The following is a 237,732-nucleotide window of genomic DNA, read 5'->3' on the forward strand; positions in this document are numbered from 1 at the left end:
GGCTATTGAAATTTGTCACAAAACAGTCCATAGACAAATTTTACAATATTGCCACAATGGTTTTCATTACTATCTAAAATAGGTGAAATTTGGGATGCTGGCTAGTGGTGTGTTCACATAAGAATGTTTCTTTGGGTTTTGGTGACCTGTTTTCAAAGACCTATGAGCTGACATGGATCAGTCCTTTCCCAAGGTGAGGGTTAGTCCTGCCTGACCCATCCCAGGGTGACGTTTGTCCAGCCAGGCCTTCAGAAGCTGCTTCTGCTGCACAGCCGGCAGCCTCCCTAGGCAATCTGTTCCCGTGCTGGGCTGGAAGCCTGGTGAACAGAGGGAGCTCTGTATGCACTGACACGGTGCAGTACAGGGTCGCTCGAGCTTCCCAGCAGTGAACTCCTGTTGGAATGGTTACTGAAGCTGAAAAGCTTTCTTCACCGAAGTTTCACATGAACACTCAGCTCCTTTTATTTCTCTCCTCTGTGTACTCTTTGAAGCAGGTGACACAGCCGTGGATGTGTGATGCCCAGCTAAAAACAAAGAGCTTTGCAGCTGTGCACGCGCAAACTTTCTCACCTATCCAAATTATTGTTTCACAAAACGTTCACTTTTCTTCTTTGGCTCCCTTTGCCATAAACAACGTCTCACTTTGTCCTTTGGCTTCAATTTATTTTCAGTCGGCAGAAAGAAGCTGTTGATTGCTTCTGCCAGCACAGAAGCTGTAGGTGTCATTTAGGCCAACAGCACCCAGAAGTGGCAGTAAGAAATGTTTTGAGAACTGGCACACTTTAACACCAAATACTATTTTTATCAGGGAGACAATGGCACCTAGCTGAGTTAAGAGCGTGAGCCTTTTTCATTTTGATCAGTGATTTTCCGGCCATTTTTGGTGACCAGCTTTTGTAAGAGCTTTCAATCAAAATTTTAATTGAACCACTTGCTAAACAGAGGGTGATGTAATCCAGCAAAGGGACAATGGTGAATGCTTTCTTCACACAGAGCTGCTTCTGTCCCCAGACGTGCTTTTTATAAAAATACATTGTCTGGTAGCACATCATATGGCTCAGGAAGTCGTGGCTTTATTTAAAAATCCAGCTATCTATCTAGCACTGCCTTTCTGCCTGGCAGTAGCCAACTCGGAACTGCTCTGTGCCTCAGTTTCCTTTTCTGACAAATGAAGATAACGTTCCCTTATTCGAGTGTGTTTTGTCATCTAGATTGGAGGCAGCGTTGTACTCTACAGCAAATCTGCTAGCCAGATTTTCACAGCTCTGCTGTGTGTGCCAGAGCTCAGATGGTTGCGTGATAAGTGCTTGACAGAGCTAAAAGATTCCCCTTTTCAGAAATCACCCTGTTTTCCTTGCTCAGTCTACTAAAGCCCTACTGCTAAGCTTCTTCAGGGCTGCCACATACCTGATTAAATGTAAGATAAGTACTTTTCCTACTCTCCAGCCTTCTCTCGTACCTAAGGAGCCAGTTGGCCCAGCAGGAGGGTAGCCAAGCTAAGCCTATATTTCTGCTCTGGTGCCTGATTGCTCCAACTCAGAATGACTTTTACTTGAGTTGATGGCAGCCTGATCACGAAATGCTGAGCTGAATTGTCAGTGGGACTTCGCACAAAAACTGGTGGAAGGATGACAGATTGCTGTGATTGCATCGTGACACACGAGCAAGGAATGAATGAAGGCCGCACACATTTGCAACTTATGGCTGATGGTTTTGCTTTGCGAGACTGGCTTTGGGAGCTGATCTCTAGTGGATATGGTGTTTTTTTTTCTTTGTTTCATGCTGACCACGCAATGTGATTCAGGTCTGGGGCAGGCAGATTCTGCTTTTGAAAGAAGCTGTGCCAGTTTGGGTTTATCGTGCCCTCTGACCCCATGTGCACAAATCATTTAATTTCTTCAGCACTAAGACACTTCCACAATGAATCAGGGGCAATGAAACTGGAAGTTTCATGTTTGTGTTCTTTGCTCAAACACTATTGTTAACTCAGCCTGTGTTAGATACGTGGTCTGGTTGAGGCTTTATGTGCGGTTGGTGTTACCCACTTTCAGAGACGCCAGCTTGCTCTACCCTACTGCAGTAACCCGTTTGTTGAGGGCTAAAGCGTGCATTTGGGGTTTTCCCAGGAGCTGCTGCGGGAGTTTGAACGCACGACCATGAGAAGGCCGTGGCCTGGGAGGGCCTGGGTATGCACTGCTCGTCAGCAACCAGGAGAGGGGGCATCGAGCTCAAGACATCATTTTTACGTGAGTCCTACCACAACTGCTCGTTTCAGTGAAGGTAGTAAGAACCCTATTGACATTCTTCTGCCTTTCAGACCAAACCAGGTGTCCAAGTGACTTGCTGTTGCACCTGCAAGGCAAAAACACGAGTCAGGTGAAGCTCAAGATGGAGTTCAGGTTGCACCACCTCGTCCTCTGTTTGAGCATGCAACAAGAACGGACGTCGAGGTTGGCACGGACACTGAAAGCGCAGTATTGCTGATTGCCATGTAAGGAGGGAGGTGGTGAGAAAGCTGCCAAGAAGGGGCTGCAAACAGGGGAGGAGATGGACAGACACTTGGCTGTGCCACCCAAGTCAATTTGAGGTGCGCTGGATGGTACCTGAGCGGGCACAGGACTCTCTTCGGGCAGGAGCGGGAGACCAAGTAAGGTTGTGTCTGCCCTCTTCTCCCCACCAGGAGAGAAGAGAAGGAGGGAGCTCTCCTCGCTGCCAGGGAGCAGGAGAAGCAGCCTTAAAGAAGCAGCCACCCCCAGTAGATCTGGAAGCACCTGGCCATGGGAGCAGCATGCGTGGGAAGGCAGCCACGCAGGAGCCAGGCAGGTGGGGGCAAGCTCAGCGGAACTTTTGGGGTGGCTTAGGCTGGAGACAAGAGGTGGAAGAGCTAATGGGGAGGGGAGACAGGGAGCATCGGGAGGCAAGGCAGCGTTCAGCGTGGTACCTCCTTGTTTGAAGGGGTCCTTCTCTTCACCAGTGTATCGGAGTGTGACGTCTGCGTACTCAGACCCTCAAACCACGAGGCTACTTCCAGTCGGTGCATCGTTACGTGCTTTGTGGGGGACCTGTGGAGGGGCCTGGAGATGTACGAGGAGGTACAGGAGAGGAGGAGGCAGGAGCTGGAGAGGGACCTCGGGGATTGGAAGAGAGCCCAGAGGGAACTTGAGAGAAGGATGGGGGATGAGAGGGAAGAAGACAGTGAAGACTGTTGGAAGGCTGTTGTGGAAAATTACAAGGGGCAGCACAGCCCCAGAAAGCCAAGGCATTTGTTCTGGTTTTTGAAACACTTCATTAATGTCATTGACAATACCAGCAGGTTCCTGAGATTAGCACGTTTCTATTTTTGAAGAGTTATTTCTAATGGCAGGCTGCCGAGCAGTGCCTCTGGCCTTAGTAATCTTTCTATCTGGATTGGCAGGACACACTGTGGTCTTTCGCCTCTCATTAGCCTCTGTGAAACCGAATGGTTCCAGCTCTTCACAGGGAAACACGCTTCCTGCAGGATTTCTTGCCCCATGCCAAGGCAGAAACCACTTGTCTTGTGGACAGAAATCTCTTTTTCTCTAGATATGACACAAGTTGAGCAGGGCTCGGGGCGCAAGGAGCGTGTCCCTGCCAGAGATGCCTTTTGCAGAGCGCAGTGCACGCTGCCTGGCCTTGCCGTCTGGCCAAGCCGGGTCTCGCTGCATAATTGCAGGCCCAGCTTTGTGCTGATGAGGGAGATGACAAACGTGGCTGCCTCAGTGCACGTTCCTGGGCATCCTGCAGTTGCAGAGAAGCAGCTGGCATTCCTTGGGGGAAGGTAGATATCCTCTGCTCAGCATTGGCTCAGCCCCCTGGGAAAAACAGGCCCCGTGGTGTCCCGGGTCCGACCCCTTTAATACCGGTATTCTCTCCCAAGTGTGTCTTTAATGACTGGTGTTGTGATAGCAGAGCTATGCTTGAGTCGTGGGACTCAAACACACTGTGTTCTGTTCTTGGCCCCTGTTCCAGGCTCAGGTTCTTTTTGACAAATGCATTAAAAGCATTTTGCCTTTTATTAGCCTGTGAAACAGAGGGGGGACCCCAAGGGTGAAGATTGCTGTAAAGCTTGGAACCTGCCTTCTGTTCGTGCTGGGATCATGTAAGATCATACAAAATAGCTTCGATGTAAGAAATCCCAGTTTGCCTGCAGATGAGTTTGAAAAGCTGCAGCCCTGAAGACCATCCCAGGGTAAACCCTGCCAGATTTCTCAGTGCCTAGAAATGGTCCGTGTTAAGGGGATGCCTCTTGAAAATCGTGACGATGCTGTTCCATCTCTGTTGTGACGCTGTGATTAAAACAACAAAAGTGGCAAAAAGCAAATTGAAGTTTTAGAAGCCCAACCTGTGCTCCCAGGTAGTGCAGCTTAAAAGGCTGTGCCCATCTCCAGACTTTCTTTTGGTCCCTCAAGGGCTCTGGGGGGCTCCCCAGGTAAAGCAGAAGCATGGGGAGGAATATAAAAATAGCTTTCAAACCCTCACAAACAGGAGGTTTATGCTGGACAAATAAGGCAAAATTTTCCCTGACTTCAGGACAAAAAATTGCCAAATGCTAAAGATGCAGCATGGCTTTTTTTTTTTTTTTCCCTTAGGCATTAGAGCAAAATGAGACTGAGGAAACAACCACATAATAGCATAGTCCTGTGGCTGGGGGGCTTGGCAGCGATGCGTGTGGGAACAGACAGTAAAGCAGATACAGAAATAAAGGCACCATCAAAACAGTCCTCAGAGGTTTGTCTTCTGAGCCCACAGCCAGGCTGCACAGGCTTTGCTCCTCTGGGGGGAGGGCATTAATGGTGGTTCAGACAAAAGGACAGCCTGTGCTTCCACAAAGCTCCTTGTTGAACAGGCTGCTCAGATAAGCTGCAGAGGAAGAAGCAGAAGGCAGGAGGTGAGACGTGCCCAAAACACAGATCAGGTGGGACCACAGCCCTGACGAGTGCCGCCGCGAGCTGGTGGGGTCTGTGGATGCCTGTTTCTCTTGCTGTGGGACCTTTCTCTGCGGGGTGAGTGTGTTTTGGAAGCAGGCTTCTGTCACAGCTGGGATTTAAGATGAGTTTCTTGCTTTTGCCCCACTTACAAGACCGGCAGTTTGTTTGGGTGTTTAACTGGCACCCAGGGGTGGGTGGGAACTGATGGGTCCTGCTGCCAGGACACAGGCATAACCTTCTTCCCTGAGTGCTTTTCATGCTTGCGGGGGACTGAACACCCCCTTTTCTCTCTGGGGGCAGCTCTGCAGCTGGAGTCAGGGAATGGAGGGCTCAAGGGAGCTGCGTACAGGCCCCAGCTGCCATTAACAGGGTGCCTGTGTGAATTGTGGAGGCTTCCAGCGAAGAGCCCCTGCTCACTTGTGCTGCTGGAGACTGGGCAACAGTGGTGGTGGGGCGGGGTGGAGCAGGGCCAGGCTCAACTTGCATTTTCCTGGGCAAGGCTGTGTCCTGTCGTGCTGCCCCTGTGACCCACCTGAGCCTGGGATGGGACAGGGGTGGCTGGCACCCACCAGACCCCTCACCCTGCCTCTCCCCTGGCCCTCTGACCTGGAGCCAGCTCCCCCTGCCTCCACCTTGAAAACTCACAAGCCGATTAAGCCCAGCGTGTTAATTGGCTGCGACAGCTCATTTTGTTGTCTTGCATTTAGTTATTGACTGGGTGCGTGTGACTGGATTCACAGCAAAGGTCAGTGCCAGGCTGGGCTGGAGCCTCCCTTCCTGCAGGAGGATGCAGAGGATGGATGAGAAGTAGGTTTGAAGGGGCATTGGACTCTCACTGCTGACAGCAACGCTTTCCAGGGCATGTCCCACATATTTAAAGCCCCAAACTGGGAGGATGCACAAGCAGGGTGACCGTCCCCAAACCCCAAAGGGTGACTTCATCTCAGTTTGGTTGCTCTTCTCTAAAGATCAGGACTAAAATTAGTAGGAGCAGGGAGGGAGATGTGCACAGGGTGGTGGCTCCCACACCTGCACCCCAGCAAGGCTCTTGGTGCCAGGTGGGATCCAGGCTGTTCTGAACAGGAAGCTGCTGAAATTCAGTGCCTCCAGCACGGGCGGGCAAGCCAAAGGGTAGAGGTGGTTGCCACCTGGGATCCTGCAGCAGCCTGGCCACCCAGGAGCCTGCCCACCTGGAGGTTGCGTGGTGGGCAAAGGGTCAGGCTCAAGTCCCCACCTTTACCCACATGGCTGTGCTTTGATCCTAACTTAAAGTTGGATGTCTTGAGAAACGGGTTCTGGAAACGGTGGTACCTGCTTCAGCTGTGGGTCAGGGTGTCCTCTAGTCGCCCTGTTGCCAGCTGGGCACACAGGAGGCAGGAGTTTGATGGAAGCTCTCTAGAGAGGAGCAGTTACTGCGTGAAGGTGCAATGGAGGATCAGGAGGACACAGTGATGGGCTTTGGCTAAAAGCTCCAAAAATCCTGGCAGAGGCATTCAAACCTACTGAATTTGCCTTTCTGACGAGTTAAAGAGCTTAAGGAAGAAGTTCTACAGTCCTCGAGTGGTGGGAAGAAGAGCTGAGGACTTGTGGCTGCAGTGGAGAGCATTGTGTTGCAAGGTGATGGTGCCAAAAGTTAACCTGCTGTCCCAGGACAGCCCATGGTGGTGCCTTTGGCCAGCCCTCTGCCCCTCCTTCTGCAGCATCTGCTAGGTCCGTGGCCCAAATGCAGCACGACAAGACAGTGCATTAGTGAGGAACAGGATGAAATCATTAGGACCAATGGATCCCCCAGAGCGAGAGGTATTGATCAGCTGCAGGTCAAGGAGAAGGTCAAGGGCAGAGAGGCAGGCTGCAGGCACGGGGAGCTGAGTTTTTGGCTGCTTCTGTGAAGGCTTCCAGGCTAAGCAAGGAGCAGCGGCTGCGAGGGCTGCTCGAACCCCTCCAGGCACTTTGTGCTGCCGGAGCAAGGACTGACCGGGCCGGCAGCTGTTCTCGTGCGTGCTGCTCTGCCCCGCTGCATCCCCCTCCTTGCCTAGAGACCCCAGCAGGAAGCCAACGCCTGCCAAACCCCAGGTGTGTTCCCTGCCTGAGAGCAGAGAGGCACTGCCTGGCTCCTGTGTCCCGAAACATCATCGGTGGCAACCAGGGAGCTGTGGAAACTTTAGGAGCAATCAAGTCTTCCCACTGCATCACCACCCCTTAAACCATCACGGCACCTCAGGGCTAGAGAAGCTGTGCCTTGGAAATGGCATTAGCCCACTCTCCGGGGGAAGGTAGGAGCAGGCATTGTTGTTCCATCACGATGAGCGCCGTGTAATTGGAAATGCTCATTAATGCTGCCTTTGAGAGCGTGCCAGTCTCTGGGCTCCAAGGAGAGAGACCCCACTGTCTTTGCTCTGTCTCTCGCCTATCAGCTTGTTGGGCACATCTGCGTGCACGCAGTCGCTCTCGGAACAGCTCTGCTCTGCTCTACTGACAGGTATTTATTTAGAGCCTGTCTTGGCTCTGAGCAAGGGCTGTCACAGAGACAGCACCACGGGGCCTGGCACCGGTGCTGCCCCTCATGCGCAGGGAGGAGGGACGGAGGGAGAGGCAGGCAGAGCCTGGCTCAGAGCCCGAAGGCCTTGGCAGCCCGGCTAAGGCCTGGGAAATGGCTCTTCCCGAAGAGGCAGCTGTCTGCATCTCTCTGCGTTTTGAGGAACCTCTTGCCCAAAGCAATGTGCTTGCCGTGCGGAGACACTTGGTGCCCAGGTTGCTTTGAGGGGCTTTCCCTGTTTCCCCCCGGTGCAGCTCCAGATGTGAGGGGGTGTTGCACCCACCCTGCCGCATGCAAAACCCAGGCGAGATGGGTGGGTCCTGTGCTTTCCCTGTGTTTTGAACAAGGCTCCGGTGTTCCTTGAGGTGGTTTGAGGCCTTGGATACCCAACTCTTGTTCCCCAGGGACCCTGCATCCTGTGCCCAGCTGCGAGGCAGTGAGCACAGGTGCTGGAGTGATGCAGGACCGCACGGGTGCTGCGGGGCTGGCCGGTGACCAGGGACTCTGCCTCTCACCTTCTGCTCCCCCGGGAGTGTGTGTAACGCACCCTGGCTCACCAAACCCACAAAGTGCAGTGCCTAAACCTAGATCAAAGTTGAGCAGCTTCATCACGCAGGGCAGCAGGGTGCCACATGAGCAAAATGGGGCAGGGGGAAGGCCAGATGGACAAGCAGGGATCAAACCTAATTAGCATGAGAGCTTGCGAGATTTCTCTAGTATTTACGAAGGCACATTCGCTGCGGACATGCTGAACTGCAGGGCCAGGTCCCTCCCTGCACAGATCAGCCTTGCTTTGCCATAGCCGCCGCGTGCTTGGCCGCCCAACACTGCTGGTGGAACCAGGCGTTCAGTCCCAGGCAGCCGTGCCTGTGCAGGTGCAAGGCTCAGAAACAAGCTGACGGCAAAGTCCCGGGGTCTGCTGCCCTCCTGGCTTCACCCCAGGGACATCACCCCTGGGTGCAGCTGACCCGTGGGAATTCTTCTCGGCAGGTTGCCAGGCTTCTTGTTTTTCTGGCTTTTGATCAAAATCCTCCCGTTTTGCTGAAGCGGAAGGGCTGCGAGGGCAGGAAGGGGCGGAGGGGACCCTGCACGGAATGGAAAGAGAAACTTGAATGGGGCCCATCCCTATTAGAGGGACGCAGGAGTACATCTCGCTGGGGCCCTTGGGCTGGGGCAGAGCTTGCAGGCAAGATGGAAAATTACTGGTGGCCACACACTGCCAGGGCAGGAGGTGGCCGGGGGGCTGGAGGCCTGCCAACCCCGGCACATGCTTTGTGCTGAGGCTGGGGAGAAGACGGGGCACGGCAAATCCCTATCCTGTGCCAGGTGGTGGAGGCAATGCCCCCACCCTGGGCTCACGGGCTGCGCTGCAGGGGAAGGGTGCTGAGCTCCCTGCAGGATTGCATCTTCCCAGGCAGCTCCAGCGAAATGCATCGTGTTAGGCTGGAGCCCGGTGTGAGAGGCTCCTGCCTGCTGCTGCTGCATCCCAGGCCGTGAGCTTGTGTGTGAGCAGTGCCACGTCCCAGCTCCCCTGGCAGTCCGGGGGAGACTGACCCATACAGGGGTTGAGCACACGCCCAGAGCTCTCCAAGGGCTCCCACAATGTGGGGGTCCTAGGCAGGGTTTGAGAGGGTCTCTTCTGATATGCCCAAGACCCACGCGCTCCACTGTCATTCTGCTTCTGATTATTTTGGAGCCAGCGAGTCGTGGGCATTTCACTGCCCTGTGGATGCAAGGCTGGGGTGGATTGCCCTGCCCCGGGTGGGCAGGCAGTGTGAGGCAGGATGGAGCCCGTCACCAGCAGCTGGTGTTCCAGCACCACTGCTTCAAACCCGAGCCAGCGTGGGAGCCCCCTCACTGTGGCCACAGCTGCAGAAGGGCTTTTAGCCACAGCACGTGGCCCATACCCGCAGAGCTGCTCGGTCTCAGCACAGGCACATCCCTGTGGGTGCTCGGGTAGCCCTCTCACCACTCTGTGTGCGTTGCCAGTTTCTGAGGGATGGTTCGTGGGCATTTTTGAAATAGACCCTTTGCACATCTCACCCGTTGCCTTGTTTCACAACACTGCCTTGCTTCTCCCCCTTTGTGAACAGCTTCACCAAAAGAGCCCATCAAAGACCCAGAGCAGAGCAAGGCGGGGCCAGCAGCCATGCACTCCAAACAACATCTTGATTTAAGGGTGACAATAAAAAACATCACACTCACGCACAACCCAGGCTAAATTTAGCTCTGAGTCCTCTGCACATCATCACTGGACTGCGTGTGCCTCGGGGCGGTACCCAGTCTCCGTTAAACCTTTCGATACAGGCACATCGAACGCGCCGATTCCCCCCCAAATGCTGTGGGCAGACATCACGTCCGCCTCGGGCTGCTTCTCTCCCTTCCCTGCCTCGGCATCTGGGTGCAAACCTCTGCGTCCACTGCTGGTAACGGCAGCGTCTTCCCAGCTGCCTCCGGCTGTCCTCTGCCGGCACCGCTGCCACCAGGTCCTGGGGTGGAAACGGAGGACGGAGGCCTCAGGGTACGGGGGTGACCTCGGTGGGGTGTGTGGGGGGGTCCCAGGTCACCTCTGCTGAACCAAAACGGCTCCGTGGTCCTGGCGTAGGAGCTTGTGGGAGGAGCAGGGTCACGTTGGAGCCTTTCTTTTAGAAAAGGCCTCTTTTTCCTGAAATCTGTCCAGGCTTCTTCCACAGATGGTCCCAGGGCTTCATGCCCTGCCACCTCCCCTCTGCCGGCAGCAGTTCTCCCTTCTCGGGTCAGTGGTCCTGGCCCCTCTCCCTCTCCGCTTGCAGGCGTGACAGACGAGGCAGCTCAGTTGCTGGGGCTTTGGGCCGGACGGGCAGCCTCCAGCTGGGCTTGTCCAAGGCAGTGACCCTCAGGGAGGGAGGTGGCTCTGCTGGGAGCAGCAGCACTGGGAAACACCTGAGCTTTCACTGGCGTTTTGCTTTGCTGCCAGCAGCCTGGCAGCACGCACATCTCAGCTCCCCTTTCCCCGTCCACCTGCCCCGTGCTGTGCCGTGCCTCACTAGAAGTGGAGCTGCCAAGAGGCTGCCTGTGGGTAAGGCTTGCAATCCTGGCAGCCTGCTTCTGGGCCCGCGTGCTCTGTGCCCGTTTCCTTACAAACAAATCCCGCAAGATGACAAGCGGCAAGGAGCACCAGAAAACCCTCAGGTGGGTGTTTCCAGCTTGCAACGACGCAGGATACAGGTGTAAAACCCATCCTCGCTGCTGCACATAACCCTGGGCTGCTGTGGAGAACTGCAAGCCCTGCGGGTGTGGTGGGGTTAGCCCCATCCTCTGGCAAATGCCCATTAAGGAGCTATGCCTACGAGCAGCTCAGGCTGGGGGACAGAAAGGAGCTGCTGCTTCTGCATCCGTGAGGAAAGTCCTTGCTCCCTGTGCTGCTGCTGGCATTGGCAGTAACGTGGAAAATTCCTCTGCTCTGCCGGTGGAGGAGTCGATCCATGCACAGTAGAAGGAGGGGGCTGCAAAATGATGCCGGCTAGGGTGTGTCCTTGGGAAGTGCACCAGCTAGCCCGGGCAGAGGGGTCCAGATCCCCATTGGGGAACTTAAAACAGCATCTCCTGCTGCCTGGCTCGGCCCTGAGGGGCTGCAGGGGGAGGGCAGAGGCTGGCTTGGGATGAAAGGGTGGATGGCTCCGTCTTTTGGCTGGGACAGCACCCTCTGCTCCAGCCTGCAGCAGCAGGGCAGGGGCTCAGGTCCAGTGAGCGACACCATGCTCCTTGCAGCCTTTCCTCCCCTGCTGCACCAGAGGAGCACGGCAAGGGTGATGGCCCCAGCCTGACTCAAACTCCCACCTCTGCCTTCTTCCTCCCATTGCTGGCTCCATCCGACTGGGGCAGCAGCGCAGGGCACAGGATCACTGCAGGGAGTGCTCACGGCTCCTTTTGTCTCTGTGGACCCACCTGCTTCAGGGGGCTGAGGTCTGGGGCAAGGTCCCGGTGGCCAGACTGTGCCTGCTGCTGGCCCAGTGGCAGAAGGAGGGAGACATGACTGGCCCTGGCACCACAAGACCATGGCACAGCCCAGCTGGGAGAGACTGGGGGGCTCGACTGTGGCAGAAGCTGCTGGAAACCCCTCTCCTGCCCCCCTTCCATGGGGAACACCCCCTGGGCTTGACACATCCCCAGCACAGCCCCACTCTGTGGCACAAGCCTCCTTTGGTGTGGGGATGGGATGCCCCTCAAACAGCTGCAGCCCAACTTCAGCGTCATCGCCAGCAGCAATGTCTCAAAGGGCTCCTGGGTGCCGCAGCAGCACCAGGAAATGAGCATCGGAGGGGTGCAGGCAAACAGCAGGAAATGTCACAAGTCTGCAAGCAGCATCCCCAGGCCCCCAGCAAAGTGTGGGGAGTCTTTGTCCACAGCTGTGACCTCCCCGATGCCGTCTCTGGAGCCAGACCTTGGTTTGACTGGCTTGGTGTCACATGGCTGAGCTAAAAGCACATGGAAAGCCATGTGGAAAATGCCACATTGACTTGCATTACAAACACAGTGAGAAGTAATGTGGAAAAATCCATGCTGTAAAACTTCCTCACTTCCCTTTAAGCATGCAATTCAGGGTGCAGGCGGTTTCTGAACCCCTGCATGGGGTTATATTCCGCTGCCTCCGCTTTAATGCATGGAGAGCTTGTGCTCTTTCCAGACCCGATTAATTGTGCAATTATTGCAGCCACATGGCCCTGCTCCTTTGGCAAGGTAGCCATCTAAAACCTGTTATTTGATAAAGTTGGACTTCTTGCAGAGATGATAAATTCCTGGTGTGAAAATCATTTATTCCTGTAGAAATCCCTGGCAGTTGGAGGAGAATGTTTAAATTTGCAGTGTCAAAAGGATCTGAAACCAACCCCAGCTCATCCCTGCCCAATTCAGAGGAAAACTCTTGGCCGCTGGGAGGGAGGATAAAAGGCAGCCCTGAAGGTGAGGAAGAGCTGATGCTCATACAAGGATTAGTTGGCTCCTAGCTTGAACGGTCACCGTGCTGCCTGACATCCCATGTGTTTCCTCCCATCAAAGTGAGAAGGTGAACACAGCCTGGGATGCAGAGCTATTGGTGACTCAAAAGGAGGGGCTGAAATCAACTGCAAGCTGGTTGCTATCCAGAAAGCCCAGGACAAGCTGTTAGAACAGATGTACCAGGGATGGAAATGGATGTGTGTCCCAGCAGCACCTCTCTCCCCAGCCCCTGGGCAGACGTCTGTGGGATGAGCTGTGCTCGTGACCTAGCCATGCAGGAGGAGTGCCTGTGAGCGGTCACTGGCCACCACGGCTGGCCAGGGAGACATGAGGCTGATGCTGGGGTGCCTGATTCCATCTGGGTGCTGAGAGTAGCCCGTGGGTACCTCCTGCAGCGCAGAGTTTATGTTTAGGAGCAAATTTGGATCACTGAACGAGGGTGGCATTAACATGGCTCTGGTCGAACCCCTGGCACCTTGAGTCCCTGGCTCCTCCAGAAACCTGGACAATGTTGTAATGCTGGTGGGTGAACCTCCTGCAGAGCAGCTGCCCTGCAGAGCCAGTGGTCCCTGATGGGGCTGGATCACAGCCAGGGCAGAGGGAGGCACCACCAGCATCCACACCCCATGCAGAAGATCGGGGTCCTACATCTTCCCCGCTGTGGGTCTGGCCCCTGGTTTTGTCTGACCCAAACAGCCACCCCACAACCTGCTGTACCCAAAACACCTGCCGTCCCACCCCACCACGTCAGTGCATGGTGGCCACTCCTGGGTGACCCTTCAGACCCCATCTCCCCAGTGCCTGCCCCCCCGACTCCTTGGCCATCATGCCCTGCTGTGGGGTTGCCATTACGCAGGTCCCCCTTATCCCAGGAACTGCCAGGCCCCTTGGCCATGACTGTCAGGGCTCAGGGACTGTTCCCCAGCCTTGCCCATCATTGTCCCGAGCTCCTGGGGACCCCCAGGTCTTTTGTCATCCCTTGGTCTTGTTCCCAGGCCCTTTGGCCTTCATGTCCCCAGCCCCAGGGCCTCCCCAGACCTCTTGGCCATCATGGCTCTATTCTGGGTATCTCTGCTGTTCAGACCCCCCCTTGTCCAGGGATCCTCCCCAGCCCCTTGACCACCACCATCCTGGGGACCTCCAGGCTGCTCCGCCTTTACGGGGACTCCAAGCCCCCTTGGGCATGGCCCCGTACCTGGGGGTTCTCCCAGATCTCCTGGCCGTCGCTGTCCCCTGCTCCCCAGGGACCCCCCTGCACAGCCTCCCGGCCCCAGAGCCGCTCGGCCCCCCAAGCCACCCCGGCCCCGCTCCGGGACCCCCCCCCCCCCCGGCTCCCCGCAGGCCGCTGTGCGCTGCCCTCCACCCCCGCAGCTCCTCACCCGGCACCCCTCCGTCTCCCCTTTCGCTCCCCCCGTTCCCGGCCCGGGCCCGTTGTCTGCCCCTTCCCGGCCCCGTTCCCGGCCCCATCCCCGTCCCCTCCTCTCCGGCCCCGCCGAGGGGAGGAACCGGCCCGCCGGGGCCGTGCCCAGCCGCGCCCCTGCGCCGCCCCGTGCGCTCCGGCTCCGGCTCCGCCACCGGCACCGGCACCGGCACCGGCTCCGGCTCCGCTCGCTCCCCGCGCCGGGGCCGCCGGCCCGGCATGAAGGTGCTCCGGCACAAGATCGAGCTGCTGACAGGTACGGCCCGGCTCGGCCCGCTCTGGCGCTGCCGCATCCCCGGCTCTGGGGCTGGGCTTCGCGGCGGCTCCGCTCCGGGCTCCGCGCTGCCGCCCCTGGCCGTGCCCCCGGGGGGCTGCGGTGGCCGTGGGGCGCTGGGGGCCGGCTGGGGCCGGGCTGGGGCACGGCGAGGCGGGGGGAAGGCGGCCGCTGGGGAGATGGGGCGGGGGGCTGAGGGGCCTCCAGCCCCCGCCTGGCAGCCGGGACCCCCCCCCGGGGGTTGCTGAAGGGGGCACGCACACGAGCGACGTTTTTTGGGTGCGGGAGGCGGCTCCTGGGCGAGGCGTGAGGGCTGCGGCAGGTGCCGGGGGGTACCGAGGGGGGCACGGGGGGCAGAGCCCCCCCTCCCCCTCGCCACCGCGGCCCCCAGCCCGGGGAGCGCAGCCCCCGGCTCCCCAGGGCCGGCAGATCGGGGCCAGCGGGTTCCTGCGCTCCCCGGTCAGCCCCGCAGCGCGGGTGGGCTACCGGGCGGCGGGTGTGGGTGGCTGGGCTGCGGGGCCGTGCCCCGGGGGATGCAGCGGGCCGAGGGGTTCGTCCTGCATCGGCGGGACAGGAGGGAGGTGGCCGCGTGGTGCTGGGGTTCTCCTCAGCAGTGCTGCTCAGCCGGCAATGCTGGGGAACCACTTCCCCGCCTGGGGCTGGGCTGCAGTCCCCTTCCACCCTCTCCCTGCCTTACTGGAGGTGGCTTTTGCTTCGGGGCCTGGCAGGGGCCAGCCCTCATTGCTCTGGATTTGCACTGCCCGGTTAGCCCGGAGGAGCCGTGCCGGCATCGCAGGGGTGCCGCAGCCGCGCCGGACAGGACGCAGGGCTGCAATGGGGGAGCTCCTGTGGGGCCAGTGCGTCATCCAAGGGTCCCCTGCCTTCTGGCTGCGTGCCGCCTGGTGTTAAACCCTTCCCACAGCCTCGTCACGATGATAATAATAATGATAACAGTAATGCATTTCCTTGCCATAAGCTGGTTCTCCTCCAATAAGCAACCATTGGGCTGCGGATCCCCGGGGAAGGTAAGCCAACGTGGCTGTTTCCATCTGCATCCACATAGGCGATGCCAGGGCAGAGCCCGTGGGGCTGTCTGCAACAGCTCTGCCAGAGCTGGGCGCTGCTGGGCATGGCGGTGCCCTGCACCTGCCTCCTCTGTCCCTCACCCGCTCCCCTTCCCACTGGGAGCCATTCCCCTTCCCTGCAGGACGAAGTTTTTCTTCCTTTCCTGCTACTCAGTTTGGGCTCATCCCTGGAAGACGCAGGGGCAGGGCTGGGAGTTTGTGAGAGCTCGAGCTAGTGTGCTACAAGAGCCTGGGATGTGTGGTTGCTGGCTAGGCACGTCTGGCCCATTGAGAAGAGGGAAATGGAATTGCTTACACTGCTGCTCTGTGACGGCCTAGGGGTATGCACGGAGCGCATCCCACGTTGCAGCACTGTCCTCAGAGGAGCACCAGCTCGCGGAGGTCCTGGTCCTCAGCTCTTGTTTGGATATGCAAGTGAAGAATAACGTGCTTTGTTTGGGACTGGTTTGGGATTAGGGAAGGAGACAGGTCCCAGCCTGGCCCAAGACATGGTGGCACTGCTCTAGGAAGGCAGAGCAAGAGCACCTGGGGCGGCATGCTGGGCATAGGTGCTGCTGGGGAGCATCGGGATGAGCTGAAGGGAAAAGGCTTTGTGGCCAGCCATGTTGGCATCTCCCTGGCCATCTTCATGTGGCATTTCCAGCCCCATTACCCCAGCATGTGACGGGAGTGCTTGTGCTCCATGGCGTCACTGCAGAGCACCTCAGCCATCACAGCGCTGGGCCGACCCCTGCAGCCTCTCCACTGGCCTCACTGGGGCCAGCAGCGGGGCAGCTGATGGCCTGTGGCTGATGTGTCTCACACCCTTGGCTTCCTCACCAGCCCTCTGCGGTGACGGTGGCCCGGCGGAGCTGGGTGACACTGTTCACTGCCCCACTTCTGCGCTTGGGGAGCAGGGGCGAGGGTGGCTGTGGGCTGGCTGCAGCAGCCAGGCACCCATGGAAGCCAGCAGCATGGCTGTGATCCTGCGGGCGGGCTGCTGCACCCGTGGGACTCCCTGTCACAGAACAGAGATCCCCTTTGGGGCTGGCATTTAACTCCCTCCTTTGCTCCCAGGCCCAGCACCACTTTCGGTGGCTGTCTCTTCCGCACTGGGGATGCTGGTTGGTGTCCCTCATGGGCTGGTTTTCCCCCCGCCACACAGGCAAGATCACGGGGCCTTTCCTAATTGCTCGGCCACCCTCCCTCCGATATCAGCTGGAGGCTTTAATTAACGAAAGCATTAACCATATGCTACGTGCTGGCCCCGGTCACCCCAGGGCTGCGGCTGTGCAGTGTGTCGGTGCAGTCAGCGTGTGACACTCCACTCTCTTCCAGACCCAGCTACTGGTGAGGCTGATTTTCCCCAACTTTTTAACCCTCCCTTCCTGGGATTGGGCGCCGGGCTGCTAGGCTGGAGCCAGCACAGGCTCTGCGTCCTCTCGGCCGTGCTGGCGGGCTGCAGGAGCAGGCTGGCTCTGACATGAAGCTACATCACCAGCAGCAGCCTGGCCTTGAGCAATGCACCTGGACATGCAGCTCCAAGGGGCTGTCGGCAGCCCTCTGTCCCTGCTGCGGAGGCCCCAGCATGGTGGGGCCCTTGCTGCTGGCCAGGGGCACACGGACTCCCAGCACTTGGAGCCCTGGGTATCCCAGGAGGCTTCGTGCTGGTGTTTCTCCCTCAAAACTCTTCTGGTTTGTTGGATGGCTCCGAAAGAGCAAGGCAAAGCGCGGTTTCTGCAGAGAGCAGCCAGGTGGCAGAGCTTGCTTGCTTTTCAACTGAAAACCCGATTGGATTAGGAAAAAACGGTTTTGGAGGGGAGCTCACAACCAGCTCCCATGTTCCGGGTAGCTGGGGCAGGGGTGAACGCGCCTTGTGATGCTCTCGCCCTGCATTTCTGCATCTCCAGCCTTGGCTGCCCCAGGTTTGGAGGTGGGCAAAGCATGGAGGAGGCCTGGCTGAGGCTGGGGATGGAGCAGGAGCTGTGTCTGCTTGGTGCTAGCATAACCCCATACTCCCCCCAGTAGCCATGGGGAGGCAGCATGGGGAGCTGGATGTTTGGAGCAGGAGCTCACCTGGAGGCTTGGCGTCTGGAAAGGGGTAGCGGGAGCGGGGCGGGGGGGAAAGCTGTGAGGGTAAATGCTGGGGGGGCTGTGCCTGACGCTGAGCAGGGACACTGCCAGCAGGGACACCAGCAGGGACTCTGGGACCTGCTGGTTACCCACTTTGCGTGTGCATAGGGGATCCGGGGTTGTCCTCATCCCTATTCTCCCATGTGGTGTCTGTCACCTTCCATGTGCAGTCAGCTATGGGGGGGATGCAAGTATCCCCTTGCTCCACTTCGCTTTCGGAGCTGGGCTTAGTTTTGGGGGTATTTTGGAGATGCCAGTGCTGGGGCGTGCAAACTCCTAGTGCCCTGATCAGCAGGGCAGTCCCACGCCTCTGCTGAGCAAGGGCTCTGCAGTGAAATCTGTCCCTGCAAGCCCTGGGGCTGAGCTGCCAGCTGGCCAGGACCTGCTCTGCAGGCGAGGAGGCTGTGGGGGTAAAGGCTCTGCGTGTGCTTTCCTCCCATCGTTGCAATACAAGCTTCAGGCAGTCTCTCTGCTCCCTGCTGGGGCCATGCCAGCTGCTCAGAGCAACCCTCTGCCTCCCAGCATGGCTGAGAAACCTCACCCCTCAGTCTGGCTGTGCAGGGAGATCTCCCTCAGTCCTACCCTTCTCTGTCTGTGCCCTAAAACTAGCCAAAACATTGACTTTTCTTTCTCTGGCTGATGCTGGAAGCTGGAGTGTGAATCGGACCATTCTCGCCCTGGGCTAAGGGCTTGCAGGGGTGACCAGCATGGACAGACCAAGCTGCTCTCCCAGTTTGCCTGAGGCAGACCTGGAGACAAGTCTGTTCTTAACTGGAAGAACTGGACAGGAGTGGGAGCTGAGCTCCACCAGATGCTGCCGGCCTTCTGTCCGACTCCCAGCCCCCAGCAGGGGGACTCACTGCAGCCCCTGGACGAGGCAGCACACCAGGACCCTGGTGGACAGGGGGACTGAAGCTGATTTGGCTTTCTGGGAACCCTCTCCATGGGCGGAAAGGCTCAGGGAGACCTAGGAGAAAGCAGAGGCAGGACCCTGCAGGGCACTGACATCTCCCTCACCCCGGGCAGGGCTGCTGCTGCAGGAGATGACCATGGCAGGGCTGCATGAGCTGCGCTTCACCGAGGAGAAGCCACTGCTGCGGGGCCAGGATACTGAGCTGGTGAGTTGGGAGATAGCTCTGGCTCTGGCTTCATGCATGGGGTGCTGGCATGGGGGCGTTGGTGCGACCCCAGCTCCCCTTGCACATCGTGTTGGGGAGCTGTGAGCTGGTAATGCTGGGGCACGTGTCGGGACTGGGGGATGTGGGGTGTGTGCAGTTATGCTGGTATTGAGTGCGTGTTCGCGCACACATTGATATTGGATGCGTGTGTGTGAATGAGCACGGCTTTTGTTTTGGTGTGATGATGTGGGGAGGTTTTGCACACACGGTAATACAGTGCGTGTATGTGCAGTCGTTGTAGATAAGTGTGTCTGCACGCGTTTGGGCGTGTGCCCACGCGGCCACTTTGCATGCAGGGGTGACCCCACAGCCCTGTGCACCAGCCCCCCGCAGAGGGTCCTTGTGGTGCTGGGGGGCTTTGTGTGCCAGGTGGGCAGAGGGAGTGCGAGGGGCAGCAGGTCAGTGCCTCGGTCCCTAACGGCTGCCTTTCTCCCCCAGGAGAGCTCAGATGTCTTCCTCTCTGCTGTGGACACAGACTGGAAGGTAAGACCAGCTGCGGGGGGGGACAGGAGGTGCCCCCTGGGCTTGGGGGCCCACAGGCCAGTGTGGTGGATCAGTGCGGGGCACTGAGCGGGCCCTGGGGATGGGTGTTGTTGGCTGCCCTGGCCCCAGCTTGCAGGTGGTGGCCGCTTGGTGTCTGTGCATGGCGCTGCGTGTCATGGTCCCTGTAGGAAGGGGGTAGGGCCACGGCTTTGCAGCCTGCCTGGCAGAGCCCCTGGGGATGCTGGCTGCTGCCCTCAGCGCTGGCAGTCAGATGTGTCTGGTGGGCACTTGGCAACAGGCCGGGGACAAAACCTTTTTGAAAGAAGCAAAACCGAGCTGCTTTTCCAGCCCCTCTGCCATTGCCATGGCAATGGTTCCCTGGGCGATGCCAGCTCCCCGGTTACATGAGGGTGGTTGAAAGTCTCTTTCTCTTTTGGAGTGCCAGGGCATTGCCTGCCCCTCATCCTGCCCGCCTCTCCTGGGGACCGGGGCCCCTCCACTCGCCTGGCCTGCGAGCTGCTGCAGACAGCCCTCGTCCCAGGCAGCAGCCACGCTGGGCAGCGCTGCACCAACCCACAGCTCTGCCCCACTTACAGTGTGGGACCTGCCCACCTCACGCCTCGGTTTCACCTCTACAGAGGAGCCCGGCGGAGGGCCTTGGGGCTGCCAGGCAGAGGGAGGCTGGTAGCCATGAGTCCCTGGGGGTGGTCACTCTCTGGAGAGCCAAGCATTCAGCAGACAGCTTTGCAATCAGCCTCCCACTGCCATCTTGACCCTGGCACTGTGGGAGCAGAGCCAAGATGCTGGGCTGCCCCGCCTCTGTTTCCCCTGTTGGAAAAGGAGATACCTGCTGTCATGGGGCAGGTATCTGTCCTCTCTCAACTCCCTGCAGTGGGACACCAGTGACCAGCCTCAGGCTGGGGTGTGTGTATGGCCGGGACTGCAAGGAGGGTGGGCTCACGCAGCGCTGGCTGTGTCCTCCCAGCTCTGATGCTGAAACACCAGTGCCTGTGAGGAGAAGCTAAAGCTGATTTCATTCATCCTGGCAGAGGGGCTAGAGAGCTTAGGTCTCTGTTTTGGCAGACCTACTTCCCAGGCTTTTGGTGCTGGCCCACTCAGCCTCCATCACCCGTGTGAGCAGCAGGGCACAGCTGGGCAGAGAGTAAAGAGTTTGATCAGGATGCTGGGATATGCTGGTGTAATTCACAGAGAAGGTGGGAAAGTTCTGGTATCACCACAGCAAGGGTGAGGAGTGAGAAGGAGGTGGCGATGCCAGGGGCGTGGTGAATGCCACAGCACTGCACCCTTGTTACATTGAAAAGTTAACTGGAAAAGGATAAAGGTGGCTTTTCCCAAGCCAGCTGGGCCCTGCACCATCTTGGTTCCCCTCCAAGAGCCTGTGAGGATGGTGATGGGATGAGCTTCCCAGGCTGTGCTGGGACAGCTCTTGCTTTCCCCCAGCCTGGTACTTTGCAGGCTGGGTCCTTGCAAAGGCTGGGGCAGACAGAGGCTGCCCTTCTTTGGGGAGATCTTACTCCATTTTCTAGTCTCATCCCCTTGGGGTTATTCATTCCAGCCCCCAGCTTAGGTCTTTGCTGTCCCTATTCTCCACCCCAGAGCCAGTTGCTGTTGCATTGTTGAGATGCTCTCATCTGGCTCAGGGGCAGCGGAGGGAGTAGGGATCCTGCAGTGCCACTGTCAGCCAGAGAAAAGCCAGTGGGGCTGGGGCAAGGCGGGCCAGGGCAGGTGCCTCCGCCTCAGGGCCTGGGTGATCTGGCCCCTGCTGGAGGTCTGGTCTGCCTGCTGGCTGGGGTGGCTAGTAGCCAAAGGGCTAGTGATGCTATCTGATGCCATTTAACAGTGCCAGCCTTGCTCAGCCCTCCTGTCTCCCTGCTGCCCTTTTGCAATCATGCCTCCCTTTGCTTTGACTTTTCCTCCCCTTCTCTCCTCTGTTTTGCCATCTTCCTGCCTTTTTTCACCAGTTCACCCACTTCTTCATCTCTCGGTTCTTCCTAGGGGCTCTCTGTCTCCCAGTGCTTCTGCCCTCTGTCATGCCATGGGGCACCAGTCCCTTCCCCTGGCTCATGACATATCCTGGAGGCTGCTGCAAAGCTGGGGCTTTGCCAGCACCATGGCCAAAATGTCTGGTGGAGAAGGGCAGCACAGGTGGCTGCTAATGATGTGCTGCTGGGCCCTGTGCAGGCAGCCCCCAGATGCACCCATGGCAGGGCAGCCATCACCGACCTCTGAAATCCCCAGGAGTAGACATCCCTGGGCCTGCCAGTCTCTGTATCAGCTTCACCGCAGTTCCAGGGTTATTTTTGCAATGCTGTGGGCTGGCTGGGTGCAAGTTGCTGTGCAATCTGCTCTGCTTGCTGTTCATGGCTGCAACTGCTTGCGCTCTTTGGCTCTTCAGACAGCGGGGCTGATGAAAGCAAAACCACAGAATATTTCAAGTCAGAAGGGACCCACCAGGATCATCATGTCCAACTCCTGGCTCCACACAGGACTACCTAGAAATTAAACTGAATGTCTGACAGCGTTGTCTGAACTGTGGTGGTTGAACACTGGTAGGCAGCTAAGCTCCACCACGCTGCTCTCTCACCACTGCTCCTCAAAAGCGCAAGGGGAGAAAATACAGACAGGGTGAGCCAGATCACCTGCACCTGTGTGGGCTCCTCTCCACAGGCTGCAATCCTGGCATGGAGCCTGCTCCTGCTGGGGCTCTCCATGGGCTCTTCAGGCCACATCCACCATGGGCTCTTCCAGGTGCTGCAGCATGGGAATCTGCTCCACCATCATACCCCATGGGCTGCAGGGGGACAGCCTGCTCCACCAGGGGCCTCGCCACAGGCCGCAGGGGAACTGCTGCTGCGTGCCTGGAGCACCTCCTGCCCTCCTGCTGCACTGACCTTGGGGGCTGCAGGGCTGCTTCTCTCTCATTTCTCTCCCAGCTGCTCTTGTGCAGCAGGTTTTTCCCTTTCTCCAGCGTGCTCTCCTGAGGCACAACCAGTAGCGCTGGTGGGCTGTCGCTCTGGAGCTGGCTGGAGCTGGCTGTACTCTAACACCGGGCAGCTGCTGGGCTGTTCTCACAGAAGCTGCCCCTCATTGCCACCAACACCTTGCCACATAACCCCAATGCAGAGATGCTTCTTGAACTTCGTCAGGGTTGGTGCCATGACCACTTTCCTGGGCAGCCTTTTCTGGTGCCCAGCCACACTCTCAGTGGAGAACCTTTTCCTTATATTGGATCTGACCCTTCCCTGTCTCAGCTCCATGCCGTTCCCTTGGGTCCTGTCGCGGTCCCCAGAGAGCAGAGCTCAGCGCCTGCCCCTCCACTCCCCTCGTGAGGGAGCTGCAGGCCGCCATGAGGCCTCCCCTCAGCCTGCTCTGCTCTGGGCTGAACAAACCAAGGGACCTCAGCCGCTCCTACATCATTGCCCTCTGGACCCTTCACCATCTTCATTGCACTTCTTTGGACACATATATTTTAATATCCTTCTTACATTTTGGTGCCCAAACCTGCACACAGTCCTCAAGGTGAGGCCACACCAGTGCAGAGCAGAGCAGGACAATCCCTTCCCTCACCAGCCAGCAGTGCTGTACCTGAGGCACCCTAGGACACGACTGACCCTTTGGGCTGCCAGGGCACACTGCTTCAACTGGCTGCTGGCCAGAACCCCCAGATCCCTTTCCGTGGCCGCTCTCCAGCCTCTCATCCTCCAGACTATAAATACAGCCAGGGTTGCCCCATCCCAGGTGCAGAATCTGGCACATGCTCATTAAATTTGGTGTGGCTGGTGATTTCCCAGCCCTCTAGTCTGTCGAGATCTCTTGGCAAGCCCTCTGTGCCCTGAGGCAGTCAACACCTCCTAATTTAGTATCCTCTGCAAACTGAGTTAGTGTGGATTTGGCTCCTGTGTCCAGGTCACTCATAAAAACACTGAAGAGAACTGGCCCTGAAATGGAGTCCTGGGGAACCCCACTACTGACTGGCTGCCAGCCTGATGTAACCCCATTTCTATAACCCTTTGAGCCTGCCCCATCAGCCAATTGCTCACCCGTCCTATTTGTACTTCTCTAGCTGTATGCTGGACATTTTGTCTAGAAGGATACTGTAAGAGACAGTTCCAAAAGCTTTTCTAAAATCCAAAAAAGTCACATCTACTGGCTACTCTTAGTCCACTATGTGGGTAACCTTGTCATAAAAGGAAACTAAGTTAGTTAAGTAGGACTTTCCCCTCATGAACCCATGCTGGCTGTGACCACTGACTGCATTGTCATCCGAGTGTTTTTCAATAACTCTCAGCATAATCTTTGCCGTCATTTTACCAGTCACAGGAATGAGACTGCCAAAGCCTTCTTTCTTACCCTTCTTGAAAACAGGGACAACCTTTTCCAGCTTCCAGTTGACTGGGACCTCTCTGTATTCCCAAGACCATTGAAGAGTAATAGAGAGGGGTCTCACAATAACATCAGCCAGCTTTTTGAGTACCCTGGGATGAATCCCATGAGGCTGCTAGACTTATGTGCGTTCAGCTGGCAAAATGGCACACAGACCTGTGAATAGCTTAGTTCCTGTGCTAGAAGTCACTCAGGACCTGGGCTTCCCCCTCCCATGTGGTCCTTCATTAACAGAGGGGTCATCTCTGTGGGATTTGTGTCAGGGCTCCCTGCAGGACAAAACAGTGCAGTGGAAAGTTTCCTTGTTAGCCTGGTTTGTTGGAGGCAAGGTAGGTGCTGTCCCACTGCCTGTCCATCTGTCCTTTCTCCCACTTGTCCCTCCTCTCCACTTCGGGTGGAGGAAAGAGATGTTCCCAGGGCAAAGTGGCTCGGATCTGTTGTTCCACATCAGAGACTCAACAGGAGCAAGCCCAGTGGGTGATGCTGCGGATACACAGGGAAGCCTGGGCTTCTGTTGCTGGACAAGACTCGTGGGCAGATGGGCTTGTCCTCTTGTGAAGCCTCTTGGAATCATGGCAGAAGCAAACTGCACATGCACACAGAGGGACACGTGCATGTGTGTGCACATGCTGCATGCATTGGCCCAGGGGTGGAGTCCTTCCCATCAGGGCTGCTGGGTTGTTGTTCCTCCTGGCTTATTTACCTGCCATCAGTGATGTCCAGGTTCAGGCTAAATTGAGTCCTGTGTTCCCACTGTGTGCCAGCATCCTGCACCAGGCAAGGTTGGGGGGATTTGTGTCTGTGCTAGCATGTCCTGTAACATGCTCCATCTCCACGCAAATTTACCGTGTGCGCCTTTCATTGCATATGTGCATATTCCTGCCTTGACTGCAGGCCTTCTTATGTTCCCAGGTGAGGTAAAGGGGAAGCATTCATCTGTGTTCTCACACAGGCACGAGGTTCTGCATGTATGCAGTTCATTGTGTATCCGTGGGCATGCGTGTTGTCCTGTAACCTTGCGTGGGTTTCAGTATGAGTCACCACATTTATTTGTCCAAATTTATTTGTGGGGCACGTGCATGCCCCAGACACATGGGGCATGGAGTCACACAGTTTTGCCTGGTCCCTGTGTGTCCGTGTTTATATGTTCCTGTGCATGTATGTGCACGGTCATGTGCATACATGGAAGCGCCACCTGCAATGTCTGTTTGTGGGTGTGCGCCAGGTTCCCTGTGTGTGTGCATTACTGCAGGGCTCTGGCCTGGGTGGTTGCAGACTCGAGCATGACTCTGCATGTTTGTGCATGGCACAGAGCCATGTGTGCACGCATGTCTGGGTGTAGGTGAGGGGTGCTGGGCTCTGCCCTGACAATGCTGTGTGCGTTGTGGGGGGTGTCAGCACAGCCCCTTCTGGGCGCCTGTGCCTGTCTCAGTCTGCCAAAGGAGGGAAGATGGAGCGGGTACCGCACGGCGCCAGGCGTTTTTCTTCATAAACAAGGGTATTTGGGGCCAATTGGAGCATGAATAATTCCTGTGGCAGCCAATGGCCGAGTGCCGGCTGCATCGCAGCACTCGCCTGCAATGGAGGCCAAACCTGCTGGGGCTGCGCCTTGCGCCGAGGGGGAAGGGAGAGGGAGGGCTTAGCGCAGGGCTGGGGCTCCGCTATAAATCGAGGCAAGGGGCTGAGCTAGCACAGAGCTCTGCTTCACCCCAGCCTGCTGCAGCACCGTGCCCTGCGCCAGGACCCTGTGCACAGTCTGCCCTGCCTGCACATCCTTGCCTGCCCGGCTCCTCACCATGCCCGAGTGCTGGGATGGGGTAGGTACCACCGTCCCCATGCTACCCTCCCTTCCGAGCGGGTTTTGCCCCAGTTTCTCTCCTACTGGCTGAGGCTGGGTGATTGCACCAAGTGGAGCTTGCTGTGCATCAGGCAGATATTGGTGTGGGGGCAGCTGCCGCTGGGGAGCCCTTCCTTCCCCCAGCTACAGCACTGCTGCATCCCCGATGTGACGCAGGTTTCGGGGCTGCATTGTCCTTGAGCGTGTCCTCCCCAGGCCTGGCGGAGATGGTGCACCAGGCTGTGCTGAGCGAGCGCAGTGCCTGCAGCTGTGGGCTGCACTGGGCTGACTGTGGGCAGGGAGCCCTGCTGACTCCCACCCAGGGCACAGCGGGGACAGGGGAGACAGGAGGACTATAGAGAGATGATCTCTGGACATTTTGGATGTCTGGGATGTTTTCCAGACTCCGCAGTGATTGCAACACCTGGTGGCAAAAGGCTGGTGTGGAGGGGAGGCACCGCAGTGCAGAGGAGCGGTGAGCAGGTGGGAGCACTGCAGTGGGCGAGTGAGAGCCTTGCAGTTACCCAGCCCCACATGGGACTGGGCTCTCCCAGGCACCTATGGGTGCTGTGGCCCAGCATTGTCCGTGCCCCCCCTTCATCCTGGCTTCATCCCCTCCTCCCTAGCCTCTCACCTGAGCGAGAGCAAATGTGCCTGCGGCAAAGGGCAGGGCTGTGGTACCCAGCGATGCTGCAGAGTCTGTGCCACAGTCAGGGATGTGCCTGGGCTCACAGATGGGGGTCACAGCCCTAGGGAAGGAGCTGCCACCTTAGCCTTGTGATTTTTGGGTTGGTATCACAGACTGAGCTGTAAGGGAACCATGGCCATGTGGGTGGGAGGGAGGAAGCCCTGTACTCAGGATCAGACCACAAGGACACCTCCTACTCGGTCACCTTGGGCCAAGCCTTTCCTCTGCCTTGATTTCCCTGTCTGTTGCCTGCTCATCACCTGCAGAGGTGGGTGGGAAGAGAAGCAATACCCAGCTCGACCCTGGGAGTAGAGGGATGGCTGTGGCTGACGGGTGGGGTTGGGGCACTCTTGGGGAGCTGAGCATCATCACTGAGGAGCCCTTGAGCTGCCCTCGAGTGCCACGTGCCCATGGGTATGGCTGCCCTTGGCGAGGGGAGGCACTGCAGAGAGGAGTACCCGTCCTCAGGCTGTTCCTCCCACCTGCCGGAGGCCCATGTCCTTCAGAGTCCTTGGTGGTGCGTGGCCTGTGGGAGCACCCACGTGGCTGTGGAAGGGCCCACTCTCCTCGCATCTTCCCATCCGCAGGGGTTGCCGGTGCCTGCAGTGAGGACCGCTCTGCATCAGGCACTGTGCCAGCATCCCCTGCCTGGCACCACTTCGGGCGTGATGCTTCTGGGCCCGCTGCATCCCAGCTTTGAGGTCATTGCCACCGGGCTGGCTGGCAGGCACGGGCATCTGGAGGGGACCCCTGGTCCTTTGGCCAGCACCCAAGCTCACAGCCTCAGTTTCCCTTGGGATGCTGGCCACAAAGGTGAGGCTGGAACCTCAGGGCCCGCAGCCTGTCAGGGATTGAGCATCAGGATGAAGCTAGAGCAGTGTGACCTTGCAGGGCCAGGACAGTGGCACCTGTACACACTCGCTGTGAGAAGCCCTGACGGCAGCATGTGGGGGCTGGAGGTCACCTGTGCCCTGAAACAGTGCCATGACAATGAGCTCCTCCCTGCTCCCTGCTCCTCCTCAGCAAGGCTGGGTGGGGGTCAGAGGATGGACAGATAGGAGCTGGCTCAGCAACAACCCCTACTCCCACCCCCGTCCCCTGGAAGGCAGCACTGCTTTCCCAGTCAGGGAAACTGAGGCACGGGGCAGTCCTGGTCCCTGTATGGGGGCACAGCCATTTCAGACCAATGGGTTTTGAGGTTATTTTAGCTGTCATTTGGGGCTCAGGATGCATCATTTCCTCGGGTGGTGTTTGAGGTCTGACCTCAGCCTGTTTGCGCCAAGCACAGTGAATCCAGGCCAGCTGGGCCATGCTGTTCTCTCTCATCCTGTTGCCAAAACTCTCTTGGTCTCACGTCCTCTAAGACCTCCTGTCCCATCCTGTGATCCCTTCCCATCCCACCCCAAACCTCTATCCCTTGATACCATCCTGTGCTCCCATACATGATACACCTGTCAAATCCTAAATCTTCCTATCCCATCCCAAGCACTCCATTTTTACTCCATGATCCCACACCATCCCAAACCTTCCCATCCTGTGATCCTTCTGTCCCATCTCAACTCTCCTGTGCCATCCTTGATGCCCCAACTTTCTCATATCCCCTTTCTGGGGCATGGCTGCACCTTTGCCAGCCACTGCCTCCTGGGCAGTCTCCTGTGCCTCAGTTTCCCTGTTGGAAGAAGCTGGGCTGGGTTTGTACAGACTGTTCATAGCCACTGCCAAGTTGGGGGATCCCGAGCTGTCTATGTGGGTGAAATCTGCTTATGACCACACTGAAGGCAAGGGTGTAGCTGGCACGTGGGTCCCATGAGAAGCCAAGAAGAGGTGTTTGAGCCTGCAGAGGGACCATCCAAGGGCTGCTATTAAATATGCAGATGCTATTAAATAGATATAGTTGCATCCAGCTTGGGAAAACCCCACCCTGGGGCAAGTCAGTGGAGGCCGGGTGTTTATAGTGGCTTGCTTGCTCTGCCCTCTGCTGCCAGCCAGGACTCGAGGCTGCCTGGAGCCTGGGGCTTTCCTGAGGCAGCTGCTCCCCTGCCTCCTGTGCACCCAGGGGGCCCATCCTGTGCCAGGTATCAGCAGGTCCCAGCCTGGGGGTTCTCATCCCTGCTTGCTCTGGGCCTGGGGCTGCGGGGCCACATTGGAGGCATCACTTCTCAGCCTTTTGGCTAAGATCAAGTGCAGTGTGTAGTGTACGGGGCTGTGTGTAGTGTATGGGGCTGTCCAGCAGGCACTTGCTTGCTCACAGGTGATCTCCATGGGGAAGGCATTTCTGGGGCTTTGGCCTTGTGGCCACCTGCCTGTGGAAAGCCAGAAGCCCCCCGGTGTCTGCAGGAGCCACCAGGTCAGCACAAACGGCCTGCGTGGATGCCATGCAGGGTTGGATCTGGGTGCTGAGTCAGCTGCCTTCCCCTCCCTCCCGGCTCCCGGCTCTGGGCAGGGATGGTGGGACAGGAGGAGGTGTCTGGGGCAGGACCAGCGTCACTCCATCTCTCCTCGTCCCCCAGGAACACGACATCGAGACACCCTATGGGCTGCTGCATGTGGTCATTCGGGGCTCACCCAAGGGGAATCGCCCGGCCATCCTGACATACCATGACGTGGGCCTCAACCGTGAGTGCTGGCCTCCAGGAGGATGGGGAGCAGGGGAGGGCGGGAGCAAGCCGGCGGCTGGGACATCAGCCAAAGCCCCTGGCTTGGCGTCGAGGTGCCAAGGGCTCCCTGACAATATGGAGGGTTTCTGTGGCATCCAAGAGAGCTGGGAGGCTTTGGCCTCCTTTCTTAAATCCTATGTTTGCCTGAACACTTTCTGGGGATTTTGGACAGGGCAGGTAATACCCTGGGCTGCTCAACCTACAGCTTCCAAGGGGGGAGCACAGAACACTGCCTGGCCGAGAGTAGCCTCATGCTTCACTGGCCTGTGCAGAGCTGGGGCAGATCCCAGTCCCCAGCAAGGTGTCTGGGCTTATAAACTAGGAAGTGATTGGCCTGGGATGAAGAAGCCACCTCTCCCATTTTGGGTGCCCCTTTCCCCTCTGAAGCTGGCAAGGGGCAGATGGCCAAGCCCTGTTCGACTGGAGCAGCGTGGCTCCTGCTGAGGCCCTGCAGCTCCAGCCCTGCAGTGCTGGGCAGACCGACAGTTCTGATGCAGAGCCCCGAGGCAAGTCCCGAAATTCTCATCCTCCTGGCTGCGTCTGTCCCTCCCCATGTCCCCCATCCTCATAAGGGTCACAATCCTTGCTAACAGTGGCCATGGTCTCTGCTGTGGGCCAGGAGCACAGAGGGAAGGGTATGGAAGGGCTTTGGTGGCACATCAGCTCCGGGACGAGGGGCAGTGGGACAGCAGTGACCTCTCTCCATGCTCTCCTGGCCCACCAGGCCCTCGTGCTGGGGTATTTGGTCTCTGATCACTGCCTGCCCTTTGACAGACAAGCTTTGCTTCAACACCTTCTTCAACTATGAGGACATGCAGGAGATCACGAAGCACTTTGTGGTGTGTCACGTGGATGCGCCAGGACAACAGGCAGGAGCCTCGCAGTTCCCGCAGGGGTAGGTGCCAGCCCTGGGGACTTGCTGCGCCTGATGGGATGTCACCTCCCTGCCCGCTGGGATGTCACTGCCCGGGCAATCGCCTGCCCGCGGGCCCCTCTAAGCCATGTCAAAGCCCGGGGCTGGTGACGTGGTGGTTGGTGGGTGAGCAGGCGGGTGGTGTTTCCCCGCTCCACGCAGGCCCCGCAACCACCTCCCCGTGCCTCCCCGTGCTGCAGGTACCAGTACCCGTCCATGGACCAGCTGGCTGCCATGTTACCCAGCGTGGTGCAGCATTTCGGGTGAGTCACCTCTCCTCTGAGGGGGCTGGGCAGGGCCTGGGGCTGGGACTGGGGCTGGAGGACTTACCCCCGTTAGCTGGCACCCTGCATGTCCTTTTGTGCCCCATCCTGCAGGACTCATTGAAGGCAGAGGGGTGCCCTGGGGAACCTGCGCTGGAGCACACTGTTTCCCCATGTGCGCCTCTCTGCTTTCCAGGTTCAAGTATGTGATCGGGATCGGCGTTGGGGCAGGAGCCTACGTGCTGGCCAAGTTTGCGGTGAGCCTGGGGCTGGGATGGAGTCACCTGTGCCTCCTGCCAGCCTGGGGCCTGGGGAAGAGCAGGAGCTGATGGCCCGGGCGTGCTGTGCCACTGCAAAGGCTCCTGGAGAGAGGGGCAGGCCAGGATGGCTGTGCTGTGGTCACGGTGGCAGGGCAATCCTGTGCCTGCTACAGCTGAGCCAGGTCTCCCGTCCCGCCATGTCAGCCCCCTGGGCCCTACGCTGCCATTGATCCCAGGACTCCCGGGGATGTCCCTGGCCTGGCTGTCGTGCCCACATGGTGGGCAGTGGTGCTGGTGGGCGTGTTGCTCCTTCCCGCTGAGCATCACCCCTCTCGCTTGGTGCAGCTCATCTTCCCTGACCTGGTTGAAGGGCTGGTCCTCATGAACATCGACCCCAACGGCAAAGGCTGGATTGACTGGGCAGCTGCCAAGGTGGGCACGGCCCCAAACCCCTCCAAGCCCTGGCGGCTCCCTGGGGCTTGGAGTCCCCATCCTGTGCCACCCTGCAGTGCCAGGGCAGGAGCCAGCCACGGTGGGACAATAACTCCCTGTGTTCTCTCCACAGCTCTCAGGCCTCACCAGCACGCTGCCGGACACAGTCCTGTCGCACCTCTTCAGCCAGGTAAGGTCTGCCTGCCCTGCCTTCTGCCTGCACTGTCTCCCACAGTGTCCCCCTGCCCAGCATCCTAGCCAGGTGGCTGTGCCCTGCTCCCTGTGCTGGGTGCTGTGGTGCCACTGGGCCTGACCCATACCCAGGGATGAGGTTGGAGAAGTCCTGCTTGCGTTCCTCCTGCTTGATCCAGGGCTCAGCCCCAGCTGATGCCATGTGCGACTCACACCTGTGTCCTGCCCAGGCACGCTGCCCACAGCGTGGCCGTGCCCAGACACAGTGCCCAGCATCCTCTTGCTCTGCTCCGTCAGTGGGCAAGGCACCTAGCAGCCTCTGCCCTGATTTCTGTCCCCTGTTGGTGCAGGAGGAGCTGGTGAACAACACAGAACTGGTGCAGAGTTACCGGCAGCAGATTGGCAGTGTGGTGAACCAGTTCAACCTCCAGCTATTCCTCAACATGTACAACAGGTGAGTAACGCCAGGCAGCGTGGCCATCTTTGCCATGCTGATGAACTGCAGCAATGGTGGGTGGCCCCAGTGTGCAATGGGTACCTCAGCCGCATGGGGTGCTGCTGTCACCCTCTGATGCAGGCAGGCTGCAGAGCAGTGCTGGCCACCGGTGCTGGCCAGGGGTGCTGGAGTGGTAGTACATGTGTTAGAGACTAGGGAAGGGGACAGAGATATTGCCCAAGTGTTCGTAAGAAGGGAGTTGCTGCTCCACTGAGTGCTGCATCCCATGGCGTGCTCTGCTCAGGGCACAGGGGTGCAGCAGGGATCACAGGGTGCTGGGACGCTGGGGCTGAGAGACGCTTTCCAGAGCCACTCCCAGAGCGGTGCCCCAGCTCTGTGCTATGATGTCAATGACATCGTAGGCATCAAACCCTGCCTAAGGGTTCACACTGGCTCTCCTTCTTCTCTGCCAGCCGCAGGGACCTGGACATCAACCGGCCTGGGACTGTGCCCAACGCCAAGACTCTGCGGTAAGAGTCGCTCTGGCACAGCACAAGGGATGCAGGGCGGTGGAGCCCAGCACAAGCCCTGACCGTGCCCTTTCTTCTCATTTCCAGCTGCCCCGTGATGCTGGTGGTGGGGGACAATGCGCCTGCTGAAGAAGGGGTGGTGAGTAAGGGCGTGGGGCTGTGACGCCTGCATGGATGGTGCCTATGTGTGGGCACACTCAGGTACACTGCCTGCTCAGACATATGGAAACTCCCATGTGCAGGAGCGCTCTCAAGTGCAAACCTGCCTGTTCAGGGGGGCACATGTGCACATGCATCTGTGTGCCCAGCCATGCTTGCGCGTACCTGGGAAGCCCCCCCTTCCCGCATGCACCCAGACCTCCTCACATGAACATGTGGGTGTGTTGGTACACAGGCATACTCCATCCTGGGCCCCATGCACCCATATGGCTGCTTGCACACGTGTGTGCTTGCACGTGCCCGCATGGTTGTCAACATTTGCACAATCAGCTGCAAGTACTGTGCAGGTGGCCATGCTTGTACATGTGTGTAACTGTGCGTGTGCACGGTCTCCTCCAGCACATGTACATGTGCATATGTGCTTGTAGACACGTGGGCACACACGGAGGCCTCATGAGACACCCCTCCCTCTAGCCCCTCACCTTGAGGTGGGGATGTTCCATCCTGCCCAGACACTGCCTAGCAAGTGGAAGGTCCATTACGTCGCACAGCAGGCGGTGGTGGTGCGGGGGGCTCAGGGCTCGCCTAGCACCCTGCCTGCTGTGGGATGTGCCAGTCGCAGTGTCAGGGATCAGTGGTGGTATCTGTGGGCAACTTCTGCCAGGCTCAGGGCACCCCAGGGTGCTCATACCATCCCTCTCACCCACAGGTGGAGTGTAACTCCAAGCTGGATCCCACCAACACCACCTTCCTGAAGGTAAGCGGGTGGCAGAGGGGCAGCAGGGTGGCTCCCACTGCATGTGCAGTGCCTGTTGCCCTGTGCCCCAGCATTGCAGGGTGTCCCCATCTCCCTGTCACAGGTTTGTCCTGGTTGTGGGGCTGGGGTGAGTGGGGAGAGCAGGGTGGCCTTGGCAGTAGCATCCTGCCAGTGGTTACCAGAGGACAGGGTGGGGAGAAAAGGCATCCTCCCAAACTAACCAGGACCTTCTCTCTGCAGATGGCAGATTCTGGTGGGCTGCCCCAGGTCACACAGGTGAGCCTCCCCAGTTTTCTCAGTCAACTGAGTATACTGGGCCCTGAGGCATGGACTGGTGCTGTCCCTGGCTAGCAGGGAATGGGCTGACGTGGGCACAGGAGTCCTGTGTGGGGGATAGAGGAGATGGCTTGGGCTTGGGTGGGGATCTCAGCCCTGCTGCTGCCTCAGCTCCTCCTGCTCTCTCCCTGCAGCCCGGCAAGCTGACTGAAGCCTTCAAGTACTTCCTGCAAGGCATGGGCTACAGTGAGTGCCAGGGCTGGGCACAGGGCTGGCCTGGGCGTGTGCGTGCACATGCGTGTGCGTGTGTGTGCAGCCCCTGCCGCAGAAGAGCCTGGCACCTGTGCGTGCCCTGACGGAGGGCTGCACATGCATCTGTAGCATTATATGTGTGGCTGTACAAGATGCCCGTCCGCGTGCTAGGGGTGTGGAGTATGCAGGCTCTGTGTGCACACTAATGTGTGTGCAAGGGCTGTGTGTGTGTACGTAAGTGTATGAGCAGGGTCTCTATGTATGCGTACATACATATGTGTGTGTGGATGCGTGAGCAGGGGCTGTGTTTGCACATGGGTGTGGAGAGTTCCCGTGTGTGTAGGTCCATGTGTACAGATCAACACGTGTGTGTGTGTGTGAAGGTCCCCGTGCACATGCGTGTGTGCAGGTCTGTGTGCACACCTACAGGTCTGTGTGCACACATTTGTGGGGCCAGGTAGGGACTTCTGGCCCCACGGAGCCACCAGCATGGCTGACATTCTTTCTCTGCCCTCCCTGACCCTGTCCTGCTCCCGCCCCGCCAGTCGCCCACCTGAAGGATCGGAGGCTGAGTGGAGGCGCAGGTACCGCTCAGTGCTGCTCGGCCCGTGCCCACCACTGCATGGTGCCCTTCTGGCCCTGAGCCCCCACGGCAGGACACTCCTGCTGGCTGGTGTCCCCAAGCTGCCCGGGCACCTTTGGGAGCAGTCTGGGTACAGAGCTGGCCCTTCCCAGCCAGGCATCTTCTGTCTCGCTCTGCTTTGCTCGAGATGATGGGCTGTCCCCACGCTCTGCCTCACACCCTGAGCCAGGGCTGAGAGCTGAGAAATGGCATTCAGAGAAGTATCCCCATGCAGGCACGGTCCCAGCAGCATGCCCACCGTGCCCTCTTCCAGATGGACAGGAACTGTGCCACCCTGGCTGGAGGAGGGCCTCACCTCCCCCAGACACCCTGGGGAGCCAGGAGAGCTCCCATCCCCACTTACACCCTCTCTGGAGCATAGTGGCTGGGGCTTCCTGTGGCCTCCTTCCTGGTGGCCACCTGCCCAGGAGCTTTACCAGCTGTGCCTGGTGTGCAGCCTGCCCCAGGGCACCCCATTCCTGCCCACCATCCTTTTGTCAGCCTGGAGCTTCTCATGTTGTAGCACTGCATGCTGCAAGCTTGCGCCGGGGGCCGTTTGCATTGGGGAGTGGGACCTGTGTCCCCACCGGTGGCTTTGCTTGCGTGAGGTAATGTCAGCTCTGTTCCTTCTGGACTTCAGAGGGAGCTGAGCACCCAGGCCCTCTCTCTGTGCCCGTGCAGTGCCATCCGCCAGCATGACCCGCCTGGCACGCTCCCGCACAGCCTCCCTCACCAGCGCCAGCTCGGTGGATGGCGCCCGCCCACGTGCCTGTACCCACTCGGAGAGCACCGAGGCCATGGGGCAGATCAACCACACCATGGAGGTATCGTGCTGAGGCCCACGGCCACCACCGCCGTTTCCTCCAGAGCCATCTCCCATCCGTCAGCATCCCGCCAGCACCCACCCGCCCCGCAGACGACCTCTGCCAGGGTCCTCACTCCCTTGGGGTTGATTCATCTTCTTTGCTGTTGGCCTCCCCCCATCGCTGGGCACCAGAGAAGGAGAGGGGCTTTGCGTTGTCACCTCCAAGCTCTGGGTCCTGGCTTAGCCCAGCAGTCACACGTGGCTCTGCCTCAGTCCTCACCCTCCCCAGCACCGGCTTGGCCCTGGCTTGGGAGGGAGGGTGGTGGAGGGATGTGGCCAGGACGGGTGAGCAGGGTCAGGGTGGTGGGCTGGGGGCAGGATGGTGGGATGGGGGCAGGATGGTGGGATGGAACAGGACAGCCTTACATGGGCAGAACAGTGGGACACAGAAGCACCCTGGAGGTAGGTTGGTCTGCCAAGGCGATCCGATGGGTTGCCAGGCTAGAAGGAAGCCAGGGCCTGGGAACGGCACTGGCTCTGCCTGTGGCATGTCTGGGCACTTGGTGGGGGGGTGGATTTGTCAGACGCCTGCAGGGATATCACTCTGCCCTTCCTGGGGCAGCGGCTCCCATTCATCTCCCTGCCGGCCATTCCGTGGGGGTCACATGGGATTCCCTGACACAGGCAAGACCTGGCACAAGGCGGCCATCATGAGAAATCACACACCGCACTGTACCCTCATCCTCACCATGCATCCCGAGGGCTGCCCCAGAGCAGGGGGAGAGGTCCTGTCTTGCTCTGCTCCAGGAGACATCAGGGCAGAAGGGGGGGTCATGGGCATCCTTTCCCCAGTCCTGCCGTTGTTGCAAGAATGACGATCACTGCCTGTCACCAAAAACGCACCCAGGGGCAGGTAGTCTCTGCGCCTTGGCTTGCCCATTCCCTGCCACTCTGGCAGTCTCACTTTAGCTTGGGCTGAGGCCACCAGGGCTCAGAGGCTGCTGTGTCTGGGGACATAGTGAGGCAAAAGATTCCGGAATCCCTCCTCCAGTTTCACCACAGCCCATAGGTGTCACTGCAGTAGAGCCATTAGCAATAAGATGAGACACCCCTCGCCCCAGGAAGCCCCCAGCGCCCTCTGCCCTGCAGGGCACCCCAGCCTCAGCATGCCAGCTGTGCGGCATGACCCATGGGACATGAGGAGCATCCCCGTGTCTGGCTTTGTCCACAGGGGTCCACAGAGCAGGCCAGTCCACCCCACACGTCCCCCATACCTACTACAGTTCCTCCCACACTTTACCTGTGCACTGAGCAGGCCATCTCTCAAGGGCTTGGCTCCCCACGAGCTGCAGGGCCCCATCCAGCCACTGGCTCCAGGTGGATTTGACCTTGCACTCGGCACGGGGAGCCCCGTCATCGTGTAACCCTGCCATCGGCCGCCTGGCCTCAGCTGCTGCCCCCGGCCCATCCCGGGGCAGCAGAGCCCAGCTCTTCTTGTACGCAGGGTGAGGGAGCTCCCCGTTCTGGCAAGAGGAGCTTGGGACTTTTTGGGTAGCCCCTGCGCAGGGTGGCAGCAGAGACCCATTGAGGGTCCACCGGGGGCCATCATCTGGGTGAGCAGCATCCCAGTGGGTGCAGGGACAGTGGTGTTGGGCTGTGCAGCCCCACAGGGAGCAGGTTCCACACAGCGCCCTTGAAGCACTCCCCCTGCAGGCCCTGGCCACACACCTAGTTCCCCCCCCATCAAGGGCCTCCAGGGCTCCCAGCAGGTGTTCAAGGGCTCCTGGCCCTGAGGCCTGCACCCTGGTCAGCACCCCTATAATGATTGGCCACCCCGAATGTGGCCAATGTCCCCATTTTCCCCCCATTTGTTCTGCCGTGTGCTTCCTTCTCGGTGTGACTCTGAAAGCTAAGTAGATCCTTTTTACTGTAGATACCGCTGTGATCACCTGTTTTCTCAGCGTGTCCTTCCAGATGATATATATATAAATGCCTCTACATATTATATATATGGGGTTATCCGGTCCCTGACCTTTTGGGTTTGTTCTCCATGTTTTCTCGTACAAGCGGTGCCGTGTGGTTCCCTTTGAGGTGGTCTGGTCATGCTTGCCTTTGGTTTCACACCTGGGTTTTGTTGGTTGGTTCAGTTTCCCCTGTGGTTCGTTCCTTTGATTTTTGTTGGTTTTGCTCTTTTCCTGGTCACAGCAGAATTTAATGGATTTCCCCCTTTCTCTGTCTGAGCGCAACCTGGTTTTGTCACAGTGGTGTCGAGGCCACAGTACTCACACAAGATGGCAATATGTAAACCAGATTTAACTAACCTGTCACTGTAGAGAGGATTTACTGTATCAAAATAATAATAATAAAGACAGTAAGAACCTGCTGTGCTCTTGTCATATGCTGGCCTAATAGCAGGGGGAAACACGTCCAAGCTCTTCCCAGCCCGGCCTGTGGAGACCTGGTGTGCAGGGAGGACAAGAGGACCACCAGGGCCACCGACCTGCACCCAGGTGGTGCACCACTGTGGTAGGGGCACATTTGGGCTAGGGGCTGCACAACTGGGATAGGGGAGCCAGGGAACACATGGAGGGGAACTGAGGACTCCAGGGTGCACGTGGAGGGGAGCAGTGGGGTGCTTTGGCATCAGGGCAACAGTAGGCTGAGTGCCCCATATGTTTGGGGTGGATGGAGACTAAAAGCCACCAGCTGTGACCCAACAAAACTGGATCCAAGGAGTGCCCACTGGGGAAGGGAAGACCCATGGCTGCATGAGTCTGTAGATGGGTCACCGGGCGTCCACAAGACAGCCATCCTCCCAGTCCTGCCCCAGGCCTGCATGACTCCCCATCAAGGTCTGAACATCCCAGACCTCCCCCTGTCCAGGTGCATGAACCTCTCCTGGGGAAGGATCCCCTCCCTGTGTCCTAGCCTTCATCTCTGCTCCAGGGAGTCAGTGTCTGCTTTGTACTAGGCTTATCCAGACTGGTCCCAGACCCACAGCGTGGTTCGCTGCATGGTCTGTGGTTGCCTGGGGTGCAGGAAGAAGAGCCCAAACATGTGGGATGGGAATCCAAAGCCATGGGACTGAGCTGAGATCTGAGCTAGCAGCCTGGGAGCCGTTCTCGGCTGGCTGGGATGGAGGTGTCTGCTTGTCTCCCTGCTTTTGGCTCTATCTTGGGCCTGCTCCAGCCTTGGGTCTTCCGTCTTGCTGCTCTCTCCCCTCCTGCTTGGGTTTTGGTGGCCTCCCTCCTGCCCCTTTCTCTCCCTTTCTTTCCAGCATGAGGCCCTCCCTCCTCTGGTCTTGGGATCTCCTCTGGTAGGAGTGTCCATTTGTGCCCTCTTCTCTGCTGCCCCCCCCCCCCACTCCAAGCCTGGTTGAACCTCATTTGGTGGGTGCTGGGATGGTCCTGGTGGGACTGGGACGGGGTCTCTTCTGCCTGACTCTAGGACTGGAGACCATCACTGTGGTGTCAGGGCAGCTGCAGCTGGGATAGCAGTGCTGCTTGGTGGGAATGCCACAGTTGTTCTGGGGGTGTCAGAGGGACACTGGTGCCACAGAATGCACGCAGAATAAGGAATAAGCAAGATGAGTTGGAGATGTATGTGCAAATGCAGGATTATTGTCTTATTGGGATCATGGAGACGTGGTGGGATTACTCCCATAACGAGTGTTGCAGTGGAGGGATGCAGGCTGTTTAAGAAGGACTGGCTGGGAAGATGAGGAGGGGATGAAAGCCTCTGTGTGGGAGAGCAGCTGGAGCGCATGAAGCTCTGCTTGGGAATTTCTGGACTTCTGGCTTAAGATTAAAGAGATGAGAGGTAAAGGAGGTATAGGTGACCTTATAGCGGGTGTCTGCTGCACGCCACCTCACCAGGTAGAACGAGCAGATGAGGCCCTCTACAGACAGACAGAAGCAGCATTACATTCGCAGGCCCTGGACCTCATGGGAGACTTTAACCACCCTGACATCTGTTGGAGGGACAAGACACCAGGACATAAGCAATCGAGGAAGTTCCTGGAATGCGTTGATGAGAGCTTCCTTCTCCAAGTGATAGAAGAGCCAGTGAGGAGAGGTAGTCTGCTGGACCTCATGCTCACCAAAAATGAAGGGGTTGATGGGAGTTGGAAGGTATGACACACCAGGACAGGGTTGTCCAGAATTTCTTTCAGATTTGGGGACTAATCAAGCAATTGACCAAGGGAAGCATAAATCAAGTTAAAAACAGGGAGGAAAAAAATGTTGTAAGTAAAGGAAAAGTTTATTTAGTTCTTCTCTACTGCAACTAGATAAGTAGTAACAGTTAAGTTCTTAAGGCCTTACTCCAAATAGCATGGGTTCTGGTCTTGCCAACATCTAAGGAGCCACTCCTCCAGTATCAGTTTTCCCCAGAATGTCCTCACTAACACCATACTGGATTGTCTCATTTTCTCTGGCAGTTAGCATCAGCACCTTCCAAGGCCACACCAAGAGCGTGTTGCTCCTTCTTTTATGAAAAGGTTTGGTCCTCTGTCCTGGTTTTGGCTGGGATAGAGTTATTTTTCTTCCTAGTAGCTGGTATGGTGCTGTGGTGATTTAGGGTGAGAAAAATGCTGATAACACGTTATCAGGACAAGGTTTCTGTGCAGGGCAGTGCTTACACAGAGGCAAGGACGTTTCAGCTTCTCATGCTGCCCTGCCAGCGAGGAGACTGGGGGTGCACAGCTGGGACAGGCTGGGTCGATGGGCCGAGTCCAACCGCAAGACATCCAACAAGGGCAAGTGCCGGGTGCTGCGCGTGGGTCCCAACAACCCCGTGCACCAGTACAGGCCTGGGGAGGAGTGGTTGGAAAGTTGCCCAGCAGAAAAGGGCCTGGGGGTGCTGGTCAAGAGCCTGCTGAACATGAGGCAGCAACATGTCAGGTGGCCAAGAAGGCCAACGGCATCCTGGCCTGCATCAGAAACGTGTGGCCGGCAGGACACGGGGTTGTCCCTTGTCTGCAGCTCTCCTCTGAGGAGACCGCACCTCAAATGTTGTGTTCAGCTGCGGGCCTCTCACTCGCAGAAGGACCTTGAGCTGCTTGAGCATGTGCAGAGAAGGGCAATGAAACTGGTGAAGGGACTGGAAGACAAGAGTTGTGGGGAGCCACTGAAGGCACTGGGGTGGTTTAACCTGGAGAAGAGGAGGCTGAGGGGAGACCTCAAGGCTCTCTGCAACTCCCTGGAAGGAGGTTACAGCGAGGAGGGCTTCAGTCTCTTTTTTGAGGTACAAGTGACGGGATATGAGGAAATGGTCTCAAGTTGTGCCAGGGAAGGTTTAGATTGGACATTAGGAAGAATTTCTTCGCAGAGAGGGCAGTCAAGCATTGGAACGGGCTTCCCAGGGAAGTGGTGGATTTCCCATCCCAGGAGGTATTTAAGAGACACGTGGACGTAGCATTAAGGGACATGGTCTAGTGATGGGACTTGGTAGGTCAGGTTGATAGTTGGGCGTGATGACCTTGAAGGTCTTTTCCAACCTAGAGGATTCTATGATACTATGAAAGTGAGTTGGTAGCTTCCTTGGCCTGGGTCATTTTTTCTCCGTCTTCCCCTTCTTCTGACCCTTCTGGTGTCTCCTCTTCTCTTTCTCCACTCCACCTTCCTCCACTTCTCTCTTTTTGTTCTTCTTCCCCTAATTCTCTTCTGTTTTCTCTCTTCTTTTATGTGCTAGCCTTTCTCCTCTTGTTCTTGCCAACCATGTGTACTACTGTCCTCCGACTCCTCATCACACCTTCTACCCTCGCTCTTCTCCATCCTTTTCTGTTTCTCCTCTTCTGCTCTTTGGTTTTATTTTCTTTTTCCCTCTGCTTTTTCTGGATTCTCTCACTGCAGTTTGGGTCCCTTCCCTGCTTTATCCCATGTGGTCTCCCACTGCCTTTCCTATTCCTGGTAATGGAGAGTCTGCAGAGGCCAAGCCTCTGTTGTGTCTTCTTCAGGCCCTGAGGGTTGTGTTTTGTATTTGGGGATGAGGAAAGTGACTGGTTCTTGTGGAGCAGCTAATGGGTATTTTGGTCCTCATAGCCTGGGTTATGGTCTCCCTAACGCCCCCACCACTGGTATGGCTGGGGTGGAGGTGTGGGAGAGACCTTTAGTTGCACCTCATGCATCCAGCATGACTACAGCTTTGCTCAAGACCTTGTATCCTGCTGAACTCTTTCTGCTGGAGATTTTATTGAGGAACGTGTAGTAACCATGGTTACAGCAACTGTGAAGCTGAGTAATACCAGGGTGAACCAATTCAGCGGTGCCCACACACCCAAAAGGACCATTGCCAGCTGCAGATGTGATGAAGGACCCCATGCGTTAGGGATAAAAACTGTTAGGTTGTTCCAATGTGAAACAGGCATTGTTGTGAGACTAGCAAGGTGCAACTCTGACCTTGCAATGATACATATTGCTTGTTCAGCAACGTGGCACCAGGCCACAAGTCATCCGGCATGAGACAACACTGCCATCTGCACAACACGCGCTGGCCACATGGCTGTGCATGATTGCAGCAGCCTATCAAGGATTGCGGAGTGCTCCCCTGAGGCCGGGGCTGCCAGTCGTGCACTGACCCGGGTTCAGGAGCATGCACGGGCAAAACCTATAAACAGAGCAAGTTGCTCTGAGTTGGTGAGGCAGGAACATCAACCGAGGTCAACGTTGCCTCTGTGGGGATGCCCGCAAGATGTTGATATCTACCGCACTGACAGGATGCTGAGCGTGACCTGGCTAAGCATCTATGACATCAATGACTGGGAAAAGCATCGTGCTCATCAGTACCCTTGTCATCACCCTGGGGTCATTATGTTAACAAGCTAACTCATTAATAAATTCTTTGTCTCTCTATCACTGCTCAAGTGTGTGTGTGTGTATGTTTGAGTGTATTTGACATCCCCATATAGCTCGCTTGCTTTATATATATGTGTATATATAAATATATATATATCTTGTCTGATCCTTGCTGGGCTGAACCAATCAGCTGCAGCCCCTGGAATCTAACTAGAACACCCCAAACCCAAGTGCTGGTCTTCACAAAACACCCTTCACCAAAGATTGTGGAAGCTGAGTTGCTCCTCTGTCACCAGGGTCCCCAGACACTCACTGGTACAATTCTGCCTAAAAAATAATGGGAGAAGCAGCACTTTTGGATCCCTTTCCCAGTGTGACTCGAGCTCCTTCTGTGCAGGGAGCAACGACAGCAGTGCAAGGAGGAAGTCCTCCTGCTCCTGGTCCTGAAACCTGGCCTACGAAGCCGGATGTCTCACCCACCAGGCTTGAGAGTACATGGCCATGACTTGGACATGGATCCCTGGCTGCTCCCATCCACGCCAAAAGCTGTCTTTGTGGCAGGGAGCCAGAGGGAACCATGGGGCAGGCTCCCAGACACCAACAAGCAGGAGGAGACAGGGAGGTAGCAATTACGTGCATGGGGAACATTGCATTTGTTATCACTTTTTCTCTACACAGGCACTGGTGCACTTGCTAAATCACCTGTGATAACATCTTTCTGAGAACTGAAATTCTGCCACTCAGCTCCGGACATGCGTACTTCACATCTCTAAAAATAGCCAATCTACAAAGACATTTCCCCATGCTTCCTGTATGCTCTTGCAAAAGACCCAAAGATCTCAAGAGATTATCTCAGCCAATTCCTTAAGTACTCATGGGTAACTTCACATCTTGCTCACTACTCTAATTGTTTCTTTTCTGGTTCTGGCTTGCTCCTGTGTGTCCTTCCTAAAAACAGTGTAACAGGTCTGATCCCACTAACCTCAGGTGCAGGGCAGGATGCAAAGGCAGGATGCAAAGGCAGTACTGTAAATGCTTCCACTTTCTTCAGGTTGTGTGTTTATGATTTCTTCTTCTTGGTGAAACAACAAGCCAAACCTTTCCTTTTCCTTCCTCTTGAGTTTTTTATGCAGTGACACAAATATAGAGCCTTTTGCACCACTTGTTAGTTTTAACTCATTTTGTACCTTAGCTTTCTGATTCTACCTCAACAACTTAGCAATTGTGTTATTGTGCCCATGTCATTGATATTTTTCCTGTCTTTGTGGCCATTTTGTTCATCTGTGGGATGTTAAGGAGATCCTCTGCAGCCCTTTTTGCCTCCTCTGAAGCTTCCCCTCTTGCCTCTGCAAAGAATAACCGGTTGCAGAGGCTTTTAACACATCTCAGACATCCTGCTTGGCTCTTCATTTGAGTCACAAGCAGTCCCTGTCAGTTGAAATCAACTTTCATTTTCTGGAATACTTATCCTCTTCCCTTCTTAATACCAGTGGTCATTTCATGCTGTAAGAGAACAGCTGTGCTGGAGAGCCCAGCTGTCTCCAAAGCGGCCAGTAGACCCCTCGCTGTTCTCTTGCTGGGCTCCAGCCCCCCCCAGGCTCCCTGCCTGCCCCAGCAGGAGGGGGCAGGATGGCTGGGCACCAGACCCCGTCCCCTCTCCACACACTCCAGCTCTGCACCCTCACATCCCACCCAAGTGCAAAGCGATGCATTCTCTTGCTGCAAGGAGAGGGTGGGGAGCCGAGGCTGACCAGGGTCTGGTCTAGGCTGAATCTCGTGTGCCTCCAGGCATGTAGGCTGGAAACACTCCCCAAGAGCAATGGGCATGGTGGCCAGGAGAACCAATACATCTCTTCCAAACGGCAGTTGCTCTTCCAGCTCCTTCAGCTGTTTATGCTGCATTTCATACCTCCCCATTTAATTTCTGCCTTCTCTTTTCAAGCTGCAGCACTCCCAGCAATCCTCCTCTTCCTCCAGGTCTATGAGTGTCCAGGAGGAGGCTGGTGAGGAAGTTCTGCGACTGGTGGAGCCTATTTGTGCCCCACGTTCCCTGGCTACCTCAATGCCTTTATTAGCGTCCCTCCCCACTCCCTGGCAATTCATTCAGTGCTTCAGCTCAGTCCCCACCAGCAGGATGTAACTGGCAACACTGACAGCAAAAAACTTTTCACCTTGTATTTTTATTTTTTCAAATTAGAGTAAAGCTCTATATACATAAGGACATGTGTCAATTCCTGGTATGAAGCAAAGCATTTCAGCTATAGCCACGTTGGACCTCTGCAAAGCAAACTATTCCTTTCTGTCCTTGCTTCTTGTATTTCAAGCGAGTGAATCAGACAAGGGTGAAATTCATCACAGAAGATGCCTGCTCTGGACATAGCAAGGAAATCCAGAAAATTGCTTCAGGCTTTCACAGCGCATACATCACCCAGTGCTGGCAGGAGAGCTTCCCAGAGGGCCACTTGCTCCAGCACTACTGGGACACTGAGTGCTTCCCAGGCTGGGGCGGCCACACAGCGCCTGCTGCTGATACTGAGGCATGGCGCAAGTTGCTAGAAGTGGTCACCAATGATAAGCTGCTGAGGCCTTTCTGCGGGAAGACAAGGGGGACCTGTCCCAGCTAGAGAGCTGGCTTCCACCTCGGAATGTGAAGTATATGTACAGCCGCTTAGGGGTAAACAGAAGGTTTTGATGGCCAAGATTGCACTGCCTTTCAGATTGTGAAAACCAGATCCCTGGTTTTCAGGGATCGCAACTGTGGCAAGCATGTGACAAGCTGTTTGTCCCTCCTTTATCACTCACTTGCCCTGTTCCCTGTAGGAGAACCTTCCCTTTGCATCAGCAGCATAGGCATTCTCAGCTCTCTACTTCTGTTGTGATTTTATCTCAGCGTAAACAACTTCTGAGGCAGCAGGTTTTGTCTCTGTCTTTTCAAACTTCAGCTTCATATACACCACCTCCTCGTTTTGAGGCTGCAGAGGAAGACAGCAGTGAGCAAGTCCTTGGCTGTCAGTTCTGCACATGCCCAGATACTGGCACAAGTTATTTCCCACTGGCCAACCGCTGTACAGGAGGCCCTGGCTTGCTCAGAAACTGTTGCTCTGAAGCCCTTTAAACCGACATTCAAGTGCTCTTTGTTAGAGAGAACAGAGCAACACATGAAAAGCTCTCCCCAACTTACCGTGCTGAGCTGATTCATCTCTGCCACATGCTTGCTTTCGGATTTTCCTGAAAAAGAAAATGTAGTTGACTTTCATTAATTTTAATGCAGAAAACACCTGCACAGCAGGCATTTCCCATGTCTCAGTTCATCCAGAGAAGGTCATGAGACAGCGCTCACCGGCTCCCACTGGAGACGGTGGTGTAGCCCAGGCTCAGCCTTACCTTTAGCATTCCTTTGGTTCCTTCTGCACAAACATACCAAAACACAAATCAGGAAGAAAAGCGACAAAACCACCAATCCAGGGATGATATACGTGTGGATGATTCCTGTGTTACACAACAAGCACAGAATGCGCATGAGCTGCTGTCCCCACACCACAGCTTGCAGCCTCGCAGCAGGAGCGCTCCCAGAGCACCCAGCTGGCTCATGGTCTGCACCCCAAAATACCCTCCACCCTTGCTGACAAAGCCCTGCTGGGGAAGGTCCCTAGAAACTCATCCAAAAGGCTCTGCCAGCTGGGGGCCATGCGTGGCAGCCCCCTCCCCATATTGCTGGTGCTCATGGCCTGTGACTGGCTGGTGCCCACACCAGTTTGCCAGCAGCTCAGACATGGGAGAACAGCAGGAGCCATTTCCCCCCTTTCTGCCCCTCTTTCTCCCTAAGAACTCCTACAACCCCCTCACAGCTGCAGACAGTTCAGGCTCCAGCACTTCGGGGCCGTGGTGCCTCACCTTCCTGGGTCTGAGACTCAGGGGTGCTGGTCGCGTACGTCTCAGGGTCAGATTCTGGAAGGCAGAGACACAAGTGAATGACCACGTGGAGGCAGCAGGTGCCACGCTCATCGCTCTGCTGTTGGCAGGGACGCCTGCAGTGTCAGATCAAAAACTGCAGAGGACTGAGGGAGACACCTGCTCCTCCTGCAGCCTAGGCAGAAGGGTCTGCAGGAACCTGGAGCAGGAGGTGCTGCCAAAGCCCTGAGCTCAGTCGCCATTGTTTCCCAGAGCCAGGAGATGTGCATTGGGACTGAGGGCTGGCTGTAGGCAAGCTGTCAGCCATAGGGAAGCAGAGATAATGTAGTAGTTGTTCCCCCCCCCCCAGCCTCCATGGCTTCATTCCATCCCCCAAAGCTCACTCTGGCAAAGAGCTTCTGGAGTAGCTTAAAAATTGCTCCTGAACCTCAGAGCTGAAGTCACTTCCCACCTACCAAGCGAGGCCCCCTCTCTGTCTCTGCCTCACCCCTTCCCCTCCGTGCTGCCATGGGTGTTGGTGGCCTTGTGGCTCTTACCCTGCTGGGTCTTGTTGGTTCCATCTTCCACCCTGGATGCGTTCCTCATGTCACATATGCATGTTGCTGTTTTTGTTTCATTCACACTTCCAAAGGCAGAACTATTTTTCTCATATAAAAAGTGAATCACAACTTTCTCTACCTTCTTCTCCGTCACGTTTTTGATTTGGTCTATAAACTGTTTCACCATCTTGTCAGTGCTGTTTGACACCATCTGGAACAGAGACTGGAAGCTGAGCTCTGACACATTGATTGTCAATGAGGAGACTGTAGGCTGGTGAGGGAATCCTGCAGAAAAAGAAACACGAAGGGCTGGGTTTGTGTTAAGAAATACCCACTTCCTCCATGTGAAGCCCTGAGGATGTCAGCTGACCCCCTTCCCAGGCATCAGGCTTAGGGACATCTCCAATTCTTTTTTTCCCTGCCTGTTTTCACGGAACAGAATCACAGAATCGCTTGGGTTGGAAGAGACCTTAAAGACCATCCAGTTCCAACCCCCTGTCAAGGGCAGGGATGCCACCCACTAGATCAGGTTGCCCAGGGCCTCGTCCAACCTGGTGTTGAAAACCTCCAGGGATGGGGCATCCACTAAAGGGGAAGGACCAAGTCCATCAACCCATTGGCAACACCTTTCCAGCAGCCCAGAAAGCTGCTGGCCTTTTTGTACTGGGGGTGCATTCCCTTCACACCTAGGTTCGTTCATGTAAAGTTGCTTTCCAAACTGTCAGCCCGCGGCATGGATGGGTGCAAGTGGTTTTTGCTCCCTGGGGGCAGAACTTTGCATTTTCCTTTGTTTAACTTCATGAGGTCCCTCTCTGTCCAATTTCTTGAGCTTGTCCAAATCCCTTTGAAAGACAGCACAAGCATCTGGTGTGCTCTTCCCAATTTGTTACCTTCAGTGAACTTGTTCAGCCTGAGCTCTGTCCTATCATAACTGATGATGTTAAAATCGATTGGCTCCAGCATTCAGCTCTTGGGTAGACCACTAGTTATTGGCCTCTTGTTGTGTGGGCTTCATGGTGCTATCAACATCTTTTTTGCTCTGCAGTCCAGCCAGTTTTTGATCCACCTTGGTGTCTAGTTACCTACTCCGTGTTACTTTTGTTTGTCTACGAGAATGTTATGGGATACAGTGTCAAAATGTTACTGAAGTAGAGATAAACAACATTCACGGTTCATCTTGCCCACCATTGCATGGTCACTGCAAGTGAAGTTGCCCTAACCTTAATATTCCTGACCAGTTCTCTCTTATTTGTACACACCAGGTCTAGCAGAGCATCTCCTTTCATCAGATTCTCGATCACCTGTGTTAGAAAGCTGTCATCAATGCTCTCCAAAAGTTTCCTGGAGTGTTTGACAGCTGTGGTTCGTATCCCTCCAGCAGGTAACAGGGTGATTTAAGTCTGCCAGAGCCTGTGGAAATTATGCTGCTTTTAGCTGCCTAAGGCAGCATCAACTATTGTTTACGATCAGGCAGTGCACAGCTGGTACTCACAATAGCATCACTCACATTGATCTGCCCGCTAATCCTGATCCTTAAGCTCTGAACTGTCTCTTTATCCATCCCAAGGCAGACTTCCATGAATTCCTGCTGCCTTATCAATAAAGGGCAATTTTCCTTTCACTGTCATCCTGGTCCTTAGCTATAAAAGGATCATATCACAAGCTTTGCTAAAGTCAAGGTATACAACATCTGCTTCCCTCTTTTCCCTACAGCCAGTCATCTCATCATAGAAGGTAACCTGACCAGTCCGGCACAATTCACCCTTGGCAGATCTATTCTGGCTCTTCCCAGTCATATTCCTACCCTTCCTGCTCCTGGAACCATTTTCCAGGAAGACTTGCTCCATAACCTTCCCAGAGATTAAGTACAAGGCGGTATTTGCTCAGGTCCTCCTCCTTGAATGTAGGCGTGATGTTTGCTTTTTTCCAAACATCAGTTAACATTCTTCAATTATTGTGACCTTTCAAAAATGATGAAAGCAGCCTCATCACAATATCATCCAGCTCCTTCTACAACCCAAGTACAATTTATCTGGTCCCATGGACTTAGGTACTTCTTAACTCCATCTTCTATGGTGGCTAACGCTTTACTCCAGTAGACCTGATAGTCTCGGGAAATTGAGAAGCTGAAGAGCAGAATAGACCAGCAAAAAATAACAGGGAAAAAAAAGAAAAAAGAAAAAAAGAAAAAAAAGCACTGAGTACCTCAGCCCTTTCCATATCCTTTTCACTGTGTCCTCCGCCTCTCCCTCACATGAGTTAACTCATAATCTCCTTTAGCTTTATTTTTGCTCTCAACATACTTACAGAAACCATTCTTTCTGCCCCTTCATATTCCTCAGAAGCTGGAACTCCAGGTGACACTTGGCTTTTCTAACACTATCAGTGTGTGTTCAGGCAGTGTGTCTACATTCTCCCAGGCAATCTGTCCTTGTTTCCACCTTTGGGGGACTCTTCTTTGTGTGTTTGGGATGAGTTATGGGCACACTGTTTATCCATGCTGATGTCTTCTGCGTTATGTTAGGTGTGTCCTACTTGAAAGAGCTTTCTATTTCCTGCTCTGAAGAAGAGGCTGTTCTGAAGCCTGGGGACCAAAACTGGGTCCCTGCAGGCAGCTCCTGGAGCCTGTGCCCAGGCAATGGCAGGGGGGCCACTGCCAGGCACCTGGTGAGGTGCTGGTGCAAAAGGGGCGTTAAATGCTGCAGGAAGAGCAGAGCTCAGAGCAGATGGCAAAGCAGAGGCAGCTCTGTCCCAAACCTCTTGCAGGTACATTACTCACGCACAGAGTGCAGAGAGCAGGCAACTTTCCTGCAGGCACTTGGAGGGACTGGTGACGCAGCCCTGCGATGCCCTCCAGCTGCCTGCAGGCCATGGTCCCCAGTGGTGGTACTGCCCCTCACCCCCCCCCTCATCCTCACACACCTCCCCAAAGTGAGGTCTCGTCCTCTGGACTCACCTGCAGGCAGCCAGGCGAGGAGCAGCAGGGGCAGAAAGCCGCTCAGCAGCAGGGTGCTCATGTCTCCTTCCTCGGCCAGCTCTCCAGAAAGCCTCCCAGCGCACGGGGCGGGGGGGCTGGGGCCACGTCTTTTCCTGCGGCACTGGGGCGGTTGCTCTGCACCGCTCACCCGTGCTGTGCAGGCAGTTCCTCTTGCACGCCAAGGTTTACCCTCTCCTCAGTTCCTTCACTTCAGCCTGATGTTATCTCCTCTCTTTGCTGCTTGATTCCATCTCATCTCAACCATGTGCTCTTGGCTCTGACACAACACACCACAGCCAGCCATGTGTGTTGGCGGTTCCATGCTCTTGCCTATCGCAGCCTGGTGGCTCACTGTCACCAGCACGGGCGGGTGAAGTGCATGCCCCATGGGTACAGGGGAAAGGGCTTCCCAATTTCCCTTGCCCTTGGAGCCCTTTTCACACCAGGGGACAGACCCCTCTGAGGAAGCAGTGCTCCCACTGCTGGGGGACCAGGCGTGTATTCACACTGCTGGTGACAACAGGAGAGGCCGTGCCAACCCCAAAACACCGCGGCCACTCTGTGGATGGTTTGACATGGGGATGGGTTGACCAGATCTCGCCAGCTGCCCACACGTGGGCTGTCAACACAAGCTTCTGCCTGGCCAGGACAATGCGCTCTGGGTGGCCCCTCGTGCTACCCAGCCGCCTCTGGCTGCAGGGATGCCAGGACAAGATCCCCAGGGCACCACTATTGCCCCTCTTCTCCCCAGAGCTGCTCCCTGCTCCCAAGAGCCAAGAAAGCCTGCAGCTGCAGAAGAGCAAGAGCAGGCACTGCTGAGTGGCCATGAGGAAGAGGATCCTCAGCATAGGTACCCTGCAAAGCCCAGCTGCCTTTCAGTGTGTGTTGCTGAGAATCCCAGCTGGGTCTTGGGAGAAATCATTGGCGTGGAAGCTGGAACAGCCTGCTTTCCCTCTGGGGGCTGACATAACCCAGAGTCTGTGCTTGCACTGGAAAGGACTTGAACTGGACAGGACAACTGGAAAAGGTTCATAATTCAAACAGTTTTTATACAGAAATATTAGAAAACTATGATATTCAGTATTAGACTATTAACTCGTATTAGGTACCTACTCTTGCTACCTTATCTAGCATATAGGGCTTCTTCAAATACATCAGTAGGAAAAGGAAGACTGGGGAACATGTTGGCCCGCTGCTGAATGGGGCGGGTGCCCTGGTGACAAAGGATATGGAGAAGGCAGAATTGCTGAATGCCTTTTTTGCTTCAGTCTTTCCTGCTAAGGTCAGCCCTCAGGAATCTCAGACCCAGGAGACTAGAGAGGAAGTCCAGAGAAAGGTGGACTTTCCCTTGGTCAAAGAGGATCGGTGGTGGAACAGCCCATCCTGGAGGTCACCTCCAAGCATGTGGAGGATAAGAAGGTGATCAGGAATAGTCAGCATGGATTCACCAAAGAGAAGTCATGTTTGGCCACTCTGATATCCTTCTGTGATGAGATGACTGGCTGGGTAGACAAGGGGAGAGCAGTGGATGTGGTCTACCTTGACTTCAGCAAGGCTTTCAACACTGTCTCCCATAACATCCTCATAGACAAGCTCAGGATGTGCGGCCTAGATGAGCGGACGGTGAGGTGGATTGACAATTGGCTGGATGGCAGAGCTCAGAGGGTTGTGCTCAGTGGCGCAGTCTAGTTGGAGGCCTGTAGCTAGCAGTGTGCCCCAGGGGTCAGTACTGGGTCCAGTGTTGTTCAACTTATTCATCAACACCCTGGACGATGGAACGGAGTGCACCCTCAGCAGGTTTGCTGACGACACAAAGCTGGGAGGAGTGGCTGATACCCCAGGGGCTGTGCTGCCATTCAGAGGGACCTGGAGGGGCTGGAGGGTTGGGCCGAGAGAAACCTCATCGTGGCACTCTGAAAGGTGCTTGATACTCCACTCCAACCAATCTGCCTGTGGGAGTTGTCAAGGGCCAAGCAGAGGGCCAGTCTTTAATGGCAACGACAGTAACGTCCGCTCCAGTGTCCACCAGCATCTTGCATTGACTGGAGAGTGGGTGCTCAGAATTATTCCAAAGGGTAACAGTAAGCGTTGGCCGATGCTGGGCTATGTTGGCAGCCCAAAACACCTCGGGGAACCCGGATGACCCGAATCCTGCTGCTCCCCTGATAGCATCCACAGCCTTTGGTACTACTGCTCGGAAAAGAATCAATTGAGCAATTCTAGTTCCTGTTGGTATTGACAGTGGTGGAGACGGTGTCCGAGCCATAGCTTGGATTTGTCCATTATAGTCGGCATCAATTATCCCCGGCAAAACAAACAATCCGGTCAAAGTTGTACTCGATCGTCCTAGCAGCAATGCACTACAGCCGTCCCCAATCGGTCCTTTGACGTTCAATGGAATTTTATGAACGTGAGCACCCCGCAAGGTGGCGTCTGTTACTGTGGAGACATCCACTCCGGGGCTCCCTCTGCTTCTGGCTGAGAGGCTGTCCAGCGGGGCAGCTGGTGGCGCTGGACCCTGTGTTAGCATTGCACTTGGAGCCCCACCTGGTGGGAGGTTGCCCCTCTGACCGGGGGCCGTGGGTGCTGGTGTCCCCGCGCTCCTCCTCCCGTTTCCACGCTGTGGCCCCGCGTCGTGTTGAGAGCGGCACTGCCTCGCCCAGGGGCCTCCCCTCCCACACCCGGGACACGAAGTGGTCGGGACTGGATCCCAGGGGCGTGTGGAGACTATGTGGCTCGGGTCTCCACACCGATAGCATTTTTTCTGACCCTGGGGGTCCTGACTGATGGTCAGTGCTGCTGCGAAAGCGGATGCCAGCGATTTGGTGTGATGTTCCATAGAGCCCACTCGGTTACACGCCTCTATCATCTGAACTAGTGTTGCATTCACGTGCAGAGCCTGTAGCACCTTTCTTCAGTCGGTGTTTGCGTTTTCCACCGCTAGCCTTTGTAGCAAGGCATCTTCTGCTTCCCGATTGTCAATCTGCTTATCTAGCGCATTGCGAAGCTGATCAATAAACCGCATGTATGGCTCAGACACCCCTTGCTGGACCTTTGTAAAGGGCTGCGCGGGCTCCCCGGTCTCTGGGATTGTTAACATTGCCTGGAGGGCCAGGGTCGCGGTCAGCCGGAGGACGCCTGGATCTAAATTCACCTGAAGGCGCGGATCCGCCATCGGGTCTGTACCCATCAGTTGAGGTATATCCACTCCGCAAAGCGGATCCCCCGGCTGCCTTTCTAAATTTCGGAGCGCTGCGTGTTTGCACAACTCTCTCCATTTCTGTTCCCATAACAACTTTTGTGTCGGAGTTAATACCATCGTCGCCACTTGTCAAATGGGGTTTAAAGCTGTCCCGTCATGACATTCTCCAGCAGGAACTGCGTAAACGGGGCCGATAACCCATAAGCAGTCACCATCTTACGTAGCTCCTTAATAAGGTCCCACTAGAAGGGGTGCCAGTCGTTTTGCCCACGATCCCGAACTTGGACTGGAAAATCGAGCCCTGCGCCACCCCTCCCTTTATTGCTTCTCTTTGAAGTTGTTTCCAACGATCTCGGGGGTCAAAGGGAATGTGGCTGACGGCCGCTGAGACACTGCGCCCCCCGCTCCCGGGTCTGTCAGGTTTGCTGCCTCCAGCGGTCTGCAGTCACCGCTTTTTTTTTTTTTTCACCCGCCTGCGCAGCCTGAGCGGCCGCTGTCGCTCAAGGGGACGAGCTTCGGTGATGAAACTGCCCGCCTGACGGGTGAGGGGAGAGCAGCGGATGATGTCTGCCTGGCCTTCAGTACGGCCAGGGAATACAAATATACATAGCTCTCTTGCCTCACAAACCCCTTGACTCTCCTCGCCCGCTATCAGCCCCCAGGCCTGGCCGGGCGGGTCGCAGCCTCGCTGCCTTCACCCCGGCCCGGCCTGTGCCCGCCCAGCCTCCAATCCGGCCGCCGCGCCGCCCTCCAACTGGCTGCTGGCGCTGCCCGTCAGCAGAAGACCCGCCCCTCTCTCGCGTCCCGCCTCGCGATTGGCCGCGCCTCCCTCAGCCGCCGAAGGCGCTCGGGGCGCCGCCATTTCAAGAGCCCGTGCCCGCCCCAGCTCCCGAGCAGGCGGCGGGGCCGGGCAGGGCGTCGCCGCGCCGGGAGCGAGCAGCCGCCGCCGCGGGAGCGTGCCCGGTGCCGGGATGCGCGGGGCGGAGGCGGGGCGGTGGCGGCGGGCCCCTCGGCGTCCCTCCGGCGGCAGGTAAGGGCGGGGGGGGGGCCGCCGGGGCTGCCCGGGGGCTGGGAGCCGCGGTGCCGCCCGCCGCTGCCCCCGTGGGCTCGGGTCCCGCGGGGACCGTCGCGTTTTCCGTGGTGCCGAGCCCCGGGAGCGCTGGTGGGTGCGTGTCCCGGAGCCCCCAGCTCCGTCCTGCGGCTCGGGGCCGGGGCCTGGGGCACACCGTGGGGTTCCGCGAGGAACGGGGACGGTTGGCGGCGTGGAGCGGCGCACAGCGGCGAGGTCGGATCTGAGAGCTTTAAGCGCCTCTGTCTGCAAAATTAAGTTCGGGGTGATGTCACAGGCGTGGCTTGCTTCATCTCTCTGAGGAACAGAAAGGTTTGGGTCTCCTGACGCTTGTTTCAGGCTGGTTGTCGCTTGTTTCCACGGAAGGGTTCTCAGTAGAGCGTTCCCCTGTTTGATGACTGGAGATACTGGTGTGCGATGGCTTTCCTTTTCAGAAAGATTGGCTTATAAAAGCTTTTCACGATTTTTTTTTTCACGATCAGGCTCATGAGAAGCTTTTAGACTTGCTGTAACCTGGCGTAAATGGCACCCAGCTTCTGGCTGGAGCCCTGAGGGCGCGGAAGCAGGCGCTGCCCTCAGAGTCAGGCCTCTCTTTCCTGCGGCCAGGAATGTCGCGACGCGCTCGAGTTGCAGCCTGCTGTCAGGGGGGGACCGTTTCACCTCCTGGGGACACCCGGCCCCACGTGCTGCTGCGACTCCGCGTGCCCAGAGCTCAGTGAGACCCTCAGAGAGAGCGCTCTGACTTTCCAGGCCTCCAGTCGGCACGTGCTGGCCTCCACTCCAAATCGTGTTTGCAGAACAGTCAAACTACAGAGGGAGACCATTGCGTTTTCCGTCTCCAAAGAGCACGGCAAGAACATGCTGGCCACGAGCCTGAGGAGGAGTGTGCAAAGAACAGGATGAGGATGTGCTGAAGCCCCTCTCCCTCTCGTGCTCTGCTAGCTCTGCTGCTTACTGCACTTGGTGCGACCTGTGCATATTTCACAACCCTTGAGGCATGCCTTGAGCTTGTCTGGCCTCCCTTTGACTCCTCATAAATGGTTAATCATGGCTTTATTACCATCTGTGACATCCTGCAGCGATGTCTTTTTCGGATTGAGGAATCTTTGCTTGCCTAGGTCTCCCTTGCATAGAAGATGTTGCATGCTTCTTGTTGCCTTTTTCTGAGTCTTTTTCAGCTCTGCTTTCTTTCCTCTTGGATGAGAAGTGTCAGAGTTATGCAGTGTTTCCAACAAAGGTACCATGGGGACTTCTGCAGGGTGACAGCATTGTTCTCCTGGGGCTTCTGTGCGTTCTTAGCAGACTTAATGACAGCTGCCTCTTATGGCAGCAGTGGCCTCATCCTGACGCACTGGGGTTTGGATTGCTTCCCCACGGTGGCCTCAGCTGGAGTGCCTCACCCACGGGCTGTCAATGCATCTGTAAGGTGTGTGTGTGCGGGGTGCATATCCCTTGTCAAAAGCTTCTGGAGAACGTCCTGTTGTGGTTCTTTCAGCGTGTATTCTAGCTCTGCCTGCACTGCATTCTGCGTGCATTGCTGTGACTTGTCCTGCATGAGGACAGTGTTTTCACTGCCCGTCGGTACCCACGTTGATCCCACTGTGCCCGTCCCAGCAAACCAGCACTGTCCAGCTGGTGAAAGATGAGAGAGGTGGTAAGAGACTGCAGGTGGCTCTTCAGCGAGGGAAGAGAAGCAAGCCCTCTGGTCAGTGCCACACATGCTTGGGGGGTGGTCTCAAGCTCTGTTAGGTCCTACGGCTGTGCAAGCCACGTTTTCATGTGCTGGGAGTGTGGCTGCATTGCGACAAGTCATTGCTGAGGCTGGGTTTGCCAGACCTTGATGACACCGGGCTTTTGCTGTGGTACTAGTGGTGAGCAGGTGTCCTTGTCTTGTACCATCAAGAGCTGGTCTCCGTGGAAGTAGAACACTGGGATTTATGGTTTTGTGCCAGTATCTGTTAGCAACAGTGATGCAGCAGCGCGTTTTGGGAATATGAATTTTCCGAAATGTGAAAATGAATTCTACCTCCCTGAGATTTTTAAGAGGTAGTTGGATGGGAAACAGAAAAAAATGAAGCTTAGAATGACTTATGGAAATCAGTTTATCTGTTGGGCATGTTAAGTGCTGCAATGTGCTCTTAATAGCATTCTCAAAGATTTCATACTTTTCTAAAGTCTTGCCATGCTGTGTAAATTTGACATTGCTGAGCATGTCTGTATGACCTGGTGCAAGCATGCACGTACCTTGTCTGTGTTCCACATCGTTCAGCTTATGTCTGTTCGAAAGAATATGGTGTTCTTCACTGCGGGTGGTTTTTCTTCTAGCCTGTAAACCCCCAAACCTATATGTGGGGGGCTTCAACATGTATCTTTGCATTTTGTCCAGTGGCAGGATTTTATTCTTCTTCACATTATTTATAGAAGCCATATTTCCTGTCAGTACATTACCATTTCATGCAGAATAATAAATATTGTCTAGATCCTCTTGGGTCCATCCTTATTTGTGTGTGCACCTCTAAATGTCGAATAAAAGGGAGTTAATTCAAATGACAGCCAATGACTGTACTACAAACCTAACATCACACTGAACAAGGAAAAACATACGGAATTAATTCAGTAAATATTTCATAAGATGTTCTACAGCATCTGTAAATACTTGTGTTTTACAAAATAAATATTCACAAGTGCTGATATTTCTGCTTCCTGGTTTGGTGTGTACATCACAAGAAGAAATTTAGTAAGGGTTGTGGTTTTGCCATGCTGGTCAGTGCAGGCAGCCTCCAGGTTACCAATATGCCATCAACATACAGAGCATTCGCCCTGTTTGACTTGCATTCGCAGTTTGACTTGCTTGCTAGTGCTTCACAGTGCTGTGTTGGGGTTTGCTTTCACATGTTGTAGCTTATTGAAAGTGTTTTAGGATGGGGAGATGTGTAACCATCTCTTTCACAAACAGATTGCTTGGTTGTTTGGTTTGGTGTTGTTCTCCCCCCCCCCAAGGGCATTAATCTGTTTTTGGTACCTGTTGTTCATACAAAATAGTATTTGCTTTTCCATCATAAGCTTTTACAGAAAGCTGAATTTGTCGTGATTATAAAATCAAGCAAACTTTCCTTAGAAGAAATGGCTCGCCACCGGGCAGCAGGGGTGCAGTAGGTAGGGTTCCCAAAGGCCGTGGTGCAACACGTCGAGGGCCTCGGACATCCTGAAGTTAGCGCCGCGACCATGTGAGGAAATTCAGCCAGATGTGGCCAGTGCAGGCCTGAGGCACACTGGCAAGCAAGGATCAGAAGGGATTTATTTACTGGGAAATACTTGCAAGAACAAAAGGAGTGTGACTTAACCAAATGGTTGTGCGTAGGGAATACGATGACTGTGTGCAACAACCTGTGTTCCTGGAGGTTAAATGTCATGGGCAGAGGGAGATATTTTTAACTGGTCCTGAGTTAAATAAAACTTCTGAGTTTTAATTACTTGAAGTGGACACAGATGAGTCCCCTTTTCCTTTCTGAAGCAGCCTTCTGGATGTTTGAACACAGCCATCGTGGCTGTTAGCCTTCTCATCTCCACGCTCCATGAGCTCAGTGAACACAAGCTTTCCACACAGGACATGTTTTCTAGACTTTCTCTGTAGTGGCTTCACTACTTGCCATAAGTTTGTTAAGCTCCAAATAGCTGCTTTCAGTTTGTATATTTAGGTAGGAAGAAAGACGTATGCGCCCACAAGCTTGCTATGTTTTTCCACCAGTATTGGTTGGTCTAACAGAAAATATTACCTCTTCTCACAACCCTTTATCTTGTTTAGAGGCTTGCGTCATCACGACCACAGCAGTGCTGACGTGATAGCCTGCATGTGCTGTCCCCTTGATGCTTCCATTACTCCCAGTTTGTGCCTCACTGCCTCTGCTTTGTCCCCCTGTGTGCTCCTGTGAGCATTTCCTGCATTTTGAGGCTCGGGAGGACCTAGTGACTTGTCAGGCTGCTTTCTATCCATTCTTCCTGCCTTCTGCAACAGGACTGTTTGGCTTGTCCCTTAAAACTATTTCTCAAGGTTGTTTTTTTTTTTTTTTTTTTTTTTTTCTTCAGAAGAAGAATCTTCGAAAATTTTGAAGGAGATGAAGGATAAATGCTAGCAGTCAGGCTATAGATGCCTTTGACTTCAAAATATGGCTTTTGTTTGTATTGACTTGTAACTTTCCATGTTTTAGGAACTGTGGATGGAGCGGAAAGCTGAGGAGCTGAGCACTTCATCGAAGGCCCACGTGTTGACCCTGATGCTTGAATGAACGCAGAATGGAAATGCTTCCTGGAGTGGGTGTGTTTGGAACTGGCAGCACCGCCCGGGTCCTGGTCCCCTTGCTGCGAGCAGAAGGCTTCTCTATTGAAGCACTCTGGGGAAAGACTGAAGAGGAAGCGAAGCAGCTGGCAGAAGAAATGAATATCTCCTTCTACACGAGTCGGACTGATGATGTCTTGCTGCACCAGGATGTAGATTTGGTTTGCATCAATATCCCTCCACCCCTAACTCGGCAAATTGCTGTGAAAGCTCTAGGTACCGTTTTATTTTTAGAGTTGGATCAAAAATTCATAACTAATTGGCAGATTGAAATTTGAAGCTCAACACGATTCTGGTTGTAGCAAGGTGCAAGTACAGTACTAAAGGTTTTGCTTGGAATTGGTAGCACCAGCTGCAAGAAAGGTTACCTAGTTTTTTTTTTTTTTTTTTAGAACTACTTATAGCATTGAAAATCTTGAATCTATTGGGCTAAAATTTTCCATGTATTCTTCAGACTGAACTTGCAGTGGGGAGATTTTTATTAAAATAAGCTGCTTCAGAAAGCATGCTGAAGTAGAAAAATGTTTTCTTCCCATTTGGGGAAGAAAAAAAACAACCTTGTTGTTTAATTCATTTCAGATCTTCCCATGCCTTGGAATGGGAACCTGAAATTTGTTTTGGGGAGAGGGGGAAGGGAGGGGAGATTTTCAGCTCTGCTTGTTGTTCCTCCACAGAAGCAAACTTGAAAGTTAAAAGCCCTTGAATAAGAAATGTGCGTACACGCTCAGTAGAATTGTGTGAGTCAAGACCCAAATCCTCTGCGGATGCTGTTTTCAGCAAGTGTGCCGTGCCCCTTGCCACTGCTTGGTGATACCTTTTCTCAGTGTCTGTAACAGGCTGCTATGGTCCCAGGTGCAGACTTGCTGGAGGAATCCTTCACCTGGCGGGGAGGAGAGGGTAGGTGACAGCTGGGGACAGCAGGAGGCATCCAGCGAGGTGAGGTGAGCTGGGCGAAAGCGTCTGGGAGAGAAGGGAGAACTGGGCTGGGCAGGGAGGCAGGAGGCAGCCGCCCGGGCACCCCGGCGTTCCCTGGTTCTCCAGGGCATGGCTTTGTAGTGCTAATGTTCCTTCACCTCGCACAGCATGGGGGTGCGTTTGTGTGTAATTCTGCAAATAACAAGCGTGAGATTTTTATTGTGTTTACAGCAGATCCACATGAGATAATTTTAGGATGGGTAATATCTCTAACCATGGGAGCGAGGGTGGTTTGTTGTTCTTAGCCTCTTTGCTCTGCAGTAATTTGTTTTGGAAGTAAACAGCTCCTTACACATTTGCAATGCCATAATGCTGCTTAGATATGCAGAGAGAGATTTTAGGGTTTTTTATGTTGTTAGCTTTCTTTCTTTTCAAAGAACTACTGTTCTCTGAATTTAAAGTATTTTACTTTCTGAACATTTGAACTGTAAGTTAGAATTTATCTTTAAATATGCTAGAAATTCCTTTAAATGGTAGTAAGTATTTCAGTAGTTCTCTTGGCTCTTGATGGTCAAGCATGAAGTGTGCTGAAAGGAGACGATTGCACCTTCTCTGGTGGATTATTAACTAAAATGAATAGAGTGTTTCTTTGAAAGCTGACACTGAACAGTGGAGGCAAGGTGGTTAAGGCCGCTGCAGAAGTACAGAGGTGATGCGTATGCTTGACTGCAAGACAAGTATAGATAAGTTGGAAAGTTGAAAAAGCTAGGGAAGTCAATGGATGAAGTTGTCAAGGGCTATTTATTCTTCACTTCTGATTCCCAAAATATTCTGATCTGCAAAGTGATGCAGGCAGCTCAGACCAGTATGATTCTGGTCAAGTCTTTCAGCTTTCTAGGTAGGTTAGTCACAACAGTATTTGTATATCTGCTACCAAGTATGTTGTGGCATATCTGAAGCCAATGTTGGATAGCTTGCTATAATTCAGTGTTCTGGAGGAACAAAAAATGAGGGTAGGGCAGGTGGCAAATGTGTTTTCTCTGAACATTCAGATTGATACAATGATACTTGTAATTGGAAAATTCTTGGCTGCGAATTGTTTATGACAATAGATTTATAATAGATAATAAACATTAGACATGTTTATGAAAATAGATTAATAGATTGATGTTTTACTAGCTGAGACTGGGCTTTGGGAGAGATTAGATGTGGTAGGGTGGTAAGTCTTCTTCAAAAGAAGAAAAGAATGTACACTTTCATTACTTATTTGTATACTTTTATTTATAATTTTAAAATGTGCTTAGTTTTTTAGTACTGGAAGAAAGGAGAGGGAGAGATCCAGTGTTTCCTGCCTGTGCTATTTGTTTGCTTAAGTTCCTTACTGACAGACATCCATAAAGAAGCCTAGGTACAGCCTTGGCATGAGGGAGATGAAGTTGTAACACTGGATTGAGTTCATGAACCAGACATAACAGATCAAAGCCTAGAGCATAATTCAAATTAAGATGAGTGTAATCTTAGGGTTTATCTCAGTAACAGGTAAAGCAAGAAGCTATTCTAAAATTTGTGCTTCTTTTGATCTCAGAGGAACTAAATTAATTTCACAAAATGCCTGTTTTGTGGTTGATGTCCCACAGCTGAAATGCATCCACCTTTGTGTGAGGTGAGCCCAGTGCCGAGTTACCGGCTGGCTCGGGTTGTAAAGCATGTGACGTGTGCGAGTGAAGCGAAGATTGGGGAGGCAGAGCATTAGAAGTCCTCAGAGGAGGATTTCCTTAAGACTTTAAAGGTAATGCTGCTGCACGTACTGAGCCCAGCCTTCAAACAGATGTCTTGTGGAGTGGTAACAGAGGAACTTTTTATTTGTCCAAGGAATCTTTCCAAAGTAGCTTGTTTGGCCCCCTGATTTTGTGGAGTTCCTACAAATTACAGCATGTATATGTTAATTGTGCAAGAAAGAGTCAGAAAGGACTCTATCACCGCATTGCGTTGCGACAAATGCAGATTTCCTGTTCTTGAAACAGGCTGAACAAGCGTGCTGTGAGTGCTCTTTGCATATTGTGCTTCCCATGTTTGTAACGAGTAGCATGGAGGTCCTTTCCATCCATATGCAAACAAGACGTGAAATGAAGGAATGCGTTTTGGAATGAGCATTCATTCACTGGGAGGCTCCTGAAGCAAACAGGTTTGAAACAGATGGGTATTTCTGAAGAATCCTCAGACACTCCCAGCTGCTTATGATGGACACGGAGATGATTTGGTATGCTTCAGCATGGCTAGGTATACATCGTCCTAGGTGCAGCCTCAGGTTTCTTACATTATTCAGGGGAATCAAGAGCTGGGGCTTCTGTTCGGTGGAATGGACATACTTACGTAGGCTAAGTAGGTTTAGTGGTTTGAGTCCGTGTTATAATTCATACGGAGAGAGGTGGGGCTGAGGATTTCAGGTGTTTATGGAAGGTGTTGGATGGGCAGTGGTGCATACACCAGCCAGGCAAACAAGCAAGCAAGAAGAGCTGCAAAGCAGTGGCTGTCATAGCGAGACTGCTGTCCCAGCCCAGCCACACTGCAGGGATGCTGCCCTGCATGGGTGCCCCTCCTTGTTGCGTTCACGGGGACACAAAGGGCATCTCAGTGGAGTGGTGGGCCACTGTGTTTACAGTGTCCTTCTCCCGCATTGAATGTGTCAGGCTGCAGCCCCTCCAGGGCTGCCTCTTTAAGGTTTGTGCTTCACTTCTCTCATTTTTAATAAATATTCCCCACCAAGGGGGTGTCCTCCCTCCCTCTTGGCTTGACTGGCACCCTCCCTGCTAGGGGGCCCTGATGTTTCTGTCCCCTGCTCCTGCTTGTGGCTCTGGGCAGCCGTGACCAGGCAGGATGAGTTTTCTATGCTTGTGTTTTATTAATCACAGCTGTAAAATACTTTGAGTATGGCAAGTTTTGGATCTGCTATGGCTAACCAGCTGCTAGAGAAGCAGAGACCCTGCGGCCGATGGACTGTGTGGATCTACCTAGAGATGTAAGATTCCTTTAGGAGACAATACTCCACTTTATTCTGCTGTCCAGAAAGTGTCCCAACTCACCTCGTGTTTTTTTTTTTATTGCTTTCATAGGATGTGAACATGCTCTGAATCAGGTATTTCATTGACTGAAGTCATGATTTGGCGCTGTTAAGCTAGTGAGAGTTAAGATGTAGCTGTACTTGCTACTGGAGGCTGGTTCCGTGCCAGAGCATGAAATGCCTGAAGCATGTCAAATGGTGCCTTTCTTAAAACTGGTGTCCTTATCCGAACATAGAGAGAGAACATTAAAACAAAGATCATCTTTTCAGTGTTTTCACTTGTAACCAAAATGCCAGGGGAAAGGCACAGAGCAACCAACGCCTCTCCTTGTACCCTCTTCAGGGCAGAGCTCCGCACTGCAGTTCTGGAAGATTTTAAAGCCCGAAGCCTGTTTCAGGGTTAGTTATGGTCGTGACAGGGTGAGAGCTTCACGCTGCCTAGGCAGGAGCACTAGGAGCATAGTTCCACGGTCAGCAGTGACATGCAGCAGTGGGACCAAGAAATGCTTTCTGAGGAAGCTTACAGGGCTTGTGGAGGCACGGAGCTGGTAACGCAGGGTGCGTTGGCTGAGAAATGTCTTCCAGGACACAAAGGAGCACTGGATTCATTCAGTGGAGCAGGCTGCCTGCTTCTGGGGAAGGACAAACTAAGATAAGTTTTAGGGAGTAAGACTGACCCTCTAGTGTCCTAGGAGGACTGCAGCGGTGTGCGGTGGCTGTTGCGCTCCTGCAGAGCTCTGAGATGTGCCCGGAGAAGACCTGAAGGCTGCGTTAAGACGGCTGCAATGAGCCTGCGGGCAGCTGAGCCGCCTCTGTCCTCACTCACAGCCTCTGATGTGGGCAAACCCGATCTCTCTTACCACAGCCTGGCTTCCTTCCTCCCAGGCATGCAGCACAGCCCCTTCCAGGGGCTCAGACTCACCTGTGAGCTGCTTCTTTTAGTCTGGGCTCACTTGCTGCTGGGCTGGTGAGCTGGACTAACTCACGAAGGGCTCTGAGGAGCACTCTGGCTGCATGCTGGCTCTGGTTCTCCTAGTTGGTGGGGATCTCAGTGGGAAATTTTGAAGGTGACTTAGGAAGGCGGTGTGGTATAAAGTTCAGGCCAAGACAATTGCCAATTGGCAATTATCATTGTCAAGATAACTGTAGCAAGACAAGGGTTGTAGGTGGCTCTGCAGCAGAAAGCAAGGCATGGCCGTTGCATTGTAGGGGATCTGGTACCCGTCTCCAACGCAGCCCTCGTCCTTGCCATCTCTGTGGGCATGGGAACTGCTGCGGAGCTTCCCACTGAGGGCAGCTGCGGGGATGTCCCGCAGGTGTTACGGTGTCCCTGGGCAGCAGCTTCCCAGCCCGTGCTGGCCTCATGCAGCAGCCGCCAGGCCAATGCATGTGGCCCCACGCGTCTGCCTCCCTCCCACACCTCAGCAGTGCTCAGCGGGCCGTGCTGAGCGATGTCGGGGCACTGCGCTGAGTGCCATCCACGAAAGACATCTGATCTTAGCTCCTCGAGTGGCTCGGTCTGCGCTGGCACAAAGAGCACAGTACTGACACAAAGCCAAGTGAAGAGCAAGAACTGGGAGAAGGACCCTGCCACAAAGGGCGGAGAAGTGAATATTTCAACATTGACTTGGTTGGTTTTGCAGCCTGAGTTGGCTACTGCATTAAATTATGTGCCGGGGTGGGGGGGGGGTGCACGAGGGGGAGGAAGAGCAGCACTGGCAGAGCACTGACTGCAGAGCTGTACCCCTGGCATATGCAGATCGAGAGTCGCTTGCATTGTCCATTTCCTTTGAGAATTACATGATTTGTTTAGGATGCTGTCAAGATCCTCTTACTTTTACTTTTTTCATTTGTATTTTGATGTAACCTGGCTTGAGATGAATGCCATTTAAAATTACAGGGTAACGAGAAGGCAGATAACCCCAGCACTGAAATATCCTAAGAGGAGCTCAGCCAACCCTGGGGAATATTGAACAGAGTGGTGCAGGGACTGGTACAGGACAGTCAGAAGTGGTCCCTGAAACGGGTTTGCTGGTGGGCAGTCAGGAGCATTTGGCAGGCTGAGAGACAGCATCCTCAGGGAGCATGACCCTGCCCTTCTTTGTCCATTAAAGCTTCTGCTGACTTGTTCAGCAGAATTCAGGTGCTTTCTTTGGAAGAGACCACTAAAAATTGTAGTTCTGTTTTTTGAGTGGATTTTGATTTTATTTACTGCAAATACATGTTCAGAGCTTCCTTTCCCATTAGTTGTCCCAGACTGAGCGGGGCAGAGCGATGCATTGCAGGAGCTTGCTGGCCCCTGGACCACTTGGCAGTTCCTGTAAGTCTCGCTTGGTGCAGCCAGGAGGTGGAGTGCTCAGTGCAGCAGCTGCTGCCATGTGGGATCTGGCTTTCCCCATTACACAAGAGTCTGATTTAAACACTTGTGCTGGTGTCATCTCATCCTGCAGATGACAGAAGGAAGGAGCATGGTCCAGGAGGAGCTTTCAGTGAGGCACCTGCTGCCGTGTGTTCCCTGTAAGAAACTGTGGTATGACGACTGAGCTTCAGGTCTGACATCCTGAGTTAATGTCTGGAAACTTCTAGGTATATCCCTAGATACTACATTGAAAAATTCTTTGGAGTATTTTATCAGAACAGGCATATACAGAAAAGTAAAGCCGTGCTGTAAGAAAAGAGTGAGAATGGGGGAAGAGAGAGAGTACCGACAGAACACTGGCTGTAGGCGTTTGGTTGAATCTTCCATTGAGATGCTCTTTTGGATCATCAGTTTACTTATACTTTAAAGTATATAAAATAAAAAGACTATCCACACTGATTCAGGCTGGGCACAAAATAAAGCACATTACTAATAACAAAAACCACCGTAGGTCATCTTGCGAGTGCTGCTCTCACTTGGGTAACTCATGCAGTCACCTTTGCAGTCCAATCATACGTGTAGCTCGTACATGCAGACCAAAATGTTTCGCTTTACAAAACATTATTTCAAATTTTTATATGCTGTACACAGGCCACCAGGTACCTTGTATTTCTATTAATCTATTACAAATAATAAATTCGTAGTGATGATAAAATTCAAAATCAAATCTCCCCTTCACTCACTTCTTCCCTGCAGAGTACATAGATCTCCATGATTTCTTCCCTTCTGGCTGTACAGGCATTCAAATATTTGTATAGCTACAATACTTAACTGGCATAAAAACATGACATGGTTCATCTGTCATGATGTGAAAATGCTCTGTATTTATTTAGAGCTTCTCTCTGTGGGAGTTTGTCAGCTCTGCGACGAAAGCATCATGGAAGTGTTCTTATTTTAGTTCCTGAACCTTTGCCTTTGAAAGCCTGACTCTTAAAAACTCTGCTGATAAACTTTGGGGCCTTGCATCATGTTTTGCTCATGAGTGCTATGTTATTTTTTTTGTTTGTGCTGCAGGAATAGGGAAGAATGTGATCTGTGAGAAAGCTGCTACCTCTGTGGATGCCTTCAGGATGGTCACAGCTGCCAGATACTACCCCAAGCTGATGAGCATCGTAGGCAATGTTCTCCGTTTCTTGCCTGTCTTTGTGAAGATGAAGCAGTTGATAGAAGAACACTATGTGGGCAATGTGATGATCTGTGATGTGCGAGTTTACGGGGGAAGCCTGCTCAGCCACAAGTACAACTGGATCTGTGATGAGCTAATGGGAGGAGGTGGTCTGCATACAATGGGAACATACATTATTGACCTTCTAACCCACCTCATCAACAGGAGAGCAGAGAAAGTCCATGGTTTGCTCAAGACTTTTGTGAAGCAGAACACAGCTATAAGTGGGATCCGCCATGTTACTAGTGATGACTTCTGCTTCTTCCAGATGCTAATGAGTGAGGGTGTCTGTTGTACTGTGACTCTCAACTTCAACATGCCTGGATCATTCATTCATGAAGTCATGGTGGTTGGGTCTGCCGGTCGCCTCATAGCTCGTGGGACAGACTTGTATGGGCAGAAGAACACTGCACTCCAAGAAGAACTATTGTTTACAGACTCTCTGACTGTCAACAAAGGCCTTTTGGACAAGGGGTTTAAAGACATCCCGCTGCTCTACCTAAAAGGAATGGTATACATGGTGCAAGCGTTGCGGAAGTCTTTCCAAGACCAGGAAGATCGTCGGACGTGGGATCATAAACCTGTCTCTATGGCAGCCTCTTTTGAAGACGGTCTGTACATGCAAAGTGTAGTAGAGGCCATCAAAAAATCCAGCAGGTCAGGGGAGTGGGAGGCTGTGGAGGTCATGACCGAGGAGCCAGATGCCAATCAAAACCTTTGCGAGGCACTTCAGAGAAATAACTTATGAACATTCCTGCTTTGGAAAATAGGACAATTGATACTTCAGGCTGTAACCATACAAATCCTCTCTGTTTTTAAGATATGTAGATTCTTATTTAATAATGTTTCTTGTTTTTTCTTTAAACGTGTAAAATATGCCATGTTCTCATAGAAACGGTTCTGATTTAAATTGTTTAGAGTTTTAAATGTTTCCGTTTTTTGTAAACGTATTAAACGTTTGTCTTGGAGACTTAGAAAAACTTGAATTGCCCTTTGCACTTGCAGTAGCTGAAGTGAAGCATGGATCTCTGCCATTGCATGGCTTGGGAATGGGACACAACCCCTCTTGCACAGGTCGCTTGTTTTAACAGGAGATTAAGTAGAGCAAGATCAGGGAGCATCTGTTGTTTAGATGCCTTTGCCTTCTCTTGGAGACTGATTTAGTTTTACTCCTCAGTTGGTAAAATTTTATTAAAGAGTTTAGTGATGTAACACGTCTCTAAACTCATATAGGACAGAGTAGAACAGAATAAAGCTTGTAAAATAAGGATCAGCCTTTGGCTTTCTGCACATGTCAAATGTTTTTCAAAGTAATTTAAGCTGGTATTTTATTTAAATGATGCTATGAATTCCCTGTTGACGGTGTCTCGGCAGTTATGAGGAAAGTCTTTGGGAAGCCTGTGATGTATGTTATTCTTCCATATCTGCAAATGTTTTCTTTCTACTCAAGAGACTGACTACATCCAGCAGTTTTTTTTGCATAAGCTCTGTTTCCATCAGTTGTGTTTACTGCCCGGCACCACCAGGACCATGACTGTGGGGCCACATTCTTATTTCTGCGACTGTTATTAAATGCCTCACAGGCAAGGCACACTTCCACAACCTCACTGGTAATAAAGTGGCAAAACCGTAACCTTCCAGGGATCTGAAGATGGAAGTAAGGAGGTATTGCCTACCTCTTGCAGCTCTTCTGTGTGCTGACTGGGAAATTGTCACACTACACACATGCTGATACCTGAAGAGAATGGGGACTGACTTGTCATGAGCAAGTCTGCTTTGAATCTCAAACACTGGATATTAACTCTCTGGTCCTGCCCACCCTCACACCCTCCTGCAGCTTGTGTCCGGTGGAGATATCTGTTGGCAGATCATGGGTGGAAGTTCATTCCATTTGAGAAATATTTTTCTCCAAAGCAGGTATGTGGAAGGGATAGTCCATTTTTACTACATTTATTTTGTGTACTTGAAAGCTTTTTTAATGTATTATTTCCCACTAAATTGTAACTGTGTATTTATGTATGTTAACATGCAAACCACTGTTTCATAAGCTGGTCCTTCCTGAAAAGAATCTTACTTGTTTTCTACAAAAATAAAAAGTTGTTTGAGGGCATTCTTCAGGCAGCTGTGTGCTTGAGCTTGATTTGGACAAGCTGAAGCCATCACAATAAATGTCAATGAGGGGCTCACAGCTGGGGCTAATTACCTGTTGAGTCATTCCTTACCCCTGTGCTGCCAGCTGAGCAGCCTGGGTGTGATAAAGTAGGAGATAACTCTGTGCTGTCCTTGCCAAGGTAGCTGTCATCCATTTATCACCAAGGGAAAGTAGGTCCTACCAGAAGGTCCATTTTCCACCTCATTGCTCTTTTTTTCAGACTATAGCTGTTGAGTAGCTGATTTTGGAGATACTTCTGTGTATCCTGGGTTTCCCATGTCAACTTTTGTGATTAATGGAGTCTTTATTTTCTGTCTAACTGGTTGCAGGAATTTCTGGAAGATGCAAACTAAGAAGCAAAATCCCCATGGTATGGGTAGAACCATTCTTTAGCCAGTGTGTAAATGAGGTATTTACCTTCAAGGATTTACTTACTTTCAGCACGCTTTAAAATTGACTGATACATCATTTTAAAGGTTAGGAGCTTGGCTGGTTCTGTGCTCTGAACACTCTCATCTCTGCTCTAAGCTGGATGAAGAAAGTGGCACTGTTTTCAGCTATAGCAGGTGGACCACTGAAAGTTCTGCATCTCTCCACAAACCTTCCTTTCCAGGTAGAAGACTGTTCTGCCATAGCTCTGAGCATCTACTGTCTATGTACTATGTAAAGCAGGTGAGATAATGTCTCCTGAGCTCACCTGGGCCAGTCACTGCATTCATTCAGATAGAATAGCTCTGGCTTCTTTCATGCCAGTTTTGGATCTGTTTTAAAGCTGTTGTCCCTGAATTGAGAAGCTTCCTTTGTGCTACTGTCAAGCATCTGCCCAGGGCAGAAAATCCTGAAGTATGACTCCTACAGGAGAAGAAAGCACCAAGTATGTCCTGTTAGGCCTTGATCCCAGTGGAGGAAGGGGGATGCCAAGGCTCCTGGGTGAGCAGGAGCACGTCTTGTAGCCTGGCTACAGCCTGCAAGAAGCCGTTCTGTGCAGGGTGGGCAGCAGAGGGGGATGGTGCTGAAGGAGCACTGCTTTGGATAAGGTGGGTCCCTGCTGTGAAGTCTAGATTCTCCTATGGAGTCCTCATTTGTCTGAGGCAGATGTGGTGGAAACACCTGCTAATTAACACCGTGCACAGAGCTAATGCCTATTCAAGAGGCTTTAGCTGGCCAGCATGAGTGATGCTTCCTGCTGTTGCCCCTTAGCATGTACCTGGGTCTGCTGCAGTGCAAGCACGTCGCATTTCTCAGTTGGATCTGGAGGGTGAGTCCGTGCTAGATGTTGCTCTGGGCTTACATTAAGCCTGTTGCAACAATGCTCTGAGTTTCTGGACAGCTCACGCCCTAGTTTTCCTTCTTGAAAATCAATGCAAGGGGTGTGGTGGGATGGGGCCATGTTCTGCTGTCTGCTGGGATGAGAAGTGGTGATGCAGGGTCATCTCCAACAGCACGGGACACAGCTGGTCCCCTGGCTCCTGCTTTTCATACGTAAGGAAGAAATTATGACACATCCTAACACCAAGCAGGTATATTTTATTATAAAAATTGTGGTGGTGTTTTCCTTGCCCCTCCTCAGGTATATCATGGTCTCTGCAACCAGGAAAAAAGAAAAGGGCAAATCAAACCAAAAAAAAAACCACGGTTGTTTGTATGGGCAAGGTGCTGATCACCACCCTGCAGGCCAGGCTGTAGTGGTCAAACAGGAGGCAGACAGCTGTGAGGCTATTTATCCTAAGGAAAGAGTGGTGACACCAGGTAGGCCGTGCAGCTGGGCATCTTCTCAATGTCAGCCTGCATGGGTTTCTCATCCAGTGCTGGGGCTGGGATCTCCAGAACGCTGCTGGCCGAGGTTTCTGCAAGAGGAGTGAGTGGATCAACTGCCCATCTCTGAAACAGGATAAACCCAAGTGTTTGCAGTGGTGGGACACCAGGTCCCAGCAGCGTGGGTGGAAAGGTCTCCCTGGGCCACCAGCCCGAGCTGCTCGGAGCAGACCTGTCGGTAGCTCCAGCTCAGGCTGGCTGTGCTTATGTCCCACCAAGTCTCAGAAACCACCTCTGCAGGTGAATCACCTCTGAAGTAGGATAAAGTGACAAAACCTGCCACCAAGGGCAGTCATCTACAGAACCAGCAGCACTAGTGGAGCGGAGCTGGCAGCGAGCTGTAAGCACTGCAAGTCCAGGTGATTTCTGCCATCTCAGGTAACCACATAACTTTAAAAGGAGCTACAGTCTGGCCGCTTCTTTCAAATAAAGCAGATGGTCTGAACCACACCAGCTCTTCTCCCTCTGTTTTCCGTATTTATAGCTGGTCACTGACAGCCTAGAGCAGCAGGACTGCAGAGCCTGGCTGCTGCTGGGTCTGTGAGCAGCAGCAAGGCTGAGGTGTGGAGGATCTGAGGGGCGCCATAGCATTTGGGGATTTATAGGAGAGTTGTGTCCAACCCTGTTGGTTTGGGCCTCTGGGAAGCTCCAGAGTGGCACATGCAAGGACAAAGCCTCCATTTCAGAGGAGGTGAGCTGTGGGGACCTGCAGGTCTCTGGTCACTGGCAGGACAAGGCCAGTTCCCCTCTCCCAGGCCTTCTCAGCCTTTCACCCTCTCCCTGCCTATTTACATGACCTGCCAGCAGGTCATTCCCTTCCTTGGTGGCCTGTTTGGCTTGGGGTCAGTGTTGCCTGGCCCTGTACCTTGTGGGTTATGCATGAGAGAGGCTGCAAAAGGGCTGTCAGTAAGATGAGTTCTCAATCCTTGGCTCAGCCAGTTTGTTAGTGGCGGATGACCTTGGGAGTCAAATGCTGCAGAACAATGAACAGAATGCTCATTTTGGTGATATATCCCATTCTGGTGCTTTCTTCTGCATCCATAGAAGGCCTTCAGCTGCTTAGTAGTGCTGCAGAGCAGCATGTGCTTTGGAGAGGGAGCTGATGGATCCAACGTGTGCTAACAAAAGGCCCCAGGCAGGAGCTGTGCACCAAGGGGGAGGCAATGCCCCATAACATCTCAGCAATGTGCAGACTGACCTGCAGCAGGTTGTGCTGTGTTGCCCAAAGCTGGGGATCAACAGCAGAGCAGCAGGCTCTCCTTTGCAGCTATTCGAGCTCAGACAAGCACTCTCTGCCGCAAGGAGCAGGCATACGAGCTGGTAACCCAGAGGGACTCCAAATAACCCAACAAGCACACTGAACCTTGTTGGAGCTCTCCTTCCAGCTCTGGACCAGTTGCTGTCCCTGTGGGCCCTAGGGTTTCACCTCCTTCTTCTGATGGGCACACCAGCTCCGGCATGTCGAAGTTGATGTACTGGTACAAGGGCCGCAGGCGAGGCAGTCGTCCTGGAGAGGTACAAGAAGAGGCCAGCACTGACAACCACTCCCTGCCAGGGCTTTGCTGTAACTCAGGGGCAGCACTAGTCCTGGAAGGAGAGGGAAGAATATTACCTCTGCTAGGACAGGAGTCAGGGACTGCAGGGGCAGGCATATGCCCTCTAGCCAGGGCTGCCTGGCCGGGTAAAAGCCAGGGATCTGTGGCCACATCCCAGAGACAAAATAGCAGCTGGAGGGAAGAGTGAGGGCAAGTCTGCCTGAGCATCACAGTGCCCAGCTGAAAATTCACCAGTGGCAGAGCCCCTGTCACCACCTGACCCACAGGGATGTTTCCAGCTCTGGGAGCAGCAGACAGGCTGGGGGCCACACTGACCTATTAAGGATTAAGCCTTAGAACGGCATTTATCCTGAGACAACTCAGTTAAAATCACCTAAAGCACGTGAGCTGCCAACCCAGACTGCACGGACACAGCCACCTGCTGCGCTCACCCAGTGTGTCCCGGGATGTGACCTTTCTGCATGGCTGCAGGTTGCTCCTACTTCTTCTTTTCTTGCTTTTCTTCTGCTTCTTGGCAGAGGAGCCAGCATTACCTCCGGGGCTGCCTGGCTCCACGGCAGCGGGATGCACCCTCTGGAAATCAGCATGCTGCAGCACAAGGGCATGCAGGTCGGTCCTGTGGGACAGAAATCAGCTGTGGGGCAGGGCCAGCTCTGCGCTGGTACAGCTGAACGCTGAGAAGTTGCTGAGGTGGGAAACAGAGCCCTGTGGCACCTGTGGGGCTCCATGCCCCTCTGTGGGTTCTGCATCCAAGCACAGCCCTTGCCCTTGGTCTGTGCCTGGGGCTGGCCGGCACCTGGCTGCTCCTACCCTGCCAGGCTGGCTCAGCTCCTCAGCTCCCTTCCAGCACTGCTCTGGTTTCTCTGTTCTTTTAGACTCTAAGCAAGTCTGAAAATTCCTATAAACCAAGCTCCTCAATTCTCTTGCATGGTGGTCCCAGATGTGCTGCAGCATGGAGCTGGCTCCTGAAGGAGATGGGGTGACTTACTTTGCCTCCTCGAGTCTGAAACCATAGGCCAGCAGCCAGGCCTGCAGTACCGGGACAGAGCCAAGGTCCATCAGTGCTGGGAAGATCTCCTTGTACCTCCCCATCTCCTCTTCGTAGAGCGTGGCGTGGATGACAACACCTCTCCCGTCCTCAGCCCACTGTGGCAGACATGTGGGGACAGCGCTGGAATAAGATGCCCCTGCCCTGCTGGTTCCTGCAACCGTTTTCCTTGTGCCCTGGCATGGATCTTGCAGCCACCATGGCTTGGACTAGCCAGCAGTAACCACCTGGATTTATGGGTTTACACCTAATATGGCCTCAAGGACTCGGGGGCAAGCCTAGACTACTCGTGTGTGGGAGCAACCCATGCCACTGCAGCTTGTCCCTCAACACCAGCGTCCCGCTGTCCTTCCCTGGGCTCTGGCTGTTACCCTGCCCCTGCATGGCCACGGGGCCACCACAAGGCCCTGGGAACAGCCTCAAGCACGCCAGTGGGGCAGAACACCCCAGCCAGATGGATGGGGACTTGGCTAGGAATTATTTATGCAGCTTAACTAGAAACCTGCAGATAAATGTTTGGGGTCATTTAATCTTGGTTGTAGAAAAATTTGGGAGTAACTTGGTGCCTTTTTTTCCTGATAAGTGGGCCCTGCCCCAGAGACAGCCACCCTCTGCAGAAAGGTGCTTTTGCTGTGCCTTCCCTCTCCCCAAATTTTGGTACACATCAGGGTCCCCTGCTCTTGGACAAGGCTCACACAGAGGCGTATGCTATGCTCTGCACCAGGGGACAAAGGTTGCTCCCATGTCAAACGTGGCATTGCCCTTACCTCCAAGGCTTTGATGTCCGGGTTCTCCAGGGCTGCTGACAGCTCAGCCAGGATGCGTCCAGGCTCGTGGCCTCCACTCTGCTGCCCCGCAGGGCTGCCCACCAAGGCAGGAGGCTCCATCACGGATGCTGACATGGAGGAGGCTCCAGGCCACCAACCAGCATCTGTGTGGAGACCAACATCTGTAAGAAATTTTGTCCAGTGCAGGAGCTCACCCCAATCTGTGGTGCTCTGCCCAGATGGGACATCTGTCCCCAGGAGCCACAGGGACAATGGCCCCCATAGGTCTGGCAGCTTTGAGGAGGCTGAGCTCTGCCTGGTGCAAGACCCCCAAGAGTTGCTCCAAAGCAGCCAGCCCTAGGTACTCTCTTGTGACACCTGGGGACACAGGAGGCGGAAATGTTCCCAACACACCGGGTGCTGGGGCCAGTGCCCAGCTCAGCTGTTAGCCCTCTGCCTCCATCACTGCTTGTTCAATGTCTGTAACTGACCCGCTCAGCGCAGCAGGCCCATCTTTGTCCCTCTCCACCCACCCTGAGCTCCATGAAGACCCTGACTGCCCCAGCACAGCCCATGCAGCTGCCCTGTGCCTCTCTTGGGCCAAACACCAGCACCCAGACCCTGGCCTCAGCCTTGGCAGGGCCTCCCCGCCACAGGGAGCAAGGGGAGGCAGCCGCCCCGCCACGCAGGCCTCATATGTAGTGACGAGCTTGATGTCCTGACACATTAAGGACTATTCCTTTCTGCTCTAACCTCCTTCCTGAATTAACTCCCAGTTTGCCTTTTAAACAGCCAGACAAACACCATTTTGTCATTTCGATGGACTGTCTGTGACCCTGAGAGGCAGCAGGTACTGATCACCCGCCCTGGTGAACAGTGCACCTCACCACTGGTCCTGCCCACTCCACCTGCCATTTTCAGCCACAAAATCCCACATGAGCGGCCCCACGCCCAGAAGGCAGCACAGGGAGGAGCAGTGTGGGCGACAGAAGCCAGCCATCGTTTTTTAAAGCCATGGTAACCCATGAGCGGTGGTAATTCATGCCCACCCTTCTTTTGAAGTCTCACCCGGGCCCTGGGCTTGGCTTGGCTCTGGGCTTGGTTTTGAAGGTGCCAGTTGGGAAAGAGATTCTGGAAGGCACCGGGGGAGGCCGTTACACCCTGCAGGGGACACAACAGCAATACGGCCTCAGATCCAGGCTGCCCACATAAACCAAGAGGTGGAAAAAACAGATGGGGATGTGGCAGAGCTGGGCTGACCAGGCTGCCTGTGGCAGTCCCAGGTGGTAGAACAAGAGATGGTGTCAGGATTTGTGGGTTGGGAGGTTCAGGGCCCCAGGGACACTGCAGCGCTGGGACAAGTCACTGGGAGGTGGGGGGTCTCCATCCTCTGGGGGTGGCAGGTCTCTGCAACGTGGCTGTGACAGCCCCAAGCTGGCCTTCACCAAGCCTGAACATATCAACAGCAAAACCATGGAAAGGACAGCACAGAGGAAGCTCTCTAGCCACCAAAAAGCAACGACAGATGAAGGGCACTCCTGGGCATACAGCTGCTGGCAGAGGCCGGCTGTACCTTGGGCTCACCATAATGCAGGGAAATGGCTCTTGCATGTTTATAAACACGATGGCATTTTATTGACTCATCAGAATAATGTGGCAGTCAAAGGAGTGCTCCAACAGGTGGATGCGGTGCTTTCTGGCTGACCCCAGCACCAGCATCTCCTCCACAATAAATTTGTTTCACCATCCAGCACAGAAGCAGTGGCACTGGGATGTACTGTTACAAGGGAAAGCTGTGATTATGGGCAAGTGCATCCACACCACACAGCGTGGTCTCCTGAAGCAGCAAAGCTGGTCAATCTGCGGCTCCTGTATTGCTGAACCTCCTGTGACCTCTCCAGTTTGACTGAGGCTAAGAAGTCTTCAGCACTTGCCCAGCAAACAAGGGCCTTTCAGCTTGACAAAGAGCATGTTCCATGGTTGAGAGCAAAAAGTCAGATTTAACCTAGAAGATAAGTTCAGCTGCTTAAATTGGAAAGAAATCATAAAAAGAGGAACTAAGACAATATTTCAGCAAAATAATGTCGAGTCCTGTTCTGTTCCTGGCTGCCTTTCAGTGTTTTCTTCCATGCCATGTACTGAGGTGTGGATTTAAGTTTGGATATTGGGGAACCTGTTCCCATATGTGCAAAATTTTATTTTTATTTTTTGCTTCTATTGCTGCAAGAAAGCCTGCGAGCACATATAAAGGGAGCAACACGTCACAGCAAGCAACCTCCTGTGTTTATGTGAGGTGCACGTAAAAGTCGAAGGGGTCAACACAGCGTGGAGGACTCCCTAAGCCCTGCAGGATGCTGGAACACTGAATGCTCGACAGGCAGCCTGCAGGCAAGCTGTCAGCGGGTGCGGCAAGGGGCAACACGCAGCACAGCCCCCGCACCACTGAAAAACCAACAGATGGAAAGTGTGGTTTGTACCTTGCAATCTCCCCTTCCCTCTGGCTTTGCTCTTAGCCCAGCCTGAAACAATCTATTGCACGTACTTGAGAACTTCTGTTAAAAAAAATAAAAGGGGGGAGTGGTGGGGGGCGGTATAAATTGGAAGTATTTCGTAGCTGTCAAGATATTAGCTCTGCCCAGCCACATCAGAGTGGGGTGATCCCAAACCCAGGGCTGTCAGCTCCTGCATCGGGGACTAACGGCCAGTGCCCAGCAGAGCCTGAACACAAGACCTGTGGAGGAGCCATCAGCAGGGCGCCCTCCTCCACGGGAGGGTTCGTCAGGGGAACCTGGGAGGGGACAGCAGACAGCTGGCCCCGAAGGTATCTTCTGGAGCAAAACCAGCGAAATGGGTTTTGAGCAGTTCCCCGGGGAACCCATCAAAGCGGGGGCCCCCCACTCAGACCCCACCCCCCGGCAGCCCGCTGCTCCCCGCCGCCCCCACGCCCCTCCCGGCCCGGTCTGGCCCGGCCCCCCCCATCCCGGCGGAAGCGGCCGTTGCCGGGGAGCGCGGCGGCTCCGTGCGGGCCGGGCTCCAGCACCGGGCGGGTGCGTGCGGCCGGCCCCGGGGCCTGGCGGCCGTGAGGGGCCTGGGGACGGCGGAGGCGGCGTGGCGAGGCCCGAGGGCCTCGGGGTGGGCGCGCCGCGGGGGAGCCGGGCTGGCGGCCGCACGGGGGGGGGGGCGCTCGGCTCGGGCTCGGGCTCCGGGAGCGGCTCCGGGGAAGCCTCCGGGGGGCTCCTGGCGGCCCCGAAGCGCTGCGGGTTTGCCAGGCGCCAGCACCCTGCTCTCCTCCCAGACGCATGGGGAACAAAAGGAGGCAAGAGATGTTTTTCTGGGCTGTCCAGGTGTTGCGCAGCGGAGCTTTGTGTCTCGGCATGAGTCCCAAACCGCGCTTTGTGTTGATTTCCCATAACAAAGCAGCCAGTGGAGGCAGTAGGCTGTCCCTGAACTCGTTGTTACACGTGAGGTCCTGTAACCTCAGCACGCAGCTCCTCCGTGCATCAGAGAAGACTCCTGCGTCCTCCTCCTCCGCTCTCTTGTCCTACTCGGAGAGGGTTTGGCTGCAGCCGTGTTCGTGCTCTGACAGACCCACCTCAGTCTCCGGCTTCCTCGCAGGGCTGAGCACAGCTTGCGTTCACCTCCACTGCAGGATGCTGCTGCAGGACATGCCCTTGACTCCTCGGCAGCCTGATAACTGGCTTTGTTCCTAACGGGCTGGAGGTGGGTGCATGCCCTAGGAGGGAACAGATGTCCTACGTGCAAACGCCAGCACCACGGGTGGCAGTACCTGGCCCCCTTTGTTTCCAGAGAGGCAGAAAATAGGCCTTGGAGACTCGCAGGTGGGGAAGAGCTGGTGGTATCCGAGGCAGCTGCGCTGGGAATAGCATTAAAAGGGGAGAATTAATCTCCCCTTGCAATTTGCAGGGAGTAGCAAGGGGAAGGTGTTGGCACAGACCAACATCCCTGGGTAGGCTTACAGTACATAAATGCACATTAAGCATTGCCTGGACTCTAGGGGTGGGGGAAACTGCCCAGTTCAACCCTGCCCTTCTCTTCCATCTTCATTTCCCTTTTTCCCCTTCCTGTCAAATACGTTCATGCTGGGTGCTGGACCCCCTCATCCTGGAAGCAAGGGAGGCTTCGGCCCTTGGCTGAAGGAGTAGCAAACTCAGTCCCTCTTGTTCTGAAGCGTTTGCTCTTGTGACCACATTTCCTGACCCCTGGTTTTACCTTGGAGTTCCTGTGCTGGGTATCTGCTCAGGTCTGTGTGCCACCTGGTTTTAATGCAGCCTTGGGGCCCTGAGGTTATTCCAGTGTTTCTGTCCATTTCAGCCAGAAGTGGAGGAAGGAAATAAACAGCCAAGAACATCTGCAGTGAGACTAGCCATTTGATTTGTTTCTGATGAATTGCTCTGCTTATCACAGTTCATCGAGGGATCTTTTTTTTCTGTCCTTTTTGCAGAGGTTGACTTGTAGAAGCATAAAGCTTGTTTCAGCTCTGTGTGTGGCAGGAGCTTCCTGGCCAGGGACCCAGGCCAGGTGAGTACCCGCTGAGCTCTTGAACTCTCTGAGAAGAGGTAGGGCTGGAGACTGCATTTTTCTGACTCCCAGGTCAGGATTAAGTTGTAGTCCTGGAGGGGAAGGGAGGGAAGCCAGCTGGGCTCAGACAGGATGAGTAAGGAATGCTGTATTCGCTTGGTTACTTTGGAAACTGGTGACACCTCCTCTGTAGCCATGCTGACTTCAGGTGAGCCCTGTGGCTAGGAGCAGCATTGCTGCTTTCCTGGCTTGCTCTGCAGACTGGCACTGGGTTAAGAAGTTGCACACATGAATTTGTTTACCTAGACTTAATTGGACTGAGTTTGTGGAGTCTGCCTACATTTCCGAGAGGCCCTAGCCTGTGTGGAGGCTTTAAATAGTGTCTTTCTAGTGGCAACAGGTCAAATACTTTTGATGTTTCAGTTTCTAACACACTGATAGGGATGCTTTTCTGCGTACAAATGAGTTTGGCTGAGCCAGCTGTCAGGTCACAGCTGAAAAGGACTGGTCCTGTTTCATCCTCTGTGTTCGTAGGTAGATGTTCCTGCTGCTTCCCTTGTGCTTGCCGCAGTGCTTCTCTGATCCCCTTGTGGAGGCAACAGCCAGGTTACATTTGGGCAGAATGTTAAACAGGCTGAAAACTAAAACAGCAAAAGAAGTGAGTTGTTTTTGCAGGTGTAGTGAGTTAAGTCGGCTCAGATCAGGGCCATCTCAGCTACAGAGCTGTCACAAGAGATGAAGCAAAAGGGTGGGAGCAGCAGTGGAGGAGGTCTGCACATCCCCTGTTGGCAGAGGGAGCTGCTTAGTTCTCAGCTCTGTTCAAATATGCCCGTGGTCAGCAGGAGCAGAGCAGCCACCTAGAAAGTCTGTGCTTGGGAGCTGGAGGCTTGGCTGCTTCGTCCTGGGGCCAGATGACATGGATGCTGGTGGCTTATGTCCTGCATGGGTGGGTGCACTGTAGGTGCCTAGATGGGCAAAGCACTTGCTATTGTAATAAGGTTGTCTGATCTTGCAAGATCCAAATCCAGAGGCGATGTGACTTGCAAATCAGGGAGTGGGTGTCATTTGCAAATTCCCTGCAGCAGGGCAGGGTGCTGTTGGGATGTGAAATGTGACTTGTTTTAAGGTATAAATGAGCCTTCCATCCCCCACCTCCCATCAGCTTGCCTTTCCTCCTTCAATCCCCCGCACTAATTGTCTGCTCTGTTACAGGTCCTGATTCCAGTCTGTCATTCTGTGTGTAAATTACTGTGTTTGAAGGTGAGTTCAGATCAAGATCAGATGTGAGTTTCAAGGCCAGTAGTTATTCTGGAGTAATCCCTTGGTAAACAGTTTTTCTAGAATGAGAGAGCCTGTTCTGGCTTAGTTGGATTCATTTTAAAGGATATTAAACAATAAGAAAACAATGCCCTTTTATTGCAGTCTGAGAGTCTGTATCTGAAGCTCTTCAGAAATAGCTTTTCCAGAGTAGCTGGGTACAAACAAGCCACTGGACATGCTTACTGGTGTGCAGTAGTCAGCATTGCTTACATTGCCTCTGCAGTTGTGTCTGGGAGATAAGTAATAGCTTTTTGCTAATGGGCCTCATGTCAACAAGGGTGATTTAACAGGGAAGACGGCAGTGCATTAGTTGCTATGACTCAGGCTCACTCAGCCTTGTACTGGTCATTTATTGGTTTATAAATTAAACTGAAGATCCCATCAGTGCTGGCATGCTGGGGATTCTAAAAAGGGGCTCTTTCAGTAGAGTTGTCTCTGAAATCTTTAAATTACTGTCTCAGGAGTCAGGCTATGCAGGCTGTAACCCCAGCTCTTACAGCAATGACTCCAGCCAAGCTGACATGGCTCCTGTCAAAATCATGGCATGACTCCGATGACTTATTGAGCTCTAGTGGCATCGTCCAAAACACCATCAGCCTGTGCTTGTCAGTGCAGCGTCTCCATTTGAATCCTCATATCCAGAGCGAGGAGCAAGTCCCTCAGGTTTATTTCCTACGGGGAAAAGGTGCTATCCAAAAGATCTCGGTGGGCAAGGAAATAGGTGTTGGCTGCTGCCAATCTACCTTGTGTTTTGTGTGCACTAAAGGTACGCAGGGCAGTTAAAACAGCTTGGCTCATGCTTGTGTATGTATATCAGACTGTCCTGTATAGAAGAGCAAAGTCAGGAAAGATTTTCCGTGCTGAAGATACTGGTATTACAACAACCACAGACATTTCAGGATCAATGCTGGTTAGTCCCACAATAGCGACAATGCTGCTCTATCCCTTGCCTCAGCTGCATGGAGTCCATTTGGGGTTGTTTTCTACTTGCAGGTCATCTGTGCGGCTGGGTTTGAGCTGTCTAGGGAAGGTCAGAAGTTCACATATACATTAAATGCAGCTTTGCAGTGGCTCCATGAGCCCTGTTCAAATCCATTCTCAGTGATGGTTGGTTTCTGTTGCAGAGACAGAGCAGGATGTGTGAAGGGCCATCCAAGATTTCTGGGCCCATTCCTCCAGACCCTACACTTTTTCCGAACTGCTATAGACGCCCTTTTTCAGGTGAGTCCTCAAGTGCTATGTTATGGATGTGCATTTTTGGACTTTAGCATGATGCAGCTTGCTCATTTTCTGTCCTTGTTCTTTGTTGTGCTCAATAGTCTTGGCCTCTAACCCACACCAATGCAGGGGTGCTTCTGCTGCCTCACCAGTGAAAGTGAGGTGCTCTGTACAGCTGGTTGAAAGATGGGAAAACAGGAGGCAGAGGTGGAGGGGGACCTTCAGCATTGCTTGCAGTTGAAGTTGCAGTTGAAGAAAAACATGAGGTAAAATCCTGATCTGCTTCTCTCCTTCCCTCTCCTTCTTCTTTCTCTGTAGCTCGAGGGAGGCTGGAAGGAAATGCTCAGAAACTGGATTTTAGCTCTGCCCCCCTGGACCTACCTCCCAGCTCACATCATACTTTGAGCAGTGCCCGCCAGCTCCAGCCAGCCCCTCGCATTCGGCCCAGTGGAAAGGACTTTCTGGAGAAGGGACACAAGGGGACACTCAGTCTCCTGCTGCAGCTGGAGGGGCTCTCTCTTGGTGGGGGGCTGCCAGTGAAGAGTAAGTACAGCTGAGCCCTTGCTGACATGACCTGCACTTGGAGCCAGGGATGATGCTCCAGGGATTTGGGTGGATTCCTCAGCTCTGCTGCCCAAGGAGAGCTCGAGCTTCACAGGGCCAGTCACCTTATCTCCTGCCTTCGCCCTGCGTGCCTGCAGGCTGGCAGTGGTATCCCTGGGCCATTGCCTGTGCTGCTGTGGCCTCCCTCAGTCCAGTCTGGCCAAGGTCTGCAGTGGGAAGAAGGACTGCAGAAAGACACTGTTTAATTTGGACTGAGCAGCCAGTCATGGATGAGAGACTGCTGAGAGATGCTAGAAATAAATCCGTACTTTCTAGTTCGTTACTAGTGAACTTTGCTACTAGTTTGCTACTAGCTGTTCTTGAAATCTTAATGTTCAGAGCATGTTTAACCCAGGGAATTCCTTGTTACTGAAGCCAGGCAGGATTCAGGAAGATGGTTCATACATGTGACTACTGAGGACACCTTTGCAAAAGGTGTTCCCTTCTCCAGGGAAGACACCTAGAGTAAAGTCAGAGGTCCAGAAAGGAGGTAAAGCTGAGCACTGGCTGTCACTTAATTGGCTTTGTGTCCTGGTGCTGCCCCGAGCTCTACCTGGTGCCAGCGTGGTGTTTGCCAGCTGGTGGCTACTGCAGGTGCTGTGCCAAAACAGGAGGGGAATGCAAGAGGATTTGGTTGGGCCAGTTGAGATCTTCCCAGAACAGGGTCAGCACAGGAGTGTGTGTCTATCATTGGAAAAAATGCACAGATTGTCTAGTCTGCAGGTAAGGGGAGAGCTTGTTATTTCTGTGGGCAGCTTTGGAGATGGAGCTGTCAGCTCTGGTGCCGTGCTCCAGGAGTCCATATCCATTGGCAGTGTTTGAGGGCTGAAGGCTGCATCTCCCCTTGCTGTGCAGGGAAAGAGTCCAAGGACCATGAGAAGGAAAATGTGAGGCGAATAAAGGAAATTCAGAAGAAGTGCAAAGAGAAGGAGCGAGCCCGGGAGCACAGCCAGCCCAAGCCTGTGAAAGCTCTGTGGAAATCCCAGAAATACGAGAATGTGGAGTCAAAGGTGAAGGCCAGACTGCAGGTGGGTACCCACTGAGCTCTTGAACTCTCCTGGCCTGGAATGCAGGTGAGAAGTGGAAAATTTCATCACACCCACTGCCTGCAGGCTCCTGTTTGGCCCTTCTGTTGTAGAGATCTAAAGATGATTCCTGGGGCAGTGCAGAGCAGCCTTTATAACATATCCCTGTCTCGGGGTGCATTCAGCTGGCTTTTCAGCTTCACAGTGTTTGGGGCAACTCTTGTCTGGGGGTTATGCCAGGAAGCCGTGGTATTCTGCCCCAAAGATCGTTGTTCTCACCATTTCTGCGTGGAACTAGGACAGAGAAGGAGAGGTCAGCCTTCAGGCTGCTGCAAACTTGGGTCCAGCTCTTAGGACCCTTTGGATCCACAGTGGGCCATATCTCTGTATTATTCTTCAAGTGCTTGTCCTGGTTAATAACCACTGAGCAGTGGGGGCACACAAACACCTACCAGGCAGCCAAGATGGAGGTCTTCTGGCTCCAGTGCAACCAGTAGGGGTGTATGCACTTCCCGGCCTCTGTACATGTGCTTGTGGTAGGAGAGATGTGGGGCTGTGCCATGTTTCCTCAGGTTTATCAGCTGTGTAGCTGAGCTGAAACATTTATAGCTTCTGTTCTGAGTAGCTGTCTGGTTTTGTGTAGTTTTGCTTTTGGCTTATTTCTTCTTCTTCCTCTGGATATTTTTTTCTCCCCTGGTGAATACCTGGAATACGTGGTGCCTCTGTTGGAGGGACTTCCAAAACCCACTGAAACGCCTCACCAAAGAAGCTGGGTAACGCCTCAAGCATCACCACTTATGCAAGCCCTTTCTTAGTGCTCCATTGCTGAGCTGGAGCCTTCAGGTTCCTCCTAATCTCTGCATTGCTTCCCTCCAGTTTGTGGCCCTTGAGCCAACTTTTGATTCATCATATGTATTGATAAGAACTACAAAAATTGGCAAAATGCTTTCCAAGCTAGTGGTTCCAAACATTATATCCCCTCTTTCTGGTGTGCTGCCAACCTTCTTTCTGGTATCTGTGACCCTTCCACACACAGGAGCAAGCCAACATGTGCTTCAGGAATACAAACCTTGTTTCTGTTGTTTAACAAATCGTCTGGATTAGAGGATGATTAAATGATTGAGATAGGTGTTTTTGTTTGTTTGTGTGGGGGTGGGGATGGTCTCTTTGTAGACAGTTTCTTTGTGGTGTGTTACTTGGGCTCTGTGGATTTGGAAGTCCTGGAGCTGACTCTTGTTGCTGTAACTGTTGCTGTAGCCCTCCTAGAGCTTGTGTGTTCCCTCCGAAGGATCTCCACCTTCTGTGGAGCTTCTGCTAAGAGGTGAAATTGGTTCTTAGGTCTTGGGAGTCTAGCGTTGAGTTTTTCTTCTGTCCTCTGTCCCTGAGGCCGTAAACTGTAGCAGCTGCTTTGACAAGGGCTCTAGCACTCTCCCAGTGCTCCCATGAAGGCAGACAGGGTGCACTGCAATCTGCTAGTACCCTCCTAAGATTACAAACTTTTTTTTTTGACTTCTAACCAACCCCAGTAGTTAAAAGCGCTTTTCATTAACTTATTGGAGAGATCTGAGTCTCCTGGCTCCTGCTGAAGAAAGACTGATCACCTTTGGAGCGTGATCAGTTTAGGCAGGGCTGAGGGCACTGCATACAGCACCAACCTAGTCCTTATGTCAAAATGACTGATGTTACTGTCCTACCCAACCTTCAGTCTTCAGGTCTGTCAAGCTAACTGTACCAAGCAATGAGGGATGTGCCTCAAGAGGACTGCAGTTCAGTTGACAGAGCATCCAAGACCTTGGGCAAAGTTTTGGAGGCTGCCATGTATAGTTCTGTCAGTTCCAAGAGCAGAACAGTGTGCCACTTGTATTTAGCGTAAGGTCACCTGCTTGTCACAGAGCTGACTTGCAGTTTTCAGGGTCTGTTTGAGAACTACCTCAGACTGACTTGTCACAAACTGCCTGTTAGACATCAGACAGTGTCACCTTGTTCTGAAGCTAGCCAATACCTCTGACAATGCCTCCCAGATGCAGTTCCACCCTCCCCAAACTATCAGACTCCCTTGCTCTTCACTCCTCTTTCTGTCCAACATGGGACAACCACAGATTCAGGGTGCAAAACGGAACAGCACTTGAGAACAGCATCTAATTTGTGTGTCTGCCGGCTTCGTGCCTCCCTGTGTCATTTCATTAAAGCTTGCTATAGCAGGTCTCTGCAGTATTCTCTGGATTTATGGAGGTGGCCAGCGAGGAGGCTGGGGGTGCACAAGAAGCTGAGAGGGGACACAGCCAGGACAGCTGACCCCAGCTGGCCGAAGGGATGTCCCGGACCATGTGGCATCATGATCAGCAATAAAAGCTGGGATAAAGAAGGAGGAAGGGGGAGTGATGGTGTTTTTCTTCCCAAGAAAACATAATGTGTGATGATCCCTGCTTTACTGGAAGTGGCTGAACACCTGCCTGCTGATGGGAAGCAGCAAATCAATTCCTTGGTTTGCTTTGCTTGCATGTGTGGCTTTTGCTTTACCTAGTAAACTGTCTTTATCTCAACCCATGAGTTCTTGCACTTTTACCATTCCAATTCTCTCCTCCATCCCACCTGGGGAGAGTGAGCAACTGGCTGTGTGGTACTTAGCTGCCTGCCGGGGTTAAACCACAACTCTGTATTTCAACTTTCAGCACACTTACTCCACTCTGGAATTTGCACTTTTCACAGAAAGATTTCTGCTTTCTAAGGAGTCATGATCATTGCCAGTTTGGACTGTCCATTTAGATTGTCCCTCGCACTGGTAGGTATCTCTGTAGGGTTATCTATCTGATGTTGCTTTCCTTTCATGCCTACAGGATTATTCACTAAAGAGGGACTCTCTGGTCAATGCTACATATGCTTGTGATCCACATGTATGTTTCTGCAGGCCTTTTTTCTTTTTTTAGTGTTCCTTACAAAGTTCAGTTGCCAGGTCTGGATTTGTTGCCATAAGCAGTCTGGTTTGGCCTTTGCTGGCTGTGATTCATGTACGGATTGCCTTCTCCCAAGAGCTTCTGCCAAACTGTGGAAGAAAGAGCATGTTGTCAGTTGTCAACTGGAAACTCACAGCTGAGCTTGTGGTTGACCACACAAACTTTGCCCGGTGGGTTTCTCTTTGCTCAGCATCCCTCCAGTAGCCTGTCTCTTCTCGCCTTTCCCAGGAGAGCTCCCCGCCTCCGAATCCAGAGACTTTGAAGTTTCTGAGGGCATATTCTCGCTGTGGCCCTGGGATCAAGCCATGCAGACCACTTTCCCCAAACCTTGCCAGAATGAAAGCAGGTGCAGGCACAGAGGCTCCAGAGGCACTAGGTGCTGAAACCAAGGTGAGTTGCAATCTACCTATGGGCTCCCAGGGGTTTCTGTCACTTGTGCATTGCTCCTGCTTCGTACACTTCATGTGGAGTCAGCTTTAGGACTTCAAAAAGGCGTTTTTTAGGTTTTGCTTTTTTTTTTGGCGCCTGCCTTCTCAAACCATGGCCATAGCTACTGCCTGTCTATGGCTCTGACTCCTGAGATGGCACAGGCTGAGGGTGCGTCCATCCTGCTGTTGTACACCTGCAGTTTAGCGTCTCATGCAAGTACCTGTTTGCTTTCTCTCTTATGGGGACAAGGGCAGTTGCCTGTGTGTGCTAAGCAAGCTCCTGCTGCCTCCCCTTCTCCTTTCAGATCCAGGTGGAGGGCAGGAGCATTGACTTCATTAAGCACAACGCCCGCAATGCCAAGCGGGCCCCGCTGCGGCGCTCCCAGTCACTGCAGGCGATGGCTGAGCTGCTGGAACAGAGGCACCGGGAGCAGGAGGAGTACAACGCCAAGCAAAAGGGCCACGTCCCCCAGTAGTATGTATGCCCCTGTCTGGTCCATGAGAGTTCCTGCCATGAGCCCACCTCCCTTCACTACATCCCCCAACTTCTACGTAGACAGAGGCCTGGGGAGCAGGGGCCAGAGTCTCTCACCATATGCTGGCAGTGCGATTGATTGTGGCCTGGGGGAATAAATGCAAAACTTGCTGAATTCTTCATTTAACAAGCACCCCATGGCCGATGTGACTGGGCTTGGAAAGAATTTTGTCTCCTCCTTCCTTGCTGGCCACTGTTACAATGATGCTAACTTGGATGCTCTGTGTGCTCTGAGAAACGTGCTCCTGCCCCTTTGCAGGCCTTGTTTCACGTGATCTTCAGTGTTAAAAGGCTTGTTTTCAGAGGCAGATAGCTTGGTTTGCTTTGCAAGCATTCATCCTGCCTTGGACCCGGAGTCTGAGGAGCATCCAACTAGTGACTTGCATTTTAGGGTTCTGAGTGAAAAGCAGTTCTGGGGCCCCCAACAGCTCCTGGGTGACCCTTTTCTAGGACAGGCCACTGTATGAGTCCTTCGGCTGTTTGCTGTGTCTGCCCTTCTCTGCCAGCATCCACTTTGTCCAACTGCATTCCATCATTGGCCCATGGATGTTTTTGAGAGGACTCCATGTTCTGGAGCAGAAGCAAGGAGCAGAAGCCCTGAGCATATGCCAGCAGACGGGTGGGGGTGCTGCCAGACCTTGGCTTCTGTAGTCCTCTAGCAGCAACACGGAGACCAGAAGGGCTCAAAGGGCTCGATTCTTGGGCAGTCATTCTTGCCAGATGTGCTGACGTGGGCTTTCATTTGCCTTGACAGCCTGCTGGAGAGGAAGGAGCTGTGGCGCAGACAGATGGAGGAGCAGCTGCGAAGCCTGCCAGATCCTGACACGCCACCTGGTCATACCATGATGCCGGAGGGCCAGCGGCTGGAGACGCTCAGCAATCTGAAGCAGAGTAAGAGGAAAAGAAGCAGGGATTCCAGCTCAGAAAAATAGTTAGGATTAGGGGAAAGCACAGTTCTGGGGCACTGGCTTGCCACCTGATTTCCTGCCACTTGGAGAGAGGCTGAAATAAGGCACGTTTCTGGGATAGTGCAGGAATCGCTGCACTTGATCTGTGTGTGTGGAAGGAGCAATCTCCTTCAGCTTGGTGGGAAATGCAGGTTACGAGGCTGGCTCCCTGGAGCGGGCTTGGCCCAGGGGACCTGAGCTTAGGGTTACTATTGCTGTTAAAATGAAAGAACAGTTTTGGTTGGAAGGGGCCTTCAGAGGTCTCTAGTCCAACCCTAGCTCAAAGCAGAGGTTTCTCAAAACTGTGGCTTTGGTCCTCATCCAGTTGTTTTTTGAAGCCAGGGATGGGTATTCTCTCAAGGTCCTTGTTCCACTGCTGCCACCGTTTCATGACTGAAAATGAGGGTATAGTGTTAGGAAAAAGACAAATTCCTTTCCTCTTCCACTCATCCAGATTTATTTATTTTTTCCTTCCAGGCCAGCAGCAGCTGCTAAAGGACCTGGTGATGCTGCCAGTGCGTGCAGACACCCTCAGCATTCAGAAGAGGCGGGTAGAGCTTGAGAGGAAGCTCTCCCAGATAGAGGAGGCCCTCAAAATTTTCTCAAGGCCCAAGGTCTTCATCAAGATGGACTCCTGAGCTGTTGGGGCTAGGTGTGTTGTGCTGCTCTGCGCAAGCATCCTTCATCCCTGGGAAGGGCTGAGAGTTTGGGAGGGAAGGAGAAGAACACAGGTTCAGGACTTTGGGCCCATGGGGGTGCCCATACTGTGTTGAAATGCAGTTGGCACCTCTTGCTTTTGCTTCCAGTGCTGGAAAAAGGGAGGGAGATGAGCTAATTTGCTCTGTTGTGCAGCATGGAGAAACAGTTGCCTCTGTGCTGCTTGACTTCTCACAGAGATCAGCTGTCTGCTCTGAGTCCATGGCACAGATCTCATCACCTCTTCTTTTCCCATTTCTATAAACTCATAGGAGGTCTCCCATGCTGCTGCCTCTGCAGTTTCTTGTCCCTCTCTTCCTCCGAGGTCATGGCTCATTCTGGGCACTTGCAGACTTGGCTGCATGCAGAGCAGCCTGACCAGCAGCCATGCAGAGCCTTGCGCTGCGTGGCTGCCACGTGTGCCCTGGGCCTCTGCGCTGACCCAGCCCAAGCACGCAGCCCGTGCCTCTGCACCCTCTGACCTGCTGGATGCGCTCAGCAGCTTGAAGACAGCAAAGAGGAACAGAACTCCAGTCCTTCTCACCCAGGAAGAGCTGGAGTGGCAGCAGGGGGATCTGGTAGGGTGTCTGGAGAGGCTTTTGCTGTCTGTGGGGCAGGATGTGCTCCAATAAAGCATTGTTTCCCTCCGCTGGTGTCTGTGCAGCTCCCAGTGGGCTCAGCAGAGCCTGCGGGGTGGTGATGGGCAGCAGGAACCAGCAGCATTGATGTGGTGCAACCAGGGGGAGAGACATGAGTCCCCCTGCATGAGATGGCCTGAGGGATTAGGTTTTACAGGGCTCGGGCGCAGGGACATATTGGTGAACTTGGAGTGGAGTCACTGAACGTGCACGGAAATCCCACCAGTGCCGTCTTCAGCCCAGTGCCTTGTGCCAGGCCTTGTCCAGCTGGGTTTGGAACATCTCCAGCCATGGGGTTGCCACCACCGCTGCACAGGGTGGGGAGCGAATGCTGTATGCAGCTGCCTTGTTGCAGGGGGTGGCCTGATCCTTGAGCAGGATTTGGGGCTTGCCAGGGCAGTGGGATGTTGCAGGGCAGCCTCGCCCTGTGTCCGCAGCCCTGCAGTGCCCTGGGCTGTTGGGGCTGTTGCTTCTGCCAAGCCCCAAGGAAGCTTTCAGTGCTCGGGGGCTGGAGGAGGCAAGGTGCCAGCTGGAAAATGGCCTCGTGCTCCCATGGGGCTGTCCCTCAGGGCATCGCTGCCGCAAGGCTGAGCTGGCTGGATGAGGGCTGTGCTTAGAACAGCACTGGCCCTGTTATGGGAAGCGTAGGGGCCGTGTGTGCCAGCCCCCATGCACTTCCCTGCTGTAAACAAGCCTGGACTAACCAGCTCTGCTGTCTGGTTTGCTGTCTTGCCCGTCTAGGGCCTTGCTCAGTGGCCACAGGGAGCTGCTTCCAGCTCAGCCCTCGCGGTCCCAGAGGACTGAAGGTCCTGCTCCTCCCATCGGCCAGGTGCCACCACACGCCCTGCACCGCCGCACCCACAGGAGGACCCTGTGTTGGTTGGGCCCTGGGCAAAGGGGCTGGGAGAGCTGATGTTGGGCATCACTGCTAAACCAACGCAGCAGCTTCCCCCCAGCATCTCCTGTGTGGCTTGCGCCTCCCGAGCTCCGGGCTGGAGGAGGATGGAGCTGCGCCATCCCCTGCAGCAATTACTGGGGCTGGGTGCTGCTGCCAGCCTGGGGGCCACCCGTGTCCCTGCAGGCATCACCGGGGGACAGTGAGGGGACCGTGGAGGGAACAAGGTGGGAATGTGCCCGCAGCAGGCTGGGAGGACCAGGTGAGGCTCCCTGTGCCTGGACATATGCAGCGGGACAGAGGGGTGCAGGGGGATGATGTGCCCCAGTGTCCTTCCAAAACTCCCCACGATGGGCCTTACCGGGGCCGCCCCAAGCAGCAGCAATGCCACAGTGCATGCCAGGGGGTACTGTAGGGTTATTGCAGGGGAAGTGCCTGCCCTGTCCTGTGGCGGAGGCCATTTGCTGTCCTGGAGGGGGAGCAGCACCTCGGGGTGGCTGGGGCCTGGTGCTGGCCCCTGCAGAGTCGCGAACCACGGACAAGCGGGGTGCTTTCTATAAAAGGTTTTACTGTCCATTGCAATATATTACTCAGTGATGCGTATTCTGATAAAACAATTAAAAACCCCACTCGTTTGGAAGAAGCGGGGTGGGAGGCGAGGTGCTCAGGTAGGCAGTGCCCGGTGGGAGCAGGTGCTGCCCTGGGGACCCAGTGCAGCGAGAGAGGGCAGGGGCAGCCCCGCTCGGCCCCCGCCATCGCCCCGGTGCCCACAACCAGTCCGGCTGCGCGGAAACCCGGCCAGCTGTGAAGGGCAGTGCGGGAGCATGGCCCCGCGGCTATAGGGTGAGCAGGGTGCCGTCCTCCCGCACGCTGCCCCGGCCGGGGCTGCCGTCGTGGCTGCCCAGGGACTGCAGGGAGCCCCGCGAGCTGTGCGGGGACAGGCTGCGCTGCAGGGGTCCGTCCACGGGGCCCCCGTTGGGGCAGCCCCCGGGGATGTAGTGGGGTGCGCTGTCGCTCTCGATGACCAGGTCGCCCTCCTCGTCGCTTTCAGCCGTGCTGTAGTTGCTCAGGTACTGCGAGGCCGGGCTGGGGGTTTGCTGGCTGGGGGTGCTGTCCGTGGACATGCCCGAGCTGCCCGAGGCCTTGCTGCTGCGGATGACGTTGTTGCGCTGGTTGGCCGGCTTGACGGTGATGATGAGGTTGTGGCTGTTGGCCACCATCATGTCCGTCACCTGGTCCAGGGACTTGCCGGCCACGTCGATGCCATTGACCTCCAGGATCTCGTCGCTCACTGCCAGCAGCCCCGTGCTCTCCGCCAAGCCGCCCTTCACCAGGCGGGAGATGAAGATGCCGGGCACCTTCTCGACACCCTGCGGGGCCACGCGCACGCTGACGCCATCGCGGATGTAGAAGCCTAGCGGCTTGTCAGAGCCGTGCTTGTGGAGCCGCACGCGGCGGTGGGTCTCCGGCAGGATGTCCACGTCGATGATGGAGGAAATCTGACGGAAGTCCTGGGGCATGCCGATGAGGAGGTGAGGCTTGGCCCGGTAGTGCGCAGGGCGCAGCAGGCCCTTCTTCTTCCGCTGCAAGGAGTTGGAGGCGAAGACGCCGGCATCGGACTCTGCTGCGGGAAACAAGGGGGATGCAGTCAGGCAGTGCCCAGCCAGCTGGCACCGTGACCTCCTGGGGACACGGGCAACCACGTGTCCTTGGCCCCAGATGCCAGAGGAACGGGCGGGAGAAGCACCCTGCTCCCAGGTCTCACCAGGTTTTTTCCCCCCAGATCATCACCCCCGGCTCTTCCCACAGCTTGTCTCCTCCAGGCCCATCTCCTCTCCCGGGATTACCCAGCGTACTCACAGCCGGGATTAGTGGGATCGAGGCAGTGATTCAGCCTTAATCACGCTTTAAGCCAAACTCTGCAGCTTAACACTGGAGCTGCTGGCTCTAACAGCCCAGGAGCTGGTGCCATGCCCTGGTTTGGGTTTGAGGAGGGGGAATCCAGACTTCAGCTCTCCCAATATGACCGGGGGACATGACAGCACCCAAGTCCCTTGTCCCTGTTGGAGCAGGACCATCACTGGCACCAGATCAGCGTGGCCACAGCCATGTCCCGCAGAGCCCTGCCTCCTGGTGACCCATCCCTGGGCTGCAGCATCCCCAGCCCCACAAACTTCCCAACCCACAATTCCCGGCACTCTCTCTTGTTTCACGACCACCAGACAGGGGTTGGCTCCATCCCCCTCAACCATGCCCTGGGTGACCACCCTGTGGCTGCTCTGTGGGTCCCAGCTCCACCACATCCCCCCTTGGCCGTATCCCGCGGGTGCCAGCGAACAGCCCCCGGGACCTCTCTGGTTTCTCCCCATCCGTGTTCATGGGGGAGCCCAGATCTGCACACTGCGTTGCCAGCACATCCCCCCAGCTCTGCTCAGGGGGTAACAGCATCCTCAAGCTGCTGGCCACGCTCTTCCTCATCGCCAGGCCCATGAAATGCTTCGTTTGCCATGAGAGCAATTGCTGGCTTGGATTCAGCCTGGCCCCAGCAGCACCCACCCCAGCCAAGCAGCCCCAGCCCACGCCAGCGGCCAGCAATGCAGCAAAGCACCCCGTTCCAAAATGATCTCCAAAAGGTGCTAATGGGAACAGAGAGCCTGGCCCCAGTGACACAGCAAGGGGAAGGGAGCATATCCCCCGTGACACCCAGGTGCAGCACCCACGGAGGGGGTACCATGCTCCAGGTGCCCCCCACCAGCACCCAGACCCCGTTCCAGCCACATAGGCTCTGGGGAGACCCCGCACCCAGGGGACGCGGGGTTTCTCCCAGGACAAGCCAGCCTGCCAGGGCTCCTGGGTTATAAATATCTCCCTGCACTCACTGCCTGACTTATTTTTAGCTCGGGGAAGGGCGGTGGAGGCTTTCCCACAGCTATTTCAGCATGCAGCTCCTCTCCGAGGGGTGCGGAGCAGCCACACCGGGCAGGTCAGCACCCTGCAGACAAGCCCTGGGGACGCGCTGGGCTTTCTCCTGCCCTTCCAGCCCGCCCCGGGCCATGCCTAGCCAGGGAGGGGGAGCTGTCCCCAGCCAGGCTGACAGCACTGCTGGGACGTCTTCACCACCTCCGCGCATGAGTCTGGCCGAGGAGGCACCCGAAGGGGTGACGGCAGGGAGAGCAACCGAGCTTGCAGCATTTGCTTTTTGAGCCCCTGCTGCAGGACCGGCTGCTCCACAGCCCCCCAGCATGTACACACACACACACATGTGCACACACATGTGCATAGTTCCCACACTCAACATGTGAAAGAGGCTCTGCAGCCGCCTTCCCCACCAACCTGGACTGGTTTGACTACAGCCCAGCCCTGAGATGACCTGGATCCATTTTAAATCAGCTGTGACTCACCCGGGGCTTGCTCCCAGCCTCTCCACATACCTCCCGCAGCCCCTCTGCTGCGCGCACAGCCGGGAGCCAGGGCGAGTGGGACCCAATGGCACTGCCTCCCTGCCCTCCTCATCGCACTGCCCATGGTGCAGGGCCACGGACACCCGCTCTCCGCACTGTGCCAGCTCAGCGCAGCCGCCCACGGACCCTCACAGACTTTTCCCAGCAGGAGAGGCAGCTCTGGAAGAGAAGTGATGCTCCCACAGCAGCCCCAGCACCTGCTCCCCGCGCTGCAGCCCAGGTCTGTCCATCGCTCTGAGCTGAGGGGATGGTTTGGTGCTGGTAGGGACAGCCCTGGAGGACCCCATGGGCTCCGTTTCCCCCCTTGTCACCAGCCTGGATGGCCTCTGCTGGCCGCATGCCACAGGGCCATGCAGGAAACACGTTCAGGCCATCCGCCACCAGCAAGAGTCCAGGAAAACCCGGCTCACTGGCAGGGGTAGGTTGCTGAGACCCAGCACAGTGTCACCCCTCGCCCAGGGGCTTTTTACCAACAGCACGAGCTGGAGCCAGCGGGATGCTCCAGGCGCTGTGCCAGGGACACTGGGACTTTTAGAGCAGGCTCCACCTTCGTGCACTTCTGCTTAATGTTTAAAAAGCCTCGGTGCTATTAACTGAGCAGAAGGGGACCTCGCAAGGAGGGCTTGTCTCCATCTCCCTGGCAAAGAGGTGACATACCCGAGGCATTTGTCACCAGGAGGCTTTCAGCCTTGCAGCCCCAGGCAGCTGTGATCGGGACGCTGCTATCACGGCTGTTTCGCACTCCGATACGAGCTGCTCTCCAGGTATGCGCTCCTGCAGCCAGGACAAGGCCCTGGGCAGCCAGGAAGGGGGCAAGCCCCCTCCCCCTGCAAAGCCCCCGGTGGTGCCCCAAGAGCCCTGACAACACAGTGGCTCCCCCACCTTGGGGCAGGGAGATGGATGGGCTCTGGCAGCAGCTGCTGTGTTTTCAGGGAGCCCACACAAGCCCAGCTGGAAATGCAACTTCAAAGGGGCAAAGCACAAGGATTCCCTTTGCTGTCCGGGCAGCGTGGGGCCAGGCTGGGTGGCAGTGGTGTCACCTCCTCCCGAGCCATCCACCAAAGCAGTGGCAGGAGGGAACAGAGCCAGCCCTGCGGCCAGCACGGGAACCATGGGATGCTGCCTGCCCTGCTCATCTCTTTTCATGGAGAGGACAGACCCAGCACCCTTCGCTGGCTGCTACTGACCCTTTTTCTGAATGATGACCCTGAGGAGGGGGTTGGCAGAGGACAGGGCCTTGTGGTAATTGTCATCATTGTTGATGGGCAGCAGGTCGCCGTGCACGTCCGTGTAGCCCAGCAGCACGTCCACGCGGGGGATCTGGTGCACGCTCTGCAGCAGGCGATAGAAGTCCTGGAACGTGCCCACACTGGAGCGCTTGATGGCAAAACGGCGAAACTCAGCATCAAACTGCAGAGAAGGAGGAAGAGGAGGTAAAGGTGCTCGCACACTGGAGGAAGGCGCAGCAGGACCCTCCACCTGTTATTAACAGGGCGCTAGTCTGGAGACAGGGCAGCGGCTGGCTGAGCCTCTATCCCAGCTGGCATGGGGGGACCGTGACACCAGGAGGCCCTTGCCTGTGACATGTGTACTGCTGTAGCACGTCGTGAGCAGCAGCGTTAATTATTGCCTCCTTCGGTCACGACGAACGAGAAGCCAATTAAGAACAGGCTCAGGAAGGCAGCAAGAGGGATGGCACCGCACCTGCAGGGCGGGCAGCGGTGCTGGGTGCACCCTGGGGAGGAGAGCACCGCACGCCCCAGCGCGGGTACCGGGGATGCGGGACCGGCCGTGCTGTGGCAAAGCCCCCCGGGATGGAGCGGGACAGGCGCTGCAAAGCCGGCAGCTGGGGAAAGCCCTAGGAGAAGACGGGGAATCAGGAGCTGGCGCAAACCCACTGGGTCTGCGGGGGGCAAGGAGCTCTCCCCAGTGAGGATTTGGGCTGGGGACCCAAACCTGTCAGACTGCCGCGTCCTGCTGCGAGGGGCACCCGAGGGGGGGACGCGGCTGGAGCTCGCCCCCTGGCAGGACCCCAGGGGCCCACGAGCATCTTGTAAGGGGCCAGCAGAGGCACGTCTGTGCGGGCTGCAGCTGGCCAAGCGCGCGACCCAGGGATCGCGTGCACCTGGGCGGCTGCGGGACTGGGCACGTAGGCGCAGCTGGGCAGGGATGCGCCGGGCAGGCACGCGTCTGGGTGCAGCCGTGGGAGTGCGGGGGGCAGGTGCGGCGGGGGGGGGGGGGGGGAGGCGGCACGGCTGGCTGCTGGCACCCCCGGGAAGCGCGCCCCGGCGAGCGTGCACAGCTGGCCGCGGGGTGTCCGCGGCCGGGGCCACCGGCGGGGCCGTGCTGCCCGGCTGCCCGACACCCGGCGGGCGCGCCCCGGCGATGCTCCCGCGGCCGGCACCGGGCGCGACAGCCCTGCATCGGGATTCCGCGGGGGCCGGGCTCGGGCTCGGGCTCGGGGGCAGGCCCCGGGCTGCGCCGCCGCAACGCCGGGAAGCGGAGCGGAGCGGGGCGCATCGCGGCCGGGCTCCCGCGCCGCCGCCGCCCGGTGCGCGCTGCTGCCCCCAACGTGAGCTGCCGGCACGGCCGGCCGGGCACCGGTACCGGCGCTTACCTTGCTCTTGACCTCGATGACGGGCTCGGCGGAGCGCGCCGGCGTGCGGTGGTGCTTGGCCATGCTGCGCCGCCCCGCGCCGCCGCCGCTCCCGCGGCCACGGGGGATTTTCACCGGCCGTGACGTCACCCGCGAGCCGGCCGGGCGGCGCCGCGCCATTGGCCGAGGCGGGGCGCGGGGGCGGGGCTCGGCGCGGCGCGGCGCGCGGCCGGGGCGGGGGGAGCGGGGCGCTGACAACGTCGCCATGGCAACGGGAGCGGGGCCGGCGGCGCGGCCCGGCCCCGGCACCGGGACGGGGCGGCCCCGGGGAGCGGGGCCGCGGGGAGCCCGGCGTGTTCCCGGCCCCGTGCCCGCGAGCTGCCCCCGGCCGCTGTCCCCGGCCCGGCAGGGCGGTTTCGTTACCGCCTCGGGGCGGCGTGGCTGTGGGGAGGTGGGGATCCCTGCGGCGCTTCACCCCGGGGAGGCGGGCGGCGTTCCTGCGCGGCGGAACGAGCTGGTTGGTGGCAGGGGGAAGCGGGGCTGCGGACCCCCGTGCACCCACCGGCTCTCCCAGGCTCCAGTCTGGCTCACGGGCTCGAAGAACCAGGTACCCGCTCAAGCCGGGGGCCTGACCAGTACCGAACAAACCGTACAGACGCTGAACGCGCACCGAGCTAAATCCCGAGAATCAGCCCCGCTCGTCTGCATCGCGCTCCTGATCTTTGCCCTCCCCAGCCCCATAGAGCCACCTCTGGGCAGCCCAGAGCCCGGCACCGCCTCCGCGCGGGGCCCGGGGCAGGCAGGCTGTGCCCCGCAGCACGCTGCTGCCCGGTGCGGCGGTGCTGCGGGGAGGCCGCAGGGCTCCGGGGCCGCCGGACCCCTCCTTGTGCTCCGGCAAATTCCCCGCCGGCTGCTCCTGCTGGGTGCGCTCAGCGGCGTGAGCCGAGAGGGGCTCACAAGCGGAGCTGTGAACTAATTGGCGATTTCAGCCCCGGGTTTAACTCTGAGGTTTTTTTATTTATTTATTTATTTATTTATTTTTTAAACAGGCTAACTGTGTCGAGGTCAGAGAGATAATCCCGATTACAGCAGGGTTAACGTTTACGCAGACGCTTGGTGGCAGAGGACGCTTGGAGCCCTTCACCTCGGATTTTGGTAAATCGGAGTTAATTGTTCGGAGTTAATTGTTGTAAGGCCCACGTGCCAGTCACGCTCCTCTTCCCAGCGGCGCCCCTGCAGCTGCGGCCACCGCACAAGCGCCAAGGGCCGAGGTAAGCCGGCGGGGTCAGGGCAGGCGTTTGTTTTGCCGGGGTTTCAGGAGCTCTGAACCAGCTGCCGGGACTGCAGCACGGGCTGCCAGCTGTGTCCCCTGACCGGGGGGGGGGGGGGGGACATCCGCGTGCCCGGGCCCAGCTGCTGGGTGCTCAGAGGTGCGGGGCACCGCCTCAGCTCCAAGCCGTCCCCGCTGCCACGGTGCCTGCTGCGGGCAGGGGCAGGCCCCGCCGGCTTTCTTCCTCCTTGCAAGGCGCACGGAGCCCGTCCGCCCCGCTCGGTGACCCCCCGGGGCCCTCGCCCCGATCTCGCCCCCACGCTCCCGGGGCCCGGCCCCGCGGACGGACACGGCCTCGCCGCGAGCCCCTCACGGGCCGGGGCGGGGGGGGGGCGGTCGCCATGGTGACGCGGCGCGGAGTCCCCTCCCGCCCTCGCGCCCTCCCTCCGCCCCCCGCCGCTCCGCCCCCGCCTCTCCTTCCCATTGGCCCACGTGTCCTCCTCTCCCCCCACCTCGCAGCCAATCGGTTCCAGCCAACGAGCCGGGGAAGGAGGGCGGGGCGCGGCGGGCGCCTATAAAAGGGGGCGGGCGGGGCGGGGCGCCGCCTTATGCGCGCGTCATGGCGGAGCCGGAGGAGGTCTCGCTGCTGGTGCGCAGCCCCGCGCGGCACCACCCCGACCTGCGCCTCCGCGCCGAGCCCGCCTGGACCGTGCGGCGCCTCAAGGCCGAGCTGCGCCGCATCGTGCCGGGGGCGCCGGTGAGGGTCGTGGGGCCGGGGCTCGGGGCCGGGGGGGGGGGGGGGGCCGCCCGCCCGGCTGACGCAAGGCCCGGGCGCGGTTGCAGCGGGCGGGTGTCGCGTCAGGGCCCTGCGGTGACAGCGGGCGGGCGCCGGGGCCGGCCCCTGTTAAACGTTAACGCGGCCGGGCTGCCCGCCGCGGTTGCCGTGGGTGTGCTGCTGGCATGGGGCTGCCGGCGCTGCGGTCGGCGGCTTCGAGCTCGGCCGAGCAAATAACCCTGCTCTTTGTTCTCCTTCAAAGCTCGAAGAGGAGCAGAAGCTGATTTATTGCGGGAAGCTGCTACTCGATCACCAGCATCTCCAGGAGTTTCTGCCAAAGGTATAAAAAATATTTTTTGCTGCGCTGAGGTGCACCGGGCATGTCACAAGAGATTCATTTTTCCTGTACTTATGTTTTAGCAGGAGGAGTTGCATGCTCTTCATTTGGTGTACAACCCCAAGGCTCCTGCAAACGTGCAAGAAACCGACTCAGAGGTACTAAGCTAATGTACTACTTTGAATCTTTGGGGTGTAGAAGTTTGCTGATAACGCAGGTGTTTCCTGCTAATGCATTGGCAGTGTTGCTGGTAACTTGATTGGTTTGGAGTGTGAGAACATATTTGGATTAAGCTCAAAAATAACTTGTGGTTTATTGGTACAGATCATGATGGCACCTGTTAAGAAATGTCTCAGTTGTAATCTAGTTCTAACAGCATTGCTTAGAGGGAAACTGCTGTTTGGTAAACTCTGTTTTGTTAAGGAGAACGTGACCTGTCATGTCCTGCACTCTTTTGGATGGAGGCTTTTTGTGGGCAGAAGGTACAGTTATTAGAAGCAGTTCTGATTGCTCTGTCAATGTGTGGGGAAGGAAGACTGTTAGTTGAGGACACTCTAACTGCTCATGACTCTTCCTGTGGAGGAAGCTCAAGATAAACATTAGTAATTGATCTGAGTACTTACAGTCTTAAGTGCAAATGTGCAAACTCATTTTTATTTTCAAGTATCTGGAAGCGTTTATGTTGCCCAATATAGACATTTGAACTTATCCTACCCATGTTTGGAGCTTGCCAGTTGTGAGTCACCCTTTGTCTGAATGTTATACAGATGTATCACTGCAGAACAGCTCTTGAATTACATCTGTGTACAGCAGATGTGTAAGCAAGCAGAAACTCAGCTAAAATTGTACTGTCTTCAGTGAACTTCTGACAGTTTTTTTCCAGTTCTTTAATCCCCAGAGGGGACTTGACTGTTGGTGAAAACTGTAAATACACAGTAAATACAGTATTGCCATGGCACCTGGAGGTACCTGGTGCAGAAATTGCATGAACTGTGTAACAGTGTTTCTAAATTAAGAGCCATGTTCAGTGTGAGGTAACCTTTTTGCATAAGACTTTAATAGTAATTCATTGCTAACTGTGTTGATGTCTCTAGGTTAAAACTGGTCAGCCAAGGCTAATGTCAGAAGCTAGTCAAGAACCAGCTGCATCTTCCTCAGATGGTGAAAGACTGAGATGTTCTTCTGGTGGCCAGGCTTCAGCGGAAGCCAATACTAGGTGAATACATCACTAAGATCTTTAAAGTGTTGACCTTTCTGGGGCAGACTAGTTGCTAGCCCCTTACGCCATGTCTCAAGATAAGGACAATGGAACATAGGCCAAAGGTCATAAGGGTGTATAGGCTTTAGTGGGCATGGAAGAAGTCAAAGGAAAATGCCCTACTGTTGGATGAAAATCTTCCTTTTATTCATTTGGGTAGAGAGATGGCTATAATGCATACGGAAGAATTCATTTTGTTTCAGTGCATGAAGTGGTAGAAGCTATTTACATGTGTCCTGTAATAAATAACTGTCTTGTGCAGTATTTGTTAACAAGTGTTTCTTTTGAACAGGCTTGAAACACCTCCAAATCCTTTCCAGACTGTAGCCCCGGGGTTTTCTGCTTATACAACCTATAGCATGCTTCAGATGTCCTGGCTTCAGCAGATTTACGCAAGACAATATTACATGCAATAGTAAGTCTTTGTAAAGCTATGAGTAGAAAGCAGAAACTGTAATACAAGGAAATGGAGAACTTCTGGTAGTCCTTCCTCTTTTGGCTTAGTGTGGTCAGACTCCTTCTGTTGTACCTTACACTCTGTGGTGTGGAAGTGCAGCTCTGTCATCTGGTGTTTGGCTTACTCTTTAGGCTAGTGATTTGAATCTTGCAAATGGCAGATCTCTGCCTGCCTTCACTGGGAGAGCTGGCATCTCTAGAGTAAATCTAATTCTGCTGATAAGCCTTAGCTCCTTGCAATCTTTTTTGACTGTTTGAAGTAGCCCCCAGACTGGAAATCCTTGGCACATGTAAGACAATTGTAGCAGCCTTCCAGAACACCTTTAGATTGCTCCAGAAATTTTTTTTATGAAGTGTTGAAGTTGCTAAAGTGAAGGTGTGTGGTTTGAGGTGAAATCATCTTGTAACTGTTTGTCATAGGCAGAGCCAAAACTTGTGTTTTTAACCCATGGAGTCTCTATACTTATTTGGCACTTGTATGTGACCTGGCTTCGTAGTTCTGTACTCTTATGATGAACAAATTTTCAGTGTCTGTTCCACATGAAGGGATTTGAGTTAAGCCTTACTCTTTTTCTGGTTTTCAGCTTGGCCTCTACTGCTGCATCTGCTGACCAGTCTCACCCACGACGTTCTCAGGAGATACCAGTGGCACAAGTGACACCCCCAGCTCCTCTCCCAGATCCATTTCCTGCACAAAATCAACCTGGAAACCAGAATGCTGCTCCGCAGGTTAATGCGGCAGCCAACCAGAACTTAAGGATGAATGCCCAAGGGGGTGGTCCCCTCATGGAAGAAGAGGAGGAGGGTGGCAATCGGGATTGGTTGGACTGGCTCTACTCTGCAACGCTGTTCTATGTTTTTGTCAACATCATCTATTTCTACTCCAGTATCAGCAGATTCCTCCTGGTTATGGGTGGCACTGTTCTGATGTATCTGTAAGTGTATGGTGTTGATCTCTAGTATTGTCAGAAATGTTATAGAAGTGCTGTGCTCTGCAGGGTGGTGAGCTTTCTGGTCTCTGAGCTTAGAGAACTCTTATACCTAGAAAAGATGAACTGCACATCTCATCCTGGTGTTTAGCAAAAATATAACTGGCCTATGGGTTCCAAGAAGAATGAATAGGTGATAGTAGAGCCTCTCGCCCCTCTTTTGTACTGTAGCTGTTGTAGTTGACTTTTCTCTGTAGAAAACTGTTGGAAACCAAAGTCGGTCTCTGTGAAGCCCTAGCAACTTTGCAATATAGAGCAGGTACATATGGACTGACAAATATGGAACAACTGACGAGCTTGTTTGGAAATGAGTGGTTGAAATGTGGGGAGAGAGACTTGGTTGCTTTGGAAGTTACCTAACCATGTGTTTTTTTCTGCTACACCTACAAGGTGTAGGCACTGTACAGATACTAACTTTCTAAGTGGGTCTGCGTGGCCTGCTATGTTTTGGTAGGATGGTGCCGTTTCTCCTGTTCTTTGTGCCCTTTAGGATCAGAGAAGGTACCCAGGAGTTATACATAACGTGGTTAAGATGCAGGTTCCAGTTCTGTAGCAGCATCTTCCAGCAGGCTTAGTCCTGATTAAACAGTTATGAACCTAGATGCAGTGCTGCTTATTTTGAATGCTAGCAGATGTTTAGCTGTGTCATCCTATCCCATGGTTTGCCTGCTAATAGGAGACTTTAAAATATTTCCCAGGTCAGGGCACAAATCTAGCATGTTGAATTTGCTGTCTGCAGTGATTAGAGCAGTCAGATGTTACTGAACTGTCTTGGTGCAACAGGAAGGAGTAGTGTTTAGCCACTATTAATACAAACATATTGGCTTCCCCAGGCATCATGTTGGATGGTTTCCATTTAGACAGCGACCAGTTCAGCCCTTCCCAGATAACGTTCCTCCTCAAGCTGCTATAAACCAGGACCAGAACAATAACTTACAGGTATTGTCTTTGTTTTTTTAAAAATAGCAACATGGAAACCCTGTAAAGTTTCACTTTTAGCTTTCTAATTACAATTTAGTAGTAAAAATGACTAATTTTTTGTGGAGAAGCATCTTCTGTGGCTAAATAATTGCCAGCATGCTTCTTTTGGTGTAGTTCATTCTACAAAATATTTCAGGCTGCTGCATGCTGTCTTCTAGTTATTTGTTTGTTGGGGTGTTATGGTGGAAAACAGTCTGCCAGAGACCACGCAAATTCTGTAACTGAAGCAATCTGAGTCCTGCATCTACAGTTGGCACTTGTGGCTGATGTCACTGTTCACTAAGTTAGCTGTAAATGCATACATAGTTCACCTGATCTGGTGCTTGTATCTGTCCTAAGCAGTCCTTTCGGACATACAGCATGAGTTAGCCACAACATAGTGTGCGGCATGTTCTTCTAACGTTGTGGTTGTTGGGAGATACTTTGGTACAGACGTACTGCATGGGTTTCATATTCTGACAGTGAAATTCAAGTAACAGTAATGCTGGTTACCTGATTCTTCTAATGCATTTCTACAATGACTCACTGAATATTCTCTATTTCAGCAGGGAGGAAATGCGGACAGAGCAGATGACAATGAAGCAGCATCTGATGAGGGACAAGCTTTACCAGAACTGCAGCAGGCCAACCCTTCATTTATGAGCACAGCATGGGTTTTTTTCAAGACTTTCTTTGCATCCCTCCTTCCGGAAGGGCCTAGGGTGACCCGCAATTGACACCGGTCTGCTTGTCTGAAATGTCGATGGGCTTTAGTCTCCCTGAGTGAAATGGATAAAAACTCCAGCACAAGTGCAAACGTGTGGCATTTCTCTGGCCTTCACTGATGAATCAAACTTCTCCAAGAAGCCTTAAGTTGTGGCACAGAGACAAGATGATTCTTCTCATTCCAAAGTACTTTGTTCTGTAGCATTTATTAGAAACCTACATAGAAGCTTGGCATTGTAAACTTGTGCACTAAATGCACAGGCTCTAAGCAGGTGTGCAAAAATGTTAGAGAAGCAAATTGCTTCTTCTGTGCAATGTGATTCCTGTTGGAATGTTTCAAATGCTATTTAAATTACACTGAGTGTAGTATCTTGAAACAAATTGCTAGATATGCATTAGCAGGTTTTTAGGAAAAATCTATTGTTAAATTGCTTCAACAATATTTTAAACTTCATGTAAATATTTTCCTATGAAAGATGTATTGTGCAATTTCCTTAGCAAAGTGGGGGGACTGTAAGACAGTGACCTCCTGATAAGCAATTATTTCAGTGGAGTTGCAGTCTAAATACTAAGCTGCCAAATTCAGGTACTTTAATCTTGAGACTTAATTATTCCCTACTTCGAAATCATGGGAGAAGAGTAAGTGCATTCAACTCTATTTAGCAAGAACTTATGCAAGATATAAACGTACTGTTTTCAGATGTAAAGTTAAAGCAGTCCAAAACCTATATTCAACTTAGTTGCTCTGGAATGAAAAATGCATCTCTTTGTATTTGATTTTCCTTTTGATTTCTGATATGGTTAAGGGCTTTGATTCAATAAAAAATTGCAGGCACTTATGTCTGTACTTGTATATGCTCATCATTGGCTCTTTTTATTGAAAAATGATAAATGAGAGTAAAAAGGTGCTTGCAGAAATGTCAACTCAACTCCTTAGCTGTGTTCAGCAGCCTTTAGTACTTAGTGCCTTGGATAGCTCACTTGCTTGTTGGAAGCTGTTGGCACAAAGGCCATGGGCATCTTGAAGCAGGTAGTACCGTGGGTGTTTGCAAAGGCTGGTGTCTGACCCCTTGAGTCCAGTGGGTGACTGGTGTCTTTGCAATGCATTATTTTGGTTCAGGGGTTTAACACATCTTAATTGAGGAGGTTATGTATGCCAGCTGTGGGTGAGACAGCAAACCCCAGCTTTAAATTAGCTGAGGAAATTGAAGTTAGAACTTAGGCAAAGATGAACATCGTATCCTCCAGAATAAGGCTGAAAAGTCTAAGAGATCTGAAGTTTTCTGGGAACTAAGTGTTAATGTGACCCTGTGCTGGGATGAGAAGAGCTGATGTTTCTTTTTGAGGCTATTTGCTTTCTGCAGCTTCAAGGATATGGGTTTAGGAAGCTGGGTAGGGAGAGTGAGTTTGTCTTGGCTCATGCTCCCAGCTGAGTGAACATGCTGCTATTTTACATTTTCATGCTTGCAAGCACAACTGCAATGCGCGTTCAGATGTGGGTATGCTGTGCAGTTCCTCAAAAGCAGGCTGGTTGTGCAGGTGGTGACTGTCCACAGGGTGGCAAAGTGAGCAGCAGAATAAAACTAGCTTCCCTGGTGCTCAGCGGCAAAGCCAGGTGTGTGATGGCTCTGGAGACAAAGAGGAATGTCACCTGTGTGTCTGCAGCAGATGGAGACATCCCGATGGTGGTGCAGTTGCCCAGGAGAGTGTTACAACCTCCCTTTGTTTTTTGCCCAGTGATGTACCTCTCGCTGTTTGAGGCCAGTGGGATTTGCAGAGCTGTGTCCAAAGGAGGAGCTGGAGCTTAGAGCTCTTGGGCCAGCTGCAGGCCATCCCGTGGCTATTTCCCCACTGTCACAAACATGCTGACCACCTCATCACCTCATCCCAGCCTCTCTGGTTTACAGAGAGCTTTTGAAATGTTTGCTAGTGTGTCTGATTATTAAATGTTGTATAAAATAAGCCTGGTCCATAGCCAGGCTCACAAACTTGCAGTGAGGGGCTTGAGGTGAGCTGATGCTCTGCCTGCCAGGGAGAATTGAGCAAATGCTGGAAGATGATGTTTCTAGGCATGTCTTGTGATTGCTTCTTGACACGTGTTGCAGAGAAACCACACAGATTTCTTATATTAGCACTGAAACTTGTATTTGATGCCTTTTTCAGCCTAGGTTTGGCAGGGCAGAGTCAGTGCTGAGAGACAGCTGGCTGCTCTTGCAACCTTCAACCCAGCTGTCCTCAGCCTAGGCTACCTGGGTGCCAGCATTTGTTTTATGGAGATCTTTATGGGTGGTGCTGGCAGGAAAAAGGTAGGTGGACTTTGGCATGATTTCATGGAAAACATGCAAGACTTCATTGTTCAGAAAGTATTAAAGGTTGTTTGCCTCCCAGCTGATGGTTTATCTCACAATTCACAAATGAGCTTGTGGTTTTATTTCCTGCACAATGTTCAAGCCTGTTGTGGTAACAATTTCTGACTCAATTTATTTTTGAAGATGAATCTCTCCAACCAAAGACTCCTGCTGCTGGGGACTGCCCACAACCCTGGATAATGCAAAAGATGCGCAACTGCAGTCTCCAAGGGCTGGTGCCGGACGCTTGTTTGTCCTTTACCTACTCAGTGCTGGATCTGTATCAGACAGGAGCAGCTGGGCTTGTGCTTTCCCTCGGGCCATCCTGGGGCTGAGCTGCTGCAAGAGTCCTGGAGGTGGTGCTGGAACCCATCTTGCTGACGGAGCAGAGCGTGGCCAGGCTACCTGGAAGGCTATCTCAGGAAGCAGCTGCAGGGTAACATTGAGCATTCAGGTCAATGCAGTGTAAAGATTAATGGCACCACCACAAACCTCTGGATATCGCAGGGGGGGAAAAACAACCCCAGTGTACAGCCCCCAGCCAGGTGGTGAGTGCACAGTATGTGCACAGCTTCCAGAGAAAACCTTAGGCAGCAAATACTTATCAAAACATCTTCCACCATTCCCTTTGCAAGCACTGTAACGGCAGCTTGGGAGTTTAACCTTTCTTCAGATTTTTAAACCTGCCCTGCCTCATGCTAGCACAGCTTGGCCTTGTGTAGAGGGCAGGCAGGCTGTTCTGTTCCCCCTGTACTGGCCTCTGCTCTGGTTACTCCAGGGCAGTGATGCTCATGGCACCACCACGCTCAGCATGCTTCTACTGTTGTAGGTGGAAACTGGCTTTTCCGTTCCAGCTGGAGGTCAATGCCCAGCAGTCCCCTGTCCTCGCCTGTCCTCCCCACAGGAGGTTAAGGAGGTTGCAAATGCCTCAGTTACCAGGACCAGCATCTTGGGTCTGGCTCCTCGCTCTTCTGCCCTTATGTGCCTTGGGCAGCAGCCCCTGTACCAAAATGCCTGCTTTTTCCTGTTCCTTTAGGGTGGTAGCGGTTCCTGCCCTGGGTGGAGGGGTGGCTGTGAACTCCTGGGTGCTGCTCTGCTCTCACGTATGGTGACTGACTGCACGTCCTGCTGTAAGCGTGGAGCAGGGCCTTCCTCTACCAAAAGCTCAGTGAAGGACGCAGGCAAGGTGCTGCTGTCACACCCAGCAGCAGCAATCACCTCTGACGGCTGATTTAGGTGTCTTGATGCTTGAAGGAGTTGGCCACAGTGTGGCTGGAGGACCCCCCTGTGCCAGCCTTGGCTGCTGTCCTGGTGTCCCCCAGGGCTGCTGGGGAGGCTGGTGGAGGCCGTGAGCTGAAGGACAGAAGCCAGAGCCGCAGCAAGAGGAAAGCCTTTTGAATCGAAATGACACATGAGCACAGGAGCTCGCCTTGCAATGGGTCCGTGCCTGTTGCAGCTTCCCTGTAAAGACAGCAGCGAGGATGCTGCGGGGGCTGAGATGAGGGCTCCGGGCTGTGACACAGGACTGCTGCTGCCAGATGCCTTTGGTACATGCTGCGTGCCACTGCCTTTATGTACGCTGCTAGCATTCGGTTGCCTGTTCGTATCGCAGCATCGGCTCACGGTGGGGAGCCTGTCCCAGGCCGCTGTGCTTCTGGTCTGCTCGGTGACCGCGAGTGCCTCCGGCAGGGTACCCAAGGCCGTTCACTTTCTCAACTCAGGAAGAAAACAAAGTGGCAGGGCGGGGGCCGCTGGACAGCTGGGCTCCCTGGAGGAAACGTGCTCACCCGCTGCGGGGAGGATGAGGTGTCTGTCAGGGAGAGGAGGGAGGCCGGTACCTTGCCTCACCCAAGGGGGCTGACGGCTCCCATCATCGCTAAGGTCTCGCCTTCCCTTTGCGAAAGATCCCGTGGGGGAACCCGTTTGTGGGAGTCTTACTGGGGAAATAACCAGGCTCTTTTTTTTTGGCCCTGGATCTCATTTTGTGGTTGGCCCCAGCACCGCAACAAGGTTCGGAGTCAGTGGTGTGCAGGGTGGGTATGCACCGGGAGCAGATTTGAATTTGGGTTTCTAAAGTTTCCTAAATAGCAGTGGAGGGGCTAGGTGCATGACAATGGGTTCATCCTTACCTGGAAGGCAGCAAACTAGAGGCAGTCCACAAATCCATCTGAGGGGCAGAAAGCCCTGTGCTCCCAGCCCTGTGCTCACAGAGCTCTGCAGGGTTGTGGTCTCACAGCAGCAGCCTTGGCGCAGCATGCCTCGATTTCCCCACTGTGCGCCTAAAATCGCGGGGTGTGTGGGGGGGGTGGCTGATAATGCAGGCTGGTGTCTTTCAAAGAGCACTTTGCTGAGAAGTTGCTGCAGGAATACAAAACGTGGAACACTTCTGTGCAAAGAGCAAACGATGAGCTGGCTGGAGGCAGAGCGTGAGGCTGCTCCCTTGACTGTATCCCACTCCAGCTCCGTACCCAGCTTTCTCCACCACCTCGATGCAGCGTCCCCTGAGTTATGCCGTCCTGGCAGGAGAGCCACATCCTGCAGCCCAAGCGCCAGCTGCAGGAGGAAGGCAACGTGCAACTTGACGGGGGCTAAGGAAACTATAGGAAGATTAGGAAATGTGTGATGAGGTTTTGATAACTGGAGGAAGCAGGTCATGTCCTGCTTTGAACAAGCTGCGCTTGGACGTATGAAAGCAGCCTTGGCCAGTCAAGAATCAGTCACTTCTCAGTGCTCTCTGCTCCGTCTGAGGATGCTCTGGGCTGGCAGGATGAGGCTGGGGACCGTCGGGATCTTGCTAGTGCTCGTCCATACAGCAGCAGCCTGCGAGTTTGGGCCAGTCCCTTACAGAGTCACGGGGATCGTCTGCAGAATGACCAAGCCCGCGGCATTGCTGTGTAAGTGCCCGCTGTGCGGGACTGCGTTTTCCCCCCTCCATCAGGAGAAGTTAGTGATGGCAGATGAGCCAGGTGAGGGGATTTCTCGCTTCCCTGACTCTCAGGGAAACTGCTCTTCTGGCAAGGTGTGTTGTTATCTGCCTGGGAGCACGTTAAACCACAGGCACCTGGATGGTACGGATGGTACCACAGGCTGGTGGCACGGAAGATCTGGAGCAAACCAGTGATGGAATTTTTGTCTCATGGGAATCTTGCCTCTTGGGGATCAGTCTGCAGAAGGGTAGAAGTGAGGTTTCTCTACTGCTGTTTTTTTTGTTGTTGGTTTTTTTCCCCCCTCTGTTTATTGGTTGTTTCTGTTTTTTCAAGGGTTTGGGGGTTTTGTGGGTGGGGGAAGAATTAGTACTTCTGCAAAAGGTGGGCACAGCTCTATCCCAGCCTCGCTGATGATAGTACGTGCATAAGAGTGGGTATTTCTGGAAGGAAAAATTCCTGCCCAAAACTTGTCCCCTGCCTAAGATATGTGCCTGAGGCTGGTACAGGCTGGATAATTTTAGGAAAATGGGTACAGAAAGTTCAGTCTCAGAAGTTTTCTTTGGAGCCCCAGCAGCTGACTGTAATCTCTGCAAGCAGCAACAGAGCAAAGCACAAGGCTAAAGTCAATGGCTTGTGCTGTGCAAAGAGAAGAACAGCTTTGACCTTGCCAAAATATGCTGTGCTGGTACAGATGTGGCGTGTGCTTTAATCTCGGGTGCAGACCTGATTTTGCAGCTAGAAGAGGCTGCACTTTGCTATCGTTGCTCTTTTCTTTCACCAACAGTGAACCAGGAAACAGCACAGGTCATTCAAGCAGCGTTCAGAAATGCCAAGTTCCCAAACATCACCGGGGAAAGGTCCATGCGGCTCCTCGGCAAGGTGGCTTATGGGCTAAGCAAGTGAGTACCACTGCGCCTCTGGGCTGGGGCACTGTGGGCTGGCGGAGCGCAGGGAACATTGGCCTGGGAAGGGAGCTTTGGTCTAGTAATTGTTTGAGAAAGCAAAGACAGAGATGCACTTTCTTATCTGTGCCTTTCAGACAAGTCATTTGCATGTGAAGGTTTAGGCTGTTCATGTTGTTTAAGAGCTTTTCCAGCTCCCTCGGAAGACAGCGAGGAGCCACAGAAGAGCAGGTCTCTGAAAACCAGGACAGGGAGTGCTGTCCCTGGGCTGGAAGGGGCTGTCCAGCTCTCGGGGCTGTTGTCGATAGATGGTGCCAAGGGCTCGTCCTGTGCTGAAACACCCATCAGCACAGTGTAGATTGGACTTGCTTTGTGACAAGGACAGCTGGGTTTCACAGTGTTACTAACAGGGGGGTTATTTGGAAATGACAAATGCAATGATGCAAACATGGGGTAGATTTGGCTGCTACTGAAAAAGAGCAGTGCAATAAAATAGAGGTTTTTACGAAGCACATTGCTGTGTGTTTCCAGCTTCAAGCATTCAAGCGATCCCTACATGTGTATGGAAGTGTGTAGCAGGGGAGGAGCCGTGCACTGAGGCTGAGCGAATGCAGCCTTGCAGCTGCATGCAACCCCTTTGCTCTGCCAGAGCTCCCTAGTGCTTCCCAGGGCTGGCACAAATCCCTCAGAAACCTCAGGAGCAAACCTGTTGCACCCAGTCATAGAAAGTGCCCACAGGGCACAAACTCTTTTTTTTTTTCCTTTTTCTTTTTTTTTTTGTCATTTTTAGCATCCAGGTCAATGATTTGTCCATAGAGCAGAGTGAGGTGGAGCTCAAGGAAAACGATGCCATTGACATTGCCATTAAAAATGTGACGGCCTTCTTCAAGGGCACCCTGACCTACGGCTACGCTGGGGCCTGGTTGTAAGTACCCGGGGGCTGAGCACCACAGCCCTGGATTCTGCCACGGCTCCCAGGCAGAGGCAGCCCACAGCATGGGTGAAGGTAGAGGGGCCGTACTCCTCTGGCTCCCTCGCAAAGGGAGCCTGAGCAAGGCAGTATTTTATATGCCAGCAGTGCTGCTTACCCCCATCACTCTTTTCCTCATGTCACTTTTTGCCTTTCTGTCCCCACCATTGCCTCTTACATGAGATGAAAGGGCTAAAATGTACAAGTTGACTTTTTCCCTCCCCATCGTTGCTCTGTAAATGTCATCTGTGTGCAGTACAAATGGCCTTAATGCTCCCAGTCTCTTAAGTGGTGGCTTGCAATGGTTTAAAGCCAGATTATCTGAGGTGGGCTGCTGCATGCCAGGGTTTTGCACACCATGGTACAAGGAATGATGTAAAAGGTGCTACGAAAGAAACCAGCCCTGTGGCTAGAGTGCAGTCAGGAAAAGCTGCTCCCACATGCGTGTGCCGTTGATAAATCTCCTCTCTTCTGCCCTTACAGTCTACAGCTTTTTCATTCAGTTGATTTTGAAATTGAGTCTTCCATCGACCTCCAGATAAACATTAAATTGAGTAAGTAACAGCTGGGGACCACGAGCCATAGGGACCTTTGCACAGTTGTTTCCACCCAAGCCGCATCCGGGGCTGGGAGGGGCAAGCAGGGGCCGGCTCCATGCACCTCGGTGGGGACCAGGTGGCACCTGCCTCTGCCACCCTGCACACCAGGCTGGAGACAATGTGGCCCTCAAAGAGCTCGTAATCTTAACTGCCCAAGAGGGGGGAGCTGGTACAAACCATTTCAGCAAGGTAATGCTGGGCCGCACCAACACAAAGTGAAGAACTGCCTGGCCTTCTGGAGTGTCTTCAGGATCAGCTATTCATCTCCTGCAGTTTGAGATGGCTTGAAAAAAAAAAACATTGGGATGTTTCAAATGAGTTTGCCAAATTATGGCTTTGTTGCAGGAGGCTTGCACATCTGTACAGTCCGCTTTTTCAGCTGTCCCTAGGTCAGGCCCAAGGAGTGCTCAGGGAAATGAAGTGTTGTCTTTGGGAAGGTTGATAGTACAGGGCTTCCACCAAAAGGGAACAGGCAATCCACACTCCTCCACCTCCCGTAAGGAGTGAGAGGGATTTGGATTACTACATGTGCATCGAAACGCATTTCCTGTCTCTGGTAAGCTCCTGGGGAAAGCAGCATGAAGCCACATATATTGCAGTATATTGCAATTTCCAAACTTTTTGCAATATGACTTAACCCGCTCCCCGCTCTGGGTTGTGGGCGGCATGCAACTGTCCGGGTTCTGCTGAGTGATGTTAGGACACAACCAAGTCCCCGACTGTAGGACTTGGCGAAGCTGTGCTGGACTCTGGCAGCTGAGAGCAGAAGCCTCCCTCTGCATGCAAAGTATCCCCACCTGCCCCTACTCTGCAGGGTCCCAGATCTTTTGGAAACCTCCATCAGGAGGTGCAGGGAGCTCTGACAGTCCTCCTGCAGCTCCAGGTCAGCGGTGTCTGCTAAGCGTACTCCTCTCTGTCTCAGGAGTAAGTCAGCTAGTTCTTTTCTTTTTCCTTATCCCGTGCAGTGTGCCAGGAGGACCAGGTGGCTGCTGATGCTTCAGACTGCTACCTGTCGTTCCACAAACTGACACTTCACCTCCAAGGAGACAAGGAGTGAGTCTGGTCCCCTCCAGAACAGGGACTCACATGCTCAGCCACTGGTCCCGCTGCGGGACCGCTGGCTCTCCCTGACCATGCTCCCTGTCTCCCGCAGTCCAGGCTGGTTGAAGCAGCTCTTCACAGATTTCATCTCCTTCACTTTGAAGTTTGTTCTCAAGAGAGAGGTAATATGGAGGAAAGGTTGGCTTGTGCTACATGTTCCTCTGTTCATATATGCCTGCAAGATAATAGCAACACACTTAGTGACAAATAAAAAAAGAAAAAAAGGCTGTGCTGACGGTGCCGGACCCTGACTGCCAGCCCCCAGATCTCACTGCGATGTCCAGCTCTGCCTCAGCTGCCCAGAGAGCCCCTCCTGGCCAAGGTGCCACTGGAGGTGGCCGTGTCCCCATCCCACGGCGGGCTCTGATTCCCTCCCAGCCCAAACCTTCCTCTGCTACAAGTGTGACTTGGAGGCTCAGGTTGTGCTGGAGCATGTGGAGGAAGGACAGGCTCAGCAACACCTGCCTACACCACCATGGGGCTTTGTCCATACCCCTGTGAGCCCTTCAGGCCTCCTTTCCAGAGGAGTGGATTGCAGGGAGCAGGTTTGAACTCCACTGCCACCAAGTGAAAAGAGTGTGGTTGTGCCAATATGACATTATCACTCAGGAGACTGTGGGTCATGCCTACAGACATTGCACAACCCCAAATCCACCTTCCCCTTCATTTTTTCTTTTCTTTCCTCTTGTAGGTGTGCAAAGAGATCAATTTTCTTGCCCAGGTGCTAGCCAATTTTGTACATGACCTAGCAGGTAACTATCCTTGTTTTTCTGCTTGCTTTCTTTACATATAGCTCTTAACGTTCGAGCCCCAGCAGGGCAGTAACCACATCCACCAAAAAAATCTATTGAAAAGTCTGTATGGGATGCCAAGCTCCCAGACAACAGCAAAATAAACCTTGGCGATCTTATGCTATGATTTTCTACACCAGGTTGATGTTAAGGGTGATTGCACTGGTTCAAAGACGTTTCAGTTCCTAACGTATTTCTCCTTCATTATTTAATGATGAGAGGTGCAGGATAGCTGCAGGAGTGATGTTAGTTAGTACAGGAGCATGCTTTGGAAACTAGGGCTGAGATATTGCAGCATCTTTATCGACCCATGGAAGATTTTATGACAGTTCCTAGTCCCAAATGTCACGGAAAAGTGGCAAAGTGTAAAACTGAGTAACTATCTCTGTGTCCCAGTGGAGAAAGTAAACCACAGAGAGCAGTGGAAGGATCAGCACTAGCAGTCAGAGGAGTGGGACCCCCCGTCCCATCCTTGTGCACGTTCCTCTTGTAACTCCCCAGTCACCTTCTGCAGCAAGCCCTAAAAGAAAATGTTGCAAGTTCTGCTTAAAGTGATATTTCCAATGTGAGCTTTTTGTGTTTTATTCTGGCAGCAAATTTTGTTCGGGATGAGGATATCGGACTTGATATCTCCCTTGCATCAGATCCTTTAATAAAAGCAAATTACCTAGAATCACATCACAAGGTAAAGTAACCCAGGCTCAAAGACAAAAGGTTTTCTGCTCATGGTGTTAGCTGCAGGGCTGGGAGGGGCTGGCTCCTCACTGCAGGCAGTGCTTCTGTGCTGCACCCAAGGGTATCTGCAGCATGGGCTAATCGCAGCCTTACAGCCAGCCAAGCAGCTCGTCCTCTGCTCTGAGTCCAGCCAGCCAGCCCTTCACCTTGCAATGACTAGTGGAAGATGAAGGTGTTGACAGGTCATGTTTCCCTGCCACATGTCCTTGCTTTCTTTTAAAGGGCCTTGTCATGTACAAGAACTACTCTGATGTCTTCAGTGACTCTGTTTACTCCCCATCACTGCTCACCGAATCCCGAATGCTCTACTTCTGGCTGTCTGAACACATCCTCAACTCTCTGGCTTCGGCAGCTTTCTTAGATGAACGCCTGGTGATGACCATCAGTGGGAAGAAGTTGCAGGTGACTTTCAGGGGTGGTTCCCTCCTTACCATTACATAGCACTGTATTTTGGGGGGAGAGTAAAAATTCCCTAAACTTTGGTTTTTGGTGAATGCTGATTTCTGTAGATTGAAGTCCACAGCCAGTCACTACACGTGAACCTGATCAGAAAGGGGTACCTTCTTAGCAAGTACATGCTACCAGGTAGTGCTATCCCTTAGAGTGATAACATCGGCTGATAGAAAACTTCTTTTCCGAGTTGTAAAGTGACATGAATTTATGTAGGAGTACTGAGGTAGAAAGGGGGTGAATTCAGGAGAAACCATTCCTCTGGACATGCTGCAAGCCACACATCCATGCTCTGCCGCATCCAGGCTGGACTGGGGCTAACCATAACCTCCTCTTACATTTTTTTTTACAACCTGTTTCTGGTTTGTTTCTGAAGGAGCTGTTTGAAATTGAAGACACTGAAGTGCAGCAGAAGGCGGTGCAGTTGGTAACTTTTGATTCTATTCAGAGCATTTTGTCAAAAAAAACTTTTCAAATTGATTCATTTAAACTGTAACATCTCATGTCCTTCCCTCAACAACTTAAGAGTCTTGGCTGATGGTGAAACGAGGGGTTGAAGCAGAAGTTGTTGTGCTTTTTGAGGATTTCTCCACCCTCCATGTTGACACAGCTTCACTGAAACCCATCTGAGCCGTTGGGCTTAGAACAAGTGGAGGAGGAGTTGGGAACTATAAAGCGGACGTAGATGTGTGGCAAGGTTTTATGAAATTGGGAAGCAGCATGGCAAAAACCTTACTCTTCTCTTGCTCTTTATTTGACCAGATTTTTCAAGGCACCTCCTATAATGATTCTGTGGCCAAGGTGTGGAGTCTCACCCATCCCGAAATCTCTCTCCAGCCTGAAGGGACAGTTGTGAAGTCCTTGGTAGCAGTGGAGATCAACATCTTTCCCCCAGGAGAAGAGTCCCTGATGGTTCTGTACATGGAGAAGGTCTGTCCTTGCTTCTCCTGGCTGTGAAGACCTTTGGAAAAGCTCTGTCCTGAGTCTGTACCACTCTGGGTGCTCGGGGACAGTAATAACTAGGAACATTTTGGAAAGGGGGTGGTGGCTAACCCATGGGAAGCGGAGAGGGCGTATCAATTTCTTTCACCACAACAGTCTCTTCCTGTGACATTTGGGGCTGGGAATGATGATAGTGACCCTGTTGGCTCAATGTCTCTATTACACCAGCCCGCTGTTGGTATGCAAGGTGGTAAGAGCAGCAACACAAAGCCCTGGTGAGTCCCTATTAAACACCACATCGGACACGGTGAAACTCCTTTAACTGCGGTATTTTAGGAGAGAATGAAAAGTACCATGGGAATGTATTTATTCTGAAATCTCCTAGTTTCCCAAATCTAGCTCTAGCCTCTGCCTAGAGGATGGTTGCCTCTGAAAGAGAAAATACAGCTGTGAAAAATGCAAAGCTTTTCCTCTGTGTGCCTGTGTGAAAGTTTCTGGTTACATTGTTTTACCCCAAAGTGCTTTATACTGAATGTAAGGAGGTAGCAAAAAAATGCCAACACCCTTGCTGTAATTGTAACATGACAATAAGACAGTATGCTTGTGCAGCCTTGTAATTATGGGCTGGTATGGGCACTAAATGCTGCACAAAAGCAAATCACTGTCTGGGGGTAGACCAGACTCTTTTCGAGGAGTTGTGGCATACAAATGGAGAAGGAAAACATAGACCTCCCCTGGTAATAATATCTGGAGGTGAAGCCAGAACGATGTTAAACTCTGGCTTATAGCAAGTAAACCAGAATTTCCAGATAAGACCTCTCAGCTGTAAGGCAAGTGGAGCTACATCTAAATGTCACTGTTCATCTTTGTGCAGGAAATCACGGTCACTATACAAGCTGCCTATGCAGAAAAGAAACTCATTTTGCGCCCTTTGGATTCCAGGTCAGTACTGAGGTTTCCTGAGTGTTCCATTGCTCCTTTTAGCCCATGTCTGAAAGCAGCACAAAAACATTTCTGCAGCTCTTCTTGACCTTTTTTTGCCCTTTTTTTCCTCCCCTTCAGGACAGAGTTTAAAGTCTTTAAATGCGCAGCTGATCCAAGTGAGGTAAGTCCTAAGCAAGTATTCTTTAGGCCATTTGTTGCTAAACTACAACTTGAAATTTTTTTTTTTTTATCAATTGTATGACTTTCAGGATGACCAGTCCATAAGAAACTTCCTGCAGAAAATGATCTCAGTTGTTGGGATCCCAGAAGTGATTTCAAGTGAGTTTTCCCTTCAAGGAAGTGTCAACATACTTTGTAAAGCATCTATCATAAGATCTTCTAAACCTGTGTACTGAAGAATTACAGTGATAATCCTCACAGCCTGGGGTGCTTGAGGAACATTTCACATAAATGGTGCAAGTTTCTGTTACATTCACGTGGGAAATAGGAAAAGTTTCACCTTTGTAAATGGCTGGGATATAGGAAAATTAGTTTTCCATCAGGCTGAAGGTCATGGGGCGTTGGGGCACAATTAACTTTTGGCAACAGGCAGACAAGGTCACAGTACATGATGAGCAGCAAGCCAGGACAGCTGTAACCATAGCTGGATGGTTTTACTGATTCCATAGGGATTGAACCAGCTTTGACCTCACTGATGAACAGCAAAGGGCTTCATTTATTTGAGATCAGAAATCCTGAGATCATCACAAGAAAGGTAAGCAGAGTTCAGAAATACCTGGCTCTTTAACCCTTCCTGGGAGTGTGGTAGTAATAACATAATACTACTATGTGTAATACTTATATAATACTTTTTTCTCCCCCCTTTTTTAGGGATACCTAATTGTACAACTTGACTTTAGCTTCCCAAATCATTTGCTGCTTGACTTTCTTCAGAAAAGATTTTAGAACTGGTCTCTTCTTGAAGGAGTGTAGGAAATTGTGTACAAACAGCGATTGCATGTGAAATGATTAAAAGACAAGCTGACTTAAATCGGCTTCTGCTGATTTTTTTTCTTTTCCTGAGAAATGCTCCAGTTTCTGTGCAATTGTATATCCACTAAGCAAAGATCTTGAAGTCTGCACCTCCACACATGCTACTGTTTCAGGATCTTTAAAGGAGATCCTAAGGAGCTTACAAGTAAGGGTTGAATTCTTAAAGGCCATTGGCACTGGGGTAGCACTCAGAGAAGCCAGCAGAAACAGGCTTTACCAATCGTTTGGTATCTCTCTTGTTACATTTTGGAAACCTAGCACCTTTTGTGCTGATTCTGTGTTTTTTTTGTTTGTTTTGTTTTGTTTTTTGGGTGGGTGGGTTTTTTTGTTGTTGTTGTTTTTGTTTTTTGGCTCAACCATGAGCCAAAGAGTCCATGATTTTGGCATACTTCAGCTATTCACATGACGTTACCAAACTGTAAGTAAGCTCAGAAGCAGTGATATTACAGTGGTATAGCTGAAGACAGTGGAATGTGAATTTGGAGAGCAGTTTAATAAGAGATCTCATGTCCTGGCTACTTTCTTTAGAGTCCAAAACATGGTGCAGAGCTCTGGGCAAATCATGTTCATGTTGTGGGGGTACTGGCCAAGCAAACTTAACAAAAGTAATAAAAATGGTAAGGAAGCCAAAGAGATTATAAGAGAAAGTATAAGTATCTATTCAGACGGCAGGTTCCTGTTTCTTTCTACTGCAATACAATGATTAATCTGAGGTGGCTCACTTATTTTCCTGTATCAATTCATGTTTCCTTTCTTTAATATTCATCTCATTATTTGGAAGACAGCTCAAATGACAAATATAAGAATGTAATGATCATATTAACAAAGGCAGAGGATGACATTCTCTTGTTCCAGCCTGGTGTGGAAAAGGAGGCCAGGACATCTTCCACGTACCAATTTTATAGTTTGGTCCATGGCACCCAAAGGAGGTTATCATAAAATCATAGAACAGCTTGGGTTGGAAGGGACCTTAATGACCACCCAGTTCCAACCCCCCTGCCACAGGCAGGGATGCCACCCACTAGATCAGGTTGCCTAGGGCCTCGTCCAACCTGGCCTTGAACACCTCCAGGGATGGGGCATCCACAGCTTCTCTTGGCAACCTGTGCCAGTGCCTCACCACCCTCTGAGTGAAGAATTTCCTCCTAACATCTAATCTAAACCTCCCCTCTCTTAGTTTAAAACCATTCTCCCTTGTCCTATCGTTATCTTACTCCAAGATCAGATGGAGCATTGGGCCTCAAACAGCTGTGTCCACAACAGGAACCGAGTGATGTGAAAGGTGTGACACTGTGGTGTGGCAAATGGTGGCTTTGAAGGTTCCCCAGCGAGATAGGGAAAAAGGTAAAGGATGTTGATTTTGCAGGTTTTAGCTAATACAGCTGTTTGTTGCATATCAACCACAAGGACAGGACTGAGACAGGTAGTATGCTGTCAGGATGACCCTAAAGACAAGGGAGGGAAAGGCTGCATGCACACAGGTAATAGAACCAGCAAGAACTGGATTGGACTGTTGAAGTCTGTCAGAGAAAGGAAGGGTCAGATGTTTAGCAGTGAGGAAGATCTCTGACCTTCATCAAGAGACCACCAGAGTATGCCGGATGACCACCTAAGGACTCTACGCATATACAAACAGGGGTGGGAACCTATGTTAATGAGTCTGTGGAGACCTAATGAATATGCAAGAGACACAAAATGAAATGAAATGAATATGTATATGAGCCATTGACATAAGCACACTGCCAATAACCCTGTGTGTGTTAGGCGGAGCAATCTGCCACACAGCTGGTGCCGTAATAAAGACTACCTGCTTAATAACTTTGGTTATTGAGTTTTCAGTGTGTCACCAGTAGAGGTGGCAACTTTCCACCTCCCTCCACCAGGCCCACTGCCTCTGCCGGCAGGTTTGGTACTGGCCAAAGGCTGGTGGTCCATGCTTCCTCCTGCTGGAAAGCTTTCCAGAGGTGATGTTTTCCCATTCTCCATGACCATGGGGAAAAAATTTCTGACAAGCTGGAGCCATCTGCTCTTCTCGAATGACAACCCATTAAAGTGACAGAATCACAGAATCATCTAGGTTGGAAGAGACCTCCAAGATCACCTAGTCCAACCTCTGACCTAACACTAACAAGTCCTCCACTAAACCATATCACTAAGCTCTAAATCTAAAGGTCTTTTAAAGACCTCCAGGGATGGTGACTCAACCACTTCCCTGGGCAGCCTATTCCAATGCCTAACAACCCTTTCAGTAAAGAAGTTCTTCCTAATATCCAACCTAAACCTCCCCTGGCGCAACTTTAGCCCGTTCCCCCTCGTTCTGTCACCAGGCACGTGGGAGAATAGACCAACCCCCACAGAGTAGAGTACCCCCATAGAGTAGAGTGACAAGTACTAATCAAAAAGAAATGGCTGAAACGGCACCCTTTTTTTTTTTGGCCGTGGAGGTGCCTCGCCCTGCTGGGGGGTGCCAGCTGGGGACATGGGGTGTGAGGGCCGAGCCAAAACAGTCACCCTGTGTGGGGAGCAGGCGCTCCACTGCTGAGGGAAGGAGCCCGGGGCAGCCAGCCCTCTTTCCCACTGCCTCCACCACAGGGTGGTCGACGGTGAGACCGCCGCCCTCGCCGCCAGCCCCTCCACAAAATGGCGGCCCGACGCTGCCGGGCGGCAAGGGAAGCCCGGCCGCGGGTCGGCAGTGAGGGCTGTGCCGAGAGCCGCGCGTCGCCGGGGCCGGACCTGGGGTGGAGCCGCAGTGCCGGCCCCACGTGCTTTCCTGTAAAAGCCGCTTCCCCGCAGCGCGGCGCTTTCGCTTTCGGGGCTGCCGCAGCGGGGCAGCCCAGAGCTCACGCCGCGATGCGAGCGTGCAGGGCAGGGCAGACGACCAGGTGAGTGCTGCGGGAGGGCTGCCTCCGCGGCCCCGGGAGGGAGAGGGGGGGGATCGCTGGGGTGTCGCAGCTGTGTTCTCCCTTCCTCATCCCTGTGTGGGGTTCTGGGTGCGGTATCTGCACCCCTCTTGTGTGGCAGCATCGTGCGAGGGCGGAGGTGTCGTGCTTGGTGGGTACCCGTGGCTTCAAGTTGGGGAATGGCGAGGGGCTGGTGCCCACCGTGGCTTCCAGCTCGGCTCCTCACCACGTTGGCAGCACATGGGCCATCCGGAGCAGGGGCGAGTGTCGGGGCACACGTGTCCTCCGGTAACTCCTGTCCCTTTGTCCTGTCGCATCATTGTCTGTGACTGGAAAGGTGTCGGGGCAGAGCTCCTGGCCAGCGGCTGCGGGTATCCCAGTGCAGCCCTAGCTAGTTCCTGGTGGTCTGGGGGCTTGGGGGCCTGGGCTGGCCCCTTGCTTTCCCCTCTCCAAACCTGAGGTCAGACCTGCTGCTAGAAGTGGCTTTTGTTCTCGGGTCCTCCCAACCCCTTTGGGTCAAGCTTCCTTTCTTGGGAGTGCACTGTGAGGAAAAGTGTGTCAAAGTGATGCGTTCTGTAAGTACTAAAATCAGTTACTTAAGAAAAAAAAAAAAAAAAAAAAAAAGAAAACAAGTGTTGCAGTTTTTGCAAGCCAGAGCAACGTATCAGAGTCAGAGAAGCATGAGATAAGGGATTTTCAAGCACGTAACTGCTGGTTTGCAGGAAGAAGGTTTGGTCCCCTTGCACTGCTAGGCCGCTCTGCGTGTTGGTAGTCCTGCAGTAACTTCTGTCCTGGCTGACGCCAGCCAGGATTTCATGGGAATTGCTGTGTGGGGCAGAGAAGGGAGATGGGGCCGTGCGCTACCCATCGCCTCCCCTGCTGCTCCTCGGCTCGGGCGCCCGCTCCCCTCCAGTCCCCTGTGAGCGCCTGTCTTCTGCCACACTGTGCTCGAGGTATGGCAACCGGAACAAGCCTTCATGGCCCGAGTTGCAGGTGTTGCTGAATCTGTGTTTGTTTTTGTTTTTTTTTTCCTAATAAGTGTACTTGAGACAGTGTTGTGTGCCACCTTGCCTCGTCCAGGACTCTGCTGCGGACTGCATCTGGTTTTCCATGGTAGCTTCTCAGGGCCCAGGCAGGCTGGCTTTCTCTGGCACATAGAGGGATTTTAATAGTACCTTGTTTGTCACCATATATGTGGCCAGATCTGTATCTCTCCGTGCACACACAGAAACATGGAATTTTTCTTCAACTCATCCATTCTCACATATTATATTCTCACTTAAACCTGGTCCAAAGGAAATACAGGTCACCTTTTTTCTCTTAGGTACGATGCAAATGTTAAATAAATGTTTTTCCTTATGCCAGAATAATCAGACCTATTCACTTAAATAAAAATATCTCTGTTGCAAGAGCCTTAACCAAACCAAGTAAGAGCTTACTCCAGTGAGAACGTTTGCCCTCAAATCCGATTTATTTGGAGCAATCCCTAAATATTTTACCTAAATTATCATCCAGCTATAGATTTTAGAATAGGATAATAATCCTTGGTTGTTTTTGTTGGGTATTTTGCATCATCTGCTTGTTTTTTTTTAATCACAGTTGAGAAGAGGTGGGGTTGGGGAATTCCTGGCTCTTTTTACTTTCATTTTGTACGCTGTCTTTTACTCACCAAGTCCCAAAAGACACTGAAAGGCATTGTGCGTTGTGAGAGTAGTGAATTCAAGGCAGTGGACATTGTCCCCCAGCTCCCTTGTTTTTTGATTCCCCCTTGATTTTCAGTGCTGCTGCTGCTCCATTTCTGGGCTTTTAGTAAGTAGCACATGCTACTCAGAGCACGCAAGAAGTTAGTAGATTTGCAACAGGGAGCTTCACATTTCAGTTTTATTTTTCGTATCTGGGAATGGTGTGAATGCCAAGGTGCGTGTTGGGGGGGTATTTTTGCATTGTGTTTTAGTGGGGTTTCTGCTGATGCATTGTTTTCTGGCTCTTGGGAGGATAGTTTTGTACTTCCTATCGAGCTGAGAGGCATTTTACTGTAGCTTGCTGCCCATCATTTCTGGTGGTCTGGTGATAGTAGTAGAGCTGTGGGGTATAGTATTTGCGTTCATCTGACTTTTCAGGGTTGTTTCGTCCTTCAATACGAGTCTGTCGTTAAGTCATGTGAGTCTGTTCTTTGCCTGAATGACTTAACGGTTGTCATTGGTGTTAAGGTCTGATTTTTTTATTTTAATTTTTTAATGTGGTGTTATTAAGCAGATAGGTTTTTCTATCGTATTGGGAATAAAGTCAGGGCATTGCTGTCTACACATTTCTAGTTTGTGGCCAGAGAATGCGTAAAATGACAGTCACTAGTGTTAACTGATCAGGCTACTGGATTTAAAGTTTGCTGTGCAGGAAGTCCTGTCGTTTTGCAGCTTGTTTCAAGTTTCAAATGGCAATTTAAATTTGAAACATTTATATTTTGTCTTTTTAAGCTTTCCAGTTGGAACATGGTTTTCTTTGTATGTTTTAAGTGATAGGAATAGTGTTCTTTGTATAGTTGATAGTGTAAAATAAGTTTCGTAGTAAAACATTTTGAGTGAAAACTTGCAGAGTCATTCCTAGCAAGATTCACAGTTTTTCCATTTTTTGCATCACGGAAAAAGTCCAGGGAGAACGCTGATTCTAGCTAAGCTCAAGTTTCTTGCTATTTCATCAGGATTTTTTTGTTCTTGTTTTCATTAGAATATGAATGGCAGGCATTAGAGTATTTTTACAAATTGGTATGTTTGCCCCCATTTTGATGGATCCCAGAGCCTCCTCACGTTTTATGTAACGCATCTCGAAAGCATGATCTGGAATGGGAACCCAGATAGCCTTTTTTTTCAGTGATACTGCATTATCTCACTTTACGAGGATATGCACAATAGCCAACCAGTGTCACAGTTGTGACTTGAAGAGTCAGAGATTAGTAAAAGAGCATACAGTATCATTGGCTTTGCTCTTACCAAGTGTCTGCTTGGCTTTCGGAGCACAGGAATGGAAGAGACCAGCTAGATCTTTCCCACTCTCTTAAACTTGAGCGGGACAAATGGCTTGAGCAGTTCGATCTCGCGTGCGCCAGCCTGGAGCCCTGCTCTTTGCTCCTGGGTGCACGCCATGCCCAGCAGCGAGCTGGGAGGTGATGTTCTCCCCGTGCCACGTCCCAAGGGAGCGGCAGGGCTCTGCTGTGAGGTCGCTCTGGCACCAGTATAACTCCCCGATGAATTCAGTTCTCCCTGATGGAAAGAGAGGAGACTCTTCCACCAGAGTAGAGTGCCTTTCTGTCTTCCACTTCTCTTTGAGTTTCCTGCTCTGCTGCACAGAAATCTCCCACTTTCCTCCTTGGCTGGGTCAAGAAGAAGGCAAAAATAAACAGCCTGAAAGCCTGTGGCTTACATTTAACGAAGACACCAGCATGATCAGAGTGGAGGGCTGAACTCCTAAGGTGGGCTCCCCAGAATGGCTCCCACCTGGTGGTGGTGAGGTGGCTGCTTGCTCTTGGGTTGGGAAGGTGGTTGCTCAAGAAGCGACACCAGGGAGTGGCATCGCATGCACCGTGTTGGATTGATGAGGAAAATAAAAATGAGGAAAAACCCAACAAAATGCTTCTACTCAATAGCGTTACCAGCTCTTTGCCTTTGTGCTGAACTAGGTTGGCCACTGTCCCGTCCCCACTCCTCTGCATACCCACTTAAACTCAGACCTCCTGGGACACACTGCTGCTTGGTTTCGGGGCCTTCTCTCAAACCCAGATTTTTACATGTGCAGAGTAGAAGGCAGAAGGAGGATGCTCATCTTAGGGCTATAGGTAGCCAAAGTCTGATGCTAAGCCATGTCAGTGGCTAGAAGCTGGAGCTCTTTGACTCGCTTTCTTTGTTTTGCTGTCACCCTCCTTTGCCACCGTGCCCTCAGCCCGGAAACAGAACAGTTGCAAATGCAGACTCCCTGGGGCTCGTGGGAGATGTGGGGCTTCTTGCACAACGGACATCCATCAGTGTGATGGTGCAAGACTGGGCATGGGCCAATGTCTCATTTGCCCCGACCCAGAGGGCGTTCCAGCAACTGGGGGTATTTTTTGCACACCAAACATATTAGCATGCAGCAGTCTCGGACCTGGAGGGACTATCCTCTCCAGATAGCCAGGGAGTCAGCAGGGCTTCTGTTTCTCAGCCATTCGGCAAAGATGGTGATGGTAGTTGCAGCTGGAGCTGGCTTTAGACATCAGTGTAGGCAGCTTTCCCGGCAGCAGGTTGCTGGGCATAGTGCAGTGGCATGGTCGTGAAGGTGCCTTAGCCTGTGCCAGGGTGTTTGGAGGCATGCAGATGGTAATCTCTTTCCGCGTTCCTTTCCCTGCACTTGCAGTGGATGGACTTCAGCCAGTGCCATCCCCAGTGCAGGGAGAAACAGCTCCCTTTGCTGGCTCTGCTGAGAGGCCTGGGGATGGCACAGGAGATGGTTTCAGCCCCCTGCACCTGAACAGCTCTTGAGAGAGCTGTGTAGCCTCAGGAAATCAGCTTTTCACAAGCTTTCTGGTGTGACTGCCTGACTTGAGCAAGCTGTTGCTGCTCTGCATCGCCTTCTGTGGAGGGGCTGACAGCAGCAGGTTGACAGAGATGACCAGCTCCAGTCAGGCAGTGACACCAAGAAAGCTGTGATTCCCTTGAAATGTTCCTGTAAAGCTTGTCTTCTTCACTTGCATCTTGCACAAAACTGAGTCCTGTGTTTTCGTCATACCAGTAGTAGATCCTCAAATGTTCCGACGTTGTGGTCACTGTGGGTTTGGGTTGAGGCTGCAACCCAGAGATGGAAAGCTCCATAGCTGATCTCAGGATCAAAGACAGACTTTCTAGATTAGTGACCTGTGTGATTGCCTGTGCCTTTTCATACCTACAAACTGCCCTGTTGTTATTTCTCCTAGGCATCCCCACCAAGTCAGGCTACTGTGTATAGGCACATGCCATGCAGTGGGGTGATGCTGTGTGCTGAAACCCTGCCACTAGCAGATCACTCCTTTGGCATGGTATGAAGCAGAAACCACCTTTGTATTTGAATATGCTGCTGGACTGCACATAGGACAACTGGAAGGAGGCTGACCACACAGCAATGCAGGTAGGAGAATGTTTATGCGTGGCTTTGCTGTTGGAAGGAAGTGGAAGAGGTTGGTCACATCGTCACCACAGCAGAAATGTTGTTTATCCCCACAAAATGAGTAGCAAGAATGACTTCCTGAGCCCTTTGTGCTGGGAGATACCTGGCTCTTAGAGTCAGATCATTGCATCAATGCAGGTATCAACAGAGCTTCTCCCTGGCTGCCTCCAGAGAGACTGACTCTTGTTATTTGCCCCTGACCCTTGCAGTACCGCATTGTGCAGGCAAACACTGCAGGCCTTGCACCACCTCATGTCTGGGCTAGGATTTGCCACATGACACCATCAGGGTAAGGACCAAGGGGGTAGACAGAGTCAGCAGGGGCCATGCTGGCTGAATAACGGCAGGACTGTGTGGGTGAGCATCTCTTGTTCCCATGCCCATCACTACCCTTTCTGGTTTCATCCCCCTAGCCCCTACTTCAGAATGATGATCTCAGTCTGGAAGCAGCCATAGCAAGCATCCGTCCCCAGCTGGTGGAGTTCCTCAGTCACCATCAAGACTGGCTGCTCACGACCTCCCAGCACTTCCTCCCAGGGGCCACACTGAGGGGCTTGGATGGCATCACCGACCACAGAGAAAAAGTCTCAAAGCTCCTTGGCCTGCTGGAGAAAGCTGGCCCTGCCACCTGGAAACAGTTTGCACAGCACCTCTGCATGGAGTGCGACCTCCCCCTGGAGCTGGAGATACTGCTTATAAGTTCTGCAGGAGAAGGTAATAGTGCTCAGGCCAGCTTTCTTTGACTGTCTTCAGACAGAAACAGTACCTTGGCCCCCTGAAGCCACCAGACGAGGCTTGGCAGTGATACTGCCAGTGCCCTTGCTTATGCACTCAGTGCTTCATCAGTGAGCGGTGACAGTCCACTCTGTGCTGCCCAGGCAGCTACAAGCAAGCCCAAGCCACTTGGTGAAAAACTATCTTTCCTTCTGGTTTGCCCTGTCTGTTTTACACCCTAATCTCTGGAATAAGATCTGTCATTCAAAGAATATTTATTGTGAGCAAACAACAGTAGTTCACATTTTCAGATGTGCTTTTTCACCACTGCTACACCTTGATGGTGTTGGTGGGCGCTTTCTCAGCCTAACCTGGAAATGAGTGAGTTGCTTACCCCCCACCACCAGCACCTTGCTTTGAATGCCCCTCTGCCCACTGCAGCATGCCAGCAGTGGATTGGGCTTTTTGCGAAAGGGGCATTAGAGCAAAAGAGAAGTCCTAGAGAATGCGGTTCACTTCATGTATTCACTCTTGCGTGTCCTCATCCTGCTGGGTGCTGGTAGCCAGTTGAAGAGGCTGGCTGTGGTCACTCTTTCAATAACAACCATCCTGATGTGAGTCGGCTTATTGAAGTGTTGAAAGGATCTTGTGCACATCTTTGGCATGGTGTGTGCGCCCATTTGCAGCCTTGTTCTTTGTTGCTTTGTGCTGATGCTAGAGATAGAAATCAGAATCATGGAACAGCTTGGGTTGGAAGGGACCTTTAAAGACCACCCAGTTCCAACCCCCCTGCCACAGGCAGGGATGCCACCCACTAGATCAGGTTGCTCAGGGCCTTGTCTAACCTGGCCTTGAACATCCCCAGGGATGGGGCATCCACAGCTTCTCTGGGCAACCTGTGCCAGTGCCTCACCACCCTCTGAGTGAAGAATTTCCTCCTAACATCTAATCTAAACCTCCCCTCTCTTAGTTTAAAACCATTCTCCCTTGTCCAATCATTACCTGTCCAAGCAAAAAGTTGCTCTCCATCTTCTTTATAAGCCCCCCTTTTAGTATTGAAAAGCCACAATGAGGTTTCCCCAGGGCCTTCTCCAGGCTGAATAGCCCCAGCTCCCTCAGCCCTTCTTCGTAGGAGAGCTGCTCCAGCCCCCTGATCATCTTTGTGGCCCTCCTCTGCACCCGCTCTAACAGCCCCACATCCTTCTTGTGCTGGGGGCTCCAGACCTGGACGCAGGACTCCAGGTGGGGCCTCACAAGGGCAGAGCAGAGGGGGACACTCACCTCCCTCCCCTGCTGCCCACTCCTGTTGATGCAGCCCAGGACGCAATTGGCCTTCTGGGCCGCATGTGTGCACTGCTGCCTCACATCGAGCTTTTTGTCCACCAGAACCCCCAAGCCCTTCTCTGCGGGGCTGCTCTCAATGAGTTCTTCTCCCAGCCTGTCCTCCAGTCTGGGATTGCCCCCACCCAGGTGCAGCGCCTTGCTCTTGGACTTGTTGAACCGAAATACCAGAGTATTGGCCTGCATTCCCAGTTGGGAAATGCTGGAAATGACAGTGAAAGGAGCTCGTGTACAAAGGCTTCCCATCTGATTTTTGGGGAGCCATGCTTCAAGACGTGATTTTGTCTGAACTGGTGGTATGCAGACTCCTGCTTAGTTTGAGCAAGATCTCCCTCTGAAGTTTTGTCACTGTGTTCTGTGGGGCTGCAGATGCTGAGTGGAGGTTCCTGGCAGCTTGAACCTCCCTCTTGCAATACACATCTGTGTGCTGCTGTGCAGTGAGGCAGAAAGGGGTCCTTGGCTAGGTTGCCAACTCACTTCGCTGAGGGTTTCATCACAGAAACGCCTCCTTTGCAGGACCAGGGATGAGAAGGGCTTCCATTTTTGGCTGCAGTGTGGGTTTAGATCAGCCAAAGATGCTCACACTCCACATTTGCATGTATCATACAGAAGAGTTGTTTCACACCTCCATTGAAAACAAAGGTTAACTGTATTTTGGGGCAAACTGTGAGGAGATCAGATGGGGAGCCTGAAACCTGGCTGTGTTGCACCAGCCTTTATACTGAGTCTTGTTATAAGCCACTCGATTTGTTGCAAGCTGCTTGCTGTTTGATTTCATCTGGTCAGCAGCACCCCAGATTTCAAAAGCAGGATGCTGACAATAACTGTTTAATTTCCAATTCAACTCCTTTAGGTAACTTGAGCCAGAAACAAGAAGCACGCATAGATGTGAGTGCCTGGTCTTCTGTGCCAAAAGGTAAGGCTGCAACAAACTACAGCACTGGCAAGGTGTGGGGAAACCACTGCAACTTCAGGTTTGATTTTTCTTGTTTTGTTGCTTTTCAAATGAACCTCCCCTGTTTCATTTTTTTCCCTGCGTTTCAGAAAAGCCTTTTTAGCCCTGACTCTGCTAAGGAACCCACTCAGTTTCTCTAGCTGAGGGAATCTCCCTCTCACCTTGCAAAACCCCTACTTTTTGCTCCTGTACTGTGGTTGGCTCAGTGGTAGGTGGAGGAAGTTGGTTTGGCTTTTAAAGAAAGATCAGACAGACTATCTAGAGTTGATCCACCAGAAACCATTCTAGGAGTGTGAGTATCCAAGCTTAAAAGAATAGGTAGTAGTAGTTCTAGGGCTTGTTTCAGGGGTGAACTTAGTATTTCTAACTCTTAGCCTTAGTACTTGACCTTCTAACTCTGCAGATAATGACATGAGGGATTTGTTTTCAAGATCCCTCCTCTTCCCCTAGTGCTTTGCGGTGACATCAATCACTGAATATCAGACAAAAGCCTTTGGTGCAATGTGAAGATGCTGAAGGTATGGGCCACTATGGAGAGTTGTCCCTGGTTCTTCATTTAACAGCTACTGGAAGAGCTGGAGGCTGCTAAATTCTGAGTTGCCATCTCAGTCACCAGTTTTTCAGCCCAGGCCGTCGCCAAGTGAAGAATCTCACAGAAGAGAGACAGAACGGATGTCATTCTAACATCCAGCTTTCCAAGCGGTAAATGGAGGAGACTGCAGCAAAAAGAATCCAGGTCATCCACCAATTCACATTTACACAGAAAACTGCCATCAGTTTGCTGTGTTCTGAAAAGCGTGTTGGCAGAAAACAAAGCAGCAGGAAATGAAGCCTTGTATTCTGCAGGCTGCAGTGCAGAGAAGCCACTGAGCCATCACCCTGGCAGTGCAGAGAGCAAAGTGCAAGCCTTGGGTCCTCTAGAGGTGCTTAACATTGGTGTCAGGGAGTGGGTTTGATGCTGGATTGCCCACTGGTGAAAAATAGGCAATTTGAAGGAAAAGATGCTCTTGGTTTTGCAGGGAGCGCTCCTGTTCCTGCTGTGTGAATTTGGGCACTCACACTCACAGCAGCAGGAGCTTCTTGCAGAGCTGGCTGTGTTTCTTGCTGAGGTTTGCCAATGTTCTCAGTACCTTATAACTTCACATCTTGCATTTCCTGCTCCTGGCCAGACAGAGGTGGACTTTTAGCACTGCACTTCCTGAGCAGCGATCGCTTCCTGGCTTGTCCAGCTCTGCTGGCATTACTCATTTTAATCCTTATCTCCCAACCTACCCTTTGCAATTCCAACCATTCATATGGTCAGAGAGATGCTATTGCCTCTGCTTTTTATAGGCTGTTGATCTCAGCAGTTGCTGGAGGAATAGAAATCTGAAAATAGTGCTGAAAGGTATTGGGACTAATTAAGAAAAGTAGGATTTATGCCTCTCTCAGCTCTGCACATCCTCTGCATCTGAGAGAGCAACATAAACAATGAGAGAATTAAGAAACAGCCCAGGAAATCTGTGGGCTGTGAGTTCTCCAGAAGTAACTGTTCCCTTGGGATAACAGAGCTGTTTCTGTGCATTCCTGCATTCAAAGCAGATGCATCTCCCGGCCTACGGAAAGACTCGCCAGTGAGGTTGGTGTGGTCAGCCTTGGGAAATGCCAGGCAGCTTTTCATGACAGCTCCTTCTCCCAGTGCTCCCTGCTGGTACAGTGCACCATTCCTAAGAGTGTTTAAGGGAAGGTTGGACCTGGTGCTTAGGGTCATGGATTAGTGGGTGACATTGGTAGTAGGGTGATGGTTAGACCAGATGATCTTGAAGGTCTTTTCCAACAACAATGATTCTATGATCTCTGTCTCAAATCTGCCAGGCTTCTCCCATATGCTCAGAATCACTTCCTCCATGCCCTGTGTAACTTTCCAGTGCTCATGGTGTAAATCTTTAATTAGGCTGTCTGCAGACCTTAATGTTTTATCTACTTCTGTGTCCTACCTTGAACGCAGAATTGAATGCACCTCTTTTTTTCTTCTTTTTCTTTTTTTGTTTCATTCCAGCAGCTGTGGTGCCAATAGGGTCACTTCCTAGGATGCTTTTTGACAGGTTGTTATGATACTTCTTAGCTAAGGTTCTGGTGTGGTTTAGCACTTACACATCTCAGCAAATGGGAACTGATCTAAACATCATTTACTAAACCTAACACATCTTGCAAAATATGCCTTTAAAAATGCACAGTTTCCTGTTGAACTTCAAAGTCAAGTTTCCCCAAGCAGCTTGTACCACTGCATCTCCTTATTTCTGATGTCCCAGCTGTTGTTAACTGAGAACGACAAGATTTAGTTATTAACTGCTCTGTGAAGTGCAGTCAACATTCCAGTGTCAGATAAATGTTGAATCTTTGTATATAATCATGTGTTCCTTATGGAGGAGCAAGGCCTTGCTTAAGTTCTCTGCAAAAACACTCAGGTAGGATGAATACGAAAGTAGTAAATCACACTGTGGTAGGCAAGATTGATGTTATCCACTGGGAAAGCCTATGTAAACTGAAGTGTTGGAATGAATTGCCTAGAGAGCTCGGGGGCTTCATTACTGAAGGTCAATAAACCAGCCCAGACCCCTACATCACCCCTGAGAGCTGTAGAGTATTCAGGCTTGGACAAGGGGATGGTTTAGCCTCTTGAGGACCAGCCCAAGCTGATTTTCTATAGCTCGATGCATGTCTGCATTTACTTCAACAATTGCAAAAACTGTTTTGTAAACTCAGCCTGAATTTGCAAATAGTTTTTTCTCTCTGATTTTTCTTTTTTTTTTTTTTTCATCTTCCTGAATGCTTTGCTGGAGTGTCTTGCCCAGTTATAAATAAGTTGACATTGGAAGTGCTGTTTTGACATGTTTCTGACTCTTCATGTTTTAGGGTTTGCTTGCCGCCGACGTAGCAGCAGCTCTATCAGTGATAAGGATGCTAAACAGAAACGCCTGGGTATGTAGATATTCCAGAAGTAGAACAATGGTGTGGTTCCCTCCAGGGAAGAACCTGTTTAACTTCTTTGCAAAAGCACTCAAAAAATCAACTTCCTGCATTGAGGGAAACTTTTGTTTAGTGGCTGCATAAACTCAATGCAACAGGCTATAAGATGTATGGACAGTGGGACCTAGAAATAAGAATAACAAGAAACATCCATGTCCATTTCAGAGATGTATTAAATCTACCTGATTTAATCTAAATAAATCTACCTGATCTAATCTACCTGATTTAATCTAAATAAATCTACCTGAAGGGATCTTTATTATTATTTTTAATCCAAATCAGGAGACATAGTTTAATTTAAATACAATTTAAATTCTACGGTTTGTCTAGCATGTTAAAAATGTGTATGGTTTCAGCTCACGCTAAAATAGAGAATTAACTGTATGGATGAGTGATGACAAGATCAAGTCAGAGTAATTTCAGGAAAGGCTGGGTGGTCTGAGCAGGCCTCGGGGCTGTATAATCTGGTGTCTACATCCTTTCCTTCCATCATCCTTCCATCCTTTCCTTCATCATCTGCCCCTTTTCACCCTTTTCTACCTCTGCTGTTAGCCTTTCACACCCCAGGTCCAGGTGTCTGGTAGGGGAACACCAGGAGCATGGCAAAGCTAGCAGCTGATAGCAGGAACCTTTGTTGTAAATGTCCTGGTCAGCCCTCATAGCCTGTTTTTGACCAAAAGCTTTCTTGTAGGAAATTCTCAATGAGAAGGTGCTCACAGGAAAGCAACAGATCTTATCTGTCCAAAAAACTCAGCAGTGAAAGTCTGTCTTTCAGAAGGTGCTGAACACCCTTAATTATCACCACTGCCCCTTCTAACAAAGAGATGCTGATACCATTGTTGTCACAGATTCCCACTGCTACCAGCTAGCTAGCCTTTGAAGCCACACGTGGGTCCTGGCAGCCGGCCTGTCCAAGCAGAATGCAATATTGTCTGTTCATAAAGTTTGTCCATGTTGGCAGGATATTGTCAGTGAACATCCTGCCTCGTACATGCTTGGTCAGTACACTACATGTGGTTCTGTTTAACACACACAAGTTCTGAGCCTTCTCGTGTAGCATGGGTGGCTCCTCAGGGCGACTTTCCCAGCTTCCTTGGTGCTTGTAGGGACCCACAGGTTCCGAGAGTATAGAGGCTGCTCTAACTATCTGGTGTTATCCTTGCACCTGCAGCCCAGGGGACCTCAGCTGGTGCTCAGCTACGAGCATCCCTCTCATTCTCACACTGGACATGAGGGAAGCCCAGTACCAGGCTTATCTCAAGTAGAGGGAGAAAAAGCTGCTACTTAGGAGAACAGCAGCACATGTTTGTGTGTGCATACAAGCACAGCTGGTTGCTTGTGCTGAATGGGGACTGCTGGTTCGTTATTGCTTGACTGCCTGGCTGGAGGTGCTGATGTGCTTTTGCAGCATCATTTAAGCACATGTATGTTGGAAATGAAGTGGCCTTGGAAGTAGGTCTCAGTAGAGAGGCAGGGGAATGAAGAGAGATCCTGTTACAGAATCATAAAAACACAACCTCAAAGCACAGGAAGTGTCTGTTCAGACATGCAGAAAGTTGAGCAAGTATGGCACAAGGCCAGCATGGGCAAACAGAGGGCTGGTGAACAGGGAATTATATGCATAAATATCAATAACTAATTCTCATCTTAGAGAGATAAATAAGACTGTTTATATGAAGCTATTTCATCTTATTCCTGAATTTTCTCCCCCCTTCATCAGCCCCTGTGCAAAAATAGGCAAAACTACGTGTTATTTTTATGCTTTCAAAATTTGTCATCTCTACCTCTAGCTCTGTGGAGCAGCCTCTGATCAGAGTGGTGTTTCTCTGTAAGTGGCAATATTTTTGATCTGTCACAGCTCAGAACTAACTAACTTTTTCACCCTCAACTCACTCTGTCTTCTCTCTCAGATTCAGCTGAAAATTATCGGCATCTTCTCATTGATACAGTCCGTCAGAGATACGGAAGCAGGAGAGCAGCAGGAGCAGCAGCACAGGAACAAATGCAGCCACTGGCTTTCAACCAAGCCTTTGTCAATCTTGTTATTCGACAGAGCAAAGCCTCCCGATTAAAAGAGAGAACAGATAAACCCAGAGAGGATCTGCCCAGTGCCCCTGAACCAGAAGAATGTGTGGATACAGCCATGAGAGTGTCAGATCTGTTTGGTAGTGTGGTCCGATCGGGTACAACTAAGTTGATCTTTTTGTTTGGTAAACCAGGTACAGGCAAGACCATGCTAATGCACAGGATTTGTCAGAAATGGGCAGAAGGTGCCTTACACCAGTTTCTCTTCACATTCCTTTTTGAGTTTCGTCAGCTGAATTTATTAAAAAGAAAATTGACTCTGAAGGAGCTTTTGTTTGACTTGTTTCTTCAGCCAGAAGAGAGCCCCGATGTAGTGTTCCAGCACCTCTTGGAAAATGCCCAGCATACACTGATCATCTTTGATGGGCTGGATGAGTTCACAGGTAGCATGGACATGTCATCCACTTCTAAGGGAGGCCCGACACTTCCCTCTCATATGTCCATATCTGAGCTCTTTGCAGACCTTTGTCATGGGAAGCTCCTTCCAGGTTGCACAGTGTTGGTTACCAGCCGACCTAAGAGACTACCAGACTTCTTATTAAACACGGTAGATGTGCTAGCAGAAGTTTGGGGATTTGATCACAAGAAGGTTGAAGAATATGTCAGCCACTATTTTCATCATCATTCATTCAAAGAACAAGCCATTGCTCACCTGAAGAACAACACTAAGCTCCTCAGCATGTGTCTGATCCCTGCTCTGTGTTATGTTGTCTGCATCTGTTTGGAGTATTTGCTTCTTAAACATCAGATGAGTGTAGAGCTTCCTCAGACTATGACACAGTTTTATATAAAAATGCTTCTCATCTTCATAAACAAACAGCAGGGAGAGTATGCAGTTGATGAGGAAACTCAGCTGAACTGTAACAAGAAGGCCATTTTGGGTCTCTGTGATCTTGCACTGAAAGGCCTGGAGGATAAGAAGCTTGTATTTTATGTCAGTGATATTCCAGAACACGTGAAAGAATTTGCTTCCTTGCATGGTCTGCTGACTGTCTTTGAGGTGAAGACGAGTGGCACTCACCCAGAGGCTGGTTATGCTTTTGTGCACTTGAGCTTGCAGGAGTTTTTTGCCGCACTGTGTCTCATGATAAACAAGAGGGTGGACAAGAGCTACCTGAAGAAGAAATTCTCTTTGAAGTCAAAGTGGACTTTAAAGAACGAAGCAAAGACCGAGTTCATAGAGAGTTTTCACATCTTCCTCTCAGGCCTGTCATCCAAAGAGTGTAGGACGTTTCTCATGTTGCTAGCTGAACAAAATGAAGCTTGGGTGCAGGATAAGCAAGATGCAATCCTGCAGTCTCTCAAGAAACTGGCAGCCACTCATCTGACAGGGCCCAAAGTCATTGAGCTCTGCCATTGCACGTTTGAAACTCAAGACCTCAAATTAGCCCAGCACATTGGGAGCCTACTGAATTTCAAGTACGAGTTTAAAAACTTCAGACTGACACCTCTTGACATGTCGGCTCTGGTTTTCGTCATAAACTCGGGCCAGGATTTGACTCATTTGGATTTTGCAGGATGCCTCATGGACGCTGGCTGTTTGGAGGTTCTGGCCAGCTGTAAAAACGTGGAACATTTGAGGTAAATGTACTGCATGCCTATGTGTTGGTAGGTGGAAAGGCTGAGGGGCTGGAAGGGCAAGCCTAGTGTTTATGTTTTAAAAGGGAGGGAAAGAAGATGTGAGAAGTTCTGATCTGAACAGCATAACTTTGATACCGAAGCAACTTAGTAAATAATGTATTTATGAGTGATGGGAGGATATTGAGGTAATAAATCCATTACGGCTGTTTTTTGTTTCTTTCTTTGTTTTTGACTAAACCATACAAAGAACAGGGTAGTTAGCCTAATAGATAAGGGAGAAAATTATAGGTATTTCCTGACGTTAGGAAGGTAGAATGAAACTTGAAAGCAAATGAGAAAATTGTGACCTAAGTGAAGTCATAGAATCATAGGATCAAGTCACCAGAAACCAGATGAACAGATCACAACTGCGTTCTGAGGTGCTCTCTCTCTATGTCAGTGCTCTGCTGTAATGCTGGAGGGACTTTCCAAGGACGATCTCTTGCCATAGTGTTGTGGGAAGGGTCTCTTTCCATATTCCTATGAATAACTCAGAGGAATGTATCTGGAGTTTACTCATGGGGAGCAGCCAGGGTGCGCACTCCTGATGAGCTGTGGGAAGGCTCTAAGGAGCACATCTGGCTGCAAGGAAGTTTGCCTGATGAGAGCAGCAAGAATCACTGGCAGGATATCGCATCCGGGCTGTGGGAAACGGCTGCAGGGAATGGCATTGTCTGCTCCCAAGCAGAAGAGCATAAACAGATGTGAAAACTGATATTTTTGTATATTAATATTATTGTAAAAATGGCAGTAATTGTTTTCTGCCTCCAGTAAGGAGAATAGGAATACTCTTTAATTTACTGTTATGAAAGCTGTCTGATGGTACATCCCAACTCTAAATCGCTGACACAGGCCACAGGGCAGTGCGCAGAATCTCCTGCTTTCACAGAGCAGATTAGGCAGGCTTCTGAGCTTGGTTGGGCTGTTACCTTGCATTAGGAGAAAGGAACGGGGTTTTGGGCGGGTTCTTCCACAGCTCATAAACTCTCAAGCCTGTGCCTGTTTACGGTTACAGTCCGCTTGATGCAAGTGCTCTGAGTGCTGTGTCCTGGAAGGGCAGGCAAAGGGCAGCAACCCCCAAGCATTTCAGCTGCATGTTGCTTGTCTAAGCTTACATGTTTATCTGTATAATTTTTCTTATATATATAAGAAATATATATATATATATATATATATATATATATATATATACACACACATAATTTTTCTTATATATACTTCTATAAAAGAGGTACTTTTCCTTCAGACTTTCTTTTATATTCTGGAAAACTCTGGCTACTTTGCTACCCAAACTTACAGCATCTGTACTGAAGTCAACCCTCTTGTAACTCAGGAACTCTTTGCTCAGGAGCTTTTTTTAGATACTCTCAGTTTGCATGAGCTTGGTTTGTCCCCATGTGACCATAAGCAGAACTTGGCCTTGTCCCATGAATAGATCTCCAGGATTCTTACTCTGTTGGGACATGCAATTGTGCTTTCTCTTGTTGTCTGTGGCAACAGCTACACATAATGCCACTGTACCAAAAGGCCTTCTCTCCTTTAGGTACTTTCAGTTGATATACAAGTTTCGTGTTGTTGTGTTTTTTTGTTTTGTTTTTCAAACATGCTGCAAGAAAGAGCATAACACAACAATGGTTATAAAATAAATTCAACACATATAGTTTAACCTGCTTTGTGGGCTAGCTGATTTTATTCTTTGTTGTGTTTACATTTTTCCCGTTTCTTTTTGTTTTAGCTTTCGGAGTAGAAGATTTGGTGATGACTTTGCTGCTGCTCTTTCAAAGAGCTTACGAGAAATGGGGAGCCTGAAGAAACTAGAGTAAGTCTTTGCTTGTAAGGTTAGAGCCTCCCCTACTGTGTTTCTGGCTGGCAGGTTAATCACTCAAAGATGATCATGCAGAGCCATGCAGAACAGCACAGAGGTGCGTAGCTCTTGTTTTATACTGCCACCTAATACCAAGAGGAAGATTGCATTGCCCTGGTTAAAGAGCAGCAGGAAGTTGGTTGTAGGTGGTAGAGTCAGGCTGCATCTGCTCTGTGTTGGTGTGCTAAAAGTGCAGCACAGGCACACAGTTGAGACAGGCTTGCCACGCACTGCACAGATGCTAGTCTTCCCTCTTCTTGATTTGAACAGTTCTTTCTTTTTCAGGTTGACAGGCGGGAATATCACAGCTGAGGGGCTGACTAACTTGGTCCAGGCTTCCTCACAGTGCCTTCAGCTCGAGGAAATAAAGTGAGTTTCTTGTGACAATGTGGCTCAGATCAGTTGCTCATTCCCTGGGGCCTGCGGTATTAATGAGAATCTGTGTGCAGCTTGCAGGACAATCGGATACGGGATCTAGAGGTAAAGAGGGTGTTGGACCTGTTTTCCAGAATGGAAAAGCTAAAGAAAATAGAGTAAGTAAAAATACATTTAACCTATTAAAAATGGTAGCCACTATGAAGCCAAGCATAGCATCAGAGAGAGTTTAAGTCCTCATCAGGGTGGAGCTGCTGGATGTCTTTGTAAGGGTTGATACTTGCTCGTAGAGGTGTTACTGGAAGACATGGAGGACAGTAATCTGTCCTCCACAAAAGGGCACAAATATTTTAATGCAGGTAGGGCTATGCTGTAGGTCTGGCTTGGAATGGGATAGACTCAGCTTTCACAGCCAGTTCTTACCCATCTGTTTTAAAATAACGTCTAGTGAGTCCTGGCACCACTGCCACATCTCCAAAAATTACAAGCCATGTTCAACTTGATGCCTGGCATGACTTTTTCCTCTTCTCCCTCCCGACCTCTCTTCCCCTTGATCAGGCTTAGATGGAGATTTCTCAGCTCTGTGTAAGAGAGAACAGCTCCATCCTTGTCTTCCTAAGCTTTTGTTTAGCTGTCTTGTCCCATGTGGAGGCCCCACTTAACCTCTTGTGAGATCATAGTGCTGAACGAGAGGGACTGACCGACAGGGACCAGCATCTTTTCAGGTGGAGATAACCAGCCTGGTTTGCAAAAGGATTTTGAGCCTTTGAGAAACTAGTAGGCACTGTTTAAACAGCAGAAGGGGGAGCAGAGCAGAGCTTGTGGGAGTGTTGGAGTGTCAGTATAGTTTACATTACAGTAGAGGGGTAGCCACAAAGCTGTGCTCCCCCGTAGGGAGGCAGAGCCTGGCCAATGCATGGCACTGCCTGCCCACTCAGCCTTTAAAGGTCCTACAACGTGCATATAGGTGAACTCAAGCAGTTACTGCTGGGGAGGGAGAAAAAGGTGAATGCACCTGCTCCTCTGCTTTCCTGGGCATGCTGGATGACTGCTTCTGGGAAGTGTCAGCATGTCCCCAGTGAAGCAATTTATGATATAGAAAAGTTAGAAAGCCAGTGCAATTTGTAAGTCACATTCCCTCACACGTTTATGTTACACACAGACAGTGTTACTGTTACGGATGATTCCTTTGAGGTCCATAGGAATGGTGCTCTGTGGTCCTGAGAACATGTAGAGGATCTGTAGAAGCAAGACCTTGTGTTTCATGTTTAGTGAGTTGCAACAAGTAATGAAAGAGCATAAGTGTACAATTAAAGAATACATCCTCAGAAGTTGCTAGTATTGTGGTTTCAGGGATGTTTTATGTCTGAAGGTTTAGACCATGCTATAATATGCCCTACATAAATTGATTTATTTGTTATAAAAGGATTTAATTGTACTGTGGGCCAGTTGTGTAGTCATACAGTTACGAAGTACAACCCCTACATTTTGGACCAAAGATAGTTAATGGTTCTTCTATTGCACGTAGCAGAAGGGTCTCTGATGCTAAATTCACGGGAGCTATAGCTTGCGGAGAAAAATGACGTGATTATGCTTTTGTTGGGTCAAAATGCAAAATTCTAAAGTTTTGGAGAAACCCCATAAGTAAAAGAATGTGTACTTCGGGGTATTTGGGGTGTGCGGCAGAGAGCATTTGTGTAACAAATAACCACGCTGTTGGGTCCAGTATCTGAAATTGTATTCTTCCTGATATTCACAGTCTGAGCAACAACAATCTTTCCTTGAATGCTGTTCTCATTTTGGCAAAGGAAGTCATCACGTGTCAAAGTGCTACCGAACTGCACATCAGGTATCAATACATGAGAGCTGTTACAAAAACAAATACGTTGTCTCTTTCAGTGATGACTTTATAAATGAATGGACACAGCTTACTTGTTGGTTAATCAAAATCAATGAAGCATGACTTCTGTTCCTTTTTGTTTTCTGTGTGAAACAAAATTTGATTTGATTATATTATAGACTTCCTGTTTGTATTTTTAATAGGTCTCTTTGTCTATAAATTGATTTGCAAGTGTAATATTTTTTCATATATAACAGAATCTAAACTTGCTTTTAAGCTCTGCAATATCTCAACCAGGAAATTCTTTATCAGCTAGCATAAATTCGCTACAAACCAGCTAAGCTTACTGAAAAAGGTGTGGATTTAAGTAGCTATGTCTATGTGTTCTTTAAATTACAGGTTTTGGTGCTTTCGTAGGTCCAGAATAACAGAGAAAGGGGAGAATTTTTAAGTGCTTAAGCTGTAGGTTTACTGGGCCAAGTTAATCCTTCGTGTAACTCGGGGGAAGTCAAAGTGCATACAACATTTTCTCATTTTTCCTGCTGGGTTGGAGTTTCTACAGAACCTCTTTCCAACAAATTGCTGGCCTCAACAAAAAAATCCCCACCCATTTCTCCTTAATCATGTTACTCTTCTGTGTGTACTGCAGCCCTAGTTCAACATATGGGGTATCCTGCTGCCTTCTAGCCCCATGGCCTGTGGAAATGTGCTAGTATGGCAGACATTGAGGCCCTCTTTAGCATACAGGCAACAGCTTTAGTCCTTACTGAGCACCGCTACAAAAGAAATGGCATCCTTCCACCTGCGTCCTAACATTGGCTTTGATCTCATTTTCAGGAAGGACACTGTGATAATATCTTTTTCTGGCACATCTGGAAAAGTTCCAAGGTGAGAAACTGTATGTGGTATTATGCTTTTTTTTTTTCTAATTATGCTGGTTTAAACCAGCAGCTTGGTGTCACAGTAAACCACTCTAGGAACAGAACTGATTGCCTCTGCTCTTGCATCTGGCAGAGCTGGAGCCACCTGAGCAAGGAGAAAGGTAAACAAAATAACTGGTCTTTGCACAGACCTGTTAGCCAGTTCCACAAAGGCAGAGCCTTAGTTCCTGCATAAGCTTGAAGTGCCGTCTTCCTATCGCAAAACTTCTGATGCTGAAGCCAATGGGCAACTGAATGTGAGGATAAACAAAAGGAAAACTTTGCCATTATCTGGCTGGCTCTTATGTTCTCTCTGCTTGTGCATCCATTTGAGGGAAGGGTAAATTTGACCATAATTAAGAATCTGCAAAACAGTCTTGTGTTCTCTGATAGGGAGCTCCTTTTGCCCTGTGTTGTGCAGTCCTAGAGGGACCTCACAGTATTTCACATGTATGTGCGAACTGACTTAGCCTGGCTCTGAGTCAGCTAGAAGCTGTTCTACTCAGATGTCTGAACAGCCTTGTGCTGTTGTAGGCAGCCCAGCGCCCGTGGGAGTGTTTGTCTGTTTCTGTGGTGGCACAAACCCCCGTGCAGGCAAAACATCCTGCATCTTAGTAGTGCCTTTGCATGGGAGCTCAGTTACTCAGTTGATTCAAATATAGTGAAATCTTATGTGGACACCCCCTGTGCTGGACTGCTCCCACCTCCTGATGGGGATCTTCTGGCTCTTGAAAATCATTTAACCTTGCTTGGAAGGGTTGGGCGGATCACAGACTTTGTGTTTTTTTCCAGAAAGCTTGTAGAAAATACTAACCAGCTCCCAAGTCCTCAGATATTTTATGAAGGCATATTAAAGACCAAATATTTTGCTTGTTTGTAGATCTTTGGATTTGAGATGGGAAGAAAACAAGGAATGTGTAATTCCAACAAGACATATGAAGTTATGGTAAGAGAAGGCATTGAAATTCCTGCTCATTAATGTGATTTGCAGATGACAGGTACTACAGAAGAACAAGAATAGGAGCTATGTTGGTGATTAAGGAAGAAAATATTTTAAATAAACCTGATTCAGTAAATAAAACTAAAAATCTCTGTCTAGCCAAACTAACAGCCCTGAAGGGGCAGGGTTGCCTTGATAATTCCCGACTTGCCCCATGTTACCAAAGGCATGAGCCATATAGTTTTCTTTCTTCCCTGTGAGACAGCAGAGTACTAGCTTTCTCAGAACGGAACTCGGGTATACAGTCCAAGCATGCTAGAGCTAAGAAACGGCCCTCTCATGCCTCTTTCTCTTGCCCTCACTGTTCTGTGCAACACAAACAGTCACATCCATCTCTTTCACGTGGATGAAATGGCGGTGCTGGGCAGTTCCAATGCAAGGCACTGCACTCACAGAGCACTTTCCAAGCATGGCCCTCTGCACTCATTCTGTAGCAAGGGGTACAGAGGGATGGAGCAATGTGCCCAGAATGGTGTGGCAGAGCAGGGACTAAAAACTCCCTCTCTTGACACTGGTTCTGTGTGTCTTCATCCGGAGAGAGATGCCAGAAATGCCTGGGTCCCTCTTCCTCCTCCCTGCTTGTTTTAGGCTGAGAGAGTTAGGGTTGTCTGGCCTCGAGAAGAGAAGGCTCTGGGGAGACCTTATAGCAGCCCTCCAGTACCTAAAGGGGGCCTACAGGCAAGCTGGGGAGGGACTCTTTTTCAGGGAGTGTAGTTATAGGACAAGATGTAATGGTTTTAAACTAAAAGAGGGTAGATTTAGCTTAGATATAAGGAAGAAGTTCTTTACTCTGAGGGTGGTGAGGCACTGGAACAGGTTGCCCAGAGAATCTGTAGATGACCCATCCCTGGAAGTGTTCAAGGCCAGGTTGAATGGGGCTTGGAGCAATCTGACCTAGTGTAAGGTGTCCCTGTCCATGGCAGGGGTTTGGGATTAGATGATCTTTAAGGTTCCTTGCAACCCAAACCATTCTATGATTCTTTAACCCTTTCTGTTCACAGCTTACAGGATCGCAGCCTGTCTTTGCAACATGCAAAGGAGATTGTGTCCATTCTCCAGAGCTGCCCCCATCTCTCTGAAGTGGAGTAAGTGCCCCCTTTCCTTCTTGTTGTGTCACTGTGGGCAGGAGGCAAGTAGCAGTGGATTTAGATGTAGAGGGCAGTGAGTCGTGGGGTCTGACCCCAAGGAAGGATCCCAGCACTCTGCATTAGGTCTGGTGGGATCCTGATTAGGGTTTTTTGGTGAGGTTCAGCAGGAGATGAATGCTGAACAACTTTCAATTCCTGTGACAACTGCAGCCTCTGGCTCCCTGGGGCTGTAGCCAGTGATGGCAGTTGTAGAGCAGACCCTGCTAATGAAGGAGTGCTGCATGCTGGAGGCAACGCCAAGCTGTATTCTCTGAACCAGTAAAGGAACACAGATGGTTTCTATGTTGTTTCTTTTGTTTTTTTAAGGCTGTCCAGCTCTGCTGGGAGAAGTGAGAGGAGAGTTACACTTCATAACCTACCCATTGCAATGAGTATCATCCCTACAGTTCCTTATTTGCGTATATATGAGGCCAACTGATTCTGGCTGTAAACTCTCCTTCTAGCCTGTCTGCACTGGAAAATGCAGGAATATCTGTTGCAAGACAGTTCACTCCAGACTGTGTCTTAAATTCAGTTACACCCTTAACCCCAGTTTTCCAGCTCACTGATTTGAAACTGAGGTCTTTGTTATCCAGTTTTCCTTCCTTCCTTTCTTCCTTCCAGGAGGATAGTAAACACTCATTCAGTTGGTTTCTTGCTTTGCACTTCCACTTAGGTTTTTCTAAAGACATTTCTGGGGCTAAAGCATGAGTCATGTTTCTCTAGGGATAAAACTTGGTCTAGAGTTATTTCAGTGCAGAGAGAAACAGGGGAGATTGCTCTGGGACAGAAGAACAGTCCAGGCAAAAGAGCAATTGTAACAAAGGGAAAGCAAGCAGGTTTTAACAGCTTTGCTACTTATACTGTTCAAAGCAGTCCCCGCTAACTGGAAAATGTCTCAGTTTATCAGGTAACAAGCTTGGAGATGAAGGCTGCAGTTGCCTGCTGGAAAGCCTCCCTTGGATATCAATTTCAAAGCAGCTGGAGTAAGTGTTGCCCCTTTTTTCCTGAGCCTTGACTGTACAGAGATGCTGAGCAGGGGTCCAGGAGGCAAAGATCTCACCCAGACCAGTGCTACAGAAGTAGCTCTGAGCACTATAAGGATGAGACTCATCCCATGAGGCTGTTCAGGGTGAAGTTGGTCATTTGCTCAAAGCATTTTACTCAGAAACAGATCTAAACGCATCTGAAGTGCTGAAGTGCCCTTTGACTAAAAACCCTTTCTCAGAAGAAGCAGTGATCCAGTGTCTTTTGTTCCATGCCACTTCTGAAGTGCAATGAGTTCAATGACACAGCACACTCATGACCACTTCCACAAGGACAGTCCTCCATGTGTTTACTGCGTGTGTGATTTCAGTAACCAGATATTTGCCTTTTTCTTTTTCTTAGTCTCAGTCACAACCTCCTCTCTATTAATGGCATTTACAGTCTTTTGAAGTCAGTAAATACCTGCCAGAAGACGATGGAGGTAGAAGCCAGGTATGTATGTTTTGAAGAATCCTGTTTGAGGTTAATCCCAAAGTACAAGTCTGAAAGTTAAATTCTAGGATTTTTGAGTCACCTCAGAATAGGGGTGGGTGGGTGAAGAACATGTGCAAAGGTGTTACACACATGGTGATGCATAGCTGTAAGCAGATTCTTTCTGAGCCATCATCCAGAATTTGAGAGGGTGCAGAACTGTGGGAATACTAAAATACATTGGACATAGGTGAAGTGATGTTATAAAGTACTCTGAAATCTTGAGCCAGGCTATCACACAGTTTGGAACTTTATAATGTATGTAATCCCAGTGCACTAATAAAATTCTAGATCAATGCTCCAGATAGAGGAATAATTTAACAATTTAGCAGCAATTAAGTGTTTGCCAAGTATATTGTATGAAAATAATCCAGAGGTAGTGTCACCCCTGTCTCACTGCCGTTCTGATCCTGCTCTCCTTGTGTTCCTTTTCCTCTTTTTTCATCTGTCTTCTCTTCCTGAATTTTTCCTTCTCACATCTAATCTTTATTCCTTTTGATTAATGCATTTTAATCTCTTTCTACCTCGCTTTTCATGTTATTTTCCTTTATGCATATTTGAGGGGCATATTGCCCCTACTTTCCCATATTCTCAGAGGCATGTATGAATTGAACTTTAGACTCATTGCTGTGCTCTGCCCTGAGAAGCTTATGAGAGAGGTACTCTGTGGAGTATGAGAAATGTTGACTTCTGGAGTGGAGCTGGAAATTCTCCTAGTATTTTCCTTTGGAAACACCCTAGAGTTCAAGTCTAGTGATTTTGTCTGCACTTTCTCTAACGGTTTGGAGAAACTGAGTCATCTGATATTGGATAATTTGATCCAACCAGGATTTACAACTAATGGAGATGATCTTTTGCTTGTTTTGGGAAGATTTTAAGTGATTGGTAGCACCGAAGTATTTTGAACAGATCTCCACCAAAATGAAGCATTCATAAAATAATTAATTTAAATATCCAGAATGTGACATTGATTCCTTTTCTTCTTCACTTAGCCTTTCTCATAAGACTGCAGTCCTGAGGTTTACAGAAGACAGAGAATTTGCTTCTCCTCCTCATAGGTAGAGTATGTGTGGAGAAATGTGTTTTTTTTCTCAGCATCTCGTTTAGTTCTTATATCCTGTTTATGTACCAAGGGTAACAGTTCACCTTACTTTCACCCTTCCCCTGGAACCTAAAATTAGTACTTTCTCCTGGTTTTCTTAGCCAGAAAGTTGTCTACCTACTTCTATAATGTATGATTATGTTTTATGTCTCTAGAGGACACTTCAACCCTGGATCCTAAGCAAAACAGGCTGTTTAATGACAGATGTGCTCTCTAATAATAGCAAACAGTAAAACAAAAACAAAAAAAAAAAACAAAACACAAGCAAGACCCACACCTCCAAGCAAAAATCCTAACAGATTCACAGATCTCTGCATGTTTAGAACTGTCTAGTTCAGTACACTATGCATTCCCTATCATGGTACTTGTAAATCAAAATGAATTCGGAGTTTTGTTTTTCACCTTAGAAAACTGAGTAAAAACAGCTCAGTCCAGATGTTTTAATCGAGAGGGGTTTGTTGTTACTCTTGGAGCCCTAGGTTCGTTTATTTATTCCCTTGTTCTCCGTGAACTGAATCCACTGTAAAATAGCATTTCCCATGGTACACCTCACATGGCCTGTGACTCCTTTAAGGCACCAGATGACATATCAAACTCAGATATTTTGGAATCTGGATGTTGCGTTTATTTATGAACAGTAGGGGTTTTTTTGCACAGACATGGACTCTTTGCAGAAAACATGTTGAGGCAAAAGCTGAATGTTCCATCAAATTCTAGCTTAGATGGGAAGTCTGTCTTGTTCCCCTTCTCCCCAGTGGTCCACACTCTCACATATTTGGATGATTACTGAAAGAAAGAAAAGTCTGCTATTGGCAAGATACTGGTGAGGGTAGATACAGGTAAACCCCAGGGATCTGCCAAATTACTGAAGCATTAGTGTTTTACTCTTGTCTGCTTTTGTGCACACTTACTAGGGAAGAGCCTTTGTACCCTACTGATGACCAACAGGTTGGAGAGGAAAAACAAACACCTATTCTCTCAAAAAAAATAAGGTATTGTGGCAAATTTTCATTGTATTTCATGTATTTCCTATGTCTGGATCCTTTGGCTGATGAAACCTGCATCTCCAAGTTTGAATGGTGAATCACAAGAGAGCTGGTAAAGTCAAACATTTGTCTGTGCTTGCAGTCCTAGCTTGCAGCACTAGAAGCTCTGTGGTTAGTGTTTGTGGTTTTCTACAGTAACCAAAGTACATTGTTCTGGGCTCCCCAGTACAAGAGGGATATAGAACTTCTAGATAGGGTCCAGCGTAAAGCCATGAAGATGATTAAGGGATTGGAGCATCTGTCTTATGAGGAAAGACTAAGCAAGCTGGGCCTGTTTAGCTTAGAGGGTTTTAGAATTTGCTGCTGTTCATTGGAGAAATGCATCCTAAGATGGACCCTTGTTCAAATGCATATCTGATCATGCTCTGACCCCAGCATGCATGTCTGTTTTGTAGCCTGTGGAGGAGGATGAAGTTGTGCCTGAAGCCTTCTATCCAGGATTTGGGGACCTGTTTTTCTTTTTTGTTGTTGTTGTGACATTTTTCCTTTATCTTGTTGTGTCTCTTTATTCTATTTTTGAAGATGAGCTGAAAGTACAGGTTATCAGTTGTTGCTGACAAAAAAAAAAGGGGGGGGCAAGAAATTTAATTGCTATCCTCATTTATACTCTGGCTTCCTGAAGGAATGAAGTTTACAATCTTGTTTACAATCTTGAAGGCCTGGACTATTAATTTCTTGTTTTCTCCTAGACTGACAGACTGTCATTTTCAAGCCAGTGACCTGGAGATGCTTTGCACAGTCCTGCAGGAATATAGCAGCATCTCTGAGCTGGAGTGAGTCCTTCGTAACTCTTACGGTCTTTATCTGCATTTTGTTGGGATATTATGAAAATGGCATTTGTCTGTGCCAGAGTGTTGTACAGAGCATGTGGTAGAGAGGTAGGCCTATGAAAGACATAGCTTTACGTGAGCTAGTGTCCTTTGCCAAGAAGGCATGCAGTTCTAGTGCTCTCTTAGGGCAAAGGTCACAGCTTATAAATCCAGAAGGGGGGTATTTGATCACGTAGCCTGACTTCAGGTGTTACAAAAACTGTAAAACCTTGCCCTGTCATTTTTGTCTTTTGGCTGGAGGATGAAGAATGCTACCAAAACTGGAGGTGGGAGCCTGTGTTTTGCAGGTGATCTCACGGTGCATACAGTGCACAAGGACATTCAGTGCCAAAGCACTTTCTTCTGTTAGCACTGCCTGGGGGGGGTGATCCTGTTCGCTAACACCAAGCAGTGAGCAGACCCAGCACTGATGGAGGGGTGTGTGTCATGCTAGCCCCCCTGCCACACACAGACATCTAGCTTTTATGGACAGAACAAGGACCAGCAGAGGCGTGTGGTCTGTGTAACGCAGCCTGAGGGCTGGCTATTCCCTTAGGCCTGGCAACCAGTGAAAGAAATTTTGAGCTTTTGCTCTTCATAAGCAATCATATCTCTTGATTTACATGAACCTCATAATCCTTATGTGTTCCTTCTCCAGGATTAACCCATCCTCTACCCAACAGCTTCGTCTGTTGGGCATGTCCAGGCTGATTTTTACTTAGAGCTGTGACCTCATGGTCCCGGGTAACTGCATTAAAAAGCCCTGTCAATATACTTGGCAGATGTGAGAAAAGGATGAGCCTCGAGCTGGGTTTCTGGTTGTCTTGTGCTGGTTAATGCCAGTCTCTAGTTTCCTTGTAGGCTTTAGTTGTAAACGAAGAGGGGCACTGCACATGATGTTTGTATGAGGGTGCCAGTGTTCTGCTTTCAGAGCTTTTGTTACTAAGAGCTGATTTTATACATTGTTTTGTTTTTTGTTTGTTTGTTTTTCTTTATGAAAATTAAATGCCTTTCTTTAAATCCTAGCTTATCAAATAATTCTCTGGGAGACGAGGGACTTTCACGGCTGTTTCAGTTCCTCCCAAATTTGAAAATGTTAAGGTCACTCAAGTGAGTAGCTCACATTTCTCCTTACTCATGGATTTGGTTTTCTGGGAGTATTGATAGTGGAAACACAATGACGTTTAGAAAGGGCTATGAGGATCAAGTGAAGTTATAGTATGTTTGTTTGAAGGTGGTAGACCCACTGAGCTCTCTGGTCTTTTCCCACCTTTAGTCCGGGCCAGATTTACTCCACTTGAAGCTTGACTAAGAACAGTGCCTGAAAGGCTGCATACTCTGTCCTCCTTGAAGGAGACAGGTGGTTTTGTGTGCAGGTGTCACACCTGGTTTCTAAAACAGACTGAGATCTTTAGCAGGCCACTGAATTTTTCCTCTCTCTCTTCTGCATCAGGAGAAAGAGCAGTCCTTCCTGTCATGTGGTGGGCATCTTTGGATAAGAGATGCTGGGGATCTCCAGCTTCAGCAGTGAAGTCTGAATTCAACCACAATGGTGGATTGCATTAATCTGAGCATTCTACCTGGCACTGCCATTGCAAGTGCATCGTGCAGGACTCTGCTTTAAAGTGTATACTATCATTCTGCTTTATTGTCCCTGTTTGATTAATTGAACTGTTCTCAAACCGAGACCATTCCATTTACTTCTGTGCAATGAAACACACTGCTGTTATCTGTTTTTTTTCTTCCCTCCAGCATCATGCAAGATGCCCACTGTCACACTAGATATTGTAATAAACCTAATAGACCTGACCATGAACTTAGTTACTGTGGATTTTGTACTGCTACAATTGTAGTTACAGCCAAAGAGTTGTTCTTGCCTTGCATTAGTATCTTAAAACACAAGGAATTTAATTTAAACGTAAGAAAAAACTTTTGTATTGAGGATGGTCTAGCACTGGGTCAGGTTGCCCAGAGAGACTGTGGATTCTCCATCTTTGGAGATATCTGAAATCCAGCTGGACAATGTCCTGAGAAGTCTGCTCTATTTGACTCTGCTCTGAACAGTAGGGTTGGACTAGGTCATCTCCAGAGGTCCCTTGCAGTCTCAATTATTCTGTGATTCTCTGAACTCTAAAAGGGAGGGATGAATTTAACAAACACTGGAGTGAGTCTTGTCTGCAGAACTTGGAAGTTCAAAGTACAAGCAGGAAGGTGACAGAGAAGCAGGCTGTGAGAGTGTTGGACAAGGAACTCTATTATCAGTTGACACACCATAAATCATAGTAGTTTTGCTTGCCACAGCTGATTTCATCTCTTCTTCTTGTAGGCTTGATAACAACCGGATCTCCCTGAACTCCGTGTTTTGCTTAGCCCAGTCCTTATCTACACTAGAACACATTAAAACAATGAACCTCAGGTATGACCAAGAGTACTTTTCCTGTGTTTTTGTGCTATTTAAGACCTCAAGCCCTGGTTTTCAGGGAGTGATACAGGAGCACTTGTCTTCAAACTCCATCCTTATTATGTTCTTTTCTGGTTACAGCTTAGGACACATGCAGGTGGTTCATCTAAGCTTTTGGAAAAGAATCAGGTAAAATCATACCCATTGATCCATCTAAGCCCGATATGTGAGTCCCTGAGATGTGCCAGTTAAAGGTTCATTTGTCTCCAAACTCCAGTGAGGGTGGTGGGAGCAGGATGGCCTTTTAGGGCTGATTTGACAGCAGCTTGAGGCTGTGGAGCAGACAGTAGTATCCCACTGCTTGTCAGAGCTGCAGTCATCTTGCTCCTGGGCCAGGGCAGAGCAAATGCTCAAAATGGTGAGTGGATGCAAAGCTCTCTGGAGGCTGGCAGAGAGGCGATAAGACCCTTCTTGTTATGGGAACAATATAAGCCTAATTCTGGGAGGTGGAGATGAGAGGCAGACTGGAGCATGAGGCCATTGCCACCACCTCACCCCCTTCTGCAGCTACATGGGAGCAATGGCATCAGCACAAATGACTGAGGAAACTGATCTTTCCGCAGGGACAGAAGTACCGGCAGATTGAGAAGAAATTTCCTGGTGCATCCCAAGCACATAGCAAATGGACGATGCTTTCGGTATGGTGGTTCTGGCCTCCCTCTGTCACCTGGGAGCATAGGGAGAGATGGCTGTAGGGTCTGTATCTGTAGTGTAATGTGTGGACCAGACCTCTGAGAAAACACAGCTGGAGGCACAGAGTTCTCCTGTGCCCTGCCTGCCTTCAGAGGCAGACTCCACTCTCATGGGAAACAGCCTTTTCTTTCCCCTGCTTGTATGTCACTGATTGACCAGATGCAGAAATGGGGCTGGGAGGGGAAGATAGCATTTTTTCCGAATGGAGTCGCCTCTGTGAATAAGGTCTGTCTTTAACATCTCCCTCTTCTACCCCCTTCCCTGCTGAAATTGGTCAGGAAGGCCAGTCTCCAAAATAACACATGGTTACAAGGGAGAAGGTAATTTGGCAAAGCCAAACAAATTGGGCTAGTTGGTGTCAACCCAGACCAACAGGTGTTCATGCTGTGGGGCCACCAGAGGGTCACAGTCATATCCCAGAGGCAGCTGGATGAATAATATACCCTCTTTGGATAGACTTGGGATGCTGCAAGTGTATATGTGAAAACAAATAGTGTATCTTTTGCTTGGCCATGCTGTGCAGGGGAAGCTTCTACCCCTAAATAATGGTATACAGACCTGGATGGCTACTGCGTTCATCCCATGGAGGCCTGCCAGCTTGTCACTCAGGGAGGTTTCTGCAGTTCCTTTCTTGGAAAAGGAGATAGAAGACACCTTGTTGCTGAGCCTTTTTCTGGGAGAACTAAGACAGTGCTGAGCAGGTGAAGATGCTGTCCGGTATCCAGAGGCAATTGATGTGTTTGTATCAGAGTAACACCCAAAGTGATAGAGTATTTTGGTGGCCTGGCTCTCTTAAATCAACTCAAAGCTGGTAAAATCCTCTGTTTGTCACAGGTCTCGACTTCTCAGTCCTAGCTTGTGGGTAGCGAAATATATGTAGCGGAAATAAGAGAGTTGCTGAGGGCCTTGTACTGAGGCTTGAGGCTCTGGGATATGAAGGGAGTGTCACCATACCACCATGGTCATGGGAAATGTTGAGCTCCTGAGTGCTTTGTTTGCTTCAGTCTCAGGGACTGCACGATGGGTCCTGAGGACATGACCAGGCTGTGCCAGATACTGGCTCATTGTACCCAGCTGACAGAAATCGAGTAAGTGTCGTGCACTCAGCAACCTTGTCTGTCTGTCTGTCTCTCCAACCCACTGATACAGATTCAGTGATCTGTTTAGCAGCTAATGTAAATCAGCTGTCCTTAGTGGAGCTGTACCCACATCTCTGCAGCTGAAGAGCAGGCAGAGGAGGTCAGGGCCTGCATAAAAGGGTGTGAAGAATGGGCAAGTGAGGTCTTTTTCTCCAGGTGGAGTCCATTGCAGGACAGGAGATCATCATCTCCTGGCAGGGCTGCATCCTTGGGCAGCAGGCTGGAAAACAGCTTTCAGAGCAGGCCCTGTGCAGCGTAATGGATCTCTGAGTAGGCCTTCCACAACCTCCTAGAAAACCCCTAAGGCTTCACCCAAAAATGTAGATAAACCCACACCTTCCACTGTCCTCTCTGTTTCAGTTTGTCCTTTCCTAAGCCTATGATGTCTGTATGTAAATGCCCCAGAATACATGTGGATCCTCACAGTCTTCCTCAGTTATATGGCTAGACATACGTTAGCCTCTACTCCTTGAGGCCCAGACTTGCAGTACAGCCAGAGCAAGAGCACATGGCCCAGTAAGCCACAACCATCTCCTGAAGAGCTGGTCACTCCAGGCAGGAGATGGGCACCAAGAAAGTTGGATGAATAACATTGAGAATGAAAATTCAGGAATAACAAATAAAAATAACATAACACCAGTACTGCATGCAGGAAATACATCAATAGCACCATTTTATGAACTTACAGTAATAGAAAAGTAAAGCTTTTAAAACTTGTTTTAGAATGTAGCAATCTTACACTTACAAGGATTAGCCTATAAGGACTCATCACTCAATTTCCACAGCATTCCAGGACATGTGCTTTTTGGTATTTGCCCTTAACGCCCACTTGTGCATGTTCACATCCATGTAGGTTTTACAGAAATCCTTACAAGCTGTCTGAGTTTCCCCTGTAAGCTGTTTCTTTCCTTGTTTTACAGTCTGTCTGGAAATTCACTGAGTGACCAGAGCATTGAGAGATTACTGAGCTTCCTGCCGTACCTCTGCCATTTAACACTCCTGAGGTAACATTTGGGGTCCTTGCTTTGACAGCTGCAATGAAACATTCATTTGAAAAGTGCTGATAGCACAGCATATTTTAGGAGCCTTAATCAGAAATTGTAGATTAACAAGCTAGGTAAAGAAAATGCAGGCTCACCCAGGAACTCTTTCACACTGGTACCTGCTTTATTTTGAGAAACAAAGCAGCACTGAACCTTTTTTCTTCAATGATACATATTAAAAAAAAAAAAAAGGACAAATACCTGCCTTAGGCCCAGCATCCCTGATAACCCTCACTTCAGCTGTCCCATGGAATGTGACTTCCAGCATCCATCCTGGACAGATTGGAGAGCTGGGCGATCACCAACCACGTGAAGTTTAACAAAAGCAAGTGCCGGGTCCTGCACCTGGGACGGGGCAACCCTGGCTATACGTACAGACTGGGAGACAAGACACTGGAGAGCAGCCCCACAGAGAGGGATCTGGGGGTTGTGGTTGACAGCAAGCTGAACATGAGCCAGCAGTGTGCCCTGGCAGCCAGGAGGGCCAACCGTACCCTGGGGTGCATCAAGCACGGCATCGCTAGTCGGTCGAGGGAAGGGATTGTCCCGCTCTGCTCTGCGCTGGTGCGGCCTCACCTCGAGTACTGTGTGCAGTTCTGGGCACCGCAGTACAAAAAGGGCGTGAAACTGTTGGAGAGTGTCCAGAGGAGGGCTACAAAGATGGTGAAGGGCCTAGAGGGGAAGACATATGAGGAGCGGCTGAGGTCACTGGGCCTGTTCAGCCTGGAGAAGAGGAGGCTGAGGGGGGACCTCATCACAGTCTACAACTTCCTCGCGAGGGGGAGTGGAAGGGCAGGGGACCTATTCTCCGTAAACACCAGTGATAGGACCCGTGGGAGTGGTGTTAAGCTGAGGCAGGGGAGGTTTAGGCTGGACATCAGGAAGAGGCTCTTCACTGAGAGGGTGGTCACACGCTGGAACAGGCTCCCCAGGGAAGTAGTCACTGCACCAAGCCTGTCTGAATTTAAGAAGCTGTTGGACTGTGCACTTAGTCACATGGTCTAAACTTTTGGGCAGACCTGTGCGGTGCCAGGAGTTGGACTTGATGATCCTTATGGGTCCCTTCCAACTTGGGATATTCTATGATTCTATGATCTGTAATAGATTTAGGACTTGTCAGTTGACACACAGTGACAGCTGTGGTGGTTTTAGCTTGCTGGGCAGCTGAGCTCTGCCACAACTGCTCTCTCACTCCCCCTCCTTAGAAGAAGAGGGGGAGAAGAGAGTGTGCTGGAAAGAAAAAAAAAAAAAATCACAGGTTGAGATAAGGATAATTTAATTAAAGGGAAAAGGAGGAGGGAAAAAAAAAACAAGCAGGCCATGCAGAAGCACAGAGAAAGAGGAAAGAAATTACTCTCTACTTCCCATCAATGAGCAATGTTCATCCATGTCCTGGGAAGCAGGTCCTCAATACGTGTAGTGGTTTTTTGGGAGGACAGACGTCTTCATTACGAGAGCCCCCCGCCCTCTCTTTCCCCTTTCCCACCTTTTATGTGTATGAGTGTAACACCATATGGTATGGAATATCCCTTTGGTTGGTTTGGGTCAGCTGCCCTGGTGATGTCCCCTCCCTGCCTCTTGCATACCCCCAGCCTGTGGGCTCGTGGGGGGAGTTGGAGGGAGTCCTGATGCTGTGCCAGTGTTGCTCAGCAATAGACACAACACTGGTGTGGTACCAGTGCTATTCTAGCTACAAGTGCAGAGTACTGCACTGTATGGGCCACTGCAGGGAAAGTTAACTCCATCCCATCCAAACCCAGTACAACAGCACACCACAGAGAGCACCTGTGTGTGTGGTCAGCATCCTTCAGCCCCGCCCCTGTAGGGATCTGGCATCCTGCCACAGCTGGGACCAGAAGTGTTTCCTGGCAGCATATTGGCCATTTAAGCTTGGAATTTAGGTTGGAGAGGTGCTGTCAGGGGCTAGGGAAGTCTTACCATGTGGACAAAAAGCCCAGGAGGATCTTTGCCATCTCCTGCAAGTGGTTGTAGCATGGAGGAGCTGCAGTGACTGAATTTGCTCACTCAGCAGGTTCTTTCCAGTCTGGAGTCTCCCTAGTCCAACTGGCCACCCTTCACCATCTGAAGAGGAGGTGTTCAGTGGATGCCCTTGGTCCGTACTTCCTTTTTAGTTAAAGGAAACTAAAAGAGATGCTACTTTAGTCAAAGGAATGCTGGGTTCCCATGCTCAAAACCTTAGGTCCTTGCTCAGCAATTCTGAATTAAATGGGCTGGATCCAGGCTTTTGCATCACAGAGATGGGAAAATTGGACCATGCGTATAGAAAACGTTCTTCCTGGGACCTAACTTCATTCTTTTTTCTTTCTTCTCCTTTTCAGTATTAAGAACAGCACATTTTCGCCACGTTGCACCATCTTATTCACCAACTCTATTGGTCTCTCTGAGCGGATCAGAAAGGTAGAAGTTCGGTAAGATACTTGGATTGGTTGGAGCCCAGCAGTTCAGCTTTAAAGAAATTACAAAGCTTGTCTTCTTTGAAGACCATTGCTGAAGGACTGTCTTTTCTCTTTGCTTCAGGTCAAATCAAAATGCTTTTTTGCATTTAGGAACGAGCATACAAAGCCAGAAGGCATCCTGCAGGTACTGGCATAAAACAACTATAATTTGCTTGTTTTGATTAGGCTTGAAGCATTAGTGCAAGTAGCCTAATCTCCTCTTGTATGAATAAATGTATGACTCATGGACTGGTAGTCAAGGAGCTTGGTCTTGTAAACAAGGCTTTGGGGCTCAATTCAGCTGCCTAAATGTAAGTCCGAGCACATTTGAGATGTACCAGGATAGCAGAGGACTATACCTTTCTTGAGTGGTAACTGGACCATTCCTGGTTATATCATAGAACCATGGAATGGTATGGGTTGGGAGGGACCTTAAAGATCATATAATTCCAACCCTCTGCTGTGGGCAGGGGCACCTTCCACTAGACCAGGTTGCTCAAAGTCTTCCAGGAATGGGGCATCCACAGCTTCTCTGGGCAACCTGTTCCAGTGCCTCACCACCCTCATAGTAAAGAACTTCTTCCTTATATCTAATCTAAATCTCTTTTAGTTTAAAGCCATTACCCCTTGTTCTATCACTACACTCCCTGATAAAGAATTCCTCTACATCCTGAGTAGCCCCAAATTCTGCTGTACAAGCAACTGGTTTGAGCCCTAACCTCCACCATTTTCCCAAATGTCGGTCTCAAATTCTGGGTAATAGATGCTTCAGATAATCATCTGTGTGATGTGTATGTGTTTGCTTCCTCTCTGGGAGCAATGGTTGCAGGGTGCCCCTGTAAAGAAGGCTGTAACAGTAGAAGACTGACAGGCAGCATATAGATGGGAAAAACGTGAAGAGATCTGCTTCCCACCTGCAATGTAGGGTTTGTCATTACCAACCTCATGGAGGTGTTTCAAACGCTGGCAAGCTAAGGGCATTCAGTTCATCTTGGTGAATGTTTCACAGACACTGCTGTAAAAAAGCAACTGCTGATGGGCAGCTCTCAGTGTTGAGGCTGAACTTGGTGGCTGAATGTGCTTTAACTCTCTTCCTGTCTCTTGTGCAGGCTGACGGACGGTGCTATCAGTCAAGGGCAGATAGAGGAGCTCTGCAGAGTTCTGGAGCAGCATGGGCGGCTGGCAGAAGTAGAGTAAGTGGGGCTTGGGTTGTCACCATGACCTAGAGTAGAAGTCACTGAGGGAGAGCTGGGTCAGCATGGTTCAGCATTGCCCTGGGTTTCCCAGCTTCTCTGCCTGTGCATGTGTGCTCCTTCAGGCTGTTTAGAAATTGATTAGTAATCACACAGCTCCTTTATATATATTAAAGAGGACTTGAGATGGAATTGGACGATATCCTTGGGATTATGACTCTGTGGTCATTTTGAGGTATTGGTTGCTTTGTTTGAGCTCTTCTCTGAGACTGTGCTTGGAGCTCTTCATTTGAGCTTGCTCTGGAGCCCATGCATGAAGTATTTTTTTAGAGCAGTAGTTTGTATTAGACCTTCAGAGGCTGAGCTGCGTTCTTCGAAGCTTCTCAGAGGAGCATTACTGCTTAAAAGGCTGAGTTTTGTTTTTCCACCTTGTTCTTTTGCCTTTCAGTCTCTCCAGGAATCAGCTAGGGGATGAAGGCCTGAGGTTCCTCTTGGACCACTTGCATCGAGTGCATGTTACCTGTTCCCTCAAGTAAGAAAACACACTGAATCTGTGGGTTCAGGGAAGCTCTTGAGCCCTTCCCTGAGCACAGTGCCTCAGTGGAGCAGGAGGTGCCCTAATGGAAAAGTGCTCATGCAATCCCTCCTGAAGCTGTTTGTCATGCTTCTTGTCCAGTCCTGCCATAGGAGGTAAGGTCTGAGTGAGCCATGAGCACAACTCAAGACCTTTCTAGGCCAGGGCAACTCACGGGTTGATCCAAAAGCCGTTGAAGTAAGTAAAAGTCTTTCTATTAGCATCAGTGTCCCTGAGGCCCTGAGAGCGATAGCATGACAGAAGTTGATGTAGTCCCCTGAGTCTTCAGTACATTGTCCTCTCTGAGTGCAACATGCAAGTTGGCTGTGTCACCCAAGTTACCAGTGCTTTGTCTTGGAGGGGTTTCATGCGTGTAGCACCAACCAGAGGGGACCAGCACCCCACAAACTGCTCTGCTTTCAATGCCAACTTGAATTTTGAACTTCAGTTTTGCCTCTCTGGCTAAGGAACTTGGGGACAACCCTGATTCTTAACACCTGAAAAATCTTTCTTTTCTCTTTGCAGTCTCAGCCATAATAGACTTTCTCAGGATGGAGTTCTGCATCTCATAAATGCCTTTGCCACATCTAGAAATACCACTGAAGTTCTGGTCAGGTATGTGTCTCCTGACTCTTCCCTGCATTTTTCCTCTTAATTATCCTGGACTTTTGATCTTTAGGTAATAATTACAAGGACCCTGTTCTGAGCTTACTTTGTCTATGTGCGTGCAAAGCTTTTGCTTATGTCTGTTTCTCCAGCAAATATGGCCCATTGGCTCTATGCTTGTGCTGGCATGAACTGCTTTTTCTGACAGATTAAAGTCACAAAGACCCAGCTTTGTGACTTTAATGCTGCACTTCAGCACTTATCACTGTTTATGTTTACGTGGAGCAGCTGGTCCCTTGTGAACCGAATTTAACCATGGTCACTTTCATTCATTCCTGCTGTTAAATATAAGTGCCAAATCTCTTGGCTGAGTCATTTTAAAGAAGCTCATTTTTCTGTTTCAGCTCTCCCCAGAGCTTGGCAGAGGAGCAGAGAGTGCAGGGACAGCAGGAGGCAGACAAAAGCAGGGCAGATTAGGATTGCTTCTGCAACCACTAGTGCTGGCTTATGCCAATTTAGTATTAGTGAAACTTTGTCGAAGTATGCCCCTGGGTTGATTTATCATACTGAGAGGTGAGCTGGCCTAGGTCGCTCTGTCACTGCTGTGCTCTGTTGCTTTGTGCAGTTGAATGTACTGTTAAATTCTGACCATGGAGACAATAGTCATTTTCTCTCCAAATCCTATACTCACATGTCTTCTCTATGCAGTTTGTGCTCCAAAGCAACTTTACTCGTGAAACTGACAAGCAGAGATAACCCAAGAAAGATTTTGAGGTAAACAGTACAGATTTTTTCTTTGGTGATTTATTTGACAAAAACGCTGTCTTGTTTGTTTAGGGACAATCCCACATCCCTTTCTCTCATTGCTTCCCAATGACTGTTCCTCATCTCCATAGCCTGCTGAAGGTGTCACACGGCCTTGTCTGCCTTCACAGCTCTTATTCAATTGTCACCTTGGTTGTTAGATTGGGGTGAGACCCAGCTATCCCACTCCACTGCATGCTTTGCTTTCCCCAATGAAGGAAGCAAGGTGTGTGCATCAGGAAGGACCTGTGGTGTGCTCTGGGAGGGTCTCTTGTCTGGGTGACCACAATCTTAGGGTGTTCTGTGGTGTGTATCTGCTTGGTGTCACTACAGTCAGTGGGTTCAGTCACAGGACAGGGTCCTACAAAAAGCTGCACCATTAGGACACACATTATGGAGGGCCCTGTGTCAGAACATTCAACAGATGTTTTTGAAGCGTTGCCAGAATTGTTTTGGAAGTCCTGTGAGGCATTTGAGGTTTTGGTATGATCCTTCTTTTTATGTGAGTAATGGTTGTGATACCTGAGATTTCTGGGTCAGAAAGCCTGAATTGTTCATAAGGAACTAAGACCATTCTCTTTTGTATCCTTTCAGCCTCACGGAGTGCAACTTTCAGCCAGAGCACTTGGAAAAGCTATGGTTAGTCCTGGAAAAGTGCACCAGTCTGACAGAATATATGTGAGTTAATGGCTGATGAAAAGCCTGCTTGGACCCATTGGGCTTGTTTGTAAGCTGTTCATTGTAATGATCTTTTGTTCTAGATCCTCAAATAACAACATGACAGTGCATGCTGCAGAGAGGCTTTTACATTCATTGAGGAAAACTCCAGGTCCTCTAAAGCTCAGGTACAGTGTCCCTGTGCTGTTTTAGATATTAATATGGCACTGGTCCGATAATCTAAGATACGCTTTCATCAGAAGTAACAGTGAACTGTACTTCTTCAAGAGACAGGTAGTGTTAGCCTGGGAAATTCCCATGGATGACTCTAAGTTGTTGGTATTTCAGCTTTATCTCCTTGATTCATTGCTAAGCATCATGTAAAGCTGTGGCCATAAACTGTGCTGTCTTTGTAGACTTTTATCTGCCTTACAAAGAAGGGTTCTAATTCTGTGTGAACACTTTCATACCATGGTCTTAACCAAACCTCACCAGAGCATCCTACAGTTCAGCTGGGTAACAAGTTCTTTACTTCTCCCAAAATGTGTTTATTTAGAGCCACAAGGGCCAGGCTCTTTCTCATTGCTGTCAGTGGTAGGCATACAGAAGAGAAGTTTGCATCCTCCACAGGGGCTGCTTCTCCTCTGCTCTCTGCATCCTGTTTCCTATGTAGACGTTACTTAGATGAGCAAAGAGTCCCTGCTGTGTATATTAGACTGCTGAGCACTCAGCTGACAGAGGCAGAGAAGGATCTGTGCATGTGAATAAAGCAGAGCTGTCTGTTTTGTGCTTTACAGCATAAAAGAGCCATGGGTATGTAAAAAAAGTGTCACGAACCTTCTTGAGCTGGCTGTCCAGGCCTGTGGAAACATTACTGCGATCATGTAAGTAGCACCTCAAGTTCTGGTATCTTTTAGATGTTTTCTTTTAGCCTGGGACTTGCAAAGAAACAGTATTGAAGCCAGCACTTCAACTTACTCTTTTGTTCTCTATGCTCTGACTCCACTGCATTTGTAAGCCATTAACCACCTTAAGTTGACTTTGACCCAAATTCCTGGCAGGTAGAAGTTCTTAGAAAGTTTGTGGTCACACAGCTTAGAGGTTCAGTGGAAAGGAGACCCTGTTCTTGGTCTCCCTTGGGAGAAAGGGTGCCCAGGTATGTAGTCTGTATTGGGCACAGAGAATTCATGCAGCAGAGGTGTGCTCTCCCCATCACAGAAAAAGCTGCTGACCGAGCTTGTGCTGTACTTGAACATCACAGGAATCCGGTCACAGAACAGGGCCATAGCAAGCAGCTCTGTGACCTATGCTGCCCGTGGACTGGCTCATTTACAATTAGAGGCTGTTTTTTTAGTTTAGACATTGTAAACTTGTTCAGAGATATATGGTTAGCATTCATATAGCAGCATAGTCTTGTCCCATCCAGTGCTCTGTTTTTCTTCTTTAAAACATCATTTGCTCCCTCAAGAGTGCACAGGTTTATGATGTTCTCTAATCTCTGTCTTCCAGGATATGTAAAGATAAAAGCCTCTTCCAATTAGGCACAAGGTTCCCATGCTGCCTGGAGAAGGTGGAATCAGTCGTTAGCAGGTGAGAAAGCATCTATTTGTCATTTTCTACTTGTTCTGCTGCTCACCATGGGATGAAATATACCTGCAGAGTGTCTGAGGCTCTTATCTCTGTATGTTCAGTTTCAGAACACCTCTGCAGTGTTCTGAAAGGCAGAGGGAACCTTATTTGTGTGCATGTGATTTGCAGGCCACCCATACTGGAACTACCTGAGGCTAAAAAAAATCTTCCTACCTTCCCTGCAGGACCAGGAGTGCTCGCTCAGAAGACTTGAGCACTTCAGAGACTGTTACAACATGCTGGTTTCTGCATGAACTGCTAGGGAAAGAACAGCATCAGTGTCTTTTTCCCTTTGTGTAGTTGAAGAAGGCAGCACTGATCTTCTTGTGCAGTTGGGGAGGGCTGTGTTTCACTGTGCTAGACTGTGGTGTAGGCAAGACACAGAAGGAGAGCCTAGAGAGGGCATTTCCCAAACCCCGATCTGTTCCTAAGCTTGGCCATAAAGGGCACCAGCTGCTGCAGTGGGAAGGCTGTGTATAACAGTGGGAATTGCTAATCATCACTGTTAACTTGTGTGTGTTTGTAACCTGCAGATCTAATCTACATGAGCCAGAAATCAAGCGTGCTTGCTTCTATCAAAGGGTTCTTGAAAAATGCATCCAGCTTCAGGAACTGAGGTGAGTTGCTAGGCATCACAGATGATCTGGGGGGGAAGAGAGTAGCTTTTCTTTTTCTGTTCATGAGGGCACACAGTGGGTCAGGGGAGAGGCCAGTGCAAGGTAACAGTCCCTACCCTCTGGATCCCCTACCTTGAGCATTTGAATGGAAAACAGAAAAGACGCGTAAACGTAATGGTTTCCTGGGGTATCCCTTGAAAGCATCTAAATCTCCCCTGTAACCAACTCATCTGTGCTTTCCCGTTATAGCTGGGAACTACAGTGGGACCTTGTCAAGTGTCAATATCTTGACAATTCTTGAGTGTCCCAGCACTGGGGTGCTTTAGCTGTGGGCTTGGTACAAACCTTTTGTCACCAGTGGATCATCAGCTCAGATATGTTGTTCTGTTCTTGCAGATGGTCTCATGTTGAGCTCCACGATGATGACACAAAAATTCTAGTCGCTGTTTTGCTACCTCTTCCAAAGCTGAAGAAGTTTGAGTACGTCCCCATCTGTGGTCTCTTCTTTATGCTTTATGGTTTGCTCAGCCCTGTGCCTGACCCTGATGCTCTCTGAATCGCTTTGTCTGGAATATGGCTGTGAGCTTTGTGATCTCTGCTGCTCTATGAACTATGCTTGTGAACTCAACAGCTCTGTGTAGTTTGTGTTGTAGGTGGTTATAGAGCCATTGTTTGCATGTTTCAAGGTTTTCCTCTTTCCCTTTTAGCAAATGAAAGTGATTTGAGATGGAGACTTTGGCTTTTGTTTACATTGTACATAATTTTGTACTGCCCTACTATGTAAAAGATTTTTCTGGTATTCAGTCCTTTTTACAGCCCTCTTCAACTGTCAGCTCCAAGCTCATAAATGAGAGGCAGGCTTATAAAGGGTATCTCTGTCCAGTAGAATGCTGGGGGGATTGGTTAGCCCAGAGATGGTCTGTACATGTATATCCTGTGTCTTAGACATCTCTCTGAACTACCCACTCCTCGTAGTCCTGTACACGTGAGATGTGGAATTCTCTCCAAACTCATTGGTCCCTGATATTGGTCCCTCTGCTGGCCAGAGTTTGGAATGGGACAGCAGGCCTGTCAGTGAAGAAGTAAACTCCCCTTTTCCACTGTGCTGAGAACTGACCTTCTTATCTAATCTTTGCTATTTCGCAGGCTGACCTCTTGCAGTATTATGCCAACTGGAATTGATTACTTGATCACAGGCTTGCAGAAGTGCCAGGCCATTGAAGAGCTCAAGTGAGTGTACCAGGCTGTCCAGTGTCTGCCAGGTCTTTCTCAAAGCTTTAGTTAAACTACACACGCTCCTGTTTGTACTACGTACAGATGTAGTTTTCCTTATGGCTAGAGGACTTCGGATAGGGAAAAAGCAACAACAGCTTTTTATTTGCAGTGAAGGATGGATAGGAGAAACAGAGATCAGTGGTCTGGAGCAGGGAACGTCGAGTGAAGAAATCAAGTGTTTTCGTAGCTGGTATTTGCATGGATCATATCCCAGCTGGAATATGTGATTCCAGTGTGGCAGTTCCAGAGCTAACATTTTGCTCCTGGAGGATGATCTGGTGGCCTGCATACAGAAGTGGCTTTTCCAGGCATCTACATGTGAGGCATCCTCCTGTTACAAAGCACCCCTGGACCACAAGGGCTTTGCCATATTGTGAGCACAGTGGCACCCTGCTCCAGAGGTTTAGGATTCTTGATGTTTTATCAGCATCCAAAAGCATCCAGTAGAATTGCTTTAGGGGACAAAGCTGAAAACTATTCACAAGGACTGGAATTCACTCCCATTTCTCTTCTGCCCTTATACTGCTTTCTTCTGCTCTGAATGCTTTCATAGCTGCCCATGGGTAGTTAGTTGTTCCTGTTATTTCGTCTTTTAGCCTGGGCTACATGAAACTCAGTGATGCTGCCATTCCGAAGCTTGTGCTGGGCCTTTGTAAAATGCCATCTCTGAAAAGGCTAATGTAAGTATGTGACTGCAGCTCACCTCTAGCCCGTCTTCTGATATTGAATAATACTAGCTTAATGTCCTTTTTCCTGGGGATGTCCTTTCCAGCTTGAACCATAACAGTATTGGTGATGATGGCTGCTCCAGACTCGCAGAAGCCTTGAGGAACATGCACTGCATGGAAGAAATCAAGTAAGTTCTGTCTTTCTTGCAGTTTCCCATCAGCAGAGTGGTGACCCCTAGTGACAACATTTGGAGAGATCCAGATGTGCTTATACACGACGTAGTGAAAGCAGAGAGGTTACAAAATGCTCATGTATGAGGTAGCTGCGGTTTGAGGTAAATCAGAGCCTGGTGTTGTGAAGGTGAGAGTTTGGTCTAATGTCATTCTGCTGCAGTTACATAGAAAATGTGTTAAATGGAGCATCTGGATTTAAATCTTCTCTGAAAACCCTGTTTAGAACAGGGCCAGAGTCCCTCTTTTGTCCTGAGAGAACCTTGAACCAAGCAGTTCCCTGTTCTGAAAATATCTGAATCTAGAGCCAACCCCAGGCTTGCTCTGCTTTTTTGACCGCCTTCTTTCTACCCAGGTCCTGTCCTTTCTCTATTGTAGTAGTTTAGAAGATTATAACCAGCTGTGTCTTGGGATTCTGGCTGAAGTGATTTTCCACCCATTAACAAGATCTAGTGATTTTGATTGCTGTTTGTAATTTTTTAATGCCTCATTAACGGCTACAAGTCTTCATGAGAGAGTTAAGACAAGCAGCTCTTTTATTCTCCTGTCAAGGTCAGAGCTATCATCCAGCAGATGGGAGACATTACATAAGATGTCATACTGTTGGGATTTTCCTTTGCAACACAGTCTTTTTTCTTCTCTTTAAAGTTTAGCCCACAACAAGATTGGAGATCCAGGCCTGATAAATATAGCCACTGCCCTGCTGGAAATGCAAAACCTGAAGAGAATCAAGTGAGTCACTTTGTTTTGTTTGCAGTGATTTTGGGATGTTGCTGCAGTTGGTGGGAAAGCCTGTGTGGGAAGTCCCCTGCTGCTTTCATTTCTACGATGTTCCACCTCTTTCCAGCCTTTAACATGTCATTGTAAACCTGATACAAAATGTACAAAAGTAATGGAAGGTGTTTCCTCTTCTGCCTTCCCCTTGTGCATCTGCTCCTGGCATCAACTTTTTCTGCCGGTGCAGAGGCTCTTTGATAGTGAACGTCACAGCCATATCCTCATGCAGGCATCCCCAGAAGCAGCAGTGGGTACTTGTTGGCCTTTGCTAGCTGCTTGAACAGAGAGATCTCTGATTCATTTGTCTCCTGGAAAGTAAATACACAAGCTCATGGGGAATCTTACAGGACTCAGATCTATGCAGCGTTTTTCCTTGGGCTGTGTAAAGTTCCCAGAGTGGTGTCCCCCAGTGTTGCTACACTGCTTTTCTTTTCCTAGTGGAAGTAGAGGTGAAATTGAAAATACATCGGGGCTGTCTTCAGACTGTCTTCTGATATGGCTTCTATTGTGTTCAGACAAGGCTCTCAGTCAGAGACATGGATTCAAACAGTCTCTGCTAAGAGGGAACAGATATGAGAGCATCCAGGTTGTCTATTAGGCTCAGCTCTGGAGTATGCCTTGAACTTTTTTAAAATTAAAAACCTGATAATGACTTGAACAACAAAAAGAAATTCCATATTCTGTCTGGAAGAGGAAAACCTGCTCCTTCCTCCCAGTATCTACCAAGGCAGGAGAGACTCAGTAGGTGAGGTAAACAGATGACAAATCCCCAGGCCATTTTCCAGAGATTTATGGGGATATACCACTGCAACCCCATGTAGCCCATCACTGCAGTGACTCAGGTCTTCCCTTACACCAGATCACAGTGAAGTATCTTAAGCGGGTACATTCTGGTTCTTGTTCAGTCACTGAGTGTCTTTCATGCTTATTTTAGCCTTTCAGGGAATAGTCCTAGTCCTGCTGGAGGGAAAAAGCTGATGGAAGCTCTTGCCTATTGCAAGCACATCGAGGAGTTACTGTAAGTATATAATTTCCAATGTCCCTTCAGGAGGTAGGGCAAAAAACAAGGCATAGAAACCAAATCTAATCTGGCTCCAGTAAAGCTAAAGTCAGTTTTAGTATTGTTTCTTGTGAGAGCAGGGTAAAAACTCACAGCTGAATAGGACAGGAATGTGTGGTGCTGGCTGTGGGATGTTTGGGGATTTCATGTTCACTACAATCTCTTGGAGATTCCCAAGAACAGTACAAACTGTGTCAGTGGAGAAGAGCTGGATCTGCAGTTTAACAGCAAGTGTCACGGGCATATGGACTGTGTAGTGCGTTTTTTGCCTAAGAAATCAGCTTTAACCTATATGGCTACAAAAATGGAGGGAAGATGACAGATAGAGGCTTTAATCAGCCATATTTATTGTCAGTCATTCCATTTCGGACCACTTTATAGAACGAATGTACCCTGACATATTAAACAAATAAGAAAATTTAAAAACAACAAATCAGAAGAAAGTGTTCTGTTTCAATTAAAATGCTGAAGTTATTAAAATAACTTTCAGATTACAACATTCTGGACTAAGGACTCACATTATAAAGTGCAATTTCAGTATAATTCCAGCTCAGGACAGCTGTGGTGGTTTTACTCGGGTGGGCAGTCAAGTTCCACCATGACCACTCTCTCACTCCCCCTTCTCGAAGGGGGAGAAAATACAATACAAAGGGACCAAGGGTTGAAATAAGGACAGGGAGATCACTCAACAAGTGTCGTGACAGGGCAAAAGAGACTCAGCATGGGGAGATTAGAGAAATTTATTACCTATTACTAACAAGCTAGAGAAGGGGGAAACAAAGGAAACCAAAAATGCCTTCCCCCCCATCCGCCCTCTTCTACCTCCTCCCCCTGAGTGGCACAGGGGAACAGGGGAATGGGGGTTGCAGTCAGTCTGTAGCACTTCATCTCCGCCACTCCTTCTTGGTCACTCTCTGCCCCTGCTCCACGTGGGGTCCCTCCCACGGGATGCCGTCCTTCCCGGACTGAGCCTGCGTGGGCTGCCCACAGGCAGCAGCTCTTCAGGAACTGCTCCAATATGGCTCGTACCATGGGGTCCATCTCCCAGGAACGAAATGCTCCAGCACGGGTCCCCCATGGGCGGCAGCTCCCCCCAGACCCCCTGCTCCTGCGTGGGCTCCTCTCTACGGGCTGCAGCTCCGGCCCGGGGCCCACTCTGGCGGGGGTCCTCCACAGGCCACAGCCTCCGTCGGTGCAGGTCCACCTGCTCCACCGTGGTCTCCTCCACAGGCTGCAGTGTGGAACCCTGCTCCACCGTGGTACCCCATGGGCTGCAGGGGAACAGCCTGCTTCACCATGGTCCTCACCACAGGCCGCAGGGGACTTCTGCTCCGGCACCTGGAGCACCTCTCTCCCTCCTTCTTCACTGACCTTGGGATCTGCAAGACTGTTTCTCACTTCTCTCTCTCTCCCAGCTGCTGTGTAGCAACAGTTTTTTGTTGTTTTTTTTTTTTTCCTTTCTTAGATATGCTCTCACAGAGGCACAAACAACATCACTTATTGGCTCAGCTCTGGCCAGCAGTGGGGCCCTTATCTAAAATGGTGCAGCTTCTAGATTCTTCTCACAGAAGCCACCCCTACGGCCCCCTGCTACCAAAACCTTGCCACATAAACCCACTACAACAGCCCAGTCAGTAAAGGAGGTCAGTGTAGTCCTGAGAAGTGTAAGTCAATGGATGCAGGAGGAAATAACATTTCCAAAATGTGGTATTACATCTTGCTCTGATGGCTTGCAGACAGACAGGATGGCACCTTCTACTGCTGGGGACTGATCGAGTCTCTCCACATGTTGGTGGGCAGCAGTCTCTCCTATGCTTGCCTAGATAGTGAGATGAGGAAGGTTGGCTGCTCTTGCAGCAGACAAGTCTTAGAGCAAAGAGGAGGAACAGAAAATATGAGTTGTTTAACTTTCTGGCTGGCTGTCGTACTATTAAGGTGATATCCAGAAACATCACCACAGTGTGAGTACAGCATATTTTACTTCACTATTTAACTTCTGCTGCAGGATTACAAAACCTCATTGTTATTTCTGCCCACTCTCAGTGTCCTTTGGATTGTGGACATTAGCTCCTTTCAGTGCAGTCTCATGCACATGTGGGTGAGGAATGGGGGTCGCAGATACGAGTAGGTGACAGATGGGTGAGGAATGAGGCTTTGTATCTCACCGCCAGTAACATTTTGTTTCTGCCCCTTCCAGACTATCAAGGAATGTTTTTGGAGATGGGACAGCAGTGAAACTTGCCCTCTGTCTACCTCATGTGAGCAGCCTGAAGATCCTGCAGTAAGTATCAGCCTCTGCTCAAGGAAAGCAGGATATCCTGGGAATATGTGGGATGGCCAAAAGAAGGCAATGAAAAAGGAAAAAAGCATAGACTGAAGTGGCACACTGGTTTCTGATGTAGACATTGTTTTAAGTGGCTCAGGATTGAGAAACCCTCCACAGTTACTCTGCTGCATCAAACACTTACCATACTCCTTACCTTAAGTCACTCCGTTATTGGTGTCGAATCAGCTATTCTTGTGTAATTTCTTGCAGCATTAACTTTAGAGATGAACCCGGCATTGTATATGCAGTAAAACAACCCTGTTAATTGGTTTTGACCATGTTAACTTCCAATGCTTCTGGCTGTCCTCTTGTTCTCATGTAACATAAGCATATATATCAGCAGCTTTTGTGGCCCCTCACTATTCTGTGCAGGCATCTGAGTCATTTTTCTCCCTGAACTCAGTGGTGTTACGTCTTTAAAACTTGTATGGGAGTCTTTGCAGGGCTCTAATGTGAAGGACTTTCTCATACTACGTTGCAGTAGTAAATCAAGAAATCTGTGAACTAAGAGAGTTCACTGGGCTCAATTAGCCTAGTATCATCAAAACATAACTTAGAGAAGCAATCCCAGCAGTGGGAGGCTTCAGTCCTCCAGGCAGGTTCTTGTCTTCACTGGAAAGGTGTTGGGAAATCTCGAGACATGAGGTCCCATCTGCTCATTGTTCCTAAGGTCATTCCTTACCATCTCAAACTGATCCCATGTGCGCAGAGCTGGAGGCAGGCTCCCAGTGGTACCAAACAGCCTTTGCTTTTGCATCGACTGGCTGATTGTGCTCCTTTGTTGTGAGCACAGGCAAATCCAGTGAGCTACATGTCCTTAGGGCCAGGTGTCACTGGCAGCAGCAGAAATCAGCACCAGGTGCTGATTAAAAAGATGTTGCACCTTTCTTCTTGGCAAGTTACATACGAGCTTTTGTTACAGTTTTATTCTAAAATAATCCTCAAATGCTTGTGTTCCTTTTGCTAGCTTACAGAAAAATAACATTGGGCCAACAGGAGGGACAGAGCTGGCCAGAGCCCTGGTGGCATGTGGGCTGTTGGAAGAGATAAGGTAGGTCATGGCAGGACTACTCGGGATGGTGCCAAATGTATGGACTGGTATCACTCTGCAGGTGGGAGGCATTTCAGCTCTCTGGCCTGGGGCTGTCATCTAGGCTCTTTCCCTGTGCAGAATGGTCCCATGGAAGGCAATCCCTCCACCCCTCCTAGACATGTTTCTTAGGGTGAAAGGAAACGCTGTTTGAAGTTCTGCTGGGCCTTTTGTAGCTATGCGCCTTCGAGCTATTTTCTGCAGTAACCTGAAGACTGATAGGGTTTCTAAATATGAAATTGGAAGAACGGAGGCAATATGAATTAACTCTTCCACCTGCATCATTAATGCCACCGTTCTTTGTTATGCGTATATGGTTAAATCAAAAAACTAAGATGTGGGTAATTTGGGTGTGAGATATGGTAGAGCAGGGTATGTATTGCCATGGCTCATGTTTGCTGGTAAACAGGAATGGAGCAGCACACCCTGGTGAAGGCTGGAAAGCAGTTACTGCTGCTCCTGAGCTTTTGAGATCCGTATCTTCTTCCCATTCTCCCTTTGATGTACAAGCTTACCTTCATTTCCTCGAGAGGCACACCAGTCGCTAACTATAGTATAACCTCTTGTTTCCAGTTTTGCATGCAACTCATGATGTGCTGCAGGTGTGTCCATCTCAGCCACAGGTATAACCCTGCATTGCTGTCTGCAATAGATTAACTGGTGAATGGATTTAGGTTTGTAAGTTAGAGCAAGGCTGTCATTCCCATTTTACCAAGCAGGGAATTGACCCTGAGTTCACAAGTCTGGCCTGTCCTTGCTGTCTAGAGTCCTCACTTAGTCTGGGTACTAGTAACTGATTTGCTAATACACCTAGTTACGTTTTGGTGGTGGGACTTCTCTGACCGCAGCTGCTTTCTCTGCTGCCACTCAAAGCTTCTCTGTTATTCTTACAGTTTATCAGAAAATGACCTTGGGGAAGGGAGTATCCATGCCCTGTCTGAGGGACTGCCACACTTGGAACACCTCCGGAAGATTGAGTGAGTATCAGGGCACTGAATGCTCCCAGGGCAGATTGTGGTTGGCTTTCTTTGTAGCATCTCAGAAGATGGTGCTGGTGCTGTATTCCCACCAGTTCTGAAACCAGCACTTTGTGCCCTCTTTTTCTTTTTTTTTCTTTCTCCCCTGCTTCAGCTTGAAACTCTGTGGAATCACTGATGATTCTTCAAAATCACTTTCTTGCGCCTTCCAGCAATGCCCTGCCATGGAGGAAATAATGTGAGTATGGAAGTGGTTGGGGAGGTCCTTCAACACGCAGGTGATGCTTGTATTGATGCCTGCTCTTACTGTTACCTGCAGAACACTTCTGGTCCTGCTACACATTTATTGATACTTACCACTACAGTACTTTTTAGTGATAAATTTGCTAGTGATTTATCGACTGACTAAATTCACTGCAAAAAAATTCACTGGTATAGCTTGCGCTTTGTTGGAAGTGAAATGTGAAGAGCTGAACAGAATGTGAAGGAAAACACTCATCTTCAAACTCTGCCCATTATCCTTTGTCTTCTAGCATCTGATCTGAGGGGCAGGACAAATTCCTTGTCTTGTGCTTCATGGCCAAGTCTTGTCCCAATTTTTAAAAAAGATGGCTACAGCTAGCTCTCAGAGCAGAGCAGGAGCTTTTCTGTGTAATTGTAGAGACTGAACTGAGAGCTCAAAGCAAAATAAATTCAGCCTGCAGATCAGCAGGTGGTACCACCAGCTCCTAGAGGTCACTCCTCTACCAGGCTATAGATCTGCCAGACCTAGGCTCTCCAGACATCTTTGCTGTGGCCAGCTGGGTGACACTTGACTGTCATGCTACTCTGATGTGCCGCAGTTCTGCAAGTACTTGTGAAAGGTTTGAATAAAATGATGCATGGGTCATAAGCCCCCCAGACTTTCCCCTTCCTCCCCCAGAAGGTATTTGCGTGGAGATCGCAGGTATTTTAGGACTTAGGACATTAAGTAAAAGCCAGGATTTTATTGCCAGTCCCAAGAGAGGTGAATTCTGGTGCTAACACCACATAATGTAGTGGAGTAATAGGATGAGTAAAGCAGTATGCATGACAGTATGCTGACACCCATGAAATCCCAGAACAGTCCATGAAGTTGTTTGGTAGAGGGCCCCTATTTTTGGACTGGATTCTGTCTTGCCTTTCTTCTTTGGGTCTTATGCACAGTACAGAAATTCTGTACAAAGTTCCAGAATGTCTTATCACACACGGAAATATGTGGTGAAACTGAGGAAACCCTTCAAATTAATCTTTGTAGAGCAGGGGAACTTTTACCTGCCATGGTAAGACAGTAATAACCTCTTGTAAATAGTCTAATCTGTGAGGGGCTTGTAGCGTAGCACTAATGTTGTTACCCTTGTGTTCACTGTTGGTTGGGCTTGGCTGACTCACCAGCTGGGGTTTCTTGTCTGTCTTAGATTGTCTTGGAATTCCCTTGGGGATGGAGGAGCCCAAGAGTTGGCCAGTGCCCTCCCAGGGATGGAAAAGCTGAAGACGTTAGAGTGAGTACAGCCCCAAGAGCAACACCAGGAAGACCGGTATTTGTGTCGTTGAGCCTTCAACTACAGTACTTCCATGGGATGTATGCTAGGAACAACAGACAGACATGCTTCTGCAATTCAAATGCAGAATTCAAATACTTACTTAGCCCGCTGTATACACTGTGGGCCAGCCTTGCTTGGGTGATACACAGAGTGAAGTGGTGTTGAACAACCTCTTGCTTAATTTAAGGTATTTTCTGGCTGTGGAGGTATCTGAGAAGAATCTAGTCCACCCAGGCCTCCTGTTTGAGTCATGAAAGACAAAATGGTATTTCTAGGGCATGAGTCATATCATTTAATAGCCTCAGGTGAGCTTCTTCCTGGAGGCTTTTATTTCTCTTCAATGCTTTGGGTGGCCTAGATGGTTACCGTGCTCAGAGAGCCTATAGCAGGGCAAGAAGTACATAACCCATGCTGGAGTGGCCAAACTGTGGGTTCTGGGCCGCAGGAGCTCACAGGAAGCTCAGATGCAGCTCCTGCGCTGGAACTGTGGTGCAACCAGCAGCTGGGTTTGATGTTACCTGTTCACATGCTGGCCAAGTGGCATCACAGCCCTACTCCATGGGAGAGATTTGTTGTCTCCTGCTCAAGAACTGTACTTGGAGCTTTCTTCCCCCTGGTCCTCTGGAACACGTGGTATGTGTCTTCCATCCCTCAGCTATATTAAAAATAAGAGCTTGTGGATCGCTGGATCAGGACTGAGTCTTGTTTGTCCTGGGTGGGGAAACTACACAGTAGAGGTTTCCCGGCTGTTTTACAGGTACAAGCAGGAAGGTTGTTTTTGAGGCAGGAAGAATTATTTCTAGCATTTTTTTGGCACCAAGCTCATGGTGGGATCTCTTAGAGTGCTCCAAAGACAAGGGAGCTCTTACAAGTCCTATTGCTAGAAGGAAGTCGTGGGGAGCAGTGCATACTTCCTGTATAAATAGGGCCGTGGTCATCAAGATGATGATGATGTTGGTTGTGAAGCATTGCTGCTCTAGTACAAAAGTGTGGCTTCTGGGACAGGAGAAGGAGTCAGTGGTTGTTTTGGTGTTTTCTGCTCTTAATGTTGTTTTGCTTTTTAAAACGTTTTGTTTTTAAAATAGTCTGGAGAAAAATCGCATTGGTGCCTTTGGAGCCATGAAGCTATCAGAGGAACTTGTCAAGTGCCCGGAAATTCAGTTCATAAGGTGAGCAGGTATCACGGAGGGCTGTGGCTGTATGTTGGGTCACCTAGGGGAAGTTGGGGAGTCTTGGGACAGGTGTGACCCATGCTGGCCTGCTGCCTCAAGTAAACTGGCATGGATTATATTACTGCAAGGGACACAGACACAAGCCAAGCAAACTGAGGGTTTTCTAGTCCAGCTCCACCTCCTCAGAAAATCACAGAAAAAAAAAAAGGGACTGCAAGGCTTTATATGAGGCAATAATAAAGACCCACTTGTGTAATCTTCCCATCAGGAAGTTTGTTGCATTACTCCTGTAAGTTTTCTTTCTCCAGTTACGTCTGGTTTCACTTCCAAAATATTTTCCTGCCCTGTCCCAACCTCTGTCCTGGGATCCGTATCTTGCAGATACCCACTCTTTGTCATTGCTTCTCCAAACCATGTGTATCAAACTCCACTAGAAGCCTCTTGTGAGAGACACCCATTCATCCATCACTCATTGGAAAAGTCACTCTTCTCAGAGTGCCTCTGATAATTTTTTGGTAACGTGAGTCCCAAAGCCAAGTATCTGCTCCTATCTAAGCTGTCTCTTTGACCCAAAACCAGCCTCTGTTTTCCCCAGTAGTGAGAGCATCTGCAGAGCAACCACTGAGAAATATTACTGGTTCCAGCTGCAGCTTGGGGCCCCTGTGTTCTTGCTCAACGTGGTGCAGCACAGCACATAGCCCCTCTGGCTCCATGGAGCACTGCTTCACAAGTTAAAGGCCTGGTACAGGCAGTATTGGGGTAGACTCCAACAAATGAGGCAGATGAAGGAGGGTGTCTCACATAATCCAAGTTGCTTGTGTAACTCAGCTTTTCCTCCCCTTCCTGAGATCCCAGTGGCCTGAGGACCTTTCAAAGCCTTAATCTTTCTCCCAAGATAGATCAGTGAGTCCATTTCAGCAGGCAGGAAGCTGCTGGGTTGCTGCTGTCACTGAGATACGGCCATACCTTGCTCTTGTCTCGCTGTCAGACCGGCTTTGATAAAAACCTAAAGCTGCCTCTTTGAGTCAGCCACTGTGTTGGGCATTCCAGCTCCTGGCCCACCACACCAAATCCTACAGTAACACGCTTGCTGTCGTTACAGGCTGTGGGACAATCCGGTGCCCAAGGGCCTCGCTGCAGACTTGACAAGCCAAGACCCAAGACTGTGTTTCTCCTTCTATTAGCAAAGAAAAGACATCACCTGACTAGGAATTGCTTTCCGTTTCCCATTGACCTCAAAAATTGCACTAAAAGAAGGAGATTCTGAAGAACGCAGGAAACCAAAATTCCTCCAGCTAAAAGCTGTAATTATAATGTCTTCTTTCGTTGCACTGAACCAAGTGTGAGCACTTACGTGTGTTTTGTTTTTTGTAAGCTTTTACTGTACAGAAGAACAAAAAGACTAAAGAATTGCTGCTGAGCAGGCAACGTTCTTCATGTACCAACACTGAAACTCTCTTCAGGATGATGAGATGCATCTGCTCATGCTTTCAGAAAACCAGCAGAATATTTCATTATCTTTAATCAAGATTACAACACCTACAGGATGTTCCAATAAAAGAATGAACATCCTCCAGGAGAGGATGTAACATTTTTACAAAACTGTAAACTGTTGATGCTGTTACAAATGCACTGGAACAAGTTGTTTGAAAATTGTATATAGCTCTGTGTGAAATACCTCTATGATTTTTAAGAAAAAAAAAGGTTTTATTTGCTTCATAGCAGGCTTCTCTTCATGCAGAATTGTCTCAGTTTCATAGTAAAAACTTCAGAACTTTGGCAATTTCAAATCATTGTCCAACAATGATCAATATTCGTGCTGCAATAACACAGCCTGATATCGCCGTAAATTTCAGTGAGAAAACTTGAAGTACTGAAGGTGTAAAGCAATTCGTAAGAAAATTGTGACCATTATATGTGAGACGATATGCAGCACTGCCTACTTTCCTGTGGGGTTTTCCAGAGCTTTGTTGGATTTTTGGATGACTCTGCTTCACTAGTCTCTTTGAGGTGAAGGGAAGGGTAAATTAGCTTCAAGTGCTGCAATTTAGACTACATAATGGATTCTTCAAGCCTGTGCGTTGCCTGGCCATGAATGCTGCTGGACTGGAGGGAGAAGATCCCAAGCACTGAGTTTTCTGCTCTGCAGAGGAGACAAACCATGGCTGCTCCTTGCATGTGCAGAATGACAGTTTGTGTTGCAGGAGTGCATGTCATTCTCATTATTTATTAACTTGTGTTATAAAGTTTTCCTTATGTGCTTGTACTGTAAATATTTAATCTTTGTGGTATGTGGGCAGCCAGTGGTTGTTACTCCTGGAGGAGCCACTGTCCTTATTTAAAGACCAGCATCAGGCTCTGGGAGATACTGATGCTGTTGCATAGAAGTAGGACCCATTTTGTAGAGAATGCACTCTGAAAATGCTTTAAAAAACACAACAAACAAAAAAGATGGTGAAATTTCTTATTAGGCCATAATTCATTAAAGTAATCAAGTATCTGAGATTTAAACACTGGAATTTAAGATAAGGCTTTTCCAAATGTGGCCTTTATTTTCATTTTGCTTTTTCAGATCTAGTTTGAAGATGCAAATCTTTGTAGTGCCCATCAGTGTGGTGCAACAGGCACTGTGACCACAGGCAGAGAGGTGCCTCAGTGCTGTTCGTTCCTCACAGCTTTCGAGGTGAGCAATGTTAACTGGGCTCTGTTCTGCCCATGGTCTCCCAGGACTTCTGTTGGAAATGCAACAAGGTGGACAGAGTTTTCAGTAACAGTCCATCCTGGTCCAGGCTGTGATTTGAAAAGCCATTTTATCCTGCATTTTCAACATCATTTTAGTAGGACTGAGTACTATGTCTCATAAAAAATGGTTTACTCTGTATGAAGAATAAAATCACTGGGATGTTACTCCTTAATGCACCTCATGATGGCCATTTTGTAATCTTCAGTAGCAGCCGCTGACAGAGCCTTTTGCTGTTACCACAGTCCCATGCAAGAGCAGGAAAACCAGACAGTGATATTCACTGTCAAACAGAGGTTTGTCTAGCTCCGTGGTGTCACCTCCTTGATGCATTCCTGCCTTTGAATTTGTTCTGGTGTCATGATAATTTATTTTCCTCTTTTACTGCTGTGAAATGTACTTTCTTGCATATTGCTTTTCCTCCTTTTTTGATGGGAAAAATAAATGTGCTCTGAGTAATTAAGAAAGCCACTTTGAGTGCTTGACTTTTTAGTTCTGTTTTTTCCGTGTCTGGGATGCTAACCTCAGATGGCTGCCTTTGCACAGGGATCTCTTGGGTTACATCATATTGTTGGATTGTTCTTCCTTGCAATGAAATCTGTGATTATCCTCTGCCGTTCCCCTGACTCCTGAAGTTAGGAAGCAAACACTGTATGCCATGAGGTTTGTAATGACATGAGGCATGCTAAGAACATTAGTGCAGCATTCCTCTTGACTTTAGACATTAGAGTGTCTGTGAAATCCCCATGCACCCCTGCAGTTCCCATGTTCATTCCAAAATTCAAGATTAGCTCCCAGCCTCCTGACGGGCATCACTGGGCATCTTCTCTTCCAGAACACCAGGTGTCAGCAAAACCCCAGGCATGAGAAGCAGTTGTCTGTAGCCCAGGTATCCCTGGCCCAAACCAGGCACCGGGCTGTATTTCAGTGCATGGGCCCTCCCTGGCATGCCCAAACACAAGGTTGCATGTTCTCTGTGCCTAGCTGGCTTCGTTTGCTGGATTAGGCCTTTAAGTATTCTACTTACCTGAGGCTTTGTGGAAATGTCACTGCGTTTAGAGAAACTGAGGTCTGGGTTGAGTTATGTGTGAAGCAGAATAATGCAATTGGTCCTGAATTTGTTTCTTACACTGAATAGCTGGAGCCATCAGGCTGCCCTTCCCCAGCGTGCTTCCCATTGTCACTGCGATGCTGATTTCCGTATTCTCAGCTTGCAGCCATGTCTGAAAAGTTTCCAAGGGGAACCTGGAGGCCTCATCCAATACCAAGGGGTAGCATTAGCCTTACGGTACGCAGGAAGACATGAGAGGCTGTTGGGGATTGCGCGAGATGGCTGAGTACTGGAATGATTCCCAAATAGATAATTAACGTGGGCCACTTTCAGAGCTGTCACTATTAGGTTTCACATTTATCATGGTCCAAAAATGGAAGTCTGTCAGGACTTCCGCACACCCCTATTGTTTCAGGCTGCCTGCAGCCTGCAGAAGACAATGAACACGCCAGTCAGGACTGGTTCCATGCACAGAAGGGATTTTGCCCCCTGAGACCAGATCTTTAGAAATAAATACACTGCTGTAAACAAACATACTGCTGGAGGGTGGTGAGGAGCCCAGACTCTGTGCTGCGGAATAGACGGAGCTTGGCTGAGCCAGGCTTTTGCATGCAATGGCTGCTGTTGAGTAGAGTTGGAAATGCAGCTGCAGTTTCCCCTCTGATAAAACCAGCTCTGAACCCATTGGGACTCCAAGGTGTCATGTTGGACAGGAGAGAAAACAAAGGAAACACTTGTTTCAGAAAAAACTGCCATGTTGGCATTCATGCAGTACTGGCTTCCTCTCCCTCCAGAGTGACACTTGGGGACAGTGGCATGGAGGTGACAGGGCAGCCCCAACACAAGACCCATTTCTTGTGCAGATCCCAGATACCGGCTGAATCCCTCTTTCGGGCACAGCCTCCTTCCTTCCTGCACTAGCTTCTGGCTGGGTTAACACAGAAAGAAGGATTTTGCTCTTAAAGACCTGCATTTGGGCTCAGCTTTTGTTTGGATGTGCCCCCCCAAAAGGCACGCTGCCTGGGCAGAGCAGAAGCATCCTGCATGCCCCTGCCCTGCTGCTGGGCAAGGGACAGCCAGGCAGCCAGGAAGGGCACAGGGCTGGGAAAGGGAGGGACAACATCAGCAGGGAAATCTGCCTTAGTGCCTTACGATTCATCTGGCTTTAAGCAACCAAGCTGCAGGAGAGGGGAAAGCTGGTGAGGGGGACGCTGGGACTTGCTCTTGTTGACTGTGGTCTTTAAAAGCATGAACAGAACCTGCAATAAAGGGCCCCATACAAATAAAGATGACTCATTTAATCTGACGCCTCAAAGGGATGCTTGCAGTCTGATTACCCTATCTCCACCTCAGAAATATCTGTGTAAATATCCTTTACGTCTGCTGATGTGTTGGCCAAGCACCAGGTCGGGCTGCTAACGGTGTATTGGGTGCAAACCCCGACGACAGCCATCCAGAGGGGAAAGCAAGGCAGCTCCTTGGCTGGAGCATGTGGCGGGAGGCCCGGTGGCTTCTGAGTCAGAGAGCTGCCCGTTCCCCTTGCTTAAGCAGCCTTTTGCCATGGGGAGCGGGGGAGGCGAACCACTGGCATCGTCCCAGCGTGGGGCAGGGCCTGGTCCCAGCCGGCAAGACAGGGCCAACCCGGTTGGCACCCAGTGTCCGTCAGAAGCGAGGGGTGCTGCTCGCACGAAGTTGTGTTTTCCTCATGGGGAAATAACGGGGGAAGTCATCTGCAAGCCTTCCCCCTGCCTTGGTCTGAAAGCTTTTCCAGCCGCGTTTGCAGGGCGGAGGGCCGCGAAACACAGCCGAAGGGGCAAACTTCGAGTGGATCCTGCTTCTTCAATGGGAAAACGTTCCCTTAGCGAGCGGCTTTATTGCAACGTAGTCGTTGAGCGGAACGTTCCTTTGGAGCACAGTTAGCTCCAGAGAGGGACTTCGGGGGATGACGACGGCAGGAAACACCCCAGAACACCGAGCAGCACCCCGGACGCCAACGAGGGGGTGCGTGACGTCCTGCCTCGACGCCGCGAGCCCCGAACCGGGCCGGCACCCCCAGGTACCCCCAGGCACCCTGAGGCACCCCGAGGCACCCCGCCTGCGCCCCTTCCCCGCCCGGGGCAGGAGGAGGAGGAGGAGGAGGAGGAGGAGGAAGGGGCGGGGGCGGCGCTGCCGCCGCTGCCGCCCGCGGTCCCCGCCCGCGGGCCGCGCCCCCCGAAGGCGGCGGCGGGCGGCGGGCAGCGGCCATGGCGAGGCGCTGAGCCCGCGCCCCGCGGGAGCTGCTCGGCCCGGCCCGGCCCGCGGCGGTGAGCACGGGGCAGGGGGCGGCGAGGAAGGGCAGGGGGCGAGGGGCGGCGGGCGGCACCGGGGAGGTGACAGCCCTCGGGGCAGGGCGGGGACGCCCCTGCCCGCAGCCTTCGCGTTCCCCTTTCCCCCTCCCCGAGCCCGGTGGGGCTGCGCGCCTGTTGCTCTGCCCGGCCTGCTCGCTGTGGCCGCGGGGAAGCGGTTCTCCCGCCCCTCGTGCGGCTCAGCGGCCGCCCCGAGCCCTCCCCGCCGCTCCCCGGCTGCGGGGAGAAGTGCCCCGGCCCCGGCCCCCGCCCGCGCTCCCGAAGCCACCAGCCCGGGCAGCGCCGAGCCCCGCGGGGGGGAGCCCGGGGGTCCCGGGGCTTCGGCCGTTCCGCGGGGCAGGCGGGGCCCCGGTGCCCTTCGTGCGCCTTCGGGGGTCCCGAGGGGTCCCCGCGGGAAGCCGCCCGGGTGCCCGAGCCGTGCCCGGAGGACGGCGGGCAGGGAGATGTGTTCCTGGCACCCCTGCCAGGCTGAGGACCTGGCGCTGGAAGTCTCCGTGGGAGTCGCCCGGGTTTAGGTGAGCCGACGGCTCGAAGGCAGCGGGGCTGCGGGCCCGCGGGAGCTGCTCGCAACGAGCTGGGCGGAGGGGGAGCTGCAGGGGTGAGAGGAGAGCAGAGCTTCGGGCAGCGGCGGCAGGAACACCTCCGAGGGGCTGGACCCCTGCTGCTGGCTGTCCAAGCCTGAGCTGCTTGGCAGCAAGGGGCTGGGAAGGTCCCTGCGAACCCGAGCTCTGGGCTTGAAGCCTCCTGGAGGTGCTCCCTTGGAGCTGGGGACAGAATCAGGCTGGTGCGAGCGCTGTGCGTATCCCGTATCGCTGCCCCGGCTCCTGCCTCCTCCTGCCTCCAGGCATCTGCCTCTGCTGAAGGACCTGCCGCAGCCCTGGCCGTGTGCGCCCATCCCTGAGCGCTGGGAGCCGGGGGGGGGGCTTGCTGTTAGAAAAGACTGAGTCAGGAATTTCTAGCAGCGGGGCCAGTACTGGGGCTTTCTTACACAGTGTGTGGTATCGCTGTGCTTTTCAGAGGCCAGAAATGTTTTATTATGGGTCAGACGTCACCTTGGAGTGAGCCCTGTCCGGGGGACAGAGAGCAGAGCGTTGAGGAGGGCTGGGAACAAAAGCTCGGGGCGTGGGGAAAGGATCCTTGCTGAAGACCTGAGTAGGAGGAGGATGTTTTCATGGAGTAACCTCAGGGAAGCGATGCGTTTGCTTTGATTACAGCTGCGTGACAGCCTGGGATACATGTTTTCTGATGAGGTTCATTTTTGTTTCTCTGCTGCAACATCTGTCATTGATTTTAGGGCATCCCAGCCAGGACAGTGTGGAGGGAAGGTGCCAGGCAAAGTGTCCCTGGCCGTGGCACGGGTGGCCCCCAGCGCTTGTTCTGGGGAGGTGAGAGGTCCTGGAGCTGCCTTCTGAGGCCGTCGTGGTGCTGCAGCTCTGGGGGCATGGGCAGGGCGGTCGGGGCTGGTGTCTGCGAGTCCAGCCATGGAGCTGCGCCCTCCCCACTGCCTGTCTGAGCTCAGCTGTGTGGTCCAGAGGGAAACGAGATCACCAAGGGCCACATCAGTGCACCGCCCCGGGGGTGTCCGTGTTCCCGGGGAGGGGGCACAGCCAAGGACCCTGCACCGACTGCTCGCAGCCTCTTTCATTCAAGAAGCCATTGCTCCCAGGGAGTTGCAGGCCCCTGGTGCCTGGCCGGGCCGTGCTGGACGAGCAGGGCACTGGCCCTGTGCACCTGGGTTTCCACCACAGAAAAACCCTCCTGGGGCTCGGCTGCTCGAGCTGCTGGTGAGGATGCTCTTTGTGCCGTGGGGATGTTTCTGCATGCTGCAAGTCAAGCGTTCCCCAGCAGTCCAGCACAGCATTGTCTTCCAACGATGCCCTTCTCTCACCCCAAAAGAGAGGAGCTATGTGGTGCTGGAGCGGCTGCTAGCTCCCCCATGATTACCAGTCTGCCCAGTTGTGCACTGGAATTGTATGGGCTTTGTCTGCCTTTTAGCACTTTTGGGAGTCTCAGTGTGGCGTGTGAATGGTCTGGGACCAATAACCTACCTTCTTACTGCTGTTAAACCTGGTGGAAAGAATTTCCCACTGACTTCAGTGGAAACCTCTGCGGGCAGTGTTTGCCTCTGGGGAAAGCTGATGGGCATCGTCTGTGTGACCGTGAAGCGGGGCTTGTTCTCCTGGAGCCGTCGGAGCGCCGAGGACGTAATGCTGGCTTAATTGATGGAAGAGCAGCACTTGCAGCCTCCTGTCCCAGCTCAGGGTTGCCAGCCCTCATAAGGAGCTCATTATTTGAGAGCTTTGGATTTCATTCAAAGGCAGGGTGGGGGAAGGAGAAGAAAAGGTAAATTTTGGCGCTGGGGAGTGGGCAGGTGTTTGAAACTGTGTTCCTGGCAGGAGCCAAACAACAAAATGGCGTGAAAAAAAGAATTCAACATTTCCTCCCCACCCTCAAAAAAAAAAAATGGACAGCGTTATGGCTTGTCTTAAAACCTCTGTAAAATATTTGTTGAGAGACCTGAGTCGTCATTATATTCAGCTCAGTCTCCTGGCTGCTTGTGTTGTTCTGTCCAGGCAGGTTGTTTGTTTTGATCACAGGAGCAAGGGAAAAAGTAAATCCCAGGAACTCAGGTGAGTTAGGAGGCCATGTGCTGTAGTCATAACAATGTCTTTAAAGCATCAGAAAAATAAGCAAATGTAGTATTCAGTAACAATGACTGCACTTTTTATTCGCATGCTGCTTTTTCTGTGGCTTTGGGTTTGGGAACTGGCAGATTTTCTGCCTCTTTCCAGTATCCAGCAGGAAAAATCTCAAGTCTAAAATAGTCACTGTCCCCCAGCCCCAGGTTTTCCATGACCATGCAATTCCAGACGGCGAGGATTTAAGAAGGAACATCAGACATAGAGAGGCTTATTTTGAAAATCCAAAGAGCTGGGAACATGCCTTTTGCTGTTAAACAGCAAGTCCAGTGCTGTGCAACCATGTAAAGCAAATTTTATATTCCCTCCAGCAATTTTAAAAGCTGTTGGAAAGGAGCTGAGAATTTATCAGGCTTAACTCTCATTATAAGCGGCGTTCAGGGTTTTGTGTCCCTGTCAAACAAATCCACATCAGGGTGAAGCTTTGTGCGTCAAGTGCCAGCCTGGCAGCGTCTCTGCTGTGAAGCAGGCAGATGAAATTTAATAATTCAGGAAAAAAACGGGTCTTCGCCATGAGCATGCGGCTTCACCTGCGTGCAGTGTCAGGGTGAGCTCCAGCCCGTGGGAACATCACTGGTGCCGTTGCCAAAGCGAGGACTTCGGGTACTCTGCGCTTTGCTTGCTGGTGAAACCCAGTACATGCAGTGCTGGTGGGCATTTGCATCCCTCTCCCGCTGAACTCGGCGGCCAGTTTATACCCAGCTCGTCGGAATTGTCATGAGTTGGTGGACGGGCAGATGCTCGATGTCGTTCAGTGGAGGGAAGGACGAGCTCTTGCTGACCCTCCTGCACCCAGAGCATTTCTTTCCCCAGCATCGTTGTGGCTCAGTGTCAGTGTGGCAGTGCGAACAAGCGTTGCACAAAACTTAATTAATACTTATTTATAGTATCAGGGAAGAGGCTTTGAAGTTCCGGCTGCTCAGCAAACACCCAGTGCTGGCACTGGCCTGCAGTGGCATTAGTAAATGCTTAAAGGTGTTTCTCATTCCTGAAGTAATGTTTTTTTTTCCTCACCCGTGATGCATGGTATTGGCTAGAAATAGGAATTCAATTGAAATTGAGAAAGCTAGATATTTGGTTTTAATACATTAGATAAGCCTTTAATAAGTCAAATAGCCAATATACACTAGGTATACTGGGTATAGAAGGAAAAAATAATTTCACCCACAGATATTTATCAGGGTGAGAAAATTCAAAAGCAGTGGCTGGAAGTTAAAATCTGCCCACAGTCCCCAGCACACTGTGTCCTCCCCCCCAGCATTTCCTGGCTCATTCCACAAGGAGTATGCGTCCGAGAGGAGAATCCCTGCCATGGGATTCATGTTTTACGTTTGCTTCTCTTTAGATGCAGCTTGTGGAGGGTTTGATGGTAGCTCCAGGATTCATAGTGACATCACAATATTTGCTGCCCTAAATCACAGATTTTCCTAAATTGAGCCCAAGAGGAAGCCTGTATTCAAGCAAAAATAGGTGGTTGTCTTAGTGTGTCTAAGCCAAACATGCTTGCAAATGGCAACTGGAATTGGGTCTGTGCGGCTCGACCGTTGTGGCGTGTTCGCAGCGGAGGATGCTCTCGTGATCCCGTCTTGCCCTGCCTCTCGCTTCCCCCCTCTCCGTTTCTGAGCAGCAACCCTCTGCTGCCGTGCTGGGAACCGGTCGCTGATTTGTGAGCAGCTATCGAGCGCTGAGTGTGCAGCGAGCTGTGGGTGCCTGGTGCCAGCTGGGGCTGGGCTGCCTCCTGGTCCCAGCCATCGCAACCTGTCTTTTTTCTCTCAGGTTTAGAGGAAATGCTTTTTTCTTTTCTTTTTTTTTTGGTCTTTTTCCAGTGTGCGGTTTTCTGAGCGCTCTTCTGAACACACTAGGTCTCTGCTTGGCTTCTGTGAAGCATTGCACGGGCAATAAGGCCGCTTCCCTCTGTCTGTCACCGCAGGGGTGGAGGAGCAAGCCTTGCTTCTGTTTGCCAGGACGAAGCCTGCTGCTTCCCACCAGGTGAGCGCTGTGCATAAACACCGTCGCTGCTGTGAGCGCAGTGCTCGTGCTGTCCCTGTGCTCGTCGTGGCGGGCGACTTCTTTCCAGGAGGCGATGTTTTGCTCAGCCTGGTCGCTTCGGGGATGAAGTGCTGGGTGATGACGTTTTTAGACTTCATCAGAACAAACCTTGCTGCCCTTTGTTCCCGAGTACGGGGACGGACTTTGCTCAAGGATCCGGGCAGGGTGGGTGGCGTTGCAGGCTGCCTGCTGGCCAGGAGCATGTTTTACTTCACATGCCCAGCTTACTGAAAACTCCGCTTTCTGTGGGTGCGGGACCTCTGCGAGGACGTGGGTCCTGTCCTGCAGCGCAGGTGACGGAGGTGCCCAGGAGAAGCAGGCTGCTGCTGGCGTGTCTCAGCTCCCAGCTGGGCTTCTGAGTCGCTTTTTAGGTGTTTATGGCTGAAGCTGAGCCTGACCATGTGGGAATGGGGAGGGGAACATCGCTCCCACCTGCCCAGCTTCCTCAAAGCATCCCCTGACTGTTGCTGGCCCTCCACACAGTCCTGCATCCCAAACGGCAGCAGGGCGCTGGGTGTTGAGCACCAGCTGGTGACCAAAGGCAGGGCTGGCAGTGTCCCCTCTTCTCCAGGCAGGTCCCCGGGACTGCTGCCAGCTCAGGATGGGGCTTGCAGCCTGGGTGACCCGTGCTCTGGGGTGGGTTGTAGCCCACGTGCCATCCCCTGGCAGGAGAGCAGTTTCTCCTGCAGCCTCCTGGGCTTTGTCCCCTGCAGGAGGCTTTTTGGCTGCTGTGAGCTGCCCTCGCCCACCGCAGGGAGGGGAGCGGTGCTTCTTCCCCTCAGCAGCACTTGCCCTCGGGGCTGGAGAAGCTGGATGGGGCTCTTCAGGACACAAAGGCAAAACCTGAGCTTCGGCTTGTCAAAGCTGGGATGCTGGTTAGTGAGTTCTTCCCTGTTATCCCTCCAGTTGCTCTCTGGACGCAGCTTCTCTTGCTGGGTTTAGCTCTCCCTGCGTGGTCTGCTGGGCACCCTGGCATCCCCACGTGCCCCTGGGGACTACGGCCTCGTGCTCGAGCAGGAGTCTGTGCATTGTCCTGTTTCCATGCACGTAACTTCTGCAGGCAGAACTAGGAGGCTCCCAGCTTTGACCCTTGAAACTGGAGAGTGCTGGAATTAGGTTTTGTGCGCAAATAGAAGCATGATGTTGTAGTCTCCAGAGCTTTCAGTTCTCTGACTCCAAGTGGCATTTTGTGATTGCATTGTCTGCATGGCCTCGCTGGCACTGTGTCCCGTCCCCCTCTGATGGCCACGGTTGTTTCGGGCGTGCTGTGATTTGCATTTCAGCCGACCCAGCTGGCTCACCTTTGGGGTGCCGCATCTTCAGGGTCTGCTGTGGCCCTGGTTGATCTACAGCCAGGAGGCGCGAGGCGGGTGCTGAGCAAGGCTCGTAGTGGCCTGAGCTGCCCACATTACTGCATCTCCTCCCCCAGAGATACCTGCTCTTGCTTGTTCCCCTGCTGGCTCCCAGAATAGCCCAGATGAGTCTGCAGCAGGGAGCCAAGGATGGGCTGGGGTGCTCCCTTGGCTGGCGGTGACCGCTCTGCTGTGTAGGTGAGGGTGTCCCCTGTTGTGCCTCATGACACAGTGTCTTGTGCCCAGACACCCTGTGTCTAGGGGTGATCTCCCTGTGGTGATGCTGTGGGTAGGTGCTGCCCTTGGGTGCATCCCAAGGGGATGCCTCTGAGCATCTGGAGCTGCCGGGCTGGGGATGGCCCAGGGCAGGGAGCAGGAGCGGTCTTGCAGGCACAGATGTGCTCTCTTGGCCAGCCCTGACCTCACTGAGCAGCGGGATTTGTGCCCCTGGGGACCGAGGGGCCGGTCACGCTGCACGTGCAGTGAGGGCTGCCAAAGGCGACCGTGCACATTCGATCGTTTCAGAGCAACCCAACCACAAAAAAAGGTGTTTGAACCATTTCCCAGACCACTAAAGATGCCTTTCACTCTCTCCCCCATGATAAATTAATTTAGATGTCACCAAAAGGCATTTTACTGTGTTGAAACAGAGCACGTGTCTGGGTGAAGCAGCGGGTGACATTTTAGCCCACAGAAGGCCTCTCCCTGATAACACCTGGAGACAAAAAGCAGTGCCAGGATGCATCTGCATTCAGAGTGTGGCTCTGCGACCCGTTTCCATTTTCCAGTGGGACCTCATTTTCCACGTGAGTTTCTCCCTGGAGCCTCAGGCTGTCACCCCCTCCTTGTCCCCAGGTCAGCTGCAGGACACTGCCCTGTGTCCTCAGCCCGCGGGGTGGGAGGCTGTGGTCACCGAGGCAAGGTGGGCTGCCAATGCTTCAGGGAGTTTCTGAGCGAACATTGCTGCTGCCGGGTGTCTGCCAGCAGATTTTCCTAATCTCAGAGCAGGTGCAAGGATGGGTTGAGCCTAAAGATCGGTCGTATCTTGCCATGCTGCTTCCCGCTGTGTTTTGCAGACTGCAGGGCTGGTCACGCTTTTCTCCTGCCCGTGCAGAAGAAACATCATCATTTTCTTGTGCTTGGTGGACTCCTGGGCTCTGCCCATCGTCACCCTTGACGAGATGTTTTTGGCAAGCAGGGCACTGCCCGCAAGGGCTACGAACCTTGCCAGGGCCAGTGGGCAGGGGCTTTTCATTTAAGAGCTGACACTGGAGAGGAGCTGGACGTTTCGGGTGGCTTGTCCTGCCTGGACTTGGGGGGATCTTTGCATGAAATGAAGGAGGAGGAGGAGGACTTCAGTCTGCCTGCCATGCAGTGCCTCATGGTTAAGTCAACATCAAAACTCCGTTGATAGCTTCACCTTTCTGTATTTTGAAGGTGAGCTGGGACAGTGCAAGTGAAGATTGACTTCAGGAAGCAAAGCAGTCCCTGGAGATTGAGCGAAGCCAAATTTTCTGTGGCTCCTGTGCCAGGTGGCCAGGCTCTTTGCTGTCCAAGAAGAGCTGAGGTTGTGTTGCGGTTTTCCCTGGCTAAAATCTGCCTGGAAAGTCTGTTTGGAAAGTACTCTAGGGAGGGGTTTTGGGAAAGAAGTGAAGTAAATAGATAAACTGTGACCACATAAGCTTTGTTTCTTTAGAAAGCCTCTTCAGGGGGGCTGGGGCTGTGTGGCAGCTCCTGGTGCGGTCAGCCCATCACATCACACCTGCTCCTGAGCGTGCGGAGAGGAACCACCACGGCACTGAGCGAGGGCAGGCAAAGGAGAGGAGAGAGAGGTGAGATGCGCCCAGTGTCATGCTGGAGTCAGCACTGAGGTGGCCCCAGGCCGCTGGCCATCATCACAGCTTGCTCGAGACAGGATTTTGCAGCAGTGGTGCAAGAAAACCTGCCGTCAGCAGAAACAGCAATTACCTGGCAAAGCAGCGTTAGGGATGGTTTCCATCAGGAAGGGTTTATTTGGAGATGACATACTTATGTCATCTTGAAACCTTTTTTTTTTTTTTTTTTTTTTTTTTTCCTGCTGTGTCAGGCCCCTTGTGCTTCCCTGGTGGGTTGGGCTGAGGTTTGCATTTCCAGCGGTGCCGGTCTGGGGCTGCCTGCCTGCCTCTGTGCTGCAGCCGCCTCCGCGCCCCTCGTGCCGGTCACACAGCCGAGCGCGCCGGTCTGCAGGGCTGGAGGTCCCGTGCTCCCAGAAGGGGCGTTTGCAGCAGAGGTATTTGCAGAAGAGCCTCGCCGCCGACTGGAGAGGACAGTGCTGTGTGTGTGTGACTAATTGCACGGGTGCTCGAAAGGTAGCGAGGCTGTTACTAACACCAGGTGTGGGCTGGTGAATCCTCCGTGTTGCCTAGGCGAGACTGAATGGCAAACGTTTTTGCTTTGCGAGATAATTGTGGTGATGACCATGTTTGTTGATAGGAGGGAGCCAAGCGGCTGGTGCAGGCTGTGATGGTGTGGGGTGGCGGAGATGCATTGGGCATCTATCACAGCCCACCCCAGCCTTGACTTGTTTCTCCAGCTGTATGTCTGCTGTTTCAGTTTTTTCTGCTGCTCTGGGCAGCCAGTTTCTTAACGCTCCTCTCCTTTGTTGCAATCTTCTGATAACCCATTTTCCCATGCTCTTCTTCCTCCCTCTGCTCTCCTGCTGTGTCTCTGCTGCCTGTGTCCTCTGTATGAGCCCAGAATTACCTGCTTGGTTGCCATCTCTCCTATTTTCCAAAAGAGGAATGTGCTTCTGCCCTCGACTGTAGTGGAGCAGCCTGCATAGGTAAACTGAGTCACGGGTGGCTTCTGCGAAGCCTTGCAGAAATCAGTGATCTTCCCAAAGGAGGGGGGTTGGGGGGGCTTCCAAGAGGGACCCAGAGGGACTTTCCATGAGTCTGGTGCTTTTGGAGCTGTTTAAAATATACCTTGTGTTCTCTGTGAAGTTTGTTGATTTTTAGTTTAAAGGAGAGGAAAGCACTTAAGTTTGAGGGTACTGCTAACATAACAAAAGCCCCCAAAATGTTTTGCTTGAAATGCCATGAAAAAGATGGATTGGGATACACAAATGCAAATTCTGGCTGCTCACCCTGCTGTGGCATCACCTCAAGACCCGCTGAGATGCTCTGCATGCCCTCAGTCTTTATACTCTCCCCAATATAAGGACTGCTCACCCTTCATCCCAGTGAGGAGGAGTTATTGTTCTTCTGCTTCCCTAAAACTATGCATCTGTTTCCTGTAGTAATGCAAACTCTGACCTGGTGTGATGGTGTGAGAGGTTTTTTTTTTTCCTTTCTTTTTTTTTTTTTTTTCCTCCTGTTAATGCTTAAAACCACCTTACCGTGGCCAGTGTGGCGTGCTTCTCTCCTGGAGGAGGGAGGAGAGGATGTGTGCGTTGCCCTGGGGCTCCCCTTTGTTCTGGGTGGCTGCAGCACTTGCTGGGCACCAAATCCCTTGCTGCAGGACGCTGTGGACACAGAGCAGCCTTGGAGGGGACAAAGTCACATAGGAAAAAGCACTCAAAGATTGTCAAGTGCAGAGATGTGTCCATCTCAGGAAGTCCTTGAAGCGTGAACTGCCCAGTTTGTGTGAATTGCTGGGACTGTGTGATCTGGGGAACGCATCTCGCCACCCTTCTGTTCTGAGGGCTCTTCTTCAGGCATCTGCTGTGGCCAGTGTCAGATGTTGCAGAAACACCTTGCCATGTTCCTGGGGTGCAGCTTGGAGGTGGGAAGATGGGACGGGGCAGATGCACGCCCCCGCTGGGGCTGGACCCGCTCTGCTAGGAGCCGGGCAGCCGCAGCCTGGCGTGCTTTTCAGCAGGAAGCCACGTGGCAGCGCGATAAGCACGAACCTGGCAGCTGTGATTATATGTTAGGAGAATATTTGGCTGCGGATGCCAAGTGAGTCGGAGGACTTAATTTAGGGCAGTGAATGCAGAGAGACGAGAACAAAAAAAAAAAGGAGGAGAGACTGGAATATATAATGATGGAGAGCTGGCTCTGGTGCCAGCTCCACTTCCCCCGAGTTCAAAGCATCCCATTGCCCCGGGGGAGGTACTGGCTGTGTGCCATTGCCCAGCTCAGAGGTGCGTGCTGCAGCAGGGGGGTGACACGGGTCGCCAAGACCCATTTCTTCCCAATGTGCTTCTGCCCAGAGACTGCTCCCTGGGCTGGACGCTGAGCGGATCGGCGATGGTGGGACATGCAGATGTGTCCGTGCCCTACTATGGTGTCACGGATGCTTTTGGCCTCCTGCCCCATCTCTCAGTGTCGCCGTTGGCATTTCCGTGGGTACATGGTGAATTGTTTGGGGAGCTTTCCTGGCTGAAAAAAAGACTCTTTCCTTTTATATGAGTTAGTCGTCAGGTGAATCCATCCCTTAGCCTGGTTTGGAAGCACACAGCTGCTGTGCCTACAGAGGAAGAGGAGCAGTCCCGCAGGGCTTGGGCAGCTTGGCCCAGGGGAAACTGCCACGTCCCTCTTGCTGACTCTTTGGCCTTGGTGAGAGATGCTCTCAGGAGCTTCATGGGCCCAAAGCTCAGCCACGCGCTGACCTGAGGGTGAGGTGCTTGGAGTGCAGCCAGGGACAGTTAGGATGGGACCCCTCTGCTGTGCCCCAGCCACTGGGCTCCAGCACCGCGGTGTTGGCAAAGGGCATGGGGTGCAGCCACCTGGACGTGTCCAGAGGGACCAGAGCTGGTGGGTGATGTGAGAGGTCCACCCGTCTCTTGGGCATCTCCATCCTCGGTGAAGAGCTGGCCTCTGAGGGCCAGATGGATCAGCAGCTCCTTGGTGGAAAAATCATTTTTGTCAGGGTTGTGGGGAAAGGGCTGGTGGCATCGTCCTGCTGCCTTTTGCCTTCTTGGTAGTTGCGTGCGGGGCACCTGTGTAACGACACAAGGCTCATCTGGTCCATGGGCGGAGGGGAGGAAGAGGCCAGTGTCCCAGTCCCTGATTTTGGGCACCTGGGCTGGGAGCAAGTCCCAGCCAGCGCTGGCCACCCCTCTTCTTCTCCATGGATGCTTTGACTGTGAGCTTCCCGCGCTGCCGGCGCTCTTGGAGGCTCAGCAGGGGCTGGAGTGCAGGCGATGCTCAGCATGCTCAGAGGATGTTTTGGTGCCAGTCAGCCCTGGGAAAAAAGCTTTTTCCACTGAGTCATTTGCTGCCTCTGTTTTGTGTGAGGCAACGTCGAGATCTGGGGGAAGGGGAGATGGAAAAACCCAACCCAGATCTCCCACTCCAGCAGGACCCCATCCACATCAGCACAACTGTGCTGTGTTTGCTTTTTGGAGGGAGTAGCAGGCAGATAGCAGCATAAATAGAACAGGACTGGCTATTTTAAGACATCAATTGCATGATCTGTGTATTAAAAAATTAAAAAAAAAAAAAATCTTTGTTTCAGCCACAACTGGCAGTGTGGGCTTGGAGAGGAGCAAGCACGTAGTGCCTGCAGGCAGCAAGGGCTTCAAGGTGGAGGGGCCAGGAGTACTTCTTCCACCTAATTCTGAAGCCAGTTTAAGAAGCAAATGGGTATTTCTCCTCGGGGTTGCAGCAGATTAGGGTTCCTCATGTACACTGTTTGATTTCTCGTTGCTGGGAATTGGGAACGATGGTGTTAGATGGAGCTGTTCTGGAGGGGAGCAAGTTCTCTGTGGGGCTGGGACTTCTTGGCTGTTCTGGAGAGAGGATGGACACGTGTGTGCACAACCAGGGATGGAGCTGTCTTCTTCTGGAGAGGTTTCTGGGTTCCTCTGGAGTTGAAACGATTGTGCCACTCTTGCCTGTTCCTTGTCAGTTGGATGAGCAGTAGGTTGTGATAAAGAGCTTGTACCACCGGGAGTTAAAGTCAGGCTGCTGTTCAGCAGAAATCTTAGCAGACAGGGCAGGAAGGCTTAGCCTTGTAAGGGAGAAATGTTTTCCTCCTTCGTGGGACTCCACAGCATGGCTGTAACACGGGAGGCTGGGCACCCAGAGTGACATCCCTGCTCCCTCTCTATCAGGAGCACGGCTCCTAGCAGCCAGCAGCAGCAGCGCCTGCTGATACTTGTGCCCAGGGAGAATAAACAATTTTAATTGGGGTTTCAATGCCAAACAGCAGCAGATGGCTTATCAGGGGGAAGGAAGGTGTTGTTTGAGGTTTTGAGATAAAGCGGATGAGCCAGGAACCACTCTTGACGAAGAGGGCTATGGAGAAAAAGTATTGAACCAGCTGATGGGCAGAGCTCTCTTTCCAATAGCAACCCCAGCCACAAGCATTTATGAGTATAACTTAATCTGACAATGCTACTACCTCTCTTTTTTCCACCCCTTTTCTCCCTTCTCTCTTTTCTGTTGAAGACATCTTACGTTTTTTGGAAGTGGACTGCACATCAGAAAGCGAAACTGTCAAGTCGGAGGTATATGGGGTTGTCATATTAATAGTGGTATAAAGCTCCCATTTATTTCAGTGAAATAGCTTTGATTGCAGCCTTTTGGAAAGCTCTTCTTACAACAAATGAGTTTTTATCAAGGTCCTGTAACTCATCCTGTGCCCCAGGTCATACGGTTGTCATATTGGCCTGGCTCTTCAGTCAACCAGCTAATGCTGCTTTTTAATTGCTGCCAGAGCCACTGCCGCTGGCCTGGTGAAAGGCTGGGAGCAGGACTGAGCCAGAACCCAGGGCTAGAGTTTCCCTCCACCTCACTGAGCCACGAGGTCTCACCCCTTTCTTTATGATGATTAGGGGCAGAGCTCAGGTCTGGCCATCGTGGCTTGGGACAAACCCATCCATCAGCAGGGACAGCCTGGGAGTGCAGGGCTGCATGCATGGGACTGCTGGATCAGCTCAAGGGCAGTCCTTGGTGCTCCTGTGGGTCAGCTCACAGGATCCACACGCGGGAGCAAATCCCTGCACTTTGAGACTTGTTACTGCTGTTACTGTTACAGACTGTTACGTGCCAGATGATGACCAATTTTCATGTTGAAAAGTATAATGGAAGTGTAATTTCTCCCCACAAAAGACAAATCATGCTGGAGAAAGAGGCTGGGAACACTTCCCATGCTAGGATTTGAAATTATAATTTGGAGATGTCAGCAGGAGACCTGGCAGAGTACTCGGTGGTGTGTCTGTTACCTCCAAATACCTCAAGTCATGTTTCGCACCACCCTGCACAATCAGCTCCCTCCTGTGCTGGGAGGCCTTTCTAACCAGCCCACAGGATTTGTGTACCCAAGGCGTGGGTACGTGCCTGAGGCTGGTCTTGCACCCCTGGCAGGCTCCGGATAATGCAGAGGTGATGCAGGCAGGAGGGGACACCTTCTGTGATGTGGTATGGTGAACTTGTTCCAGCACAGGCTGGTTAGACGAGTTCAGTCTCCTCTCCTCCTAGTATTGGTCCATACTTGCTGGTCCTTCCCCTTCCCCTCTCTCCAGCAGTGGTGAGATGTCACATAAATGAAGCTGTCTGTAGGCAGAGGCGATGGCCGCGATAGCCATGCTGGGCTTGCAGCCTTCTGCCAGCTCTGCTGCTGTGCCCGAGATGCTGTCTCATTTCCTCCTGCTCTTTTGGGGGCTAAACAGAAGATGTCACCTTTCCTTGAAAACCTATTATTTGTGGAGCAAAGCCACGACAGGATTGTGTTGTTCTGCTGGGCTCCCACTCAGGAAGCCTGGTACGGCATCCGTGTGGGGATGATGACTGGGCAGGGCAGGTGCTTGACTGCCAGGAAAGCCTTGTAAATGATTTTGCATCCAGCACTTCTTGCGGCTGTGTGGCTGCCTGCCTTTCTGCTTGCCCTGAGGTTTTTCTCCTCTCTCATGTCCCACAGACTGCCTGGGGTTGCTGCTGCCGGAGTCCATGGCGTACACCGGGACTCCCTCGCCAGCGGGGCCTATCAGCTCCCAGTACTGCGTCTGCAAAGTCGAGCTGTCTGTCTGCGGCCAAAACCTTCTGGACAGGGATGTCACTTCCAAATCCGATCCCTTCTGTGTCCTGTTCATGGAAGTCAATGGAAAATGGGTGGAGGTAAGTCCTGAAGCTGTGTGGATTTCTGTCTCCTGTGGTTTGCCTCTGCTGATGTCTCCAAATGACACTTGTGTTTTGGGCATGAGGACAAACCTTGATTCCTAACCAGAGAAGAGAGACTATGTTGCTCATGGTTGGATCAACCTGGATTAACATTTCTTTCAGCATCTTTATCTTTTCCTTCCCTTTGTGCCAGAGCCTGGCATAGGAGTGCTGCAGTAAGGTCTCTCGTAAGGTGCTTTTAGCAGCAAGACATAAATTCGTAAGGATGAGTTTGCACTGAGGTCTGTGCAAGCTTTCAAGCTCCCTGAGGTTCTGCAGGTCCTGTTCCTCATCACATTATCTCTTGACCGGGACATGCCTGATTTCCAGATGCTCCTCTCTGCAGTATCACAGTGTGCGTGACAACTCCTTGAAGTTACAGCAGAGCGAGGAGTTGGTTTGGGCTTTTCTACACTGAACCAGGAGCTTCATGGTAGCTTGGGAGGCTGCACATGAGCTGCTGGGCCGGGGTGATGTCGTCCCAAGGCTGTGCATAGGTGCCTGGTTCTACAATTGTTCCTTACCGGTTTGTCCTGGCAGGTGTAATGACAGGCTAAACTTAATTGCAAACCTCAAAATATCGACTCAGGCATGTGGTGGGCCTGGAGTGATCTTGCCACGTGTGAACTAGTCCCAGTCACTTCTCAATGTGCAGTAAGCTGGGAGCACTTCAGATCTGGATGTCTGCAATGCTAATCCTAAGGGACAGTTAGATATTGTGAGGTCCTGCTTGGAACCAGGCATGTTTCAGGCTGAGACAAGATAAACTGTTTCTTGGATAGGTCACAGGTAAAGTTGTTCCTTGGGCTTCGCTTGGAGAGTTGTTCTTTCTATGGAACAGGAATGTACTAGGTGAAGGTCTGGCAGGCCAATCCTGTGGAGCAGAGCAGTCCAGGACTACTTCTTAGGAGTACCTCCAAATATCATAAATCAAGGTCAACAGGCCTTGCTGTGGGCATTCAGCAGGCCTCAGTATAGGCTTTCAATGGGCTGAGAGGGCAGGACATGGGAGAGGAAGGAGAACATTGTGAACTGGATGCACAAGGAGGTGTGGATCGGTTCTGCTGCAGACAGGCAGCAACCAGCTGGCAAATCCTGAGTGAATGGGAAAACTTTATAGACACTTTTCTGATGTTTCCAGCCCTCCACTTCAGCAGGATGAGGCTGCTGCTAATGTTGTTAATGGAGTGAGAGGGAGTTTACCCTCAGTGGCTGTCTGAATTATTTCATAACATAAGTGAAATGGCCTGATCCCCAAAGTTTGCTTCCCAACAACCCACCAGCTGGATGTGACATCCCCCTCCTGTTGGAAGTGGCACAGGAGTACACACCCCACTGCAAGCCACTTTGGGGACTGCACGTGTGCATGTTGATACACTGCAGTTCATCCAGAGATGCCCAAACTGGCTTTAAAATTGGCTGGTAGTGACCAAGGTTGCTGCCAGCAGTGTTACTGCCGTGGCAAGAGGTTTCACTTGCGGGGGGTCTCCCATGCAGACGTACTTCTAAGATTCATTTTGCAATTGAGGTGTGCACGCAGTGGACCAGGATCTCCCAGCTGTGGTTTTTGTGATGCTTTGACTGTTCAGCATCTTACGTGGAGAAACTATAGTCATTGTTTCCTTCTGCAGCGGTCCTTGTTGGGCAAGGTGTTGTCTGTGATAAAATTAGTGTCTTGAATTCAAACTCCAGTCTGTGCAAGAGCATTTTGCTCTGTGCCTAGGAAGTACCTTTTGGCTACAGAGGGATAGATTCTGGGCTAAAATACCTGCAGAAAAAAAATATGTAGATTTCATTTTATAAGTGCGATTGTAGTTAGATGGTATAAAGCTTCTTTTCAGTTCCTCCATGAGGGAGCAGATAAACAGTGCACTGAGATGTGATGGATGGGTGCAAGTAGTGGTGTTGGATACAGACCTGGTCAGCACAGCACAGAATGAGCAGCCAAGGGGCATTAAATCACCAAACTGCAACAAAAAAAGTCCCAATTCCCAAGTGGTCTCATTTTTCTGATATCTGAACTAATGAACTAGTGCCAAGGAGTTGATGAATTGATGTGCATTGGCTAAGATGTCCTACAGCTGATCTTGATGTCAGCAGGGAGGGTGTGGGGGCAGACCTTGCCTTTGCCATGGTCTGCAATTAATTTTGCTCATCAGGTTGGATGAGACTAATGAGCTTTCCCATCTTGATAGGTGTCATCTCTTTGACCTAGTTGTGCTTTTCAGGAATTTCTCTTTTGCTGTCAGTAATGTCTCAGTCCAGCAGTTTTGATTCCAAAGCTTCTTTTACAATACAAATGTGTGGTTTTGCTCTTTTTCCCCTTCCTCTGCTATTTTTAGCTTCTTTGTAATTCACAAGATAGGTGCTGGAAGCCAGCCTTGAATGGCAGATTGCTCAATGCTCTGCTGCTGTGCTTTCAGTGGAGATCAGCGTGTGGCCCAAACTGGAGATACATGGAGCTCTCTGGTGGGAACGGCTGTGCCTGGTGTCCGTGTGCAGGGGATGTGTCTGGCCCCAAGCCTCCAGCGCGCTGTGGGAATGGCCAGCACCCAAACCCTCCTGTGCCCCCATGTTGTGGTAGCAGTGCACAGCAACAGGACCTGAGGGAATGGCATGGAGCTGTGAAAGGGGAGGTTCAGATCCAATATCAGGAAAAGGTTCTTCACTGGGAGGGTGTTTGGGCACCGGAACAGGCTACCCATGGCAGTGGTCATGGCACCGAGCCTGCTGGAATTCAAGAAGCATTTGGACGCTGCTCTCAGACATACTGTCTGGTTTCTGGGAGGTCCTGTGTAGATCCATGAGTTGGACTTGATGATCCTTATGAGTCCCTTCCAACTTGAGATATTCTATGAATGTATGATGTTGGACTGATGTATGGCAAGAGGTGGGACTGGTGATTTGAGGGGGTTGTCACAGTTCAGGCAGTTGCTCCAAGATGAATCTGTTTCCTGTCTAAAGTGTTGTCCCGAATAGCAAAGCTGAAATATAGGGGATGGACAGGGACAGGCCACAACGTGCTCAGCAGCATGCCCTCATCCCATAGCATGTGCTGGCAAGCACTGACACTGCAGGTGCCTCCTCTGCAGTGGGGGTAGTGGCATGCCATGGCCTTGTTTAGAACAAGGGCCTTCAGGATCCGCACAGCCGTGGTCATGCCAGCACCCGTACCTGGGTAGTGGGACTGCAGTGCCTGTGAATGCTGACAGCAGGGGTTCTGTTCACCAGTTTTTCTAGCTGTCATTTTTGTTCCCAAATACAATTATTTTGTCTCACTGAGCTTAAGAAGAATTAAAAAATATTCATGAATCAGCCTTGGAGGGGGTGGTGGAGGGAGGGAGGAACAAAAAGCACAGGCCCAGAAGTGACATAAAGATGGGTAATGTGTCAGCGTTCTGCCTGGTGATGTCGTCTGGCAGGAGCCAGGAAAGACCTGGCCCATGACTCAGCTGTGCCCTTGCTTTTGTGCCAGCCTGAGTCATCCCTCCTTCCAGAGCCTCGGTGTGGTGGCACTGGGCACCCCTCATCTCCTCTGTTGCTGTGTCTCAGAGGGGTATGGAGGCCATCAGCTGCCAGCCTGTCGGCCTGGGGCTCCTAGGATACCTTTGGAGGGGAGGGGAGAACAGCAGTATGGCATGGAGTCTCTGCTCCCAAATGTTCCATCCTGTGTCCCCTGCCCCTTAGGAGGGCATCTCCCAAGTGCTGGGGATGCCTGAACGTCTCCAGCAAACCTCTCCTTGGAAACTGGAGGGCTCTTCAGCTGCGTTCATTTAATGCAAGGGTTACAATTAGAGAAACTTTCCCAGATGTGTGCTTGTTTTGTGGAATTGAGACTCTTGGACGAACAGAAATCTTCAGTTAGCCTGGTTGCTAACCAAAGGCTCTTAAAAACCCTTGTGCTTTTCTGCTCCTGGGTTGCAAAGCCACTTCTGCTCTTTGCAGGGCACACAAATGTGTGAGCGTCTAGGCGAGGAGGAGGAGGTGGGAGCCCATGGCCTGGTTGCCTCCTGGTGGATGTTGTGTGAAAAGCCCTTGTGCACGATGGTTACCAGCAAGGTGGAAGGTAAAGAGTTGTACCAAATTGAAGACTGAAATATGTTCAAGAAAGCAGCTGAAGCTTGTGATTTTTTTTGTGGTTCACACAGTAAGGAGGCAGTTAAACACTTGGCCAGCTGGGTGTTGACAGAAGCCTCCTCACTCTGCAAGGGTGAACTCGAGACATGTTGACTGTGTTTCTCTTCCCCTTCCCTGGCCCACCCATTCCTGGTAAAGCTGGAGATGGGACCTCAAGTTACCTCCTTCAAAGCTTCACCTGGTGCCCAGGAGCTGGTTTTAATGGGGAAAACTGTTCTTCCCTCTCTGCTGCCTGCGTGACACAAGACTGTTGCAGCACAGCCTCAGATGTGGTGCCACAGTCCAGCCTTGAACATGGCTCATACGATCAGTCGTGTTTCTGTAGCTCTTCCTTAGCAGCTTGGGCCAGGAAGTGGGCACCTGACATCCCTGTAATGCACGTGTCCTCAGACCCTTTTTCAGGCTGGATCCATAGTGGGGAGTCCCCACCTGCAGTATCGTGTTCAGCTCTGGGACCTGCAGCATAAGACAGACACAGACCTGTTGGAGCGGGTCCAGAGGAGGCCACGAGGATGATCAGAGGGCTGGAGCACCTCTCCTGTGATGAGAAGTTGAGAGAGCTGGGGATGTTCAGCATGGAGAAGAGAAGGCTCCAGGGAGACCTCATTGCAACCTTTCAGTATGTAAAGGGGGGCTTATAAGAAAGATGGAGAAAGGCTTTGTACCGGCACTGGTTGTGACAGGACAAAAGGCAGTGGTTTTAAACTGCAAAAGGGTAGATTTAGTTGGGATGTAAGGAAGAATTTTTTCATGATGAGAGTGGTGGGACACAGGATGAGGTTGCCCAGAGAAATGGATGCCTCATCATTGGAAGTGTTCAAAGTTGAGTTGGATGGGGCTTTGAGCAACCTGATCTAGTGAAAGATGTCCCTGGCCATGGCAGGGGGTTGGACTGGGTGATCTTTAAGTGTCCCTCCCAACCCAAACCTGTCTGTCATTCTACAGTCTCCCAGCCTGGATATTCCCTCCACACCCAGCCCAGCAGTCTTCATCAGGCTGGTGTATCCCTGCTGGTGTGGCAACGTGTAAGAGCATTTGAGCAGTAGTAAGTGTCTTGATTGCACTGTGGAGATACTCTTGAAGTTCCTGCTCCTTCTATATTCTTTTCTTTTCCATTTGCACTCAGAAAAAGGCTATTTTTGTTTCAGTGTAAGGCACAGCCCTTCTTGCAGAGACCTGGGCTCTTTGTATCTTTGGGTGCCCCACAACTTTGCAGCATCCCAAACGGCATGTTGCCTGCCTCCAGCCTTGACATGGATGCATTTTGGATAATGGCAGGGTGGGAAGAAGCACAGGCAATCTGCTTTCCCCTTCTCAGCTATCCATTATCCCAAAGGGGAAGCAGCTGCCTCGTGAGCTCACTTTCCATCCTGATTTGACTTGGTCCCTGTCTTCCCAGTAGCTCAGGGAACATGAAAGGAGATAAAATCCATCTCATGTGTAATCTCATGCATAACCTCATATGCTAGCCTCAAAAGGGGATTTGTGTATGTTGTGCTTGTTTGGACAAGCTCAACACTCATGGATGGCCACTGCTCCTGGTTCACCAGGAGCGTCTCTCTGAGCAGATGTTTGGGTCCCGCTGTACAGGCAGTGGCAGAGAGGGAAGGATCTCTGTGAAGCTGCATTGCTCTGGCTGGTGTACAACCCACTTGTGTTGGTTTATTCGATTTCCATCTCCCCAGAGGGTGAGGCAGGTGGCTATTTTGAGAATACAGCATTTACTTTAGTCTTTTTCTGGCAATTAAGACAGACTAAGTGACCAACTTTAAAAATACTGCGATAGTTGGTATATATAGCAAACTTACCGCATTTCCACTCAGTCCCTTCAAAATCTCTCTTCTATGCTGAATGAGTTCCATTGGGACTCAGAGGTATGTGTTTTCATTTTATGCTTTTTCTGTCATGGCATACTTATTTCTGGCTCTGCTGCTCTGGCAGACGTCCATCTGTCCTGCAGTCCATGGGTGCCAGTGCAGGAGCTGCTTTCTGTGGAGGTGTTGCCCTGGGACCTGGGTTGTGTCAGGCAGCTCAGCCTTCTCCGTTGGGTATGTGGACTGCAGGATGAGAAGTGATGCTGGCCAGGGCTGCAGGATGCTGCAGGTGGATGTGATGGTTTTCCTTGGAGCGAGCAGCACCGAGGGAACAGCCCAGTGAGATGTGGTACAGCTGGGCTGGAGGAGAGGAAGGAGCATCTTTCCTTGTCCTGGTGGGTGCTCTAAGTGGCTTGGGGGAAGGAGAAGGGAGGATTTCCATGTTCTGGCAAAATATTCAGTGTTGTGTGGAAGGACAGACCCAGCATGAGGAGACAAATGTGAGGTTTAGTCTGCTCCCCTCTCTCATCAGCTCCCACAACCCATGCTACCTATGTGAATTCCTCCTAAGCACAGCACTTCTTTCACAGGGAGCTGTGTATAGGTGGGACGAGACCTTCTGGCTCCAGGAGACCTTCAGCAGTGACCCCATGGGAGGGGAACCAGCTCTACCCACCCCACTCCATGCGTAGGATGCTGCTTCCTAAGGTGTCTCTTGTACACCTGCTGTGTGGGGGATCAGTGAGGCTGCACCTGAAGCCTCCTGGCCATGCCCATATGAGGGCTGGGGGCAGAGGTATGGATCCAAGATGAGAAGTACCCCTTGGTCCCATTTTGCATCCCACCTGAGATCCTGTCTCATACCTGAGTAGGGGCATTGCAGGAGGTGCAGCAGCCGCTAATACCACCTTGGAGTCTCCCGAAGTGCTTCAAAGTGGTGTGGTTTTGATAAAATCACACTGGAGAGCGTGTGCCTTTCTTTCTGTTCAACAGCCCCAGTAACCTTATCCTGGAATAACAGTGTGAAATGGAAGAAAGGCCGAGGCAGCCAGCTCTGTCAGGGCCTGCCCTGTCCCAGCCTGGTCCTGCAGGATACCCTCCGTGAAATCCCTGCCACCTCTCATCTTCTAAAAGCTATCTGCAGCCGTCTCTCCTTACAAAGCTCTCACTTCATTCTCTTGCTGGAAGGTTATCCTTGGAAACATCTGTGAGTGGTGGCTACCTTTATTCAGTTATTGCTCATCACTCACTTTGGCTGTGCTTTTGGATTTCTTTCTGGCCTTTTTAGCTTCACAAGGATATTTACCACTCTCACCATACTGTGGATGGACTTCCTGGGCAGTACACCTCCATGCTCCCTGTCCAGCCCTTGGCTCCCCACCGCTTCCATATGCAGCTCCATGCTTTATCTTTTGTGCCCTCCTCTCTTCCCAGACATTTGGGGATATTGTTTCTTTCAGCTTGCTTACCTGCCTGGGAATCAGCGTTTTGCTGGTCCAGCAGGCAGCTGGAGCTTCTCTGCAGGTACCTGTCACCTTGGTACTCAGTTACTGAGGATGAAGAGCGATGCTTTGAGTTAAACATGTTAGTGTCAGTGGATCTGAGATGCTCCAGGTCACGTTCTGCTGGCTGGGCTCATGCCCTGTGGGTGAGGGCAGTCTGGCCCTTGGCTGCTCACATGATATAGGAAGCCAATGGGCTGGTTGTGGCCACCTTTGCACTGGTTCAGGAGGATTTTGGAGGCATCAGAGGAGGGCATTGCATCCATCAGTCTTCCTCCCACTTCTTCCTCTGCAGGGTGCATCCTGGTCATCTCCCTCTGGAAAGTTGTCTTGGAGAGCAGTGCCAAGTGTTTTTCATGGCAGTGGGCAGACATGGACATGAAGTCCACGTGTCATATGGTTAATTATGTGTCTGAGGCTTGCAGCGTGTCCGAGCCAGGGTTGCTGTATTACTGCAACTCCTGCCACTGCCAAAATACCAGAGAAGGTGCAGGTTATCCTCCCAGCCCTCTAAATGTGTCTGAGCAGACAAACTCTCTTCCCTTCACACAGCGGTATCCAAACTCCAGGTTTTATAGCAGCAGCAACAGAAGGGTGAGGATTTTTCACACCATCTTTGCAGTCTGAGCCTCAAGTATGTGTGTGTTGAGGCCATCTCATCACCAAAATGAGGCTGGGGGAAGAAAGCTGGCTGCGCTCAGCAGGTTGTTTTTAGGGAACATGCAGAACTGGGATAAGTTGTTTCTCCAGCCAACCAATGTCTAGACTGCTGGAAGACCTGCCTCAGACTTGGGAGATTCAAATCTGGCCCCATCTCATGTTTCTCCTGTGCTGGTCTCAATGTATTCCCTGTGTCCCTATCCTATTTGTATGAAGAAGGTTATAAACACAAAGATGCTCTCTCCATCTGAAGGACTTCCAGATCTATATTGGATGACAGGGTCTATTGAAGTCTTATTTGCATCCTTCTAGCCTCTTGTTTCTCCTAATGCCTGGTGAAATTCATTTTTTTACAGAGGGACAAGAAAGAAGATACCACATGAATGTTTTGTTTTGAGGTCTAGAGGGAAATGCTGGAGGGTTACTGTTCTGAGTTGTGATGCTTTTTGTTTGTTTGTTTGTCCTTGCTGTTAGTTGCATGGCCTGAAAGAAATAGCTTTGGCTTGACTTTGAAGGCATTACAGCCCTGTGTCTGGTTAGTTAAGGACAAGAGAAACAGGTGGTTGGAGGTGTGTGAAAGCATTGTCTCCAGGGGTTTTCTATGTCCTGAGAGAACAGGTGTTAAAAGCAAATGCAAAGATTTCAGCTTCAATAAGCCTTGAGTGCACACCAAGCCTTGGCACCCTGACCTCAGGGATGCAGCTCTCTGCATGAGGTGTTCCTTGTTTAGATTCATTCCACCTTGCATACAGAGTATTAAGGCTTGCATTTAGGGATGTGTCTGCTGCATGCCTGGTGCTCTCATGCTCTGATGGCCACTACAGGGTTTGTGCGTGTCAGGACTCCAGCTGAAGTCAGAAGAGACATTGTGGTGACAAAGATGTGAGGTACAGATGTCTAAATGCCCCCTTTTTTCTTTGTAGCTCGACAGGACAGAGACAGCTGTGAATAACCTCAACCCAGCTTTTTCCAAGAAGTTCGTTGTTGACTACCACTTTGAAGAAGTGCAGAAGCTCAAATTTGCCCTGTTTGACCAGGACAAGTCAAGCATGCAGCTGTATGAGCATGACTTCCTGGGTGAATTTTCCTGCACACTGGGCATGGTGAGTCTCTGATGTCCTTTCCCTGCTGCTCGCTGTCCTCCAGCAAAGGGACCCCAAATCACAACAGCTGCAGGCAAGCTGGGGGGTCAGAGCTGCTTCTCTTCTCTGCTGTAAAGTTTGTTGGGTGCTTCCTGGCCAAAAAAAAAAATAATAATAATAATTTGATTGCTTGTCGCACTTTTTAGGTCAAAGTGTTCCATTTCAGGGCCATTGGTTACTTGCTCAAGCCTCAGCTGGTCATAGTATGGGCTTCTGCTGTTGACTGCAGAGAGAAATCAGATCCCTGGGGAGGGTGTGTGAGGGTGTTTGCACCCAGTTATCTTGGTCACTTGCACTGGAAGGTGTTGGCGATAACTGTTTCTCACCAAGGGTTAATAGTAACAGCCCTGATCACCAGCTTGGATTTGGACTTGGGAAACTTCCAGATGTTTAAAGTTAGGATACATTGCAGTCTACCTTCATATCTATTTTTTTTATTTTTTTTGCAAAGCTTTTGTAATAAAAATTACCGCTTTTTTTTCCTGTTTGAGAACAAAGCATTCAGAAAACACAATCTTGGCGTTGTGAAGCAAATCGTATCTCCTCTGTAGCATGTTGGTGCAGCAATGTTGTCTTGTGTTCTTGTGGAAGAGCTTTCAGGACACATGCTATTTATAAGTCTTTGGAAGGTCTTTGCATTCGTGAGCCCAGACCCAGTTAGAATTGCCAGCTAAATTCTCCAAACTTCTTTGTCTTCTGAGCATGCTCTGACTCAGAGGTGAGAAATGAGGGAGATTTTTCCATTCTTTTTTAGCCTCCAGTTGCCTGGGGCTGCTGTGGTACCTGGCATGAACGTAGGGGCTGGGAGAAGCTGCCTTTTGTATGCTCGGTGCTGGGGGAAGCAGGCACTGCAGTAGGTGGGTCGGCATGGACAGCCAGCCCAAGGTGTCCAGGAAGGCTTGTGAATGTGGTCGCTTTATTACACAGACAAATCTGGCACCAGATATGCCAAAGGGGGCTGAATAACTTTGTTATTGCCAGCTAAAGAACTTGTCAGAAGATCACTGACATTTACAGTCTGAGGTTTAACGTCAGTGTTTTTGGAAGAGCTCTGTGATGACCTAATTCTGATCCTGCAGAAATTAAGAAACAGCCCAGACTGGTGCTCAGTGATAAAGGCCAAACCATTTAGCATTCGTTTTCCTGTTGTTAGAATGCAGCCACCTCTGGTGTGGGACAGTTCAGCAGTGCTCATCGTGAGGGCCACAGTCTTGATGGATGCTGCAAAAGGAGAAGAACTTAAGGACATAAGGAAACAGAGCTGAAACCTCACCGTTACTAATCCTACCTCTGCAGAAGTCCAGGGCTCTGCTGGAGAGAAGCATCATCCGTATGCGCTGGGGAAGAGGGTGGAGGAGTCAGCCCCCTCTTTTGCTGCATGTGAGGTCTCCTAGATGAGCCTAACTGCTTCTGGTGCTTTAAAAGGTGATGAGCTCAGTGCACCCCTCCGATGGGGCAACAAAGGCAGAACTGCATGGCCCCACTGGCAGCGTGAGGTTCTGTCTCTAGTTGCATGCTACCCAGCTCCCTTGAAATCATTTGGTGTCCTTTTCACCAAGAAGAGAACTTTAAACTTCTGTGACCTTATGGAAATATTTAAGCTCTGTGGAAGAGAACTTGCCTTATGCATGTGCCCAGATTTTGATGAGTTTTTGTGGCAGTTCTCTTAAGTGATACATGAACTTCTTTGTGACCTGTAGTCCACAACGGGACACCAGCTTGGAAAGGAGGGATCTTCTCACATTCCCTTTTTCCCTGAAAGCCTCTGCCTGAAGCGTTGTTGTCTTCTCCCTGTGACCAGTGCAGCATCCCTGCGTGGCAGAGCCCAGGGCAGAGGGGGGTGTGGGGAACCACAGGGGCCTGGGGAGGAGAGGGGTGGAACAGGGAGGACTTGGGCTTGTGGGCTCAGCCACACTGCTGTGGGGTTTCTGAAGTCTGTTTTTAATCTGGTGAGATGTTTTCTTAAGCATACCTGTTAGAAGGGAAAGAGAGCGCACTCATGCAGCAGTAACCTGCCTCTGATGAACTGCACAATGAGCACCTGACTTTCCAGTTTTGAGTTTGCATCAGAGCCCTGTCAGATCAGCTGGATTGTTTTACTGCAGCTAATTAGGTCTGTGGCAAGATTTAAAAGGATGGTTGGATTGCTTGGAGGCCTGTAATGACCTCTGTGGCTGAGTGAAACCTTAGGAGGGATCAAACTGCAGGCTGCATAGTGTCCATGGTTGCTTCTCGCCAGGGTTGCAAAGAAATCTTACGCCACAGCAAGGCACAAACATCTAGCTGTGTTATGTGGTGATTCGTATACGTTTTTGGAGCAAAAGCACCATGACATGGCTGGATTGAAGATTCCAGCATAACTTCAGGAGCTCCAGTGCTGCTAGCCATGATGGGAAGGGGTTTTGCCTCAAAAATGCAAAAAGGGGAGGAGAAAAAAAGCATTTCTGGAGAGCAATAGGAAGAATCCAAGTGTGGCTGTGTCACTTCGATGGTGGTAGCAAGAAGCTAAGCCATTTCGTTCATTTGTTTTTATTTATTTATTTCTGACTGTGATATAGGACCAAGGAAGAAGACAGAAGGATGGGTGGGGCTGCACTTTTTAAATTGTAACCCATAGATTTTGAAGGGGTCCCTGGTAGGTATGGGAGAAGAGCATGGCTGGTTCCAGCAGGTTGCAGTTTGTTGTATGGGGGTCTGCATCCCATGTGAAAAACTTACAGGGTCCCCAAATCTGAAGGCACCTGAAACTCACTGAGCTGGGAAAATCTCAAGGGGTTTAATTCAGCTGCCGGAAGCCTCTTACAAGCCAGAGCTGAAGGGGAGAAATGCCTTTGGGGGGGGGTACCAACCCCCTATGCCTTGCTGTGCAGCCAGTAAGTCTAGGAGGATGCTCGGGGAGAGCATCTGGCTTGTATCATGGTTTCTCCATGGAAACATGCCCTGGAAGCAAGTTGCTGGCAGGGATCATGTTAGCTGAAAAAAGATTCCGTTTGTGGTTGAAGGGAGTATTTAACACAGTGTTTGAAAGGTTGAGTTGTGATTTTGCTTGGGACAAATCACAGTAGCTCTGGCTTTGTGACATCCCACTGACTCGCACCACACAAGCACCTGGTCCGTGGGTTAAACAGGGGGTTTTGCACTGCAGGGGCTGCTTCAGCCTCTTGTGCTGTTGCTGCTCCACACTGTTAAAAAGCCACCTAATGCCCTATGGACTCGGTGGTGTTTTGGGGGTGCTGCATCCCAGTCTACGCCATGGGGCTCTTTTGACCTGGGAAGAGCTGAGCTTCACTCAGGTGCCTCCAGTGATGGTGGCAGCATAGACAACATCATGGTCATCTCTGAACAATACATCTTTTTTTTTTTTTATTGCTGTGAATGCTTAATGTGAATTAACTAACATGAGCAATGATCAGTTGCTTATGAGTCTGCTTTTGATCACTTGTACAATCATTACTTTGTTTTCTTTGTCTTCTCTAGATTGTCTCCAGCAAGAAAATAACAAGAACTCTCCTTCTGGGGAATGGCAAGCCAGCTGGGAAAGGGATGATAACGGTACAGTAACTCCTTTATCTTACCTACAGAGTGTTTATATACACATAATAAACCAGGGATGATGCAAGACACTGAGGGGCCCAGGATGCTGCAGTTTGTGTCACTAACTTTTTTTCCTTTGTGTCCCACTTTCCTGCCCACTTGTAGTCTGTTTGGAGGAGAAGGTATTTGGGCCAGGGACCATCTCATCCAGTCTCTGTCTGGTGTCCAGCTCTGTGAGACTTCAATCTGTATTTTGGTCTCTGTGCACTAAAATAAAAAAAAATAAATCTGGAGAAGTACAAAGTAAATATACACTGTTGTTTATTATCTTGTACATAATGCCTGTTCAGACCTCCCCATAGCAGATGGAGGTAAAAGGGCTGATTTCTTTGCTGACAATCAGTGGTTTTGTTTGTAGGAAGAGGATAGGAGTTATGCCGTTAGCAACAAGTCTCATAGCAACAGCCTCTGCTCCTGCTGCAGACCCCTTCGGGCAGTGGCATTCCCACTGCAGATCTATTTAGTGATTTATTTATTTATTTACTTAAAGAAAAGGCTAAATTTAGGCTCATTTCCCCTATGCTACATCTCCCATCATTTATGTTTGCTTCTTCATTACAGTTTTTGTTAGACTTGCAGCAGAGCAATAAAGGCGTGGAAGAAAAAGCCAGCCAAGAGTTAAACCACAGTCAGGTTTTAAAAGCACTGAAGGGGTTTAAAAGCAGTTTGAAAGACCAGGACCTGGCTGCTGCAAGGGCATCTCCACTGCTGTTTGCTCTAGAGACTGGGAAGATGCTGTTAGCTTTTCTCTCTTAATTGCTGCAGTTAATCTTTAAATGCAAGAGGAAAAGCCGCAGCAAAGCTCTTGATGATACCCGATGCCAGTGTGCCTTCTTCAGGAGTGGGCTCTTGCCACCCCGTGCTTGAATGGGAGGGACTGGAGCAGATTGAAAGTTCCCAATCAAGTTCAAAGTTGCCCACTTTAAAGAAAGAAGCTTCTGATCTGTCACTAATGCATCATTAAAATGAAGGGGTCTGAGATGTCTGCTTCATTTTGTACCACTGGTATAATTCTTTGATTTTTTTTTTTTGTTATTTATTTATTTTTGCCTCTGCTAAAACCAGGTGATGCAAACAGGCTGTGGTGGCTTGTGTGTGCTGGAAGGACCTTGCCCTCGTAGCCTGGCACCATGCTGGAGAGCAGTGAGCCCCAGGGTTAGCGCAGGGCTGCCAGCACCAACTGAGAAAGAGTCTTCTGCTTTGGGCTTAGGAAGTGTGGGGTTCAGAGCCAAGCCCTGCCTTCTTTAACAGTATTCCCTTAAGCTTTTTCCAAGTTTCCATTTTTTTAAATGCAGCACACAAATGTCATAGAGGGGTGAATGCAACAATAGTACCTTGGCTTGATTACTGGGATTAAGTGAGAGTCCTGAGGTTTAAATAGTTGGGAAAAATCCCAAAGCATGTCACTGTGCTTATAGGAATTGTTATCAAGGTCTTTCCACCAGACAAAGTAGTGGGGATGTTGTTATTGTCCGAGGGGAGATGCCACAGCGTACCTGTTTGTTCTGCACAGCCTGGCTTTTCCTTAGCCTGTGGTGAGCCCAGAAATGCAGGGACTCCACACTGGGTCTGCTTTTGACAGGAGCGTCATCTGCAAAGGGCAACCTCTGTCTGCTTCCCTACAGCTCCAGTTCCTTACATATGCGCACCCACCAAGGACTGGGTGGAAGAGAAAAACAATGCTCTGGCTTTGTTAAAGTGAATGGAGAACAATCTGCCTTTCGAAAACAATATCCTTAAAGAAATCCAACCTAACAATCTGCCTTTTGAATACAATGTTCTTAAGGAAACACAAACTTATTGGATATGTGGGAAAGAGAACCCTTTGTGGAGTCTGCCCTGAGGTTCTTGTGCTCACGGCATCTCACGGGGCTGAGGTTGGCTGGTGTGGGAGCAGCAGATCCATGCCCCGATCCACATGCAGTCACCTTCCCCTTCGCAGCGGGGAACTTGAGGCTGTGTCTGCAGAGCTGTGTGTCCGCGTGGGCAGGGGGAACGCTGGCAGTGAGCAGATCCTCTGGGGACTGAGGAGAGTGGTCTCCGCTGGACGGGCTGTGATTCCAGGGCCGTGACTGCCTCATTGGCTCTGCACATTCCCCACCTCCCATTAGTGTGAATAACCCTCTGATTGCTCATTCTGAAGAAAATTGTCCCCTTGATTTCACTGAGTTTTGTAAAGGCCCAGCTGTAATTATGCTGCATGTCCAGTGAAGGACAGCCTCCCTGAGATCCAGTGAAGGCAGTGCTCCAGTGAGGGGAAAATGTCCGCACTGTGCTCCTGGTGGGCCCCCAGCTCCTCAGGCCAGGGGTGCTGAGGGACACAGGCACAGCCACGGCTTGGGTCCATGGGGAAGGGAAGGGGGACAGGAGGCAGGAGGTGGGGAGCAGGTGTTCGATCAGGACAGAGCCTTGAGAAGAAATTGAAATGATTCAGAAAACGGCTGCTAACAGAAATGAATAAACGTGTGGGGTTTTTTGGTTTTTGTGTGTTCTTTTTTTTTTTTTTTTGTTATAAACATTCCCTTTCTTAAAATACCAAGAGACTCATTAGACCGTGTTCCAGACAAAACCAGCCCACTGGTCTTTGGCAGTCAAAGCCATTTTGCTGAAGCATGTGTGAGATAAGCGCCTTAAACTGAAGTAAGCCAGGCTGCACTTGTGCCTGCTGTAGCTATCAGGAGCCATGATGGGGTCTTCATCCTTGGGCCATCTTGTTGGGTGATTGTGCAAGGACGTGGTTCCACTCCAGTTCATGGTGCCACCAGGATTACCCCGAGGGCAGGGACTTGGGCACACCATGGTGTGTATGATCTTCATTAGATCTTCAGAAGCTTAGAAATGGGTTTTGCAGGAGTTGCACGGGTATCTCCAGCATGTGCATCCTCACATGCTGGATTCTTTTCTGGCTTTTGGCTTGCTGTTCAGTGACTTCATGCTGAAAATGAACACAACTTCCCTTTGTCTTTCAGATAGCTGCCCAAGAGCTCTCTGACAACAGGGTGATTACTCTGACCATGGCTGGCAGGAAGCTGGATAAAAAGGTGAGTGGTGATGTGTCAGAGGATGCAAATGTTAAACTTCTGTCATTCATAGGCTGAGGAGATCTCTGCTTATGGGTATGGGGGTGTCAGAAAGTAGTCCCACAGGTGAAAGCAGGAGGCTGGGACTGGAGGTCTGGAGTCAGGTCCTGGCTGTGCCACTTGCTGCTGGGTAAGCCTGTGCCTCAGTTTCTCTGTTGTCATCATTTCACCTTCTTTGTGATGCACATATAAACGGAAAGATTTTATGTGACACAGGACCTGTGTCTTAGAGAATTTTAAGCTAAACTTATTACTTCACTGCCTGCTCTTTGGAAATATCTCCTGACTGCGTTGACAGTTTTGATACCCCTCAAGTCAATAAGTGCTCCTGGCTTGTTGCCTTTAGCCCTCCTCAAAATTGAGTGAATGTTTGTTTATATGTCAAACAGTAGGGCCCATCTTTTCCAAGGAAGAAGCACTGACCTCATGGAGGTAGATAATACAGGTTTTGGCTTTGGATATGACACACAGGAAACTGTAAGCCTTTCTGAACAGAGCAATCTGACCTTATTTACCAGGCAACCGGAGCGATTCTTTTTAAACCAGTTCTGTTGCTAAGCAATCGATGGGACTTTTTTTTTCCCTCTTCGTAGTGTCTCCAGAGCTTGCATTGTTGGCAGGATGGCCCTTGGTTTTCAAACCACAGTAAAGCAAGCATTTAGGCAGAAGGGCATTTGCCGGGGCAGAAAACTAGGGTTGTTCAGTCCTGTTGTCCAAAGTAGATGGATGCCCAGTTTATCTGAGTGTTCTTCCCAGCTGTTGGGAGTGGCTGTTTTCTCTCCTTCCTACTTACCCTATCTAGTACTCTGCAGTGCAAGGAGCCAGATGTCCCTGCTGAGGAATCCTCAAGTAAATTCATTTCCTAAGTGGGCTGGAAAATATCATTGGGCTGGTGGCTTCCTATGAGATGTGGCTGAGAGTCAACCTCATGCATGTCAACGAAGAAATCTCTGATGCAACAATTTTCTTCCCATGAAAAAGCCTCTGTTGTCTTGCAGAGCAAGGGATAAGATTTCATGGCAGGTTTGGTGCCATTCCTTCATGCTTCAGGGTCTCTTTGCGGAAATGGCCATTATGAAGAGCAGGGCCAAGGACCTGAGTCTTCACACAGCCTCCTTGCAGCACTGGGACTTCAGGCATACGTGCACTTCTTATATTGTCAGTTTAATTGGTGGCATCACTTGCTCTGTGGGCAGGGCTTGCCTTTCTAACCTGGTTTCCAACCAGGTCCCTCTCCAGCTTCTTCAGATAAGGCAATACACATCTGCCCTTCAGACCCGTGGTCAAAATACAAAAATTCATCATCTGCCTGCAACACTGTAGGCAGACAGTTTGTGATGTAGACGTGTTTGCACAGGAGTAAGGACTGTGAATAATCCTTTTCTGGGTCTCCCTCCAGTTTATCAATAGATGTCAGCAAAAAGCTCCTTCCTCTGCTTCACCTCGGTGCCCGCCTGACGTTACCAAGAGCTGGATGGGCTTTCTTTGCTGATTCCTATAGCACACAGCAGCATTGCAATGCTCAAAGTCCCAGTAACAGGCAAAGGATGTTGATGTCACTTCAGAACAGAAATGAAAATGATCTCAACATGTAAAAGGAAATTGGGCAAATCTCATCTTATTTTTAAGGAAATCCTGAAATTTCCCATGATGTGGAAACCCAACTTTTCAGCCAGCTCTCTCCACAGTGGCAGCACCCAATTTCCATCAGTCTCTCAGATCAGAAGCCCGGGTCTTTATCAGCATGAGTGAAGTTTTAAAACCCCTTCCCAGGCTGCAGTGAGCTTAGCTTCCCTTTCCCATCCTGCTCCCACTGGTCTTTCCCACCCAGCAGTGTGTGAAGAGGAGCCATGTATGCCCTGTTGAAGTTGTACAGGGAGCAGAAAGCTGTGGAGGCAGCGTTGCCCTGCCCTGTGCTGCAGGGAAAGTGGCCTGGTGACCCATGAAATAAATGTTCCAAACAGCCACTGCCCTCATGCTAACTGTACCATATGCTGCCTATGCAAAACCCCAGCCCTGGCTTTTCAAGCTCACGGTCTTGCTAAGAGAGCTTGGGAGGAGGTACCTCGTGTTGTGATGCAGGGGCTAAGTGTGCGAGAATGGCAGAAGCCTTGAAAATACAGTCCTGGACTGAAAGGAGTTGCTATTTGGCTGTGGAGAACTTACTGATGGGCACTTACTGGTTGTGGATGAAATGCCGCCATGAGAGCTGGGTTAAACAAGCATACAGGAGAGAATGGAGAAGAAGCAGCCAAGAAAAAACATGGGGATAAGGGACCAGACTGCAGCTGAGAGCATGGCACCCTCCTGCACCATGCAGCATGTGGCGGGGGCTGGAGGTCTCATGGGATTTCAAAGCAGGGCCATGGGGCCGTCTTGCTGCATGTGCAGCATCTGAGCTGAACATCCCTCACCAGCAGCCATGCTGCAAACCAGACCTGTGTGCAGTGACCAACCTGACCCCAGGACCTCTCTCAGGCCAAGGGCAAGTTCTCCCCATCACACACCCCTGGTCTGGCCACGCGATGATGCCTTGCTTTAAATGGCAAAGCTTCACGGTGGGGAAATACCAGCAGCAGAATCAGCCTGAGGCGTTTGTACCTTGTGTCAGATCACCTCTTGGTGGAGTTTTAAGAGGAAGAAACTTGCAGAAGAGAAGACATTTGTACCCAGGCTCAGCCCTGGTGATTTCCAGTCCCATGGCCATTCATGACAGCACAGCTGCAGGGGCAAGCATAATTTTGCAGCATGGCTGGGGAGGGCAAGTGCTACAAGTCAGGATTGGTGCTGGAAGCTGTGTTTTGGGGAGCTGCTTCCTGAGGAACCTGCATCTCTGCCCTCCTTGGCTGCAGTGAGCGAGCCCCAGTTTGGATGATGTAGGTGCTTGGACCAGCTTGCAGATCGATCTGGTCTGCTGAGCTCTTTCAGTTGCTCAGTTTCTGTCTCCTGCAAGGCTTGCGTGGGTGAGATGTTAGTGGTTTTGACATTTTAAAATAGCAGTCCACAATCTTGTGGCTTGGAGGCATCTCCCACCCTACTTCGAAAGGAGCAAGGCTGAGTGGGCTTGCAGACTGGGTTGCTGCTCCTGGTGCCGTGTGTAGGACCCCAGCGGGCATCCTTTCCTGCTCCCTGCTGCCATCTGTGCTGATGCCTCCACCACCTCCCGTGGGGTCAGTGCCAATGAAACTGCTTTGGGCTGCAGGTTAAGCCAGCATAGGCAGGGACAGGGTCTGTGAGAATGGGTATATATCAATGGTTCTTTAATTCATCAGTGAAGCTTTGAAGCACCGAGTCCAGGCTCTGGCTAAGCATGCACAGAACTGTACCATAACCAATTCCCCTGCAGAAAGAAAGGCTTGTTCTGCTTTCCTGCAAAAACGGTAGGAGAAAAATAGCATCAGAGCGCCTCCCTTCAAGCTTTTGCTCTTTGCTATTGACTTGCAGTAAATAATATAAAATAAAATGAAAGCAGTCATCAGAGGTGGCTGTGAGTTTTGACTACAGCACGTTACAGTTTCTCCAAGCCAAAATGCTTTGCAGTGATTTACATTTCCAGCTGGCTTTGGAAACAGGATTTGGATAGAAATGCTAATGGGTTTTCCTCTGGGGCCGGGGTTGAGCCTGCAGCCATACCAGCTGCTGTCTCCTGGGATGGGACCCCCTGGTGTCCAGGTGTACCCTCAGCCCTCTGCATCCCTGCTCCGTCACCTGGAAGCCCAAAGTGTCCCTGCCAAAGCCGATGGGAAGAAGTTCCTCCAACTGTTTGAGGATTCAGGCAGCCACCTCCATCTGGGAGAAAACCCAGCTGAAACAGCTCTAGTTCTCAGTAAATAGGAAATAATTTGGAATATTTTGGGTTGGGTTCACTTTTAGCCACATCCTAGTTTTTTTCTGAATGGGAACAAAGTTCTGCTTGCAAGCACTGGGGCTCCTCTCATGAGCGCTGCCTGCGCCACCCGCTTGTGCTGCTCTTGGATCTCTGCCTGCCAACAGAAGTTGCCCCCATGCAGATGCCCAGCGGGGAAGTGTGCTTATGTTTCTCGTACACCAGCAGCCCTTTATCAGGGGAATATCTAAGGACGTGCTGGCAGGAAAGCAAACACATGCTGGCTGAAGTCTGCGTATCTCAGAGGGTGTTGCATGATCTCTGTCAACACCGTGCAGCTTACTCCTTAAAGATTTGCTCTGCTCATGCTTTCCTGCTGTGTGTAGGAGGGTTCCCCCCCCCAACCCCACTCCTGACACTTGTGCACTTCATAATTGCGTTTTTGCTTTGAAGCTCTGGATGTTTTTCTAACCCAAACACAGCTGCCTCCCAGCTGGGGCTGTTTTCCGTGGCACTGGTGTCCAGAGAGCGTGCCAGGGATGGAATCCCCTGAGCAAAGTCCCACGGGCACGCGCCTGGGCACGGAGTTGCCCACTGCAGGAATGCCAACATACTGCGTGAACGTCGACAGGATCTGCATGTCCAGAACACGAACATTTGTGGAATTGGCATCCCCATGGACCACTCACGCTGGGGATGCAGAGGGAGTCTGGAAGGCACACCCAGCCCTCCCCTCCCTGCGATGGGACCTCTCCTGAGCACTTCGGTACTCGGTCGGCATCGTGTGTACAGCTCATACAGAAATAACCATTGTTATTTCTTGGCTGCAAGAGTTTGTAAAGGTTTTTGCAGTGTTGATGTGCTGGGGAAGACAGAGGTGGGTGTTTAAGGTGATTCAAACTGGCCTATGCGCATGCTTTTTGACTGATTTACAGAAAAAATGATGGCGAGGAGTTCTCTCTTGCAAATCCCTGTGTAACCTGTCCTGTTGTTCTTCCTCAGGATCTGTTTGGAAAGTCAGACCCCTTCTTGGAGTTTTATAAACCTGGTGACGATGGGAAGTGGATGCTGGTCCACAGAACAGAGGTAAGCGCTACTCCAGAATGAGCTACTGAAACACCCCAGTCCTTAAATCAGCTTCTTTTACCCTTTGTGGCATTATCTCATAAATCACCGATAAAGCGAGGGGGGGATCCTGGGAGCGTCCTTTAAGGGTCTTGCCAGGTTTTCTTTAAGTGATGGGGCAGGGAAGAAAATGTTGCATGCCTTACAGGTGCTCCAGCAGCCGTCTCGTACTAGCCAAACATAAAGCATTGCCCTCGTGCCAGACGAGCAGCTTCATGTTTTGAGACCACGTACAAAGAAAGGTTTTCCTCTTCTTGTAGCTTTGGGTATATGAATGTAATCAGCTGTTAGCCTGAGGCTGCCATTTGTCATGCCAAAAGGGAGGTGTCTGGCAGGGAAGGATTAGTGCTCTCATTACAGCCTGTTATTTAAGAGAAGGTGCGAACGCCCAGCTGAGTGCGTGCAGTGAAGGAGCAGGATCCTCCTGCACGCCCACCCTTGGGACCTGGCGGTTGGCAGCATATGGGCACCACATCCCGTGCCTGCCTCCCTGTGTGGGCTTCTTGCTCTCCCAGCCTCCTGGAGGAGGTGTTTACAAATTCTCTACTAAACTGTGCTCGCAGTGTCAGGGTTTTTCCCGGTCTGCCTGTAAAATAAAAGCCTGTTGCAAGCCCTGTGTGGTTATTTGCTATCTCTGTCCTGCAGCAGCAGGGACAGACCTGCTCCTCACCTGGCTGAGCTGCTGTTGGGCTCAGCAGAAGGAACCCGAAGGCCTTTGGAGAGAGCAGAGGGCTGCTTTCACCTGCTGGCAAAACTTCCTGCATGTGTCTGGCATACTGGAGCTGTAGGTTTGTTCCATAACACAAACACATGCCTCAGCAAGAAGGCTGGCATCACCTTGTCTCTGCCTGACGCATGTCCCTGCACCTCCTCAGCTCCAGCTGCAGAGCTCCAAAGTCCTGTATGGGCAGGTCCTCTGCTCCAGCTATCCCCGTGTGCACCTTGGCACAGAGCAGGGTTGCTCTGTGGTCTTCCTTTTTTTTTTTTTTTCTCCCTTTTCCTTTTCCTTTGATCCAGGCTGCCCCTGCAATACTGTACTGTGGGTACAGCCCCGTGGAGCAGGGAGATGAGGTCTTGAGTGCAGCCTCTGCAAAGGCATGTCTTGGGATGGGAAGGGGCTGTAGGGTTCTTCCATCATAATAGTGGCTTTTGCACCTCTTCATCAGGCATCTGACTTGGATCACAGCGTATAAATCACCTGCCTGTCTCTTTCACCCTTGTAGTTGCTGTTAAGATTCACATTCCTCCCTTTTCCTTATTAAAAATGTATTAAAACAGCTTCATGCTGTGAATATTGCTGCTGGTGCTTCAGTGAGAACGGCTGTCCTGAAAAGTCTTTGCCAGGCCTGTATTTCTGGGCACTTCTGAGCTTTGTGCCCCTGAGATTCACATGAATCTTTCTTTTTGAGCAAGGTACCTTTGTGAAAGTGACTTTTCACATGCCCTTCAAGCATCTCTGATGTCTACAGCACATACAGTTTGCTAGCACACCTAGTTTCCACCAAGCAGTTGCATTCTCTTAGTAAATGTCAAAAAGCATCAATTACATTTCTCCAGCTCAGGCAGCAGATGTTACAGAGAGGAGGCGAGATCTGGACGTGCCAAGGGCCATTCAGCTTTCCCGGCTGGCTGTGCTGTCCCACTGCTCTGTCTCCTCGGTGGGCAGACCCTGGATGGGTGCAGTGGTGGCAACGGACAGTAAGCAACGGCTAGGGTGAGGGATGCGGAGTCAGGTTTAGAAGCCCACCTGTTTTAAAGTTTGAGATGTGGCTTTCTGCAGCTCATCTGGGATAGAGTCAGGGTCTCTTGGGAATGTCCCCTGCTTTTTGCCTGTTTTCTGTTTCACTCACTGTAACCGCATCCCTCCGTCCCCACCCTGCAGGTGATCAAGTACACGCTGGACCCTGTCTGGAAGCCGTTCACTGTGCCTTTAGTGTCACTCTGTGATGGGGATGTGGAGAAGCTGATAAAGGTAATGGCTGCGTTTTTGGCTCATGTCATGATGGGTTCCATTGTTAAACATCTAAAACCCCATGGGTTGCTTATTAAAACAACAATAACAACAACAACAAAAGCAACAAACCCCCCAAAACAAAACAGAAAAAATCTCAGTTGGAGGTCTCCAAAGGGGGGAGGAGGGAACCTCAAATGTCCCTGCAGAGTTGGGAACATTGAAGGGCTGTGGCTGTCTTGTGCCATAGCATGGAGGAAGAGGATGCCAGCCTGTGGGCAGAGCAGAGGGACAGCCGTGCCCTCCTAGCAGGGGTGTATTCACCGCGTCTGAGGCTGGTTCGTGCTCCTTCTGCCGCAGGTCATGTGTTACGACTACGACAGCGATGGGGGACATGACTTCATCGGGGAGTTTCAGACCTCAGTGGCCAGGATGTGTGAAGCCCAGGATGCCTTTCCAGTAAGTGCCATCATGTTTTATGGGCAGAACAAGGCAGCGACAGCAGAGGGGCAGCTCCTTGGGGCTGGAGGTAGATTTTGTTGCTTGCACTGAGACTGTCAGCCTGTTCTGGGGTCGAGGGAGGCTCAGAGGAGTGGAGAAACCTATTTATTCTCCCACCGGCACCATGAATAACTCAGGCCACTGTTGTAGCTGAGCTGTCTGAGTTATAGAGCATGAAGGCAGTCTTGTCTGAAAATCTGAGATATCTGAAGCAGCATCTGTGGCTTGGGGGATGCCCTATGATTTGTGGGGCCAGAGTGAGAGGGGATCCCTGCCTTCCCCGCCCAGTGTGTGGTGCTGCTGAGATTGCGTCTGCTGCAGGGACAGCCTGGCCCCAGGAGGCGATGCCAGCTGCCAGGGGTTTTGTGGCAAAAAGCTGTCCCCGTCTTCCCAGTGAAATGCTGGCCAAAAGCCTCTGCAGATGCCACCTGATTTAAGGCATGTCATGCAGGCTTCTGAATAGACAATGTTTTCCACTGCAGTCATAGCTAGGACTACAAAAACAGGAGGAGGTCTTGGCCGGGAAGTAGGTATATGTAAAATAACGCACAGTATAATTAGAAAAGTTGATTACTTTTCTGGGAAAAGTAACGGCTGGGAAACTGAGGCACAAAGGCATGACGTGTCCTGTCCAAGACCACAAAAGCTGATGGAGCCAGAGCCCGTTTTTGAATTTGAGAGGATTTGGGAGCCATTTTTCCACCGTATGTGCAACCTGCAGCCTAGTAATAAAATCTTTTCTCTCCATTGGACCCTGAGAGACACTGGTTATAAGAGAGTTAAGCTCTCCTTGCTGCGCGCTTGTGCCACCGTGCCTCTGTGCATGTGCCCGAGCATGTGGCGTGGGTGCAGCTGGGGATGGGCTCTCTCTGCCTCTTCCCCTTGGGTGGCTCGGCCGTTGCTGCCTTGCTTGTGTGACTCCCAGTGCTCCAGGGGCAGCATCTGGGCAGAGATGAAGGCTGCATCGGGAAAGGCCAGGCGCCCTCCATCCTCGCTCCATCTGTGCCCCTGCTGACGCTGAGCTGGGCTGAGCTGCCAGGGGCTCTGGCAGAGGAAGCTGCTTCCAAAGCAAGCAGCCACTGCTCGTCAGCACTGGGTACCGCACTCCAGCATCCCTTCTCCCTGAGGCGGCTCCTTGTGACCTGTCTCATCCTTTCATCTGGCCACACTGATGGGGGTAAATATGGAAACAGGAACAGAGAGATGCTCTTGCTGCAGACAAGGCACTGCACGTTTGCAGATGGGAATAAGACGAGAGCTCGCATCCCCTCTGCTGCCATACCCTCCCTCTATTCTTGATGATGATGGCCAGGGCAGGCTGTATCAGACTGTAGCTATGACTCGGGCTGTTGTAGCATCACACTTCCTGCCTCAAGGCTTTTCTGTCTTCATAGTTTTCCCTTTGTTGTGCCTGGAAAATGCCTCTGGCTCCAAGCTGCTGTAGCCCCAGGCTGGTTGCAGGTTGTGGCTGTCTCCAGGACAGAGGGTTGGTGAGGACCTCCTTGCTGAGGACCTCCAATACTGGGATGATTTTGTGGTCAGAAGGCAGCAGCAAAATTCCTGTATTTATTGTAGGGAGTTGAATGAATTGCAGGGAGCCATGAATTCTCAGCTCTGAGATATGGAGGAAAAAAATGCTCTTTGCAGTGTACACATTGTCGGCTTCTTCCATACCCACTCTCCAGGCTGCGGTCTCCTGCTCTACTGAATCCCCCAGGGCCTGGCCACTTCCCCTGTCAGCTGGTGCCGCTCCTGCTGTAGGCTTGTCAGCAGCATTCAGTTACTTGATTTCTGCCCTAGAGGGTTTTTGTTTGTTTGTTTTGTTAATGTTAGTTCTTGTTTTTTTCTTGGGCATGCTGGTATTTGACCTATGCTGCGACATGAGATGGCTGAAATACTCAGCCAAATATGCCTTTATTTATACACGCTGCCGGAGCTGCAGTGCATCAGGCAGCTGAGTTTTGAGCCTGTTTGTAAGAGGCTCTGTCTGCTTTTGCTGACTGGCTGGAAGCTGCCCAGCAGCGCTTCTTCTCTCCCCATCCCTTGCAGTCCCATCCCTTCTCTGGTCACACATTCCCTTCAGTATGGTGGCAGTCCCTGGCCTGCCTGTGGTGCTGGGCACTGGAAGCTCCGTGGTCCTTGGGTTTGTTGGTTACATCCAGGCTCCAGGCTCCATCCATCACTGCCATGAATCTCTGTACACACTGAGGGTAGATGGAGAAGGACAGATCCAGGGCACCTGCCCCAGTGCTGAAGACACCCAGCACCTGCTTCGAGCCCGTCTCTTCTCTGGGCCCTGGCTACGGGGGCTGCAGGGGTTCCTCTGCAACAGGTATCAGTGGGGTGGTTGCTGCAGATGTCAGATGTTGGGGGCTCACCTACTTCTGTCCCTGTCCACACATTTTCCTTTTGTTCCCCAAAGGACTCCTAAGACATGCAGTGCTGGGCTGGTCACCTGCAATGACTTGTACTCACACGCACAAGTGTCTTGTTTCCTGGCTGCCCTCTCTCCAGACAGCTCGGAATTGGTGAAACTCACTTCTGCTTCGTACAGGCCAGCAAAGAAGCAGCTTACTTCTTTCTCCGTCAGGAGAGAGGTTTTTCCAGTGCTGAGGAAGGGATGACCTTCCTTGGATCCCTTGAGAAGGTGCCAGGGAGAGGTTTGACAGCGCGGCTTTAAGGCACAGTGTGAACAATGTAGTATTTGGGTGCCTGTTTGTCAGAGCCTGACTTTTTGAGCCCACGGGTTCCCAGCTGATCTCCGGGCTGATCCCAAATGTGCCTGAGCAGCCTGGAGGACTCACCCCCTTGGCGGCTTTTTCCAAACCACGCAGCACCCTGTCAGGTAACCTACAGTCCTGCTTAGCTGCCAAGTTAAGGGCTGCAGGAGCCCTTGGGTGCTCTGTAGTTGACGTCTCAGGCCCTAGTGAAATCTGCAAGTCTTCACAAGCATGCTGCTCAGTAGAGGGATGAGCTGGTTGGATTTGGGTTTTGCAGCTGTGGACCCACACTAGTAGGGGAGGACACTTGTGGTCCTGGTGCCCCGCTTCCCCTCCTCCTCCAGCTGTGCAGTAGTGATTCTATTTCCCTCCCTTTGCCTGTGGTCTTTGAACCTCAGCAATCTCAAGCCGTAGCTTGGTTGTGGTATGGCAGCAACTGAGGGCTCTGCAAAGAGCTGTGTATCTATTCCTCGGTGCCCTCCTGGCTCCAACATTTCATCCTGCAGCTCTCCTCAAGCTTTTCCTTGCACCTACCCAAGCTTTCATCCTCCCATCTGCAGCCTTGGGACTCTTGTGCTGCCAGCCTTCCCCTCCCTTCCTCTCTGCCACTCTTTACCCTTCTCTCCCCATTGAGAACCTCCTCAAGCAGTCCACGTTTGCTGTGAGCACCCGGTGATCTCTCATCCCTCTTTCCTCCCAGCTTGCTGCACGCTGGAGCTGGTCTTCTTCCAGGTTATCAGCTGCGTGGTGCCTCCTCCTGTGAGAAGTGGGGCTGTTGTCTTGCCTTCTGTTGACATACTGGTTGTTTGCTGAGCGGGGGAAAGCTTCTGGAGGTCCCAGCTGGAGGCAGTTGTTCAGCATCCAGAGACTGAAGGAACAACGAATCCAAAGCCCAAACCAACCCAAATTTAGGCTGTTATTTGACGAGTTTTTATTCAAATGGTTTTAGATTTAAAGAAATGCAATATTGCAGCAATTTTCTGAACATTGACAAGGCATTTTGTTTCCCCAGAGTGTTTGAGAAACGGCTGTGGCCCACCCTAGCTGTCAGTGTGCCTGTCCCAGCTATTCCAGCAGTGGACAGTGACTGGGCAGCAGTTCAGTTTTGCAGTTAGCTTTGGGTGATGGCTCCTCTCTGCCCCTGCTGCAGGTGACTCCCACCTCTAGAGTGGCCGTTTGCTGCTCTTAACCCACCCCCAGAAAGGAAGAGCCCCTTCCCACAGGGATCCTGTGCCTTGGTTTCCTTTGTTATATAGCAGCAGCTCACTGTAGCTCATTCACGTGGGCACTTTGAAATGCACGGAGGGAAGGTGCCTGGCAGGATGTGGCCACTGCAGAAAGGCAGGTGGTTTGCAGCATCACCATCATTCAGCATTTGCGTCCACCTGGGACAGCCCAACACTGCTTTCACACCAGTGTCCATCTCATGTCTTACAGCTAGAACTAGAGTGCATTAACCCCAAAAAGCAAAAGAAGAAAAAGAATTACAAGAACTCTGGGATCATCATTGTCAAGTCCTGCAAGGTGAGCACCATGCTGGAATGTTTAATTCTGCTCCTTGGCAGGGACTTTATATTGCACTGAGTTCCCCCATGCCTTCTGTTTCCAGTCCTCTTGCATTTCCACGTGTGCATCTTATGGAGCATGAACAAAAGGGCAATTTTCTTTCTACCTGGGTTTCTCTCCCCTTAGAGCACAATTTGCACCCCTTTGCTCTTTCTCTTGTGCTGGGTCAAGTCTTTTTCCTGCAATGGTGAAGATTGCTGAAACACGCTTCTTTTTGTTTTCTTTCAGATAACCAGAGATTTCTCCTTCCTAGACTATATCCTGGGAGGCTGCCAGCTGATGTTCACTGTAAGGACTTTTGCTGCTCTTTTTCCAGTAGTGGTAACAGATATATCATGGTCAAAACTGTGAAGGGAGGTGCTGCAGGAGGCTCTGCCAAGGCAGGCGTGAAATAACGTGCACAGGAGGCTGCCCTTTAGCCAGCTGAACCACAGAGCCGAATCCTGCTGGCTTGGCTGGGTGTGGTTTCACAGCAATGAGGAGATGCCTCATTTTGCTGTTAAGCCGTGTGGTACTGGGGCTTTGGGGTACCACGATGCTCGAAGTGCATCACGGCCTGCTGGTGCTCAAGACTATTGCTGAAGATCAGAGTCCCACAAAGTCCTCACGAGTCTTCACAAAGTTGTACCAACTTATTTCCCCATTACTGGTTTTAACTAGCATCCAGATTTTTGAGCGAGGTCTCCCTATTTTGAACCCTGCTCAGAGGCTTTGGACTGTTAGCGAGACAGTGTTTCTGTGTTTTTTTATATTTTATTTGGAATTCCACCCTCACTTGATCTGGAACCACGATGGTTTGTCAAGAGTAATTAAATGAGGACGTTACAACCCCAAGTGAAACCACCACAAAACAAAAGTGCTGTTTTTCTTCCCCCCACTAGCTTTCTGATTTCTGAAAACTTTTCTGATTCAGTATCCAGAGTGGTCTGGGCACACACAGTAATTTCAATTTTTATTTTGTTGTCTTGTCTCAAAACATGGTGGGGAGAGGAGGAGGAGGAGGAAGAGTTGCCATAGAAACAGGAACAAGTGTGAGAGCTCTTGATGTGCCATTCTGCTGCTGTGAACTAAGGTCTCCATGCTGAAGAGTGAATAGAAGGGGAAAATCATTAAGTTTATTGGTAGCACAGAGCTCTTGCGTAAATTAGTCTGAATGCTGAAATTGTTCCTCCCTGTTTAAAGATCTGCTGGTAACAGGGGCACTGGGTTTCTCCCCTTCCCAAGGCATCTGGTTCGATCTTTGCTCTCCTGGGTGGGTTTTTACGTGTTGAGCAATGTGTGCAATGACGTGCTGGTACACCGGCAGGGACAAAACTGCTGCATGCACCCTTGCCATTTGGGAAGGCAGCTGGCGTCGGTAAGTGCACAGTGCCTCAGTTTCCCTCTTGCTCTCTGCCCAAGTGTGGCTTGGCCGCTTCTGTTTTATTGAAAGCAGCACTTCTCATTCCTCCAGCTGCACCAGGGCAGGTGTTACGGCAGTGAGCTATGACTCTAACATGCTTGCTGAAGAAGTCAGGTTTTACCAGGCTTTTTGCATGTTCCTCTGCCTCCATCCTGCTGGAACGAGCAGAGGGAGGGCAGTGGCTGCTGGGACCATTCCCAGCCCCTGCACTTCGCAGCAGCATCCCCTCGGCACAAGCAGAGCAGCAGCTGCCCCTGCTGAGAGCTGCCCCAGCACCGCAGGGGATGTCTCATCTTCCCCACCCCTGGCTTTGACCCAGCCATCTGCGGCTGCAAGCCCAGGAGCTGAGTCTTTCCTCTCTCATTACAGATACGGAGCAAAATCCAGTGCAAATCCCCTGAGCTCAATTTAGCCACCAGAGTTATTTTGGTTTTTTTCCTATTTGCTCTGCAAACTAGGCAAACACAGTCACACCGTCTGCTTGTCTCTTCCTTGCTCTTCTCTCCAAGTCATTTCAAATCTGGTGGCTCATTACCTCACCACATTTGACCAGATTTAACTGGGTCCGAGATCTCGGATACGCATTCCTACATATGTCTTTAAATAGAATGGAGGAGGGAGAAATATGAGTGCTTTGCTGACAAAGCAGCATCTCAGCCTACATTGCACCCAGGGGAAGCACCATGTACAGCAGCTGCAGGGAAAGCCCCCCTCAGGGTTGCTTTCAGATCCAGCAAATGCCCAGGCAGCCCTGGCCACTTTGCTGTCCATGGGGCTACTTGTTCCCTGAGCTTAGTGCCCAGGAGATGGGCAATGACAGTCCCAGGCATGAGCCCCAGAAATGGTGGAGGCTTGTTCCAGGAGCAGGAGTTGCTCTGGGACACCTTGTCTGGGTTGCTTGATGGTGAAAAAAACAGGTATCATAGTGGATTGCTTTGTCTACCCTAGTATTTCTTTTAGGAAGGGTGAAGAGCTGAATTTTGTTAAACTTTCCGAAGTTTGAGGTTTGGGTCATGGTGGGACTGTGTCTGAACTTCACATGGTCCATTTACAATAGAGAATCAGTAGCTAGGTGTATAGTGGTGACTAGTAACAGAGGATGGGTCTGTGCTTCTCTCACACCTCAGGTTGGGATTGACTTCACAGCCTCCAACGGGAACCCGCGAGACCCCTCCTCTTTGCACTATATCAACCCCATGGGAACAAATGAATACTTGTCAGCTATCTGGGCTGTCGGGCAGATCATCCAGGACTACGACTCGTAAGCACTGTGCCTTTTGGGCTCCACTGTTGTTTTGCATACATTTCCCTGGTTTCCCAAGGGGGTGCTGGGATGCTTTTCACCTGTTTCCATGGCTTGACTTCCCACCCCCAAAGCAGGCACAAATATTGCCTTGCTTTTGAAAAGCTCCTTAGGAGAAAATTGCCTCATACATTGAGATGCAGACACTGTGACGAGGAGAACAGGTAAGGACAGTTTTTCCTCTCTCCCCATCACCACTGTCGAGCATGATGATGTTCAAGCAGACATGGAGCATCCTTCGCTCGGTGCGGCTGGTGACCACTCACCTGCTGTGTTAGCACAAAGGCAGATGTCCCCAGCTTGCTGATATTTGCTGCTGGCTGCTGCTTTGTCCCAGCCACATTTTTAGCATCCAGAGTTGGCTGCACAGCAGGTGCTTTCACTGGACCTGGCGGGATGGGGAGGCTGTTGGTTTGCAGAGGAGCATGCCTTCAGCAAAACCCATGCAAGCATCCTTTGTGCACATGTACACCAGTATGTTTTCTTCTTTTCTTTTAGAGACAAAATGTTTCCTGCTCTGGGATTCGGTGCCCAGCTCCCACCGGACTGGAAGGTAACACGCAACAGCAATCCACGTGTTTGAAACATGTTTGTCCTGAGGGCAGGAGCAGAGCCGGAGCAGCAGCAGGGCACAGGCTGCACTCAGGCTCGCAGGGAGAGATGTAGCAGCACAGGTGGGCAGTGAGGCAGGGATGGAGCACAGCCAGCAGGCCCTCTGAGCCAGGCTGGAGCTAAGGCAGCAGCTCCCTGGCACTGATGGGCAGTCAGCTGTCAATCATTTTGCTGGCAGGAGGAAGGAGCAATCTCGGGACCCTGGAGGAGTCTGTCAGGCAGCAGCAAGCTCTGGCAGGAGGCTGGGAGCCGACTGGCCTCCAGTTGATGTTGTCTGCTGGTCCTGGTGGGGGATTAGAGCAGAAGGACTCTTCTAAGGTGTCCTCAGCACTGGCAGTGCGACCTGTGTGCTGGAGTATTGGAAGCACATGGCAGAGCATGGGGGTCCACTGGAACCAGCATTCCCACCACAAACACTGCTTCGTCTGAAGGCTCCAGGAAGCAGGGCTGGGGAATTGCACCCTGTGCCCAGAGCCACCGCTGACCCTCTGTCGGGAGCTCATTCCTTTCCTCTGACATTTTCACAACACCTTTCTTTAGCCTCTGAGCCCGCTCATCCTCTCCTTCACGTCTGCAGAGCGCTTCGCACTGCAGAGCCCTGGTACTTCATGGGGTGCTGGGTGCAGTGGGGCGCATGGAGGGACAGGGCTTTGGGCTGCTCCGGCTGTCCGGAGGTGCGATGTACGGCCTTGGTTTTCCCATAACGCAGCTGAGAAGCTGCTCTGGGACACCGCAGTGTTCCCCTACCAGCTGGGTCTTTTGACTGCTCTTGGTGCATGTTACCTCCGCTTGTTGCTGAGAAGTCCCCAGCTCGTGGTGCAGTGCTGGGGTTGATCCAAGAGCCTTTTTTTTTCGTCTGCTTTGCGGCAGGAGGGGAGCACTGCTCCGGGCTGAGCAGAGCAGGGCACGTACATCACAAGCAGCTGGGCAGGGGAGCTCTGCGCTGCTGGCCTTTGGGGCTGGGGATGTTTTGCCCCTCAGGCGTGCATCCCACATCTTCCCCAGAGAGAAGGACCGTTGCGGGGGTCATTTTTAATCCATGCAGAGGCCCCACAGGACCAGTCCAGCACTGCTCATCACAGCCACCAGGATGGTGGCTCCCACCTGACCGCCACCTTTCTTCGCACCCTCAGCTGGCTGTGACCGCAGGGCAGATCCCAGCAGCTCTCGTGTTTTCACCATTTCAACCCAGACTCTTGGATCTCCCAGCAGCCCAAATCCCTGCAACTCAAGTGGGAGCTGTTGCTGGTTGCCACTCACAAGAGGCCATCCTTCCCTGCACAAACTGGAGCTGATTCATCCCCCTTGGCCGTGAAATGTCTCTGGTCTGTCATTTCACCAGTTTCTGCAGGAAAATCTTGGTGAGCAGCTTCCAAGGAATAACAGTTGTCAGCTGTCAACTGGGGATTTATTGTTTGTGGGGAGAAATGGAAATGGAAAACGCAGCCAGGCTGGAAGGAGCCTGGCAACCTAGGCTGCAGTGTGCAGGGGAATGGGTCGGTCATCCCACCAAGCATCCTGCTTCACTGCCACCTGGGTGGAAACTGCACTGCTGGGCTGCAGCCCTGGGCATGAGCAGGGCCTGGGGCATTAGGTGAAGCCATAAGGCAGGAGGAGGGACCCTGAGCAAGGCAGGGAGAGCAGGCCTGTGCCCCACAGGGACTCCTGGTTACTGCCTGTGAGCCTGGAATTGTCTGTCCCGCACGGCTGGAGGAGTTTGACAGGCTGGGGATGTCAGCTGATGGCTTAGGGGTCCCCTGCAGCGAGCTGCAGAGGTGCCTCCATCAGCTCCCACTGCTGACACTCCATAAGCACCACTGGAAACAAGCCTCTTTCTCCCCCAGAATGATCTGTAAGCCTGCATGAGCCCTGGCAGAGAGCAACTCTCCATCCCCAGCTGTTTGATGTATAAGTAAATGTTACCCACCCTAACGCCTGGAGTAACCCACTCCTTGTCTCACATTTGCAGTGGAGGCTGCCAGCACCGGGGCCAGGCACAACCACCCCAGCAGCCTGGCTTGGGGACATCATTTACTTGCATTGCGTTGAGCACGGCCTCCCCAGTGCCCGTCCCTCCAGTCCCTGGCTCGTTCAGCCTCTGGGCCCCATGTGCCTCCCCTCTTGGCTCTGCTCCGTCCCCACTGCCTTGTCTGGGACGTGTGTCCCAGGGACTCAGCTCACACGTTTCAGGATTTTGATAGACGAGGCTCACTGGGTAACGTCAAAGCCCAAATAGCTGCTCTTTGCTGAAACACAAGATTCGTGTTACGGCAAGCACTCCATGGGGAGCTCTGCAGCTGATATCCCGGGGACGCAGCACCTTGTCCTGGCAGTGGGTGAAACTCGGCCGTGCTGACCGATGGCCGTTGTACACAACAGACGAGGGTAAAAACGAGGAAGATCATTAGAGATAAGAGTCGTATAAATCGCGCTTTGTTCTCCTTGCGCTCTTGTTGCCATGGCACTGCCAAATGCTTTCAAAGAACTGGTCGGAGTGAGATATTTTGCACACAGAAGTCTCGTTGGAAATGTCAAAGAACATCTTGCAATGTAACAGCTCTGTAAAGAGCCTCGAGCAATTTCCCAGTAGGAAGCAGGAGAAGGAAGCAGATGGGTTTTGGTTGCTGTGGGATGAGGCAAAGGCAAGGAGGCCCTGGAGAGGCTGATGCTTAAAATCAGAGCCCCACCGGTTGCCCTGTTCTCCTCCTGCCTGGGCTTGGGCACATTCGCAATTCCTGGTGAGAAAAGATGGAGCTTCCATCCAGAAGTAGAAGAGGGCACAGCTGGGCTGCAGGTGCATGTCTCACCCTTTGGAGCTGCTGGAGTTTCTTCCTGTTGGGAAAGGTCCCACTGTTGTTGGTGACCTGTGGGCTCTGTATGTGTTTAATTGTGATCCGCAGAAACTGTTCTACAAAGTACAGAGCTGAATAGGGAATGAGTTCCTTTTTTTGGGTGGGGGGAGTTGTTGTTTTCAAGCCCTCTTGCTGATTTTCTAGCAGAGATATATATAATCTGTAAAAACTCCAGAGGAGGTTTGGAAACATTTCTGCCGTGCAGGGAGTCTGCTCTGTAGATAATGCTGCAAAAAGTGAGGAAAGCAGCTCCAAACCATTTCGCTGGTGCTTAAAAGAAAGAGAAAACCCTCTTTTTCAGTTGCAAAACATGGAAATATTTTTTGCTTACCTGGTCTATAAATACCTACATGACAGAATTTTGAATGTCTTCTAAAAAAAAATATAGTGAGCCCTTTATAACTGAAAATCCACAAATCTGGCACATATTGCCCAAAATTAAGGCTTCCACCAGAAATGGTGTGTGAAAAACAAGTCATGCATTTCGGAACATGTCTCCAGCACTCAAGTTACTTATTGGCATGAATGGGAACATTACTGGTTCTGCTCAACAGGCATGGAGATACCCAAGCAGGCTGTTAACATTTGCTGGTACGGCAACTCATCAGCTTTGCAGCACAGAAGAGTTTTAGTCTGACCTACTTTTGTTTGTTTGTTGTTTCCCACCCCATGGTGCCTTGCAAAAATAGTTTCTGCTGCTTTCAACACAATGCCCAGTATAATTGGAAAGTCTGAATCAGATGCGTGCTACTTTCCAGTCTCGGGAGGACTTCGGCTTCACATGGTGCTGTAGAGGACATTCATTTTGCCAGTGTTATGAGTACGCATGTCCTGAAGCAATCCCCTGGCTGAGAACCTCAACAAACCACCACCCGTGTGAGAGGAAGAAAATATCCTTGTTTTGTAACTCCAGCACGAACAGAGTGAGAGCTTTTTGTTTTGGAGTCCTTGAGCCAGTGGGCTGAAATCCCAAATCATGCCTTCAACTTCCAGAGGTGCTGAAAGAAGGAGCTGTGTGTCCTCGGTGCTGCTGAGAGTCCGTTCACTCCTTAATGTGCCTGAAATGCAGGTAGCAGAGTGAGGAATGCCTAAGCCCCCAGATCTGATGATTCTTCCCCAAGCAAACAGCTGACCCACACAAACACTGGCAAGGTTTATGCTGGAGCTCAGGAGTCCTGAGCCTCTTTTGCACCTCAGCCATTGAACCACACTTGTCTTTGGTGGCAGCGATAGGTTCAGAGTGACCATTCCCCATTTTTTTTTGTGGTTTCTGTCTGCAGGCTCTTTCCATGGAAGTAGATCAGGTGGGTTCCATGATTTTCAGTCAGCGCTGCTGTGTTTCTCTGGCTGGGCTGATGCAACAAGCCAGGGTGTGCAGGGCTATCTGCTGTTGCCAATGTCCCATAGGACCTCCTCCTAAGAGCATCTCCCTCAGCTTGGAAGGAGGTGATGGAAAACCTGGAGGCTCTTACACCTGCATTGGACAAAGGATGGTTTCATGGTCAATGAAACCCAACCCAGTCTGTGCTGGGACTTGCTGTGTTCATGTCACCTTACCTCTGTGTTCCTGTCACCTCTCCCGTGCTGTCTTTCACCCCTGTGATGACCCAGGTCATGAAGCTAGTCATCTGCTGGCTTTGTCACTGCAGCTGACATGCCAGGTCAGGTCTTCAAGCCAGCTTGCTCTGTGGCTGCCTGAGTGCTGGGGTGGGCACAGGGAAAGAGGCAGGAGGTTCTGCTGGGAGAGCTGGCACCTGTACAAGATGAGGGACAATGCGCTGGCAGCACTTGAAAGGTGTCACTCCTGCATTCAGAGGCCAAATGAGCAGTTTGTAGGGCTCTTGCTTTCGTGCAGGGCAGAAGGTCATCCCTCCCACTCTGCCGTGTCACTTGCCAAGAGGTGGAGAGCCAGGTTGCTGCCAGAACTGGGGTTGCCTGTGATGTTAATTGAGATTTCTCCCTTTATAATATGCAATGGGATGAAGTCATTTTTCCTAGTGAACGGTGAGCAGCCAGCAGGGAAGCCATGTGGAGAAACCTGCTGTCACAGCTGTAAAAGAACTGATATGATAATTTGAGGTGGATCCATGATGGGGTGTGGAGGCTCACAGGAACCAGTCCATCCTCAGATACTACTCAATCCTGACCATGTTTGTCTGCTCTGCTCCTTGCTTGGTTGGGTCGCAAAAGGCTGGGAAGCGTTGCTGACCCCGCAGGATGAACTACCACATCTGCAGCGCTTGTGCAACTGCCGCACTGGTTAAACTGGCAGAGAGCATCCTGTTCTGCACTCATTACCGTGTTAATTCAGGTCTTTTCTTCTCCACAGGTATCCCACGAGTTTGCGATTAACTTCAATCCCACCAACCCGTTCTGCTCAGGTGAGCACCTGCCAGCCCTTTCTATGCCTTCAGTGTCTTCTGCCTTTCCTCTGGATTTCTCTGGTAACTTGACTCAGGAGTTTTCCAAGGTCTGTTCAGAGTCAGCCTTTAACAGTGAAGCAGAGCAAGTAATAAGGGTGCACTCAACAGAAAGCAGAGAAAATTTGGGGGTGTGTAGGAGGTCCCAGGGTAAGATGCAACTGGATTCAGACTGTAAAAATACGCCTTCTTTCTGATGTCTGATGTGTCCTACCAGCCGTCTGCTCCCACAGCAAGTCTGTGAGAAACACAAGGGCTGTTTAGCAGATGGGGAATTCGGACTTAAGGCTTCTGTATCTCATTTAGCAACTGAGAGCTGATCGTCATTGCTAAATTGTTGCTCAGATCATAAATGGTAAGGGCTACCATGAGCTGCAAAAGCTGTCCGGGTTGACCTCTGCTTCACCCCAGCAAAACTGGAGCTCAGTCAGCTTCCAGACTCATTCACTAGTCACTAGGTTATGAAGGCTTGTTATGAACATCTGCTTATCTGCTGTATTTGCTTCATTAAATCGCTCTCCAGTAGCTGTGAGGCTTTCTGTTTGACGTAATTTATTAAATGCGTTGTAGGGTGCAGAAGCCACTGTCAAGCATCTCTATCAGTGACAATTCCTTCCCAAATAATTGATTATCAGCTGATTAATTGCAGAATTGCTAATTTTTTTTTAGTTACACACACATGCACCTTTTCAGGAGATTACTTCCTGGGGAAACTGAGGCCAGGAAGGGAGGAGTGATGTGGCCAGACATCACCCAGCTGCCCCTGCGTAGCCCTGAGGTATCACACGATGGGTAGGCAACCTGCTTGCGTGCAAGCAGTTGCGGAGTCAGGGCTGAAAGGCTGTGGGAACAATGCGTAAACCATGCATCAGCACTCGGTCTAGTGTCATAGTGCAGCACCTGAAAATGGGCTGATGCCATGTCATCACCTCCAGGTAGGATGAGTGGTGGGAGAGAACTTTCTTCCCAGCTGGAGAGGGTTTGTGTCTTGCTGTGTAATTTACAGCAGATATGGGTAACTTACATGTGCACAGACACTAAACGGGGTGGGAGCAGCTTTGGATTCAGGGCACAGTGACATGCCCTGGAGTGCCCCACATAAATACCCCAGTCCTGCAGCAGGGTTTGTAGGACTCTGCTGGTGCCTACTGCCTCAGGTGTTAAGAGGAGGCCCTAGAAGAAAGGAGCGCAATTCCTGCTGTGTCTGAGAACTATGTCTCCTATTTCCTTTTGCAAGTCTTTGTGATGTAGATCAAGCTCTTTCCAAATAACTGTGCCCACAGTAAGAGATGGGGTGACTCCAGAACAGTTTGGTGCAAAAGTTTGGGTGGTGAGGCACTGGAACAGATTGCTCAGAGTGGTTGTGGTTGCCCCATCCCTGGAGGTGTTCAAGACCAGGTTAGATGAGGCCCTGAGCAACCTGATCTAGTGGGTTGGCATCCCTGCCAATGGCAAGGGGGTTGGAACTAGATAATCTTTGGTCCCTTCCAACCCAGGCCATTCTATGATTCTGTGAAAAGCACAAGGATCTTAGAAAAGAGTTGCAGCATCAGCACCACTGCAAATAGCAAAATCCTAATCCTTATCCTCATGCTGGCAAACAGTTCATAAAGAGAGCCTTTTTAGGTTGACTTTATTCTTCTGGCTGATGTGAGCTGGGAAGAACAGAAGGGTCTTCATGAACAGGTCTGTGGGACAGCAGAAGAAGAGTCTCTGATGACTTGCAGGTCTGAGTGGTGCTTTCCAAACACAGCTTGGGTGCTCTGAGGGTGGTTCTGGGACATTTTGGCTTCTGCACTACCTCCTCTGCCCTGTGTCTGTCTGCCTTTGGTTATGCTCAGAGACCCCAAGTTGCTTTTCTTTTTGCTCCTCCTTTTTGCCTGATTTTGAGATTTTTGCAGAAACAAGGCCCCTCTTATAAGAGAAGGTCTGAGGATCTGCTACTGAGGAGCAAAGCTCTGTTTTTAGAACGTTTGAGGAGAGAGAGATGAAATTTGATGAGCTGGATGAGTTTTGTGGAAAAAAATATTTCTAAGTTCAGCCCCCACGGTATTACCAGACAGTCATGCTTGGAGTATGGTATTGGACTTGTGGCTGGCCTGGACTGTTGCGTGTTGTGATGTCTGGCTTCTCTGGTTTCCCTGCAGGCGTGGAGGGCATTGTCCAAGCATACTCGGCCTGCCTGCCTCACATCCGCTTCTACGGACCCACCAACTTCTCCCCCATTGTCAACCACGTGGCCCGGTTTGCAGCTCAGGCAACCCAGCAGGAGGCTGCATCCGTAAGTCCTGCTTTTCTCATGCTGCCATGTTGCGTGGCCACCTTGGGCCGGCATTTAAAAGCCGGTCCTTGGGTTCAGTGTCTTGAGTGGTGCGAGGTGGCTGAAGTGCCAGGTGGAGAGGACCCAGCAGAGAATTTAACCCACCCTGACCCCACGACCAGCAGCACAGCTCTGTGCCCTCTGCTGTTCTGCTGCCGTCACGGCGGTGCCCACGTCAGGCACTGCCCTTGCCTGGGACTATGGGGTGGCTGACCCAGTGCTGTGGGTTCCTCTCCCCTGCTTTCACGTCAGGAGAGTTGAGGCTGAAGGAAAGCCACAAGGCTGCGGGAGACGTGGTGCAGAGCCAGGCTCAGCCCTGGCTATTTGTAGGAGAAAGTGCATTGTTCAGGTTTAACAACTCCAACATGTCGCCAGGTGGGAGGAACAGCCAGGAGGGTGGCAGTTGTGCCTGCCTGAGCATCTCATGGCTGCTGTGGTGTCACGGCTGAACTTCCTTCCTCAGCGACATGACAAGTTCAGCAGACAAAGCTGGCTTGCGAGACCAGACTATTTAGGGGAGCTGGGATGAAAGCTGCCTGCGAACAATTGTGGGAAGATCTCCCCATCCCTCGTGGCTGACATGCATCTGCTGTTTCTTTGCCCCATGCTGGTGAATGGAAAGGACTTGAAGGAAAGTTAAAACTAACCCTGTCTGTGAAGCCCAGCCGTGGGCTCTCAGCTGGCTGTTGTCACTTTAGACAGAGAATGTCGAGTTGTTGCAGATGCTTCTTAGGAAAAAAAAACAATGCAAAAGCTCTTTAACAGTCAACAGAACTGCAGCTGTAGAACATCAGAAATTATTGGGGAGAGAATTGAGACAAGGGAGGGAAACGCCACGAGGTGGGCATCCCTTGGATTGATACAGATGTCTTGAGCACAGTATGAAATGTTGGTCCCCTTATCTCAGAAAGGATCCAGTAGCCCTGGAAATGGTAGCAAGAGAGTTGGCCAGAACATTCAGAGGTGTGGAGCAGCTCCCAAGTGAGAAGTGGCAAGGCCGGACCTTCTGTCCTGGGAGAACTTCCAGGTGCGAACTTGGGCTCAGGAATCTATAACATGCACCAGCAGGATACAGAAAAGGATAACTTGTTCTGTTTTTCTGAAACATTTGACACTGGCCTCTGCTGAGCTCCCTGGGGGCTTTGGTCTAACTGGGCAACCTCTGTACTTGTAGATTCTGGCCAAGAGGGAAATAATAGTTCTGAGGAGTATGTTGCTTCCAAAATAGCCTTGGGCTTTTGTGTGGTGTGGGACTGACAGGACTGTCATGGGGACCACGGGGGAATTAGGTTGGTGGTAGGTAATGCTGGCGTAGTGCAGACGGGAAACGAGAGCAACTGGGCTGAGGTTCAGGGAATGTCTTCAAACCTATGGCTTACGTCACTTCAACACAAGCAAACAGCTGGAGGAAGATCCTCTTGGTTAAAGCACCTCCCCGTGCTCTGTGAAGAGATCTCCTGGGGAGATCTGGTGGTGCACACCCAGGCTGGCAAACTGAGGAAGGAGAGCACCAGCCCCAGGGTTTCCTCTCTGGGAAAGCCCCCACAGCATGACCAGTCCACAGACTGCTTGCCCGAGCTGTGCCTTGCCATATCTTTCTTATGTGGCCAAATCCAAACCTTGTCCTGGGAGAAGACCTTTGTGCTTTTCCCACTTGGATGACATCGGGTGGCTCACTTTTATCGCTGCTTTTCACACCAGTTGGAAAAGCAGTGGGCTCAGAGCCAGGACTGGGGCTCCCGCGCGGCCACTCCAGCCGCTCGTCAGGCCTTGAAGTTGCAGTTAATTAGCCCAGCAGACTGCTTACATCCATATGTCAAGAAGCTGCTCGTTAGCACAGAGGCCCCCTCCTACCACGCTCCGTTGCACCAGGCTGCAAGGCTCGTGTGCAGGAGGCGGCACCAGCGTGGTGTTAGGAGGCAGAGGCTGGAGTGGGGCTGTGGTTTGGAGAGCCAGGCTGGGCGGACAGTGCTGCCGCTGCCAGCCAGCCTCCTGCCAGGGGTTCTGGCCTGCTGCTGGTGGCTGAGGTGCCTTCCTGAGAGCATGGAGAGCTGGGTTTCGCTCAGAGCCAGCTCAGCTGGGGCATCATCCTGTGTGCAGACAGAGCTGGCTGGGGTTGAAAGCTTTCCTGAATGCAGTCTCTCTCTGAGGGCACCTTCTTCTGCCTTGCCTTCTGTGCTGTTGCTCTTCCCAGCTCCAAGCACAAGGCATTACTACCCTATTCGTCTTTTTTTTGTTTGCTTTCTTCGTTAAAGTAAGCCACTTCCTGCTGCTGCTGTTTCGAGGGGGTCCTGTTGCTGCCCACCGTCCCCTCACGCACCCTAACACCTTCTTGGTGCCTCCTGTTCCATCTTCCACCCTTTGAAACCTCCTCCCAGGAAGGCTGCGGGCTGCCAGTCCTCACGTCCACGCACAGCACTTGTGGGGGAAGGTCCAAATCGGGTTTAATTCAGTACACATCCAGGTGGCTCCTCAGTGTTCATTTTCTCTGCTTGTGTCAGTGGGGGAGGGAGAAGCCCACAGGCCTCGCACCGAGCAGAGGCACTAATCATATGCAAATTGCACCCCTCCGTTGGCACTAATAGTTTAATCAAGGGAGATTTTAAATAATGTGCACCAAAGTAATAGCTCCGTCAGAGGCTGGAGACGGCTCTTTTTTGGAAGCACAAAGCGTGATTGATCAGGGACCTAGCTCCCCCGGGGGCCTTCTCCTCATCCAGCTGGTCTCAGCTGTGTGCGGCAGCACCACCCTCTGTGGTGCCGGCGGCAGCCCCATGGCGTGGAGACACCAGCAGGGGACAATGGGGACAGCAGCCCCACAAAGAGCTCCTGTGGGCTGGTGAGCCACCACGAGGTTGTCTTCTGCGTGGTGGCCGGGCAGGAAACACAATGGGCCTTCACCTGGATCTGCACGCTTTGTCCTCCTGGTCTCACTGGGCTCCCACCTGAGAGAGGGTCTTTAATAAACCCCCCAAACTGGTAGTTTTTCCATGGCAATGTGGATCACAAGCAGAGGACCAGTCAGCTCTTAAGGGATGGGAGCACTAAAATGTGTCTGAGCAAGAGGGGGAGAGATGCAGGGCGCGCACGACTGGCTTGGCTCCCAGGGGAGGATCAATAAGCTTAGGGGAGTTAACACACACCTTTCCAGCAGGACCCCCATATCCAAAGCTCCCCTTTCCTTGCCACACACTGTTAAATGCTAGCTAATCCCCTGAAGTCCTGCTTACACATGTGAGCCTAGTTGGTGATTTTGTTAGTAAATTGCCATAATCATCTCCAAAGCCTGTGCTGGATTCAGAGATCAGCTGTTTTAGCAACAAAACAAGGAGAAATCGGGAGGTGCTGCCAGGTGGGCCATGCTGGCGAGCACTGGGGGTGACCCCCAGCCCAGGTGACCCCCCTGTCCCCATCCCAGGACATTGGTGTCCCCCATGGTGGGAGGACAACAGCTCTGGGGTGTGTGCCCACAGGCAAAGGTGGGCTTGGCCTTTCAGGACAGGCTGATTTTCTGCTCCCTAGTGGGTTATTCTAATATTGTCATAATTCATCTGGGGTGCGTCCAGATGATGCTCTAGTGCAGTGCCTGCTGGTGCCTTGCTTGGGAAGATGCTCCCCAGCCAGCTCGCTCTGCTGCAGAACCTCCAGGCTTTTAAGATGATCCCCAGCATCATCTCCTTGGCCTCTGAAATATGCAGTGAGAAACATTTGGTGAGCTCTGTTCCCTCTTTTCTTGCATACTTTCTAGTGTGCTTTTCTCTGATCCTGTTATGGATTTCACAAAAAAAAAAAAAAAAAAAGAAAAGAATCAAAGGGAGATGGACCTTTCTTGTTTTATTCTTTGACCATGCTCAGAGGCCAAATTTGCACTGATTTACTCAGACAAAAAAGCATGGGGAGGAAGGGTGGAATGAGCTGGATTTTTGCCCATTATCAGCTGCTGTCTTTGAAATTTTACTTTCTCCCATTCAGGTTCACAAACAGGGTCAGGCCCAGTTACTTGTCCTGCGACCAGTGCTGGCCATGAGTATGAGAAAATGCTGGCATTTAATACCAAAAAAATGTGTTGATGCTAGTTCTGGAATCCAGATACTTCATTCCTGTATAAATCTTCCCCTAGAAAACATTTTTTCCCCCAGCTGTATTTTTGCCTTGTTTCAGATCCCTGCTTCCCAGGACATGTCCGGGGTCCTGCTGGCACCCCCAGCCTGTGTCGCTGGTGATGCTGGGGGCAGGAAGCTGGTCCTGCTGCTGTGGCACACACAAATCAGAAGCAATGCCACAAACCCACCCTCATTTGTGCTTGGAGCATTGTGCTTGATTTAGCACAAGAGAGTGCTGAGGGAAGAAAGCACTTAGGGAAAATTTCAGGAGACAAGATGTGGGCTGGAGGAAAAACAAGAAAATGGGCTTTGGACTGTTTCTTCTGCTTTTCTGGGACGTCGGCACTGGTGGTTTTCAGAGGAAATGGAAAGAATGAGGAGAGGAACAAAGAGCTTTAATGCTCCTAAGTGCTTGTTTTTCCTCAATTCTCCACCACACGCAAGATGTGTAATGTGCCAAAATTGAACCATTACTTTCCCCTGAGGGGGAGGAGATGGAGGAGCCTTCTCAGGGGTCCGTATGCTGCAGACTTGCTGTGCTGTGTCCAGCAGGACTGTCCATCCGTCCATCCATCCACTTCCTCAGCTCTGCAGGGCACAGCAGCAAGCTGGACATGGGCTGAGTGGGGAGGAAGAGATTGCATCTGCCAGCCGGACTTGTGTCAGGGCCCCTGTGACACCGAAGCTCTGCAAAAGTTGGAGCTTTTTCCATCACTAAGTAGAGTAAATTAGTCAGTGAGACCTCTAGCAGGAGGTTCAATTAGATTATAGATACTGAGATTACATTAGGTGAGATTCAGTGGTCTGCACCAGCAGACGCTGCAGGGAGCACTCCCTCCTCCATGCCAGCATCCTTGCTGCAGCCACTTCCCCAGTGGAGAAGCACATGAGTGGAGAAGCACATGTAGGCAGTGCCGCAACACGTTTTTATATGGGAGGGGTGGTTTGTTGTTTGGATTTTGTCTTTCAAAATCTGGAGGGAATGGGATCACCTGAAATTTCTGGGTGCTGCTAGAAGGGGGTGACACCAGCAGCGAGTGCTCCCAAATCCCTTGGGTAGATGCGTCCCCTGACATGGGCTGCATGCAACCCCGTCCAGCTCTGACCCTCTGCTTCCCTCTCCGCAGCAATACTTCATCCTCCTCATCATCACAGACGGGGTCATCAGCGACATGGATGAGACGCGACACGCCGTGGTGCAGGCTTCCAAATTGCCTATGTCGATCATCATCGTTGGGGTGGGCAACGCCGACTTCGCCGCCATGGAGTTCCTGGACGGGGACAGCCGGGTGCTGCGCTCCTACACGGGCGAGGAGGCCGTGCGTGACATCGTCCAGTTCGTGCCCTTCCGGGATTTCCGCAATGTGAGTCCGTGCCCCTGCGCTGTGCTGTCCCCACCGCGGTGCTCTGCAGTGTGCTGGTGGCAGGAGGCTGTGGGAGCCCTGTGCAGATGAGGGGATTGGAGCAGAAGCGTGGTCTCACATTGGGGGGTGGGGGAGGGTTCTTTTATCAACCTGATGTAGTGAGAGATGTCCCATGGAAGGAGGGTGGACACGGTTATCTTCAAGGGTCCCTTCCAAGCCAAACTGTTCTGTGGTTCTCACCTTGGAAGTGGGGCAAGCCCAGCAGATGCTGAAAGGTTTGGGAGCCATTCAAGGGGCAGCTAGAGGCAAAAGGGTGAGCACTTGTCACCCTCCCACTGGGCTCTGCCACCTCCCAAGCTGCCTGCTTTGCCCTAGCTCTAAACCCCACATCCCATGGAGACACACTGGCACTAACCACATGAATCAGCGCTGCGACAAGACACGCAGGGGCAGCAGTGCTCATAGTGCCGTGGCGTGCTCTATTTGAGCATCCTCCATCTCTGTCACCCTCATCACCACCAGGCAGGTGGGTGCTCACAGAGCAAAAAACAATTACAGCAGAGTTCCCGCAACAAGCTGGGGCAGTACTGGGCCTGTGTCCCTCCCTTGCCATGGTCTCTGGCCAGTGTGTCCCAGTGTAATGCTGACCTGCCCATCCTTAGCAGTGTGCAAGGTCCCCAGGGGTGAAAATGAGCCCTGGGCCTGTCCCAGTGTCTGCTGCTCTCGGATGCTGCAACCCCCACAACGCGTGCTCCATCCCTGTGGGATGGATGCCTGACCCACTGCTGTATGTTGGAGGAAAGCTGATGAGTCGATGAGTGGAAGGAGGCAGCCCTGGGTTGGACGCTGTTCCTGACTGTGCTGTGTGCTGGGTGCTGCTTGTTGCTGATGGGATCGCCAAAGGATGCAGGACAGCATCCTGTGCTTATCTGTCTCCTTTTTTAACAAAACACTCTATTTCCCTTTCACCTGCTGTTACGAGATTCCTGATTTTTCTACTCTAAGGGGATGTTTATTTTATTCTGACCAACCAGTGAATTATCTCCTGGAAGGAAGATGTAGTACACAGTATATTCCCAGGTGTACAAAGTGCTGACTATCAGAGAGCTGGCTTTAAGGGAGTATTAAATGAGATGCCACTGTCTGGAGCTGGGGGCAGGCCAGCCGCGCTGCGCTGACTCTGCTCGTCCTCTTTCTTAGGCATCTGTGCCAGCCTCTCCTGCGTGGCAGAGCTTGGCAAGTCCTCGCTCAGTCCCTGTAGCCATCTTATGTTGGTGTTTCTTTTTTCTTTTTGCCTGCAGGCCCCCAAGGAAACACTGGCCAAAGCTGTGCTGGCAGAGCTGCCCCAGCAAGTTGTGCAGTACTTCAAGCACCAAAATCTGCCCCCCATCAACTCGGAGCCTGCGTAGCGCCATGCCTGGCGGCGCCATCTGCATGTCGCTGAAGTCTGTTGGTGCCACCGAAAGCGCATGTGCCACATGCTTTTAAATGAAGAATACCCTCCCTGAAACACACAGTTTTGTACTTTTTAATTTAATTGTTAAGTTCTTAAAACTCATCCCAGAGAAGCATCTGGATTCATTTTGTACAGTCCCAGCCTGAGGTAACACTAAGAGGCCAGCCATGCCCTGGTCCTGCTCTGTTGAGTCACTTTTCAGTATTGAATGTACTTTGTAAAATTTTAGTGGAACAGGATACAATTTTTACAATCAAAACTTGCTTTTTCCAAGCAATGAAATGCTTAATATATTATTGTTATCATTCAATGAACTGGTCATTGTATAGGTCATGTATCTTTGCTGTACCTGTACCTCTGTCATGCTCTATGTTCATTTTTATACTGTGTACATGTTATATTTGTTATACTCAGGTTAATAAAGAAACTTGGACATTTAAAAAAAAGTGTCTCCCCTATGGTCCAGTCTGGGAGCACCTTCCAAGGCCCAGAGGCCAGGAGTTTGGGAACTTGGGAGATCCTTGTCCAACAGTCCAACAGGGGCTGTCCTGGTCCCACAGCCCTCACTGGTTGCGACCAGGATATTGGTGGCACTGTCCCGGCAAGGGTCTGGGGACAGGTGAGCAGCATGGTGTGGTTTGCAGCCTTGCAGGTGATGGTCCTTCCTCATTACCTATGTTTTAAGGCCAACTGTAATTGTTTTGTTTTTTTTGCAGCCACAGTTGTCTCAAAAGCCACAAGCTCTCCTGGGAGCAAAAAAAAAAAAAAAAAAGGCAAAAAAACCTGATGGGCACACCGATGGCAATCAGGCTGCTCTTCCAGGAGCCTTCACAGCCCCAGTGATGCAGCAGTAAGTGATTGGGCTGCTCTTGCACCTCAGCACAGGCAAAAACCCAGCAGCACCAGTTACCCCACGCTCAATGTTTTCACGCGCTGTGTCCCAGGATTGCCCCCCCCCCCCCCCCCCCCCCCCCCCCACGCCATTAACAACGTGGGACCCTGCTGCACCTCTAGCTGTTTGGCAGCAGACTGGAAGGTTCATTCACCGAGAGTGGAGATGACTGCACTGTCCTGGGCGGGGGGGAGTCCCCCACCTCCCCAGCTCTCAGCTCTCAGCACTCAGTGCCTGGCAAAATATTTGCTTTGCAAAGCCCTCTGGAAGGGGGGGGGGGGGGGGGGGGGGGGAAAACCTGACATCAACCCTCTTCCACATGGGGAAGCAGTATTTGAATGGGGACTTATTTAAAAATAACTCTGTACACAACTCAGCTGCCGGCCATACAGGCTCCGTAACACTCAGATTCCAGATCAAAGTCTGTAACTGTGGAAAAATATTTTCTTTTCGTAAGAAAACCTTGTATACAGCTGCACTAGCTAGTAAGCTCCTCTGCTAGTGGAGTGTTTGTGGGAGGTTTGTCATTTTTTAACACCTCTCTGAAGCATTTAACAACGAACACAGACAACAAGCAGTTTATGAAGCTGTCCCCGGAGAAGAGATGAAGCACACATTACGCAGTCATGCCTAAGAGAGAAGAAAAATCTTTAAAAAGTATCTTAAGTCCACCATGAAATGATGGAGCTGCTGGATTCCTTCCCCAGCGTGCCAGCTCCAGGGCAGGGTTACTGCCACAGCTGATACTTCCAGTTTGTCTATGTGCTGTCTGTCCCTTGCACTCTTCATGCACCAGCTATCTCAGAGTGCACTTAGGTATTACACCATCAGATGACTTCCAACTGTCAGAAGGTAAATGGGCGCGACGGACTGACTGGCTAGCTGGGACTGCTCTGCAGGTTGCTCACATGGGCCAGGCCACAGGAGTAGCTTGCTGGAGGCAACTCAGGCTCAAAGGCTGGTGCTCCCCAAGTGCCGCATTCCTGCTCTTCTGGGAACAAGAGGAAAAAGGGTTCTCTCACGCCAGCTTTTATTGAATTACGTCCGCTCTTGGTCATGTAGGGTCCAGCATGACCACCAGCGCCCCTTTCCTGCTCACACCTGCAGTCCCTGTGGACCATCACATCTGCCCACAACTGGCTGCCAAATCCCACTCTATATTTCCACCTGAATCTAACAGCTGCTGGGAGAGCAGCTGTACAGAAAAAAAAACATTTATGAAAATGGCCCCAGCATGCTCAGACAGGGCAGGCTGTTCTGACTTTCTGAAGACATTATCTGTCCAGCTTAATGTCAGGCACAGACACCTCCCCCTCTCACTAGCTACACAAGGCTCTTGCACATGCAACTTTGAACAGGCTTTTTTTGGTGCACGATTTCCATTTCACTCTGTCATTAAGTGTGATGAAAGTCAGAGGCATCAAAAGATCTAGGTATTTTCCATGTAGTAGTACCATAATTTTAGTAGCTAGGAAAGGCAGCAGCAATTCTGGAGCAAACAAAAGAGGTGCCAGGTTGCTCAAAACAACGAGGAATTATTATCTTACAGGCCTGACTGAGAGACAGTTTTGCAAACAGGAGGAGTATTTGGCTAAGGATAGCTTGAGCGTGAGCCTAACTCTCCTTGTTTCCTTTGGGAAAGTTCAACACTTGAGATAAGGCATGAATCCCTTCAGCTTTCACTGCTTTTATCCCATCTGCTGCCCTCCGCATTGCTTAGCATCACACGCAGATAACTGCCCTTTGGGACACACACAACAGTTGTATTCACTGAAGCTCATACACTTCTGAGTCTAGTAAGCAGAGCAGGACTGCCGGGAGGGAGACTGTCATAAAGACATTTCCACCTTTGCGCACTGAAGTCAAGCTGTTCCAACCCACCGACTTCCATTAGTGCTATGTGCACACAGAAATGAAGAGGAAGCACCCTTGCCTCTCAAACTCAACTTCTTGCTCAGGCCCGTCTCCCTCGTCCACACCACCTATAAACCATGAAAAGGTTTCTTAAATTCAACAGAACTTCAACAGCTGCCTGCCTTCTCACTGGAAAGGATGATGGAGTTCTCCAATTTGT

The 237,732-nt window shown here is 51.2% G+C and overlaps 9 protein-coding genes across 29 annotated transcripts; 7 read left to right on the plus strand and 2 right to left on the minus strand.

Moving 5' to 3' along the window:
- Nucleotides 1-14,101: 14,101 nt before the first annotated feature.
- Nucleotides 14,102-34,767, plus strand: NDRG4 (NDRG family member 4). Of its 5 annotated transcripts, XM_035543298.1 has the most exons (19): nt 14,102-14,138; nt 18,380-18,471; nt 18,970-19,014; nt 19,805-19,835; nt 27,014-27,036; nt 28,454-28,559; nt 29,375-29,495; nt 29,714-29,776; nt 29,973-30,033; nt 30,382-30,468; nt 30,602-30,658; nt 31,011-31,114; nt 31,570-31,626; nt 31,714-31,765; nt 32,495-32,542; nt 32,783-32,818; nt 33,013-33,064; nt 33,616-33,654; nt 34,374-34,767. In XM_035543298.1, the coding sequence occupies exons 1-19, from the start codon at nt 14,102-14,104 to the stop codon at nt 34,526-34,528; spliced, it is 1,266 nt and encodes a 421-aa protein (XP_035399191.1). In that variant the 3' UTR covers nt 34,529-34,767. The 5 variants fall into 5 exon arrangements, with proteins under 5 accessions (XP_035399191.1, XP_035399193.1, XP_035399196.1 ...); XM_035543300.1 differs by lacking the exon at nt 33,616-33,654; XM_035543303.2 differs by lacking the exons at nt 19,805-19,835; nt 27,014-27,036.
- Nucleotides 34,768-43,453: 8,686 nt separating this feature from the next.
- Nucleotides 43,454-49,051, minus strand: LOC118246466 (uncharacterized). 2 transcript variants are annotated; one of them, XM_035543596.1, is made up of 6 exons: nt 48,699-49,051; nt 45,740-46,027; nt 45,186-45,239; nt 44,676-44,780; nt 44,473-44,519; nt 43,454-44,263 (listed from the first exon to the last, which is right to left on the minus strand). In XM_035543596.1, exons 1-6 carry the CDS (start codon nt 48,757-48,759, stop codon nt 44,156-44,158), a joined length of 663 nt encoding a protein of 220 aa, XP_035399489.1. In that variant the 5' UTR covers nt 48,760-49,051; the 3' UTR covers nt 43,454-44,155. The 2 variants fall into 2 exon arrangements, with proteins under 2 accessions (XP_035399489.1, XP_035399490.1); XM_035543597.1 differs by lacking the exon at nt 45,186-45,239 and having other exon boundaries at nt 43,481-44,263; nt 48,699-48,977.
- A 3,779-nt stretch (nt 49,052-52,830) lies between these two features.
- Nucleotides 52,831-67,002, plus strand: GFOD2 (glucose-fructose oxidoreductase domain containing 2). Of its 4 annotated transcripts, XM_035543293.2 has the most exons (3): nt 52,831-52,951; nt 57,199-57,542; nt 64,736-67,002. In XM_035543293.2, exons 2-3 carry the CDS (start codon nt 57,284-57,286, stop codon nt 65,632-65,634), a joined length of 1,158 nt encoding a protein of 385 aa, XP_035399186.1. In that variant the 5' UTR covers nt 52,831-52,951; nt 57,199-57,283; the 3' UTR covers nt 65,635-67,002. The 4 variants fall into 4 exon arrangements, with proteins under 4 accessions (XP_035399186.1, XP_035399188.1, XP_035399187.1 ...); XM_035543295.2 differs by lacking the exons at nt 52,831-52,951; nt 57,199-57,542 and adding an exon at nt 58,124-58,267 and having other exon boundaries at nt 64,736-66,989; XM_035543294.2 differs by lacking the exons at nt 52,831-52,951; nt 57,199-57,542 and adding an exon at nt 63,759-63,888 and having other exon boundaries at nt 64,736-66,989.
- A 7,832-nt stretch (nt 67,003-74,834) lies between these two features.
- ENKD1 (enkurin domain containing 1) lies at nt 74,835-87,194 on the plus strand. Of its 4 annotated transcripts, XM_035543761.2 has the most exons (11): nt 75,194-75,271; nt 76,687-76,763; nt 77,976-78,023; nt 79,208-79,304; nt 79,620-79,844; nt 80,760-80,932; nt 84,112-84,273; nt 84,617-84,786; nt 85,601-85,737; nt 86,271-86,445; nt 86,762-87,125. In XM_035543761.2, the coding sequence occupies exons 4-10, from the start codon at nt 79,220-79,222 to the stop codon at nt 86,429-86,431; spliced, it is 1,113 nt and encodes a 370-aa protein (XP_035399654.1). In that variant the 5' UTR covers nt 75,194-75,271; nt 76,687-76,763; nt 77,976-78,023; nt 79,208-79,219; the 3' UTR covers nt 86,432-86,445; nt 86,762-87,125. The 4 variants fall into 4 exon arrangements, with proteins under 4 accessions (XP_050569120.1, XP_035399654.1, XP_035399650.1 ...); XM_050713163.1 differs by lacking the exon at nt 75,194-75,271 and adding an exon at nt 74,835-75,045 and having other exon boundaries at nt 86,271-87,136; XM_035543757.2 differs by having other exon boundaries at nt 86,271-87,194.
- A 1,431-nt stretch (nt 87,195-88,625) lies between these two features.
- On the minus strand, nt 88,626-94,210 carry PARD6A (par-6 family cell polarity regulator alpha). Of its 2 annotated transcripts, none has more exons than XM_035543756.2 (3): nt 94,101-94,210; nt 92,671-92,893; nt 88,626-89,643 (listed from the first exon to the last, which is right to left on the minus strand). In XM_035543756.2, exons 1-3 carry the CDS (start codon nt 94,161-94,163, stop codon nt 88,859-88,861), a joined length of 1,071 nt encoding a protein of 356 aa, XP_035399649.1. In that variant the 5' UTR covers nt 94,164-94,210; the 3' UTR covers nt 88,626-88,858. The 2 variants fall into 2 exon arrangements, with proteins under 2 accessions (XP_035399649.1, XP_035399648.1); XM_035543755.2 differs by having other exon boundaries at nt 88,626-89,646.
- A 1,745-nt stretch (nt 94,211-95,955) lies between these two features.
- On the plus strand, nt 95,956-101,703 carry HERPUD1 (homocysteine inducible ER protein with ubiquitin like domain 1). Of its 4 annotated transcripts, none has more exons than XM_035543463.2 (8): nt 95,956-96,106; nt 96,387-96,464; nt 96,545-96,619; nt 97,556-97,677; nt 98,012-98,134; nt 98,760-99,110; nt 99,998-100,103; nt 100,691-101,703. In XM_035543463.2, exons 1-8 carry the CDS (start codon nt 95,969-95,971, stop codon nt 100,859-100,861), a joined length of 1,164 nt encoding a protein of 387 aa, XP_035399356.1. In that variant the 5' UTR covers nt 95,956-95,968; the 3' UTR covers nt 100,862-101,703. The 4 variants fall into 4 exon arrangements, with proteins under 4 accessions (XP_035399356.1, XP_035399359.1, XP_035399357.1 ...); XM_035543466.2 differs by having other exon boundaries at nt 95,959-96,106; nt 100,694-101,703; XM_035543464.2 differs by having other exon boundaries at nt 95,959-96,106; nt 96,548-96,619.
- Nucleotides 101,704-105,947: 4,244 nt separating this feature from the next.
- On the plus strand, nt 105,948-114,505 carry CETP (cholesteryl ester transfer protein). The gene is made up of 16 exons (XM_035543308.1): nt 105,948-106,092; nt 106,904-107,024; nt 107,818-107,952; nt 108,481-108,551; nt 109,562-109,649; nt 109,750-109,819; nt 110,389-110,449; nt 111,082-111,173; nt 111,446-111,625; nt 112,050-112,100; nt 112,436-112,603; nt 113,490-113,557; nt 113,678-113,720; nt 113,809-113,878; nt 114,229-114,314; nt 114,431-114,505. Exons 1-16 carry the CDS (start codon nt 105,948-105,950, stop codon nt 114,503-114,505), a joined length of 1,524 nt encoding a protein of 507 aa, XP_035399201.1.
- Nucleotides 114,506-117,393: 2,888 nt separating this feature from the next.
- On the plus strand, nt 117,394-172,212 carry NLRC5 (NLR family CARD domain containing 5). Of its 5 annotated transcripts, none has more exons than XM_035543347.2 (48): nt 117,394-117,474; nt 122,432-122,622; nt 123,075-123,375; nt 125,570-125,632; nt 128,567-128,632; nt 130,591-132,346; nt 134,121-134,204; nt 134,535-134,618; nt 134,699-134,782; nt 136,384-136,473; nt 137,302-137,352; nt 138,265-138,330; nt 139,386-139,469; nt 140,414-140,497; nt 140,901-140,990; nt 142,022-142,087; nt 143,046-143,123; nt 143,867-143,950; nt 145,013-145,096; nt 146,313-146,402; nt 146,529-146,576; nt 147,011-147,085; nt 148,145-148,228; nt 149,200-149,283; nt 151,662-151,751; nt 151,861-151,923; nt 152,888-152,971; nt 153,420-153,503; nt 154,071-154,160; nt 154,860-154,925; nt 155,550-155,633; nt 155,717-155,800; nt 156,410-156,496; nt 157,122-157,202; nt 157,775-157,858; nt 158,255-158,338; nt 159,005-159,088; nt 159,730-159,813; nt 159,906-159,989; nt 160,681-160,764; nt 161,744-161,827; nt 164,067-164,150; nt 165,163-165,246; nt 166,179-166,262; nt 166,417-166,500; nt 167,699-167,782; nt 168,910-168,993; nt 170,099-172,212. In XM_035543347.2, exons 2-48 carry the CDS (start codon nt 122,617-122,619, stop codon nt 170,178-170,180), a joined length of 5,589 nt encoding a protein of 1,862 aa, XP_035399240.1. In that variant the 5' UTR covers nt 117,394-117,474; nt 122,432-122,616; the 3' UTR covers nt 170,181-172,212. The 5 variants fall into 5 exon arrangements, with proteins under 5 accessions (XP_035399240.1, XP_050569119.1, XP_050569117.1 ...); XM_050713159.1 differs by having other exon boundaries at nt 117,451-117,474; nt 140,940-140,990; nt 170,099-172,206; XM_050713162.1 differs by lacking the exon at nt 128,567-128,632 and having other exon boundaries at nt 117,428-117,474; nt 130,630-132,346; nt 170,099-172,206.
- Nucleotides 172,213-174,989: 2,777 nt separating this feature from the next.
- CPNE2 (copine 2) lies at nt 174,990-235,204 on the plus strand. Of its 2 annotated transcripts, none has more exons than XM_035543851.2 (16): nt 174,990-175,090; nt 189,078-189,274; nt 198,353-198,532; nt 202,049-202,123; nt 205,135-205,206; nt 210,074-210,157; nt 212,079-212,168; nt 212,508-212,606; nt 216,806-216,892; nt 217,163-217,222; nt 219,464-219,597; nt 220,138-220,192; nt 225,433-225,484; nt 227,671-227,804; nt 233,074-233,310; nt 234,612-235,204. In XM_035543851.2, exons 2-16 carry the CDS (start codon nt 189,107-189,109, stop codon nt 234,717-234,719), a joined length of 1,635 nt encoding a protein of 544 aa, XP_035399744.1. In that variant the 5' UTR covers nt 174,990-175,090; nt 189,078-189,106; the 3' UTR covers nt 234,720-235,204. The 2 variants fall into 2 exon arrangements, with proteins under 2 accessions (XP_035399744.1, XP_035399745.1); XM_035543852.2 differs by lacking the exon at nt 174,990-175,090 and adding an exon at nt 175,566-175,647 and having other exon boundaries at nt 234,612-234,985.
- The last annotated feature ends 2,528 nt before the right edge of the window (nt 235,205-237,732 follow it).

This window comes from Cygnus atratus, chromosome 12, assembly GCF_013377495.2.
Source record: "Cygnus atratus isolate AKBS03 ecotype Queensland, Australia chromosome 12, CAtr_DNAZoo_HiC_assembly, whole genome shotgun sequence".
NCBI classification, from domain to species: Eukaryota; Metazoa; Chordata; class Aves; order Anseriformes; family Anatidae; genus Cygnus; species Cygnus atratus.

What these genes read in the sequence shown, in the direction of transcription:
- NDRG4 (XM_035543298.1), top strand. Translation starts at nt 14,102, where the DNA reads ATGAAGGTGCTCCGGCACAAGATCGAGCTGCTGACAG. An exon ending in GGGGCCAGGATACTGAGCTG is followed by an intron (nt 18,472 to 18,969) that starts GTGAGTTGGGAG and finishes TTTCTCCCCCAG; the next exon opens with GAGAGCTCAGATGTCTTCCT. An exon ending in CCATGACGTGGGCCTCAACC is followed by an intron (nt 28,560 to 29,374) that starts GTGAGTGCTGGC and finishes GCCCTTTGACAG; the next exon opens with ACAAGCTTTGCTTCAACACC.
- LOC118246466 (XM_035543596.1), bottom strand. Translation starts at nt 48,759, where the DNA reads ATGAGCACCCTGCTGCTGAGCGGCTTTCTGCCCCTGCTGCTCCTCGCC. An exon ending in TGAGTCTCAGACCCAGGAAG is followed by an intron (nt 44,781 to 45,185) that starts GTGAGGCACCAC and finishes TGTGTAACACAG; the next exon opens with GAATCATCCACACGTATATC. An exon ending in AGATGAATCAGCTCAGCACG is followed by an intron (nt 44,264 to 44,472) that starts GTAAGTTGGGGA and finishes CTTCCTCTGCAG; the next exon opens with CCTCAAAACGAGGAGGTGGT.
- GFOD2 (XM_035543293.2), top strand. Translation starts at nt 57,284, where the DNA reads ATGGAAATGCTTCCTGGAGTGGGTGTGTTTGGAACTGGCAGCACCGCC. An exon ending in AATTGCTGTGAAAGCTCTAG is followed by an intron (nt 57,543 to 64,735) that starts GTACCGTTTTAT and finishes TTTGTGCTGCAG; the next exon opens with GAATAGGGAAGAATGTGATC.
- ENKD1 (XM_050713163.1), top strand. Translation starts at nt 79,220, where the DNA reads ATGTGTGAAGGGCCATCCAAGATTTCTGGGCCCATTCCTCCAGACCCT. An exon ending in CTATAGACGCCCTTTTTCAG is followed by an intron (nt 79,305 to 79,619) that starts GTGAGTCCTCAA and finishes CTTTCTCTGTAG; the next exon opens with CTCGAGGGAGGCTGGAAGGA. An exon ending in CACTAGGTGCTGAAACCAAG is followed by an intron (nt 84,274 to 84,616) that starts GTGAGTTGCAAT and finishes TTCTCCTTTCAG; the next exon opens with ATCCAGGTGGAGGGCAGGAG.
- PARD6A (XM_035543755.2), bottom strand. Translation starts at nt 94,163, where the DNA reads ATGGCCAAGCACCACCGCACGCCGGCGCGCTCCGCCGAGCCCGTCATC. An exon ending in TCATCGAGGTCAAGAGCAAG is followed by an intron (nt 92,894 to 94,100) that starts GTAAGCGCCGGT and finishes CCTTCTCTGCAG; the next exon opens with TTTGATGCTGAGTTTCGCCG. An exon ending in GGTCATCATTCAGAAAAAGG is followed by an intron (nt 89,647 to 92,670) that starts GTCAGTAGCAGC and finishes TGTTTCCCGCAG; the next exon opens with CAGAGTCCGATGCCGGCGTC.
- HERPUD1 (XM_035543463.2), top strand. Translation starts at nt 95,969, where the DNA reads ATGGCGGAGCCGGAGGAGGTCTCGCTGCTGGTGCGCAGCCCCGCGCGG. An exon ending in GCATCGTGCCGGGGGCGCCG is followed by an intron (nt 96,107 to 96,386) that starts GTGAGGGTCGTG and finishes TCTCCTTCAAAG; the next exon opens with CTCGAAGAGGAGCAGAAGCT. An exon ending in TGCAAGAAACCGACTCAGAG is followed by an intron (nt 96,620 to 97,555) that starts GTACTAAGCTAA and finishes TGATGTCTCTAG; the next exon opens with GTTAAAACTGGTCAGCCAAG.
- CETP (XM_035543308.1), top strand. Translation starts at nt 105,948, where the DNA reads ATGCTCTGGGCTGGCAGGATGAGGCTGGGGACCGTCGGGATCTTGCTA. An exon ending in CACCTCCAAGGAGACAAGGA is followed by an intron (nt 109,650 to 109,749) that starts GTGAGTCTGGTC and finishes TGTCTCCCGCAG; the next exon opens with TCCAGGCTGGTTGAAGCAGC. An exon ending in TTGCGCCCTTTGGATTCCAG is followed by an intron (nt 113,558 to 113,677) that starts GTCAGTACTGAG and finishes CCTCCCCTTCAG; the next exon opens with GACAGAGTTTAAAGTCTTTA.
- NLRC5 (XM_035543347.2), top strand. An exon ending in ACGATGGAGGTAGAAGCCAG is followed by an intron (nt 140,991 to 142,021) that starts GTATGTATGTTT and finishes TTCTTCACTTAG; the next exon opens with CCTTTCTCATAAGACTGCAG. An exon ending in GGGCGGCTGGCAGAAGTAGA is followed by an intron (nt 152,972 to 153,419) that starts GTAAGTGGGGCT and finishes TTTGCCTTTCAG; the next exon opens with TCTCTCCAGGAATCAGCTAG.
- CPNE2 (XM_035543851.2), top strand. Translation starts at nt 189,107, where the DNA reads ATGGCGTACACCGGGACTCCCTCGCCAGCGGGGCCTATCAGCTCCCAG. An exon ending in GCAGGAAGCTGGATAAAAAG is followed by an intron (nt 205,207 to 210,073) that starts GTGAGTGGTGAT and finishes GTTCTTCCTCAG; the next exon opens with GATCTGTTTGGAAAGTCAGA. An exon ending in CACCAACCCGTTCTGCTCAG is followed by an intron (nt 225,485 to 227,670) that starts GTGAGCACCTGC and finishes GTTTCCCTGCAG; the next exon opens with GCGTGGAGGGCATTGTCCAA.